Below are 288,358 nucleotides of genomic sequence, written 5' to 3'. Positions count from 1 at the left end.
TTTATGCAGAAAATCATAAGACCTCTCTTTTCTCCAAATTCAACTCCCTGTGATTTGCCCTTCTAAAAGTTTGCTTCAAATTGCTTAGTGAGAAAATAGACTGTTAGCTATTCTAACAAATCAAGGCTGCAATCTAATGAAGGAATTTAGGGTCCATCAAAAACCGAAATAAAGGTTTATGAGCATCATCTGAGTCCTAATTAGATTGCAACCTTGAATCCATGCCTTCTGTTAAGTGATAATAGATTTCCTTGTCTCTTTCCTCACTTCAGGGGGAGAATTTCTCAGCTATCAGTACATCCCAAGTGCTCAATGCATGACAACTTTCTAAAGAGCATATTAATACCTTGCAGTAATAGGCAAAAAAAAAACACTTTTAATTAGATTTATTTTACTATTTTACCATCACAAAGTTCCTTCCCTTGAGTTCTGCCAAAGGTTCTATATACTCAGCACTCATGTTTCCATTTTTTTATTTCAGAGTTGGAACATTTGCGGTTATCTTTGGACTGGATTTTAATTCACAGATGTACTGTTAATGGGGGTGGGCTGTTAGATCATGGGAAATCATAGGAGTTACCCAACCATGAACATTCAAGAAATGAACAATTATAATAAAGATAAATTTTGGTACAAATAGACATAAAATCTTTATAATATTAATAATTGTACCGTCATAATGATGCAATACATACAACTATGAAACCAAACATACCGTCTTTCTCATGCTCTCTTGCTTAATGTGAACAATTCAATTGGTCACCCCTCTTTACAAAGGCATCAAAGTTTGGTGTCACTCGTCTTCTCTATTCACAGATGCTGCCTGAACTCCTCAGTACTTCCAGCAATTTCTGTTTTATTTATATTTCCAGTATCTGCAGTATTTTGCTTTTTTCTTGCCAAAATCAATGTTGCTTTACTGTGATCTACAACATGATATTGTAAGAGCCACCAAGGTAAAAACAGTAACAGAAAAAGAAAGAAAATGTGGAGAGACCAAAAAGTATCTCAGAGACAGTGACCGCATCTTGTATCCTTTCTCTACCTGTCATTCCTAGAACTGAGATTTAATAATCTCACAGAGCTACCACGAAGTGCATCTGTAACCTGTTCCAGAACTGTTAGGGAACACTTTCGTAATTTTCACTTCTCTCAAAACACAAAACCTTAACCGAAAACTACACAATCTTCACTTTCTTATACATTCATTAACTTCTTCTAAAAATCTAAACTTCTGGCAGGAACTGAAGATGCTTTTTCATCTCTAATTTTCGGGAGTGCATAAACAAACCACTGAAATGCCCATCTCAAAATGTTAACCTGAAATTACTTGTGGATACCTTCAGTCATACATGGCTTGGGATTCACTGCAAGTAGCAGCTTTTGTCCTTTGATATTTCAAGCCCTTGCCCAGCAGCAGAATTGTAGATCAAGTTTTTGCTGGGTCTACAAATCTGCTACCCTCTGGTTCTTTTGCCAATCATCTTAAATCTGTGTCCTCTGGCTACCAACACTTGTGCTACCCAGAAAATGTTTCTCCTTATTTACCTAGTCAATATCTTTCATGATTTTAAACACCTCTATTAAATCTACGCTTAAGTTTCCCTACTCTAAGGAGAACAACCCCAGATTTTCCCATCTACCCAATTAACTTAAATTCCACATCCCTAGCAGTATAAATGAGGCTATAGGAATTTATAGTGAAAAACATTGAGAAGGCATATACCTAGATGCAAGATTTGGTAATAGATTTTAGATATATAATCATTCTAGTGGGTAAATTAGACACTCCTTGGTGTATTACAAAGCCAATGCACACCTGAAGGTCCCAGGTTCAAGGCCTAGACTGTCAATAACCATGGCACCAGACCTCAGCAAAAACCCCAATACCTTCAGTGAGGAAATGAGAAAATTGGGGAAATAGAACGATGTAAGTCTTGATGACTTTTTATAAAGAGCATTAAAACTTAAGTGAAAAATAAGTTGAAGTTTTGAAATTGCAGTGTGTATACTTGCAAAACTAAAATACAAATCAAAACTGCAGTTTTTTAAAATTAACTAAGTAAACTAGAAGGCACACTTACTCCTTGTGCTGCCTTCACCACTTCTCTACATACAATTGAATTTTTTAACCTGGTAGCCATATGCACCCCCATGAAAATCCCACCTCCAATAACCAGCCAATTCCAACTTGCCTTGAAGCTCTCCATGTGACCTACACTTTATTTGCACTGTAACTCCTGATGCCAAGAACAACTGTATCCAGTGGCACATGAGATGTTTTACTCACACCGCTGGTCAGCATATGACTGTGGTGCACCTTGCGTGAGATAGATTAGAAGCTTCTGAAGGCCAGATGTGGCCTGGAGGTCATAGTTTGCCCAGATCTGCACTAGTGCAATGTGTTTTATTCCAGGAAGCTGGGTGGTGAAGGGTAAAACTGGAGTCAAGCTTATAAACTTTTATTTACAGAGTTATGCATTACAATCATGGATTTCCTCATTCCAGGTTTATTCCTTATTACAGATTTATTAATTGAATTTAAATTCCCACAGCCACCATGATGAGATTTGAACTCATAACTCTGGAACAGGCCTCAAGATCACTAGACCAATCACTTTACTGCTATGCTACCATTCCCCTTCAGGAACGTTAATATGCCTGGAGATGGGGAGGATGGGGAAATGCCAACTACCTGGTGACAGAATAAAATGTCAGGCAACCACCTGTGCATTTGTTTCAAAGTAAATTAAACTTGGATTGCAAACCGCAAATGATGTCAAGTTGATTGTAAGTTTAGACTGCAAATTTTACCAGTGCTTTATGCTGAAGTACACGTGTTCATGTAAAAATAAGGTACCTAGATGAAATTGACAACATACTTGTCACTACTCTATAATGTTGATTGAAATATGAACATGTGCACAATGATAGCTTCAAGCATTTATACCTTGACAGTACTCATTCATGTTTTTTTTTAATCTTACACGGGGCTTTCACACATCCATTAAGAGGTTGTTGAGGTCACCCAAGACAATGTTGACTTTTCAGAGGAGCTCACTCTCTGTGAGGATGCACTGTTACAAGACTCAGAGCCTGCACTCGTCCAGATATGCAATGAAAATGGTGATATAGAATTCACTGCAGTGTTTCTATGCCGCATTCTCCACTTGCTGACTCATGTTGTCAGCCACATTTGGAGTGGGTATCCCTTGTCTCGAAGCAGCCAGCCAGTAACACAGCTTCCAGCTGCAAATACATCAAAGAGGATGGTCTGCCACAGGACAAAATTATCATGTCTGCCCCCAAGAATCTTGCAAACATATACATAAAGATCTTTATGTGGTTTCACACCAGCTGCACATTGATGGTAGGGAAGTTTTTGTCCTCCACCTATGGGAAGCCAGTTAGAACCGTAAATTGGCACATTCTGACTGTTGCCAGTGCAGGTAAAGGTAGCATAATTGGCAACAAGGCAAAGAAGCCATCACTTCCCTGGCATTTGCGTGCCACCAACTTCAAGATCTTGCAAATGATTCTAGCAAAGTCCTGGAAGGATCCAGAGGCAAAAAGGTTGAGGGCGGTGGTGACTTTGACAGGCTCAGGGCTCAGGGTCGCATGAGGTGCTGACAGGCATTTGGAGGCTACTGGAACAAGACCAGCTGCCAGATGGACCTGGTGACTACACTTTGGCAGCCACGGGTAAAGTGTAGTTACCAGGTCCAGATGACAGCTGGTTTTGATTCAGCAGCTTGCAAATGTCTGTCACCACCTCCCACGGCACCCTGAGCCTCAAGACACTGATGTTCAGGTATGTTGCGGAAATTTATCTGCTACCTGTATATTAGGTATGGTCTCCTGTGAACTGCATTTCTTCGCTATTCCCCTTCCTGCTGTGCAAGTAGATATCTGTGAGAAGCATCTTGTTGCTCATGCTGTTGCTTTTGCTGCTGCTGATCATCTTTGTTCTCAGCTGCTCCATGTTACAGACGGAGGAGAAATGGTAGGCTGGTTCTCCCTTTTCCTACTTCACAACTGACCGAAGACAGATGTGTGTTAAAAGAAAAAGTGTTTTAACCCCTTGAGTGCTAATAACTGTTAAGGATGGAAAAATTACAGGTTTCTTCTTCAATTTTTAAAAAAGATAATTGTTTACTACTCAACGCTCACACACAGACACACACACTGACATACGCACAAAAAGGTGATTACAAAAGAGACAGCAAGCACTTAGGTTTTAGAAGTCCAAAAATCCACTGTCACATTTGTTTCAATCGAAACGAAGACTTGAAACATTGCAGGCCTGTGATGCATTTTGGGTCCACTGAAGAAATGGAGGTTGGAGGTTTATGAAGACAGATTCACAGTGGCTTAATGTTTACCGAAGCAGGTTTCTTTGGCTTCACAACAGTCATAGTACAGTTTAACCCCTGCAGTCAGAACCTGGTTTGGTTCTTCAAATAAGTAGGTAAAGGCCAGTCAAAATTTCCTGCCTCTGATGGATTTCAGGCAGGGTCCTGTTCCTTTGCTGGTCTGAAACCCTGCCTTCTCTCTGCCTCCCACACCAAAAATGTATCATATTAAATGTCCCTTAGTGGAAACCTGATTTCTGTCATGTGGACATAGTTTCTGCTTCTCATTGTCCTCACAAAAGGTCTCTGATGACTTGGGCATTGACACACAATGGTGTTCAAATTTCATCCATTTACATATTCTTGTGATAGAATTGGTATTCTTCACACCCATTCTTTGGAATTCCAGCACAGCCAAGAGATCTACAAGTCCATTGTGAACTAGTTCTTTAATTAATTTGGAAAAGGCAACAATTAATCCACAGAAAAAGTTTATTACATTTTAATGCCTTCTCTCTGAAATGTCCCAAAAGGCTGTTTGCATTTTAATGTCTTGTCCTGACATACAGGCTAGCTTCCAGGGTCTTGTGTAGTGCCATGCATAATGACAGAAAAGGGGTTTGGTGGGGGGGGGGAGGTCACCTGACCTCTCAACTCCATTTTGTTTCAAAAGCAGCGTCCATTCTCCATTTTGTTTTAAAGTAAATTGATCATTTCAATTAAATCTGAGTCCATATTGCATGAGTGTGACATCCAATCTAAGGTGAATAAAGTTGCACCCATTCTGATCATATATATCAGAGCTCCAAAGTGCAGTTCAAACCTCCAAAGCTCTAGTATAGCTGACACCTCCAAAGTGTATGAGGTAACCTCTGAGCACAAGTCCTGTAAATAAATCTTTTCCTACAAGCAGGTGAGAAAGCAGCGGTGAAAACTGTGAGTATTTAGTGGTATATTTCTCTCTCATGGCTCCAGCCCCCCTAAAATGCCACTATGTGCTTTCCTTGTTTTCACTGCATGATGAGGTTCAGGAAGGCTGGAAACCCATGGACATAAAATTAAAGTAGAAATCCCGTGTCAACCTCTGTAATTGAGTGATTAATTATGTTAAGTGCCACCTGCCTCTCCTGGGGGGTTTGCTCACTTGCAGCCTAACTCACTGCAAATACAGAAGTCAATGGGTGAATGAGGCTTACTGTCAATTTAGTACCCAATCCCAAACTCTCTTGTAGATTAAAATAGAGTTCTTTTTCTCTCCCTTTACTTGTTCCAGTGTAAAATGTAAAATAATTAAATTCTTTGAAAATGAAGCACTAGTAATGTTCAGACTAATTGCTTCAATTCCTGTACCGTGATTCTAAAATGAGAAATAAGTTAATTACATAGGTTTTTTAAAAAATTTTAGTTTCCAGACACATAGCAGTGTGAGCAATTTATTGTGCCATCAGCCTACGTTTTAATCTTAAGAGTGAAAAAATTATTTTGTGAACTCGTATTAATTCAAGGAGAGTAGGAGGGTGGTGGCCCGTGAGTAACCTAGTTCATTAATGTTATCACTGTGTGCCAGTTATTGACAGTTATGAATTCCAGCGCAAAGGATAGTCACTTTGGCAGTATTGAACTGGACAGATTTTCCACTTAAGAACAATGGCAGATACTCAGCTTCTATTGAGGACAGTAGTGTGGGTTTAGTAATGTGTTGTCCTGAAATATTTCTTTGAACAACTTTCACAAGGTATGAATTTTGTTTAATATGAAGAGTTTGTGATGAATAAGAAGGATGTCATTGTTCAATAATGAGCATCTTTCATCCTCATGCATAGTGACTGTGCTAAGAAATGCTAGTATTTTATAGGTTTCTCCCAGTAATACTGCACCAAGAAGTGCAGTTTCCAAAATAGTGATGCAACTTGCAATTGAGTGATGAAGGTGCTGTCACATTGTTGCCAGGTAGGAAGTTTCTTGACCATGCAGGAGCAGGGATACCTATTCAAGTCAAGATGGTATGTAAGCTTGGAGGTAATATAGGTCCCATGCACTTTCTGCCCTTGTTCTTCTAGCTGATTCTAGTTGCTGCCAAAGAAGCTTTGGTAAGTATACACTGCCACTACAGTACCAGTGGTGGATTATTAAGCTAATGGAGATGGTGCCAATAAAATGGATTGCATTAAGCTTTTATGGTGTTACAGTACTGTTGCAAATGCACCTATACAGACAACTGGAAAGTATCCTATCCTTGTATGATGAGCAAGTTTTGCAGGAAAAAAAAGAGATGAACCATTCTCCACAGAATACCCAGTCTCTGAACTGCTGTAGAAGCTTTGGGGTTTATGTGGCTGGTCCCAGTTGAATCTCTAATCCATGGTGACCCACACGATGTTGATTGTGGAGGATTTGGCAAAGATAACCCCATTGGAATGGGATGAGGATGTGATAAACTCTCATGCTTCCTTGGCACCTGTGTGGCTTCAATGTGCCACTTATCAACTCAAGTTTGGCAGTTGTCCAGGTCTTTTTCCATATAGATATTGACAGCTTCATTTTCTGAGGAATTACGAATGTAGCCGAATGCTGTGGAATAATCAGTAAACTTTCACACTTCTGACCTTATGATAGAGAGAAAGTCATTGAAGAAACAGCTGAAGGAAGTTGGGCCCAGCAGAAACTCCTGCAGTGATGGCCTGTGGCTGAGATGATTACCTCCAACAACCAGAACCATCTTACTATGTGCCAGACACTGGAGAATTTTCCCCCCAGTCACCATTGACTTCAGTTTTACCAGGCTGCTTTGGGCTGCACTGGTCAAATCCTTCATTGATGTCAAGAGCAGACACTGTCACCTCAACATTAAAATTCAGCTCATGTCCATATATCGACCAAGGCTTTCAAGTGGTAGTGGCAACAAACAAACTGAGCATCTGTGAGTTTTTTTGTAATGTTTTCTAAATGATTACACCAGTTGCATTTCTTCAGTTTTATCTCAGAATTCAGAATGATTAGGAAAACTAAAGATCATATAAAAAGTGGCAAGCTCTGGAAAGTACTGCACCATTATTCAGGTTCTAACTAAAAGTCCTGAACATTTAAGGAAAGCCTTTAATCATATCAAATACACCCATAGTGATTTTTAAGAAGCTATTTTTTTCAAAATAAGATATTTATTGGCCTTCAGTATAAAAGCCACAACCTAAATGAAAAGAGATGCAACCCCACATTGCCTGGGAATATGCAAAAGTGAAATGTGAGCAAACAAAAAAAATGTGCATGCGATAGCTAAGGTAAATGCCATTTATTTTCCAGAAGCTAATCACTGCCCTCCTTCACTGTTGCTGGACAAGTTTCTATCCAAATGGGCATGTGCATCTTTCCCCTATCACCTCAGCAAATAATTAAATAATCCAATGTCTGGATGGTCTTTATTTACATAGACATTGTATTAACCTATTATTAGGAAAGGTTTAAAAAGGTGCAATAAGTTGGAATGTCAAGGCACGCACAAAAGTCTCAGCATTGTGTTCCGAGGTTGGCCAGAGAAAAATGGGGAAATTCATGTAAGTAGTCATCCGAGAAACTGGTTAAAATTCATTCATGGCTGAAGTCTGAGAGTGAGTCATTTGTTGCTGTCATCATGGTGCAGGGGGTAAAGGGAAAGCGACTAAGGGGGAAATATTTTAAGATAAATTAAGCCCACAGCAAAATAAAAATATGACACTCTTGCTGAACATTTAGTCTGAAGTTTCCTCCTTCCTCCCCGCAAATACTTGGCCCCAAATCATAATAGACAATTTTATGTGTGCAGATACAGCAAGTATTTAGGAAAACTATAGAATGTTATTGACATGGTGGATGTAAGCAAACACTATGGTGGGAAGGCCAAAACTTGGTTTCATGCCATTGTGAAACATGTTTGCAACCGTCTGCTCTGCCTTTCAACAGCGGGCTGCATTGTCCACCGTGGGCCTTCGAGAACTTCATTGTAATACATCTGCATATCATTATAAGCCAAGCTCACCCCCATGCTGGATCATCTGAACTCATGTTGACATGTTTCACAACAGCACATATAAGGTGTGCAACTGGTGAGCTGCATTTTGAGAGGAGCTCAGAAATGAATGCAGGGTAATGTTGTGCAGCATTCGTGAGGGTCACCTGTTGGACCCAAGGTTGAGGCGCAGCATATTCAGGCGAGGGCACAGGCAAGTCATTTTCTCCCAACTGGCTGACAGTACAGTGCCGGGGCAAGGGCTTCCCTGCAGTTGTCACGAGTTGAGGTGGGCAATGACTGTACTGCGGTTGATGGAAGATCACAACATATGCGGTGGGGGGAGAGGGAATCAGCCACGCATTAGGGAAACACAAACAAAAGTACCTGGAAAAACTCAGCACGTCTGACAGCATCTGCGGAGAGGAATACAGTTAACGTTTCGAGTCTGAATGACTCTTCATCAGAACTAAGGAAAAATAGAAAAGAGGTGAAATATAAGCTAGTTTAAGGGTGGGTGGGGCAGGTAGAGTTGGATAGAGGGCCAGTGATAAGTGGAGATTGCCAAAAGATGTCATAGACAAAAGGACAAAGAAGTGTTGACGGTGGTGATATTATCTAAGAAATGTGCTAATGGTGACACTAATGGTAGAAAGCAGGATGAGCAAAGTGAAGATAGCCCTAGTGGGGGTGGCATGGGGGGGAAGGGATCAAAATAGGCTAAAAGGTAGAGATAAAACAATGGATGGAAATACGTTTAAAAATAATGGAAATAGGTGGGAAAAGAAAAATCTATATAAATTATTGGAAGAAGGGGGATTGGAAAGGAGGTGGGGATGGAGGAGAGAGTTCTTGGTCTAAAGTTGTTGAACTCAATATTCAGTCCGGAAGGCTGTAAAATGCCTAGTCGGAAGATGAGGTGCTGTTCCTCCAGTTTGCATTGAGCATCACTTCACTGGAACATTGCAGCAGGCCAAGGACGGACATGTGGGTATGAAAGCAGGGTGATGTGTTGAAATGGCAAGCGACAGGGAGGTCGGGGTCATGCTTGCAGACAGACCAAAGGTGTTCCGCAAAGCGACCACCCAGTCTGCGTTTGGTCTCTCCAGTGTAGAGAAAACCGCATTGGGAGCAGCAAATGCAGTAGACTAAATTGAGGGAAGTGTAAGTGAAATGCTGCTTCATTTGAATGGAGTGTTTAGGCCCTTGGACGGTGAGGCAAGGGCAAGTAAAGGGACAGGTGTTGCACCTTCTGTGGTTGCATGGGAAGGTGCTGTGGAAGAGGGTTGAGGTGTAGGGGGTGATGGACGAGTGGACCAGTGTGTCCCGGAGGGAACGATTGCTGAGGAATACCACCAGGCCGGGTGAAAGGAAGATGTGTTTGGTGGTCGCATCATACTAGAATTGGCAGAAATGGCAGAGAATGATCCTTTGAATGCGGGGGCTGGTGGGATGATAAGTGAGGACAAGGGCAACCCTATCATGGTTCTGGGAGGGAGAGAAAGGTATGAGAGGGGATGCGCAGGAGATGGGCTGGACACAGTTGAGGGCCCTGTCAATCACCATGGGTGGAAAACCTCAGTTAAGGAAGAAGAAAGACATGTCAGAGGAACTGTTTTTGAAAGTGGCATCATCAGAACAGATGCGACGGAGGCGAAGGAACTGAGAGAATGGAATGGAGTCCTTACAGGAAGCGGGGGTGTGAGGAGCTGTAGTCAAGGTATCTGTGGGAGTCGGTAGGCTTGTAATGAATATTGGTGGACAGTCTATCACCAGAAATTGAGACAGAGAGGTCAAGGAAGGGAAGGGAAGTGTCAGAGATGAACCATGTGAAAATGATGGAGGGGTGGAAATTGGAACCAAATTAATAAATCTTTCCAGGTCCCGACGAGAACATGAAGCAGCACCGAAGCAGTCATCAATGTATCGGAGAAAGAGTTGTAGGAGGGGGCCAGAGTAGGACTGGAACAAGGAATGTTCCACATACCCCATAAAGAGACAGGCATAACTGGGGCCCATGCAGGTACCCATGGCCACACCTTTTATTTGGATGAAGTGAGAGGAGTTTAAGAAGAAATTGTTCAGTGAGAGAACAAGTTCAGCCAGACGGAGGAAAGTAGTGGTGGATGGGGATTGCTCGGGCCTCTGTTCGAGGAAGAAGCGGAGAGCCCTCAGACCATCCCGGTGGGGGATGGAGGTGTAGAGGGATTAGACGTCCATAGTGAAGAGGAGGCAATTGGGGCCAGGGAACTGGAAATTGTTGATATGATGTAGGGTGTCAGAGGAATCGCGGATGTAGGTGGGAAGAGACTGGACAAGGGGAGAGAGAATGGAGTCATTCTCATAGCAAGAAATTAGTTCCGTGGGGCAGGAACAGGCTGACACGATCGGTCTGCTGGGACAGTCCTGTTTGTGGATTTTGGGTAGGAGGTAGAAGCGGGCCATCTGAGGTTGGGAGACTATGAGGTTGGAAGCTGTGGAAAGAAGATCTCCAGAGGAGATGAGGTCAGTGACAGTCCTAGAAACAGTGGTTTGATGGTCAGTGGTGGTGTCATGGTGCAGGGAGAGGTAGGAGGAAGTGTCTGCGAGTTGACGCTCAGCCTCTGCAAGATAGAGGTCAGTGCGCCAGGCAACAACAGCACCAACCTTGTCAGCGGGTTTGATGACAATGTCAGGTTTGGACCTGAGAGAACAGAGTGCAGCAAGTTCAGAGAGACAGGTTAGAGTGGGTTAGAGGAGCAGAGAAATTGAGACGACCGATGTCATGCTAACATTTCTCAATAAAAAGATCAAGAGCAAGTAAGAATCCAGAGAGAGGGGTCCAGGTGGAGGGAGAATATTGGAGATGGGTAAAAGGATCCATTGAACGGGGAGAGGACTCCTGCCCAGAGAAATGAGCACAGAGCTGAAGGTGGCGGAACAAGAGTTCAGCATCGTACTGAGCCCGAAATTCATTGAGATGAGGGTGTAAGGTTATGAAACTGAGTCCTTTGCTGAGCACTGAATGCTCAGCATCAGAGGGGGGAAGGTCAGGGGGTATGGTGAATACACGGCTGGGGTTGGGATCGGAAGACGGAATGGGGACAGAGGGATGGGCAGGGGTGGAGGGTCCTGGATGGGCATTGGTGTCGATGAGTTGTTGGAGCTTGCGTTCCTTTGCACCTGATAGAAAGAGACAAAGTTTCTTGTTGAGGCATCGGATGAGAAGAAGAAGAAAATGAAACTGCGGGCAAGGGCGGCTTAGAAATAGGGTGCGTCGGTGCTGTCGGAGGGAGAGGTCAAGTGTGTTCTTATGGTGTCGCATGGCACTGAGTGTGGATCTCAGGATGCAATGAGAACAGCAGTCCGAGGAGCGTTGCATGTCCCGGAGATACCTATAATCCTGGCTGGGTTTGAAATATAAGGGATGGAACTTCAGTTGAAATCCATATGGGGTAATGTGGAGATGGAGGCAGTCACTGAGGAAGGAAATATGGCTGTGAAAGCAAGTTTTAGTAAACACCTTGTCAAACACCAGGAGAGAAATGGAAAGCAATGAAGGTGAACAAGGCGAAAGAGAGATACGGAAATCCTGTCAGAGAGAAGACCGATACTGCTTCAAGGTAGGCATTCCTTGAAGAGAATTGGCAGTCAATTAAACATTAAGATAAAAGCACAAAACTGCTGGAAATCCAAAACAAAAACAAAAATACCTGGAAAAACTCAGCAGGTCTGACAGCATCTGCAGAGAGGAATACAGTTAACGTTTCGAGTCCGAATAACCCTTCATCAGAACTCAGGAAAAATAGAAAAGAGGTGAAATATAAGCTGGTTTAAGGGGGGGTGGGACAGGTAGAGTTGGATAGAGGGCCAGTGATAGCTGGAGATAACCAAAAGATGTCATAGACAAAAAGACAAAGAGGTGTTGACGGTGGTGATATTAGCTAAGAAATGTGCTAATGGTGACATTAAGGGTAGAAAGCAGGACGAGCAAGCTAAGAAACAAAAACAGAATTACCTGGAAAAACTCAGCAGGTCTGGCAGCATCGGCAGAGAAGAAAAGAGTTGACGTTTCGAGTCCTCATGACCCTTCGACAGAACTTGAGTTCGAGTCCAAGAAAGAGTTGAAATATAAGCTGGTTTAAGGTGTGTGTGTGGGGGGCGGAGAGATAGAGAGAGAGAGAGGTGGAGGGGGGGGTGTGGTTGTAGGGACAAACAAGCAGTGATAGAAGCAGATCATCAAGAGATGTCAACGACAATAGTACAATAGAACACATAGGTGTTAAAGTTAAAGTTGGTGATATTACCTAAACGAATGTGCTAATTAAGAATGGATGGTAGGGCACTCAAGGTATAGCTCTAGTGGGGTTTTTTTTTAATTTTTTTTTTAAATAATGGAAATAGGTGGGAAAAGGAAAATCTTTATAATTTATTGGAAAAAAAAGGGGGAAACAGAAAGGGGGTGGGGATGGGGGAGGGAGATCACGACCTAAAGTTGTTGAATTCAATATTCAGTCCGGAAGGCTGTAAAGTGCCTAGTCGGAAGATGAGGTGTTGTTCCTCCAGTTTGCGTTGGGCTTCACTGGAACAATGCAGCAAGCCAAGGACAGACATGTGGGCAAGAGAGCAGGGTGGAGTGTTAAAATGGCAAGCGACAGGGAGGTTTGGGTCATTCTTGCAGACAGACCGCAGGTGTTCTGCAAAGCGGTTGCCCAGTTTACGTTTGGTCTCTCCAATGTAGAGGAGACCACTTTGGGAGCAACGAATGCAGTAGACTAAGTTGGGGGAAATGCAAGTGAAATGCTGCTTCACTTGAAAGGAGTGTTTGGGTCCTTGGACAGTGAGGAGAGAGGAAGTGAAGGGGCAGGTGTTGCATCTTTTGCGTGGGCATGGGGTGGTGCCATAGGAGGGGGTTGAGGAGTAGGGGGTGATGGAGGAGTGGACCAGGGTGTCCCGGAGGGAGCGATCCCTACGGAATGCCGATAAGGGGGGTGAAGGGAAGATGTGTTTGGTGGTGGCATCATGCTGGAGTTGGCGGAAATGGCGGAGGATGATCCTTTGAATGCGGAGGCTGGTGGGGTGATAAGTGAGGACAAGGGGGACCCTATCATGTTTCTGGGAGGGAGGAGAAGGCGTGAGGGCGGATGCGTGGGAGATGGACCGGACACGGTTGAGGGCCCTGTCAACGACCGTGGGTGCAAAACCTCGGTTAAGGAAGAAGGAGGACATGTCAGAGGAACTGTTTTTGAAGGTAGCATCATTGGAACAGATGCGACGGAGGCGAAGGAACTGAGAGAATGGGATGGAGTCCTTACAGGAAGCGGGGTGTGAGAAGCTGTAGTCGAGATAGCTGTGGGAGTCGGTGGGTTTGTAATGGATATTGGTGGACAGTCTATCACCAGAGATTGAGACAGAGAGGAAGGGAAGGGAAGTGTCAGAGATGGACCACGTGAAAATGATGGAGGGGTGGAGATTGGAAGCAAAATTAATAAATTTTTCCAAGTCCCGACGAGAGCATGAAGCGGCACCGAAGTAATCATCGATGTACCGGAGAAAGAGTTGTGGAAGGGGGCCGGAGTAGGACTGCAATAAGGAATGTTCCACATACCCCATAAAGAGACAGGCATAGCTGGGGCCCATGCGGGTACCCATAGCCACACCTTTTATTTGGAGGAAGTGAGAGGAGTTGAAGGAGAAATTGTTCAGCGTGAGAACAAGTTCAGCCAGACGGAGGAGAGTAGTGGTGGATGGGTATTGTTCGGGCCTCTGTTTGAGGAAGAAGCTAAGGGCCCTCAGACCATCCTGGTGGGGGATGGAGGTGTAGAAGGATTGGACGTCCATGGTGAAGAGGAAGCTGTTGGGGCCAGGGAACTGGAAATTGTTGATGTGACGTAAGGTGTCAGAGGAATCACGGATGTAGGTGGGAAGGGACTGGACAAGCAAGGTAAGGATGGCCCAGTGGGGGTGGCGTGGGGGGAAGGGATCAAAATAGGCTAAAAGGTAGATTAGGGAATTAGGGAAACCTTGTATAAAGTGACCATTCCTTCGCAGCTGAGACAGTTCAGGTAGAGCTACATTGACATGCTTGGAGTTGGGTCTCTAACTTATCTGCCCACTTAAGCAATGCAGAAGTCTGAAAGTGCCACCAAATTCTTCAGATCTTTGCACCCCTCAGGCACAGACTGAAAACTGATGAGTGTTTTAGTGGACTGCAGAATAATTGGATGACCGAGCAAATTGTACAATCTCCTTACGAAAGCTGGCCATGGAGCTTTCACTGGTGGAGGTGATCACAGCCCCTTGCAATGTCATCATTCAAGTTTTGCACCAGTCCCCCCATGGTTCAAGTTAACAGCGCAGCCTCTTGCAGTGCGGGTTAGGAGAATGCCTGTGCCGAGAGCACAACACGCAATCCAATGGGCAAAACTGCCATCAATCGGTCAGGTGGAGTGGGGCGGAGGTGGCTGGGGTTTCGGGCAGCCATGTAGCGCACTATACTCCAGCTATCCAAGTGCTTGCCAGCACTCTCCGGGATACGTTAGAGGTGCCTTCAGACTTAACCAAGAGAGGTTCTTAGAACACCCATGCTAATCCACGCATCTCTCTTACATCCTGCAGGTGGTGTGCATCAGAAGCATGGAGTCTGGTGACCTAGCTGTATGCCTCATGACTTACAAAGAGCAGAGACAATGGAGAAGACAGTGATGGATGCACCTGGCTAGGCAGGGTGGGGAGCAGTACCCTCAGGAAGAAGGAGAAGCTGGGGCTCCCCAACACGCCACTGAAGAGCCAAAGCAAGCCGTCGCTGGTCAGCGCCTAGCTAGACTCAGGGTCTATAGACGTTGCCTTTCATTCCTGCAGATGACTGACAACCAGTGTCGCTGAAGACTACGCATGTTTAGGGAATTGGTCAGTCACATCTGCCATCTGCTGCAAGATTTGGCACCATGTGGACATGGAGGGCATCCACTGCTAGTGGCCGTGAAAGTGACTGTGGCACTCAATTTTTACGCCAGTGCTCTACTCGGGGCTACGCAGGTGTTCTCTGTGGGATATCACAAGCCTCCACCTGCAAATACATCCATGAGGCTATGGATGCCACCTTTGCAAAGACACACAACTTTGTGCGTTTCGCCCAGAACCAGGAAAGGCAGGATGCAAGAGTGCTGGGATTTGCCCAGATCTCAGGTTTCCTAACAGTACAGGGTGACATCAACTGCACTTGTCTCCATGGTAACAAGCAGTCAACTATGTCAGCCACAAGGGCTTCTACTCGCTGAATGTTCAGCTGGTGTGCGACCACCGCAAACACATCCTGCAGGTCTGTGCACAATTCCCAGGGAGTGTCCACAACTCCTACATCCTTAGCAGATCTCAGATCCCTGACGTCACAGAGGCTGCAGGGTTGGTTCCTTGGGGACAAGGGCTACCCACAGAGGATGTAGCTCATCATACCCATTCAGTGGCCTCAGAGTGCAATAGAGAGAAGGTACAATGAGACTCATGCTGCAACTCGCACCTTGGTGGAGCAAACCATTTTGAAAGTGAGATTTCGGTACCTGGACCCATCTGGTGGAGCCCTGCAATACAGTCCACAGAGGGTATCAAGCATCATCGTTGCCAGCTGAGCCCTTTACAACCTGGCACTGCAACGGGGAGAGGAGCTGGCTGAGGAGGAGATGGAGGAGATGCATGTCTCCTCCAATGAGGAGGGCGCCGACAGGAATGGGTCTGAGGAGGTCCTCGAAGGCAAGGATGCCAGTGATGAGACCATAGCACAGGCCAGATGTGGCAGGCATGCTCAGGAGGACCTCATAGCTGCTAGATTCATGGACGATGATGATGGGATGGAGTGAGGTGACACCATTGATCCTCACATTGCATCTGTGAACATTCGACTCCAATCTGGCTGATGGTAGCGCATGAACCCTCTGTGATAAGGCTCCTGTCATGGAGGTGTAACAGAGGTCCTAATAGTTGCTCGATTCCAGAAAGATGATGATGACATGCAGTGAGGACACTCCATAGATCTTCATATAATGCCTGTGCATGTCTGGCCCCTGTCTGGCTGAGGGCAGCTCGCTTGCGCCCTGTTATCAGGGTCATATCATGGAGATGTAGCCGTGAAATTTTAAATGCACCTGACCGTTTGTCAACCTTCAGCATCTGAACCCTTCAGGAGCACAGAGTCATTGGGCATAAGTGGTGACGAGATAGGGGTGCTAGCCCCACTTCAAAAGGTGCTGAGAGCACACAGAGAGAATGATGGAACTCTCTGATGCCTGCCCAAGACAGTCTGGCAGCAAAAACGACCACCATCGAGGTACAGACATCAGTAATGTGTCCAGTAAGTGTGAAGCTGGACCATCACATTGGTTTGAAGATTACACACTAACAGGGAAGAGGCCTGGACTGAGACACTTGCCTTTAACTTGTGCAGGGATCAAGGTTTTGCATCTGAGTGACACAAACACTGCTCATCATAACAAAAGCAAGGAGACATGCTTGAGAGTGTATTTACAATAGTGAACATTATGTACACCATGCCCAGGCTGTGTAACTACATGTTCTTCAGTGTCCACTGGCACTGTCAAGGCCTTGCATGCCTGTTGGGCACCGCAGGGTCTGGGATGCTTTATCAACCTTCTTAATCACATTTTGATTTGGTGTTTGTAAGTTTTCTTTAAACTTTGTCTTTCGTTTTACAGCTAACCTAACTTCGGGGCTGTGTTTAATATATCCCTCATTTTGTTAATTTAGTTTAATTGTTTGACTCTGAAAGAGTTACATCTTCAGTGTCCACTGGCACCATTGAGGCCTTCCATGCTTGGAGGGCACCATGGGGACTGCAGTGTTTTATTGAGCCTCTTAATCACATTTTGGTTTAATGTTCGTAAGTTTCCTTTAAATTTTGTCTTTGTTTTTGCAGTTTCCCTTTAAGGGGCTGGTCTTTAATTTGTCCCCAATTATGTTAATTTAGATTATTTGGTTGTCTGAAAAGAGTTACATCTTGTTCGGTGTCTGCTGGTGCCATTGAAGCATTCCGTGCGTGGGGACTTGGGTGTTTTATTGACCCCTTAATCACATTTTGATTTAATATTGGTAAGCTTCCTTTGCATTTTGTCTTTTGTTTTTGCAGTTTCCCTTTAAGGGGCTGCCTTTTATTTTGTCCCTTGATTTGTTAATTTAGTTTATTTGTTTTGTAACAGAGTTATATCTTCTTCGGTGTCCACCTGCTCAGTGGACATTGCATGGACTGGGGCATTTTATTGACACTCGTAATCATATTTTGGTTTAATGTTTATAAGTTTCCTTTAAATTTTGTCTTTTGTTTTTGCAGTTTCCCTTTAAGGGGTTGCATTTTAATTTGTCCCCAGTGTTGTTAGTTTAGGTTATTTGGTTGACTCAAAAGAGGTACATCTTCTTTGGTATCTGCTGGCACCATTGAGGCCTTCTGTGCTTCGTGGGCGCCATTGGGACTGGGGAGTTTTATTGACCCCTTTGATCACATTTTGGTTTAATGTTTGTAAGGTTCCTTTAAATTTTGGCTTTTGTTTTTGCATTTTCCCTTTAAGGGGTTGCCTTTTACTTTGTCCTGATTTGTTAATTTAGTTTATTTGTGGTGTAACAAAAGGGTTACATCTTCTTAACCTTCCTAACCCGGCTGCTACGTGTTGCTGCTCCCCTGACATCCACAGCAGAGGTGGAGGCAGCCTGCTGACTGCTACGCCCTGTTTGTGATGACCTTGAAAGGCAGCCTCTGGAGGGTCGAGACCTGGAGGGCCACGTCCTGCTATGTGGCAGCGACATCCTCCTCAGCCTGTGCAGCTGGAGCTGTTGGGGGTCACAGGAAGAAGGGATTCGGATGGGCCAAACACTCCCAGAGTTAGCTGGGTGGATAGCCCCAGGATGTGTACTTGCTGATCCTCCTCCCTATGGGTGCTGGTGGGCCCTTGGCTGACTCCTTGAGGAGAAGGGGAAGCTGGAGTGAGATCGAGCTGCCCTGCACCCCTCTCACATTGACGCTGTTGGAGGCCAACTATGGTGTCAACGATGGAGTTCAGCCTGCACAGCAGTGTAGGGCCAATGTCCTGGACCAAGGTCTTCCTGGCAGCTGCCATCCTACCAGCGTTGACCTCAGTGCATTGGCATGCCATCACTATATCCTCAGACCAAAGGTGCACAGACTCCTCCTTGCAATCGGAGGTGTGCAGTGGACATTCCTTCCTGATGTTCCCAAGCTTGCCTTTGCAGCTCCAGCAAGTGAAATATGACTGAGTCCAGAGGCTTATCATCCAACTTGGATTCAGCAGATTCCTGGCCTCGAGCAGTCCTCCCAGAAACCTAGGAAGCCCCTGCCGCCACATGCTGTGGATCAGACAGTGCAACGTGCTCAACAGATTGTGACCCCGAGGGACTCTAGACCTAGGTCCCACTGAGGTGTGTCGCTGCACTGGTTGAGCACGTGGTGTGATGGTTCTCCAATTGGAGTTTCAACAGATTCCTCTTCCGAGGTGTCTTTGAGGCTTCATTGGAGGCCCTGTGACATGGATTTCATTGGCTGTTTCCCAGGTGTTCCTGCAAAAGAAAGGAGAGATGATTAGTGCATGGCAGTGGCCTTTGAAACAGGATGCATCACTCACAGCATGGTTGTCTGATGGGTGTTGCACTGCTGGATTCTCACTTGGTAGGGACCCGCCAATCTCACCGTCAACACAGGACCAGTCCAGATCCTCGCCAGCCAGTTGTATGACTCTATTTTCGAAGTCCTTGAGGACCTTGATTTCAGGCATTCCACCACCAGTCAGCAACCTCTCCTTTTTGTTGTGTGCCAGCTTGTCCTGCATGAATACACATACAGTGTAAGGAGGACACCTGCCAGGCCAGATGATATGTATGCCTGGCATGTGTGGATGGTGAGTGGTGACATGGATGGGGGTGAGGACAATGAAGGTGTGTGTGAGAGCGAATGGGAGTCCCTTGAACTGGCAATAAGTGAGATCCCTGTGGATGCTTGATGGGCTTGTGAGTGTGTGAGTTGACAGTGATGAGGAGAGTGACTTACCCTGGCAGAACAGAGGAGATCATTTATCCTCTTACGGCACTGAGTAGCTGTCCTTTATTGCAGGGTGTTGGTACTGACCATCGCTGCCACTGCCTCCCAAGCCAGAATGGTGATTTTGCTGCCCCTCCTGCAGCCAGAGTGAAGGTAGAGGACATCATGGTGGGCCTCCAGTGTGTCCAAAAGGAGTTCTAAGGATACATCACTGAATCGGGGTCTGCAGTCTTCTTGCCTTTTGGGGCCATATCTTCTGTGCAGCATCCTGGGCTGGAAGCACTGAGAAGCATGCGCGCAGCTGCACTTTAAATATGGTGCCCAGTGTGAGGAAGTAGCGGGGTGATGGTGTGGCGGGTGAATGAGGGTCCGCCCCCCCAATCAAAACAGTGTATTTCCTGGGAATGCATGACTAATGAGGCAGGATTGGGATGATACATGTGAAAAGTGGCTATTGCATCTAGAATGATTCCACCCCATATCTGGAATACTGTGTACAGCATTGGGCTCATTATTTAAGGAAGGATGTAAATGCATTGGAAACAGCTCAGAGAAGGCTTACTAGACTAATACCTGGAATGGGAGGGTTGTCTTATGAGGAAAGGTTGGACAGACTAGGCTGGTTTCTGCTGAAGTTTAGAAGAGTAAGAGTTGGCTTGATTGAAACATAAGGTCCTGAGGGGTCTTGATAAGCTCGATGTGGAAAGGATGTTTCCTCTGGTGGGAGAATCTAGAACCAGGGTTCATTGTTTAAAAATAAGGGGTCGCCCATTGAAGACAGAGATGAGGAGAAATGTTTTCTTCAGAAGGTTGAGAGTGGAAGCAGAGTCTTTGAATATTTTTAAGGCAGAGCTATATAGATTCTTGATAAGCAAGAGGGTGAAAGGTTATCAGGGGTAGTTGGGAATGTGGAGTTGAGGTTATAATCAGATCAGCCATGATCTCATTGAATGGCAGAATAGGCTTGAGGGGCTGATTGGCCCACTCCTGCTCTTAATTCGTATATGTTTGTATGACTTAGTCAAGTATTAGTAAAATAGTTTTATAGAACTTATAAGCAAATTGTCTTTGTTATTTAGAGGTGAAAAGGTTTTGAATCAAAACTTTCAAATGAAATATAAATTGTCATAAATGTACAGACATTGAAAAAAATGTTCAAAAGAATGAAAGACACAAAAAGTCTGCTATTGATCTGCAACAAGCTGTAATTTAACTGGCAAGCTGTTGCATCTGGTGCATGGACAGCCAGCTGTTCATGTCACAATAGCAGCGGGTCTTGGACAGCAGATTTTTTTTTGTAGTAAATCATAATTGAGTTGGCAATACTATACAATGGAATACTTTGATCTAGTATCCATATTCAAGAAGGAACGCCAATGCCAAGGGACTTTATTTTCCCAGACCACAGCTATGTCTTCAGAAAATACTATGCATATTTAGCCATCATCTCACAATGCCAAATTTAAGAACTATTCTGAAATACACAAGAAAGAAACTTGGGATCATAAATGTTATTTGCAATACTTTCTCAAACAGCCAATGAGTGTTGAGCTTAATTTATTCCATCATGTTTTACTAAAGCACAAGTACATAGCACCAAGCACTGCATACCTACTGGCCAGTGAAGAAAGGCAACTGCTAGGATGACTGAATCTTAGTGAAAAATACCCATTTAGTTTTGACACAACAGCTAATTTCTGACTTGCATTTCATTATAGTGGCATAAATGTAAACCTTCCCCTTGCATTCAGATAGGCTCAGGAACAACAAAAGTTTAAATATTTTGAAAGGTTGGCAGATTTTCACCTAATTCCTATTACCACAAAAGATAGGTAAATTCCTAACATTACAACAGTGATACAATAAAACATTTGTAAATAATTAAGTACTAATGTAACATAATGTGTGTAAGTTTTATAAATGCTTTATAAATTCAATTTCTTCCTTCTTTATAACTCCAAATGAAAAGTATTACCCTTTTTTCAAAAAAAAAAGTTAAACACCTTTCAATTTTTTCCCCAACAGTTCATTAGCAATAGGAGCAGGAATGGGCCATTTGGCCCATCGCATCTGCTTTGCCATTCAATAAGATCATGGCTAATCTGATTGTGGCTTTAACTGCACTTTCCTGCCTGTCCCCCATAACACCCAACTCCCTGGTAAATCAAAAATCTGTCTAACTCACCCTTGAATATATTCGATGATCCAGTCTCCACAGCTCTCTTGGGATGAGAATTCTAAAGACTACTCTCTAAGATAGGAAATTCATCCTCATCCCCGTCTTAAATGGGAGACCCCTAGTTCTACATTTCCCCACAAGGGGAAACATCCCCTCAGCAATTATCCTGTCAATCCCCCCTCAGCAACTTATGTTTCAGTAAGATCACCTCTTATTGTTCTAAACTCCAATGGCTAACTTTCTCAACCTTCCCTCGTATGCACTCCCTGTGCGGGCGGGGGGTGGATTCCCTGAGCCGAGAGTGCGCTCTTTCATACATGCGAGTGAAAGAGCGCACACATCTCCCTGAGGCTAAGTGTAGCCTCAGGGAGATCGACTCCACAATAAAAAATATTAAAAACAGAAAAAAAAATTCTCTAACATATCCCCTCACGTGACACTGTCACATGAGTTGGGGCATGTCCATCACTTTCATTGACAATTTTATTAAAAATTTTAAAACCTGCATGAAACCTCATCCTGCCCATGGGTGAGGTTTCATGCTTTATCTTAAACCCGCCAGGGCTCCCGGCCTGCCAGCCAACCTTAAGGTTGGACGGGCAGGTCAATTAATTACTTTAACTACTTTGTCAATGGCCTCAATTGGCCATTGACAGGTCGGCAGATGCACAGCTCATTCTGCTGAGCCCCTGCCAACCTGAAAATTGAAATGAGTCGGGGTAACGTCGGGAGTTCCACCCAACATCATCTCACATCATTTTACGTGTTAGTGAGCAGGCTCTGCCCCGCCCCCCGCTCGCCAACCAGGAAATCCTGGCCGTAGTGTTTTCATGACCACTGGACATCATTATTGTAAAGCACATTTGAGAAATACTTTTGAAGTGTAGTCACTGTTGTAATGTATGAAACGCAACAGCCAATTTTGACATAGCAACTTCCTCAGACAGCAATGTGATAATGATCAGATAATGTATTTTTTTTGTGATGTTGTTGGAGGGATAAATATTGGCCAGGACCTGAAATAACTCTCCTGCTGTTCTTCGAAATAGTGCCATGGGATATTTTACATCCACCCCAACAGGCAGATGGGGCCTCAGTTTAATCTTCAAAGAGTCTGCAGCTCCAAAAGTAGAGAATAAGTGGGTAAACAGATCTGAGGGAGGGAAATACAAATTATATCAGAAACCAATGCACATATCTTGTCAAGTTTAAAATGCCACATTAACACTTTGTGTTTTTGTCATGCCAGTGCAGGCATGAAGATATTAAAAGTTTAAAATAAAACTGTATTCCTTTTAAAATGGACCATGATGAACCGGTCTTGACTTTTGCAACTTCAACAGCCCAGCAGGCTTTCTGGGAAGTTCTAAATTGGATTATAATGGGCATGGGTCTCCCTGAACGGACATGCCTAACAGTACTATTCTGTGGAATTTCACACCTGCTACTATCAAGGCTAACTCCAAAACACAGGGACAATAAACACCCAGACTCTCTGACTCTGGGTCTGCCAGGTAACAAAGGAGAGCTATTGAGACTGAGTATCTACAATGAAGTGCTCAAGGCCACTATCTACCTTCTGTTTTATATCAATGGCTTTTGACCATGTGACTAAAACTCCTTTCTCACTATGAAAGACCATCATTTGCCTTCCACATATATCAATGGCCATTCATCATGTGATTAAAACTGCCCTCTGATTTTGAAATCCTTTTATCCAAAAACTGAGAGACTAGGCGGCCTGCAGAACACAAGCAACAATACGGCTGCAAAAGGAAAGCTGTGTCATCTTGCGTTTTCTGGATCTGTGAGGCTTAAGGTCTTTTAAAAGCCTCCTCCAACTTGTTTTGAACAGCTCCGAGTCTGCCAGTAAGAAATTGGGCCTCTAATTATAACAGTCTTCAGGGAATATCCGCAAGGCCTGCTGAATAAATCTTAACTTTGAAGCAATCCTGCAGGTAACCTGGGTTTGACCCCAGACATCTGAACTTGCCTGAATTTCAGTTCCAGAGTGGGAAAAACTCCCTCCTTGACTGGGTTCTCAAAGTGGACTGCTAACTATTGTTTGATTTTAATACTTCTAGAAGTGCATTACTGTCTTTAATTGTATCTTTCTTGGGTAGGCATGTGGCATGATTGACATAGCGAGTGCGTGAAAAACTAATATCCCTTGTTTAAATCCAGAAAGCCTGCTGTTGATGATTTTTAAATTGGCCACACACTAATGGGAGGGGAAAGGGGTGCAGGAGGGAAAGGGAATTGAGGGTTTCAGTCTCTCTTTCTTCCCTGTCCATAACAGAAATTGGACGCTGCATTCTGGGATTTGAACCAATTGGACTAAAATGAGCCAAATTTGACTTTCAAAAATAATTTGAAAGCCAAACAAGGGGAATGTTCAGTAGCTGAAATTGTTTTTACAGCAAACGACTACAGCAGCAGGTTTTTGTGTATTAACACAAGAAAGTAACCTGCTAGTTTTGGTGCAAACATGTTTGTTGGACAGGAGCACTTAACTGGGGAAAAAGTAAAGTTCCTAACCATAAAACAGCTAAAAGCGGTTGCTGAGCAGGTGGAGCTTAAAATATGCAATAAAGCAAGGAAATCTGAGGTTCTAAAGATGCTGGCTGAGCATGTAGAACTCAGTCCAGGATCAGAACAGGTACAAGGAGCAGCAGAATCTGGAACAGATCAGGTTGCCTAGCCAAAATTCATCTGGAAGAGAGGTTGGAGTTTGAAAGAGGAGAGAGAGAGAGAGCATTCCAGTGTAAAAACCAGAAATGGAATTGCAGGCACAGAAAGATAGCGAATTGAGACAATTGCAGTAGCTAGAGAAAACCTAACTTTACCCAGCACTAATCCAAATTTCCTTAGCCGGTCCCATCGCAAGTCATTGAACTTCTGGCTGGTCCCACCCGCGGCAGGGCCGGAAAATCACAGAATCACAGTGCAAAAGAGGCCCTTCAGCCCATCGAGTCTGCACTGACATATGAGAAACACCTGACCTACCTACCTAATCCCATTTACCAGCACTTGGCCCATAGCCTTGAATGTTATGACATGCCAAGTGCTCATCCAGGTACTTTTTAAAAGATGTGAGGCAACCCGCCTCCACCACCCTCCCAGGCAGTGCATTCCAGGCTGTCACCACCCTCTGGTTAAAAACGTTTTTCCTCATATCCCCCCTAAACTTCCTGCCCCTCACCTTGAACTTATACCCCCTTGTGACTGATCCTTCGACTAAGGGGAACAGCTGCTTCCTGTCCACCCTGTCCATGCCCCTCATAATCTTGTACACCTCGATCAGGTCACCCCTCAGTCTTCTCTGCTCCAACGAAAACAGCCCAAGTCTATCCAACCTCTCTTCATGACTTAAATGTCTCATCCCAGTCAACATCCTGGTGAATCTCCTCTGCACCCCATCCAGTGCAATCACATCCTTCCTATAATGTGGCGACCAGAACTGCACACAGTACTCCAGCTGTGGCCTCACCAAGGTTCTATACTGGCCTTAGTTTCTGGTCCAGTCATGTAGGAATTGTCCTTGAGCTGCCAGTGGCAGGGGTACGTCTCTTACTTGGGAATAATTTGGCTGACAGTAAGGTGGTAGCATTTCCCATAATCCTAGGCCAATGAAGCAACAAAAGGGAAACCAAGCAGCTACAGGAGGAAGTTCCAGGGATTTTCCCCAATTGCACAGTGACCTGATCCCAAGCCAGACAGGCAAGTTTAAATGAGAAGGAACCAGCTCCCCAGCTGGATGAGCCAGAGGTCTGGCTAGCTGAGATGGGGTAGTAATACAGAAGTGGAAGACCCCCTGTGACACTTGCAGACGAGGAGTGGACGGTGCTCTGCTAGACTGTAGTAACCACAGGATATAGTCCCTACAGATTTCTCCAAATATCCTGAGGAGGGTAGCTTCAGCCTCCTGCTGTTCTTCTGTCAGATGAGTTAATAGGGCATTTAAGTCTTCCAGAATTTCTGTGTTTGCCAACCTAACAGCCAGGGTTCAACCTGGAAATTCTCCAGTCCCACCTCCTCAACTTACTCCCCCTGGCTACCCTCTGGCACTCACTGGTTGACTAAGCTCTTGGCTGTAGTATTTTTTTTAGCATATTAAGGAAGCAAAACTGGTGTTTTTTGCTTCTGTCAAGGGTGTGGATCAAATAGATCTTATAGAACTATTTAATCCATAACTCCAATTTATAATAATTGGCATCTCGCTTACCATTGCAGCTGCATATAAAATGGATGCTTTCTTCTCTCTGAGGACAGCTATTAATTCTTTCAATGCTCTGGTCAAGGGCAGAAAGTTAGAATGTTTAACATGGGCTGAGTTTACACTCAAGAAAAAAGGTATGTGCTTTCAATACACTTTTCATTCACTGTGTTAAGGATATCCATCAATACTCAAAGGACTGAATTTTACATCGGCGGCAGGACCTAGAGTTGCATTTTACAGACTCCAGCTGCCTCTGGGGCTGCCATTCTCGATTAAGGGCAGCTACCCTCCTCCAAGAGCTGCCAGCCAATAAGGGCTAGCAGCACGGCAGCACCACCAGGAGCAACAGCAAATGCTGGGGCTGCACCTGGGGAAGGAGGGTGCATCGAAGGATGTGCGCCCTCACTAGATCAGTGGGGCTAGAACCATAAAACCATAGAAATGTTGCTGTGCAGAAAGAGGCCACTGAGCCCATCATGTCTGCGCCGGCAAAAAAGAGAAAACGAAACTAGCCACTCATTTTAATCCCACTTTCCTGCTACAGCACTTCAGATACAGAGCCTGAGGCCCCAGTGAGGATAGGCAGTTCCGTTACTGCATGGGCAACCATTGCCAGTAGGTGGCCCCTCCATGGACCAAAGTGTATCCAATAGGAGGGCAGCCCCTCCTCCCCTCCCAAACCTACTGGAAGGCTGCTATGTATCATGAGGTGGTCTCTGCACACAGCAGAGGCATCCCTCCCCCAACTCCCAGTGCTTCTGGTCGAATTCCAGCAGCCACCAGAAGAGGCTCTTAATTGGCCGCTTAAGTGGCTCAGTTGGCCTTTGGGCAGGAGAGTCATCCACCATCTCACCCATCACCGGTACGATAGCATGGTGGCAGGAAGACAACAGACACACCAACCTTCCTATGCCATTTCATGGGCACCCGTGCACCTCCCAGCCTGTCTCCAGAGGATTGGTAAAATCAAGCCCAAAGTTTCTACTGTAAAGAGTTTCTTGGAGATTTTAAATAATATACAACTAATTTCTATTAAAACTCCTGTTTGATATTTATATTTGTTTTCTATTTTAAACAACAGTGCAATAACACTGATAAAAGGTAACCTTTCAAAATCAATAATGCAGCCCAAAGCATTAAAATTGTCTTCATGTATGTAAATGGAGGCATCAATTAATCAAGTGTTGGAATTTTGTTTTAAATTATGTTACAAATGCATTTCAAATCCTTGGTCCCCTGGAAAATTGGATTAATTACAACAAAATTTGAATCAGGAAATGTTGACTAACACATTGTGGCACCCAATCTCTGAGATGTGCTTGTAATCTACAGCTTTCAAAAGAAGAATTACTGTAGTTATGTAATACAAATGTGAACTTTAGTGAAGGGCAAAGCAGATTGGAGGTTGGAGTCTGCAAATCTTTAAAATGTATTCGGTTCCGGTTTGAACCCTGGTCTATACTGGGCCACTTGATCTATACCAGAGCAATAGATCCACTAAGATAGCCTTCAACATGCCTGGACTTATCACCCAATACTCTTGATCCTGTTTACTAAAAGTGCAAGTGCGCAAACATCCAGTGAGGATAGGTTTAGACATATGCCTTTTACTAAAAACGCTTACTAAGTATTGGACGATCGACCCCGTGGACCATACTCTATATTCATGGCGTCATATAAATGCAAGTTGCAACTACATCTATACTTATTTATAGAAAGTTCAAAAGCTAAAATGTAGGCAATTATCATATAAGTAAGATATATTCCAATCTTAACTGGTCAAGCAAATAGTCTTAAGATATGCGACACAGGAACGTCCCCACTGTCAAATAAAGTTAATAATCTAAAAGCAAGTCACTTGCAGAAATACAAAAGCTGGTTTGCAAACATTGCGCGAATCGCAAACTCTTAGCACATCATAGGAAAGGCGGCTTTTAATTCGTCGCATTTTTGCTCTGAAACACTTCAGTCCGGAGCAGACAGCCTGTTGCCTTATGCTCCCTGATCAGTGAGCTCAAGTTTCACTGGTTGGACGGGTTATTTAGCGACGTGGTTGTAGCTGAAAAATGGGTGTACAGTCTCAGCAAGGGAAAAAAAATCCCCGATACGCTCAAAAATATAATTGGAAAGTGCTTCCTCCCTTCCAGTAAAAGCTCCACAAAGCACGATTATTTCAGGGCGGGTTATTACAATAACCACCTTACTACATAAACGGCATATGATGAACTCAAGGAAAGAACCCTCTCAAAGCATTAGTTACCGATAACCACTGCATTTTCCTGAAAAAAAATCAATTTGCGGATTAAAGGAATTGCAGCCACTCCACAGCGGAAGCACAAATCGGCCTGTTGCTGGCTATTTCATCAGTTTCTTAAAGGGGTGATGTCTGCACCAAAATTTAAGTGGCATTTTCAAATGGTGACGGACAGTACTGGCCTCTTTCCTCCTTCCCCCTACCACCCCCACCCCCACCCCGGCCGATAGTTCACTGAGCATTTGCTACTGATGGTGGATTGCGGGCGTCCGGCACCAGCCGCACTCGGATCCATTTCACAAGCGCAGACGGTCAACTTCAGGTCAACCGAACTTGACCGGAGGCCCGCCTCCGCGCCGCTGCCATTGGTGGCGACTCACCGTCGGCGCTCTTCCATTCGCTGATCCAGCTGCCCATTAGGGGAAACGTCATAATGTCCCAGCCCTCGCGCCTGACGGTTTGTGTTTGAATGCTTTCAAAAACACGGCGCTGCACCCACTACCCGCCCCCAGAGCCTTCCGATTGGCTCAGCGCCATCAGAATCGGTTTCTTATTGGTCAAGCTTATATCAATCCACAAACACCTTCAGGTTTGGTTAACACACCACTCCGCCACCCCCACCTCCCAACCCAAAATCAGTATAGCGGTAAATAAATTCGATGGTGGGGAGGAGAGGCAAGATCTAGGAACGGGATAAAAGGGCCCGAAATTATGGCGGATTATATTAAGTATTCTGGGAAAAGCCGACAAATCTGTCCAACAATAACACTTCCCGCCACTCCGCTGACGTCCACCTAAGCGGGTAACTGGATCTTCAAAATAAAGACGTCATCCCATGATGCTCCGCTCCGGCATTACCTCAGCCCGTCATGCACCGGGATAGTTAGAATCTTCTGGGGCGTTGTTATAGAAACCGAGCCCTACATGCAAATTCTAAAACGCCCATACGTAATGATCAGCCAATGGGAATAGGCCGAGATGACCTCATTGCTATTTCGGGTGTATTACCAGTTGCAGATAAGCTTGGGGCTCACGCTGCAAGTGCTCAGAGCTGAGTGTGAAACAAGCTGAAGGAACTTGGTAGTTTGCACACTTTTTGGTTTGGGAGTTTTCTTACTGAAAACAGTTATAGCAGGAGATTTGACTGGGAAAAAATATCAACTGATTTCCAGAAGTGCTTTTATTATTGAACTTGCGAGTTAAACAGGTAACCTTGTAGCTTATCTGAACTCTTTAAGAACTCAGCTACATTTCTATTTTGAAACACTTTGTATCAGGAGTTTTTTTCCATCGGTATTCTATGTCTACGAAGATGGAACAGCCATTCTACCACGACGATGCACTCAACGCAGCTTTTGCACAGCCTGAAAATAGTGGTTATGGATACAGTCCGAAAATGTTGAAACAGAATATGACTTTGAACCTATCTGATCCAGCCAGCAACTTGAAACCCCATCTGAGGAACAAGAACAGTGAAGGTATCTTAACTTCTCCGGACGTGGGACTTCTCAAACTCGCATCACCTGAACTTGAACGTCTTATAATTCAGTCCAGTAATGGGCTGATCACCACCACCCCTACACCGACCCAGTTCCTGTGCCCCAGAAATGTCACGGACGAACAGGAGGGTTTTGCTGAAGGCTTTGTCAAAGCTCTTGAAGAACTTCATAAACAGAATATCCTGCCCAGCGTGACATGTTCAACTCCGTCTGTGAATACGGCGATCGCGGTTTCCGCCTCTCTGCCCAGTGCAAGTACTGTTTACAATTCAAATTTGCACCAGGAGCCTCCTGTCTACGCTAATCTCAACAATTTTAATCCTAACACCATCACCGCGCAGCCTAACTACAATGCCAATAATATGAACTATGCAGCACCCCAGCATCATCCGATGAACCACCAAATGCCTGTGCAGCATCCCAGACTCCAGGCCCTGAAGGAAGAGCCTCAGACGGTGCCCGAGATGCCCGGGGAGACCCCGCCGTTGTCTCCGATTGACATGGAGTCTCAGGAGCGGATCAAGGCGGAGAGGAAGCGAATGAGAAACCGCATCGCCGCCTCAAAGTGCCGGAAAAGGAAACTGGAGAGAATCGCCAGGCTGGAAGATAAAGTGAAGACCTTAAAGGCGCAGAACTCTGAACTGGCGTCCACGGCAAACCTGCTGCGGGAGCAGGTTGCCCAGCTGAAGCAGAAAGTTATGAATCACGTAAACAGCGGCTGCCAACTCATGCTAACACAGCAGCTGCAAACGTTTTGATTCAAGAACTTGAAGGGAGAACTATTGGTGAACAAATGCAGAGAAGAGGACTGAATTAAATAGATCAAGACAGCAGAACAAGTCCTGATTGCGCCCTGAGCGCGCATGTACGGAGGAAAACGTGGAGGACTGTGCTTGATGTAAAAAAACAGTATGACTGAAATGCTGTTTGCGGCACAAAAAAACTAAATGTCGAGTCATTGTTTTACTTTGACCAAGTCTTGCATGGACCGAAACAGTTCAAGATCATCCAGTATTACAGAATTAAAAACTGCGATAGAGTAGATCGCTTCTGATGTAGTATAATGTGGGGGAGGGCGTGGGAGGGAGTTAAGGGAGGTTAAAGCTTTGAGGTCGTTTTGCCTTGAAAAATGTACAGACTATGTTTTGTTTCATGAAAGATGATTTCTGCCAACAAAACATAACCGCTTCAAGCGATAGCCTTTGTAAGTTATTTTTATGTTGCTTATTGGGATAAAACCCAATATATTCTTGTAAATAAGAGATTTGGAGGACTCTAAGTTTACCATTTGTAATAAAATATATAATTTTTTATGTTCGTTTCTGAGAACTTCTGGAAAAAGTTCAATTATATTTAAGAATGTATGAATAAAGCATTGAAAAATAAATTTATTTTGTACTCAATTATTTTCTTGGCGTATAGTAATCACAGTATTATTGCAACAAGCATTAATCTGAAAATTGAAAGTACGTACTGTGGAAAGGATGTACAGAACTGTCCTTTGTGGTCAATTTTCTCTTTCTGTACTATACTTGATACAGGCCAAATCCACGTGTTTATAATAAACTTGCTATGTAGAACATTCAAAATGAAAGCATACTCTTGCAAAGTTCACAACACTACTCAAGAATAGCATTGGGCATTTCAGTTTCACCTTTTTATTTTTCAAAGGGTCTAACCGTGCCAAAGCCTTACTCTCAGTGTTTTCATTGATCAACATCAATAAACTATTGCTTTTTATTTCTAGTGTTGCTACTAATAATATTGTTAACGATAAAGTTTTGAGGTGTTAATAAATAGGTCACATCAGTAACCCCCAAAAGACGAAATGTACAAAATTCTACATTACTAGATAAACTGAAGAAATGCTTCATATATTAGCAATTTCGCACAAATCAGTCTAGTATATGGATTTCAGCGACAAATGTAGTTTGAAGAACTCAAATATCTGGAACAAATACCTTTATCTTAAACTTATACTTTAATTTAAAAGTACCAATGAACTAGGTGCTTGAGATTTCCCATCCTGGAGAATTATAATCTATGCCCTAGCACTGTTTGTTCTTTATCACTTGCTGTTTTCGACTGTTATAATCCTTCCTAACTGAAAACTGAACTGTTAGATTGAGCACTGTCCTATATAAGAGTTGCAATTCAGTGAGGAGGGCGTGGCTATTAAGAATTGTAATCTTGGACTTTAAATGGTTACACTGAACACTGTGCTATACTTTACAATTATAATCCTTAGTGAAGGTTGAAAGGTCACACCAAGTACTGTGCTGGAGTATTGTAAGCTTTATTGAGAGTTGTAATGGATACATGTACTTTAACAACTCTGTTAGAAGTTATGTAACATAAGGTGGCTTCTTTTAAAATGCAGCGTTATTGACAGAACAGTGAATTACGACTTATTTGCAAAGACTAAATTTTCTGTAAATGAATTATATTTTCAGTTGATTGTCTATAAATTCACGCAGCCAGGAGTTCGAGTGGTCCTCAGTCCTGCATGATAATTAAGTAGAAAATAGAAAAACCCAGTAGCAAATTGAAATGCTAAATTTCACTGGAAAACTGCTTTGAAATAGGGTTTATTAGTCATTACTGGCACGATTTAAAAATTGAATTGTAAATTAAGGTTTCGACCTTCTAGGCTGTTAATACCATTTCATTTGTAATATTTTACTATTATCTTGTACAAAATAATCAAATGCAAAAGATAAAAAAGATTGACCTCAAAATCGTAGAACTATATTTAGCTATACAACAACGAATCGCATTTATATAGCGCCTTTAATGTTCCACAGAAGTTATACTATATTTGTATAGAAACAGTGTAACAGATACAATTTATTAAGTACACCAAACAACATATAGCAAATTTCTGAATTCATATATTAAACTAGCTGTTTCTTGGCTGTTGGGGCAGCAATCATTTTTTGGTCTTTTTCAAATAATAGGTACAATTGTACTTGACTGCTTATTCCGACAAGGACAACTATTGAATACTAGACCTCTAAGAAACTAAGCTCTTAAGAATAAATTATATAAACATTATAACCAATTTAAATCCTTTATCAGAATTAAGTATAACTGTTCTGAGTTCTTAGCACTAAAGTGACAAAATATTTCCAACCATCCACCTGTAAATTTCAGGTTAAATTCATGATAGAAAGGATAACCAATCGGGTATCTGATGCGCACGAAAACTTGTCTGTAAAGCAGACCTCCCAATTGTGAGATGTTTACTCCTATAAACTAAAAGTTACTGGTGACCTAGAACTGTTAAAAGTACAAAAGTGGGATGCGAATAAAAAGGATGCCTGAAATAAAGCACGCTATTTATGTTTCTTTGTAAGTACAGCAAAAAAATCTGAAATACAAAAAGGCCGGGAAAGCATATTATAATTTCGGACATTTATTCCCTTGTAAGGTATTTGCGCGCTCGTAACTTGCGTCTTCCGAGCCACGCGGATCGTGCGTGCAAGGGGGCGTGCTGACGTAGGCGCCTCGCCTGCGAGCCCGCCCGGGAACGTGGGCGTTCTGTTACCAAATATGGAAAACGCGGTGATCTCAGTGTCTGAGCTTGCGGAAGAGTGATGTCACAGTGGGAGGGCCAAGGGGGCGGGGGAGGGCTTGGGGAGTGGGCGGGGGGAGGGGGGGTGGGGGAGTCGCCAGGTGGGCGGGGTTTAACGGGAAGAACAGCTCGTGCGCTGCTCTGACTGACAGCTCGGGCCAACCTGACTGCCATAAAGCAGCAAGCAAACAACACACCTGCAAGGGGGAGGGCAAAACCAGGTAACCTGCACCGACTAAAGCAAAGCGGCACATCACAACCTGGGCAATTTTGATCCACCTAATACAACCACGCTATGTTTTTGCAGAGTTTAAGCATTTGTGCTAGTAGATCCGTTGTCACTTTTGAAAGGACACTGAAATGTCACCAGAAAACATTTAAATAGCATCGTTCTGTACGATACCAGAAGCGGTACTGAAAATGCCCCAATGTATTCCATCTTTATTATGTTGAGTTTACAACATTTATACATTACACTATCCGAAAAGAACATCCTAATAGCGTGGTTAAGACCCTCGAAGACATACACTTCATCTAAATACAGTAAGTGCTGAAATATAGCATTGAATAACCTTGAATTTAATGTGGGGATTGAGTATAAATTACTTCATATTACCAAGACTGCAATTTTTCCTTAGACTCCGCCATGGTTTAGAGCTTTACCCTAAACTGATTGCCTTTTTAAAATGTAAAGTTCAAACCTCCATCAGGTTTGCCTTTTTATGATCAATGATGCGAAAACTTACATTTTGTGATTGAAATAATCGTTGATTGTAATAAAATAATTACATTTGCATTGAAAGAAATCAGATAGGTTCCTAAGCACGTATTTGTTCTGTTCTTATACTGCAAAGATTGTGTGCGAGCGAAATTATTGTACCAATTTTTTTAAATGTGTAGAGAATTACTTAACTACATTATAACAGGAACTTCCGAACTGTTTTCATTTCGTTTTAATATTCAACGTATCTAGTTCCTGCTTATTCAGGATGGCCTTAGTATTTCAGGACATCTTTCACTCTCATATGGTAAACACGATGGCTATGATATTCCCCTTGGAATGGAGAGTAAGTAACACCTGTATTACTTGGCTCTAAATTCTTATGTCACTGATTGTATTTTCAGAGTAGAGGAAAATCATTGATTTTTCATTAAGATATTTGTGGTTTGTGTCAATAATTTTGTCTTATCTAAAAATTAAATTGAACATTTTACTACAATAACCAATATTTAACTAATAACTAATCATTGAAGTGAAATCCTTTTTAAAAACAAATCCCTAATCAAATAGAAACAATACCACTGCCCATTATCAAGTTGTGCATTTTCAACAGCCCATGTTCAACACCGAAGGATATGCAGAATAATGAAAGTGAATACCTTCTTTATAGCAATCCTACAGAGGAGAAACAAGCAAAAGTAGAAGCATTGCTGGAAGTGCATTCAAATAAATAGGATTTACTGAGGCTTTTAAAGATGCACAGAGAAATAAGTTAGAAAGGTCTAGGATTAGGCCCAAGCCCACTGAAAGTTCATCCACAGATGGTGCAGTGGAGAGAAAGGGAATGGCCAGAAGGCCAAAGCGAGAGGACGAAGGGGAACAGGCCAGTACACAAGGCTGGAAGAAATTACAGAGACAGAGTAGGATAAGGCTTTGGATACATATGTAAAAAAAGGAAGAGAATTTTGAATTGAGGTAGGAAGATTGTTGAGAACTAGAGTGATGGGTAAGTGGTACTACAGTGAGAAAGTTAAGCATTTTTTTTAATAGACTAATCATTGTCTCTTTTTGCCTATCTCTCCTCCGATAGATAATTAAATACTGCTTTTAAGTTTATTCCTGTGAGTCATTTTGCATATAGAAAATACAATGTCAGACCTCAAGATCTGAGGCTCCTAAGCATCTCAAATATATGCATATATAGATAAAACACTGCCCACAGAGCATCCTTCATTTCAGCATCAAATTCAACTCAGCTTCAAATAATGGGATGAGTCGAAGGGTTGCATTTTATGGTTAGAGGGGAGTTGACTCATCTCCCCCCGCCCACCCTAAAAGGAAAGCTGGCTGGAAGCTGACTCGATCCGTGCTTGCACGCCCCATTGTCATAATGTGAGTAGGCTAAATTGGCTAACAGTGGGACTTATGCCCCTCACTGAGGAGGAAGTCCCACTCTTGGGAGCACCAAGAGCTCAGTACTGGGTGCTGCTGGAACTGAAACCAGTCCCAAGAAGAAAGCCCAATGGATCCTGGAGTGAGGTAAATCTGGGGTATTGGGCGGGGAGAGTTTAGCCAGCCTAAGATGGGGGTGCGGATTGGTTTTGGCGAGCAGGCGGGTAGGAGGGAAGGGTGGGTAATATCTTAGGGGCTGTCCCTGATACGCAAAGGGCACTCCCTGAAGATAACCGCCTCCCTTCATTCCAGCTCTTTTAAAAACTTTTTTTTTAAACGGACTGCCCACTCCCACCCGACTGCCCATGCCAACCATATTATGGTGTGGGCGGTGTATTATTGGGGTCAACTGGCCTGTTAATAAGCTGAATTGGCCCTTAGTTATTTATTTATATTTGGCAGATGGGCTGCCAATTTTGGCACCTGCCCACCTACTATGTAAGGATGAGTTCGAGGGTGGGTGGGAAGATGGTGGACTGGACACCTGCCCTATTTTACGTGCCTCCCCCCTCTGCTCCCTCAAAAACATGCCCAACAAGGGCATGTGAAATCCAGCCCAAAGTTACAGAATAGGATTCATTGTCTAATACCAAATGCTCAACCCATTGCCTGCAAAGATACATACACCTGTCTGCTAGCTGCACTGTATAGAAAGGCCATTTAAGAATATATATTCTGTGTTATTGCAGCTAAGAATTATGCTAATTCCTTGAAGACCCAATTATGCTGCAACGTCTTTGGAACCCACATGTACAAATAATCCGGCCTTCTTGGAAGATTGGTTTAATTCCTAAATTATATGATGTGCGGATATGTATTACATTTATTTTGTTAAAAGAAGAAAAATAGATTTGCATTTCTATAGCACCTTCCATGACCTCAGGATGTCCCAAAGCATTTTACAGCCAATGAAGTAGTTTTGAAATGTAGTCACTGTTGTAATGTAGGGATCACGCTTACATTGTTATGTGTTGATTTTAAATTCACTTATGGTTTAGTTGCCTCTTTATTTTATACATCCCCAAATTGACCTGTTGTGAGAATTTTTAATCTTAAATTGGGCCTCATGATGCTTTTCAAAACAAATCTGCCATTTTCAGCAATAAATATGATTCCTCTACTGTCATTTGCTTAAGGAAGTCTGGCCACATTATGCTTGTTTAATCCATGAATAGAGATTTATTATGCTGTGCACTAACTTGTAGCTGTTCAAAGGCTACTTTGTACCTAAATTTGTGTTACACAAGGTTTTAATTCAAAATCACCTGTTTTGGGAAGAGGGGAAGTCCCATACCTAGGAGGTTTCATCTACTGCCCTATGCTATCACTTTTGTGTTGATGCACACCCAGATTTGCTTTGGATGGATGCCAAATTACAGTTTAACTACACATCAACAATTCTATTCTGAATGGATTACCTCCAAAGGTAAATTAATACATGCCAACTGTGCTTCATAAAGGCATCAACATTTTAGAACAATATCCATTTGTTTGCATTCCCAGATGAGAATCAGCATCAGTTCTATCTCTGAACCTCATTGCTCTCCTGACTCTTTCTCTCACCAGGGATCCTAGTTCCACTCCTTATGCCACTCACCACTCCTGCTCAGTACTATCTCAGTTTCTGGGAATGAAATTGCTGCATGCTGAGGATGGAAATTCTCAAAATTGTTTTGCTGGATCAGGAATTAATATCTTGAGCAAGATGCAGAGTTGCTTCTTTCCCCCTGATGCAGCTGCATGAAGTAGGAACTGGGAAAGAGGAGTGGAGAAGAATGTCAGCTGGAATTAGGAGGAAAGGAAAAAAGAGTGGCAATAGGGGCCGTGTGTACTAAATGCCAGTTGGAACAAAGGTAGGGAGTGAAGAGTGTCAACAGTAAGGGTGGGGAGAGTGGGGGAGATGAAAGGGGAAAACAGGTGCTGATGTAAAGCAGGGAGGAGAGAATGAAGAGTGCCTCAATGCCATTGTAACAACTTTAAAAACAATTTAAGAATCTGATTTAACCACAGAGTGCCACACAGAAGAGCATACAACATTATGATGGGAAAAAAGCCACTCTGCCCATGTTTCATTCATCCAGAAGTCCCTTGATTCCAGCATCTAGTTGGTCCTTAAATTAATCCAGGATTTTTGTGTTATAGAACAGAGCTAGATTTTCAATAATGGGTCAGAAACCCAACACCCAGATAAATTCTGGACCCTGACACCTTGCCTGGACTGCATCGCAACCGCAACACTAGTTTGAAATTCAAATGGCCTAATTGGCAAGTAGGCAAACTTGATGCCCAATTAGAGGCACCAAGCTCTGCCAAGAGCTGGGAGCTGCCAAGTGCCAGGGGCAAAGACAGCCATGTTGGGGACTGTCACTGCCTTGTCAAAGAGGGCAGGCAGCTTAGGACCATTACTCCTGCAATGAAAGTGGGGGGTACAAGCTAGATTATGGTAGAGCGCTGGAGTAGGCTCATGTGGTCCAGGAAAGATCATTTTTAAATAAATGGAGAGAAAGTTTCTGATGGCCCCACACTGAAACAGTCAGATATTTCAGGTTTGCTCAATTAAAGATTCAAAATTGCAACTGAGAACACGCAGGCCCCTTAAAAGCTCATTAAGAAGCTTAAGAGGCCATTAATTGACAGTGAGTGGGTTGTCCATTCCCATCGGCCCTTTGAAAATTCAAAACTGTCCCAGAGGCATCAGAATCCTGAGAGAACCTCTAGCACTGCGCCTTTTGAATTCTGCCCACACCAGGTCCCGATCCCACATCACTTTGAAAATCCAGCCTATAGAATCTTAAATTACAGAAAGTAGCCATTCAGCCAGTCATGCCTGTGTCAGCTCTTTGAAAGAGCTGTCCAGTTTAATCCCACACCACAGCTGTTTTCCCATAGCTCTGCAAATGAATTCTCTTCAAGTGCATGTCAATTGCCTTTTGAAAGTTCTTATGCAACTTATTTCCATTACCCTTTCAGTTAGTGTGCTCCAGATCTTGACAACTTTCTGCCAATTGTTTTAAATCTATGGCCTCTGGTTACTAACTCACTTTCAAGAAGAAATAGTTTCGCACTATCTGCTCTATGAAAACCTCTTATAATTTTGAATACCTCTATTAGGTCTTCCCATAGCCTTCTCTGTTCTAAAGAGAGCAATCCCAGCTGCTTCAATCTCTCCACATAACTGAATCTCTGATTGCTGGTATCACCTTGGTAAAGCTTCTCTGTATTCTCTCTAGGGCTTTGGCATCATTCCTAAAATGTGGTGACCAGAATTGTACACAATATTCCAACTGAAAAAGAATCGGTGATGTGTAAAAGTTTAGCATGACTTCCTTATTTTTGTATTCAATGCCTCTATTCATAAAGACAAGTATTGCATACTCTTCCTTAAATATCTTACCAACTTACCCAGTCACCTTCAAGGATTTGTGAATATGAACCCTCAGGTGTCTCCGTTCTTGCGACCCTCTTCAAATAGTACAATTTAGATTATACTGCCTTTCCATTTTGTTTCTCTCAAAGTGCTTCACTTCACATGTAGCAGTTGGCATTTGGAAAATGGCATTTCCATGTGTTGTTTTGTCAGTCTGGCTTTTGTCCTCTTGAAGGACACTCTACTGTTCTGCTCACTGTTTATTACGTTAACCAGTTTTGTATCATCTACAAAGTTCAAAACTGTTCTCCATATACTCCAGGTCAGTTATACATAATAAGAAAAGCAATGGTCCTATTAGCAACCCCTGGGGGTCACGCTGCATACTTCTCTCAAGTCAAAAATAAATCCATTCACCACAACCATCTGCCTTCTATCCTTTAGCCAATTACATACTAAGTTATTGCCATCCATTTAAATCCAGTGCTCCTAATTCTGATTCAGTCTGCTATGTCGTACTTTATTAAATGCTTTTTGAAAGTCCATATAAATGTCCATTGTACTATCTTTATCAACATAGGAGTTTTTTTCCATAAATTGATTACTCTTTTTGGAAAAAAAAATCCTTATATCAACCCTAATTTTGTCTTTCACGGTATTGAACCTATGGCCCACTTGCCTTACTCAGAATTAATTGAAAGCACTTTTCTTGATTTACCTTTCCATTCTGTTTAATCTCCTACATAATTCTATAAAATTGCGTCTCAGGAACCTCCTTTCAAGGATGAAAAGTCAAAGAGACCCCAGTCTTTCCTCATAATTCAAACCACTAAAACCATAGGCATCTGTCTCACGGCTCTTTTCTGTACAACTCTATGAATCCCTCTATTTCTTGCAAGAAACAAAGAAGAAATCACCACAATTTTTGCCATAAAACTTTCCTATAGAAGTGGTAGAATGGTGAGGATGGCCATGCTTTGGTTATGACAATACTCTGCCTACTGTACTTACATATTTTGGTCTGTATTCAGGACATTTTATGGAGTTGTCAGATTTTTGAGATGTGTTTTTTCAGCTGCCTAGGCCTGAGGTCCTGGAATTTCTTCCTTAAACCCCTTTGTCTCTTTACCTCTCTCTCCCCCTTTAAGACACTTCATAAAACTTACCTCTTTGACCAAGCTTTTGGCTGTCTGTCCTAATATGGCTTGGTGTCAAATTTTGTTTCATAATCATTCCTGTAAAGTACTTTACGACATTTTACTATGTTAAAAGAGCTATATAAATACAAGTTGTTGTTGTTGGTCAGCATCTACTAGTTTTGAGGGTTGAGACATGTGCAAGTTGGTAAGGTAAACTGTGAAAGTTGTGTAAATTTATAACTTAAGCCAGGATTTTTATCCTAATGTTTTTCTAGATTACTTTGTAATAAATTTATATTATTGTATGACTCCTTATCAAAGTAGTTGGATCATGGTACATGGGTATTCAATTCTTGGAAATTCAAACTGACCTGCTGTGAAGAGCAGTACTATAGGATTTTTCTTTATATTCAGTTAAAAGAGACAATTGTAACCCTCTAACAACCACATTATACCCTTCCTAAATATTTTTGTCTATGTATGAAAGCTTTAGTGTGATATCAGAATGAAACTGTTACATGATTTTTAATTTATAATATAACTTTTTGCATAGGATTCAAATCACTCTGAGAAAGAAAATTCATGTTTTAAATATTCAAGGAATATGTAAAATCTTACATTTAACTTCAGGCTTAAATATTTGAAAGCAATGGTTAGGACCCATTTAGAGAATGCTGATGTAAAACAAGTCTGTTTTAAAATAATTCATTTTTAAGCCAATTCAATTTTTCATCTGTGATCTCTGTGTGGAGAAGCAATTTATGGTTTTTGTTGCATGCTTAATAGAAAGTTATTAAATTTGATTATTATTACTGAACTTTATGCTCAAAGTGAAAGGTTTCTCACTTATTGACTTTCAGTATCAACATAAAGTACTCCCAGCTTAGGTATAAAATAGGCCACAGGCAGAGTTCCCTTTAGTCGGCACCAACAATAGATTTTAATCCTACTTCAATACAACACCCCAATATGATTATTTAATTTATAACTTGAATCATCCATAAGGTCTTTCTGAGTGAGCCTTACTATTTTATCTATTTGTGAGTAGATTTTTTTTCACTGTTGATGAGCACCTATTAGGTTCCATTTGGGCCATGCCCAAACTCATTTCACAAAGTATCTTTTAAAGTTAGCATTGAAAGCATAGAGCTGAATTTTACGTCGTGTAGGTGGGCGGGTGTCTGCCCAACCTGATTGGGCATAAAATCGCACAAGAAGACGTCGGGCGAGTGTCCTGATGTCATTGCACACTTGCGTGATATTCTGCTCAGTGGGCGCACACAAAAGTTGGAAGCGCACCCGCTGATAATTAAGAGGACAATTAAGCCCATTAACGGCGCAATTGTCTCCGATTTTTCGTGGCCTATCCAATCTTTCAGTTGGCGGATGGGTGAATCAGCCATGCAGCCTTTGCATTTTTCATCAAACCTCATTCAAGGGCGGGATGAAATTTCTATTATGAAATAAAATTAAAATAACTATGGACAGCATTTTTATCAACTATATTTTCAGGTGATTGATTGTGATGCATGGACATTTTTTGTAGCTTTTTAAATCTTTATTTTAGTATTTTCAGGTCTGCAGCTCCCTGAGGCAGCTGTCTGCCTTCAGGGAGTTTTTTCGCAGTGCCCACCCACACCCCCGGAAACATCATCACCCACCCTCTTCCCGCCCCCCACTCTGGCAGCGCTGAGCTTTTCAGTGTGAAATTGCGGTTGGGTGCCGATCGCAGTCGGGAGCCTGTTTCCCAACCACTCCTGGGCCCTCTGATTGCGCGTGCCCACCAAAGGTAAAATTCAGATCATAGTTTCATTCTAGCAGTCTGAGCTGGATTCAAGCCCAGGTCTCAGAGGTGAGAGAGGAATGTGCTAAACCTCAATGTTCTTGGTTTACACTCCATGAAAGTAATAAAAGGATCCACCTACAGAGGGATATTCCCACTTTAGGTTTGACTGTCAGTGACTGTTACTGTGCTACTAATTAATCAGAAATGCACTGAGGGATTTTTGCACAGTTCAGTGGGGATAAAGTTCTTTAACAATAATGTTATTTTAGTTTCAGTTATCCACAAATATTTAAAGAAATAATAGAGACAGTGTGCTGCGGGGTGCTTACACAAAATATAAATCAACTATTTAAAAATTCCTACTGTGTGCAATCATTTTCTCAGAAATGCATAGCTTCCTTCAACTTTTAAAACAATTTAGATACAATTTTAAAATATTATGCAAAAATGGTAGTCAATGTAAAAGGTAAAGGGTGTGGTGAAGGCCAAGTTAGTAAGTGTGAGAGGGAAGGGATACTGTGAAGGACGGATTAGTCAGTTTATGGGGAAAGGAATACTTTGAAGGACGAGTCAGTCAGTGCGTGAAGGAAGAACGAATGCTGAGAGGGGCAGTGAGTCAGTGTGAGGGGGAGAGATTTTATTAGGGGTGGATTAGTCAGTGCGAGAACAAATGGATGCTGTGAGCGATTGGTTAGTCAGTATTTGGGGGTAGGGATGCTGTGGCCATATAATCCAGATTGGCCGCAATTCAGTACTGTGCGTGTACTGTTGCAGATGTTATCTTTTGAATGAGATATTAAATTAATGAGCCATCTAACCTCCATGGCAATGTTCACAGGGTAATTCTTTTGGTGGCTCTAACCAACAGTTACCCTTAAAACCTCATTACAGATAATATAATCATTATCTGATTGCTGTTTGTGACATTTTGCTGCTTACAAATTAGCTGCCACATTTTCTGCATTATAATAATGACCATATTTCAAAAATATTTGATGGGTTAGTAAGTGCTTTGTGATGTCATAAGGTCATCAAAGGTGCTGTTTCAATTCAAGGCAGTTCTCCCGCGCATCCACCCTCACACCTTCTTCTCCATCCCAGAAACATGATAGGGTCCCCCTTGTCCTCACTTATCACCCCACCAGCCTCCACATTCAAAGGATCGTCCTCCGCCATTTTCTCCAACTCCAGCATGATGCCACCACCAAACACATCTTCCCTTCAGCCCCCCCCGACCCGGCGGCATTCCGCAAGGATCGTTCCCTCTGGGACACCCTGGTCCACTCCTCCATCACCCCCTACACCTCAACCCCCTCACATGGCACTTTCCCATGTAACCACAGAAGGTGCAACACCTGCCATTTTACTGCCCGTCTCCTCACCGTCCAAGGGCCCAAACCTTCCTTTCAAGTGAAGCAGCATTTCACTTGCACTTCCCTCAATTTAGTCTACTGCATTTGTTGCTCCCAATGCCGTTTCCTCTACAGTGGAGAGACAAAACGCAGACTGGGTGACCGCTTTGCAGAACACCTTCGGTCTGTCCGCAAGCATTACCCAGACCTCCCTGTCGCTTGCCAGTTCAACACTCCACCCTTCTCTCTTGCCCACATGTCCATCCTTGGCTTGCTGCATTGTTCCAGTGAAGCTCAACGCAAACTGGAGGAACAGCACCTCATCTTCCGACTAGGCACTTTACAGCCTCCGGACTGAATATTGAGTTCAACAATTTTAAATCATGAACTCTCTCCTCCATCCCCACCCCCTTTCCGATTCCCTCCCCCTTTTTTTTCCCAATAATTCATATAGATTTTTCTTTTCCCACCGACTTCCATTATTTCTAAATGTATTTCCATCCATTGTTTTATCTCTACCTTTTAGTCTTTTTTGATTCCTTCACCCCACCCCAGCCCCACTAGGGCTATCTGTACCTTGCTTGTCCCACTTTCTACCCTTAATTAGCACATTCCTTAGATAATATCACCACCTTCAACACCTCTTTGTCCTTTTGTCTATAACATCTTTTGGTTATCTCCACCTATCACTGGCCCTCTATCCAGCTCTACTTGTCCCACCCCCCTTAAACCAGCTTATATTTCACCTCTCTTCTATTTTTACTTAGTTCTGTTGAAGGGTCATTCGGACTCGAAACGTTAACTTTGCTCCTCTCCGCAGATGCTGCCAGACCTGCTGAATTTTTCCAGGTATTTTTGTTTTTGTTTTGGATTTCCAGCATCCGCAGTTTTTTGCTTTTATTTTACTGTTTCAATTCAAGTTTTTCTTGTCAGAAAAATTATATTTTGCAACATAGTTTTCCAGCATCTAATCTCATGAATAGAAAATTTAGCCCTAACTACAATCACAGTGTGACACAAGTGCAGTGGTGGGCAGTTTCAGGGATGACCACCCCTCTGGCCAGAATGGTGGGAACTCATGCCCGATCCTGTGCTAGGAGGGTCATTAATTATGCACAGACGAGTATTGGGTCAAATCATCTGGCGGGTCGGGAGCTGATTTGTCCGCCTGCCGTCAGCTGGCAGGTCGATGGTTCGGGTGCCATATTTAAAGGCCAGTCCAACACATAATCTCACTCTCTCCAGCCTGTCTGTATTCCGGACAGGTGTAAAGATGCCTTGAAGCCAGAAGAAGAAGGCCAAGAGTCTCAAGAAGAAGACAGCACCCCACTTCTTCCACCAGGCCCTGATTAGAGGAATGCAGATGCAAAGTCAAGCGCTTTATCCCAGGGCTGGCTGCAGGAAGCGCAGCAGCCTCACCTCTCCGGCCTTTGAGGCTGTCGCAGAGCAGGTCAGTGCTGCTGGCAACCATGCACGAGATGCCATCCAGTGCAGAAAGAGGATGAATGATCTCATCTGCTCTGCCAGGGTAATTCATCCTTCAACTTCCTCCAATATCAAATTCTCATCATGGCATCGTGCAATCAAATGGTTACTCTCTTCAGGGATCTCACACAATCATTAGTGGGGGACACATATATTAACACTCATTCTCTCACCGAGATTTTCAAATCACCACCATTCCATTTATCATATTGTTAACATTCCACCCTCTGGCCCTTCTGGGGAGGGCTCAGCACATGTATCTCACCCAAACTCTGCTCCCTCCCTTCTCATCACATAACTTTCTTTCTCCTTCATGCAGGCCAAGCTGGTACACAACAGGAGCCAGAGATCGCAGACTGGGGGAGGGACTGCTGACATCATTGCCCTCAGCGATTTTGAGGAGGCTGCACTCGTGCTGGCTGAGGAGGACAGGGATCACTCCTGTGGGGAACGGGAGATCAGCCTCTCCCAGCACCTAATACAGATCACAGCTCCATCACGTTATCAAATCCTGACAATCACAGTGTGACACATGCAGCCTTATATAGCTCAGTTCATTAACTGAAGCTCTATTTTCTAGGCACCAGCATATCAAGGCCCACAAGCCAGTCGAGCACCAGTCTGAGCCCCCAGACCACACCTGAAGAGAAAGCTTTGGAAGAACCATCATGGTGCTCACACACATCCTCCACCTGCTCAGAGACACAGATGTCGGTGGGGCACAGATGTAGATTAGGCTCAAGCTCACTTTCTGGGGAACACCTCACTGACATGTCCCTTCAGCAGTCGGAGGCAGGGACAGCCCAGCTTTCCAGCACTCGGAGGGCTGCCGGAGACCAGCCACACGCTCAGTCCGAGTCGGATAATGAGCCTCCAGAAGCGGCCGTCAAATCAATTCTGGAGATGCAACGACAGGCGGTGGAACATCAGGCAGAGATTCAACACTCACTCAGCAGACTAGAGCAAACGGTGGAGGAGTCCATCCGTGTTTCATCTGATGTCATGGCTCCAACATGCGAGGGCCTCGAGGTCACCAAGGGAAGGCTGGAGACCACCATGGAGACCTTTTTCCAGCAGATCTTGTCAGATTTGCACTCGGCCCTGCACTCCATGGCCACACACCCTGGTGGGCACCATCAAGATGCAGGCGCCATGGGTTGAGGCACCTTGAACTCCCTCTAGGTGCACCATCTCCTGCAGGAGTCAGGGTGGGGCCCTCAGGCACCGACAGGGAGGATGACTGTCAGCCGGACACCCTGGGGGGCCTCCTCTCAGGATACTCCATGGGTGTGCAGCCACACACAGCTTCCTCTGCCTGTGACCCCATCCACTTCAGCTGCTTAGTCCGCCGAGGGTGCTTCTGCCCCTGAGCAGGTGACCCTTTTCAGTCCGGGGCCCTCCAGGCTTTGGCCCACCAGAGGACTCCTGCCAAGGTCATCATAGCCATCAGGATGTAGCACTCAGCAGGCTGCCTCCACCTCTGCTGCGGATGTCAGGGCTGCACCCAGGAATAGAGCTAGAGTTAGGAAAGTTAAGAAAAATTTATGTCATTCTTGGGTCATGCATGTGCTATACATGAAAAAAAATTGCCCTTTTGCTTATTGTTGGTTATGTGAATGTTTTAGACAACTGAAGGTGTTGTGATTTTGGGCTTTGAAATCCTCTTATTTCGAGGTTTAGCCATTCACTCATTCAATGATAGTGTCCCACTGTGAGATTCACATTCCTCTGTTGTCAACTTCAGTTGAACTAGTTTCCACACCCTTGTGTGATGTCAGGAAGAAGTGTTTAAATCTTTATTGGAAATGTGTGATATAAGTGTTTCTAACCCTTCTTCCTCAAGGAACACCATTGAGTGAGGACAGCTCATCAGCATTGATATTCTAGCAGCATTTGTGTCTCTTCAGTGGTAGTGGCAGAAGAAAAGACACGCACGGGAGGTGGAGATCCCTAGGCATGTCCACATCTCAGTCGCAGCAGTGTTTGCATCATTAAATGGCGGTGAAGGTTTCAAGTCTTCTCTCACATCGCTCTTGTTCCTAAGTGGACTCTTAGTTCCCAGAGTGAGCTCACTCACAGGACCCCACGGACCAAAGCAAAGATCATGCCCTGGCAATTCATGAGGTCAGAGTGCGCAAGTGTGAATGAGGGACTCATTCTTGCTGCAAGTGGGCAGACATCCCCTGAGGTGAAAGTAAATGGCACTGAGGGCTAGGAGAGATGTGACCATATTCCCTCACTTAACTTCACTCTTCCTGGAACTGTCAGCAATTAAAGTATCATGGGCATGTCTCCCACGTCTTCCTTCCCCCATGGTGTGATTGTGCTCATACTGACCCTCAGCAGCCTCTCGAGGTTCCTGGGCTTTTGGATCTTCATCCTCTGATGAACTCTCATCCTCCTCCAGTTCATCCTCTGGCAGGGGTTCGCCTTTTTGCATTGCCAGATTGTAAACGGTGCAACACACTGCGATGATGCGGGAAACCCTGACAGGAGTGTATTGTAGTGAGCCACCTGAGCAGTCCAAGCATCTGAAATGCATCTTCAGAAATCCTATGGTCTGCTCTATAAGAGAGCACATGGTGCTGTGAGCAGCGTTGTACCTCCCCTTGGAAGGGTGATGCATTGGTGTCATCAGCCAACATTTCAGTGGATGCAATAGACCTTATCCCGAAGCAGTCACCCCTGCAGACGTAATGACCCCTTGAATATCTCAGGCACATGGGAGTGACACAGGTTGTAGGAGTCATGGAAACCCCAGGGTACATGCACAAACATGCAGTATATGCTCCCGGTGATCACACACTAGTTGTACATTGATGGAATGGCAGCCCTTGTGGTTTATAAACATTAGGGCCTGCTGCCATGGAGCCCGTATAGCCACATGGGTGCAGTCTATTGCACCCTGCACTTTTTAGCAGCCTGAGATGGCAACAAAGCCGATGAGTCTTGCAGCCTAGCTCTCTTCATCCAGAGCAAACCTGACCTATTGATGGGCCTTCCTGTAAAGGGCATCTGTGACCTCCTTTATGCACTGATGTGTTGCAGACTGAGAGATGCCACACAGGTCCCCTGTTGATCCTTGGAAAGAACCAGAGGCAAAGAAATTTAGCAATGTGGTCACCTTCAAAGTCACCGGCAGGGGATACCCTCCAAATCCATGTGATGTCAGGCCTTCAAGAAGAACGTGGCATATGTGATGTACCAGAACTCGGGACAAACGCAGACATGCACGTCATTATCGCTCATCCATTTGTAAATAAGAGACTCTTCTATGATAAACCCTCGGTTTGGCGAGTGACCCCCTTTGTCTAGGTTTTTCCTCCTGACCCTCCTGTTCATGCTGTGCTCCACTTGACCATGTCCCTCCTGCTGGAGCTGCACACGGATTCGCCTCTCCCTCCTTCACCTCTCCGTCCTTCGCCTCTCCCTCCTTCGCCTCCTCCTTTGCATTAGGACCCTGACAAAGGCAGCATTGAGCCCTGGATCAATATCTGCTTTTGCCTTCTCTCTGAAAGGAAACATTGAAGACATTAATGATTCAAGAGGCAAGAAAGTGAAGCTCAGAAAATGACACGTTTGGAGACTGTAAGGGTCCATAGTTTTTCCTGCCCTACTTGCATGATGACTGATGCCACCTTGTCCCTGAGACACTAGCACACACATCGAGGTGACCAAGATGGCATCACAGATATGTAACATCTTGTGATCTGCGTAGGATGCCAAAGTTTAATTGAGATGAGTGACCCAACTTAGCTCTGTGCTTCAATCTCTGATGTGGCATATTAACGACCAATCAGTTTTTAAAAATTCATTTACGGGATGTAGGCATCGCTGGCCAGGCCAGCATTTATTGCCCATCCTTAATTGCCCTTGAGAAGATGGTGGTAAGCTGCCTTCTTGAACTGCTGCAGTCCTTGTGGTGTAGGTACGCCCACAGTGCTGTTAGGAAGGGAGTTCTAGGATTTTGACCCAGCGACAGTGAAGGAACGGTGATATATTTCCAAGTCAGGATGGTGAGTGGCTTGGAGGGGAACTTTCATGGGATGGTGTTCCCATGTGTCTGCTGTGAGTGGATGCCCTTTGGCTCATTAGGAGTGTCAAGTCTGGCAAACACGTGACAGGCCTTCATTGATGGACTGCCATATATGCTACAGCTGTGCCTCCTTCACTATTGCCTGCATTCCCAACTTCTAAATTCCCATGTGTTACTCTTGAGATGCAGCCACTATGATGCGAAGTCACTGAGTTCTGAGTAGCCCTTTAACAGTGCTAATGAAGCCATTGGCTTTCAGTGGCTTTCACTGCAAGGAGTCTTTCTCCTTTCTTTCTAAGCAGACTCCTGTTCACTCCTGCGGCAAAAGAAGTTAGAGAGTGACCTCAGAAAGGACCGCTCATGTTCGCCCATCCTCCTCACTGCCATTCCACAGCCTTCCCTCTCTGTTGCCCCCCACCTTGTGTTCACTCTCCCCCCTTGTGTTCGCTCTTCCCCCTCAATGCCATTCCATATCTTTCTTCTCCGTTGCCTACCTTGTGTTCATCAACCCCACCCTTGCCTCACAGCCCACCCCCAGTTGAAGTGCGTCTGAAAGTGGAGGCCTGCATGAATACCACCTCAGTGGTGTTCTTTGGGACAATGTAGGCAAAGAGCAGGAGCAGACCAACCCTACAGCCCCAGCAGTGTGGCGTTCATTGCAACAAGACCAGCACAGCGCTATCATAGGTAGGCTACGTTTGTTTCACTCACCTTGAAGTTACCACCAAATTGACATCTGACTTGTGCATGCCACCCTTTCAAAAGGTTTTGAGGCCAATGTAATTTCACCTGGCATGACTCAAGATTGGAAAGCGTGACAAGATTTTGGTGAGCAGTTGTTTCAATGAGCATTCATGAGATGCTAATAAATGCTAATGGCGTTCACACCACTAGTCAGTGGGATAACTGACCCACCATAAACCCACCATCAGGAGAATTGCAAGCTGTTTTTACGCCAGCGGATTTCTGACTTTTTGTCTGCTGCTGGATTCTCTGCCTGTCACGAAATTCCACCCAAAGTATTTGAAGTAAAATGTATGAAACTGAGTAAAGAGAACTCTGTAGATTAAAGCAGATTATTGATATCATGTTTACTGGAATTCATTAATCTGTGTGATGGCTGCAGATGTTGGGAATATAAGGCTATTGATGTTTAACATAAGACCAATGTTATTTTTAGATGAAAATATAACGGGATGTAGTGTGTTAATTAATATGAGAAAGGAGAAAAGGGAAGAACATAATTAAGGACAATTGCACTAAAGCTTCAAGGATACCATTAAACTGTTTTAGGAAGGATCAGATATTTCAATTTACAGATGAAATCTTTATATTTTACTTTTATCATATGTTGCTTCATTATACACAGGTACCCACCAGTATTCACAAGAATAGAAGATTCAGGCAATTTCACATTGTTTTGAACAAAATCTGCCAAAAAGTCTCTCTATGGCTAAATTTTCTCGCTGATGGTCAAGTCCTGTCGCTGGGTCTAGAAATGGGAACTGATACTGTCCCGACAGGTGGTGGGACCATAGGGCAGCATTCTGCTGGTGGCAGCCAATTAAGAGGTTGCTAAAGGAGCCACCATCCAATTGAAGATGGCGACCAGCCCACTCAGAGGGCTGGCAGCTCAGCAGCCTCAGCAACACCAGCGCTAATGGTGGCCATTTCTGAGGCTGCATCGCCAGGGAGAAAGCACCTCAATGGCGGTGTGCTCTTGAAGAAAAGTGATCTTGGTTGGGGAAAGCAGGAGCCAGGCAGGCAGACCACAACAATTGAGGTGGGGGTCGGGGGGGGTAGTGGGATTCTGGTGCACCAGCAGTGTCATTGCCGTGAGGATGGCCATTGTTCCATTGGACCCTTCCATGCCATGGAGTGCCTATCAAGGAGAGTCTCACACCCCAGAATCTGCTGGGAGACTGCTAAGGTTTCTCTGTTGGTCTCCTGATATGGTGGTGAGCCCTCCGATGGGGGTGGGTGGAGCGGTGCAGGAAATGGCCCCTAATTGGTCACTTAAGTAGCTTAATTGTTCACCTGGTAGGCAGCTGCTTGCCAAGGTTTCTGCCACCATGGCAACGTGCCATGACAATGGGAAGAAGTTGGGCTGGGAAAATTCAGTCGATATTTTAGGTTAAAAGAAATTGTGAGCTCTGTGGAGCACCTGAATAAAATTAGTATCAAAGTGTTAGCATTAAATCAGCATATATTCCAGGTGTCTACATGCATTGCTAGCAGAATCAGCCTGCTTTAAAAAATGCATTTGGATTCCTGTTGTATATAGTTTAGAATATGTTTGCACATGCTATAAATAAGGTGTCCCAATACAATATGAAGTAAACCTGTAGTTCCTCACAGCTGGATAGTTTACAATCTTGTTTGCAAATCACACATGACCTCTGCCTTTCATTAAAGTGTGTATATGTCTGTTGCTAATCTAGCTCAATGGATTAGCAGAGTAGGGACTTGTGACAGAGATGTGTTATATAGCTGGTGTTATATTGTGTTAACTATTAATTAAGTATTTATGGACAATATAGGAGCCAGTTAGCTCAGTGGACTAGATTGCTATTGTGTGATTCATAATAATGCCAAAAGCATGGGTTCAATTTCCGTACAAGCTGATGTAGACTTGGGACTTGCCTCCTTGCCCTGCCCCTAACAGTGGAAGATAATAGCAAATCAGCACTGACAAAAGCTGTCAAGAAAATTGCTTGGGATGAAGCATCAGTAAATAATGACCCAAGGACCTGCCTTAAGGCAAAGCACACATGAATGAATGGACAATATATGACATGCTCAACTATTACATAGACCTTGAGTAAATTTGTATTCCCCAATTTCCCCTTTTTGTATAATTGGATGCAAATCAAAATGATACACCTGAAGACAACTGTAACAGAAACAACATATGTCTCACAACTTTCCTGGTCACTGCTGGGTACAAAAAAATCTTGCGAGATATATGGATAAAGATTTCACACTGGCCAAAATTTCAGCAACTTTCATTTAACAGGTAATGTTTAAACTAGGTTGCAATCAAGACTAAATACTGTCTCCTGTTCTAATTATATTTTTCCAGAACTGTGGAAGGGTGATCTCTCATCTACTCTCATCTTCCATATTTCCTCCAATCTCTAGGCTTTTAAAATCTAAGATTAATATCTGCAGCCCACTACTTCTTGATTTACCTTATCACTCTTAACCTGTGGTGGTGCCATGTATTATTAAATTTAGTATTTCACTTAGATTTCCCTTTTTTAACATTATACATGCAAAAGCCAATTTTGCAAAGGAAGGGGAGATCAATGGGATCTATCGTTCACCTTGCATGAGGCACTCAGCGTGATGCAATGTTTGGCATTCCTTGGCAAACTGAGAAAGACAGAAGCCAAAGTTCATTCAATGTTCATTGGTTACCATGACATCTTTCATCCATTTATAAATCATAATGATAAGGCCCAAGAAATTAATCTATCACAAGTTGTCTCTAACTGACTTTCAACATAGAAACTCCTGAGTAATACATTCTGTAAAATAATGCTGAACCTGATAATAACATTACCTTCATAATTAATAGCTAAACAAATAAAATACCTCCTGTACAACATACCTCTCTCATTATAATTACACATTTCATTTCCAAGCATGTTATGGATGTGAGAGGATTTACTGTAGTACTCATACACACAGAGGAAGCTTTATATTTTCCACATAAATTGAATTGTTGCTGCTTTATTCTGGTAAATCCATAAAAATCCAGGCAGATGTTCAATGTCTAATGGGTGATAGGTGACTAACACAATCATCATATCTGAAAATGTTACATTTGAAAATGTCATACATATCTGTCAAAATTATGTGATTGTCTCAAATATCATATTCATAAATACCAATTATAATTGAACAAAGAGTGTACCGTTGATCAAATGGCACCATAAAATAATAATTAAAAAGGAAAAAATCAAGCTCTAAAGGAGCTCAGAATTTGGTCATTTACAGCAATTAGGCTTGGGGCTTTAAAAGAATGACAAGTTAAATCGAGTTCCCTATAGCAGCACAATAATCTATTGTCAATTTCATGGTATATAACGCCAGTCCTTTATAAACAGTGTATTCTTTGACATGCTGTGAGAAATGCTTGGGAGACCCATTAGTAATATATTAAGATTTAATATGAACACACCTTTGTGCCACAGATTATTTGAGTTTGTGGCATTAATAAACAATCTATCAATTGGCACAAATTTCTAAAAACCATTCCCATTAGCACATCTCTCATCAATATTCTTTCCAAATCCAGATCTGCTTGCCACCTTTCTCTTTATTTCAATTTGTAAAATATCCTGAATTTACACCACATTATGTAGTAACATTGTGTAATAGTGCATTATACATTTGTCTATATAGAAGTAACTGGACTTCAAAAGATAATTAATTGAATGTGAAGTGTCTTGGAATGTCATGAAGATATAATAAGACTATATAAATACAAGCTATTTCCTTTTTTTAAATAACATTCCTCCCATTATGGAACAATGATGATGAGCAATAGCATAGGAGATCTGCTAAAAAAATCTGTTAAAAACACTGGACCAGAAATTCTGTGAGGCCTGCTCCAGCTGCAGAGATGCAGTAGGATAACATTCTGGTCATCAGCATGCTCTGGCACTGACACTCTCTCAAAACCTAGGACAGGATCATTTCTATAAAGAGACAGGCATCCATGCTATCCACTGTGATAATGCTGAGGCGGAGAAGGGGTGGGAAGGGGGAGGGGGAGGGGGCCGGGGTGGCTTCCAATATTGGTCTGTGTGGGTGGTGGTGGGAGGATGGGTGCAGACAGCTCCAGGGTGCTGATGGGCTGCTTTTTATGAAAAACTGACAGCAATTTCTCTGCTGCTCAGTGATCAATTGCCAACTGTTCCTCAATTCGAGGATTTACTCAGGGTCATGAGTTTCTGCCATGGGTCTTCATGCGACTGAACAGGCTGATTTTCAACCCACAGATCTTTGGGCACATGGGGTAGGATATCCCATGCGGTAGAGGGACCTGGAGTACAGAATATGCTTCCTTTTCTTTCCTTCCCTGCTATCGCTCTGCCTTATGATTAAGAAGTTGGGAGTCAAAACGTGATGCAGCTTGATGGACAAGTTGTCGCCATTTTGAATGATTGGTAGCAAGCTCCTCCCAGTGATTAATGTGAATGCTGCCGCTCTTCAAGGAGAGCGTCAGAGTGTTTTTGAAGGATTTTCTTTGTCCTCCGGAACGTTGGTCATTTGAGAGTTGAGAAAACGGGACCTGGCGGGGAGATGCTTTTCAGCCATCTGGACACGGTGTCCAGTGCATCAAAGTTGGTTTTGCAGCAGTTTTACCAGAATGCTGGTGGAGCTGGCTTTAAGAAGGACACTAATGTTTGTTTGACAGTCCTCCCACAGAATCTGGAGGATGAGACAAAGGCATTGCTGATGGGATTTCTCTAGTGTTCTTATGGGCAACATTTTCCTCCCTTTAGTAGGGATGTGCGGGAGCGGGCGCGAGCGGGTGGGTTTCCGATCAACACCCCCAGTTGGGGGCGAGCCACCATTTTACTCTCTACGCTGTTGAGGGGGGGTGGGGGGGGGTGGGGGGGGATTCCCTGAGCCAGGTGTGCGCTTTTTCGTGCATGCATGCAAAAGACCGCACAGATCTCCCTGAGGCAAAGTGCTGCCTCAGGGAGATCGGCTTTGGTTTGAAAATTTCAATGAAGAAGGAGAAAAGAATTACTGGCATGTCCACTCATGTGCCCCTGTCACATGAGCTGGGATATGTCAATTTCTTTCATGTAAACATTTTATAAAAATTTTAATACCCTCATGAAACCTCATCCCGCCCCTGGATGAGATTTCATGTTTTTTCAGAAGCCCGCCTGGGCTCCCAGCCTGCCCGCCAACCTTAAGGTTGGACGGGCAGGTCCATTAATTATGTTAATTACATTATTAATGGCCTAATCATCTGCGCGCCCGCCGAACTGAAAATCTAGGCCCCCCCACCGCCCCCCAACTCGTCGAACAGAAGATTCTTCCCTTTGTGTCACTGATACAGAGTCTACATCTCACTGAAGTACGGAGTATGCTGACGACAGCTGCTCTGTACTCTTGGACTTTTGTTGAGTTGCAGAGGTCTTTGTTGTCAAACACTCAGTGCCAAAGTTTGTAGAAGGCTGACCTGTTACAGCTGATCTGGTGTTGGATCTCCTTGTCGCTGGTGGACTTTTGAGATAGTAGCTGCCAAGGTAGGAGAAGTGTTCAACATATTCCAGAGTGACTCCTCCAACATATATGGGAGGTTGAATATTTGGCTACCAGGTATGGGTTGATATAGGAGTTTTGCTTTGGCAACATTCAAGGACAGGCCGGGTTTCTTGTCTGCAGAACTAAAGAGATTGAGAGTGGCTTGTAAATCTAGAGCAGAATGGGCAATGACACAGCAATCATCCACAAACTGTAGGTCATGTCTGTCTATGGCGGACAGTTTAGTTTCGGCATGGAGACGATTGAGGATAGAGAGTTCTCCATCTAGGTGGTATTTAGTACTCCACCAGTGGGCAGTTGATCTTTGATGAGGTGAATAGACATCGTCAGCTAGATTGTAAATAGCATGGGGGCTAACACATAGCCTTGTTTGACCTCAGTCCAAATTTTGAAGGCATCAATTTCAGATCTCCTACCCAAGATAGTTGCAGTCATATCATCATGAAGCAATTGCAGGGTTGTGATGAAGTTTCTTGTATATCCAAATCTTTGGAGCACCATCCACAGAGCCCCACAATTTACTGAGTTAAATGCTTTGGTCAGGTCACTGAATGCAATGAAGAGTTTCTGATGTTGTTCTGGACCTTTTTCTTAGATTTGTCTGGCATCAAAGATCATGTTGGAGGTTCCTCTGGAAGGTCTAAAGCCACACTGTCTCTGGGTGGATTTCCACAGGCACAGGATGTAGGTGATTCAGGAGAATCTGTATCAGGATTTTCCCCGCTGTGGACAAGAGGGAAACACATTGATACTTTCCACAGCATGATTTATCAACTTTCTTGAGGAGAGTTACAATTGTCACATTTCAGAAGTTATTGGAAGGCAGTTCTTTTTCCTCCCAAATCTATAGGATAAGTGCATGGAGTCTTGATGTGAGCCCACCAGCTTTGAAGATACCAGAGGCAGCAGGCTTTTCATCCATTTGGTTGCTTGTTTCAGCACTCCCATCAATGGTGGTTCACCCATGGATTCTACGACAGAATACTGGGGGATAGCCTGGACTCTTAGGTGTCATGATTAAGGAGTTATTGAAAATGTTATTTCCTGCATTGATGGATGGTATTGTCACCCTCAAGAAGAGGAACACCATTCTGAAGCAAAGGGGACTTTGTTCATTTAACCTTGATCTGAAGATAGCCCTGGTTGCTTCAAAAATGCTTCACAAGTCATGATGGTCAGCACATTGTGAGATCTCTCAGGTTTTCTCGTCCTTTATCTTCCAGATTTCTCTTTGGGAGTCAACCTTGAACTTTTGGAATGCAGCCTTGAATTGGATTGTTCTGCCAGGCAATGAAGGCTGCTTGTTTTTGTTCTAGGAGGTCACATCTGATCAAACAAGTCTATGATCTGTTCAGCAGGCATCAGTCCCCAACACGGATCGAGTGATACAGACAGCACCTTGATCTTTGAGCCGAACAATGATATAAACCAATGCTTTCATCAAGGATGCATCCATGTGGTTTTGTATTTGTCATTCGGGTGGAAGAGGGTGTTTGTTATAATGAGACCATGCTGAGCAACTTTGTTAGCAGGAGGATGCCATTTTGCGAGGTTGGGGGGTGGCGGTGGGTGGCTTGCAATATTGTGTGTGTAGGGGGTGGGTGCTGGCAGTTCCAGCTCATAAGCTGCCTTATTTGGAAAACTGAAAGCAATTTCTCTGCTGCTTAGTGATCAACTGCCTTTAGGAAAGCTGTATTTGGCCCACACTTCCATTGTTGCCATGAAGGTGTGCTTGCAACACGCTGCAACAAGCAACAAACTCGTAGGATTTTTCAAAGGCATGTCATCCCACCAAGCTCACCTCTTTGTGTAGCATTGTTATGGAAATGGGTGCAGGCACAAGTGACTGTTCTATTCCTGTCAGAATTTTTGGTATTGGGAGGAAAAGGAACTGTGGAATTTTGTCTTGTACCAAGTTCTGGCCCCTGCCAGTGTCACTCCCTCAGGCCTGAATTTCAGGGCCTTTGTATTTCATCTATATTTCCCCAAACTTGTATTTTGTATATTTGTAGCTTACAGTGAAACTACAAACTCTTTTTCCCTCCTGTTTTCCCCTTTTATTGCTTTGGCCACATCAAGCACCTCCTGATGCAGCTAAGGGTAACCAACTTGGTCTTGGTCACCTCAAGACACGACTTGCCAAGGTATTACAAGATGTTTTGATAAAAATTTAACAACTTTCCTTTCTTTATAGCATGGAGTGACCTTGCCTCAACTTGTACCAATTCTATGGTATCATGGCTGAAGCTGTAATTTAGCAGCATAGAAAAATTGCATTAATCGACCTCAATTCTGTGGTGCATGGTGGGCAGATTTTTAATCTCTCAGTGAATCAAGGATATAGGAAGCAGGCAGGGAAGTGGAGTTGAAGCCAAAGATCTGTCTTGATTGTATTGAATAGTGGGCAGGCTCAATGGACCATATGGTCTACACCTGCTCCTATTCCTTATGTTCTTCTGGTCATGTGGTCGTATTCCAGCACAATACATCACATTTCACTTAATATTTTCTCATTTCAATTTTAATGAAGGTGTATGTTTATAGAGATGTAAACGATATACTGAAGCATCTACCAAAGCAACATGATCTCCCTGTTTTCATGTGTGTTGTTAAAATTATCACTTGGCCTATGACATGCAGCATCACACCAGCTATGTTGAAACACTGAAATGTATTTATTTGAACATAGGAACCGAAGTAGGCCATTCAGCCTCTTGAGCCTATTCCACCAGTCAGATAGACCATAGCTGGTCGCACCTTCAACTGTATTTACCCAGCTTTGCTTCACATCCTTTGACCCAACAAAAATATATCGATTCCAGTTTTCATAATTTCAACTGGCCTCGCATCCAAGGCCTTTTGGAGAACCTACTCTATCAAATCTCTTTTTCTAATTTTAAACATCTCACTTAGATCACCCTCTAGATCACATTCTAAACTCAAGGGAATTACTGCCATTTTTATGCAACCTACTCTCATAATTCAACACATTAGGCCTTGGTTTGTAGTCAGTCAACAGTTCTCAGCTGAGGTAGCAGTGGGGGCACTACAATAGGTTTCAGCCAAATTAGGCTCAACAGGGGAAAATCTTCCAAGGTTCTCTTCCTAAAATCTATCCAATTGCTCCTGCTGCAGTGCGGACTCTAGGTGAGGACAACATTGGTTGAGTAGGTTACCAACACTGTCTGCACTCACACATGAAGGCAAGATAATATAAATTAACCAATCCGTATTACCGAGCAGGGGTCAGCAAATTGAGGAAAGAAAAGGAGAAATTGGGAGTGTAAAAGCTGGGTTCAGTTTGGTGTATGTAAGCAGAGTATAGGTAATTCCATGACGAGTGGCTTTGGGCTGATTTATTGTTTCAAATCAGTCCTGGAGTTGGCAGTTTCATGCTGCTAAGATTGTGAAGTCAGGCAAATATAAAGTAAGTCTACTTGAAGATACTTTGAGCATCTGGAACAAAATCTACAAGTAATTTGCTGCACATTTTCAATCTTAAAAGAATGAACGCATGTGAAAACATACAAAGGCTTTCAGTATTAAAGTGTGCAATAAAATCTTTATAAATATGAGCCCAGGTGTCTGAGGTCACTCAGTTTTACAGCCCCTCACATCATCTTGAAGCAATGTGAGCATTCAGAAAACTATAGTGTTGACATACTGAGTAGAAGCATGAACAGGGCTGCTGTACTAATTATCAGTCATATTATCGGTTATCAGAAACTGAGTCCCTCTTGGTATTGGTGGTTTGCTCAGGTAACAAGGAAACAGATATTGTATCAATTCTTTACAGCACCTTATTCAAACTGAAATATGGCGTCTGATGCAAATTAAATTTCAGTAGCTAATTTTAACTGAATTACAGCACCAAACACTGAATATATAAAGCAATTTCTCAGTGGTTTTGTAGGTAAAAGCAGTGTGGCATTACTCAATTATACAGATCAGAGAGATTACATGTTCAATTCTGAGAAAGTTTATAGCAGGGAAGGAGGCCACTGTGCCTGAGCTGGTCTTTTGTTAGAGAAATCCAAAAGTTATCCCACTGCCTGGCTTTCCCCCCATAACCTTTAAAATATTTTTTCAATGTTACTTAAAGATACAATAGTTTTACCTCAAGCGCTCCCTGTAGAAAAACAGGCTATGCTGCAACAAACTTCTGCATAAATAAATTTCTTCTAACATTCTCTTAAATCTACTAATGATATTTTTAATTGATGACCTCTTGTTGCTGAGTACCCAACCAGAGGAAAAAATCTTTCCATAGTCATTCTCTCAACCTCTATTAAATCTCCTTTCAGCTTTCTCTTGTCCAGTGGAAATCATCCAAGCATTTCCCATTTCTCCCCCTGATTATAATTTCTCGTCACTGGCATCTTTCTAGTGAATCCATGCTCTCCATGGCTTTAATCGCCTTTCTGTAATGGATTGACCAATTCCATGTGATACTCAATCCTGACTTAACTAAAGTTTTGTATGAATTCATTATTGCTTCTTTTCCCTATCCTCCTAATTATAAAATCCAAAATTGTATTAGCTATTTTATGGCTTTACCTATATGTGCCAGCAATTTCAGGGAATTAAGTACCTGAACCTTTAGAAATCTCTGTTCATTGACACTCTTCAGTGCAACTCCCACATCGCCCCAGTGTTACACAGCTGAAGTTCGCCAAGCACTGCTCATCTGCAGATAAACTGTGCTCCCCTGGCTGGAGTTCTAAGGTGTTCCCAATTCTCAACAAGCTAGGCCTGCAGGCCCTGATGGCCTCAGGCTGGGGCTGCTCATGTGTTTCAAGTAACCTAATGCTAGTGTCAACTCTCCGATAATAGAGGCTGTGCCTAGGCTGATTAGGCCTTTGGCTTACCATATGCCCATACTTCACTTGATCTACTGCCAGAGCTCTCAGGTACGAATGGCATTGGTAAAACATATAATGGGGTTGTAAACAGAATAATTACGTGGGAAGAGCTCAACAACAGACAGGGGAGTTAATTTTTTCACTGTACTGAAGTCACCAGTAAGCTGCTCAAAAGGAGCCCAGCTGTTATAGGGTCATATAGAAGTCAAAGGGAGGGGTGTGCCCACATACATTATTAATGCATCTGTCACTCTTATGATTCAAAACTGCTCATTAGATCAGACCAGGGAGCCTGATGTTTTTGTGCATAAGTCCCCTTGATTTGATGACATAGTTTTCTGCTTCAGATAATGTTGCCAATATTCCCAAGTTATTTTGAGAATCTCCTGGTACAGGACATGAACCTCCCAGTTACTGCTGATAACAAATTACAAGAGAAGGAAAGTTTACAAACCCCATTTGCATTTACCTGCAGTTTGTGCCTGTTTACTTTCATTGCCAGCTCCGTTGGTGGCCTCCTTGGCTCAGTGGTAGCGCTTCTGTCTCTAAGTCAGAAGGTTGTGAATTGAAGCCATACTCCAGACAGTATTGAGCATATAATCTAGGCTGACATTTCAGTGTGGTACTGAGGGATGCTGCTGTCAGAGATGGCATCTTTTGGATGAGACATGAAAATAATGCCCTGCCTGCCCTCTCAGATAAACATAAAAGATCCCATAAAAAAGCATTATTAATAGAGCTGGGAAGTTCTCCCAGTCTCCTGGCCAACATCTATCTCTCAACCAATATCTAAAACAGATATTTTGCTCATTTATTTAATTACTGTTTGTAGGAGCTCGATGAGTGCAAATCAACTGCCGCTTTTCCCACATTACTATATTTTCTACTTTATGGGTCAAAATCGTGGAACTCCCTCCCTAACAGCACTGTGGGACTATTTACACCACATGGACAGTAGCGGTTCAAGAAGGCAGCTCACCACCACCTTCTCAAGGGCAGTTAGGGATGAGCAATAAATGCTGGCCCAGCTAGCGATGCCCATGTCTCATGAAAGATTGAAAAAAAAAGCACTTGTTTTCTGCTAAAGCAACCTTTTACTCGGGCCAAGAGATCCTGAGGTTGTAGAAAATGCTATATAAATACATGACATTCTTTCTCCTAGTTTTTGGAACTTTTTGCATGATAGTTGCTGGCATGAAACAATGAGCAAAGATGTTCAACTATAGGGGATGCAACCTTTATAAAATAAACACAGTAACATTTGCAAGTGCCATTTGATCCAACTCATGTGATCAGATGTCATGAGATTGATGTCAAATGATTAAATGTCACTTGGTGACATGTCATGTGAGCAAATCTCCAGGAATATCTTCAATCACAGGTGGCAACTGCACACAAAAGTAAAAACTGAAAATTTCCTGATTTTTGTACAACCTCCAGAAGGGCTGCTGATTTGGGCACTCAATCTTTGACAGAACTAATCTCTGCCCATTTTCACCTGAATTTCACAATTGGATGTTCTATAACTAAATGCCACTCAAGCCAATATGTCACCCAGCACACTTCTGGAGCAGTGGAGCATGGCAGGTCACAACAGAAAATTCAATGGTCTAACACCAATGTTATGCTTGAAAAATGGGTGGCTGTCAGTTGCATTTTACTGGCATAATTTCCAACATTGTAACCATTACTGATAGGTAGACCTGTTATAGATGGCTTCTCAGATGCTCCCAATTATGCAATTTTATTTTGCGAAAGGAAGTTACAGTGGTAGGTAAATGTTGAAGACTGACAGTTGAATGTGCCAGCAACAAAATACAAATGTCAAGGCACCCTCTGCCCCACCCTTTGTGTTCCTGCTTCTGCCTGAATATAGAAGGGGCTGATATTGGACCATGCGTATAGGTGGATGAAGCTTGCTTGGGCTGGGACTGGGACTGAGCTGGGACATTATCATCATTGGCTGTCCCTCAATTCGAGGGTGACGTTACTCAAGGTCGTGAGTTTCTGCCATGGATCTTCATGTGACTAAACAGGCAAATTCTCAACCCAGAGACCTTTGAACACATGTGGTGGGATGTCCCACAAGTTAATGGAATCCGGCTGCAGGATTTGCTTCCTCTTCTGCCAGCGCTCTGCTTCTTCATTAAGAGGTTTTGACTTGAAGCATGATGGACAAGTTGTTGCCATTTCACCCTGGTAGAAGCCTGCACATGATTATTTAACATGGGGCCTTGGGATGTCATCATTGTTCACATTATTTTGATGGGCTAGTGATCAGATTTCAGTGACATGACAAACTACGATGCCTGGAACCATCTTACCACTACAGCTGGTGAAATGCAGAGTCTTCCTTTGCCTGTTCTGCCATTGAGGACTTTTTGGAGCGCACTTTGTCTGGTACCTAGAACCCAGACTGGGACTGGACATAGAGGTTAGGATGAGTTGGGAGATGGGACTGGAGCTGGGGATGGGATTGGAGCTGGGGGATGGGACAGGAGCTGGGGGATGGGACTGGAGCTGGGGGATGGGACTGAGCTGGGGGATGGGATTGGAGCTGGGGGATGGGATTGGAGCTGTGGGATGGGACTGGAGCTGGGGGATGGGACTGAACTGGGGGATGGGATTGGAGCTGGAGGATGGGATTGAAGCTGGGGATAGGATTGAAGGTGAGGAATGGGACTGGAGCTGGGGGATGGGACTAAGCTGGGGGATGGAACTGAATTAGGGGAAGGGGATGAGTTGGGGGATGGGACTGGAGCTGAGGGATGGGACTAGAGCTGGGGGATGGGGTTGGAGCTGGGGGATGGGACTGAATTAGGGGAAGGGAATGAGTTGGGGGATGGGATTGGAGCTGAGGGATGGGACTGGAGCTGGGGGATGGGATTGGAGCTGGGGGATGGGACTGAATTAGGGGAAGGGAATGAGTTGGGGAAATGGGACTCAAACTGGGGGATAGGACTGAGCTGGGGCTTAAGACAGAGTTTGTGGTTCGGACTGCGGTTGGGGGTTGGGATTGGAGCTGGGGGCTGGGACTGAGCTGGGGTTTGGGTCTGGAGCTGGGGGTTAGATCTGGGAGCTCAGACTGAGTTTGGGGTTCTGACTGGAGTTGGGGGTTGGGATTGGAGCTGGGGGATGTTTCTGGAGTTGGACTAGGAGGCGTTGTATTGGCGTCAGTATATGACGCTGGCGGGGGTGTTTGTGAGGTTGAAAATATTTCATGGACTCTTTAGAATTCAGTACATCTCGCATCTCAGACCCACTCCCCTCACCTGCGCATTTCCAAGTGAGCCCAGATGAAACGCCTTCACATTAAGCGTTAACATTTAACAGATAACGTTATCACTAACCGTCGTGACTAAAAACACCGAATGTTCGGAACAGGATTGATGCGAACAGGCTAATTGTGTTCAACTTTTATAATTTTATTCCTTATGAATCAAAAGTGTGTTTGATTTCTAAGTGATTATGTAACCCCACCCTCCCAGCGCACACACTGCACTCCCAGCCCTGCAGACACTGGAGCTTGGCTCCAGCCAGCGGCAAGTCCAGACTCTCCGAGATTGTCGTCTCAGCACAGTTTCTAATCCAGAATCAAGTGTACCTGAGCCGAGTATATATAGGGCAGCTGCAGCATTTCAAACCACTTGGAACGGAGCTGCAGTTGCAGTTTAAATAAATGATCCTAAGTCAGACAACTTTTGGGGAGACAGGGAAAACCTTGCGTTGTTTACGTGACACTGAGTTCGCTGGCGCGTTTTGTTTTGGTAAATTGTAGCATTCGTGTCCGAAAATAAGTAGGAAGCACACAGTTGGGTCAAATACTTTTCATGAAGATACTTCCCCTTCATATTGTATAAACTTGTTCCTGTGCGGTGTGAGCACTTTGTGAAGTCGAGTTCTCAGATCAGGAAACGTGGTTGCCTCTAACCAGACAGAGGTGCCTACAGAATGATTGTACCCTATACCCATGAGCGAAATCCGGAACTGCTCATATTGATTACTTCAGGATGTTGCTAGAGACTTTCTCTGAGAACATAGAGAAATTTGAACAAGTTTCTTTCCAGAGAACATTAAACAGGTGGGAGACAGTGTTGCATGGGCAAATCAGGGGTACACAATCAGGGTAAAAGCAAAATACTGGCGGTGCTAGACATCTGAAACAAAAACGGAAAAGGTTGAACAAACTCAGCATGTCTGACAGCATCTGTGGAGAGAGAGAAACAGAGTTGACGTTTCGAATCCGTATGACTCTTCTTCAGAGCTCCACGCATTGAGGACACGTTTGCAATTTTCAAGTGTAAAACTACCAGTCACTGTATGCCCCATTTGTACCGAGCAGTAAGCCCCCTAATCAGCGCTCAAAATGCGGCCTGGACATTTTTAAGGAGGATTTTTTGGGGGCCGGGATGATCTTCATGGTTCCATAAAAATACTGTTGTCCTTTGGGTTGGCCACATGTCCTCCTCCCCAATGTGGCTCCTCACTCCACTTACTGTGGACTATTGGCTCAGTTCAGTGAGGGAGCTGTGGGATTTTCATTTCTCCTATTCTGTTCCCCAAGCTGAAGCTCGCTGTCTGCTTTTTCATGAGGCCTGAAACTGAAAATGTTACAGGCAGTGGGCTGTATTTATCAGCTGATACATCTCTGAACTCACACCCACTTTGGCAAAAGTTGCAGGATGTGCTTTTATATGTCCAAGTCAGGATAGTGTGTGACTTGGAGGTGATGGCGTAACAACAACCCAATTGCTTTTCAGTGGCATGAGGCCCTGGGGTGGGAGGTACTGACAAAAAAACTATTTTGAATTGTTACAACACATTCTGTCGTAGATAGATGTGATGCAGCAGTGAAAGTCCCAATTCGGGATTATACCTGGGTTTCCTGGCTGGTACGGTTCAGCAACACGCCAAAGAGCTACACTTAACCACTGAGCAAACTGGGAGAGCCTTTCTCCTTTGTCTGTTAACAGACAATGACAGAAATTGTGAGAGGATGTGTAAGTGGACTGATACGTGAGTGTACCATTAACTTGTGCTTGTAGATTTGTTTTAAACTCAATATTGATCATTTTAATATGACACAAAGATGTCAAGAATGTTACCATAGTAACTGCAAAAAAACCCCACTTCTTTGCTGTGAATGCTTATTTGCTGAAATTCTCCCAAGGCTACAAGGCTAGATTTTGACAAAGTGTATATGTAAGGCTCTCAGTACGTTGCTATCAATTGGGTTTAAGAGCTGGGTTTATTACAGCAAGGCCACAAAAGGTCACACTATTGAAGACTGAGTAATCAGTCTGGGAGTCTGAGGCTGGTATCATCTGGCATTACCTGTGGATTCAACCTTGCCCACCTACTATCACTGTCCTTAGCTTTTACCATGACAATTGAATATAACAGAATATCTTAACTCATTAAAGATGTCTCATTATTTTTAGCAGTACAATTTAAGAATACAGAGTTTAAAAATAACATTATTTAATTTATCCCATTATTGTAGTTTAAATGAATAATGCCTGGTTTGTCAAGAAGAGTGTGGGTGATGAACCCTCCAGTATGAAGCCTTTAACATTACTACAAAAATTAACTACCTCCCAGTGTCATATTTTACCAATCTACGAGGATGAGGAAGAGACCTGCATACCAATTAAAGAATTAACTGCTCCTTTTCTATAGATGCTTCCACCTCAGAAGAATAGGTGTGCAGATTTTTTGAGAACAAGACTCCATCTTCCCCCTCTATTTCTCTGAAATTTTCTATTTCTCCCTCCTGAAGGCACTCGTATGGATTGGGTTACATTTCTCTCTCCTGAAAGCACTCATGCATACTGGGTTACACTTCTCTCTCTTGAAGGCATTCATACATACTGGGTTACATTTTCATGGCCACCCTCATGCCCTTTGCCCAAGTGGTTATTCTTTAATAGATCATGAAGTACCACAGCTTGATTCTTCCCTCACCAGACATCCACATACAAGGGGGTAAATCTTGATTTTATGCAATATTGTGAAATGGCTAATAATAAGTCAGCTGCCAGTTTTAAATCTCTCTCTATTTTTATTTCCATTGGCTTCAGTGGGTCCAAACCAGGAGAGTTGTAAAACTCGCTATCATCCTTTTTACACTATCACACAGAATTGAGATCTACACATCTTTTTCCAGAATGAAAAATATCAGCTGTAGAAGCCCTGGCTGTTTACCTTTCCTTTCAACTAATGGACACTGAAATTAAAAGCTGCTGTGGCTGAGAACAGAGCAGACCAGGAATCAAATTTTTGACAGATATGGTCTGCTTTGCTCAACACTACAGCAGGTCATGTCCTTACCTATTGAACAACTGGGATAGCAAGAATGGCATGTAAAAATGCAAGTAGTTTCTTCATGAAAATCTAGGCTGAAATTCCTGTTGATGATATTAGTGAACAAGCATTAATATGGCTATCTGACGTTCCTCAGTCCCTTATTTTTAGGCAATAACCCCATTTGAAATTACTGGTTAACATCTGCAATAAACTAGGATTGGGGAACATCACATGAATGTGTTTGGACATTAATATCACTAGCAGTGATTTTTAAGCTCCATCCTTATCTTTATCTCACAAAGCTATAATTATTATTAAGTAATTAATAAAATGTTATAAACTATTACCAGAAAATTCAATATATTAATTCAATGGGCAGAGTTTTCTGCTTCTGTTTGCAGTGGGTGTGCTTGGTGGCAAGAGCAGATAATATGGCAAAAAGGCCAAAAATCGGTTTTATGCCATTGTGAAACCAGTTTGCGACTGTCTGCTCCACCTGTTAATGGTGGGCACTTTTCCCACCGCCCCACTCCGGGAACCTAATTTCAATACTTTAACATCTCATTATAAGCCCTGCTCACAGAATCATCGCCCCCAAGCTGGATCATCCGGGCATATTGGCATGATTGCATGCCAATGTGTTTCACAACTGAACATAAGCGACGTGCATCTGGCGAGCTGCACTTTGCTTGGGACTTCGAAGTCTGTTTACCTACCTTGCTTCAGGCAGCACTCGAGGTCATCAGTGCCAGGCTTCACAGGCAGCACCACATCACTTTCAAGGGGGCTCACAGGCCTCTATCTGCAAGGTCTCTATCTGCAAGACCAGCCATAAGGCGGTGGAGGCTTTTCAACGGCTGCAGGGGAAGGGGCAGACTTATTTGGGGCTTACAGGGGCTTACTTGGGGAACGGGGCAAAAGTGGCCTCAGGCAAGGGAACAGTCTGTAGGGCAAAGGCTGTACTGGGGAAGGGGAGTATCCCAGGGTGTGTGTGTGGGGGCACATGTTGATCTGTGTAAGTGGCCTCAAAATGGTGAGGGCTGAGGAGGCAGTATCTAGAGGACATGAGATGGAGATGTGAGTGTGTGTGTTTGTGTGTGAGAGAGTATGAGTGATGCTGTCCCTTGATCTGGCAGTGACTGAGATGCCAATGAATGTGTAATGGCCTTGTGAATGTGTGAGTTTAGAGCGATGAGATGGTTGCCTTACCCTGGCGGCACAGATGAGATCATTCATCCTCTTTCAGTACTGGATGGCCAACCTCTTCTGTGCAGCATTGGCACTGACCACCACTGCCACCGCCATCCAATCCGGAGTGGTGAGATTGCTGGACCTCCTGCGGTTAGAGCCGGCTGTGGAGGATATCACGGCAGGCCTCCAAAAGGCATTCCAGTGATGGTCACTGAACTCTTCTTGGCTTTCAGGACCATGTCTTCCCTGGACCAGTCCTGGGCTGCAAGCATTGAGAATTGTGTGTGCAGCTGCAGCTTAGATATGGTGCCCAGAGTGAGGAAACGGTGAGATAACGGCGTGGCAGGTGATTCAGAGGCCGCCCGTCACCAAGGTGGTGTGTTTCATGTGGCTGCATAAATAATGAGGTGGGAAGTGGACGGTATGGTGTGAAAACCTGTCACTGCAGTTGGTAGGTAAAATGTCATTTTTCATGCCCACTACTGCACTTAGTGCAACTCTGGGATGATTCTGCCCAATATATTAATATAAAAATGTAAACCTGTAAAAACATCTCATCATTGAAGTCTGGTTGAACTTCTAATTTAATGTATTCAGATGCTTAATATTTCCTTTAAATATCAGGTGGTATTGCCACATTGACACAAAGATTGGCCGAATAGTGGATAGTGTAGAGGATAGCCATAATCTCCAAAACAATATAGATGGGTTGGTGGTGTTGACAGTAAAGTGGCAGATGGATTTTAAAATAGAGAAGTGTGAGGTCATATATTTAGGGAGATCAAACAGTTGCAGGGATTACAAAATAAATGGGAATATACTAAAAGGGGTAGATGAAATGAGAGATCTTGGTGTACGAGTACACAGGTCCTTGAAAGCAGCAGTTCAAGTAGACAAGGTTGTCAAGAACGCACATGGAATACTTTCCTTCATTGGCAGAGATATAGAATATAGAAGTTAGGATATAATGTTGGAATTGTATAAAACACTGGTGAGGCCACAACTGGAGTATTGTGTGTAGTTCTGGTCACCACATTACAAGAAGGACGTAGTAGCTCTGGAGAGAATGCAGTGGAGGTTTACAAGAATGTTGCCAGGGTTAGAAAAGTGTAGCTACAAGGGGAGTTTGGATGGGTTGGGGTTGTTTTCCTTAGAACAAAGAAGGCTGAGATGTGACTTGATTGAGATGTACAAAATTATGAGGGGAATAGATAGAGTGGACAGGATAAGATTGTTTCCCTTGGTGGAGAATTCTAGAACCAGGGGACATAGATTCAAGATAAGTGGCAGAAGGTGTAGGGGGGACATGAGGAAGAACTTTTTTACGCAGAGGGTAGTGGGTATCTGAAATTTGCTGCCCAAGTTGGTGGTAGAGGCAGAAACTTTAAACTCTTTTAATAAGTACCTGGATCTGCTCCTCAAGTGCTGTAAGCTGCAGGGCTATGGGCCAGGTGAAGGAAGATGAGATTAGAACCCTTTCTGGCATGGACAAGATGAGCCGAATGGCCTCCTTCTGTGCTGTAACTTTTCTATGGTTCTATCTGGAGGATGTAAAATGGAAAGATGTCTCTCTAATCTGCTGGTTGCTGGAAGGCAAACAGGAACTTGTTTGAGTTCCAATGCTTCCCATAGCTTAATACTTACTGCAATAATTCTGGTTCAGCAAGAGTGGATGCTTTTCTGTATTTGACCTTGACTAGCTATGAAGGACAGAGATCCAAATTGGAGAGCCGTCTGAATTCTGAGCTGACTTTTAGATTCACACAAGTTATCAGAACTGGTAGCAGTGAGTGTTGATGGATGGACTCAAAGCCCACGGATGTTTGTGGAATGTAGTATGTTTATGGTCCATGTAAACAACCATCAGTTTACCAATTGTCAAAGCCAGTTATATCTGAGGCTGGATCTCAATGTGCACACAGAGGGTTTATGGCCCTTTTAATACCATGTTGACATTTGAAACCTCAGGTATTCATGTGCAATTTTCTCCACATTCCCACAATTGTCAATCCTGAAAATAGAACTTGTTTTGGTGATCAGGTCAGAGGACCTGTGACTGAATAGTTCAATATAGGCGGCCTCAGTAAAATGTTTAAAAGGGAAGGAAAGAAAGTTTGAAGAAAGTACCTTCTGTACATAGTACTTTCATATTCTCTCTCTCTCTCTTCAAACAAAACTCAAGAAAAATGAATCCTTATTTTTGTGCAGTATTTTTAGCTTTTTAAAGACCAGCACTTTCAGGCTTCCACTTCCTTCAGTACTATTTTAGGATATCAAGAGTGCAAGACACATAGTCTTCCATGGTCATAGCACATTTTACCGATGCAGGAAAGATTCACCCTTTAATCTAGTTTCTTTCGTAGACATAGACCAGATCATAAGCTGAGATTGTTTTGTATGGTTTATCAATCTTATTGGATACTCATTGCATTGTCCTCACAGGAAGTCAAAGATCTTCCTAATTTGAACTGTTCATACTGATTTGTACTCTTCTTCTTTCAAACCCTGAAACTACTCTCACTGCAAATTTAAAATATTTTAAAATATTTGTATTAAGTTTGGTGTCCATGATAAAGTGAATTAAGAATTTTCTCATCAGAAGTGGCATGGTTTAGGCTATAAATTCATTTTTGAAGGAAAGAAACCAATTGCTTGGCAGTTCCAGTTACAGAAATTTGCAGTGTCACTTAGAGTTGTATAATAAGTATACCATCTGTCAATGTCTAATTATATCCCAACCTACCATCAATTATACAGTAAGTTTGTCAGGCATCCAGTTACACTATTCTTGAAGTACTACTGACCCCCAGTGGTAATGCAACATCATTACCTGCATCATGACATACAGCTACTGAAAGCAAGTTACAAATTGTTAACTTTCATATCCCTGATATGACTTTGATTGCTAAGGAATTTAGAAAGTTAATTGTGAAAATTATATTTTTTATTTGTAGAAATTTAAATTGGTGAACTTAACCATCAATAGTACCCTGGAATGTTGTCTAGTTTTCAGCTGTAAATCCAAAACTATGTTAGATTTATCAATTTTCCAACTTTGCAGAACAGCAATATAGGACTACCTCTTGTAATCTGGGAAGGGTAGAATCAATCATGAAGAGGATGCATTAGTTTGAATACTGCCTCATGCTTGATTCCGTTCTACTGATGATTTATGTCTTTTCTTTCTCTTGTCCTCTCAGGTTTTTTTTCTTCTGTTTGTTCCCTCTCCTGTCACCTAGTCCCACTAATCCCATGTCATTGATCTCCTCTTGGGCACATTGCCTTTTCCCACCCCGATCACATCTCATTATTAGTCATCTGCCTTCCAACTTCTAGATTAAACCCACAATTCCCTCTGTGCCTCGCTTGGTAATGTCCAAACGGCCCATTAAGACACCCATGCCTGCCTGTTCAGGAGCTAATATCGTAAATGCTGCATGCTCCTCTTTTGTCCACCTTTCCACCCACTGCGCCTGCTTAGGATCAAGTCTACTGACTACTTCCCATCCCATGTACTTACTGTACATGAGAGTTCTCTAGCAGGCTGCTCTTACTTATTTTTCAATAAAAATCCCATTACTGTGTCACAGTGAATATACCTTTTGTGAAATCCCACACTTCTGTGACATGGAGATCACCAGATTTTGTTTGTAAGCCACCCCAACACCCCAACCAATTTTCACCCTCCCTTTCCTGAAAGGATTGATTTGAGGTGAGCTCTGGTTCTAATGTCCATCCACCCACTCTGACCACGCCTGTGTAACTATTCTTCATCCATGAGCATAGACTGTGAGTGTTGAGAAGATGCAGAATATCTTCCTAGCTTTGTCCAGCACCTACACAAGTGTACTTTCCACAGGAATCACTGCAAAACAGCCAGGGGCGAGGATACAGCCAGAATTTCCAGCATGGGTGTGACACTCTGACTGGCTTCCTTCTGTCCTGTAACTGTTCTATGATTCTACTCTGTGATTTAACCCCTCCCAAGCCCAGCAGTGATGGAAGGACCTTACCACTTCAACAGAAACAACCTACCTTGGTAATTTGAGTATTGCTGAAAAAAGAAACATGTCAAAGCTTTTCATCTTGCACTCAGTAGGATACTACACAAGAATACCAATATAAGGGGAAAACAACAATTTGTACTGTATGAGAAGAGAGTGCTGATTGGTTGGCAACTGGACTCTGATTGGTAGAACCACTGCCATGGAGAATGCACCAGTGATGGTGACTGACAGAAATGAAAGAAAAATCATAATTGCTTGTTAAAATCTATATTCCAGCTCAAACACATGTGATTTCATTTTTCCAACTGTACACTTCTATTCTTCCATCTCCTCCCTAACCTGGAATTTTTCAATTTCCTTTACCAACAATCTTTCCCCCTTTCAATTTCCTTCCTTTTCTCCTGAAAGTACTTCCTGGTGCTGGACATACTTCTGAGTTTAGTCCACGGGTAGGCAATGAGACTGAGGGGTGGTATCAATACTAAGTGTGAACCTATTCTCATCTGTCATCTGCCTTTCAGCAGTGACCACTGTTTAACAATCAGGAGCAGGAACCTGGGCTGAGTTATCCTGTCCACTCCGCTTCCAAGAACACTGAGACTAACTGCAACACCCCATACCACGGCTGAGTCTCAATACTGGGAGCAAATTTAACCTAGCCCGTCTGTCGGGAAACTTATAGGAACATGTGTAATGATGATTTCATATGCCACCTAATAAGAACATAAGAAATAAGAATAGAAATAGACCATTTAGCCCCTCGAGCCTTCTCCGCAATTCAATATGATCATGGCTGACCTTCTTGAGTTTCAATTTTCACATTCCCATCTAACCCTGATAACCTTTGATTCCCCTGCCTAACAAGAATCTGTCTACCTCTGCCTTAAAAATATTCAATGACCCCGAATATTAATCTTTTTGTCATGCATTCATCAGAACAGATTCACAAGAATACCAAGTTGGTATTCTTGCAAATCTGTCCTGATGAGTGCATGACAAAAGGCTTTGACAGCATGTCTCTTTTCTTCAGCAATGATAAAAATGCTCCAACTCACTCACAGACACACACACACACATATACAAGTTACAAAGTGACAGGATAGATTAAATAGCATTTGAAAAACTCCAATATAAGTCCATGTGGATCTTGTACATTAATGACTTGGATGGTTTCAGGGCTGGATGGTCTTTCTAATTTCTGTGTCAAGGTGATTTAAAGCTGTCGATGAACGATTTATTTTTTTCTTCTGGAAGTAGCAGCTGCTGGGCTGATTCTTAATACACTGCCTGTGGTGTGTTGATGATCAAACAACAGGCAGGGCTCAAACTTGCAGATGGATGGAGAGAGACAGTGCCCATTAAGGACTTTCTTCTTCTTTTTTCTGCTTCTTCTGTTCTCTGGTCTGAAGAAAAGCAGTTTCTTAAAAGCATAAAAGAGGGTTAGTGGGCTCATCACACAATGCCCTCTCACCAACTGATCAGTTACCCAACATGGTCACAGCAAGGTCCATGGTTTAGATATGATTAGAATATGGCTGGATGAGTTCCCTTCTCAACCAGAATCCATTGTCCAAAGTGATTACATCAAATGGCTTGATCCATGCCCAGTTGAATGCACAGGATGTCTGAATGTTTTGTGAATAAGACAGGGGATGTGCCATTCTCGTTCCTCTAAAGTGATTTTCATTGATGATGGGTTCTCTAGAAAGCCTGACTCCAGTTTTAATGGCTTTGGAATTTGTAAGGTACAGTCACAAATATTTGGCCATCTTAGGAGCTGCTGTTAAAGTCACTGAAAAGTTGATCAGACTTTTAAAACTCAATCAGTGATTTCAGCCCAATAAACAAATACACCATTTGCAGTATAAATCCTAGCTTTATAACAAGGTAATCAATTAATTTAGTTTGTGCATACAAATAAATACGTATAGGTATATTGCTGTAGGTCTTTTTTTATCAGTACTGTGAAAATGAACACTAGTTACTCCCAAAGTAAGCAAACTGTATAACTGCAAATATTTGTTAGGAAAGGCGCACATCAATAGATTCAGCTGCATACTCTACAGATTTTCTCCTGGCATTAGTTGTGTGTTATTGTTTTGCCTTTCCTTCTTAACACAAAGACCTAACAGACTCTAAGCAACAGTAGCTAAGGTGCAGATTTCCACATTACCTGATAGACTGCTTACACCAGATTAGTGGATGGCAAACACAAAGTCTTGGCTCACAGGAGAGAAAGGTGACTTTTTTGATAGTTTTATGTTCAACACCTGATGGAATCTCTCAAATATTTATTGTTCAGGCCAAACCTAACATGTTTGCGAAAAGGTTTTGGTATTGTTATTGTACCAGAATAAAGCAACCAACCTTGTTGTGATGGTTTGGTAGGGCAGTTAACGATTAATTCGGGGATTAGGACTCGTTTTATACAATTTGCAATCTTACTAGCCTCTGAAGACTCTATTTTAATGCTAAGTTACATTAGCTTAATGATGATTGACTTTCAGCCATGGAAAGCACTGTCTGTATATTTAAAGAAATAGAAAGACCTTGATAGCTTCAAAATTTGACAGTTGTGAGAAAGATAAAGTTTCCTGCTGCCAACCAACCTACAACTTAATCAGTGCACATGTCGTTCTGCCACAATGCCCATAAACAGCACAGGTATTTTTACAAATCCATATGCAATTGAGGTTCTACAAAGCAAGAAAAAGGAACTTGTAGCAGGAATTATCAACACTGATCGTCTTCTGGCCTGGTTGGTTGAGAATCGTATCATTTCACCGGATAAGAGAATTGCTGTGTTGAATTACAAGACACGGGAGGAAAGGAACTCGAGAGTTCTGGATATGTTGGTTTCTTGTGGTGAGAGAGCCTGTAGACTGTTCTTCTATCCTTGCCTCAAGTATGTGGAACCAGCTCTGTATGATTACATCAGAAACTATGTCAGTAATGTGTCTGGCAGCTTTGGAAATGCCAAAAGACAGCTAGTGGGATATCTTTTGGAAAGAGATAAGGATGAAGTCCCCAGGAACAGCCAAAAAAAGGCAGAGGAATTCATGCAGAACATAATACCTAAAAAGAATCCACATCGGGTGCTAAAAAAAACTGCTAGATCTCAACCTGTCCAGGTTGAAATCACTGAGCTCTACCAGGCTGCAGCATTTGGAGATCTTTCCGGTCTTGATAGAGCTTTTGGAGACATTGATGTAAATGGCACAAATGCTTCTAATGAAACTCTGTTGCATGTTGCTGCTGCTCATGGGCATGTTGCAATTATTGAATACTTATTAAATAAAGGAGCAAAGGTAGAGGTGAGGGATAACAAAGGGCAATCACCTCTCCACAGGGCTGCAGTGGAAGGGCATTTAGGCGCAGCTAAAAAGCTTTTCCAAGCTGGAGCACACATCTATGCTTTGGATAAAGAATCCAAAAGTCCATTACACTTAGCTGCAGAGAACAGTCACTTCTCCATGGTGAACCTGATGTTGAAAGAAGAAGGCAGAAACCATAAAAGGAAGAAATCTTTTTTGCACATGGCTGCGCTCAGAGATGAAAGTAAATTAGCTCAGATCATTGTCAAATATGGAGCTCCAGTTGACACTAAGGATGAGAAGAACAGGACCCCACTGTTTCATGCTATTTCCCAAGGACATTTCAATACTGTGAAAGTACTGCTGGAGGCTGGAGCCAAGGTTGATGTAGATTTGATTCACGCAGCATTTGACAGTAATGACCAATTCCTGATAAAGCTGATCTTGGAGCATGGCAGTGAAATTAGCTCTATAGTCTTGGCCAATGCACTCTTTAAAGCAGTTCAGAAAAACCTATCCGGAACTGTGGGCATTATCATTGAACAAGGCATCGATATCAACACCAGAAATGGAATGCAATACACCCCTTTACTGTTAGCAGCAGAACTTGGCCATGCTGAATCTGTCAAAATCCTGATAAATAAAGGTGCACGTTTAGATGAAAGGGCACCGAATATGGACAGTGCATTACACCTTGCAGTCCAGACTGGTTCTCTTTCTGTTGCAAAGCTATTGATTGACCATGGGATGGATGCAAACATTATTGGCTCTAACAACCAAACACCCTTGCACATTGCATCCTTTCATAACCAACGACCAATGATAGAAACTTTGATAGCAGGAGGTTCAAAGGTCAATGCTGTCACTAAGGAAGCAGTTACACCTTTACATATCGCTTCACAAAGAGGTAACAGAGATACAGCAGAGTGTCTCATCCAGAACAAAGCAGATGTGAATGCCAAAGACAGATATATGAAAACACCCTTGCACATGGCTGCTCTAGTTGGAGATGCCTCTATTGCAGATCTACTTCTGTCAAACCAGGCAGATCCTAATGCAGTAAATATAGAGAAGAAAACCCCACTCCACTTGGCTGCAAACGAAGGCCATTTGGACTTTGTATCTTTGATGTTAACCAGAAGGGCCAAGTTTGCTGCAAAGGATATGGATGGGAATACTCCAATGCACTATGCAGCCAGCAATAGCCATAACATTGTTGTCAAAGCTCTTTTATTGGCTGGAAAAAATAAAAACATAGATGTTAAGAATGTTTGGCGGAAAACACCATTACATTTAGCAGCAGAGCATAGTGGTGAGGACCTGGTAGAATTGCTGTTGATCAGTAGAGCTGCCATTAATGCCTTAGATAATGCAAAAGACACACCTCTGCATTGTGCTTGCAAATCGGGAAATTTTAACACTGCCCAAAAACTAATCAACTGGTCTGAAGATGAAAAACCCAAGTTGCAATCAACAAATAGTTTAAGAAAGAACCCTCTTCAAGTTGCAGAAAGTGGAGATACAGATAACCACCGTCAAATAGCAACATTATTGAAAAAGAAAATGTTGTTAACTAGATAAGAAAAAAACCTCAACTTCCCTGATGGTTTAATTGATCAATGTATTATCTGGTGTGGGCTGAGATTCATGGACCAATATCACCCCAATTTCACCACTGTGCTGTGCTGAGTTAATAAGCTACAGAATCCTGGAGCTCGTGGTGGAGCTGTGTGTTGGGAAGCATGCGATGGGGGAAATTAGCAGGTGTTCCTGCTTCTATTTGCTATCCAGTGACCCTTATTCAAAAATGCATGGTGTGAACTTTGAGAGAGGACAAGATGAGACTGAAGTTGCTGCCATCTCCCTACCTCAAATTTATATAGTAAACCAATACTCACTATCAAGACTCACTTGAAAAATGGTCACTTTGATGAGGTACCAAAGGGCTGCTGACATATTTGAAACTTAGCATGAAAGTGGTTTTAGAGGAATGGGGGAGAAAAAAAAGGTCACAAGTACAAAACACAGAAAAAAAACACATGCTTACAACAAAAGAAAAACAGCAAAATTATCAGTTCTAAATGCAATTGGAAATAACTTTAAAACAGAACCCTTTAATCTAGTCATCTTTACCTTCTTTTGGGATGCAGTGATGTATTATTTGTGAAACTAAATCACAGCATTGTTTGATTAGAATTCATTAATGCAGTTTCCCTTTGTTACTTTTTCTTGGCATGGGTCCATATTTCGTTTTTAAATTTCTATTTTATGTTTACTTTTTGTACCTTTGGAATTTTAAAGTCTGTACAAAACAGGAACATGGCAATACAATACCAGTAACCATACATCAGATTTGAACAATCTTTGTGAAACTGACACCGTTTCACAAAGATTCCACTTACTGCTTTGTGCTTCTCAAACTAATCAATAAAATTAGACATCAGAATATATGACAAAACTACTCAATGTTAACATGACTTTTTTTTAAACTTCTTACACATTGGGTGCTCAATCATGTAGTTTACAATTTACAAATCAGGTGAACAAATATTTGAGCATTTTTTTCCTTTAGGTCTCCTACAATAGTATTGAACTGGTTGATGCATGCTATGGATAGCTAATGTAAGTTTTGTTTCACTATCCAGCTTCATTGATTAACTCTGCTCTCTGACAAGCATAATTTCAATTCTTAAATAAATGTTGTTTTTATTTGCACTTGTGATGAATGTATTGCGGCTCTTATTTTAACTCTGCTGCAATGGATTTTATTCATATTTTGTAACTTTTTTGTGAACCCCGCAGTTGTGGCACCTTGGTCATTATCTGGGCAATGTTTACAGTTTTTATGCTTTGCTATGAGGAAAAAAACACAAAAAATTATATTTAATTGAAGAACTTTAGCAAATTCATAAATATGTACAAATGACATGGTAAATACTACTGACAGACAGGTAAAATTTAGAGTATTTATGACTAATGTATTGTTACTGCATGTACTGAATGTCTAGCTGATTGATTTTAGTGAATCTTAGTTTCATGTTGTAATTTTAATGGGACATAAAATGTAATTTTGCTTCATATTTACCCCCAAACCATACATAGTAATGGAATTATTTTGCTGTGACAAGGGTAGCAAGGAGAGTGTTGGGATTTGCTTCAACAATTAAAGCCAATGAGGTTCACCTTTAGACCTTAACAGCATTAATCAGCACCTTTTGAGTGTCAGAAGCACATCTGTTTTAAGTTACACAACTAAAGATCTTTTAAGTATTGGTAAGAACACATTAAAGTATGGAATGAAAAAAGAAACTATCTGGCAAATCAAACCTTGCAAAAGATCAAAGACAATTTATTTAAATTCCTCAGCAAAATGAAAATTCCAAGATTTGAAAAAAGTATCCTAAAGATGTCCTGAAAGATATCAAACAAAACTCTAGGCATTGATCTAACATCTCAGTCTCCAGTTTGATTCTGCATGTGTCAGTTACAGGGTGTCAAAAGAAAACTGGCTTATATCAAAAGTCTTCTGTGATCCCCAACTCTACTTTTCCCATTGACAACGTTGTGCTTATGTTAAAGTTGTTGGCGTAAATGCTTCTAAATGTGTTAAGTGACAAACTGGAAAATGTTTCCGCCCTGTTTCAAAGTTGACTTTTTGATCCTTGCCCAATGCCTTGCATCATCAATCACCAACTGCATGTGATCATGTACTGGAATGCATGAATATGAGCAAGTTGTAAGAGACCAGATTGATATGTTTTGTGACCCTATATTATAAGTTAAGTGTTCTATATGTTCATTTTCAGCAGCATATTTTGTGTTTTCTAATGGAATTTTATTAGTCTATGCGTTGTGTAGTTTGGTGGTTGAATACCATGGTTTAGTTAACCATTCTCCAGAAAGTACAACATTTACGAGCATCAATAGAGAATTGTATAGTTCTGGGGAAATGGATGTAGCTTTATGAAATTTGAATGTAATTCTCACAGAGATGAGCAAAATTGGAAAAAGACAGTTTACAGTAAAATTAAATAGTCAGGTAAATGAAATCAAAAAAATAGAAAATATCAGTTTTGTAGGTTCATGAAAAGCGACATTTAAGTCAAATTTGTGTGGTCACATACACATATCTAATTACTTAGTATAGGCCAGTGTAGCATAATATAGTCACTTTTTTTTATTTATTCATGGGATGTGGGTTTTGCTGTCTAGGCCAGCATTTATTGCCCTTGTTCAGAGGGCATTTAAGAGTCAACCACATTGCTGTACGTCTGGAGTCACATGTAGGCTAGACCAGTTAAGGACATAGAATTCCTGCCTTAAAGGACATTAGTGCACCAGGTGTTTTTTTTTACAACAATTGGCAATGGTTTCATGGTCATTATCAGACTTTTAATTCCAGATTTTTATTGAATTTAAATTTCACCATCTGCTGTGATTGAACCCAGGTCCCCAGAGCATTACCCTTGGTCTCTGGAAAACCAGTCCAGTGACAATATCACTATGTCGCCACTCCCCCCCCTTGTAAAGCAGTTCAGCAGAAGACCCTCTGTAACCTTGGGAAATAGCATTTACCCCATTTATTGGGGATTTATATAGCTTTCCTACTGAAGTTACAATGGACAATTCAGAGGATTCCCATGAAAATTCAGCCATATACACTTTCACAAATAAAATGACTGGGAAATCTTATTTAAATGATAACTCAGAAAAAGCATAAGTCTAATATGGTTGATAAAGTATTACTAAATAATCAGTACTTACTAATCCCTTCAGTATCAGGGTATCAGAATAGATATTGCCCTTACAGTTAGATCAATTTTGCCCTGTTTACATACATGCCTGTAAAAGCCTGCAAAATAAATATTATAATTTTTCTTTGAATGATTCTGTAGATGACTGTAAAGATATTCAGAAAAATTGAATAAAAAGCATGAACTTAATCTTTTAAAATGTTTATTGTTCCTTGAATACAACAGGTTGTTATTTATTATGCTCATAGAGGGTATGAATTTATGTAAGTTTTCATCTCCTCGCCCATCATATCTTTGGTGAAAGTGCTACAGAAGCCCCTTGGTGATCATGCAATCCAGATCATTGCAACCTGGATATGCCAGAAAAAGTTTCAAAGGGAATTTGTTATTTTGAGGGAATTGGTAATGACTGCTTCCTGAAGGCTTTCAGTACTTATTTTGAACTATACTGCCTGATCTGATGCAAACCATGAGCCCAACAATAATGAGCTATAAGGAATAAGTCCAAATGTCACTGCTTCTAAAGGCAGTGTTCCAATGTGTCTGCTGCCCTTGTCCTAGATAGTAGTAGTCATGGATTTGGAAGGTGCTGTCTAAGATGGCTTGGTGAATTCCTGCAGTGCATCTTGTAGATGGTACACACTGCTGCCATTGTGTGTCGGTGGTGGAGGGAGTGAATGTCTGGGTGCCAATCAACTAGGCTACTTTGCCCTGGATGGTATGAAGCTTCTTGAGTGTTGTTGGAGTTGCACTCATTCAGACAAGTGAAGAGAATTCCATCACACTCCTGACTTGTGCCTTGTAAATGGCAGACAGGCTTTGGGGAGTCAGGAGGTGAGTTACTCACCACAGGATTCCCAGCCTCTGACCTGCTCTTTCAGCCACAGTATTTATATAGCTAGTCCAGTTCAGTTTCTAGTCAATGGTAACCCCCAGGATGTTGTGGTGGGGGATTCAGCGAAGGTAATGCCATTGAATGTCAAGGGACGGTGGTTAGATTATCTCTTGTTGGAGATGGTCATTGCCTGGAGACTTGTGTGGCACGAATGTTACTTGCCACTTGTAAGTCCAAGTCAGGATATTGTCCAGATCTTGCTGCTGGACATGAACTGCTTCAGTATCTGAGAAGCCACAAATGCTGCTGAATATTGTGCAATCATCAGCAAACATTCCCACTTCTGATCTTATGATGGAAGGTCATTGGTGAAGTAGCTGAAAATGGGTGGGCCTAGGACACTACTCTGAGGAACTCCTACATCAATGTCCTGGTACTGAGATGATAGACCTCCATCAACTACAACCATCTTCCTTTGTGCTAGGTATGACACAGATTTCTCTGATTCCCATTGACCCCAGTTTTGCTAGGGCTCCCTGATGCCACCCTTGGTCAAATGCTGCCTTGATGTCAAGGGAAGTCACTCTCACCTCATCTCTAGCATTCAGCTTTTTTGTCCATGTTTGACCCAAAGCTTTAATGAGGTCAGGAGCTGAGTGGCCCTAGCGGAACCTAGACTGAGTGTCAGTGAGCAGGTTATTGCTAAACAAATGCTGCTTGATAGCACTGTTGATGACCCCTTCTATCACTTTACTGATGACCACTTTACTGTAGACTGATGGGGCGGTAATTGGCTGGGTTAGATTTGTCTTTTTTGTGGATGGGACAACCTGAGCAATTTTCCACATTGCTGGGTAGATGCCAGTGTTGTATATGTACTGGAACAGCTTGGTTAGGAGCACGGCAAGTTCTGGAGCATAAGTCTTTAGCACTATTGCTGAATATTGTCATGGCCCATTGCCTTTGCAGAACCCAGAGCCTTCAGCCACTTCTTGATATCATGTGGAGTGAATTGAACTGACTGAATACTGGCATCTGTGATGCTGGAAAGCTCCAGAGGCCAAGATGGATCATCCACTCAGCACTTCTGGCTGAGGATTGTTGCAAATGCCTTATTTTTGCAAAGATGGGTTCCCCCATCTTTGAGGATGGGGATATTTATGGAGCCTCTTCCTCCAGTGAGTTGTTTAATTGTCCACCACCATACATGACAGTATATGGCAGGACTGCAGAGCTTAGATCTGATCTGTTGGTTATGGAATTGCTTAGCTCTATCACTTGCAGCTTTTGCTGTTTGGCACGCAAGTAATCTCGTGTTATAGCTTCACCAGGTTGACACACATCATTTTTAGGTATGCCTCATGCTGCTCATGGCATACCCTCCTGTACTCTTCATTGAAACAGGATTGATCCCTGGCTTGGTGATAATGGTAGAGTGAGGGATATGCTGGGCCATGAAGTTACAGATTGTAGTTGAGTACAGTTCTGCTACTGATGGCCCACAGTACCTCATGGATGCCCAGTTTTGAGCTGCTAGATGTTCCAAATCTTTCTCATTTAGCAAGGTTGTAGTGCCACACAACACGATGGAGGGTATCCTCAATATGAATATGGTACTTTGTCTCCACAAGGAATATGCGATGGTCACCCCTACCAGCATTGTCATGGACAGATGTAAATGCGGCTTGCAGGTTGGTGAGGATGAGGTAAGTATGCTTTTCCATCTTTTGGTAGCAGCTATGTCCTCTAGGACAGCCAGCTTGGACTGTACTCATGGTGATGGATATTGAAGTCCCCACCCAGAGTACATTCTGCATCTTTGCCAACTTCAATGCTTCCTTCAAATGGTGTTCAAAATGGAGGAACACTGATTCAACAGCTGAGTTGGATGGGCAGAGGTTTCCTTGCCCATGTTTGAACTGGTGCCATGAAACTTCATGGGGTCCAGAACCATGTTGATCATTCCTCCACTGTATACCACTGTGATGCCATCTCTACTGTGGCTAACCTTCCGGTGGGACAGGACATACCCAGGGATGGTGATGGTGGTTTCTGGGACATTGTAAGGTATGATGCGGTGAGTATGACTATGGCAGGCTGTTGCTTAACTAGTTTATGAGACAGCTCTCCCAATTTTGGCACAAGCCCCAGATATTAGTAAGGAGGACTGAGTTTGCCAGTCATTTCCGGTGCCTATGTCAATGCTGGGTAGTTTGTTTCATTCCTTTTAGTTTTTTTAGCGGTTTGATACAACTGAGTGGCCTGCTAGCAGATTTAGCAACTCAAGATCCTGTGGGCCTGGAGTCACATGTAGGCTAGACCAAGGATGGCAGATGAGATTTTTTACAATGGTTTCATCACCAGACTTTTAATTCCAAATTTTTATTGAATTCAGACTGGTGGGTTCCAACCTGGGTCCCCAGAGTATTAGCTTGGGTCTCTGGATTACTAGTCCAGTGATAGTACCACTATGCCAACGCTTCCCCCTCAACAGCAGGTCATGCCTGGTTTAGATAGCACTATCTATATAAATATTGGTGGAACATGGATATTAGTCTATGATGCTGACACAACCAAAGCATAAGCTGTACGTCTTTGTCCCCAGCCCCATTTCCTAGTTTCCCCACGTCTCCCACCACTGCTTCGGATACATCAGCTGATTGCAGTGGTGGGTGGGCGCAGGTGATATTACCAAGTGGAACAGCTGAAAATTTGAAGCATAGAGATCTCCGATGCAAAAAAACAGCAGCATTGGGAATATGCATGTCCACGGTCTCTGGATGATCCATGCCCTCATTCCGGGAGGGTTAATCCTACAGCAGTATTAATACTTAAGAGCTGTTTTAGCGTTGTCAGGTCTGTAACAAAGTTCTTGGACAGATTTTGCCACGTTTCTAGGTTGATTTATGCACTTTATGATGAGAAAACTCAAAACTAACGCTTAAAGCAGCAAATAATTCAAGCACAACACTCCATTCTGTGCCCTAACCCCGTCACGTGACAGAACCTTTTCAGGTGGCACGTGGGACGGTGCTCAACCTTTCTCGAGGATGCCGGGTACGCGGAGGACTGGCTGATAGAAGAGGATTCTGGGAACGCGGAGAACTTGGTGAAAGAGCCTGTGGAGGACGGGTATGGTGTGATGGTGGTAGCGGCGGTGAGCTGATGGCCCGCAATGAAGAAAAGCAGCTGGGGAATCTGAACCGACTGTGGCTGCAGAGGGAGAAGGAGGGTAACATAAGCTACTCCGGTTCATCTATATTATTGTCTGCTGATGATTATGGATGTCTGTTTAATGTGGCTGAATGTTGAGAAGCTGGGGGACCCTGAGAGGAGCTCTCCGTGAAGTTTACACAGCGCAGGCACCTTTGGGTTTTATTTGCCCTGTTGTGCTGGAGTTCAGTTCTCTAGTACTGGAACTCCCCCACCTCCTCTAAGTAACTCGTCTCTAGGGTTACTTTGCGAGCCTGGCCAGAAGGAAAGATATTGAGGTCAATTTGATTCCGGAGGGAGGGCGGCATTATACTTGAGCCAAAACTCGTGAAGTGTTCTCAGTGTTATCATTAACTGTATGATCTGGTTTGATTCACATGACCTGCCACCCCTTTTAGGGTGCATATATTTTAGGGATTCCGTGACAGCTCTGCAAATTGACTGCATTCAAACGCTGTGGCTCAACATTTGCCTTATCAAATATTTGATAAGAAATTCCCCCTTCTTCCAGTATATACATTTTATAGGACACTAGCTGTCTGCAAGGGTCTGTGCTATTTTTTTGTGATTACTGCTGTATGACCTCTTCTCTCTGTTTCACAATAAACAATGAGCAGCAAGGATGTAACGAATTAAGTTCATGATTTCAGGCTCCCAGCTCTGTAAATTACAAGAATATAGAAGTCCTGATCTGAATAGACACCACAATGTACATGTTTTTTAAAAACATATAACAAAGAGCTATTTGATTTGTGCACATATAATAGAATCTAAACGCAAATGAATGAGTGTCATAGGTTGACACAGCATAGATTCAGGTGATTTTATTTACTGATTAGATATTGGTTTTATTTTGGATGTTCGGGAATACGAAATAACGAGTTGAAGCAATATAACGGTAAAGCTCTTGATTGGTTTATGGATGTTACTTGAGACTTGAAGTTAATTTTTTGTCTTTTGCTTTTCCTTTATATTAAATAAAGACATTACTTTCAAAAGAAGAAATTAATTCTGGTTATCAATGTGCAGAACATCTCCAATGACAAGCAAAATAACAGCTGATGTTATAAGTCCTACAAAAACATGATTGTAAAGTTGGAAATTTATTTTGTATTCTATTTTTCGATAGAAGCGGTGACTATAAACCATTCTAATGTTACAAAATATCATCTAAGTTCCTTTCCTCAGCTCAGATTACAGTTATCAGCTCTAGGTACTTGAAATTACCGTGTATTACTGAAATTGGAAGGCATGGTGGCATTTTAGTGGTTGCTGTGCTTACCCCTGTGCTCTTTAGTTTCAAATGCCCCTGTGGCCTTACCTCTCTATCTCTGTAATCTCCATCAGCCCTACAACCCTCAGATCCTTGTGCTCCCCTGATTCTGGCCTTTTACACATCCTTGATATTCTTTTTTCCACCATTGACAGCTATGTTTTCAGTTACCTAGTCTCTGAGCTCTGAAATTCGCTCACTTAAATCACTCTACCCCCGTCTCCTGCTTTAAGATTATATTAATATTAGTAGTATATTGAAATGTGTTAAAGGCTTTAGTCAGTTTTTAATTACTTTGTTCTTGTTCAACAGAAGGCCGTCTGAGAGAGATACATCAAAACCGACCCAAACTGGTGAGTAACCAAACCATTTTTTTCTGGAGTCAATGGAGCAACAACATACCTGGCCGAGAAAGTAAACAAAGATTGCTATGGTCCTGCTCATGCAACAACTTTCTACAATTGCTGAATAATGTTTCCATCTCCTTAACAACGGGACTCAAATACTGGTTGCTTTTTCAGCTTTGGCGCTTGGGTTTCTAAATGTAAACCTTGTTCATTTTAATTCATATCTGAGCAACTTAGAGTGGGGAAGAAGGATTTTGAAATTTGCTTTCTGCCACAGTGCCACACCTTTACCCCATGTTTTTAAATGTGCTCTTTAATCTCTGCGGAAAGCAGACTCCTGTTGGTAGTATATCTGGCAGTGCCACAGTAATAAATTTGAGAGTCTAGAATGATTTGCAATTACTTAGGTACAGAGAGGTGTTTGCACATGCACCTCTTAATACGCCACACCCAAACTTTAGAATTAATGTACATATTTTTAATTCCTATACCAATAATCATTTGTTTCAGTTCCCTTACTCCATGGAAGATTCAAACTACATTTGTCTCCAAAGGCTGAGATGCATGTTTTTTCCAGCTCTCCTACTTCAAACTAATACAGTGTAAAGAACAAGAAGAAACTTGCATTGCTATGACACTTTTCACAACCTTTGTATGTTCCAAAGTACTTCACAGTCAATAAATTATTTTTGAAGTGTATTCACTGTTTGCAGTGGTTCTTTCTCAATTTGTACGAGATATTTTGAAATAAACACTCGAGTATTGCTGAAGAAGAGAAATTTTTGTGGAAGCTTTTTGTCTTGCATTCATCAGCACAATTAGCCAGAAAATACCAATAAATAAGTAAACACTTGGCATGTCAAGTTAGCACTTGCAGAAAATCTTCAGAAATGGCTGGTAGTGGTGTTGCAGAGTTGACTGTAGAGGATTCCAGTTTAGGGGCACGGATCTGCCGCCATAACAGCCAGTGATGATTTTTTTTTTGATTTGATTAGAAGTTTGTACAATGTTGCTGTCATTTACTAGTTGCAATGCATTTACTAATATTTATGAACTTGGTAACAAGCTTTGTAGGAAAGTGTAATTAATTTAATCTAGGTGCTTCAAGTTGTTTGAATTCATACCTTTTAATTTACTGAGAGGTACATTTTCAATGCTAATAAAATATGATAGACTTTTTTCCCTAAAATCAAGCAATGTAATGCATGAAGAAATGGGAATTGCAGGTTATCTTCTATTCAGTGACCACTTTACATTTCGTAGTGATTTGAACTTGTATTTTCTTTGTAGTCCTCCTTGACTTCAGCTGTTGAAGTGAAGAAATGGATTCCAAGCATCAAGACTGAGATTGAGTATTATCTTCAGGTTAGTAATTCAGTTTATGAAAGGGACATTGGTAATGTTTCTCTTCTGGGGGGTGGGGGGTGGTGCAGTTCCCCCTGCTCAACAATATCAACTCATTTTTTCATGGTGAAACTTCTGAAGATATAATTTTTTACTCTTTCATGGGATGTAGGCATCACTGGCATTTGTTGCCCATCCCTAATTGTCCTTGAGAAGGCGATGGTGAGCCAGTTCATGAATGTTTGTTTCTACCTTGCCTTGAAATAGAATTAAACTTAGGTCATTTGTGTTGTTAACCTGCTCCTTTCGAGGAACTGGGTGAAGACTGCCAAAAGCTATTTTGCATTGTAATTATCAGAGCCCACAAATGACATTTCTTTCTTCAGAGCTGTATCAAGGGAGTTTCTTTGTAATGCATTCTGCTGTAAGAATACAATATATAGGCAGATTTGTGCTGTAGAACCACTACTTGCTATGAATGGGTTGATGTTGCTCAAACTCATTCTAGGAACTTATAGCCAGCATCAAGATGAGACTTTCATCTCCGTGGCACTGAATTCAAAACAAAAAGTCTGAGAAGAAAGGATTATCTACTAAATTGTAGTACCCACTCCTTGTTCAGTGGAACCACACCTTTAATAGCTCAAATGAGTCCAATTGAAAATACATGAAGGCAATATTGATCACTGAAGATTTGGTTCAGTAAGTTATTTTTGTTTGCCAGGATTTTTTTGTTAACCAAATTACTTTTATTAAAAATATATTTTGCAGGGTTTATTACTGATGTAACATAGGGTGTTCTCATTTATTTTATGTACGTGTCTAAGTGAGTGGTTTAACAGGGGACCAAAATGTTGACAAAATAATGCTTGAGGTTTTTGATGATGTAACAGAGAGGGTTGAGGAGCGTAATGCTGTTGATGCGATGTGCTTGGACTTCCAAAAAGCATTTGATACAGTGCCACACAATAGACTTGTGAGCAAATTTAGAGCTCTTGGAATAAAAGGGACAGTAGCAACATGAATATGAAATTGGCTTAGCAACAGAAACAGAGTTGTGGTGAACAGTTTTATTTGGACTGGAGGCGTGCTTATAGTGCAGTTTCTCGTGGGTTGGTGTGAGGACCCTGCTATATGTTAATGACCTAAACCTTGGTCTACAGGGCACAAATTTCAAAATTTGCAGATGATATGAAACTTGGAAGCATTGTGAACTGTGAGGAGGATAATGTAGAACTTAAAAAGGACAGGAACAGTTTGGTTGATTGGCTGAAAGGAGCAGATGAAATCTAATGCAGAGAAATGTAAAGTGATTCATTTTGTTAGAAGGTGGAGTGACAATTTAGAGTAAAGGTTACAAATCTAAAGGGAGTGCAGGAGCAGAAAGACTTGGGTGTATGCGCTAATCATTGAAGATGGTAGGACAGATTGAGATTGTGTTTAATAAAATGGGACCCTAGGCTTTATCAATCGGTGTATAGAGTAAAAAAGCAAGGGAAAAAACAAGGAAGTTATGTTAAACTTGTATAAAACCTGGTTCGGCCTCAACTGGGGTATCACATTCAGTTCTGGGCATCACACTTTTGGAAGGATGTGAAGGTGTTAGAGAGTGCAAATAAGATTCACAAGAATGGTTCCAGGGATGAGAAACTCCAGTTATGTAGGTAGGTTGGAGAAGTTGGAACGATTTTTCTCAGAGAAGAGAAGGTTTAGAGGAGATTTGGTCAGGGTATTTGAAACATGAGGGGTCTAGATAGAGCTGTTAGGGAGAAACTTTCTCGTTGGTGGAAGGATCGAGAATCAGAGGGCACAGATTTAAGGTAATTGGCAAAAAAAGCCATGGAGACATGAAGGAAACCTTCTTCAGGCAGCGAGTGGTTAGGTTCTGGAACGCACTGCCCGAGAGTGTGGTGGAGGCAGGTTTAATCAAAGCATTCAAGAAGGAATTGGATTATTATCTGAATCGGAAGAATGTGCAGGGCTTTAGGGAAAAGGTGGCGGAGTGGCACTAGGTGACTTGCTTCTTCAGAGAGCCAGCACAGACATGGCAGGCCGAATGGCCTCCTGTTTGCTGTAACCATTCTTCTATAATTCTATGAATTGCATTATAGTGATATAATATGAGGAAATGTTTTCTCTGCTTTACAGCAATCACAGTTATCCCATTACTCAGAAAGGAAGATAAAGGAATTCCAGGATCATATTGAAGAACTTCAGAAGGAGTATCAACATTACTTGTGGAAGCTGCGTCAGTTAGACCCTTCCCACAAGGATCACCCTTGGAAACCCCGTGCTTACACCCGGAAAAGACCACCTAACTCTACAACACAGACCATCAGCCAACTGGGTATTCAAAATTATGTCTGGGGTTAATTTGTAGCTAAGCAGCCTCTAGTGTACTGCAGCATGCAGTACAATAATGTAAATATTACCTTAATAGGGCATTCATTCAATTTAAATTTAAAATCCTCTTCCTTAACTTCCAATTCTACATGGTTTTGGCCCGCCCTATCTCTGAAATTTACTCTAGCCTTATCCCTTTATCACCCTTTAGACCTCCACTCTGGCCTGTCATTAATCTCTTTTTTCTTGCTTGAAACATAGTCCTCCTGACTCTGAAATCATTTGGTGTAGCTTTCAGTAACTTTCCTGAATTCCCTTAATTTAGAATTACATCCTTCTCCTATCTCCTTGACTCATGTTATTTAAAGCCCATCTTGGCAACTAATCTTTCATTAATCCCTCTTCATCTCTCCTTGCCTGCGTTAACACAGTTTGGCATCCATTCCTTTTAATATCTAAAACAAAAGCAAAATACTGTGGATGCAGGAAATCTGAAATAAAAAGCAAAAAAACCCTGGAAATACTCCCCAGGCCTGACTGCATCTGCAGAGAGAGAAACAGAGTTAATGCTTCAGACCGAGAAGTTCTGAAGAGAGGTCCTCGACCTGAAATGCTAACTCTGTTTCTCTCTCTGCGGATGCTGCCAGACCCGATGAACATTTCCTTGCATTACCTATTTCTGTCTACGTTCCTTGCCCTCTAAAGTGTCATAGGATTTTTTTTTAATGTTCAAATTACTATTTGTTGATTAGTCCGTGATTGGGAGAAATTTTGAAGAGTTAATGTTAACAAAAATGCTTAACTGGAAACACATTGACAAAGTTTTTCTTGAATAAACTGGGTGGGAGCATGAATTCAATCGTGGAAGAGCCATTTGATCTTTCGAAATACATTTTCTACCATTTGAAGGACCTCTGTCTAATCCACTGTAACTTTATGCAAACCTTTAATTTTAGATATTCCTGCTATACTATGTGATATAATTAACTGTTATAAGACTGTCAGGCCCTATGCCAGATACTCCCCTTCAGTTTTCCATTTAATTACATTATTTATTCAAAGATGCATTTTAAAATCATTCTTTTAATATTTTATACCTAGAAATGTTGATTTATCTCTCCTTTTCTACTGTCCAATTACAGTGTCCACCATTGAGCCTTAGCCCTTAATTTAGATTTCTTCAGAATAATTTATGAAAATGATCTTTGCACATAGTCAGTTTCTATAAATTCCAACTGGCTTTCTGTATCAAAACTTGTTACATGTTTTTCTGTGAAGTGCCAGGAAAAGTGATTTTGCCACAAATACGAACTAAATAATTCCCTGTAATGGAAAATGTGGAATGTAGATTATTTTAATGACACTACAATGTAGTTTTATCCCCGTACTTTATTTTTTTTAAAGCTGTTTGCCAATTTTGCCATCTGAATGTTTCCATCCAGTAATTTAGATCAATAGCCAGATGGATTAGTGTTCTCCTTTAGTAAATTAAGGTTTTGTTATTTGCAGCTACATTGCACAGTTTGAAACGACTATGCATGCCACCTTCAAACAAAACTGAAGATGAAACTCATGAGCATGACTCTGATGGGAAATCTGCTGAAGTAAGGGAAAGGAGCTGCCTAAGCCTACAGATACCAGATGGTGTCATCTATGACTGTTCAATGGTTAATTCCAAGTTTCAAGACCAGCCCCTTACTTTTAATCCAGCTAGAGTTCCGTCAAGATTTTCTATGCACTTTACTCCAAAAAATACATCAGGAGAAGGCTCACACCATATGACCAAAATTCTTTTGTCTCAGCTACCAAACTTACAAACTTCATCTTCCTGTGGAACCAAAACAGAGTTGAACAGAGAGGAAGAAGAAATATGTGCCTTTAAGGTGAATGAAGATTCTCAGGAGTCTATTTTGCAGAATAAAAGTTGTGGAATGCTAGGATTGTCTTGCTATTCTTCAGATGAAGATACATAAGTGACAAGTAGCAACTGATTCATATTCATAACTATTTACCATTTTGTCTTAAGTACTGTATTTGCTAAATGTATATAGATGCTATATTTTCAAAATGTAAGTGTTCCTATATAGCTTTGTGCTATTTGTATAGAGCTTTGTATGGTTGTTGAATTTAACTTTCATACTGAGCAAGTACAGTACCAAGCGTACTCCAACACTGACTCTTCCAACTCTCATAGTTGGCATGAATTTAAATCATTCAGAAATAAAAATGGTCTTTATTTCAAATACTTATCAGATATAAAAACAAAAAAACTGCGGATGCTGGAAATCCAAAACAAAAACAGAATTACCTGGAAAAACTCAGCAGGTCTGGCAGCATCGGCGGAGAAGATAAGAGTTGACGTTTCGAGTCCTCATGACCCTTCGACAGAACTTGAGTTCGAGTCCTCAATATAGTTTACTTTCTGTCATCAGTGTGTAATGCATGTATGAAAGCCATTGGTATATAGTTCCACTGGTAAAGCACTGTTTGATACATGTTTTTACACTCTCCCTGCAACTGAACTGCTTGTACCCATGCTGATACAACAACCTTGAAGCCTAAGAAATAGCTTTCGTTATTGTACGTTGCTCATTTGGATCAGTTCACACCTTGCTTGAATGGCAAGGAGTTGAGATAGATTATATTGAATCTATTTGATAATGAAAGATTGGAATTTGGGCAAGTTCCCTCGGTAATCTGACACCTGATTCTGGCAGGTTCATCGTTCTGTTGATTGGCTAGACAGTTCTGTTGATTGACTAGTCAGCCTGGCCAACATTCTGACCTGGATTTTTCTTTGCAAAACAAATAAATATACAAGTACTGTCTTTCTTTCTCTTCAGATACTATGTTTTATGTGGATGATCATGGCTGTCCAACTTTCATGGTCTTTGAAAGCAGCCAACATCTTGGTAGTGTTCTCAAATCCTCTACCCATTCTGCTTCTTAAGCTGTTGGTATATTTCCTCCTTTGTCTCCCTCTTGCTCTGCTCCCCTCAGTTTTACCAGTCACTACCAGATACCATATTCTAGTTTCTCTTTCCGAAGCACTTGCCCAAGGAATTGTTGTTGCCTTTTGATTATTGTCTGCAAAAGTTCTTGTATGCCCACTTTCCTCAAAACTTCATTAGTTTTGTGTGTTGTCCAACTAATCCTCATCATGCGTCTCAGAAACCACATTGTTGCTTTTAATTTATTTTCCATTGTTTTGTTTATATTCCAACTATTGCATCCATATAATAAAGTTGACCAGATGTAGCATTTTGGTAACCACATTCTACTTTCCAGAGAGATGTTATTTCTAGAGGTCTGACATTTTTGTGAACATTTGTTTTGAAAATATTATGCGTTTCCTGACATGTTGGTCACTTTTTCCCATCAGATGTTATTAGGCTACCTATAGAAGAAAATGCTTCAACTTGGTTTATTTCTTTCAATTCCACTATTATTTTGCATCCAGATGTAATCCTTTCCTTTGATATTACCATGCATACTGTTTTGCTGCAGCTTAATAATCCATATATGTCACTTTGTTGTAATTAAGTCTAGCAGTCTTTGTAGATTTTCCTTTATATCTGCCATATTTACTGTCACCTGCATATCTAAGATTATTTATATTCTGTCAATGTACTGAAATTCCTGGTAACCTTGATAGTTGTCTTTTAATCACTTTACTCCAAAGATTGAAAAGACCTGGTGACAGAAGACAACCTCTTTTTGTAGCTATCCATTCACTTTATTCATTGCCCATTCTGACTACTGTTTGGTCCCAGTCTAAGTTTTGAAGTCTTAACTTCGACATTGAAGGGAAAGATTTTTGTAACATTTCAAACATCTGTTCCTGCCTCACTCTCTCAAATGCCTTGGTATAATCTATAAAACAGGCATATATCTTTTTGTACTCTCATTATAGGTCTTAGCACATGTTGTACTTCTTGTTCCTTTTCCTTTATATACTATAAAGGAAGGATTTCCGATCTAATTCTGCTTCTCATCATGATTTTTAGGTTTATTTGGATTTGTGTTTCTCATGAGGCTGATCGTTTTATGAAGTTCGCATTCTGTTGCATCTGGTCTTTTAGGTAGTGCAGTAAATGCTAATTTACTAAAAAATTTCAGATTTAATCCAGAGTCGTACACTTTGTTACAGGTACAAACAAAGTAAGTTAAACAATACAGTATGTTGGGATTTTTGAATGGATTGTGGGGTAAAACTCCCAATTTAAAAAAAATCCTCCAAGTCAATGTAAACCCCAGGTATGTGTGCGCGCGCGCTGTCAATGTGCAGGTGTGTAAATCAGGCTTCGAACTCGAGGGGGCTGTAGACGAACGAGCGGAAGTCCTGTGTTGATGTCGGAAATGATGTTGCTGGTACAATATGGCGGAGGAGGTGGATGTGGATATTGAAGGAGATGGAGCAGATCTGAGCCTGGGGTAAGAGGAGGGCCTTGGGTGGGGGTGGGGGAAAGGGTGAAGCGCTGCTCCCGTGTCTGTTGGTTCCGGAGAGGGGAGAGGCCAGTTTCTCAGCGCAATAACCGGCCTGGGGGAGGGATCCGCCTGTGTTTGTTTATTTCTCACTTGTTTTACAAAGCAAATGACCTGACATTTGGAGTGTCTACGGTGGGGGATCACTGATATGCTGCTGCTTTTTCCTTTGAGAATTAAGCGACACACCTCGCAACTTGATTAAAATGAACGAATGTGTAATTAATATTTTCAATAGTCAAACCGACCGGAAGTGGATTTTTCCCAAAGCCAATGAATGAAGTGTGTATATTTGAGGACAGGCTTTGTATAGGAAACGCGGCAGCCAACTTGCACTGCGGGTTCCTACAAAAAATATCACTCATTGTCGAGATCTTCAGGTTTTAGTGGTGGCTGCGGGGTTGATATTGGCCAGGGTACCGGGAGAACTCCACTGATGTTCTTTAAAGAGTGTCATGGGATCGTTTATATCCACTTGAGACGGTTTACAGTGCCGCAGTTCATCCGACTGTGCAAGACTGAACTGATTGTTTATATGTTCGGACCTTGCTTGAACCCTTCGGACTTTGAGGCGAAAGTGCTGTCGCTCATTCAAGGATAAAGGCCAGAAAGCAAGTACGGGCCTGTAAGGTTAAAGCAAAATAAATAATACGAGAATTATAGAATGGTTACAACACAAGGAGGCCATTTGGTCCATTGTGTTAGTGCTAGCCCTCTGAAAGAAGAATTCATCTAGTGTCACTCACATGCCTATTCCCTGTAGCCCTGCATTTTTTTCCTTTTCAGATAATGATCCAATTCCCTTTTGAAAGCTTTAATTGACCCTGCCTCCATCACAAACTCCAGCAGTGCATTCCAGATCTGGACCACTCGGTGCATGAAATTTTTTTCCTAATGTTGCTTCTTCTACCTTCAACCTGCGCCCTCTGGTTCTTGATCCTTCTATCAATAGGCACAGTCTCTCTTTATCTGCTCTGTCCAGAATTCTCATGATTTTTAATACCTTTATCAGACCTCCTCTCAATGTTCTCTCCTCCAAGGAAAACAGTCTCAACTTTTACAGCCTAACTACATAACCGAAGTTCTGCATCGCTGGAACCGTTCTTATACATCTTTTCTGCACCATCTAATGCCTTCTGTTGCTTGCTGCTACTCCTACCAGGAGATCTGCTGTCATATGTCACGTTCGTCTGTCTTGCGCCATCCTCTAACATCCACTGTAGCTTATCCGCAACCATTCTGTGACATCCGTCCAACTACTAGGCCAACTCCTCTTTCTGCTGCTCTCCATTTTGCCCTCCAGAAGGGATCTCCGTAGCTTTTCATCTCTGATCAAATGGCTGAAATATTAAGATTTCTTTTCTGGATGTCACTTTTTAGAGATTTTGTTCTTGCAGTTTCAAGCACCTCTTCTTTGGAGTGTGGTCTGTATATGGAATTGTAAGCATGCGTCTTAGCATCCGCATTTCAAAGGCCTTTGTTTTCTTCCACAGATCTTTACTTGTTGTCCAGGTTTCTGAGGCGTACATGAAAGTTGATAGAACGTAGCACCTTATGAGGTTTTTTCCTTGTTACAAGCTTGAGCATTCTTGTTGTTAACACATCCTTCATCTTCACAAAATTAATTCTAGCTATCTCCATCCTTCTAATTTCTGCATCACATCTGCCATCTTCTGTTATTATATGTCCTAAGTAGACAAACATATCTACTTGTTCTAGTGTGACACCATCCACTTCAATCGTCATTCTAGGGAGGATGTAAAGGCATTAAAAACTAAAGTGTAGTGCACAGCAACTCGTAAATGACCACACAAGCTATTCTCAAGTCTCCTGCTTTAATTTATCACATGTTCGTGGCTGCACAAAAAGATGTAAAGGCACTGTGCTCTTAAATTAATTGGCTGTGTACTAAAAAATAATTAGAGGGGATGTTACTCATCATCCCTGTGTAGGCTTGCTGACCTACATTGGTTCCCAGTTACGCTACATCTGGATTCTGAAATTCACACCCCCTTGTCTTCAACCTTGCCTACCCGTAGCTTTTTAATCATCTTCAGCCCTACAAAATTCAGAATACCTAGGCTCCTCCAATCCTGGCCTTTGAGCATCTCCAATTTAATTCACTTCACCATTGGCGACTGTGCCTTCAGCTGGTAAACAGTGATGATCACAAGTAGGATGTAACTGATTTTGCAACCTGTAAGCACATAATTTGGGATGCAATCTCAAGGAAAAGTGAAGTGGCATTTTTATTTATAGAAAATTTTAATTACCAATTATATTGATATATGGTCAAATTTAAGTGGCCTAAGTCATGTTGAAGATTTAGGTTAGTGGTTATCAAGTTTTATTGGAAATTGTATACTACCCTGTAAATTTTTGGCATAATTTCATGGATCACCCTGAAAAAACTGACATGATACTAGGGACCCTATAACTGAACAGCCAATCAAAAGTACCAGTTTCCCAAAGGAAAACAAAGTGTTTTATTATCAAAGCACAATAATAGAATTGGCATGCCTGCAAAGTCAACCAGCATTAGTTTCTCCCTTAGATCCTCTTGCAGATCTGGGAACCCCTGCTTGAAATCCTTTGTTTAACTATCTCTGCTTGCTTGTGAAATAATGTGGAACTGCTGATTTGAAAGTTAGCATGTCAAATTTGGAAGATGTGTAGTATGGCTCCCACAAGCTGTGGTAGTTAACTGTATAATAATTATGAGGGAAATTTTAACGCCCCCCCCCCCCCCCCCCCCCCCCCCCCCCCCCCCCCCCCCCCCCCCCCCCCCCCCCCGCAACCAAACCCCCCACTAAAATAAGTGGGTTTGGGTTGGGTGGGCAGCATAATAATGTTTAAAATTTCAAACTTGAATGTGGCCACTTCCAGTTTTAATGGAGGGGTGCAATGGAATGGGCACATGTGGGCTCCTGGGGGGGGCAGGTTGGTTCCATTTTAATATTTTAATGAGGCTGCATGTCTCACAATTTACCTCTCTTCCAATTGTAACACTGGCCAGAGGAGAAGACTGCTGTGTGGAAGAGAGAAATGCTTTCCTAGCATTGTTTGTGGGCCAGGAGGAGCAAGAGTGCTTCCTCCTGGCTCGCCAAGCTAAACTTCATCCCTCTCAGCGATCACCACCCCTTCTCCCACAACCAGACCCTCTCACAATCACCGGGCACCCCAAAGAGGATATAAGAAACATTCCAGTAGTAGCTGTAAATCAGGAGGTGGAGGGGAGAGAGGAGCTTGGTGAAATTACATTCACTAGGGAAGCAGTACTGAGCAAACTGATGGAACTGCAAGCTGACAAGTCTCTGGGTCCAGGTAGGCTTCATCCTAGGGTCTTAAAAGAGGTGGCTAATGAGGTAGTAGATGCGTTGGTGTTAATTTTCCAAAATTCCCTAGATTCTGGAAAGGCCCCATCAAACTGGAAAGTAGCAAATATAACCCCTCCATTCAAGAAGGAAGGGAAGTAGAAAACAGGAAGTTAGCTTGATGTCTGTCGTGGGGAAAATGTTGGTGTTTATCACTAAAGAGGTTATAGATGGGCATTTAGAAAAACTCAAGGTAATTGGGAAAAGTCAGCATTGTTTTGTGAAAGGCAAATCATGTTTAACTAATTTATTAGAGTTCTTTTGAAGGAGTAACATGTCTGTATGGTTAGAGGGGGAGCTGTACTTGGATTTCCAGAAGGCATTTGATAACGTGCCACATCAAAGGTTATTGTGGAAAATAAAAGCTCATAGCGGGTAACACATTAGAATGGATAGAATATTGGCTGGCAGAAAAAAGCGTATGCACAAATGGTCATTATCTGATTTGCAAGATGTGATTAGTGGAGTCCTGCAGGGGTCTGTGCTGGGGTCTCAAATTTTATAATTTATAGCAATGACTTGGATGAGGGGAACGAAGGCATGGTAGCTAAATTTACAGATGAGATAAAGATAGGTAGGAAAGTATGTTGTGAAAAAGACATAAGTTTGCAGATGGATATAGATAATTTGAGTGAGTGGGCAGGAATCTGGCAGATGGAGTATAATATGTGAAGTTCACTTTGGCAGGAAGAATAAAAAAGCAGTGTATTACTTAAATGGAAAACGGCTGCAAAATTCCGAGGTGCAGAGGGATCTAGGTGTTCTTGTGCATGAGTCACGAAAATTAGTATGCAGGCACAGCCTGTAATCAAGAAGACTAACGGAGTGCTCTCCTTTATTATGAGAGGAATGGAACATAAAAGTAAGGGTGTTCTGCATCAGTTATACAGGGCATTGGTGAGACTACATGTCGAATACTGTGTGCATTTTTTATCTCCTTATTTAGGAAGGATGTAAATGCATTGAAGATGGTTCAGTGGAGCTTTTCTAGATTGATACCTGGAATGAGTGGGTTTTCTTATGAGGAAAAGTGGGACAGGCTGGGCTTGTTTCCACTGGAGATCAGAAGAGTGAGGGTACTTGATTGAAGTATATAATATCCTGAATGGTCTTGACAAGGTGGATATGGAAAGGATGTTTCCTCTTGTGGATAAGTCCTGAACGAGGGGGCACTTTTCAAATTAGGGGTCGCCCTTATAGGACAGAGAATTTTTTTCTCTCACAGGACTGTGCAACTTTGGAACATTCTGCCTTAGAAAATTTTTAAGGCAGCGGTAGATAGATTCTTGTTAGGCAAGGGAATCAAAGGTTATCGGGGTAGATGGGAATGTGGAAATTGAAACACAAACAGATCAGCCATGATCTTATTGAATGGCGGAACAGGCTCGAAGGTCCAAAACCTACTTCTGCTCGTATTTCAGATGTTCGAAAAGTAAATCTCTGCCCCCAACATGTCTTTGCCGCCTCACAATAACCACCAACCTTACAAGCCATGCCTTACCCACCCTCCTTGCAACCCCTACTCCAGCAGCAGGATAGCGACCTCCTCCTTGGCTGCAAACTCTTCCTTCAGCATTCCTTACCCACCAGGGAGCCAAGCCTGACAATCAGGCTGGCTTCTAGGCAAGGATCCTGTTCAAAATAACCAACCATACACGTTGGATATGGTGTATAACCAGCTCCACAGTGTTATGGACAGGAGGGGGATTAATTTAAACAGCCCTGATGTCTCCTCTCACTACCATCCATAAACAGAAAGGTGTTTCTGATTTCCCGCAAGCTGCAGCAACTCATTTCTGCCAATGCCCATCCAGGACCCTCCACCCCTACCCGCCCCTCTGACTCCATCCTGTCTTCTAATCCTGACCCCGGCCATGTATTCACCCATACCCCCTGACCTTCCCCTCTCTGGTGCTGAACATTCAGTACTCAGCAAAGAACTCAGTTTCATACCTTTATGCCCTCCCCGCAATGAATTCTGGGCTCAGCACAGTGCAGAACTCTTCTTCCGCCACCTTCGTTTCCGTGCTCACTTCTTTGGGCAGGAGTCCTCTCCCCGTTCAATAGATCTTTTCACCCGCCTCCAGTATTCTCTTTCCACCTTGACCCCTCCCTCTGGCCTCTAACCTGCTCTTGATCTTTTCATTGAGAACTGTCGGCATGACATCGGCCCTGTCTATTTCTCTGCTCCTCTCACCCACCCTAACCTGTCTCCTTCTGAACTTGCTCCTTTTTCTCAGGTCCAACTCTGATTTTATCAAACCAGCTGACAAGGGTGGTGCTGTTGTTGTCTGGCGCACTGACCTCTGGAGGGTTGGCTGAGCGTCAACTCGCAGACACTTCCTCCTACCTTTTCCTGGACCATGAACCCACCGCCGAACATCAAGCCATTGTTTCCAGAACTGTCACTGACCTCATCTTCTCTGGTGATCTCCCAACTTCAGACAGCCCGCTTCTACCTCCTCTCCAAAATCCACAAACAGGACTGTCCCAGTAGACTGATCTTGTCAGCCTGTTCGTGCCCCACGGAACTCATTTCTTCCTATCTTGACTCCATTCTCTCTCTCCCCTTGTCCAGTCTCTTCCCACCTACATCCGCAATTCCTCTGATGCCCTACATCATATCAACAATTTCCAGTTCCCTGGCCTCAGCCGCCTCCTCTTCACCATGGATGTCCGATCCCTCACCAGGATGGCCTGAGGGCTCTCCGCTTCTTCCTTGAACAGAAGCCCGAACAATCCCCACGCGCCACCACCCTCCTCGGTCGGGCTGAACTTTTTCTCTCACTGAACAATTTCTCCTTAAACTCGTGTTACTTTCTCCAAATAAAAGGTGTGGCTATGGGCACCTGCATGGGCCCCAGTTATGTCTGTCTCTTTATGGGATATGTGGAATATTCTTTGTTCCAGTCCTACTCAGGTCCCCTCCCATAACTCTTTCTCCTGTACATTGATGACTGTTTCGGTGCCGCTTCATGCTCTCGTCTGGATCTGGAAAAAATGATCAATTTTGCTTCCAATTTCCACCCCCTCATCACTTTCACGTGGTCCATATCTGACACTTCCCTTCCTTTCCTTGACACCTCTGTCCCAATTTCTGGTGATAGACTGTCCACCAATGTTCCTTACAATTCACCGACTCCTACAACTACCTTGACTACGACTCCTCACACCCTGCTTCCTGTAAGGACCCCATCCCATTCTCTCAGTTCCTTCGCCTCTGTCGCATCTGTTCAGACGATGCCACTTTCCAAAACAGTGCTTCTGACAAGCCTTCCTTCTTCCTTAACCAAGGCTTCCCACCCATGGTGGTTGACTGGAGCTTGACTGTGTCCGACCCATCTCCCATGCCTCTGCCCTCACACCTTCCTCTCCCTCCCAGAACCATGATAGGGTCCCCCTTGTCCTCACTTTTCACCCCACCAGCCTCCGCATTTAAAGGATCATCCTCTGCCACTTCCGCCAACTCCAGCATGATGCCACCACCAAACACATCTTCCCTTCACCCCCCCCCCATCGGCATTCCATAGGGACTGTTTCCTCTGGGTCCGCTGGTCCACTCCTCCATCACCCCCAACACACCCCACGGCACCTTCCCATGCATTCGCAGAAGGTGCAATACCTGCCCCTTTACTTCCCCTGTCCTTGCCTTCCAAGGGCCCAAACACTCCTTTCAAGTGAAGTAGCGCTTCACTTGCACTTCCCTCAATTTGGTCCACTGCATTCGCTGCTCCCAATGCGGTTTCCTTTACATTGGAGAGACAAAACGCAGACTGGGTGACCACTTTGTGAAACATCTTCGTTCTGTCCGCAAGCATGACCCAGACCCTCCCGTCGCTTGCCATATTAACACACCACCCTGCTCTCATGCCCGCATGTCTGTCCTTGCCCTGCTGCAATGTTCCAGTGAAGCTCAACGCAAACTGGAGGAACAGCACCTCATCTTCCGATTAGGCACTTTACAGCCTCCCAGACTTAACATTGAATTCAACAACTTCGGATCATGACCTCTCTCCTCCATCCTCACATCTTTTTGATCCCCTTTTTTCAAATATTTATTTTTTAATTTTTATGTATATATTTTTATTCCCACCTATTCCTATTATTATTATTTTCTAAATTTATTTCCATTCATTTTTTTATCGCCACCTTTTAACCTATTTTCATCTTTTCTCCCACACTGTCCCCTCCCCCCCCACCCTGCCCCACTAGGGCCATCTGTCACTTGCTCATCCTGCTTCCCACTCTTACTGTCACCATTAGCACCTCCTTTGGCCAGTATCACCACTGCCAGCACCCCTTCGACTTTTTTTTTGTGACGTCTTTTGCAATTTCCCCTTTGCCTCCACCTATCACTAGCCTTCTATTCAGCTTCACCTGGCCCCACCCCCCCTTAAACAATATATATTTCACCACATTTTTACTTCTCTTTAATTTTGAAGAAGAGTCCTAAGGACTCAAACCGTTAACTCTGTCTTTCTCTCCACAGATGCTGTCAGACCTGCTGAGTTTTTCTAGTGATTTTTGTTTTTGTTTCAGATTTCCAGCATCTGCAGTATTATGCTTTTTTCTGATTTCCCCCTTTGTAAGTTCAGTTTGGAGTGATCTAATCCTCTATTAATAACCCCACAGCAAACTCGAGATGAGGCAAAATAAGAGATCTGTTTATTTTACACACACACATAAAACACAGGAAGGGGTTTTGCAATGTCTGCCCCTTTTTGCACTTGTACGATAAAAGATGATAAGGGAAAGAAAGAGGTACAGGGCAAGACCATGATAAAAATAAGAGTTATGGCTTCATGTTAGTCCAGAGTCCAAGATCAAAAGCCCAGTGGGGTATTCCTTCAGAGATTAGCAGGCTGAAACTGTTGTAGGGTGATTTGTCTTTCCAGAAATGAGGACTTCCCTGATGGAAGAGGGAAAGTTGAAATGGATTAATCTTATAGGTCCAGATACAGGAGCTCCAGTGTTCCAGGAGTTCACAGTGTCTATTAGGGCCAGGCAATTTACCTGGGCAGATCTTTTTCTGCTGTTACCATGTAAGTTGGTAAAATGGTAGATTGCCTGGGTTCAGCTCCATGTGGCAATATTGCAGGTTCTAGCAACTTGGGAAGGTCTTGTGACATCATGTGTCATTCCTCTCACTGCTCCTGGGTTTTGGACAAAGGATGTATCTTTCCAGGTCTGGAATCTTGAGAGGTTTACTAGAGGACTCATGGTCCCTTTTATCCTTGCACACATACTGTCTTTAGGGCCAGACCTCTGCCTTAGAAATGTAACGAGTGTTTGTGCATTTCTTTGGAATTCGATTTTCTGCAGTCCCAGGGGACATTAGCATCTCTTCAGATATAACAAGGCCCCTGCTTGTTTTCTGAAGATTACAAATTTCTCTGGTATGAGTCATGGCTAGTCAGACATGTTAGGGTAAAGCCTTTGTCCAATTTAAAAATAAGATAATTTTATAAAGTATCCAGGTTGACATCGATATATTTTTCTTCCTGTCTCTTGGACAGGACAACGGTATTTAAAGAAACCTGGACTTCTGACCAGAATTCTGCAACCCCCCACCCCCCCACCCACCCAGTTAAATACCTTGCTCCAGCAAAGGTAGGGCGTTAATTCTTTGATTGTAGGATTGATTTTACTGTTTGTGGTTCTGAATCAATCAAAAAATTATTCATTTTTGTTTTAAGAGAGGATTGCGCCACAGTTCCTGGTTTCCTGCAGGACCATTATCTGGATTCTTCCTGGAGGAGTAACAATGGTTTTTTGGTAAGTCCTAAAACTCAGCATTGTGGTGGGTAATTTTAAATTTGTTGAATTTATTAAATATAAAAATGTAATTTCCTGTGAAGCATCAGTTTTTCAACAATGGGTCGCAGTGCAATATTCGCCAAACCAAATGATCAAATTCTGCAACTAAGCTCATACACCTAGTTTATTGTTACGCATTTGGGTCACCTTTCAGGTTCAATGGCACCAGTTGCTCTTGAAAGAAGGCTAAAATCTCTTATTTTTGTGGGTAGATTTTTGAAATATCATGTAGTTGAGGGCTGTGAGGAGCTGGCACTAAAGAGGAGTTGAGGCCTAGGGCAGATCAGCCATGATCTTATTGAATGGCGGGGCAGGCTTGAGGGGCTGAATGGCCTATTCCTGCTATTTCTTATGTTCCAAGGAAAATATGGACAGGCCAGGGAAGATGTGGCCACTTGCTCCACAAGAGCAGCTCAAATTGTGATCGTGGCCATCCAAGTCAGACCCACCACCCATTTATTAAACAGTTATCTTGAGTGAACCATCTCTGGTGGCATCACAACCATTCGCATTCTGTCAGCTGAAGCCATTGAGTAGATTGTTAACCTTGACATCAAAATATAACTGCTTCCTCGGCCATACGAATAAAAAAAATGCTCAAAAGACAAAGCAAGTAAATGCTTGATGAGGCAAGGCCAGTTGATATTGGATAAAACCAAAAAACTGCGGATGCTGGAAATCCAAAACAAAAACAGAATTACCTGGAAAAACTCAGCAGGTCTGGCAGCATCGGCGGAGAAGAAAAGAGTTGACGTTTCGAGTCCTCATGACCCTTCAACAGAACTAGTTCTTGATATTATAGTTTTTGATATTATTGGACTTAGTTAATTCAATCCACGCAATTTATCCCCAGGTAAGAATGCAAAATTAACAACATACCACATTACTCCACATTACTAGGTGGTCTTAATTTAAACAAGATGGCCTCTACCTATTTTACAGCATCTATAATCTTTTTGACTCAGTGAAGATGCTCACAAATTTCCCTGGCTGTCTTTGAAGGCTTTCCTGTTTCAGAAAGCCTCTGCTTGACTGTACGATCTCTTACTGATCAAAGACTTTCTGGCACAATGGGTGTGAGGTGTTAATTGAATACCGAGGCAGTCTAACAAATGACTTTGCTCTGAAGAAGAATCATACAGACTCGAAACACTAACTCTGTTTCTCTGTCCACAGCTGCTGTCAGACCTGCTGAGTTTTTCCAGCATCTTCTGTTTTTATTATCTAACAAATCACTTATTGTTTACAGTCCATGGGAAAATTACAGCAACTCTAGCGCTTTTGTCTATTTCAAAGACCTTTTGTTAACTTATCTAAATACACTATGCTTTTAAAAACCCAACATTAAAAGTGACCCTTTTTGTCCAATTTCTTTTTGTGGAACATTGCAGTAGCAGAATAGAACCTTTACCTTCTTAAGCCTGTTCTGTCATTCATTTAAATAAAGCTGCTTTATACCTTAAATCCATTTACCTGCATTTAATCTGTATTCCTGATACTCTTACCTTGTGAAGATCTGTGGACCCATTGAAAATTTCAGCTGACCCACAGCATTCACACTTGCTTACAAGCAACGGAATTCCAGATTTGCACTAGCCTATTTGTTTTCTAATTTCGATCCTAAACAGCCTAGCTCCAGTTTTGAGATTATGCCCCCTTATTCTGGATTTCCCCTCATCCCACCCCAAAGAGGGAATAGTTTCCATCTGCACTCTAGAATCCTGTCATAATTTTAAATATTTCAACTTCATCAGCCCTCATTACCGTCTAATTTTAGGGGAACACAAGCCCAATTTATGCAAGCTGTCCTCATAATTTAACCTTTAAGCCCTGAGAAGGTGGTGAATAGATTCTGAAATGTGAAAAACATCAGGAACAACTCACACTTATATTGGTGCATTTTATGATCTCAGGACATCCCAAAATGCTAGTGAAGTAGTTTTACAGTATAGTTACTGTTGTAATGTAGGGAAATGCAGACACATATTTCCGCACATCAAGCTCTCAGAAAAAACAATGAAATAAATGATGAGCTCATTTGGTGTTGATCAAAGGATAAATATTCTGAGTTTTTTGTGTTTTCAACATTCTTTATTTTCACAGTCCTGGACTTTGGATAGCTCTCTCAGTGAAGAGAATAGAGCAGCTATTGAGAAGATGTTACAAGAGGAAGAGTATCCTTTTCATTGGTGGCATTATTGTATAGGTTCATTACCACTGGAGTGAGATGTAATTATGTTTGCAGATAATCTTTCTCCCTCAGTGCAACAGAGCCGTGCTGTCTCTCCAGTTTGAAACTTTGCCTTTCTCTATGCCTTTATACCGAGTGACTCCTGAACCTAAGTAATTTCAACCACCATCTAAATTCCCTCTCCCTCTTCTGTCCTCACTTAATTTCATCCTGCATGTCAACTCTGCATTTTCATTGCCACTCCCCTGACTTCACTATTAGATGTGATCTTGGTACCTCTGAGGTCTACACTGTTGAACTTGTTACTTCTGAGCACTTCTACTTCTCTTTGCTATCCAAAATCCTACTTTTGCTCTGCCCTACTGCCCTGTTCTGTTGGGAAAACCTAACTGCTTAACCCTTTCCAGTTCTCAATTCCCTCTCCTTTAGCCCTCCATCTACCAAGGTGCTGCTATCTCTGTTGATCTTCTCAATAACTGCCACTGCTTCAAACACCATCACAGTCTCTCACTCAAGTTGTTTCCCTGTACAAGGCTTCAGTCTGAGAGTCAAAAGCTTGAGCGCAGATGCTGCAATATTGACCCAATCATGCCTTAGAAGACCTGGACTTGATCATGAAAAAAATAGCCTCTTATCCTCTGCAGCCAAATCATCAGCTTATACTAAATTATTTTTGTGAGCAAGAGTAATGCCATATTCTCTTCCTGCATTATCTCTTTCAAGCTCCTAAAGTCTTCACAGGATTTACTCCTACAAGTTGTTCCATTAATTGGCCCTGCTGTGAAGTAATAAGGTAATGAAATTGGAGGCAAGTGGAATTTATTTCTAGAACAGAGTCCACAGTATATTTAGAAACAGTTAATAGCCCAAATCTTCCACGAAGCAGCAATCACTGTTGGATTGCTGCTCCTCTCCTACTTTTCTGCAGCGTGACAGAGCTCCACGTTTTTGGCCCGGTCTTCCGATCCCAGCTTCTTTAGAAATGCAATGCGGTCTTCCACCGAACTGCTTCCTTGTAGCGCTGGAATATCGGGGGAAGACAAGCCACGTCCCCTTTTTATGGCACTAGCTGCCTTATTCTGGTAAGCATTCACTGACTCACTGAAAAGCTTTGAGACACTTTAACAGCTTTTCAGTATGTTAGTGAATGAGTGAGTAAATGGGTAAATGTGTAGGTGTGTAACTGGGTAGGGTGGCAGATCCGTAAGGTCGAGGAGGGGTCAGGTCGGGTGAGGGGTTGTCAGGTCGGGGCCTAGTCAGGTCAGGTTGGGGTGAGTTGGGGGAATCTGTGGGAAACAAGGGGGAGTCAGATAATGGGGGCTAGTCAGTTCAGGTTGCAGTAGAGTCAGAGGTCAGTGGTGGAGTCAGCTGTCGGAGGCTGGTTGGGAGGTCAGGGGGTCAGGTCGGGTTAGTGGGGGGTTGGGTGTGTAGTCTGGAGCCAAGGGGTGTAGTTGGGGGTCGAGGGGAGTGAGGAGGAGGGGTGGGATCAGTTGCATAGTTACCTAGGAGGTAGACTACGATTTTTCCATCTAACATTTCCTGCGTAACTATCCAGGTAGGTAAGTTCAAACTGTCCGAAGTCTCCGGCTTTAACTCAAGAGTTGTAGACTTTTGTGGAGGGTCGTGAGGAATTGCCAGTTGTAAATTCAGACTTCCCAGGCGATTCCCATGAGCCAGCGTGTCAGAACTTCCATGGGGTCCTGAAGCACATCTTGGGGAATGGGGCAGTGGAGGGGTACCTCCAGCCTCAGACTGTCTGGAGACCAGAATATCTGGACCTTTCAGGTTAATGACCTGAAACTTTAACTCTGTTTCTCTCTCCACAGATGCTGCCTGATATGCCATGTATTTTCAGCATTTCCTGTTTTTATTTCAGATTTCCAGCATCTGCAGTATTTTGCTTTTGTCCACAGAATATCAGTTGGTTGGAACAAACTTCCTGACTGTTCACTATATCTTCTCAATTTGGCAGTCTTATTTTCTGTTTCTCTTTATTCTTTTTAGTTTTCTTCTTCCTCCTTTTTCTGTAGAGGTTGACTCTTTGCTTGCAGTTTGGGCACTAGTTCCCTGGACACTAGTCCAGCATTACTCCACTCGAGTGTTTATTCCTGATATGAAAGTCTTTGCTAGTTAACAGTCTAGGTTAAGCACCCTAGTTAACTTTCTCCTCCCTAATCCAAGGGCATCAATACTAATTTTTCACTGCTAGCTAGTTCTAGTTGGTATCAGTTACCTCAGTACAGACTGGGAATTAAACCTAGGATGGTCCTGATCTGTATGGTTACCTTCTATTTTGCTGAGCCATCAGCAATGTCTTCTTTCTCATTAAGGTGGATCTGTGAAGAATTCATGGAACTTTAAAAAATGATGCAAATGCTAATGGAAACCGATAATATAATGGTCTCTGAATGCAGTTTGTATGTCTTCAAGTTGTAATCTCTCATACCCTGGATAAGTATTTCTTCAGAATGTAACTCATTCTTCTTTGCTTATGTGTGTTCCTTAACCATTTGATAGATACTACCTAACAGGGAAAAAACATCCACAAGGCAGCTGGTCTGATCACCAAGAGAGAGAGAAAATATCTGTGAAAAGGTGAATTGACATGTTTGGTAAATGGAGATCCATTTATTAATATTTAAAGCGTATAATGTACTATTTTTTAAACAAACTTTAACTGAAATCTCCCTTTTTTAAGCTGTTTAATAAAATACAATAACACCAGAAAAGATATTCTAATTACTACACAAGAGGAGTGAAAATATCTGTATTCAAGACCAGTTGAGATGAAATGAGGAGCTCCCTGTTGGATCAGCGCTTTTATCCAATGAAAAGTTAAGGCTCATCAACCATGAAAATTCCAGGTTCATACTCTGCTTCATGATAGGATAGCTGTTCTCAGATGAGGGAAGTTATAGTTTTGCTGCAGTGCCCCATGTTATGGAGAACATCACTTGAGTTTTGCTTGTGGTAACCTTTCCTGCTCAGAAGTGTATACTTGTGGATATCAGGTAGGGACAGGATTGAGCTTGGTTGTGAAGCCTTTTGCAGTCACATGCTTAGATTAACTGTTAAGGTTTATATTTGAATATTGGCCATGAGGGTGAGGTACTGGAAGGCACCCAGTGCCGTTTAATCATTACCTTGAGGCAAGATAGAAAGGGAAGAAAGTTGAATAGAAATCTTTAAAACATGAACTTCAGAACCTGTTGTATTATTTTCCACGCACTTTTGTGGATGGGTAGTGTACTGTTGTAGGAACTACTTTGTACGAGTTCACATGGTACCAGTTAAGTCTCTGTTTTGTAGAGTATGTGAAAACATTCATTGATTTCTTTTCATTTTAAGGGAAGGAAGATATAGAATCATAGTTGTTGACAACACAGGAGGCCATTCAGCCCGTGTCTGTGCCGGCTCTCTGCAAGGCTAGATCACCTACTGCCGCTCCCCTGGTATTTCCTGATAGCTCTGCAATTATTTTTCTTCAGATGACTATCCAGTTCTCTTTTGAAGGCCTCACTTGAATATGCCTCCACCGCACTCTCAGGCAGTACATCCCAGACCCTAACCACTCACAGCATAAGGAAGTTTTTCCTTATGTCACCATTGCTTCTTTTGACAATCACATTAAATTGGTTTCTCATCTTTCCTGCCAATGGAAACAGTTTCTCCCTATCTACACTGTCCAGACCCTTCATGATTTTAAACACTTCAATTAATTCTTCTTAATCTCTTTTCCAAAGAGAACAGCTTCAGCTTCTCCAATCTATCCATGTAACTGAAGTTCCTCATTCCTGGAACCCTTTTTGTGAATCTTTTCTGCACCCTCTCTAATGCCTTCACATCTTAATGTATGGTACCCAGAACTGGATACAGTAGTCCAGTTGAGGGTGAAACAGTATTTTATACAGGTTTATCATAACTTCCTTGCTTTTGTACTTTATGCCCCTATTTATAAAGCCCAGGATCGTATATGCTTTGTTGCCACTTTCTCAACCTGTCTCTGTCAGTGATTTGAGCACATGTACTCACTCTCAGGTTTGTGTGCTCCTACACCCTCTTTAGAATTGTACCTTTTACTTTATCTTGCCACTTTATTCTTCACATTAAAATATATTTATTTATTTAAATTGACACAATCTGTATTTTTTTCCCCTTTTATCTTTGTTTGATTGTCTTCCTGTGCAAAAGCTACTGGACCTTCACTAGTGCTACTTTAAATCTGGCTGCTGAAATTTCACAGAAGCCCAGTGTTTAACTTTCTTTCTGACACTCCCTTTGTACAAAATGCTAATGTATTACACTTAGTGCCATGCTAGGCCTTTCGAGGGGTGAGTCTTAATGCCACCAATGACTACGCCAAAGTACACATTGAACACTTCACTAAGGCATTCGGTCAGGATGATCCAGTTAAAAAGAAACATTCTGCTTTGGTATTGCTGCTGACTTTCAGAACTTGGCTGTACAAGAGCAGTGTAAAACCAGCTCCAGGAATTGCTCGGTATCTTCAATGTTTCCTCAGAGAAATGACTTGAGATTGGAAACTTTGCAGTGCAGTGGATTGTGAGCACAAGTCCATGTTACATTGCCCAGTGCAATTATTCTCAAGTGCAGTATGTCATCATGCCAACTTACTGTAGAAAAATTGATACATATTCCTCCGTTCCATCTCTTTGTCCCAGTTTCTTTGAATCAGTTGGTTTTTTTTTCTGTAAAGCTACTGTATAGAACTATCTTCCAATTTAGACCTATTGCTCTCACAAATTTAAAGTTTGGGCACTAACTAGGGTTGAAAAACTTAATTGATCAATTGATCAACAAACTTGGGACAAGGTATTTGAGCCTTTGAGTGTGAAAGTAACACAAATGTATGCACCCATTCATCTCCCATTGCTTATTCTTTATTCTGTATTTCTTGCTGCAATATTTGTGATTTTGTGCTGTTCTCCACTTGCTTTATCAGCTCACTGTAATCTATATGCCAAAAATGCATTTGACATTTTATTGGAATAATTTCCTTTGTTAAAGTTTTATATTTTGGGGGTGAGTAAAAGCCTAATTAATGTAAGGTTTAACATAAAATTAGAAGTGGGCTTTGTGACCAAATGTTAAGAAAAAAAACCTTTCTAGCACTGATATGGAAAGGATTTTGTCCTTTTTGTGTGCCTGTAAATTAGTTAATTAATACTCGCTGTTGCTTCCTGTAATTGAACATTTTCTTCTAGTTTAAATTGTTCTGTTACTTGTGCAAATGGCAGAATGTTAGACTCATCGTACCGTGGAAACTTAAATTAAAAAATTAATTTTTGGATATAGGCAACAACCTTTTATATGGGCAACATGTTCAGCAAAGGTCAGCGTTAAGTAAAGAGGAAAATTGTTATAATTTCAACCAATGCACGTCAGTGAGTGTCAAAAGTTGAGGACTTACTGGCAACCTTGCAACCAGTTAAAAATTCAGTAGCCAAATGGGAGCTGCTTATTCACAGAACAGCTGCATAAATAAGCTCTAATCTTTCTTTTTAACAGAGATCTGTGTGACATGCTGTCAGTGAGTGGAAGAAAACAGTGATTTCATCAGGCAGATTAGTGAGCTACTTAAATAGTTTTTTCTTACCTCAAGCTTATATGGATGTGTATGATGAAAGCAAAATACTGCACATGCTGGAAACCTGAAATAAAAACAGAAAATGCTGGAAAAACTCAGCAGTTTCAGCTGCATCTATGGAGAGAGAAACAGAGTTAATGTTTTGAGCCCATGTGACTCTTCTTCAGAGCTTATATGGATGTGTACTTCATTTTAAAATGCTGCAAAAATGTTTGTTTACCTATGCAAAAGTAGTGTTCTACTTGAGACCCATATTATATAGACTCAAAAACAAAATCACTTCACTGTAAAATTTAAAACTCATACAACTGAGATTAACATAGGGCCAGTAAGGTACAAAAAGTATATGTCGTGAAACTTAAACAGATGAAATTGCAGCATCAGTTGATATTTTGAAGTTTAGTCTTCTGGGGTGAAATATTTCAGGTTATAGTTTAGAAGAAGCATTTATTTAGAGTGCACAATGACGGATTGTCAAAGTTTGTGTGCTATACCACAGAGTGGTGGATGTAGACACTTTGAGTTCCTGACCTCACCCGTGTAACCCTTGAAAGGCGCTGAGTGGAGGCCACCCAGTTCTGCAGAGCAAGAGCAAGACATTTAGTATTGCTTTTACCCATCTCATTTTAACTGGTTTCAGACATCATGGGATGGGAGAAGACCAATTAAATTATCAGCAACTCAATTAAGGATTTTGATGTAATAACATGCTAACGTTTTATTAGGCAAGTAGCACCAATTGCAACTGAAATGTTGATTAATACAGAAATAATAAATGCTGGACTTAATTGTGAAGCTAATAATTTACCACTTTGGTTTCTTGCTGCAAATGCTCTTTATTTTCTTATCTGTATGCATTGACTTTTATTCCTGTTTTTACCATAGTATTCGCCAAAGGAAAGCTGCGAAAAGCAGGTATGTATGTATTTGTTCAAAAATTCTGTACTATCCAAGGTGATTGATTTGTAATATATTGAAAATTTTATATCTGCTTGAGATATCAGGGGCCCTGGCAGTAATTTTCAAATTCCCTCTGGCCACAGGTGAGGTGCCAGAGGACTGGAGGACTGCTAATGTTGTCCCATTATTAAAAAAGGGAGGAAGGAAAGGGAAGACCAGAAAATTACAGGCCAGTTAACCTAACCTTGGTGGTGGGGAAGTTACTAGAAAGCATTCTGAGGGACAGAATATATCTGCACTTGGAGAGACACGGATTAATCAGGGATAGTCAGCGTTGATTTGTTAAGAGGTAATTTTTGACAAATTTGATCGAATTTTTTGAGGAGGGAACCAGGAGTGTTGATGAGAGTAATGCATTTGACGTGGTCTGCATAAACTTTGGCAAGACTTTTAATAAGGTCCCTCATGGCAGACTGGTCAGGAAAATAAGAGCCCATGGGATCCAAGGCAAAGTGGCACGTTGGATCCAAAATTGGCTGAGAGGCAGGAAGCAGAGGTTGATGGTAGAGGGATGTTTCTGTGACTGGAAGTCTGTTTCCAGTGGGGTTCTGCAGGGCCGAGTGCTGGGGCCCTTGCTGTTTGTGGTGTACATAGATGTTTTGACTTAAATGTAGGGGGTATGGTCAAGAAGTTCGCGGATGACACGAAAATTGGTAGGATGGTAAATAGTGAGGAGGACAGCCGTAAACTGCAGGAGGATATCAATGGACTGGTCAGGTGGATAGAGCAGTGGCAAATGGAATTCAACCCAGAAAAGTGTGAGGTAATACGCTTGGAAAGGGCTAACAAAGCAAGGGATTCCACTATGAATTATAGGACCCTAGAAAGTACTGAAGATCAGAGGATGGTGTGTATATCCACAGATCCCTAGCAGGGCAGGTAGATAAGGTGTTTAAGAAGGCAAATGGGACACTTGCCTTTATTAGCTGGGGCATAGAATACAAGAGCAGGGAGGTTATGCTGGAACTGTATAAAATGCCGGTTAGGCCACAACTGGAGTATGCCATGCAGTTTTGGTCACCACATTATAGGAAGGATGTGATTGCACTGGAGAGGGTGCAGAGGAGATTTACCAGGATGCTGCCTGGGCAGAAGGGTCTGAGCTATAAAGAAAGATTGAATAGGCTGGAGTTGTTTTCCTTAGAGCAGCGAAGGTTGAGAGAGGTCCTGATAGCGATGTATAAGCTTATGAGGGGCGTGAATAGGAAGACATTTGTTCCATTAGTAGAGGGATCAGTAACCAGGGGGCATATATTTAAGGTAAGAATTAGAAGGCTAAGAGGGGAGTTGAAGAGAAATGTTTTCACCCAGAGGGTAGTGGGAGTCTGAAACTCTGCCTGAAAGGATGGGTTGAGTCAGAAACCCTTGTAACATTTAAGAAGTATTTAGATATTCACTTACATTGCCATAGCCTCCAGGGCTATGGGCCAAGCACTGGAAAATGGGATTAGCGCAGTCAGATCTTTATTGACCGGTGTGGACACGTTGGGCTGAATGGCTTCCTTCTGTGCTTTAAACATCTATGAGTATACTGTGTTAAGCTTGTTCATTTATATATATCTATTTTTAAAGGAAATTTCTTTTCTATTGTGCCCAATTCTGGGCACCACATGTTAAGAAGGACAAGAAGGCTTTGTAAAGGGCTCAGAAGAGATTTACTGGAATTACTCCAGGAATGAGAGACTACAGTTATGTGGATAGATTTGAGTAGCTGTTGTTCTTCCTAGAGCAGAGAAGGTTAAGAGGAGATTTGATTGAGATGTTTAAAACTATGAAGGATTTAGATGAAGAAAATGGAGAAACACTGTTTCTAATAGCTGAATATTCAGATATTCAGAGAGCACACATTCAAGGTGATTGACAAAAGAACCAGAGGCAACATGAAGAAAAGCTTTTTTATGCATCAAGCAGTTAGGATTTGGAGTGTACTGCCTGATAGGGTGGGCGGATACACATTCAATAGTAACTTTTAAAAACCTTTAACCTTACGAAAGGAGAAGCTCAGCAGTTCCAAAGAAGAGTCATATTGGACTTGAAACATTAGCTGTTTCTCGCTCCACAGATGCTGCCAGACCTGTTGAGTTTTTCAAGCACTTTGTTTTTACTTTCAGATCTCCAGCATCTGCAGTATTTTGCTTCTATTTTAGAATTTTTAATGTATTAGTAGTCAATTGCCTTTGGCATTGCATGCCTGAAGTCAAGGCCAAATATAGCTCTTAGGCAAGTGGAGTTAGAGATGAGGCAATTAGATGTAATTTGGTTTCTATTTTAAAGTTGCATGTTCTTCTTTTAGTTTCATTATCATTTTCCGCATTCACATTTGTAATGGAAATGGCCCATGTAAACTTTTCATGCTATCATTATATCCCCTGCCAGTGAAGATGCTTCAGAGGGAGGGGGGAGTTAAGGGGAGGAGAAGTGAGAGGGAAGGAGTAGAGGAGCAGAGGAGGGAAAGGGAGGAAACAGTGGTTGAACTTATAGTTCATAATGGAAGAAGTGAAGGCGGAGCAGTTTTAACTTTCACCCCTCATAATTCCTCCTCTTCTCCCCATATCTTCATTTCTCCCCTTACATCACTTCCCCTCTCTGTCTTATCTACCTTGTCTCCTACTTTCTCCTGTCATTGCTACCACCTTCCACCTCTCCATTCCCCTTATGCATCTGCCTTTTTCCTTTAGGGCGTTCGTATGTTTGCTAACACTGGCCCAATCCCCCAGCAGAACTAGATCTGCTTGTAGCAGATGAGCATCCTCTACACTATTGACTCCTGCTCGTATCTTGGTTTCGTCTGCAAATTTATCAATCGTTCCCCAAACACCTACACTAAATTATGAATTAAAATAGTATATAGCTCTAACATCAATCCTTGTGGGACACCACTGGTAACCAATCTCCAAGCAGATCTGTTTACAACCACTCTCTACCTACAGGCTTTCAGCCAATTCTCAGTCCACTGAAGCAGATTACCACTAATTTCACAAGATCCCGTTTGGAAAGAAACCTCATCAAAAGCTTTCTGAAAGCCTAGGTAGACAATATTCTTGAGCCAGTAACCTGGTGACTTCTTCAAAGCATCCAATCAAGTTGGTAAGATAAAATATTCTTTCCTGAAAGCCGAGTTAGGTTTCTCTGGTATTCCCTGCCTAAATAGTCACATGTTGCACCCCTCATGATTCCTTCGAGCATCTTACCTATTACTAATCTCAAGCTAATGGACCTTTTGTTACCCAATATTGAATTTTAAAAATATTAGCTTGTTTTAAAATTCACTTACGGGATGTGGGCGGCGCTGGTTAGGCCACCATTTATTGCTGACCCCTAATTGCCCATGAGAAGGTGCTTGTGAGCTGCCTTCTTAACCTGCTGCTGTCAACAGTGCTGTTAAGGAGGGAGTTCCAGAATTTTGACCCAGTGACAGTGAAGGAATGGCGATATAATTCTAAGTCAGGATGGAGGGGTAACTTCCAGGTGGAGGTGTTCCCATTTATCTGCCGCCCTTGCCCTTCTAGATGGTAGCAGCCGTGGCTTTAGAAGGTGCTGCCTAAGGAGCCTTGGTGAGTTACTGCAGTGCATCTTGTAAATGATACATATTGCTGTCACTGTTCACTGGTGGAGGGAGTGAATGTTTGTGGATGGGGTGCCAATGAAGCGGGCTGCTTTGCCCTGGGTTATGTCAAGCTTCTTGAGTGTTGTTGTAGTAGCACTCACCCAGGCAAGTGGAGAGTATTCCATCACACTCCTGAATTGTGCTTTGTAGTTGGTGGACAGGCTTTGAGGAGTCAGGAGGTGAGTTAATTGCAGCAAGATTCTTAGCCTCTGACCTGCTCTTGTAGCCACAGTATTTATATGGCTAATCCAGTTCAGTTTCTGGCCAATGGTAACCAACCAGGGTGTTGATAGTGTCAGATTCAGCGATGGTAATGACGTTGAATGTCAAGGGGCGATGGTTGGATTCTCTTGTTGAGATGGTCATTGCCTGGCACTTGTGTAGCGCAAATGTTACTTGCCACTTGTCAGTTCAAACCTGGATACTGTCCACGTCTTGCTGCATTTGGACATGCACTGCCTCAGTATCTGTGGAGTGACGAATGGTGCTAAACATGGTGCAATCATCAGCAAACATCCCCACTTCTGACCTTATGATCGAGGGAAGATCATTGATGAAGCAAATTAAGATGGTTGGGCCTAGGACACTACCCTGAGGAACTCCTGCATTGATGTCCTGGAACTGAGATGATTGACTTCCATCAACCACAACCATCTTCCTTTATGCTAGGTATGACTCCAACCAGTGAAAGGTTTTCCTCCTGATTCCCATTGACTTCAGTTTTGCTAGGGCTCCTTGAGGCCACATTCACTCAAATGCTGCCTTGATGTCAAGGGCTGTCACTCCCACCTGACCTCTGGAGTTCAGCTCTTTTGCCCATGTTTGAACCAAAGTTGTAATGAGGTCAGAAGCCGAATAACCCTGGCAGAACCCAAACTGACTGTTTTTGCCCACTCACTCAATCTGTCAATATCCCCTTGAAGATTCCTCATGTCCTCATCACAATATGCCCTCCAACCTATTTTTGTATCGTCAGCAAATTTGGATACCTTACACTCTTCTCCCCTCCCCCAAGTCATTAATATAAATAGTAAATAATTGAGGCCCCAGGACTGATCCTTGTGGCACTCCACTAATTATGTCTTTCCAACCCATTAATCCCGCTCTCTGTCTTCTGTATGTTAACCAATTCTCAATCCATGCTAATACATTACTCCCAATAACTTGAGTTCCTATCTTGTGCAATAATTTTTTGTGTGCCACCTTATCGAATGCCTCCTGGATTGCGTTAAGCCTTTTTAAATATCCTGCTATTTCTTCCTTAATAATGCACTCTAGCATTTTCCCAACAACAGATGTTAGGCTGACTGGCTTATAGGGGACAATTTTCTCCCCGTCGGGTGGGTCGGTCGGGAGCGGGCGCGGAGCTGATTGACAACCGCGATCGGTTGCGCGCCACCATTTTACGTGGATGGGCCAATTAAGGCCCGCTCAGCGTGACACACACCCGGAAGCGCTCAGCGCTACCTGTGCGGGCGGGGGGAGGAGGGAGGGCCAGGGCCTGCGTTCTTTCGCGTATGCGTGCGAAAGAGTGTAGAAATCTCCCTGAGGCAACTCTGTGCCTCGGAAATTAATTTCATTATCAAAAATTGAAAGAAAGAATAAATAAAATTGTTCAGACATGTCCCCTCATGTGACATTGTCACATGAGCTGGGATATGTTAATGAATTTTGTTGAAGCATTTTATTGAATTTAGAAACCTTTCATGAAACCTCATCCCATCCGTGGATGAGGTTCCATGAAAAATGCGAAGGCTTAAGGTTGGGCAGGCAACCCTGACAATTAGTTCAATTAGATTATTAATGCCCTTAACAGGCCTTTGACAGTTCGGCGGGCACGCAGCCTACTCTGGTGCGCGGCCGCCGAACTGAAGACCAGAATGAAGCGTCGTGACATTGGGCCACATGCTTGATGTCACCACGTGTCATTTTATGAGTCGGCATGCGGGGTCCACCCCCGCACGCTGAACAGAAGATTCTGGCCATAGTTTCCTGCTTTTTGTCTCCCTGCTTGAACAGGGGCATCACATTAGCAGTTTACCAATCCATTGGGATAAAAAGGCAGAGGAGAGTGGCAGAGACACAGGATAAAAGAGCGTGAGGAGAGCGGTAGAGACACAGGATAAAAGAGCGCGAGGAGAGCGGTAGAGACACAGGATAAAAGAGTGCGAGGAGAGCAGTGGAGACACAGGATAAAAGAGTGCGAGGAGAGCAGAGACACAGGATAAAACAGCGCAAGGAGAGCAGCGGAGACACAGGGTAAAAGAGCGCGAGGAGAGCGGTGGAGACACAGGATAAAAGAGCACGAGGAGAGCGGCGGAGACACAGGGTAAAAGAGCGCGAGGAGAGTGCCGGAGATACAGGATAAAAGAGTGCGAGGAGAGCAGAGACACAGGATAAAACTGAAAAAGTGACATCACAGGAAAGCTGTGAGCTCATTGGCTAGTAGGAAATCTGCACCAACGTTGAAAAAAACACTGCAAAACTGATTAATAAATTAATTAACTAAGTAGAGATGGCTGGGCAGGTGATGTGCTGTTGCTGTATAATGTGGAAGCTGGCAGATCCCATTGTGAGCCTCAGTGATCACATCTGCAGCAAGTGTTGGATGCTAGAGGAACTCTGGCTCAGAATTTATGAGCTGGAGTCCGAGCTCCGGACGCTGTGGCACATCCGGGAGGGGGAGAGTTACCTGGACGCTTTGTTTCAGGAGGCAGTCACAACCAGTAGATTCAGTACCTCAAATTCGGTCAGTGGTCAGGGTCAGCAGGGTGTGACTGCAAATGAGGCAGGTAGAGGGATCCTGTGTTCAGGAACAGAGGAGCCTCAGCTCTTGACCTTATCCAACAGGTACTTGCTCCCTGTGTGGATGAGGAACAGGGCTGTAGGGAGGATGAGCCAGCTGAGCACAGCACCGTAGCACAGGAGGCCATTCAAGAGGGGAAAGCAAAAAGACAAGTGGTAGTTGTAGGGGATTCTATAATTAGGGGAATTGATAGCATTCTTTGTAAGCAGGATCGAGAGTCCCGCATGGTATGTTGCCTGCCCGGTGCCAGGGTGAGGGACATCTCTGACTGGCTTGAAAGGATTTTGGAAAGGGAGGGGGAGGGACCAGTTGTTGTGGTCCACCTTGGGACAAATAATATAGGTAAGACTAGGAAAGAGGACCTGTTTGGGGATTATCAGGAACTAGGAACTAAATTAAAGAACAGGTCCTCAAGGGTTATAATCTCCGAATTACTACCCGAGCCATGTGCAAATTGGCATAGGGATGTGAGAATAAGGGAAGTAAACATGTAGCTAAAGGAGTGGTGCAGGAAAGAGGGGTTCCATTTCATGGGGCACTGGCATCAGTACTGGAGCAGGAGGGATCTGTACCGTTGGGACGGCCTCCACCTGAACCAATCTGGGACCAATGTTCTAGCAAAAAGGATAAATAAGGTAGTCAACAGGACTTTAAACTAGAAAGTGGAGGGGAAGGGAAGGGTAAAACTCCAAGAAGTATGACTAATGGGAAACAAAGCAGCAGGTTAGCGTGTGGGGGTTGGATTCAACTTCATGGAAAATTTTGAAAAAACTGACAAGGAAGGAGAGCCCAAAAGAGGCTATTAAAGTCTCCAGAACACAAAATAGGACAGATTGTTTGGAGTGGGCTAGGATTCTAACTTCAAGCACATCAGATAAAGGGACAACGATGAGAAGGGGGACGGCAAATACAGGACTGAAGGTGTTGTATCTGAATGCACGCAAAATAAGGTAAATGAGCTTGTGGTGCAGATTGAAATTGGCAGGTATGATGTGGTGGGCATCACAGAGACATGGCTGCAAGGGGATCAGGACTGGGAGCTAAATATCCAAGGATATACATCCTATCGAAAAGATAGGCAGGTTGGCAGAGGGGTGGGGTTGGTTTGTTGGTAAGAAATTAAATTAAATCGATAGCAAGAAATGATGTAGGGTCAGATGATGTAGAATCTATGTGGGTAGAGTTGAGGAACCGCAAGGCTAAAAAAAACCATAATGGGTGTTATGTACAGGCCTCCAAACAGTAGTCAGGATGTGGGGCACAAGATACACCAGGAGAGGTAAAAGGCGTGTAAGAAAGGCAAGGTTACAGTGATGATGGGGGATTTCAATATGCTTGTAGACTGGGAAAATCAGGTTGGTAGTGGATCCCAAGAAAAGGAATTTGTGGAATGTCTACAAGATGGCTTTTTGGAGCAGCTTGTGGTGGAGCCCACGAGGGAACAGGCAATTCTAGATTTAGTGATGTATAATGAGGCAGATTTGACAAGGGAGCTTAAGGTGAAGGAACCCTTAGGAGGAAGTGACCATAATATGATAGAATTTACCCTGCAATTTGAGGGGAAAAAGCTGGAATCAGATGTAACAGTATTACAGTTGCATAAAGGCAACTACAGAGGCATGAGGGAGGAGCTGGCCAGAATTGACTGGGAGATGAGCCTAGCAGGAAAGACAGTGGAACAGCAATGGCAGGAGTTTCTGGGAGTCATTTGAGAGACACAGCAAAAATTCATCCCTAGGAAGAAGAAGCATACTAAAGGGAGGACGAGGCAACCATGGCTGACAAGGGAAGTCAGGGACAGCACAAAAGCTAAAGAGAAAGCATACAATGCGGCAAAGAGCAGTGGGAAACCAGGGGATTGGGAAGCCTACAAACACCAACAGAGGACAACTAAAAAAGAAATAAGAAGGGAGAAGATTAAATATGAGGGTAAACTAGCCAGTAATATAAAAGAAAATTGCAAGAGTTTTTTTAGATATGTAAAGGGTAAGAGAGAGGCAAAAGTGGACATTGGGCTGCTGGAAAATGACGCTGGAGAAGTAGTAGTAGGGAACAAAGAAATGGCAGAGCAACTGAATAGGTACTTTGCGTCAATCTTCACGGTGGAAGACACAAGTAATATCCCCAAAGTTCAAGAGAGTCGGAGGGGGGCAGAGGTGAGTATGGTGGCCATTACCAAAGAGAAGGTGCTAGGAAAACTAAAAGGTCTGAAGGTGGATAAATCACCTGGACCAGATGGATTACACCCCAGAGTTCTGAAGGAGATAGCTGAAGAGATAACGGAGGCATTAGTGGTGATCTTTCAGGAATCACTGGAGTCAGGGAGGGTCCCAGAGGACTGGAAAATCGCTAATATAACCCCCCTGTTTAAGAAGGGAGTGAGGCAAAAGACGGGAAATTACGGGCCGATTAGCCTGACCTCGGTCGTTGGTAAGATTTTAGAGTCCATTATTAAGGATGAGATTTCAGAATACTTGGAAGTGTATGGTAAAATAGGGCAAAATCAGCATGGTTTCATCAAGGGGAAGTCATGCCTGACAAATCTGTTAGAATTCTTTGAGGAAGTAATGAGCAGGTTAGACAAAGGAGAGCCAATGGATGTTACCTACTTGGACTTCCAGAAGGCCTTTGACAAGGTGCCGCACAGGAGGCTGCTCAGTAAGATAAGAGCCCATGGTGTTAGAGGCAAGGTACTAGCATGGATAGAAGATTGGCTATCTGGCAGGAGGCAGAGAGTGGGGATAAGGGGGTCCTTCTCAGGATGGCGGCCAGTGACTAGTGGAGTTCCACAGGGGTCAGTGTTGGGACCACAACTTTTCACTTTATACATTAATGATGTAGATTAAGGAACTGAGGGCATCCTGGCCAAGTTTGCAGATGATACAAAGATAGGTGGAGAGACAGGTAGTATTGAGGAGGCGGGGAGGCTGCAGAAGGATTTGGACAGGTTAGGAGAATGGGCAAAGAAGTGGCAGATGGAATACAATGTGGGGAAGTGTGAGGTCATGCACTTTGGTAGGAAGAATAGAGGCATAGAGTTTTTTCTTGATGGGGAGAGAATTCAGAAATCTGGAGTGCAAAGGGACTGGGGAGTTCTAGTCCAGGATTCTCTTAAGGTTAACTTGCAGGTTGAGTCAGTAGTTAGGAAGGCAAATGCAATTTTGGCATTTATTTCGAGAGGACTAGAATATAAAAGCAGGGATGTGCTATTGAGGCTTTATAAGGCTCTGGTCAGACCACATTTAGAATATTGTGAGCAATTTTGGGCACCATATCTCAGGAAGGATGTTCTAGCCCTGGTGAGGGTCCAGAGGAGGTTCATGGGGAAGATGTTTCCATTAGTAGGAGAGACTAGGATCTGAGGGCACATCCTCAGATAAAAGGGAAGACCTTTTAGAACAGAGATGAGGAGAAACTTCTTTAGCCAGAGAGTGAATCTATGGAATTCATTGCCACAGAAGGCTGTGGAGGCCAGGTTGAGTGTATTTAAGACCGAGATAGGTAGGTTCCTGATTGGTAAGGGGATCAAAGGTTATGGGGAGATGGCGGGAGAATGGGGTTGAGAAACTTATCAGCCATAATTGAATAGCGGAGCAGACTTGAAGGGCCGAATGGCCTAATTTCTGCTCCTATGTCTTATGGTCTTACAGGAGTTTTCTTTGCGCAAATTGGCGGCCACATTTCGTACATTACAACAGTGACAACAATTCAAAAATGTTTCATTGGCTCTGAAGTGATTTGGGGTGTCCCGTGGTCATGATAGGTACTTTGTAAATGCAAATTTGACTTTCTTTCAAGAAGTATAGCATCGATCTCATCAGCTTACTTCTTAGTTCTGCTTAGCATAGCAAAACTGTCTTTTAGTTAAAATAAAACACTCTTTGCACATCATTTGACAGATTTGTAAACATGGTAAAACAATTTGCAGTGTATTGATGCCTTTCTCACTGATCACTTCTGTGCCACTGAATTAACATTCTTTAGAAACAATGAAACGTTGCAGTAATTCCAACCAGCAAATAAACATCTGCTGCTGTAAACAGTTACCATTAGTGATCAATTTGGCACACTTTCAGCAGAGCTTTTAGGATGGCCTATTCCCCATTGCTTCAGGGTGTTCGCTAATTTATGAAATCTGATGTAGCATACTCAATATTGGACACTTGACAACTCTGTGCTCATTGACCTTAATCTGACCCAATCCCCATATTATAATTGTCACTGAAGCTGTATGTTATCAGTTTTGTGCCAAACACAAATGCAGAAAAACCAGACCTGATTCTACTCACGTACATTAGCAACAAGAAAATCAGAAAGATAAGCTTCCTGTGATGTTGAGTAATGTTAATTTACCATTAAAATAAACATGGAAACAAAATATGATTCCTGAATTGCAACATTTAAGAGAATTCACTACAATTTCAAGCACAAGCTTCTTTTACATCTTTGATTGGAACGTGAAAATTAAAATTAGGGAAGCCATCAATTTTAATTTTGCCCTTGATCTCACCATGAAGTCAGTTTTTAAAAAGTGAACATATGGGTAGAAAAGAGGCAACGTTAAATATCTATTAAATTAAATGGCACCCAGTTGTTCTGGGTAAATTTAAAGCCACACTTTGCTTTTTGTAGAAATATGAGCTGGGAGCAGTAGACTGAGCCTCAATTGTTTACATCTTTGAAACAGATTAACAGGAAAATACATACATCATACTCAATTTGTTAATCATATATGAGAAACAATTAACCTGAATGTTATACTACTGCACTGTTTGTGGAAAGAAGCCAGGCCTTTTATACCTTCTCATGGTCTTGAAAATGTAATTTGATTTTACATCAGTAAATCACCAAAGTAGTTAGTATTTGAAAGATACAAAAGCTTATACTAATCGACAGAGGACACAATAATTTGCAGTTTTCTCAATAAAATTCAAACACAGTTAACCATACTATAAAATGCTAATTTCTAATTTACTCCTGCAGTCGACAAAACTAAAAAAAAAACAAATGCTTGATTAAATTTGCAGGAATTACTCACTTTTTATCTGTTAGCAATTATGAATTTGAATAATTTGAAAGAGGATTTGTCTTGCTTTCTCATAAGCAATGGAGTTATTTCTTCATGATAACATGGATGATGAAATATAATTTTATTTTGCAATTAGTTTGTTTTTTATATATCTCTATAAAAATATAGCTGTATAAAGATGCTTCTAACAGCTGCAGAGCAGCCGACCGACTGGGACCGAAGCAGTAGGCCTAAAATATTTGGCTGCTGGCCAGCTGGGGCAGGGAATAGCAATGCAGTGCAGTACGAGCCTGAAGCAGCAGCAGAGGCCAATGGAAAGAGGCAGTCGGACAAAACTGGCTTGCAGCTTTAAAAACTGAGAATGGGCCTGAGGATGGTTTACAGTTGAGAACAGATTTGAAACTTTAAAGGCCGGGGCAAATTAAATAGACTCAGATTCAATGGGAGCCTAGTAGGCAGCTGGAGGAGAGACAAAACGATGCACTGAAAAGGAGACACACTAATCTCATGAAGGAGCAAGGAGCCGGAGTGAACAAACCCTGAAATGCAGCTGTAAAACCTTGAATTTACACATCAAAAATTCACACACAATTTAAAGTTTAAAATGAAGTTAAACATTAACTTGCCTGAGCAGAAAATCGTTTAAACTAAATTACTATTAGAGATTTTTGGAAAAATTTACAAATTTGTATAGTCAGTGGCCAGATCATGTGAGTACATTGTGACAAGTTTACTTGGTGAGCACTGTATTTCATATGGACATAGGAAATTATATAAAGAAAAAAATTGACAGTATAAAATTGGGCAACAAGAAGTCAAGCAGTTCAGAAGAGGAAATGTATGTATACATAAGATTTTTAATGCATTGTACATAGATTTTCATGGTCTCTTATTAAGTTGTTTGTACTTAATAAGACTATGCCAGAATGTAATTACTATAACTGCATACATCTAAACTCTTTAGGTTGCTTTATTACTGTAAATGCAATAATACTTATTTAAACCAGGTTTGAAATATACCAACATTAGTGTGTTTTTAACAATATGGAGATAGTAGCACATCAGCTAACTCACAAAATAAAAACAGAATATGTTTCAAGGCAGAATCTAAAAAATGTTTTTAATCAGAATTCGGAAACAAATGAGAATTTGTGAGATAGGTTGGATGGGACTGGGAATAGAGTTGTTAATTTTGCATTATCTGTCAACCTGAAAGAAGGTTCACATATGACCTCTATATTCATATAAAAAGAGCTGTATTTTACTGATTGCTTAATTCTGAAGAACTGCTTTATCTACAGTTATAAAAAATTGCTTTAGCAAGCTACAAAGAATGACTTAATTGCATTTGTTTTACAGGAAGATACCTTATTTTAACTTCTTTTTGTAATAACAAATACTTGTTTCTTAAACTGCATAAAGTTGAACTTAGTTCATGCCATTGCTTCAATTTTCACCCTAGGACTCCTGGGACAACAAGCAGTTCTTGGCCAGCTCGATGGACACCAAAGGAGAAAGACCTTTTTGAGCAAGGGCTGGTAAGAGATTGAAGGAACAATTAATCAAAATGGTGACTTTTACCCAGGCTTGATTCTGGTCTGTTTTGAGTAAGCTGACCTCCAGGGCAACAACTGGGCCAGGTCCTACTATGGAATTTGTGATTACAGAAATAGGGGCTGAAAATTTAACCAGAGTTCTGTGCTCTTGATCAAAATCTCTTGATGACAAGTGCCAGATCAAGTGTATGGATCCTGGGTAGTGAAATAATTTGTCTTGGCTTTGATGATGCTCTTTTTGGTTTTACAGCCTAATACTCATAGTCCGGCATATACATTAACAATTGGCAACTTATTGGAGGGCTGACAGTATCAGTGAAATCAGTACCAATGATTTTAGCAGAATGGAGAAAATTGACCAGAATAAGTTCATTTTCCAATAATTGTAGGACAAGATGTTTTTGTAGTCCAACTTTTACAAAGATTGCTCTGTATTGCATAATATGCCACATGTGACAACTATATTTTGCTTATGTTGCAAATATCTCCAACCAGATACAATGTTCCTGCATGAAATTACTGCGACGCATCTCAAGTCAGTTCATAGTGGCTGTAAATGCACAACAAAAAACAGTTGTTAAGTTGGTACTAAATTGTTATACAGAGGTCACAAGTATTGCTTGTGTAGGAAAACGTGCAGCAGGGAATCATCTTCAGAAACTGAAGTTAAGGCACAGTTGTTGAGAGAGATTTTAATTTAACCCAATCTATACTTAATTCCCCAACAGTACTACCTCAAACTTTGATCTAATAAAGAAATCACAATACGTAAGCTAACTTTAGAAAGCATGAATGGTGTGTTCTTTCACATGCCAAAGGGAGAGACAGCAGAATTACCTAAAGTAGGAATTATGCAACAAAATGGACTTGGATTGTACATTTCACATTTATTGTAATCATTTGTTAGGTCAGAATAAATACATACTACTGTTTTAACTATTTTAGACAAAGAAGATTTCTGTTTGAAAATTTTAAAACGTAATCTAGAGACCTGGTAAAAGGATTGTTTTCAAAACCGGCCGATCAGATAATGTATTAATTTGAATCAACCTATTCATGCATTAAATCTAAAATAAAAGTAAAATACTGCTGGTGCTGGAAATATGAAATAAAAAGAAAAATGCTGGAAAAATTCAGGTCTGGCAGCACCTGTGGAGAGAGAAACAGGGTTAATGTTTTGAGTTCATATGACTCTTCAGAGCATGACATCTTCTTTAGAGCAGATACATTAAATCTATTTGATAGTGTGCTAATTTCTTGGGACTTTGTGCTGTTCTGCAGCTGACCTTGATGAAAACTGTAGGGTTCATTATCGCTAACCACTAAAATCACTGAATTAATGCGACCTTTATGACCATTGTCACTTGAGCTAGAAAATATTACCATTGGTGGGCTCTTGGTGACCTGGCAGCAGCATGAATTATTGATTTTAATAGTGCACTAATGTAGCATTGTTTGCTTTCAGCAATCTGTTTCATGAACATCTGTACATACAAATTAAGAGCAGATGTAGGCCATTTTAACCCTCAAGCCTGCTCTGCCATTTCATAAGATCATGGCTGATCTGATTGTGGCCTCAAATCTACTTTCCTGAGTGCACCCTATGCTCTTTAACCGCTGTGTCAATCAAGAATCTATCTAACCCAGTCTTAAAAATATTCAATGACCTTGCCTCCACTGCTCTCTGGGGGAGAGAATTCCACAAAACGATCCTCAGAGAAAAAAAAATCTCCTAATCTCCATCTTAAATGGGAGACCCCTTAATTTTAAACTGTGTCCTCTAGCTCTAGTCTCTTCCATAGGGGAAATGTCCTCTCAGCATCCACTCTGTAAAGTCCCCTCAGAATCTTATATGTTTCAATAAGATCACATTTCATTCTTCTAAACTCCAATGAATACAGGTCGAACCTGCCTAACCTTTCCTCATAAGGTAACCCCTTCATCCTAGAATAAGTTGAGTGAACTGCTTCTAACGCAATTATATGCTTTCTTGAGTAAGGAGAACAAAACTGTGCACAGTACTCCAGATGTGGCCTTACCAACACCCTGTATAACTATAGCAAAACATCCTTACTTTTATATTCCATTCCCTTTGCAATAAACGATGGCATTTCATTTGCCTTCCAGATCACTTGCTGTACCTGTATAATTGTTGTTCATGTATCAGGACCCCCAGATCCTGTATATGTATAACCTCAGAGGCGCAAGAAATAAATGTGCATACAATTTTAATTACGTTTTCAAATTGAAGTCTTTGCACTCGGCAGACATTCTGAGATAATCATGTTACATGTGAAACGCCTGAGGCACTAGCACTGCTGCCTCGTTCTATCATAACACAAGCACGTACGTTTCTCGCTAGTGTCAGAAAACATTTTAATTGTCAGTTTTTGTGTTGCCATCAAAACTTTTAGCATAACCTATTACAATTTCATAAATATAACAGGATGAATGCAAAATATATTGGATCTTACTGTGGTCAGTATATTTTAGCAATATTCACTTTGTCCATTTCAGATTAGATTCGTAAATCAACTGGGGATCCAAATCTATCAGTAACTGTATTACTTTAATAGCAAGTAAGTTTTAATAAAAAGCAAAATGCTGCGATTAAGTGTGGGTTTCAAAAGATTTTTGTCCCAAACTATATTTCATTTTCAATGCCAATGATAATCTTAATAACCAATAAAAAGGTCAAGAAAAGTGTTTTCCTGAAGGCCCTGCAGGCATACAATGCTAAAGTAATGGCAAAGGGATACACAGCAATCCTATCAAATCTAACCCCCAAGTGTAGATTCTATTGTAACGAGTAAATGTTCTCATGTATTGGAGAAGTCATTGCTAAATGTAACAGATTTATTAAGAATTCAAGGCAATTATCTATTTTGGTATCATGTCTAGCTTAGCACTTTTAAATTGCTTTTTTAAATGGTATCTGCTTGAGAACAATATAGATGAATCTATCATGCTAATACAATTTAGCAATTTTTTTGAATTGATAACAAAATGTCAATTTTTTATTTCATTTTTAAAACAAACTCCTCTTGTTAGTGTTTGGGGCTTTGGTCTCAGTGAGGGAAAATTAGTTTCTTCAATGGCCTATGAATGTAAATTCCGCCTCTAAAATTGGTGCTTACTTTAGAATAGATTGTTATTCTGGTATTACTCAGAAAATCTGCAGCTTTGCTCCCAAAACAATTTCCCAGATCCAGAAGATATGTGAATTGTGCTTAAATGAGAGTTGAGGTATGTTTGGTAGAATTGAATGCACATTTCTTTAAACCTGGCAATTCACATTGGGCCCTGACAATATTCTGGCAATAGTATTGAAGATTTGTGCTCTAGATCTTGTTATGCCCCTAGCCAAGCTGTTCTAGTACAGTTATAACACTGGTATCTACCCAGCAATGTGGAAAATTGCCCAAGTACATCTTGTACACAAAAAGCAGGTCAGATCCAACCCGGCCACATACCACCCCATCAGTCTACTCTTGATCATCAGTAAAATGATGGAAGGGATTATCAACAGTGCCATCAAGCAGCGCTTGCTCAGCAATAACCTGCTTATTGACATTCTGCTTGGGTTCTGCCAGAGCCATTCAGCTCCTGACCTCATTACAGCATTGGTTCAAACAAGGACAAAAAAGCTGAATTCCAGAGGTCAAGTGAGAGTGACAGCCCTTATCAAGGCAGCATTTGACCGAGTGTGGCATCAAGGAGCCCTCGCAAAACTGGAGTTGATGGGAATCGGGGGAAAAGTCTCTGCTGGTTGGAGTCATACCTAGCACAAAGGGAGATGGTTGTGGTTGATGGAGATCAACCATCTCAGTTCCAGGACATGACTACAGGAGTTCCTCAGTGTAGTGTACTAGGCCCAACCATCTTCAGCTGCATCATAAATGATCATAAGTAAGAAGTGGGGATGTTCGCTGAAGATTGCACAATGTTCAGCACCATTCGCAACTCCTCAGATACTGGTGCAGTTCATGTCCAAATGCAGCAAGAGCTGAACAACAACCAGACTTAGGCTGACAAGTGGCAAGTAACATTCATGCCACACAAGTGCCATGCAATGACCATCCCCAGCAAAAGAGAATCTAACCATCTTGCTATTCAATGGCATTACCATCGCTAAATCCCCCACTATTATATGAACATACGAATTAGGAGTAGGGGTAGGCCACTTGGCCCTTCGAGCCTGCTCCGCCATTCAATAAGATCGTGGCTGATCTGAATGTAACCTCAACCCCACCTTCTTGTCTACCCCCGATAACCTTTCACCCCCTTGTTAATCAAGAATCTATCTAGCTCTGCCTTAAAAATATTCAAAGACCCTGCTTCCAAGGCCTTTTGAGGAAGTGAGTTCCAAAGACTCTCAACCCTCAGAGAAAAAAATTCTCCTCATCCCTGTCTTAAATGAGCAACCCCTTATTTTTAAATAGTGACCCCTAGTTCTATATTCTCCCGCAAGCGGAAACACCCTGTTCGCAACAGGCTCTTAACGGTTTCAATTAAGTCTCATCTTACTCTTCTAAATTCCATTGGATACAAGCCTAACGTGCCCAGTCCTCCCCATAAGACAACCTGCCCATTCCTGGTATTAGTCTAGTAAACCTTCTCTGAACTGCTTCTAATGCATTTACATCTTTCTTTAAATAAGGAGACCAGTACCATACACAATACTCCAGACGTGGTCTCACCAATGCCCTGTACAACTGAAGCATAACCTCTCTACTTTTGTAATCAATTCCGCTCACAGTAAATTATAACCTTCTATTACTATTCTATTATTGTTGTGCCTGCATTCCAATCTTCTGTGATTCATGCTTCATGCACTAGGATACCCAGATCCCTCTGAATGTCAGAGCTCCTCAGTCTCTCGCCATTTAGGTAATAAGCTTCTTTTTTATTCTTCCTGCCAAAATTAACGGTTTCACATTTGCCCACATTTTACTCCATTTGCCAGATCTTTGCCCACTCACTTAACCTATCTATGTCACTTTGTAGCCCCTATGTCCTCTTCACAATTTACTTTCCTACCTATCTTTGTGTTGTCAGCAAATTTGGCAACCATCCCTTCATCCAAATCGTTTATATAAATTGTAAAATGTTGAGATCCCAGTGCTGATCTCTGTGGCACACCACTCGTCACATCCTGCCAACTAGAAAAAGACCCATTTATGCCAACTCCCTGCTGCCTGTAGGCTATCCAACCTTCTGTCCATGCCAATTTGTTACACCCTATACCATGAACTTTTATTTTCTGCAGTAACCTTTGACGTGGCACATTATTAATGCCTTCTGGAAACCTAAATACGGTACATTCACCAATTCCCCTTTATCCACAGCACATGTGACTCCTTCAAAGTATTCCAATAAATTGGTTAAATATCACTTCCTTTTTACAAAACCACGTTGGCTCTGCCTGATTGCCTTGAATTTTTCGAAGTGCCCTACTATAACATCTTTAATAACAGCTTTTAACAGTTTCCTTCTGACAGAAGTTAGGCTAACTGGCCTATAGTTTCCTGCTTTCTCTCTCCCTCCCTTTTTGAATAAAGGAGTTATATTTGCTATTTTCAAATCTAATGAAACCTTCCCCAAATCTAGGGAACTTTGAAAAATTAAAACCAGTGCGTCAACTATTTCACTAGCCACTTCTTTCAAGACCTTAGGGTGAAGCCCGCCCGGACCTGGAGCCCGCAGCCCCAACAATTTGCTTAATACCACTTCTCTGGTGCTTGTAATTTTCCTGAGTTCCTCCATCCCTTCCGTTCCTTGATTTACAGCTACTTCCGGGATGTTACTTGTGTCCTCTGTAGTGAAGACCAAAGCAAAATACCTGTTTTAATTCATTGCTACCTCCCTACTTTCCACTATCAGTTCCCCAGATGCACTCTCTATAGGACCAATGCTCACTTTGCTAACTCTTTTCTTATTTAAATATCAATAGAAACTCTTACTATCCGTTTTTATATTACTAGCTAGCTCTCCTTATTAATCTTTTTGTCATTCTTTGCTGTTCTTTATATTATTTCCAATCTTCTGACCTGCCACCCGTCTTTGCATATATATATGCTTTTTCTTTAAATTTGATACTGCCTTTAACTGTTTTAGTTAACCATAGATGTAGGCCTTCCCCTTGGGATTTTTCTTTCTCATCATCTTATCAAGATCCTGGGGGTTACCTTTGACCAGAAGCTGAACTGGACTAGCCATATAAATACTGTGGCTACAAGAGCAGGTCAGAGGCTAGGAATCCTGCAGCAAATAACTCACCTCCTGACTCCTCAAAGCCTGTCCACCATCTACAAGGCACCATTCAGGAGTGTGATAGAATACTCTCCGCTTGCCGGGATGAGTGCAGCTGCAACAACACTCAAGAAGCTTGACAACACCCAGGACAAAGCAGCCCGCTTAATTGGCACCCCATCCACAAACGGTCATTCCCTTCACCACTGATGTCAGTGGCAGCAGTGTGTACCATCTACAAGATGCACTGCAGCAACTCACCAAGCCCAAGATCACTACCATCTCGAAGCAGAAAGGCATCAGGCAGATGGGAACGCCACCACCTGGAAGTTCCTGTCCAAGCCACTCATCCTCATTTGGAAATATATCACCGTTCCTTCACTGTCGCTGGGCCGAAATCCTGGAACTCCCTCACAGCACTGTGGGTGTGCCTACACCACATAAACTGCAGCGGTTCAAGGAGGCAGCTTACCACCATCTTCTCAAGGGAAATTAGGGCTGGACAATAAATGCTAGCCTAGTTAGCGATGCCCACGTCTCATGAAGAAATGAAAAACAACATACCCTGCACATGCTACTTTGCGTTGCAGACAGCAGGGAAATGAAGTGGTGAGTGCTGGGGCCGTTTTAGACTTGAAGATGCAAATTATGCCATATTAGAGTGGGCAGTAGCCTGTATTTGTACAGGTCACTATCTCTAACTGTCCAAATCTTTTAGACTGTCCATGGCACAACAGAAAAGTACCAATTAAAGCATACTTCAATTTATTGCAACAATATGGTTTAGCCCTATCCTTAGGAGCATACCATTTTCCTATGCAGCTGTATTTTGTTTGTATGTTTTTCTTCCATTTCCCATATAGCTGTCTTGTTATAACTTGACATGACTGGCACTAAATTAGGTTGTCAAGTCTGTGCTAGTCATATCAAATTATAAGCATTTGTGCACTGAGGATCTCTGTTCCATCTAGCCGGAAAAATACCTTTACGGATGACACAGAGAGGAGATTTTATTCCGTCAGTGCTGCCTGGTTATGATATCCCAGAGTGAAAGGGCAAACTGCTAACCTATTGTGTCATCCTGTCCCTTCTTATTAAGCCTGATGAACATTGTAGTTTAAGCTCTTCACCTCAATTTTTGTTGGATATGCTTTCAATGGTACATTAAACATGAGCTATAAAATCTAATTTGTTTTACTTTCAGGCCCAATTTGGTCGAAGGTGGACAAAGATTGCAAAGTTAATTGAATCACGGACCGTGCTACAAGTGAAAAGTTACGCCAGACAATATTTTAAGAGCAAGGTGAACTTGAACAAAGATAATTTTGCTTTTCTTAACTGTTATTTTTGGATCATTTTCTTGTAAAGGTACCGAGTTTAGCTGAGGTATCATCTCATGAATGCAGCAGCCTTCAGCCACCTCGCATGTGCAAGTATTATTCATGCATTGAGTAGAGACACCATGTGGGCAAGCACAGAAAGCATGGGGGCATCAAAGTGGACCATATTTGTGCCACCTAATAATGGAATTGTCAGAATCAATGTTCTGCTAACTTGCGTGGTTATGTGGTCATGCAGCAAGCTGAAAGGTACCACACAAGCCTTGTTCTTTGATAAATAATGTGTGTGCATGGCTGCACAAAAAGAAATTAAAGGATCCGCACTTGGAGAAAAATGGGCCATGCAGAACCACTAAATTTTAAAGGGAACATTGGTTGAAACCCTAATTGACTACTTCTCACTTTTGTCTGGATCCACTGCAGCCAGTTATAGCAGCTGTCATGGCCGAGAGCAATTAGCTTGGCACAAATTGATCTGTATGAACTATCTCCACACTGATCAGTATATTTACCAGCTAAGACATTACCAAAGCCCCACTGTATCAGGAAAGTGGTTGTGTAACGAGCATGATGGTGTCAGATAGGAATTTAGATCTTAGTCACTCTTTGTGGAGATATCACCTGTGGTTCTACCCCAATAGTTCATTTGGTAAATTTTAACTTTGCTGAAGTATGCTTTAATACTTTAAAATGCATAGAATCTGCATTTCTTAATTCAAAGTGAAGTAATTCTACTCATCTGATAATTCACTTCTATTGCACTAAATTCCCACTGTCCTATGTTATTTATGTTAATTCATGTTATTGTATAATTCAAATATTTTAGTGCAAAAATCGACATAAATCACATACACATTTAACCTGTGTTTCACGAAAAATACATTGAAGCTGTAGATTAAATGTTGTATAAAAGCTTTATCAGTATAATATTCTTATTCAAAGCTATTAACTTGACAATTAACAACAGCTGTGAGGTTTTCATTTGGGGCTTACTTAGTCACATGTCACTTATGAAAGTAGTACTTCACAGCAGATTTGATGTAAGTCAACTATATTGGGGAAATTTTAACCCCCAAAACAGATTGGCTGGGGTCATCGTCATCTGCAGTCCCTCGATTAGAGGATAACATCTACTCAGGGTCATGATTTTCTGCCATGGATCTCTGTATGCCTGAACAAGTCGATTCTTGACCCACAGATCTTTGGGCACATGGGTTAGGACGTTGCATGAGATTGTGGGATCCAGAGTGTGGGCTTCCTTCTCTTTTCTTCTGTGCAGCCACTCTGCCTCATCGTTATGGCGTTTGGACTTAGTTTATCATGCAGCTTGACGGGCAAGTTGTCGCCATTTTGAACAGCTGGTAGCACGCTCCTCCCAATCATTAATGTCATTTTGCCACACTTCAGGAAGAGCTTCAGAGTGCCATGGTAGTGTTTCCTTTGATCTCCTCTGGAACACTGGCCATTTGAGAGTTGAGGAAAACGGGACCTGGCTGGGGAGACACTTTTCAGCCATCTGGACATGGTGCAAAGTCTATCGTAGATGATTTTGCAGGAGTTTTGCTTGAATGTTTGTGGAGTTGGCATCAAGTAGGACACTACTGTTTGTTTGACAGTCCTCCCGTTGGATCCAGAGGATGTGATAGATGCATTGCTGATGGAGTTTCTCTAGCGCTCTTATGTGTCACTGATACACAGTCCAGGTTTCAATGAAGTCCGGGTGTGTGCTAACGACAACTGCTCTAGGACTTGTGTTGTCTTGTGGAGGCTTTTGTTGTCAAACACTTGCTGCCATAGTTTGTAGAAGGCTAAGCTGGCGCATGTTAGTCCAATGTTTGACCTCCTCATCAATGGTGACCTTTTGAGAGAAGTGGCAGCCAACGCATGTGAAGTGCTCAACATATTCCAGAGTTTCTCTTTCATCATTTATGGGAGGTAGAATTTTTGGCTGGCCGGATCTGGGTTTGAATATGATATGAATTTTGTTTTGGCAATGTTCAAGGACTGGCCTAATCACTTGGAGGCAGAATTGAAGAGATTGAGAGTGGTTTGCAAATCTTGTGCAGAATGGTTAATGACACCTGCAAACTGTACATCATGTATTTGTTTGGTCAGTGCAATTTTGGCACGGAGACAACTGAGGTTAAAAAGTTTCCATCTAGGCATATTCAATACTTATACCAAAGGGCAGTTGATCTTTGATGAGTTGAATAGTCACTGTCAGGTAGACTGTAAATAGTATGGAGGCTAACACACAGCCTTGCTTGATGCCAGTCCGGATTTTAAAGGGAGCTTTTTCAGATCCCCTACTCAAGACAGTTGCAGTCATGCCATCGTGAAGGATTGTGATGAAGTTTCTTGGACATCCAAATCTCTGGAACACAATCCACAGAGCCTTACAATTTACTGAGTCAATGCTTTTGTCAGGTTGATGAATGCAATGTAGAATTCCTGATGTTGTTTTCAAAATTTTTTTTGTATTTGTCTGGCAACAAAGATAATGTTGGAGGTTCTTCTGGAAGGTCTAATGCCACACTGTGTCTATGGGAGGATTTCCTTAGCCACAGGAAGTAGGCGATTCAGGAGAATGCATGTCAGGATTTTCCCTCTTTGGACAGGAGGGAAATACCTTGATAGTTTCCACAGCATGGTTTATGTCTCTTGAAAATAGTTACAATTGTTGCATTCCTGAAGTCAAGGCCGAGTTCTTTGTCCTCCCAAATCCGGAGAGTAATGAGTGCATGGAGTCTTGATGTGAGCAAAAGCCCACCAGCTTTGAAGACTTCAGCTAGTTTACCATCAGAGCCACAGGTTATGTTGCTTTTCATCCATTTGACTGCTTGTTGGATCTCTCCCATCGATGGTGGTTCACCTATGGATTCTAGCAGAGGGCACTAGAGGATAGCCTGGAGAATATCAGCTGCCACTGTAGATTCACAGTTGGGGGGTTGTTGAAAATGTTCTTTCTAGCGTTAATGGATGGTATTGTCACTGGTGAGGCCACAACTGGAGTATTCTGTGCAGTTCTGGTCACCACATTACAGGAAGGACATAATAGCTCTGGAGAGAGTGCAGGGGAGGTTTGCAAAAATGTTGCCAGGGTTAGAAAAGTGTCGCTACGAGGAGAGATTGGATAGCTTGGGGTTATTTTCCCTGGAACAAAGAAGGCTGAGAGGTGACTTGATTGAGGTGTACAAAATTATGAGGGGAATAGATAGAGTGGACAGGATAAAGTTTTTTCCCTTGATTGAGAATTCTAGAAGCAGGCGACATAGATTCAAGATGGCAGAAGGTGTAGGGGGGACATGAGGAAGAACTTTTTTACGCAAAGGGTAGTGGGTGTCTGGAATTCGCTGCCCAAGTTGGTGGTAGAGGCAGAAACTTTAAACTCTTTTAAAAAGTACCTGGATCTGCACCTAAAGTGCTGTAATCTGCAGGGCTATGGGCCAGGTGCAGGAAGGTGGGATTAGAAAGGGCATCTGGGTGTCCTAGGGCCGGCATGGACAAGATGGGCCAAATGGCTTCCTTCTGTGCTGTAACTTTATGGTTCTATGGTTAAGAAGAGGGACACCATGCTGTAAGCGAAGAGGTTTTTTGTCTATTTGACCTTGGTCTGTCCATTTGACCTTGGTCTATAGATGGCCCTGGTAGCTTCAAAAAGCTTCACATATCATGATGGTCAGGATACTGTTGGATCTCTATGGCTTCCTCTTCCAATCATGTCTTTTATGTTCCGAATTTGTCTTTGGGTGTTCGCCTTGAGCTGTTGGAACGTTGCCTTCTTGACTTGCAACCTTGGGTTGTTTGCCAGGCAATGAAGGTGGCTCATCTATGTTCCTAGAGGTCCCAAATTTCAATATAATTTTTGTCAAACCAGTTCTGATCACAATGATGCTCAAACTCAATGGTTTGGAGGATTGGGGTAGAGTGATTTATATAAGTTATAATAATAGCAACCCCAATCCACCTCTAACCTCTCCATCTCTGGATATAATGGGGGTTGTACTGGGGACAGGCAGCTAACTAGCTCTCAGGAGGAGGGTTGGCCATTTAAAAATAATGAGGCAGCAAGCCTATATTTAACCTGTTGTGCTGATTTAACTCTGGACAGGTGGCTTCCCAAGTCTTGGGAAACCCAGCAGCTGAAGGGAAGCAAGGACTGTTTCAGTTAAAATTAAGTTCCTTTACAGCACCATTTGTGGGCCAAGAAGTGCAGGAGTGCTTTCCCTTGAAACCGTAAGATTGTCATTGGACACTATCACCCTCACCCCCACTCCCCGCCAACACTTCCAAAGACCCTTGGTATTGGAACCCCTTCCCCACCCACATCCAAAGACATCTGAATTGCGGATATGACCACATAACTCCATCTCTGGGAATAGGGGATTGGCACCCCCAACACCACTGCCACCCTGCCTCTCCCAGAAGAGGGGATAGGATTCCTCCCCCACCCTCCCTCAAGATTCAGACTTTTTCCTCCCTCATGCTCCCATGAAAGAAGCAACAGGTTTATTACTACTCTTTCAGCATGTAGGCTCCTCTAGAGCGTTCCCAGTTGAACAGGGAGACCGAGCTTGCCCATCAGACTGACTCCTGAGTGAGGAACCTATTTGAAAAAATTGATGCACACTGTGGACTACAAGTTTGCCCCTCCATGCAACCCCCCCATTCCCCAATCTACTCATTCTGTTCTCGTCGGTATTGGGTGTGTAAATTGTATATTGGGGTTGTTCACTGACCTTTTCTTGATCCGTGTCCTCAATACTGCAACACGTTACACCACTGAATGATGGGATGTAGGAAAGGACGTAGGTTGGCACTACAATTTCGACAGTATAAGTACTTGATTTCAAATGTGTCACAGTGGGAAGTTCCCATTTGGAGGCCAGGTAATATCCTACAGCTGATACAGACATGAAAAGAGGCCCAAAGATCTACAGAGATGCAGAGCCATCAAAGTTAAGGGAATGTCAATAATGGTCTTCAGGGATCATTATCAATACCTCTGTTTTTAGTGTTAAATCTAGAATAAAGTTCAAAATGAAAAGCAATCATAGAGCAAAAATTAAGCCTCTTGCAATCACATTGTAAACTAAACATTATGGGTCACTGTGGTCCCAAGACTTGTATTTAGTCTGGGACTCCAAGCCTGCCACGTTGATGGATTTATCTCAACTGCAGTAATTCTAGGGCAAATCACATACATGTTTTCCAACAAGCAAAAGCCTTACATTTCCACAAGTGTTATGATGCAGCAGATGATGTGTGCCAGGCAGACCAAATCCACAAGGGAAACGGTTGCACTATCACAACAGTTTTGCATTTTATACTTATTCTGAGATGCGTGCACTGAATTCAGAAGTAATAAGTCCACCAAGACCTTTAGAAATTTTTTAAAAATTAAATTAAAATATTTATTAACAAAATGGAAGAGGTCAAGCACATACATAGGGCTACAGTTACCATGAAAATAACTCCTAAGATTCCTAATTAATCTAACTCCCAGTTACACTCCCTTTAAGACAACTGACCACAATAGATTTTCGATTTAAACCAGACTCAGCAAGTTATATCCTGAGCAGTGGAATTCCAAACGGCTTTTCTCCAGCTACAGTTTCATAAGACCGTAGACTTATGCACGAATGCTGGATGCTTCGTTACGGCTTTTCACACACTCCTGTTAGACCTTACATGGCCTTCTGCTGACACGTAGACTTTCATTCTCCTTTAGATATGTTCTCTCTTTTTAGTATGTAAATTCTATTGTTTCATATGTCTTTGAAACTGTATCTTCCTCACAATATAAAAACTTTCATGGTGCCAATATTGCCAGTAACCTTTGGGAAAAATAAACACGTTCCTTAGCCTCGCTTATCTGGCTAGTTGTAAACAGACTGGGCTCCCTTTGAAATCCAAATATCCCTCCATTTATTTAAAAATGAAAATTCCCTTCACACAATACATGCTAAGCCAGCATCCATGTGCACTCATTAGCATGTCAAGCACCTAGCTTCTTTTGATGATTTAAACTTGTAGTCTACTTGACTCCAAATGTAATTAAATCAGACAGAGACAGACCCAACTATACTTACCCCTATAAACCTACTTCACAATAAAGCAGAAAAATATTATGAAAGTTGTTATACTTTAATGCAACAAGGCAAAAGCTGGAATTGGAAAATACAAAGAAACCAGATCATTGTTACAGTAGAGTAGGAGAGTGTGCATTAATAGGGAATATCTGTCTAAGAGACTAGAGCTTTGTGTCATTCATGTGAAGTTTACATATATTTTAAATTCCATAGGCAAAAACCGAAAAACCTGTGGAAGAGACTAGTATCTGGACTGCCAAAACAACACTTGTGTCTGGAAATGGAGCCAACCTTCTAAAGAAAGGATCGGGACATTACAGCTCTATCTCGTCACAAGGTCAGGCTTATCCTACTGTCAATACTGTTAAGATTGAGCATATGTCTGATGATGAAGATGTGGATGTCATGGATGAAACAGATAGTGACAGTGATGGCCATCAGGAGCAGAAAGGAACAGAAACTCAATCTGATTCAAAGATATATGAACCCGAGGTGACTACTTATGGTTACAGTGTTTCAGGAGCAGATCAATCCTTGGCTATTTCTCCCACTTCTGTTGTGTCCTTGCAAAAATGTTTACAGATGTCAGAAGTGTCCAAGCATGATGAGACAACTAGCAGCAACATCGATAATTTGAAGTCCATGATTGATGACAGCAAAGAAAATGAAACATCGGTAAAAACAACCAATGTAGACTTTGTAGGCTACAGCAAATGTGGACACCCCACGGAGACAGCTAATGAAGAATCAGTTGTGCAAATACCGGATTTTCTAGTGATTAAGCAATTGGAAGAAAAGGAAAAAACCCATAATGAAATCTGTACATACAGTTTGCCCGAATCAGTTTGTGAAATGGAAGTGGATGAAGAAAACTGTGATAGCGAAGAAGGGGAAATACTGAAACCCCCTGCACAAGAAGTAATATTGGACAAAAATATGATCACAGAAGATGAAAAACAAGCTATCCCTGAGTTCTTTGAAGGGCGATCATCAAAAACACCAGAACGTTTTCTGAAAATTCGCAACTATATCTTGGATCAGTGGTAAGAAAAGGCATTGTTTTAAGCCCATTTATAAAACATTTGATGATACTGTATTCACATTTTAAGATAATTGGTAATTTTGCCATCTTTGACAATTCTGCACCAAATCAAAAGTATAGTTGGAATTTGGTTTTGAATTAAGCCAGAGTGACTCAGCTGAGATTCTAGGGAGGTAAAATCAGATGCTCCTGTAATCTGGTGTGGGGATCGCGGTGTGCAATTATCCTGTGCTCATTCAAAGTGAAACAGCGAGTACACAAAGTAGATGTTGTCTGCTATTTATAATGGTTGTGACGAGCAGTCAGCGCTGAACGTGCTGTTGAGTGGTGTGAGGCTAACAGTATGCCCAACACCATTCTCTGAAGACATTACCCACTTTTATAGATTTCTGCAAGTACCAAATACTTCCAGAAATTCAACAAGAACCAATAGAAAATAATAAGCAACTAAATGACAAATTGGATGACGATGCTTTTAAATGCGCTGCTGGGTTGGGAGGATGGTGTCGCCGGGGCTGTTATGCTGCTAATAGCATGCTCATTTATATGTGTTTTAAGTGGGGTTGTTAGCTAGAGTAGTGAGGTCCAAAATAGAAAGTCAGGCGTCGAATCAGTATTAGAGGCTGACTAACACCATGATCTGCCTATCCTGAATATTCCAGCAAACACACGTAATGCCCACGCTCACGCCTTCAACAACATGGGGCAGAATTTTATGTCCCACGGGCAGGCGTGCGCCTGACCTGATCAGACAAAAAATTGCACGCGATGACGTTGGGCGAGCATCCTGAAGCGCAAGAGTCGGCAGCGTGCCCATTGACAATTAAAGAGACCTATTAAGGCCATTAAAGTATTAATTAAGAGAGATTTTTCACTGCCCATCCAACCTTACACATCGGCCAGGCAGCCTTTGCATTTTTAAGGAAACCTCATCCACGGGCAGGATGAGGTTTCCGACATTAGTTTAAACTGTCCGATTTTATGTCAGCCAGCATAAAATCGCGATCGGTGTCCGATCGTGGGTGACGGACTGTTTCGCGGCCATTTGTAGCACCACCACCACCACCCCCCACCCCCCCGGTGACACAAAAATCCTGCTCATGATGTTGCCTGCTGTGCGGTTGTGGGTGGGAACACTGTGGATGCCATTTTTCTCTCTAATCAGCACCTCTAGTACCAAAACTTCCAGGCGATGCACCAGATTTTGTGGCCAATAAATCTATTTAAGTAATATTACTTCATTCCTCAAATAAAAATGCTTTCCAGATTTCTCTGAAAAAGTATGCATATTATGAAATAATTTTAAAAATGTAACTTTGTAGTTAGGTATTGTCACAGACAGGTAACTAACCATACCCTTCATATCAACTCGATTAAAGGAATAGGGGGAAAATCTTTGATGTAGCTTCCATCTCAGCTAACGCCTCTGAGCACACCAGGGTACTGTCAACTGGTGAAATGCACTGTATAGAATTGTACTCCCATTGGAGAATTTTTTTTTGAATCATCTCTTATTTTTCTCTCAGTTGGGTTTTCATGGATCATGCAGCTGCAGGCAAACATAGTGGAGGGGGGCTGTGGAGAGAGTGCGCACATGCCTGTTTCCTACTACTGTGGGATACTCAGTATTGTGCTGATGTTGCAATATGCTTTGCTCATTTTCCATTAAGTTACTCTTGATAAATGTCACGCAGTTTTACTGGTGGTATTTACCTGTCTACTTTCTCCTTATAAAGGTAATTTGATGCACTAAATGGTAGCTGTTCTGTCCACTTTTTAAATAGATCTTTGCCCAGATGCTATGCACCTACAGTGCAGATTTATTTATTTTTAATTTTCCATCTTCAGAGAAGTGGTTCCTGTGTGCTTAGTACTTCCCAGGCAGCTGGCCAAGGATTGCGCATACATATGCATACAAATGCATATACCTCAGCAGGTGGGGAAATCCTTGTTATGCTACTCTGTGTTTCTACCTGGGCCATGCCCCTTTCCACCACCCCCCCCCCCCGCGCCTTGACCCCTCCACGCCAATTATTTTTGCTTGCAAATTTGCACTTGCATTTTGCAGACCAATTTTTCTGGAGCAATCTAAGATGGAATATGCCCTTTCTTGTTCATTTGTTTCCATATGAAATATAAGGTTGTGATACTCAAATGTGCAACATGCGGCAGCTAATAATTTAACATATTTGACACATCTGACTTTAATTTTTGAAAAAACCCTGTCTCTAGCGTCCCAGTGACAAAAATGCCTGACAGTCACAAATTGCGGTATGATGGCTTGTGGTTTGTTTCTGCAGGGAGAAGTCTAAACCCAAATACCTGAATAAAACATCAGTGCGCCCAGGACTGAAAAATTGTGGAGATGTGAATTGCATTGGACGGATACATACATACCTGGAACTAATTGGAGCTATAAATTTTGGCTGTGGTGAGCTTATCACATGTTTTATTTGGAAGATAAAGCTTCTTTTCAAATTCTCAATTTCAATATATTCACTGTCCAGTTGTATTACAGTAATGGGCTGTAGACTCTAGAGAAAATCCCTTGTGTAAAATGAACATTATGAGAGATAACTTTGATTTGCTTTAGATAGCCATTTAGCATCATTTCAATAGTTAAAATAATTTCAAATTGTCAGAGTTTTCCTGGTAGTCTGAATAGTTGATTTTTTTTTCTCTAATCCTCTTTCTAATTTATTTTCTCCTTCATTAATTCAATTTCTTTTTTAAACCTTTCCCTTCCTATTATATTCAGACACAGAAAATCCTTCTGTCTGTGTCATTGCTATTGCATTTTATGTTTCCTTTGGGTGGTGCTGTAACTTCTTTTTAGACATGTTTCTGCTGGGTTTATCTGTGTGGCAATGATGAAGTGCAGTGCTGCACAGTGCACCAAGTGTCGGGAGCTAGCTACTTCAGTGCTTACAAAAAGAAGTAAGAAAAATTAAAAACAGCAAAGGCAAAAATGGAAAACAGAAAATGTTAGAACTGTACAACTGAGTTATGACAAATAGTCACTTCAAAAATGTTACCATTACTTTTATCCTTTATATCAGAAAAAATGATTCTTCACCTGTATTAGCCCTCAATGTAGAATTGATCCTTAAAACATTGTTACATCGTTTGACCCTCTAAAATGTAAGCTACCGAGTCTCAGATTAGCTATATGCCTTTGAAGGTTTCAGACTGCCTGGTGAGTTGACAAATACAAGACCATAACTGACAGCTCCCAGCTCTGGAGCTGTTAGTTAATTGAATTAAAAAGCCTTCCCTTATCACAATATTGACTCAAGTTCTAGTTTTTCTCTGCACTTAAATGTAATTCCAGAAAAATTCCAAAATGCCCACCTAAGTTTATATGTTTGTTATGTTTTTCATTCATGACTTTCCTTGTACAATTTAAATTAGTTATGTGACAATCCTTTTAATTCCTGCCATGCTGTGTTATGTTTTATTACCAGCTACTTCCTTCATGATTCCAGCAACTCAGGAATAACTTACACATTGCATTTTGCCACTTTTATCTGCATTAGTCCTTATAACCCTCAATCTTGTTCCTAATTAGACATCTATCAGACTCAATTTAAAGGTGTTAACTGACAGACATTAACAGGTATTACTGAGTATTCTGTATACATAAGAACGCAAAGTAGGAGCATCCCCTTTCATCCTTTCACACTCTAGGGAATATCGGCTCAGCCTACTCTAACTCACTTTGTAGAACAATTTCTTCATCCCAGGAATCAGCCTGATGAATCTTCGCTTCGCACCCTCTAAGGCAAATAAATTCTTCCTTAGGTAAGGAGGCCAAAACTCTACACTGCTACAGGTGTGTCATAAAGCTATTAATGTATATAATATTTTGGAAAATATTTTTCTTTTAAAATAGAGGTTTAATCTGCAGGCATGTCCTAATTGGATTGAAGCCAGCTTAGTCTGGGTGTTTTGATGGGTACTAGTTTTGATATGTATTATTTGAATAGAGCATTCAAGAAGTTGGGTGAACAATTATGCCTTTCTAGCAACTACCAAGCAATATGTTTATATTACTAATAAAATTGGTACCAGGAAAGGGGTTTTATTGTTAGAGAGATTTAGTTCAGAGGTTATTGATACAATGAGAATTACCATTCAATGGGGCTGGTAAGTATAACTTTAATATTGGGTGTGCAGAGCAGAGGCAATGTGAGATCAAAAGGCAGCTGTAAGCCTCGAACTGGCTCCACAGGAATCAAAGTGACAAGAACCTCATTTTGAATTCGTAAAGTGAAAATGCTTTGCCTGGTGTCTGGTTAAGTCTATGGGTTGCTGTTGCCTTAATGGAGATTAGCCTGGGAATTTGTTAAAAGTTATGATAGTAGTAATTTGTAGCTATGTGTATATATATTTTTAACCTGTGTAAACTAATAAAATGTTTCATTTAGTTTAATGTAAAATGTCAAGAACTGGTGGTCTGATTCCTGAATCTAGAATCACATCTGAAACATAACACTTAAACTTCTAGGTTATGACAGTTGTTTAAAGTTTCCCTCTGGGATTTTTAAATAACTCCGTTTTACCAACTGTCTCAGTCGTAACAATTGGGAGCTCATCCGGGATTAATTATATTTCTAATTCCTCGCTTGGTTAAGACTTGGTGAATCTTAAGCTTATGAGTACAAAAGGCACTTTGAATTCAGGAGTTGGTGAGGTATTTTAGGAGTGAGGAGACTGTAAGATGGCTTTGGCAATTGCTAAGACTTGTTTGGGAGTAGAAGAAATAACTCTTAATTGGTTTGGAGAAAATAACCAAAAGTAAGCTAACAGAGCTGGTGGATGAGTTACTATTGGGGTCACCTAGGAAATCAGATATAGTTAAAAGTATAGCACAGCATCTATAGTTGGAAGTGAAACTTGACACTAGTGAGTCACAGCTGGAGGTAGTGAGACTTCAGTTGCAAATGAAAAAGCTTGAATTAGAAGCAAAGGACAGAGAAGTGGCTTTTAAAAATGAATTAGAAATTGCAAAGATGGAGAAGGAGGAAAAAGCGAGTGGGAATTCCAACTGAAAATGTTGGTAGTTAGAAAAAAGACGTAAGTAGGTGAGGAAGGATTTGTCTCCGGAATAGAACCCAGTGGGGATATGTTTAAATTTGTGCAAGCTCTTCCAAAGTTTGAGGAAACAGATATTGAAGCATTCTTTATTTTATTTGTGAAGCTAGCTAAACAGATGAAATGGCCACAGGAAAACTGGACATTATTATTACAGTCTACGCTGTTAGGTAGGGCACATGAGGTATATGCTTTGCTTTCAGAAGAAATGTCGGTAAATTATGTTGAAGGTGAAAAAAGCTACTTTGCATATGAGTTGGTTCCTGAAGCACACAGGCAGAAATTTAACAATATGAGAAAGCAGCTGGGCAAACTTATATTGAGTTTGAAAGTGTAAAACAAAGTAATTTTTACTGGTGGATACAGGCGTTAAAAATAGAGACAACCTAGACAGCTCTTAGGGAAGTCATTCTTTTGGAAGAATTTAAAGATTCAATCCCTTCGATCATTACAACTCATGTGGAGGACAGAGGGTTGATTCTGTAAGAGAAGCAGCAGAGCTAGCTGATGATTATCATAGAGCTATACCTTTTTTCCATCACCCTTTCAAATTGGAAAAGGATAAAAAGTGGGAAGGTGAAAGGAAGTCAGGGAGAGAAGGAGTAGCTGGAAGTTCCCAGGAAGTTTTTTTTCAGAACAAAAGGGAAGGTGTTGAAGGTAGAAGTGACATTCGAAAATTGAGGTGTTTTCATTGTAATAAAGTGGGCCACACAAAGTCAGTGCATTAGAGGTTACAGGAAAAATCTGTAGGAATTATTGGGGTATAGAAAAGCTCTTAAGTAAAAGTACTGTGGATTTTGAGGTTCGGGCACAGGAGAAACCAGTGGTTTGTGTACACATGAAACAGGGAGAATCAGTGAAAGGTAAAGAAGTAGGATTGTATGAGATCAAAAAGCAGCTGTAAGCCTCCAACTGGCTGCACAAGAATCAAAGTGACAAGAACCCTCATTTTGAAATCATAAGATGAAAATGGTTTGCCTGATGTCTGGTTGAGTCTATGGGTTTCTGTTGCCTTAATGGAGATCAGTTTGGGAATTTGTTAAAAGTTATGATAGTAGTCATTTGTAGCCATGTGTATATATATTTTTAATCTGCGTAAATTAATAAAATGTTTAATTTAGTTTAATGTAAAACCTCGAGAACTGGTAATGTGATTCCTGAATTTAGAATCGCACCTCAAAGATAACACTTAATACTGTAAGTTATGACAGTTAATTAAAGTTTCCCTCTGGGATTTTTAAATAACTCCGCTTTACCAACTGCATCGGGCATAACAGGTGTAATCTCAACAAGCCCCTATATAATTGCAGGAAAACCACTTTACTTTTGTATTAAGGGTTAACCTATCATTTGCTTTCCTAATTGCTTGCAGCACCTGCATGTTAACTTTCTGGGATACGTGTGTTAAGATACTCATTTCCTTATGAAAACCAACAATTCCCAGTCCTTCACTGTTTTTTTAAAAAAAGTCTACTTTTTTATTTTTCCTACCAAAGTGGATAAATTCTCATTTCTTCATATTATATTTCATCTGCACGTTCTTACCCAATCACTTAATCTGTCTAAATCCTTTTGCAGCCTTTTTGTAACCTCCTCACATCTTACTTTCCCATCTATCTTTATATTATCAGCAACCTTGGATACATTAAACTCAGCCCTCTCATCTAAATCATTGATGTGGATTGTAAACAGCTTGATCATTAGGGTGCCCACTAGTTAGAGCCAGCCAATCCAAAAATGACCAGTCTATTCCTAGTCTCTGTTTTTTGTCTATTAACCAATCCTCAAACTATACTAAAATATTACCCCCAATCCCATGAACTCTTATTTTATGTAATAAAATGGTGTACCTTATTGATTGCTTTTTGAAAATCCAAATACACTAGATTCATTAGTTCCCCTTTATTCACTGTTAAGATGTGGCAGCTAATGTATGCCAGGCCGATCAATTCCATGAGGATCACGTGGTCACAAAGATTTTGCAATTTATATTTTATTTCGAGATGCATGCCCTGAATTCAATAGTAATAAGTCCACCAAAACTCTGGAGATTTTTTACAAAACTAAATTAAACATTTATTAACAAAAGATTTCAAGCGCATACCCAAGTCTACAAATTGCTACTATAATAACTCCTAAAATCCCTAACTAATCTGGCTTCCAGTTAGAGTTAAGGCAACAGTAAACAAATAAATTTTAGATTTTAAATAGATTCTAGTCAGTTAACACAATACCCTGGACAGTGAAATTCAAATGGCTTTTCCCAGCTTCGGTTTCTATAGACAGCAACTTAATGCACAACTACTGGAGGCTTTTCTCACTTCTGGTGGATCTTACAATGCCTTCCCTGACACAACCTCATTTCCCTTTAAACCTGTTTCTCCCTTTTAATGCAAATTCCATTGTTCCCCTTTGTCTTTGGAACTTTTCTCATAATATAAATCTATTCATGCTGCTAATATTGTCAGTAACCTTTGGGAAAAATAAACCCACTGCTTGGCCTAGTTTCTCTGGCTAAGTGTAACATCGTACCATCTCTTTGAAATTCAAACTACCTTAATTTATCTGCAAATGCAAATTCTCCTCATCTCACATTCTAAAACTTCAGTCATGTTTACGTATTTGGCAATCACTGGAGTCAGGGAGGCTCCTAGAGGACTGGAAAATTGCTGATGTAATCCCCCTGTTTAAGAAGGGAGTGAGGCAAAAGACGGGAAATTACAGGCCGATTAGCCTGACCTTGGTCATTGGTAAGATTTCAGAGTCCATTATTAAAGATGAGATTTCAGAATACTTGGAAGTGCATGATAAAATAGGGCAAAGTCAGCATGGTTTCATCAAGGGGAGATCATGCCTGACAAATCTGTTAGAATTCTTTGAGGAGTTAACGAGTAGGTTAGACAAAGGAGAGCCAATGGATGTTATCTACTAGGACCTCCAGAAGGCTTTTGACAAGGTGCCGCACATGAGGCTGCTAAGTAAGATAAGAGCCCATGGTGTTAGAGGCAAGGTACTAGCATGGATAGAAGATTGGCTATCTGGCAGGAGGCAGAGAGTGGGGATAAGGGGGTCCTTCTCAGGATGGCGGCCAGTGACTAGTGGAGTTCCGCAGGGGTCAGTGTTGGGACCACAACTTTTCACTTTGTACATTAATGATGTAGATGAAGGAACTGAGGGCATTTGCTAAGTTTGCAGATGACACAAGGATAGCTGGCGGGACAGGTAGTATTGAGGAGGCGGGGAGATTGCAGAAGGATTTAGTCAGGTTAGGAGAATGGGCAAAAAAGTGGCAGATGGAATACAATGTGGGTAAGTGTGAGGTCATGCACTTTGGTAGGAAGAATAGAGGCATATTTTCTAAATGGGGAGAGAATTCAGAAATCTGGAATGCAAAGGGACTTGGGAGTTCTAGTCCAGGATTCTCTTAAGGTTAACATGCAGGTTGAGTCGGTAGTTAGGAAGGCAAGTGCAATGTTGGCATTTATTTCGAGAGGACTAGAATATAAAAGCAGGGATGTGATGCTGAAGCTTTATAAGGCTCTGGTCAGACCACATTTAGAATATTGTGAGTAATTTTGGGCACCGTATCTCAGGAAGAATGTGTTGGCCCTAGAGAGGGTCCAGAGGAGGTTCACGAGAATGATCCCAGGAATGAAAGGCTTAACATATGAGGAATGTTTGAGGACCGTGGGTCTATACTCGATGGAGTTTAGAAGGGTGAGGGGGGATCTGATTGAAACTTACAGAATACTGAAAGGCCTGGATAGAGTGGACGTGGGGAAGATGTTTCCATTAGTAGGAGAAACTAGGACCTGAGGGCACAGCCTCAGGAGTAAAGGGAAGACATTTTAGAACAGAGATGAGGAGAAACTTCTTTAGCCAGAGAGTGGTGAATCTATGGAATTCATTGCCACAGAAGGCTGTGGAGGCCAGGTCATTGAGTGTATTTAAGACCGAGATAGATATGTTCTTGATTGGTAAGGGGATCAAAGGTTATGGGGAGAAGGCGGGAGAATGGGGTTGAGAAACTTATCAGCCATGATTGAATGGCAGAGAAGATTCGATGGGCCGAATGGCCTAATTTCTGCTCCTATGTCTTATGGTCTTATTTCAATCCTAGCTTTCTTTTGATGAATCAAAGCCTCCAGACTAGCTGTCTACAACTTAATTAAATCCCACACAGATACACAAACTATCCAAACTCCACTTTTAACCTACTTTAATAATAAATCACAACAATATTATGAGAACTATTATACTTTTGTGACATCATTCTACTACTTGCAACCTCAAAAAATCCTAACAGATTTGTGAAACTCAATTTCCTTTTCATAAATCCACATTGCCTTTGCCTAGTCATATTATGATTTTCTAAATGCCCTGTTGTCACAACTCTTAATAGATTCTGGCATTTTCCCTACTACTGATGTAAAGCTAACCGGCCTTTCATAGTTCCTTTATTGCTTTCTTCTTGTTTTTTATCTGGTGGGGTTATGGTTGCTACCTTAAAAAAATTCTAGAATCTAGGACATTTTTGAAGATCAAAACCAATTCATCCACTATCTCTGTAGCCTCCTCTTTTTTAAATCCCAGGTGTAAGCCATCAGATCCAAAGAATTTGTTGTCTTTTAAAACCATCAATGCCTCCAGTACTATTTCTTTACTAATCCTGATATCTTTAAGTTCCTCATTTTCACTGGAATTGGTTGTTTGCCGATAAAGCCAGACAAAGTTCTTGGCTAATATCTCTTCCATTTCCTTATTCCCCATTTTAATTTCTCTCGTCTCTGCCTCTAACATACCCATGATTAATCTTGCTAACCTTTTCCTTTTTACCTGTCTATAGAGTTTTTATTATCTGTTTTTATGTCTTCAGCTCAGTTACTCTCATGCCCTATTTTCTCTTCATTAATTCCTTGGTCATCCTTTGCTTAATTTTAAAATCCTCCCAGTCCTCAGACTTAGTACTCTTTTTATATTTTTATATCATAAGCCTCTTCATTTAATTTAATACTATCTTTACCTTCTCATGTTAATCACAGTTGGGCCACTTTTCCTATGGGCTTTTATTTTTAAGGGAATATATATTATGAACTAATGTTTGTCATTGCCTATGTGCTCTCATATCTTTTATTCTATTTTCTCAAATAATTTAACCAACTTTACTTAACCCTAACTCTTATAGCTACATTATTTGCTTCGTTCAGATTTAAGACAGTTACTTTGCACTGAGCTGAATCCATCTCAGACTCCAAATAAAATGCTATCATATTTTGATCACTCATCCCTAGATTCTCCTTTACTATAATTTTACTAATTAACCCTGCCTCTTTGCACAATACTAGATCAAAAATAGCCTTCCCCCTAGTTGGTTGCATGACAAACTGATCCTGAAATCTATTTTGAATACGTTCCATGAACTCATCCTCCACACTACTACTGCAGATTTTATTTGAACAGTCCATATGAAGGCTGCATTTCCCATGATTACTGTATAATTATTTTGTGGATTGGGGAAGAATTTTTTAACTGGATATTTGATTATGTTATACTCTTGTCACCTAATTGCGCAGGTTAAAACTATTTGTTCTTGATATCTATTCCTCTCATCATGCCCTACCCCAAGGTATCAGCAGTTTAAGACTTGCTTCTGACACCAGTGAACCTCAGCTGGTACAGAATATCCTGATGAGTTGTATTGACGAAATATAGCACTTTTTAAATGATTAATAAACCAGAAAGTTATACAGAACAATTACTAAAAACTCAGTTACCAAAGTGTCATCAGATTTACGATCTTCATAGCTGACTGGAACCCATCTTAATTGCTCAGCAATTACTTCCATAAATATTTAGCTTTTTTTCTCAACAGTTTTCTTCACCAGTTTTTCTCCCTAATCCTTTTCACCTGAAAGCATTGTATCCTTGTTGGATAGGGTTCCATGGTAGATTAATACAAAGCCTATATAACTAGTATTCCTACATGGTACTTGACATTGAATAATGGTATGCTATTTGACCTTAGGAGCATCATAACTGTCATTCTCACTTAATATCCAACTTCAAGCATTCAGTAACAATCAGGAATTGGAATCTTGGCCAGCATTAATCCCTGTTGTCATTCATTGGTACTGAGCCCAAATGGGGGGTGGTTACTTAATTTTGATATTAGCACTTGAAAAATTATACAGCATTATAAGCTGATCCTAGCTGGTAGATGACAGATCATTTTGTCCACCGAATCCATAAAAATAGACCATAGGTTTGAAGCGGTAAACTTAAACACTAATGTTTGGTACATTGTCATTGAACTTTCAGACAAATCAAGATTTGAACTTAGTATTATAGCATTTCACTATATAGTTGATGGATTTTTGGTAAAGTTTACTTACTCTTTTGCTTCCACAGAACAGGCAGTATATCATCGACCGCGACCTGCAGACCGAACACGTAATAAAGAAGATGGAAAGGACAGCGTACAGACGTATTTGCTTGCTCAAAGATTACAGTCCATGGTAAGTTGAATATGCATAATAACTACAGGACAGCACTGCAGCTGCCTTTTATGCTGTAGTTTTTAAAATGTAATGACGTTCTAAAATATCTTTTCATAAAAATCATTGAATTTTACCACATATAAACCATTCAATTTATTGCACCCTTTCCCCATTTCTCCCCCCTCTGGCATTGTCCGTTTAGTGTTTGATAATTCCATGGTAAACTGGATGAATTAACCTGGTAAAAGTAAAGTGCAAAATGTAATTCATAAACAGTTAGGTAGGGACAGCATGGAGTAGTTGCCCTCTGACCCAAGGATTATGAGTTTGAACTTGAGTTGTGTTTTAACACGTCTGTAACTTGTTAGGTCTTTTCTGACCTGACCTGTTCCTGTGAAGACTAGAATTGTAGAAAATCAGAGACAGAAGGATGCCAATTGGTCCATTGTGTCAGTGGAAGCTCATCAATCGAAGCAACCTACACTAATTTAATTCCCCTGCAGTTTCCAACATACCCTCATACCCTTTACATTCTTCCTTTTTAAATAGTTATTCAATTAACTTTTATATTAAATCTTTGCCTCAATATTCAGATGTGGTCAAATATTCTATATTATATAAACATTCTCCATCAAAGTTATTTTTTCAAACATATGCCTTTGTTCTGATAACTCTGAGTCTGTATACCTTTGTTAATGATTCGCCAACCAATGGTTAAAAAAACTATTTTCCACCTAAAAACCAGCATAATTTTGAGAATATGTCTTAGATTTCATCCTTAATCTTCTCTATCGCTGTGAAAAGAGACTCAGGTTTCAAGCCATTTCTCATAACTAGTAACCATCTTTCCTATTTTTTCCTCTATGCAATGCCGTTTCAATAATGAAGTACCTAGAACTGCCCCATTACTACTGCTGTGGCCTAACAAATGTCTTGCACAAATTGAACCTTTTATATTAAGGGCCACTATGGATAAAGCCCAGAATCTACTTTTTAATGTTTTTTTTTCTACTTATCTTATGCCTTTTAAAGATCCCTCTAAGTGCAGTGCTGGATCTTCATCCTAAGGCCATACCGTTTAGGTTATACCTCCTCTCGGATTATTTTCTAGTCCCAGCTGGGCAGAATTATCTAATTGGATGTAGTCTTGATCTAGTGCCTCATAGTGGCCTGTTGTCTTGGCTGTCATGATCAGAAAGCCAGCTGGTAAAGGATGGAACTGGAGACAATCTTTACACATTTTTATGGGCATTTAATTATAGAGCTACACATAACCGGCATGCACTTTCTAACACAATAGCCACAATTTCAGTCTGTGTCTATTTATAGAGGCACAAGTGATTTTCCTTATTCTTTGATGGGATGTGAACATTGCTGACAAGACCAGCATTTGTTTCCCATCCCTAATTGCCCTTGAGAAGGTGGTGGTAAGCCGCCTTCTTGAACCACAGTCGTCTGTCTGGTAAAGGTGCACTCAGTGCTGTGAGGGCGGGAGTTCTAGTTTTTTAACCCAGCAACAGTGAAGAAACAGCTTTATAGTTCCAAGGCAGGATGGTGTGTGGCTTGGAGGGGAATCTGCAGGTGGTGGTGTTCTCTGCTGCCCTTGTCCTTCTAGGTGGTAGAGTTCATGTGTTAGAAGGCACTGCCAAAGGAGGCATGGTGAGTTTCCGCAGAGTGTCTTGTATATGCTAATCCCGTATCCGCTGCCTCCACAAGAACTAAAGTAGTTCAAACATTCTGGAATCTACTTTAGCTAAACATAGCCTATTGTCAGCAAGATAGATCTCACCCAAAAGTTTCACAGTCTGGAAGCATCATTCAAGCCACAGATGTATTTGTTTAGTTTCCATAATTGTCCTTCTGTATCTCCTGTCTCTTTGAGTGGTTTCAGAAACTCTTCTGTCTGAAAAGTATCACCTTGCAGAAATGTGTCAGTTGATTTACGCTCCCATGAATATGTGACCAAAAGAGCTGAAAAGATTTTCAAGATGACTTTTCCAGCAATGGGAGAATCCAGTCTAATATCTGTATCATCCAGTCAATTTTTGTAATTCCTAATGACTGGCCTCACTTTAGCCTTATAAATCCTATCTGCAAGGACTCCTCCATTACAAATCCACCTATGTGGCAAACCTGCTTGCTCCTTATCTGATACTTTAGAATACCTTCTCAAGGGCAATGAGGGATGGCCTAGTCAGCAACGCCCACATTCCATGAATGAAGAAGTAAAACAATACTCCAAACTCTCTCCAACTATCTAATTCGCTTTGTTTTGCTTCTCCTATTAGTTTGTTTGTTGGCAGTCACCAAAACGTAATGATCATAAGGAATTCTGCTTCTAGTTCTATTCGGAGACTGTACTGTAGTCTTTATTTCGTTGTCTAATCTATTCAAGCTATAGCTGCTATTTTATGTCCTGTTGCAGTTGATTGGTATCATCCTCACTGTTTGCCACACCTCCAAGTTTGGAATAATCACATTTTGAAATTTTACTCTGCAGTACAATATCCAAATAATTTATAGATATCAAGAAAAGCGATGGTCTTAGTATTAACCCTTGGTGAACACCACTGGCTACATCCTCCAGTTTGAAAAACAACCATTTACTTATCGTTTCCTATCCTTAAGATTATTTCCTCCCCTTCCTTTACCTTAATTCTAACACTATCCCAATTGATATTCAGGTAATTAAAGTACCCCAATACACCCCCTCCCCACCCCTCATTATAGCTCTTGCACGTCTCTGTGATTTCCCTGCAGGTTTACTCATCTATCCCTCACTATTTGGAGGCATATAGAATACAGCCAGTAACTTGAACAAACCCTTTTTGCTCTAACCAAATGGATTCTATTAATGCCCCTTCAAGGACATCCTCCCTTTCCAACACCATGATGTCTTCCCTAATCAGAACTGTTACCCACCTCCCTTTTTCCTTCAACACCCTTCCTGAGCACTTTGTGTCCTTGAATAGTAAGTGCCCAGTCATCACTATTTTAAGCCATATTCTGTTATTGCCACTACACCATGTTCCCAGACAACTATTAGTGCTTGTAGCTCGCCAACCTTATTCGCTACATTGTGTACGTTTATATAAATGCATCCTAAATCTGTCTTTGTACCCCTCTTAGTCCTTCTTAGTCTAACCCTGTCTAATTGATAGGAACTATATCCATCAACCATCTGGAGTGAATTTCTTGCATGAACTGCCCACACTAAGATGATTGTCAACTTACAGTCTGGTTGATTAGCTAAAATTTTATCACGGTATTTCACCAATCACCGCATGATGCCCTTCACAGGATCCATTGCTAAAAGGACTGTAAACTGGGGTATTTCAGGACCATGATGTTCATATTTTCACACATGGCTCTGAATTTGCCATTGGCATATTTTCCTCCGTTATCAGTCAGAAACATTGCTCGTGCTCATATCTGTTCCCTAGTTGTTTCTCTATGATTTTATCTATAATACCCTTTTTTATCCCCACTAAGTATTTCGATAGAAAGAAATTACATTTAGTCACAAGGTATTCAAAATGTAGAATGAAAATATTTCTGTATTGTAATGGGGAGGCGATGGTGTAGTGGTATTATCATTGGGCTAGTAATCCAGAGACCAGTGTTATGTTTGGGGGACCCGGGTTTGAATTCCACCATGGCAGATGAATTTGAATTTTTTTTTAACTCTGGAATTAAAAGTTTAATGCTTACCATGTAAAAACCCATCTGGGTTCTCCAATGTCCTTTAGAGTAGAAAATCTGCCATCCTTACCTGGTCTGGCCTACATGTGGCTCCAGATCCACAGTAATGTGGTTGGCTCTTAAATACCCTCTGAACAAGAGTAATTAGGGATGGCCAATAAATGATGGCCTAGCCAGCGACACCCAAATCCCATGAATGAGCTTTTAAAAAATTGTTCCATACCTTCATATTTATGGCAACTACCTTATTACTTAGTGACCTCAGTGTGTTGTCATATTGAAGCAGGTTGTGTCCATTTGCAGCAAGATCTGGACAATATTAAGGCTTGGGCAGATAAGTTGCAAATAACATTCACACCACACAGTCGATGACCATCTCCAGCAAGAGAGGCATCTAACCATCGACATCTTGGGAGTTACCATTGACCAGTAACTGAACTAGACCAGCCATATGAAAATTGTAACTACATGAGCATGTCAGAGGCTGGGAATTGTGCAGAGAGTAACTCACCTCCCAAAGCCTGTCCATCACCTACAAGTTACCAGTCAGCAGCTTGATGGAATACTCTCCACTTGCCTGCATGAGTCCAGCTTCAACAACACTCAAGAAACTTGACGCCATCCAGGCCAAAGCAGCCCACTCGATTGGCACCCATTCACCACTTTAAACATTTACTCCCTCCACCACTGATGCACAATGTCAGCAATGTGTACCATCTACAAGATGCACTACAGCAACTCACCAAGGCTCCTTCGAAAACACCTTCCAAACCCGCGACCTCTACCACCAAGAAGGACAGGGCAGGAGATGCATGGGAACTCCACCAGCAGGTTCCCCTCCAAGCTGCACACTATCCTGACTTAGAACTATAATCAGAGTTCCTTCACTGTTGCTGGGTCAAAAGACTGGTACTCACTTCCTATTAGCACTGAGGATGTACCACAAGGACTGCAGCAGTTCAAGGAAGCGGCTCACCACCATCTTCTCAAGGGGAATTAGAGGTGGGCAATAAATGCTAGCCTAGCCAGCTACGCCCACATCCCGCGAATGAATAAATAAAACAAAATGAAAACAAGTTGTACTTTTAAATTCCTTAACCCTGTGATGGTCCTCACTACTCGGTGAATCAAGGTAACATCTTAGCCAGTTTTACCACATACTGTTTGAAGTGTAAGCACTATCTAGTACTGCACAGTTAAAGGAGTCCTAGACTAACGCATTAATCACAGGATTAAAACTCCTTGTAACCTGTATAATTTATTAAAAATGCATCGTTATCTTCCTCAATTCTCTTCATCATGTGTCATTTCGAAGACCTTGCCCCTTCACTTTGCATAATGAATTTTTTAAGTTACATGTGAAACACCTATTAACTATTCCTTGGACATTCTAAGGATTCATTCACCTATTATTGCTGTTCCAATTTTGTTTTCTGCTCTAGTATCCCAGGTCTGCATATCTGTAATTCTTTAATTTAAATTAATGCCTGCATGCAGTATCTGGACTATTTCAAAATCTGAACTCATGGAGTCCTCTAAACTTTGTGTCATCATGAAGGCTGTAGAAAATGACTGTTTCCCCATTTTTTTTTCAAGGCAGCAGACATCTGATTCAACAGTGTCAACAGATTCAACAGTGGTTAAGAAGTCATATGGGATACTTGCCTTTATTAACTGAGGCATAGAATATAAGAGCAGGGAGCTTATGCTGGAACTGTATAAAACACTGGTTAGGCCACAGCTAGAATATTGCGTGCAGTTCTGGAATCCACATTATTGGAAGGATGTGATTGCACTAGAGAGAGTACAGAGGAGACTTACCAGGATGTTGCTTGGGCTGGAGAGTTTTAGTTATGAGGAGAGATTGGATAGACTGGGGTTATTTTCCCTGGAGCAGAGGAGATTGAGGGGAGACATGATTGAGGTGTATAAAATATGGAGGGGCATAGATAGGGTAGACAGGAGGGAACTTTTCCCCTTGGTGGAGGGACCAATAACCAGGGGGTATAGATTTAAGGTAAGGGGCAGGAGGTTTAGAGGGGATGTGAGGAAGAATTTTTTTCACCCAGAGGGTGGTAGGAATTTGGAATTCACTGGCTGAAAGGATGGTAGAGGCAGAAACTCTCATAACATTTAAGAAGTATTTGGATGTGCACTTGTAATGCTTTGGCATGCAAGGCTTTGGGCCTAGTGCTGGAAAATGGGATTAGAATAGTTAGGTACTTGTTTGACCGAAGGGCCTTTTTCTGTGCTGCAGACCTCTATGATTCTATGATCAGAGTCTCCCTCCCAGAGAATGGAGTATCTGTTAGAACCAGTAGCCTGTTCACATGAAACACCGTTGCACAGTCCAGAAATGTAAGTGCTAGTATTGATCCAGGGACCCCCAAATTGAATTTTGCCAATCCTTTATACAATCTGGTAAAGTCCATGATATGTTCCTCCAAGGAATGACCATCTGTTTGCTAAAATCTGACCATGCTAGAGATGAATCATACCCTGGCAATTTACACTTGCTGTCTGCTATTTTCCTCATTGGCCAGTAGGATTTCAGTTTTCTGTCTGAATTTTTTTCCTAGTTTCCAACCTTTAGGAAAAGATGATTACCTAAAGGTAATGTTATATTGCAGCAAGCTAGTTGGTGGAGGATAAAACTGGAGCCAATCTTTACACATTTTTATCAGTATTTAATTACTGAGTTGCACATAGCCAGCATACACTTCCTAACTCAACAAGCACATTTTCAGTCTGCCCATTTATAAGGGCAAAATTAATCCCCAGTTAATGCCCACCACTTGCATGCAGCTAAACACAATTAATATACAGTTGGCCTCAGCTAAAGGAGAAAGGTTACTGTGGAGATTAAAATCATAGTTCTGGGAAAGTACATACTTAGCCTTGAACCATCAGCATTTTTTTTGCAAATGATTGTTATTTGCATAGGTAATGCTTTTGCTATCACTTTATCCACTGCCAACTCTTATTTTTTATAGCGTACCAGAAGACGACGTGTGCGAGATCCTTGGGGAAACTGGCGTGATGCAAAGGATCTGGAGGGGCAAACATTTGAGGTATTCAGATAGAAAATAACAGCTTTAATGTCTTAAAAGAAATTCCACCGGCAATGGTGGTACACTGTTGCATTAGCCTGTTAGTTATTTACAATGTACTGAAACTATACAAAATGGAAAAATAAGTTTATTTGTCATAACTGCAATTTGAATGAAGTAATGAGCTAGTCCAAAGCAAGTATCCAAATCTAAATAAAAGTTTAGAGAAAATGTATTTAGTATTTAAAACAGAGAATTGTGGCGGAAAATCAGGCAATGAACTTGAGGAGGACACACTATCAGCATTCCTGTGTTAGGAACTAGAGTTAGTTTTAATAAGTTATATGTATATTTGTGTGCGTTAGGAACAAGATATAGCTTTAAGTTTAATTTATATTTTTCTTTTTGTGGGTTAAAAGGCTGAAACCTGGGCCTAGTTTAATTTAGAATGATGCCTTCAAATCTGTGGGTTTGTTTGTATACCTGCATTTTAATGAGGTTTTACGACCCTTGAAGTGGTTTAGGGAAGTTAAAACAGGGTAGAAAAACTGGGCTATTGCCTAGCAACAGGAGACCCACACAGAGAGACAAAGAAACAAAAAGCAGTTTGAAATCAGTTGGTGATTATGCTCCAAGGTAAAGAGAGCAGTTTAAGTCTTTCTGTAGCTGGACATACTAACAGATTGCTGAGGAAAATAGGCCTAAGAATCTTAGATGATTAGCTCTGAAGTTAAAGTAACAGTGAATGTCGAGTGAGTTCTGGATTTCAAAGCAGATACCTAGTTGTCAGCAGTCTGCTGGGAGAAGGAGCAGGTCTTAAAGAAAAAGTAGAAAGGTCCCAAGAAGTCTTTTACATTAAGTTAAAGGACAAAGACAGGAATCTGGGACTGTTCAGTGAAATTAAAGTAAGGAGCAGTGGAAAAGTCTCCGCATCAAAGAGAGAAAGCTGCGGGCGCAGAACCAGGGCAAAGTGGGCTTGGGAGAAGCCAGAACATCTGAGGAGACAGCCAAAGATTGGTGACTCCTTACTATGGGCATGTGACGCAGTGGTATTCTGTTGGCATGGCTGAGTATCTGGGAGAGAGTGCATGGAAGTCAAAGCTTGAATGCACATGGCAATCCAAGGGAGAGGAACATCAAAAGGAGAGCTCAAAACGCTGGAGATGGACCCTTGTGGAAAGCGTCCAAGAGAAAGCGTCGTTTGAGAGAAGATTTCAAAGCAGGTTCTTCGAGAGTGGATATTGGAAACCCTGGTATAAAAGACAGAGTTCAGTGAGGCTCACAGTGTGATAAGCATCTGGGGAGAGTTGATGAGAGATCCATAACGTCTATTTGGGGCAGCATCTGTCACTTGGTTTCATGGTGTGGTGTGTCTGACCATAGTTCGCCTATTGGTTTACATGGACTGTGTACTTACTGTGAACATTGGAATATAAGATAGCTTTTGTAACTTGTGTTATCCTTACAAATCTGTATGTATCCGTAAAGGTATAATTGTGGGTGAAGGAGTATTATAATATTGTTCATCTTTTTTTGTTTAATAAATGTTTTATTCTTTTGTTGAAAGTTCATCAGCTGACTCCTGTTACCCTTCAGTAGCCACTCTCCACGTTTTTAAACAAAAAATAAAAGTTAGGATCTATCAAGCTGGGTTCCACCCTGGGACCTGACTTGTCCAGTCGTAATACCAGCTGGGATCATGACACCTGTTACAAAATGGGATCTGCTATGGATAACTTCTCAGGTCCACTGCCATCAGTTTCTCCTGTAAACAGGTTGACATCTTATTTTTATCAAAGTTGACTTAAAAAGTTACAACCAGAAACACTAACACTTGTTTCTTCAGTTCTTTATCAGTGAAACTTCTTGTTACAGGGTTAAGCTGTTTGCTGATGTTTCTATGGTGTTAAAAGCCGTTTACAATTCCTCTGAAATGGAGCAGCCAATACCTGCCCACAGCAAGACTTAGATAATATGTAGGCTTGGGCTGAGAAGTAGAAATTGCAGTTGATGTCTTTGATTTCTTTATGCAATCTCAGGTGATTTAGGAATGTAAAAAATGTCTTCTGCAGCATAGTGAGAGGCAAAATTTTTCAAAGTTTTCATTTGGCAAGGGTAGAACTGCCTCTTTTCACATTTGTTTTCTTCTCTTTTTCATTGTACACAATGTCTACAGCCAAACAGTCAGTTTTCTCCATTAGTACATGCAATGAAAATTGCTTAGCTGATGGTTCCTCCTATTTTAGCTTCCTTTTCTGTGCAACTGTTCAACACTTTCCCTATTAACCCAATCAAGGCCCGAGTGGAGGACATTCAGGTCAGTGACTCATTCGTTGTCAAAATGTGGTCTGTGAGGGTCCTCTAGGTGGTTCACAGGTTGGTCCAAAACGCAAGTTACTGATTTGCAACACCATAGCAATATAAAAGGACAGAGCCCTCATCCTTACCACTCGTGACACCTTCATACAACCCGACTGGCTTCCGCATATGCAGAATGCATCGTCACTAGTGTGAGCAACAGTCGTCTTATAGGCATGATTTATGTTGCCGTTAATTTTGTTTGATTAATATAGATGTATTAACTTCTCAAGATTATCGTGGTAATTTTATAACAGATGAGAATGTTTCAAATGAATCTATTCTCTTGCTTTATTAATATTTGTAATATGAAAATGTCCAAACTTTTGTTTCTGGCATGAATTAATAATTTACTTGTGATATTTAATTTTCAAAAATTAAAATACATAGTTATTACATTTAGTAGCAAAAAAAGTGAAATACTGAAGTTCCCTTTAATTATGATAAGTATTTTAAGGGTGGCAAGCGTAAGTGGGTGAGGTAGGACCACTAGGTGGTCTGCAGGGTCTTTTACCCTGCCTAAGTGGTCCACGGATGAAAACATTTGAGAACAATTACTTGTCTTCCCACATCTTGCCCATTGGTGTTTGCAGTTCCTCGTTAGGCTACCTGTCAGATTATTAACTTCGAACCTCAGCTAATATCACTGGATAATTTGACATTTTTTTGTGAATTTTTAGCATCTCACTGCAGAAGAACTGGCTAGGAGGCATGAGGAAGAGTTGAATAAACCTCCAAAGCCAGCAAGAGGCCCTCGGCAGCCAAAGAGGTATAAACTCTTCACGAACTATTGTGGCATGTTTATTTTTAAAATTGCAACATTGATTTGAGAAAACCCGATCATAATATTTTCTTTTTACGTTTTAAGTTTGTCTAATGAGTTCTATCTGTGTAAATGGGCAGGGATGTGGCACATCTTAAGGTTATTCTTAATTAGCTATTTGTGTTGCCAATTGTAAAGGATAACAGACACTCCATGTTTTTTCTAGGATATTTTTGCTACATTAACATTTTGAAGGCATGTAGATAAACATTTAACAAAATGCTTGAAATTATTTCTGATGTTTTCTTGTAATTTGGGAAGAAGATTTCTAGGGCTACGGGTAACTTTGTGGCTGGGATCCAATTCCTGTGGTCAATTAGGAAACTGTCAAATTAGACAATCATAGGTGTGATGGAGGTGGTTAAAAATTGAAAGGATTTTCCATTTTTAACCATAGCATACAACCACCTTTCTTAGGCACAAATCAAAGCTACATGCAGTCATAGCAAGTGCTATGTTTTTGTTTATGAACCAGCTTTATGTCAGTAAATTGTGGCTGTTTCTGTCCAAACACATGAAATAAAAAGTTAAATAATGGGACCACTTTTAATTCCATCCACCTGGTGGAAAGAGGAAAGCAGCAGAGTTAAAATTCTAGCAGTGAACTTGCAACCTTATTTCCCATCCACTGCCATGTTTTTCATGGTGTTTTCACGGGCAGTTGAGCTAAATTCTAGTGAATTCATGAAGTACATAAATAACTAACATCATTTTAACAATCTACAGGTGAAGCATCCATGGAAGATGCTCCACTCAGTAAAGCCTGACAGTGCAGCAGAAGATGACCAAAAAGTTACATGTTACTTTTGTTTTAATGGGCAAGAGAAGCAGGACTGTTCTTCTGGGTTGCACAAGAATAATGTGAGCTGTGGCATGGTAGTTGCCGCCCCAGTCTTCCCTTCACCCCAGGATCACAGCACCCTCTCCTCCACCCTTGGAATCTACCTTTCTCCTGGCTTGGGGTCATTAAACTGCATCAGGATGGCCATTCACAGTGTGCAAGTTTACATATTTATGTTAATGAGGCCCAGCCCTTGTAATGGGAGATGGCTGGATCTTCAGAATCTTTTTAAAGCAGTGCAACCACAAACTGCTGAGCAAATTCAGACCTTTATTTAAATGTTGCTTTTCTGCCCTCATTGTTGTTATGTTCATGCCTTCAGTGACCGATTATTTTGCTTCATTCTCTCTCCTTAGCTCTTTTGACCCTTTCCAGCTGATCCCATGCCACTGCTTCAGTGAAGAGAAACCGGTATGAGTCTTATCTGTCTTCTTCAGATAAAGCTGTTGCTTCCAGTTTGATGTGCCTCATTTTTAAAATTCTTGTGTACATGTTGGTAAATGGCATTTTCATTTCAGGAACCATTTCTAGTGAAGGTAGCTTCAGAGGCATTGCTGGTAATGGATATGGTAAGCAAAAAGATCAGTTATTTCTTTTTCATCTTGCAGCACATGTACACAGGGCTACTTGCAAAATTGTGTAACATTGGAATGGAAATTATATTGCCCAGAATAATAGTAGAATCTATTATTGCCGCAAGTGCTTAATAAGTACACCAGGCCTGAGGGTGTTAAAAATGTAAAATAAGATACAAATGTTATTATCCTAAAATTCAGTGTAATGCAAAATAAGTTCCTCAAATCTTCATTTTTTTTTTAAGCTGCAATATCTATAAAAATGTTTTTAATGTGTTAAATGTCAGCCCATCTGCTGTAATTAGTGAATCACTCTCAACTCACACTCAATGTGCAAAATGTAATGTTTCTTTAGATAATGCATTTTGTGAAACAAACCAAAGTATGAAACTCTTAAAAGAAAGATTGTGTGTATATAAAGTGCATGGGAGTGAAGCTCAACCTGTCTAATATACATTAAGTAGCATGGTCCTCTCAGTAACACTTAAAGCATTTGTGCCAAATGTTGATGGTACCTGCGAGTAGATTGTTTTGTTGAATGTAGCAGAAGCTAGTGATTCTATTCTTAATAGAAGAGAATCAGCAAGACTGTCTAACAAAAGTCCTTAAAGAGACTATTTACGGTAAACTAATTCCGACTATAAGAGCTCACATGCTCAATCACCTCTGTTAGAGTTCAAAATGCACTCACTAAAATGGCAAGTTGATTTCAATGACAGATACTAAAATGCACAGTTCAGTTGAGTACGCTTTTAGCTGGTTAAAATCAAGGTGCATTGCTCCAGCATGCAATTGTTTCATCAAACAAGGCAGATGGGAAGCTAATGCAGAACAAATGTACATACAAAACACTTCAAATTACATAAATTGCATAATGAATGCCATTTGCACCAGAACTCGCTTGAATAGAACTGAATAGTCACTGTAATTCTCCCCATTACATTTTTCTTCCCGTGTTCTCCCTAGGTGGCTCTTAATGCCTGGGCAGCTAAGGTGAAAATCTACCCCTTGGTTTCTAATAATTAGTGTAACAACTTCACTTCTGAGAAAAAATCAAGTGATGGAAACAATTTTTCCCATCGCTTGGAAGATCTACTTAGCCCTAAAAGGGTTAAGTGTAATTTGGACTCCTAACTATTGAAAATAACACCAAAGTTATTTGCAATACAGTACAACTAGTAGGATTTTTCTTTTATTCAGTCTTCCATAAACAGGCATTTTTGGAGCGGTTTTCCTGAATGATAGTGGCCTAGGAAGTGCAGGGTTGTGTATGCAACTCTTCACATTACAAATTCCTAGACAAACCACTGGTCAGATCTCTGAGTTGTGTATGTTGGTCTGCAGTGTCTTTGATATATTAAGGCCCATTTATACCTGTGAATTACATTAATTTCAGTGGGTTAGAATGAAATTGCAAGTATGGAGCATAAAGGCATAGACCAGTTAGGCTGAATGGCCTATTTAGGTGCAGTAGACTCTTTCAAGCTGATTTATTGGGTGAAGGATTCTTAAGATGTACTTTGAGTCACAAAGTTATTCAGATAATGATGCAAACAGACATTCTGCAAATATAAATCAGATCAAATGCATGCAATATATATTATGTGAGCCTTCAAACATATGGGGCAGGATTTCTGGGTTGTCAGGTGGGCCCGGGAGTGGCCGGGAAATGGTCCACCGTCTGCGATCGGCCCCTGACCGCAATTTCACACTGACTGGCCAATTAACAGCCAATCAGTGTGTAACGTGCAATGAGAAGCTCAACGCTGTCGGGGTAGGAGCGGGAGGAGGGTGGATGCTAAGTCGGCGTGGGGGAATGTGCACTGAAAGCTCCTCAAAGGCAGAGAGCTGTCTCAGGGAGCTAAAAAAATATAAAACCATCAGATAAAGACTTATAAATGCAGAAAAAATATCCACACATCAGACTAACTTACCTAAACATGTGCATTATAAAAATTATAATTATAAAATTCTGCCATAACATTTTTAATTTTTCTTAATTTAATTAGGAACACCTCATCCCGCCCTTGGATGAAGTTTCCTGAAAAATGCAAAGGCCGCCTGGCCTATTCACCTGCCCGCCAACTGTAAGGTTGGACGGGCAGCGAAAAATCTCTGTTAATTAATACTTTATTGGCCTTAATAGGCCTCTTCATTGTCAGCTGGTGCGCTGCATGCCTGCTGACTGAAATATCGAGCTGTAAAATTCTGCCCATGTTATGCATTGTGCATTTTGTATTGAATCTTTTATGGGGTTTTAAAAATTAATTTTGTTACAATCTTGTAGCAAACCACCCACCCAGATGTTTTTTAAGCTTTGTTTTCTCCCTATTTAAAGTAATATTGAACTTAAGACAATACTGTGATTAACAACAAGTAATTAATTCTCCACACTATTCCCTTCCTATATCTCCCCAGAGATGTCACCAGTGGTTTGTCTATGAATTTGTAATGTGAGCATACATAAACCTACACTTACTAGGGCACTATAATTCAGGAAAACCTCTCCAAAAATGCCTGTTTATGGAAGAATGAATGCACACTAAATAAAAGAAAAAATCCTTCTGGTTTTACTATACATTTGCATTTATTATTCATCACTGGTACATTGGGCTGTGGTACCTGTCCTCGGTTAAGCTGGGAGCAATGTTAACAGTTTTAATGTGAGACTTCTGCCCCTTTCTCAGGGGGATGTCCTGCCTTTAGAGAGCTGCCAACCACGGGTGGTGGACACCACTGGCTGTCCCACCATGTGAAGAGTCCAGCTAAATCCTGGATTAGGAATCTCAGTGAGTTGGATGAGGTCTGGATTTGATAGGCTGAGATGGGTGGAGAATGGCCTTGGAGGAGTGGCTGCCTCTGATGAGCCCAGGTGGTCCTCAGAGGAAGTCCTCCCAACCCCCCCCACCCTTGCCTACCACCAGCCCATGCAACTAAAGCTGCTGAGCTTCCTTTATGGTGTGGGCCTTCTCCCGTAGCAGGTAAAATACAGGTGGCAGTAATATGAGGCCCTTAAGTGGCCATTGATTGGTTGCAAGGATGTCTATAGGTCCAAGAGTGGGGGGTACCGCCCAGTGCCCTCCCCCCTCATAAAATTTCAGACCGGTCAGGAGTGGATCGGTAGGCATGAAGAAGGCCACCTGCTCATGGGGAGTGTAAAATCCTGTCCTATATTTCTGCAGCCTGCTATAACCACAATACTATAGATGCATGGTAATTTGTTGAGTACATGAAGTTTCTGTGTGTTGTTAGAAATAATAATTTTATCTCCTTCATGTTTAGCATGCTCATGTGTCAATGGCAGAAGTGATTGGCCTGTTAGGTGGGCGGTATTCATCAGGAAATAAAGTATTAGAGGTAAATAAGATTTTGAGTTGATTTTAACTTCCCTGTTTACCCCTCCCTTTCCTTTCATTGCCAAGGAAATAAGTTAGGGTATTTAGATCCATTCTAATTTAGTGCATCATTTTAAAACAGATTTTTAAAAGACCATTAAAATTGGCAGAAGAGTTAATGCTTCGATTAAAAATCAAGTGATCAAATGTTGTGTGGCAAATGAATGAAAAACATTTAACTGATGGCTGAAATAGGAATGTTGAATTAACAGAGATTGTTAACAAAAGGAAAACTATACTGAAGACAAAGTTTTCTTGACGGCCTAGTGAAAAATGTCTAACTAAAAGATTATTTCCTGTTTACAGATCTGTGTCGCAGAGCCATGTAATAGCTTAAGCACAGGATTACAGTGTGAGATGGACCCAGTGTCACAAACGCAGGCTTCAGAAGCCCTAGCTGGCAGAGGATACAGCATTGTTGGATGGTACCATTCACATCCTGCATTTGATCCTGATCCATCCTTAAGGGACATTGACACCCAGGCTAAGTACCAGGTACAACTCAGCAAAGGTCCAGAATTTAAAAAGTACCACTACTGCCTCAAAGATTTAAAGAGAAACAATTTAAGTATATTTTTCATGTATGTTCAGACACTGGCTATGAAGACAATAATGCAATAAGTTCTCATTTATTCTTAGTGGGCATCATAATGCCACCTATGTTTCCTAGGCTTAGTAACTCTGTTCTAAAAGGAGAAGAAGCAATGATTAGGGTGTACTGAATTCACTAAATTGCAAAAATATCTGAGGGCAAAGTTTTCCCGTTGGCATGCGGGGGCACCCCCTGCACGCCAACGTGTAAAATGAAACACGATGACGTCAGGTGAGTGCCCCAACATCACCGCACACTATTGCGAGGGTGGGCGTGCGATGCTCTCCGATGCGCACCCGCCATTAATTAACAAGCCACTTGAGGCACCAATTGACGGCGTTTTTTCGGGGCCCGTGCGATCTTCAGGCCGTTGCACTCCTGCAATGGGCAAGCAGGTAGGACATGTTTGTATAAAGCTCATCCACAGGTGGGATAAGAGGGGTCAGTGGCATCACGAATGTGCTCAGTCAGATATTTAATTTGGAAAGTTACTCATACTTGCCTGTGTGAGCAGAAGTACTTCAAAACTTATACCAGCTACTTGGACAGCACTCACAACCTTGGGGGGCGGCGGGTGGGTGATGGCAGGGTGGGAGATGGCGGCCAGAGGGGTGGGTGGGGGGGTGGGGGAGGGGGGACACCACGTCGTGGGAGCTCAGGATCTCCGCCACCTCCTCCCAGGCCCGTTTGGTCATGTCGGGGGGAGGCCTACTCCTCCCGTCCCTGGGGTACGAGGGCCTCCCGTTGTGCTGCCACCTCCTTGAGGAGGGCAGCAAGGCAATCGTCTGAGAAACAAGGGACACAGAGCTCCTCTGCCCTAACCACCTGCAGGAGCACTTTTAAACAGGCCGCCGGGTCGCCATTGGTCCCCGCGTTCATTGCAGTCCCACTACTGTCTGCCCATCTCCTGCTGTCCTCGGGAGCTGTGTTTCACACTGGCCAGGCCTCATTTGGCCCGCCCTCGTAAAATGGTGGCCCGGAGCCAATTGCAAATGGTGATCAGGCCCGCCCCTGCTCCCGCATTGCCCACCCATCAGGTAGAAAATTCTGCCCTGAGTATATTTACCCATTCCATATTTTAATGACATAGTGGTAGAAACTCACCTCAGCCGGTGGTGTAAAATGGGCAATATCTGATCAGGTAATATGTATAATGGGTGGCTGATTTCATTGCTCGATTGCGCCACTGCCTGAAACTAATTTCTAGTCCACAGCATTTTTACGAATTACAGGTTAGCTTTTCAGGCATACTGTTCAGTTGTAAGAACAAATCTCAACATCCAATAATATTACTATGCAATGAGCTAATAAGGTATTCTGAAATGTGAGCAGAGTTGAAATCAATGCTAGTCTGTCCTTCTGCTCCATTAGGGAAATAGGCAATGCTGGATTTTTTAATGAAGTGAAGTTTGGGAAGTTGACATAATCACCTGTGCCATTCTGGTATTTCCTGCCAGATTTGAACAGTTGTATTATTTTTTGTAAATGGCAATATTACATTGATGTATTTGCACCTTACCAACACTGGGCTGAAGGGATCTTTAGTGAATAAAAAATCAAAGCAGGCTCCACATTAGAGATCACAATTTGAAACTTGCTTTAAGCATTGTTTAAAAGTTAGTGCAGGAGTACTTGGAATGACCCACATCAGTTTAATACAGTAAATGGAATACATAAGGGCACACAGTTCATTCAGCAATTATGTTTCAGCTAACAGGGAAAAAGATGCACACGGAAAGGAGGACCAAATTACGGACTTCTTTATGTCAAGTTCACCTTTAATGTCTAGCATTGCTATGGGCATTGGATGGGCTATTTAAATTTCACTAGAATGGAGAGCTTATGCAGTTGATCACTGCCACAATGTTTTTTTTAATGTTTTAAACTGCACCAGGCTTCTGAAGCCCACCAGAGGCATTTTCTGCACCTTTTCCAGCCATACTCTCAGGTGCAGGACCCGAAGCTTGCCAAAAATATTGAAATAATCCTGATTCCAGAAAATTGGCCATGCTCACAGAAACATCCTTCCAATAGGCATAACTCATACTCAGCTGCATTCCCACCATTAGTGGTCAAGCAGACATCTAGCTCCTCATGTCTGTTTGGTATTGTGTCTGATAAATCTTCTGTGATAGGTTATTTTCTATCTTGGGATGGCTTAAGCTTCAGATGTACAACAAGGTTGAGTTTCTAGTTTAGAGCATAGTGCACTATTTCCCACTGATTGTCCTGCACAAAATTACTTTGGGCAGGACTTTCAGGACGTCGGGCGGGCCCGGGAGTGGTCAGGAAACGGTCTGCTGTGCACGATTGGCCCCCAACCATGATTTGAAGTTGGCTGGCCAATTAACGCCAGCCAGTGTGAAAGGCACACTGAGAAGCTCAGCGCCGCCAGGGCGGGAGCGGGAGGAGTGTGAGTGCAAAAGTCTGCATATGCGCAGGGTAGCATGTGCTGAAAGCTCCCTGAAGGCAAGGAGCTGCCTCAGGGAGCTGAACAATTTTAAAATCAAGAAGATTTTTTAAATCTGAAAGAAATGCCCCGACATAGGACTCACTCACAATAACATAAACAGCAAAAATTCTGCCCCAAAAATATTTATTTATTTGTGGAAACCTCGTCCCACCCGTGGATGAGGTTTCCTAAAAAATCCAAAGGTTACCTGGCTGATTTGCCCATCCACCAGATGTAAGGTTGGACCGGCAGCAAAAAATAGCTTTTAATTAATGGCCTCAATAGGCCTCCTAATTTTTGGTGGCTGCACTGCCGACTCTTCGCGCATGCCCGCTGACCGAAATATCGCGCGAGTGCACAATGATGCCAGGATGCTCGCCCGACATCATCGCGTGCTATTTTATGCCCGATTGGGGTCGAGTGTGTGCCCGCCCGCGGGACGTAAAATCCTGCCCTTTGTAATGGTGGTTTCTATAATCCTTGGGTGGAATCATTGGCCACAGCGGCAGCTTTTCACACTGTATCGTCCCAAACCCACCACGTTAACTATGCATTCTTAGGAATCTTGTTGTTTCCATGGCGGGCAGGCTCTCATTCACCCGCCATGTCATCACCACACCACTTCAGCACGCTGGGCACCATGTTTAAAGTCCAGCCGTGCGCACACATCTCAGTGCCTCCAGCCCATGACTGCTGCAAAGAAGGTGTGGCCCTGAAAGGCATTAGGGCTGCAGTCCCCAGGTTCAATGACGCGCCCCTTCAGCGCCTTTTGGATTTTGGACGCAGTGGAGGCTCGCTGTGAAGGCCTCTGCCCCCACTCTGGCTGTAGGTTGGGCAGCAACCTTACTTGGAGGCGGTGGCAGCAGTGGTCAGTGCCAATGCCTTCAAAAGAGGGCAGCCACCCAATGCCACAAAAGGATGAATGATCTCCATTCCTCCAGGATAAGTCACTTTTCTCATCACTCTCAACTCTCACACTCACAAACCCATCACACATTCATAGGGATCTCACTCATTGCCGGTTCAAGGGATATCACCATTCACTATTTCACACACCATTCACGAGACCACTCACCACCCATACATGCCAGGCATACTTATCATCTGGCCTGGCAGGCATCCTGCTTACACTCTCTCCATCTCTATTCATGCAGGACAAACTGGCACCCAACAAGAGGGAGAAGTCACAGACCAGTGGAGGAGTGCCTGAAATCAAGGTCCTTATGGACTTGAAAACAGAGCCATCCAGCTGGCCGGTGAGGATCTGGACCATTCCTGTGCTGATGGTGAGGTCGGCGGCACTCTACCAAGTGAGGATCTAACAGGCAACACGTGCTGTGAGTGATGTGTCCTCTTTAACAGGCCACTGCCATGCACTAATTTTCTCCCCTTGCTTTCGCAGGCACATCTGGGAAACAGCCGAGGGAGTCTGACCCAGGGCCTCCAATCAAGCCCCAAAGAAACCTCAGAAGAGGAATCTGAAGGCATACTCCTTGAAGCCCTCTCACAGCGCTTATCCACACCCTCCACCAGCACAGAGACACACACCTCGGTGGGATCTAGCTTTACAGTAGCCTTGGGATCACAATCTGGTGAGCACTTTGCACTGCCTGATCCACAAGAGGTGGCGGCAGGAACTGCCCAGGTGTCCGGCACTCGGAGGACTGCTGGAGGCCAGAAATTTGCTGAATCCAAGTCAGACGACGAGCCTCTTAACTCCGTCATATCACAGTTGCTGGAGCTACAAAGGCAAGGTGGGAACATCAGGAAGGGATGTCCACTGCTCTCCTCAGATTGCAAGACACAAGGAGGAGTCCATCTGCCTTCAAGCTGAGGTGATAGCACCGGCATGCCAGTGCACTGAGGTCAACACTGGTAGGATGGTGGCTGCCATGGAGACATTGATTCCGGACATTGGTCCCGGACATTGGTCCTGCCCTGCTGCGCGGGCTGAACTCCATCGCTGACACATAGGTGGCCTGCAACAGTGCGTATGCGAGAGGGGTGCGGGGCAGCTCAATCTAACTCCAGCTACTCCTTTTCCTCAAGGAGTCAGCCAGGGGCCGTTGGGCACCCATAGCGGTGAGGATCAGCAGAAATGCAAGCCGAGGAAGGTACCACTGCCACACAGCAGGACCCTGAAAGCAGGCCAGGGCCCTCCGGGTCTCAGCTCGCTAGAGGACGCCTGCTAAGGTCATCACAGACAGGGCATAGCAGTCAGCATGCTGCCTCCACCTCCGCTGTGGATGGCTGGGGAGCACCAGGACGTAGCAGCAGCATTAGGAAGGTTAAAAAGATGTAGTTGCATAGCCTGGGCATGGGTGTTAATCACTGGTACAAATTGTTCACTATTGTCAATAAACTTCCAAGAATATATCCCTGCCTATGGCTCCTTGTTATGATGACTGGTGTTCATGTCACTCAGATGTGAAACCTTTCTACACAAGATAAAGGCAGGTGCCTCAGTCCAGGGCCTCTTGCCTGTGCTTTGTGCAGCCTTCAGACCAAAGTGATGGTCCGGCCTCTCACTCTCTGGAGCCATTACTGATGCCTGCACCTCGAAGGTGCTTGTCATCGCTGCCAGAATGTAGTGGGCAGGCATCACAGAGTACCGTAATTCTCTCTGTATGCTCTCAGCACCTTTAAGGTGGGCTGCCCCCATCTCTTTATCTGTGACCACTGATGCTGTGTTCCTGAAGGGGTTAGGTGCGGAAGGCAGACAATGGATCAGATGCTTTTAATGTTTCATGGCTGCGTCTCTATGATATAACCCTGAGCATAAAGCGCAAGCGAGCTGCCCTTGGCCAGACAGGAGTCAAATGTTCTCCGAGGCTATGTGAAGATCTATGGAGTGTTCTCACCGCATGTCATCAACATCCTCCTAAAATTGTGAATTTTAGGGCCTCCACTGTATCTCCATGGCAGGAGGATTATCACAGAGAATACATGCATTGCCATAAGCCAAACTGGAGTCAAATGTTAGTAGATGCAATGTGAGGATCTGTCGTGTCCCCTCACTGCATGTCATCATCATCATCCTTCACAAATCCAGCAGCAGTGAGGGCCTCCTGAGTACGCCTGCCTCGTCTGGCCAGTTTGAGAGCCTCATCCCCATCATCGTCACTTTTGAGGACCTCCTCACCCTCACCCCCTGTTGGCATCCTCCTCATTGCAGGAGAGCTCCAGCTCCTCCATCTCCTTAGCCAGTTCCTCTCCCCGTTGCAGCACCAGGTTGTAAAATGCTCAGCTGGTGATGACGATGTGTGACGCCCTCTGTGGACTATATTGCAGGGCTCCACCCGACCGGTCCAGGCACCAGAACTGCATCCCAATGGTCCACCACATTGCGAGTTGCAGCATGAGCCTCATTATACCTTCACTCTGCTGCAGCCCGAGGCCACTGCATTGGTGTCATCAGCCATGTTCTCTGCGAGTAGCCCTTGTCCCCAGTAAGCCATCCCTGCAGCTGCTGTAAACCCCAGAAGACGTTAGGATCTGTGACAGACTGGAGTCGTGGACACTCACAGGACACCATGCGCAGACCTGCAGGATGCGTTTGTGGTGGTCGCACATCAGCTGCACTTTCAGTGAATGGAATCCCTTGCGGTTGACATAGCTGACCACGTGTTGCAATGGAGATCTGAGTGACACGTGAGTGCAGTTGATGGCACCCTCCGTGGAAACCCGTGATCTGGGCAAAGCCAATCGTTCTTGTGTCCTGGCTGTCCTGGTCCTGGGTGAAATGCACAATGTGCCCTCGCAAAGATGGCATCCATGACCTCATGGATGTATTTGTGGGTGGAGGTTTGTGAAATCCCACAGAGTTCGTCCGTGGAGCCCTGAAAGCAGCCACTGGTGTAGAAATTGAGCACCACGGTCATTTTCACGACCACTGGCAGTGGATACCCTCCATGTCCCCATGGCGCCAAATCCTGTAGCAGCTGGCAGATGTGACCGACCAGTTCCCTTGACATATGCAGACTTTGGCAACACTGGTTCTCGATCATCGGCAGGAATGATAGGAGGCATCTGTAGACCTTGGATATAGCTAGGCTCCGATCAGCGACGGCTCCATGTGGCTCTTGGGTGGCATGTGCAGGAGCCCCAATCACCCCTTCTTCCAGAGGCTGCTGCTCCTCCCTCAGCACAGCCAGGCACCTCAGTCACTCTCTTCTCCATCGTCTTCACTGCCTATAAACCATGAGGCATACAGCTAGTTCACCAGGCCCCATGATCCTGATGTTGTACTCCTGCAGGATGAGAGAGACACATGGGTTAGCATGGGTGTACTAAGAACCTTTCTTGATAAAGTCTGAAGGCCACAACGCGTTCTGGAGATTGCTGGCCACCACTTGGATGGCCAGAGTCAGTGCGCTGCATGGCTGTCTGAAACCCCACCCACTTCTGTCCCACTCCACGCAATCGATTGGCGGCAGCTTTGCTCATTGGACTGCTCTTAGCTCAAGTGCAGGCATTCTCCTAATCCGTCGTGCAAGGCTGCACTGTTAGCTTGAACCATGAGGGAGACTGTTCCAAAACGGGATGATGCAATTGCAAGGGGCTGTGAGCACCTCCACCAGTGACTAAACCTAGGCCAACCTTAGCAAGGAGATTGTACAACGTGCCCAGTCGTCCAACTGTTCTGCATTCCACTAAAACTCTCGTTAGTTTGCAGTCTGTGCCCAAGGGGTGAAAAGCTCTGGACCACTTGGTGGCATTCTGCGTTGCTTGAGTGGGCAGAGACGCTAGAGGCCCAACTTCAGTATTATTAATGTGACTGCACCTGAACCGCTCAGCCACAGAGGAATGGTCACTTTATACAATGTTTCTCTAATGCATGGCCACTTCCTTCGCCCACCCCACACATGTACTACCTTCAATCGCAGGGAAGTCCTGGCACCGCCCCCCCCCCCCCCCCAATGTCATCTCATTTGCAGGGCAGCCCTTGGGGCCCTCCCCTCCCGCCACCCAAAGGTGCCTCAACCTTGAAGCCCAATAGGCGAACCAGGCAAGTGCTTCACAATATTATTGTGTACTCACCCGCAAGTTCCCCTCAAAGTGCAGCCTGCTAAGTGCAAACCTTTTGTAAGCTGCTGTGAAGCACATGCTAACATGGGTGGACGATCTAGTGGCAGGGGTAAGGGGGGACAATTCCGGCGGGCTGGGCTTATAATGATATGCTGATGTATTACAATGAGATTTCCGACGTCGTGAAACCGATTTTTGGCCTTCTTGCCATATTGTCCGCTCACGCCACCAAACATGCCAGTGGGTATGGACGATTCTTCCCATTGTTACACATCAGGCTGTTTTTTTAATATCCATTTTGTATGTTGTAGAATATGTAAAATACAAAATTACTCCCATTTTCTTACAATGCACAAGTCTAATTACTGGTTCTAATGCATTTCAGAATTATTTTTCACGTGGAGGAGCTCAGTTTGTTGGGATGATCATCAGTCCATACAATAGAAGTAATTCCTTGCCTTATTCCCAGGTCACATGTCTTATAGTTAGTGAAGAGCTCAGCACAGATGGCCACTTCCGTAAGTATGGGTAATTGAAAATTTTCTACTTAATGTCTTTCAGGCAGGCAAGACAATATTTGCCCTTCCCTCCTTCTCTTCATCCTCTTCTTCCGCCGACATTTTTCAAAGGTGGACTTCATATATACACTGGAATTTCAATTTTTCCATGAACATGGATATTGACCTGCCTTTAGGAAAATAAGAACAGGAATAGGCCATTTAGTCCCTTGAACATGTTCCACAATTCAATGAAATTATGGCTAGTCTGATCTTTTTGTGCCACATATCATTTAATGCCTATAGTTAACTAAATCTATCAAGCTCAGATTTAAAATTAACAATTGATCTCGCATCAATTTCCATTTGCAGAAGGGAGTTCTAATTTTCGACCACCCTTTGCACATAGAAATGTTTTCTAACTTCACTCCTGAAAGATCTGACTCTAATTCTCAGACTATCCCCCGGTGCTAAACTTCTCAACCAATGGAAATACTTTCTCTCTATCTCCCATATTTATTCCTCTTAATACCTTGAAGACATTGATCAAATAACCTCACAACCTTCTAAATCCCAGGGAATACAATCCCAGTTTGTGTAATCTCAAAATTTAACCCTTGGAGTCCAGGTATAATTCTGGTAAACTTACTCCACAGTCCCTTCAACGCCAATATATCCTTCCTCAGCAGTGGTGCCCAGAATTCCTCACAGTGCTCCGGCTGTGGCCCAACCCGAGCTTTGTATAGCTGAAGCATGACTTCTACACCCATGTATTCTAGTCCTCAAGGTGAACATTCTATTAGCCTTTTTGGTTATTTTCTGTACCTGTCCATGACATTTTAATGATCTGTGTGCATGGAACCTAAGTCTCTCTGGACTTACACTGTTTCTAACTTTTTGCTTTTTAGGAAGTATTCTGTTCTATCTCTTGTCGGTCCAACGTGGATGATCTCAGTTTTACTTACATTGAAATTTGTTTGCCACAGTTTTGCTCATTAGTTTAATCTATTACGATCTCTTTGTAATTTTATGATTCCATCTACACTGCTTATAATGATACCTACCTTTGCATCATTGGTAAACTTTGATATATGGCTTCCTGTGCGATTATTTAAGTTAATATATGAGGTATAAACATATTATAAATTATAATTACAGATCTTTTCAGTGCACCACTTGTCACATTCTACCAATTAAATTACATTATTCCTACTCCATGTCGGCTGCTGCTCAGCCAATTTTCTAACTATGTCAATAATTTGTCTTCAATTCCATGGAGTTCAACCTTAGCTAACAGTATCTTATGAGGAACTTTATCAAATGCTTTCTGGAATCCATATGATTAACATCCATAGGCATTTGCTGTCCACAAATATAATTACCCTTCAAAACATTCTATCAGGTTTGTCAGGCACGATCTACTCTTTGCAACTCCGTGCTGGCTCTCCCTGATCAGCTGAAATTTTTCAAAGCTTTCAATCACTTTCTCTTTAATCGTGGACCCTAGTAATTTCCTGAAAACAGATGTTAGGATAACTGGTCTATAATTCCTTGGTTTCCTTCTTTCCACTTTCTTAAATAGTGGAGTGACATGTGCAGTTTTCCGACATAAAGAAATGGTTCCTGAATTGAGATAAGTTTAATATTATATAGTTAGAGCATCTGCAAAGTTCTACCTATTTCATTTGAAATGTCAGGTTGGAAACCTCTAGTCCTGGTGATTTGTCATTTTTGTTTTAAAAATTGCTGTTATTTTCCGTACAATAATTTTGTTAAGTTCCCATCTTTGATTTAATAATTGGATTTTGTTAAAGATCTATATTTCAGTAAATATAGTTATCAGAGCAAACATTCTCAATTTAATTTAAGGAAAATTCTCTAATGGAAGATTTCCAATAAAGTTTGCAGATAATGTCGAATGTAGAGCCATTATTAAATCGGTGTTTTCTTTTAACATAGGACTTCCATATAAGTGTGAGTTGAAGCAATTGAATGAAGAGCCTCTTTGGGTGCAAATGATAGACAAAGCACGTTGGATAATCGATAAGTACAAACTATCCCTTAGGCAAGTATTAAAATACAGATTGTTGATTTAGGGAAGGAATTTCATCATCCACTTGTAGAGCTGTGGTAACGCTATTTATTGTCCTGGCTGGCTATCTTAATTGACAATGACCCCCCCCTTTGTGCAGCAGAATGATTTAAAACTGGGGTATTCCATTCTGTTATATATTACTTTTCTCTGCGCAGCTCCCAAATTTAGCAATATGCTTAACCGAAGCTATCTCCTTCACTCTGAAACCATCAATGCCTATTACTACAGTCCAGATATTACATTGTGAGTTGTCCCCTCCACTGGTTTAACCATTATCAGTTCAGTACCTTTGAACATTTATTCGGTTTATCTTCTCATATTCGGATTTTGTCTAGAAGATTTTTTATGCATATCCCTAGCTGATGAGCACTTGGTGACCTAGGATTGCGCTTGTAGAAAACATAGAAAGAGGATATTAGGTCTATTGTGTCTATTCCGGCAAAAAGACTATCCAGCTGAATCCCACTTTCCAGCTCTGGGCCCATAATCGTAAGGGCTATGTCACTTCAAATGCTTATCCCAGTATTCTTTACATACGATGAAGGTTTCTCCTTCTATCACCCTTTCAGTTAGTTAATTCCAGACCCCTACCACCCTGAGTGGAAAAAACGTTCTCCTCAACTGCCTTCTAATCCTTCTGCCAATTGTTCTAAATTTCTGACCCTGGTTATTGACCGCTCTGCTAAGGAAAATACGTCAAGCCTGTCCACTCTAGTCTCTTTATTAAATTATACACCTGAATTAAATCTCTCCTTAGCCTTCTCTGATCTGAAGAAAATACCCTAGCCTATCTATTCTTTCCTCATAACTAAAATTCTCCATTCCTGGCAACATCCTTATAAAAGCTCTTTGCTAACCTATCTAGTGCGATCATATCCTTCCTGTAATGCAGCAACCAGAATTATACACAGTGCTCTAGCTGTGGCCTAACTAGTGGTTTATGGCATAATTTGTTCTTAGTAATCTCCCTGCTCTTGTATGTCTCTGCCAATAAAGAAAAATATCCCTTTTGCCTTCTTAACCTGCTTATCTATATATCCTACTCCTACGGGAATCTGTGGACAATGGTCCCTTTATTCCTTTCAGTATCCTGCCATTTATTGTGTATTCCCCTACCTTTTGTGACCCCCCCCCGACCTAAATGCATTACATCACACTTCTCTGGATTGAATTCCATTTGTCTCTTCCCTGCCCTCCTGCCCAACCAATTGATGTCTTCCTGTGGCCTATAGTATCTTTCTCATTATCAGCCATGTGGCTAATTTTTGTATCATCTGCAACTTATTAATTATTCTTAGATTTACGTCTAAATTATTGATATATACCACAAAATGTAAAGGACCCAGTATTGAGCTCTGTGGAATCCTACTCGAACAAACTTCTGGTCACAGAAACACCCATTGTCCTTTATCCTTTGCGTTTTGCCACTGATCCAATTTTGGATTTGCGGTCTCCTCTACATTGAAGAGACCAAGCGCAGACTGGGTAACCGTTTTGCGGAACACCTTCGGTCTGAATGCAAGCATGACCCAGACCTCTCTGTTGCTTGCCATTTCAACACACCACCCTACTCTCATGCCCACATGTCCATCCTTGGCCTGCTGCAATGTTCCAGTGAAGCTCAACGCAAACTGGAGGAACAGCATCTCATCTTCTGACTAGGCACTTTACAGGCTTCCGGACTTAATATTGAGTCCAACAGTTTCAGATCATGAACCCTCTCCTCCATCCCCACCCCCTATCCGATCCCCCTTTTTCCAATAATTTATAATTTTTTTACAAATATAGTTTTCTTTTCCCTCCTATTTTTTAATTTATATTGATCTATTGTTTCATCTCCACCTTTTAGCCCATTTCGATCCCTTCCCCCCCACCGCACCCCCACTAGGGCCATCTGCCACTTGCTACCCTTAATGTCCCCATTAGCACATCCTTTAACTAATATCACCATCATCAACACCTCTTTTTCCTTTTGTCTATGACATCTTTGGCAATCTCTTCTTGGCTTCCGCCTATCACTGACCCCCTATCGGGCTCTACCTGTCCCACCACCCCCCCACCAGCTTATATTTCATCTCATTTCTATATGTCTTAGTTCTTATGAAGGGTCATACGGACTCAAAACATCAACTGTATGCCTCTCTGCAGATGCTGTCAGACCTGCTGAGTTTTTCCAGGTATTTTTTTGTTTTGGATCCAATTTGTCACTTTCCATGGATTACTTTTCTGACACGTCAGCCAGATGCAACCTTGTCAAAAGCCTTGCTAAAATCTATGTAGACTATATCAACATGCTACCCTCGTCAAACCTCCTTGTTCTGTCCTCAAAAAATTCAATCAAGTTAGTCAGGCATGACCTTCCCTTAAAAAAAATTCATGCTGCCTATCCTTGATTAATCTGTGCCTTTCTAAATGATGATTAGACTGACCCTCAGAATCTTTTTCAATAATCTGCCCACCACCAAGTTTAGGCTGACTAGTTTACCATTGCTTGGTTTATCCCTTATTTCCTTTTTAAACAGTGGTATAACATTAGCAATCCTCCAGCCTTCTGATCACACCTGTAGCCAGAGAGGTTTGAAAAATGATAGTCAAAGCCTCAGCTATTTCCTCCCTTGCTTCTCTTAGCAGCCTGGGATAAATTGCATCCAGGCCTGGCAATTTATCTACTTTCTTAAGATGCTAAACCCCTTAGTATTTTCTTCTTTAATTATTGTTGTTTATTTCTGATGGTGCAGAGACCCATATTTAGGAATTTACTTCGTTAAGATTAAGTTGATTGTGTGCTACACGCCAATAAAAGTGGAATAAACCCGTGCTATCTATTCAATGCACATATTGTGTGCCAGCTGCAGTCACAGATTGATACTGCACTCTTGAATCAAAACAACACAATCCTCCACTGACTCAGGGAGGTACAGTGATTACCAATTAATTACAGAAGGCCATTTGACCCATCTTAATTCATTCATCCAAGGGATCCTAAAGTCTCTCCATTTCAGCACCTAATCGCTTCAAGGGTTTTCAGTCACCACTCTTCTGGAAGACTATTCTATTTCTTATCAGTCTGTGACATTATCAGTACAACATTTTGTTTTTACTAGCTTGAACCTGTGTTCTCTTATAAAAACAAAAAACTGCGGATGCTGGAAATCCAAAACAAAAACAGAATTACCTGGAAAAACTCAGCAGGTCTGGTAGCATCGGCGGAGAAGAAAAGAGTTGATGTTTCGAGTCCTCATGACCCTTCAACAGAACTCAACAGTTCTGTTGAAGGGTCATGAGGACTCAAAATGTCAACTCTTTTCTTCTCCGCCGATGCTGCCAGACCTGCTGAGTTTTTCCAGATAATTCTGTTTTTGTTCTGTGTTCTCTTATCCTATTCTTGCAAGTTAATTTAAAGTAATATTTCAGATTTACTTGTTCTATATCCCTATCTTATGTATCTGTAAAATATCGTTACTCTGATTTTTCCTTTTCAGGCCACAAAGCCTTAGCCGTTTTGCACTGTCTTTGGTAATTGAATGTTACCCTCTTGTTTTAGTGACCAAAAGAGAATACAGTACTTCAGTGCCAGCCTGACCAAGGCACTGTACAATTCGATCACTATTTCCTTTAACTTATATTCTACTGTTCGGCCTATGTAATTCTGCATTTTATTTGTTGATTGCTGTTGCTGCTAATGAACATATTTAGCATTGAGTCTTCAAATATCCCTGGGTTTCTTTTGACTCCATCCTTGGCTATTTTGATATCGTTCTTGCAGTACATTTGCTGCTTTCTTTCTTCCTATGTGAAGCCCATTTGTGTTCGGCCTTCCAAGCTGGTTGGTCAGGCAGGACCTTACTCTTTTTAAATGAGCACAGTCATTAGCATATTTCCAATGTATTGGTATCTCTCCCTCATAATGATTGTCAGTATCTACCAATCTTCTCTCTAGTCTCTTTCAACACACTACATAACTCTACCTCTATAGATTTATTTATTGTCAGTCTTTTTAGCCTGGTAGGACTACTAGTTCATTAATGGTAATTCCTTGGTATCACTTGTGTTAACTCCATTTGGGTAGAGAATGTTGCTCATGACTTCCTTTGTGAAAACTTGGAGGAAGTAATCATTCAGAACGTTTATAACCTTGTGTTGTTCTCAGTTTCAAGCCCACTTGCATTTTTAGGGTTGCACCCTCTTGCACCTTGCCCTGTTACTGCTGATTTACTGAATTTTTTTTTACTATTGCTGTTAGCTTCCAATACTTGCTTTATTCCAAGGTCTCTCTTTGCTCTTTTGATTTCCATTTTGACACCTTTCAGCATTTACTTATTGTCATCTCATTGACTCCTTTCTCCTGTAGGACTTGTAGTTGTTTTCTTCTTTATTTCAATTTTAATTTGATAATCCATTTAATCTGGATTTATTACTTTTCAGAATATATTTAGGAATGTCCAATTTTATTCCTTCAAAGGTGTTCTTTGATAAAGTGTCATTGATCAACATATTCCAATTAAATTCCCATTCCTCTCCAAAGTCCTTGAATGTGTTGGTACCTCCGAAATCTATGCCCATCTTTCCCAAGATTCCATGTTTGCATCCCTTCAATCTGGTTTCTGCCTCCGTCACAAAACTGAAATGACATCCTTTGTAACTGTGACAAAGGTAAACTCTTCCAATTCGCCTTTGACATGGTTGACTACACCATCCTCCTCCACTGCTTTAGTTCATTTCTTAGGACTGCAATTGCCTGATTCCAATCTATTCTGTCTAGTTATAGCCAGAGCATTGCTTGCAATGATTTCTCTTCCCTTTTCCAGACTGTTACCTCTGGTGTCCCTCAAGGATCTATCCTTGGCCCCCTCCTGTTTGTCATCTATATGCTGCCTCTTGGTGACATCATCCGAAAGCACAATGTTATTTTACACTTGTGTTGACGACACTCAACAACCAGAGTGTTCACAACTTTAGTTCATATTTAACCCCGAGATGAGCTCCTGACCACAACTCTTATGCCATCACTAAGACGACCTATTTCTACTCTTACAACAACACTCATCTGCTGCTAAAACCCTCATTCGTGCATTTGTTACCTCTAGACTTGACTTTCCAACACACTCCTGAGCAGCCTTCCACAGTCTACCCTTCAAAAATTTGAGGTCATCCAAAACTCTGCTGCCCATGTCCTCACTCATCTCAAGTCCTGTTCATCCATCACTCCTGTGCTCCCTGACTTGCACTGACTATTGTTCAAGTAATGATTCAATTTTAAAATTCTTATTCTTGTTTTTAGAACCCTCCATGGCCTCACCCCTTCCTATCTCTGTAATCTCCTCCAACCCCACAACCCCCCCAAAATATCCGCACTCTTTTAATTCTGGCCTCTTTTGCACCCCAGATTTGCTGCACTCTTGTTGGCTGTGCTTTCAGATGCCTGGGCCCGAAGCTCTGGAATTCACTTCTTAAGCGTCTCCTGATCTCTCTTTCCTCCTATAATACACTTCTTAAAACCAACTTCTTTGACCAAGTTTTTGGCTAGCTCCCCTCACATCATATGTGGCTGGAGATCCAATTTTGCCTTATAATGCTCATGTGAAGCACCTTGGGAAGTATTACATTAGGTTGCTATCTAAATGTAAGCTGTTGTTTCCTTTGTCTCAATTTCTTTATTTCTTTACATTTAGCCCTTTTAAAGATGTCTTGTTTTGAGTATTTTTGACCCTCCTTGATTCTAATTGCTGAAAATTAGCTGGGGAGTGAAGTGCTCTGTTGCAACAGCACTGATCTTAATGAGGATCAAATAAATTGTGCAGTTGGGAATTGTGGAGTTCAGAATTTAGTGGAAAATCTTAATAACATTCACAGCTTCTTCAAATCATGAATTATTTCTTCTTTGTAACAAAACCTGTGTTCCACATTTCCCTATTGAGTATCCTATTTTTATAGCACCAATGTGGCCAGCAAAGTAGTTCATTTTAACCGCATGAGCACTTTTAAATAAATGATTACGCCAAATGTACAAGACGTGTAGTTAGGATCGCAGTGTCTGCAATCATTTGAAATAATCAGCCAAGCCACCCACACACATTGTATTTAAAGATTTAGTATTTGCAGATGACAATTCTCATATCCATCTTGTCGAAGCCTCAACCTGCTCAGTCTTTCCCAATAATTTTAGCACTCAGTTCTCGTACCATTTTTATATTAAAAAAATGTCACTTTCTCCATTTCTTCTCTGTCCTTTTTATAGAATGGAGACCACAACTGTGCACTGCACTCTACCATCTGACTCAGATTTAACACAGCTTCACTACTTTTGAAATAAATCGCTGTGTTTTTCTTAACTTTTTTAATTATTCTGCTGACCTGGGACACAGGTGATCTGTTCACCTGTATCCCTAGATCCCTTTTCTCTTCTAGCTCTTCAGTTTCTTATTTTTCCTACCAAAGTGCATCACTTCATATTTATCTATGTTAAAGACCATTTGCCATTTAACAGCCCAGTCTACAAGATTTCTAATGTCTTCTTGGATTGACTAACCATGTTGTGGTACAACAGCACAATTTAGATGGGCAGAAGAAGTTTTGTTGGGATGATAAAATTTTGATTTTTGATAAGTCTCAAAGCCTGAATCTATACATGCCTAAAAATTAATCAAAATGCTCAGAAGTACAAACAATAAATGCAGCTTACCTTTTGTTTAAAAGAAGTTCGCCAATCCATAGCACACTGACATTTTCTTAGCTATCTTATCATGGTAAAAATGTCAGATGAAAGCACTTCAAAGCAAAGCTACCACCTTTTTGTTACGTAACATCCATAGACTGCATCTGTCATTCTGCTGTCATAATGAGATCTTCAATGTGTTCATGATTTTTTGGTGTACACAGTAAAACCATAAGCGTGGATCTGCCAACATAAATAGTACAACCTCCAATATTGTAACTGCTGTTGTGAAGCCAGAAATTTTATTTTTTGTCCCAAAAATTATGAGATTACAGCCTTTTAATATTTTAGTTTTTCTTCATAAATCGGTGGAAGCTAACCCAGAGTTAGAGCCTTGTAAGCAACACATATGTTTGAGTACGTGCAGGAGGAATGTGACAACCCTCCTTCACTATGCAGAGCAACCACACCTTTCTACTCCACAAATGCTGCTGGGTACAAATCAACAGAAGCATGAGTCACATAATAGCCATGTGATGTTAAGCATCAGAAGTTAAGACAGACTGCATAACATAACACACAAGCTCTGAAGAAGTCATACAAAGTCGAAACATTAACTCTGTTTCTCTCTCCACAGACGCTGCCAGACCTGCTAAGTTTTTCCAGCATTTTCCGTTTTTATTTAACATTTAATAACTTTTGTAAAATTCACATGATTAGCGAAATAATGTAACTAACCAACGTTGTCACTTAAATGTTCCACAAATTTGACAAAAAAATATTTTTCAGATATTTTACTTGGTTTATTTTCAGCAAAATAGAATGTTACTTAATTCTAATTGCACAAATCATAAAATATGTGACCTGTGTTCTGCATTTCAAACTGAATACTGATTCTCATCCACTTCAATGTAGTGCAGTGATGTTGCAATTTCACTAACCACTCATCTGATAAGCAGGATCCTGCTAAAGTAACTGTGAAGAGAAAACTGTTTAGGAAGAGCAGCAGACCTCTGTATCAGTAGTTGATGCATCACTGGAGAAATCAAGAGCTGTTGTGGTGATAAATTATTACGTTGAATATTATGTAACTAAAGAGGCCTTAAAATTAGATAAGTAGACTATGTTCATTGGCAAGGGCATCTAATTACTCAAAACAATATGAAATCACTTTTCCTGTAGCTAGAGTTTGCTACCAGTCATGGTTTAAAAAATTTCTCTGGAAGGAGCACAATACCGAGTTGGCATCCAACCCAGTGGGCCATAGTAGGGACCCATTTCAATGGAGGTTGGGAAAGCTAGTAAAATGTCCTGCACAGATATGTATTAATGAACCAGCTCACTAGATAGATATAGACTCTGCACTGTTTACCAGGCTAGTAGGACTGCAAATGTAGGCAATAATTCATGTCATGTTCCAAATAGGAAACTTATGGTGTGATTAGTAGCTTTATAGAAGATCATTGAATAAGCAAGAGTTGGGTGTATCCCACATTCTTTTCTGCTTTTGTAAGACTTTCAATCGTGTGCTTTATGGCTCTCATGAAGAAACTAGCAGCTATGAAATCCAGGTGTGCACTCCTGCTCCAAAGATCCTTGGAGGTTAAATTGAAGATTCACTGAGCACATCTGTCTCAAAAGAGAAATGAAAGTGCTCCTAATATCCATCCTCTTTGGTATGTTGGTGGCATTGTAAAGGAAGTTTCAGGCTGTCTTTCCAGGCAGGTTTGCAGCACTTCTTTCACAATGGATCTTTTGAATTGTTGTAACATAGAATTTACAATAGGGAAAAAGGCCATTTGGCCCAACTAGTCTGTGCCAGTGTTGATGCTTCACACGTGCTATCTGGTGAGGCCCTGGAGGGTACCAATAACTATGACACATTTCAGGACTTAAGGGTCACTGTGATCTTTTGAATCTTCCTTCAGTGACACTTCTCTCGGTTCAGGGCTTCAAGGTATGCAACAAAAGGTTAGTTTCTGCACTGTGCATAGTCCAGGACCTAACTGTGAGGTAAAATTGTTACATGAAAGAATTACAGGGAAAAGCTTGGCCTACACCAGCTTCTCTTTCACTATCCTAGGGGGAGGTCACCTTCATGAAGGCCTTGTCTATTTGCCGTGCTTCTTTATTACATAAGGTCTTGATTAAGCAACTAGCCTGAGGCACAGCATTGAACTTTGACATTTGCAAATCTGAATGGCTTAGATATTGCAAATTGTCTAACATTTCTCTTTCCACCAGGTTGAAGGCATACACCGTTCATTCAGCTAGCTGACAAGAAGGTTCTGTGGCTTGGGATAATAGCTGCTAGATTGGTAAACAAATGCTTATGTATCCAGGTATTGATACCTACCTGGATTGAATTGCAAAGAGGCAAGCAGCTGCTGCTGAAACTCTAACCCTCCACCTGCTGAAATCAACAATTAAAGCAATAAAGAGAAAACTGAAGCATTGATTCTCCAACGCACATGAACACAGTTTGCTGGGATTGTGGTATATTATGGTGTCATAAGCAACTGTTGCAAGAATGTTGCAGATTTACTCCCATTTTATAGTGAGTTTTGTAGTTTTCCATGTCACTTAGGAGGATTCATGGTACTTGCTGTCTGCCAGTGAAGTCATGCATTTTTCAGTTGGCTAATGGATAAAGACAATCCTCAAAAGAAGGTGGATAAGAATAGTCTCTTTGTTGCTAGCTCTTAAGTAATAATATATTAATTTGATACCTGAACCAAACAGATCTACAATGCTGTAAGAAAGAACTTGCATCGATATACAGTACCTTTCATTATCCCAAGTGCTTCACAGCAAATTAAACTGTCACTATTGTAAGGAAGTTTGGCATCCAATTTGCACACACCACATCTGACAATCAGCAGCGAGTTAAACAAGCAGATAATCTGTTTTCATGATGTTGGTCGAGAGATAAATATTGGGCAAGACACCAGGAAAGCTCCCATTCTTCATTTTCTCCACTGAAATTCAGAAGTAGTCGCATAGGATTCTGAAGTTTACATAGATTTGAGGTTTCCCCAAATCCAATTATTGACTGCACCTACACTGTCCTGCAGGCTCCTTCTCACAACACAACAGACTATAGGAATCAAATGAATTCCACTCCATTCATCTCCTAATCGCATATGATATCCAGGATTAAATCATGCAGGCCTGTGCACACTTTCTGACAGCTGCCATGATGTTTTTGTATTACATCAGTTGTCTATCACTCCACTGTTTGCCACTGCATAGAAATTTGTTATACATGAATATGAGGGATGCCCCCTGCACATTTGCCTTATCACTTCTGAGGAACCCAGGCACAGCTGTAGAACACGACTAGAGTAAGTTAGTTGGCTTAACTAGAGTACCCATCAAACACTGAAGCTGGAATTGGAGTCCTCAGACAACAATTCTGTAATGGACAGGGATGAGAGAGAACTGCAATCCCTGTTCCCTTCCCTTAATATCCATAATCAGTGTGTTTTTGAAAAGGAAGATGTGTGTATTTCTTAACCCCTGAGTGCACAGTCAGTTTGAATAACCAGTAGCACACTTTTTCTGAGTTTAAATAAAGCGGGTTATTTATTCAAACGTTCAACCCAAAAATCCAACACTGTGTCATTCACTCACCACTCTCACACACGCACTTGAGGAAAATACAGCTAAAGAGGATAGTGCACTTTTAAGAGTCATAAACAAAGGAATAGGTCGTAAGTCATGTGATTGGTTTGTCTTGGTGCAGGCCTGGTGAAGAATAAGCTCTTTTCTACACTCTAGGTGTAGCTAGGTGAATTCAGTAACTGAAGTTGTAAATCAAAGTCGTTGAAGAAGTGAATTTTTCAGAAAGTCATGAAATTAGTTGCAAGTAGCCTTATTACCCTAGGTGGCTGGTTTTCTGTACTGGTGGACTTAAAAAGCCACATGCTTGGAGACCTTACAAAGTTGCAGTCTCCAGTCTTAAGGCATAGGCGTTGCTGCCTTTGCTGCTGCTGCTGCTGTTTCTTGCTGTGTTATTTGCAGACTGATTGGTTTCTTCCTGGTGCTTGGACTAAGAAAGATTGAAACTGTCTTCAGATAACCAATCGGGTGACCGCATGATCAATACTTCTATTGTCCACCCAGAATGATTTGTAGTTCAAAGCTATTGCTACACAATGGGGATGGATGACGGACATTCATACCTATTTATGATTTAACTGGTTTCCGCAGCTCTCTTTGTCATTGAGCTGAGACAGTGGGTCTGGGAGTCCGTTGATTTGGAGTTTCAAGTAAGTCCACAAGCGATAAATGTGAATTCCACAAATGGATTTTGCCTTGGTATGTCCATTCAAGGTGGGCATCCCACCTGTGGTCATTCAGTTGGGAACTTTCTGGAGACTTGAGATACTTCTGAGTCTATGCAGAATTGCAAAAGTCACCTGATCCTCAGCAGCCACCTCAGCAGCCTTTTAATGTTCATTTTTTTAAAAAAGGAAGTTCAAGAAAATTCTATTATGAATATGAAGTGCCCTTACTGGGCAAGACAATTCAAATACTGGGCCAAGACCCGTGGCTTCCTGCAGTACAGCCATAAAGGGGTGTCCAGTAAAATTGTATTGTGCTGTATTACTATATACCCTTGCTCTGCTGCAGGAGCAATGCACAGAGTAACAATTAGAAGAAAACCTTCTGTATGATGAGAGAGAGGACACTCTATGTCATCATTGTCCCTTTTGTGTCACAACTTTTCCTGTTGGAAGAACATGGGACTTCAGCTTGCATTATATTTTATTTGGGAATGCTTGAAAACCTCAAGACCATGCCAGGATTCTTGCTCCCAGCCATTTTTCTGTAACTCCACAGTTTATTTTTGGGCTCCTTTGGCTACAGATAAATGCATCTCCCCTTTAAACTGCCAGAAATCCTTAAAAACCTTATAATTGGCAAGCTGCCTAAGGAGAGCACCTTTCTTGCTGCCAGCTCACCTCAGCCATGAAAACTGGGCATGGTCTAGGAATTGGGATGGCTCCCTGTGGCAGCCAATGTTCTTGCTCTATTCAGCTCTTGTTATTTAATTTAATCAGCCTAAGGCCACTTCTGTACTTTGATTTATTCTTTAACTAGAACATCACTTAATATTTTTGCTGTTTTTGCAATCTTCATAGCAACAGAACAGGATATTTCTTAAACAAAAGAGATCTGTTTACAAAATAAGTAGGGTATGAAGCCCACAGGGAAAGTATTTTATAATTTGTAATTGAACATTACCAATTTTAATTGCTCAACCATTGATGGCTGTGCTTTAACATGTGGAATTGCCTTCCTAAATCTCTCATTTTATCTCTCTTTCCTCCTGTAAGATGCTCCTTTAAACCTTCTTTGACCAAGCTCCTGTCCATCTGCCCTAATATCTCCTTGGGTGACTTGGTTCCAAATTTTGTTTGATAATGTTTGTTTTGGGTCATTTTATTATGTTAAAGGTACTGTATAAATGCAAGTTGTTATATGAATGACAGATCATTTTATCCCTAGTTTTCCAATCTTTCTGCAGCTTTTCATTTAATTTGCTAGCCATCTGATCTTGTCCAAAGAGCAGTTTCTCTCACTGGCAAATAATCAGTCTTGAGTTTCCAGGAAAATTAGTGAACAACCTTGGAACTTTAGGTTTATTCCTTATATTTTCAGTAATCCTAGATTTGAAACAATTTTGTGGCCTGTTAGCTTTCACTTTGTAGGTTGGTCTAATGTGGATTTTTTTTTTCCCCACAAATACTATACCAGCAAAAATGTAGCTATGTCTGCTCTTCCAAAAGCCTTTTATATCTCTTGACATGTGATAAATAATGAATGATAATGTATATTCTATCGTAATTCTGGAACTGCTGAAGCATCAAGGCATAAGGAACAAGTGAAGTACTGTATTTGCATGTCTGTTTTCATTGAACTGTTGCCTTTTCTTAGAACTTGAAACCCTTTGTTCAAATAGCTTTTATTCAAATGGAAATCTGTACTGTTTATGTATTCCTGCATAGTAAATAATGTAGCTGCTGGCTCAGTGACTTTATCCAAGAAGTAATTGAAAATTCTCATCCCTGTTTCTGCTGAGTTAGCTTGTCTCAGTTGAGGTAATGATGGGTTTAGTACAATTAGCCTCCATATCCCTCAGTCGTGGACAGCAAAGTCAACCAGGGTTCCTGCTCCTGATTGCAAGCTCCGCAGTCAGGTACTTTGCTAATACTCTTAGCCAAGGTTCACAGATGGATTATAGAATTTTAGGTGTGGACAACCCTGGAACTGTACCCAACAAGGAGCTGATGCCAATAGAGAAGTGGAAGCAAACTGGTGAAAGAGAGAAAATCCACACACTGGTGAATTTTTTGTTAATGTGCTATGAATTTTTACTTAAAAGCAAAAAATTGCTGGAAATGCACAGCTGCTTGATTAGTACCTGATCAGTAAAGTTGCGGTAATGTTCCAGCTATAATCATTCAGTAATATGTGTTTAACTTTTGAAATCAAGAGAAATAAACAATGTTTTCATGACACCCTGTGTGTGTTAATATCAGCATCCTACTTAATACACTCAGCAGAAATCCTCCAGCACGTCCAATAGAATTATTGACTATTTTGTTCTCTTCTGTTAACAGTAGTGTCCCGATGCTCCGCATGTTTCACAGAGATTCCAATTTGACATGTTTACAGAAGGTAAGTTTATGAGAAACACTATAGTGTTACTCTCTTATACCTGTAAGATTGTATTCATATAGTGTAATGAGATAATGCAGTATCTGAAATCAAAGAGTGTCACTAACTTCTTAATCAGACTTCTGTGTTCATGCATGTAGGCATGTATGTACTTCAGAACAGTGTTTAGTAGCTGTTTCCTCTACTAGTCAGATGTTTTTGCTCCATATTTACTACTACTATCCATTATCATATTCAGGAACCTTTGCATAATGTTTTTCAAAAATGTTAGCATGGCTAGAAAGGCCTTGAACGGCTGTGTCTCTCTAAAGGCACAATTACATGCAGGGTGAGAAGGTGGAGTATGTGTTAGCCCCAGCAAGGCTAAAGAGATTCCAAACTGTCAGCATTCTCTTGTGAAACTGACAGTAACTGGCAAGATGTACAGTTAATGCAGAAATCCAGAAGTTGCTGTTAGTGATTCCCTGTCCTTTCACAGGGTGTTGAAGTCCTTGCAAGTGGCAGACAATTAGAAACCACTTGGACTCCCACTTTTTAGCGACTTGCACTTCCTATTAGCCTCACTGTATAAACTCTTGAAAAAGTTACACCACGTTAAATGAGGTGTAACTTGCTTTTTAACGGCATACTAAACAATCTCCCTGGCCCTGAAAATCTAATTTTATATTCTCCATTCCATGATAAAAATTCAAAAGTTTTTAAAGTAATAAAAATTATTTTAATAAAAGATTGTTTGACATTTCACCTTCTACCTTAATCCTGTGTGTATTTCCCAATAATTATTTCACTTCCTTGAAAAATGGTAAAGAAGTTTGCCGTGAGAATTCTTCAGTAAGATTGGCAGCTTGGCCTAGATTATATAACTTGCCAGAGATCTCCTATAACTGGTACCAGAATAAAATTAACATCAGTAAAGATGAAATCTATGCCACAGAGACCACTAGATCTTTATGAGGAGCTTTCTTCGAGGCCACAGCAAGCACTGTCACTTCATCGCTGACCTCAAAATCCAGGCCTTTAAAACCAGGCAGATGTGAACTGAACCAATTCCTGAGAGTAAGTACCAGGAATAGAACCCACTGTCGTATGGTTGTGCGATCAGTCTTAGCACAGAGCTCCGAAGAAGAGTCATACATACTCAAAACGTTAACTCTGCTTCTCTCTCCACAGATGCAGCCAAACCTGTTGAGTTTTTCCAGTATTTTCTGTTTTAATTCTAGGTTTCCAGCATCTGCAGTATTTTACATTTATTCTAGAGAGCGGGCTTTTTAGGTCTGGTATTGTACAATGAGAAAGCGCTAGTTAATCATCTTGTTGTAATGGAGCCTTTAGGGAAGAGTGAAGTTTGCAATTGAGTCATTAAGTTTGAAAGTGACGTAGTTCAATCCGAAACTAGGGTCTTAAATCTAAACAAAGGAAACTACGGAGCCACAAGGGGGAAGTTAGCTGTGGTAGATTGGTAACTACATTAAAAGATTTGATGGTAGACAATGGCTAGCATTTAAAGAATTAGTACATGGTTTACAACAAATATAGATTCATTTGAGGCAAAAAACCCAAACGAGAAAAGTGATCCAACCATGGCTAAAAAGAGAAATTAAAGATTGTATTAGATCAAAGGAAGAGGGTTATAAAGCTGCCAAAAAAATCATTCTGACAATCAGCTGTCTTTTGGGGATTGGGTCTGTTATCATTTGCTGACAAAAAGCATTGTAGAGCAGACCATTTTCCTCTCTGAACCTTGGAATGTTTTACGATGTTAATGGTACGATAAAAATGCATCACCCTCCTGCCCATGTAAGCTGCAGGTAGAATTTGTCATGAGAGCAGAAGTTCCCACGTACACTATAAAGTGTCCAGAATTTGGGTGCAGGTGCAGGCATGGAGGTCAATGAAGGGGAGAGAAAAGATGCACAATGTTTTGTGGAGAAGAGAGGACTTTTGGAACTGGTGCTTTATTCAGAGAAAAGAGAGTACCAATACTAACAGCACTGAGTGCTTGCAGTGACTGAGGGGGAGAAAAGAAAGAATGTCAGTATGAATTTAGGCTAGTGGTGTTACAGCTTGAACTGAGCGGGAGTGCCACTTTGAATTGTGGGGCTGTAGGGTTGGTGGGGAAGAGTGATGTCTGAATGGGCTTGAATAACACTAGTCAGTGTTCCCTCTAAGCTGCTCAGCAACCCAAGGTTCCTACGCTGGCCGCACACAAGTCAGTCCCTTTAAGGTGCTGTGCATATGCAGCTGCTTAAAAAAAATTAAAGGAGATGCACATTTAAATTGCCTGTGCACTTCAAAAGGAATTATGGGATATGTAGGAAACAATCTGACCTGAATTGGAGTAGCAGAAGAGTGCCAGATTCAATAGGGTATTGGGGTTTGTTGGGGGATGGGAAGATGAGAAATAGATTGAACAAGGAGTAGGAGAAGTTTACAGGTTGAGTTGAACAGAATGAGAACAGTGTCAAGTTGAATTGAGGTAGCGATGCAAAAGACTGCTATTATCAATTGGGAATGTAAGGAGCAGAGTGGGCTGAAATTTATGCAGGAGGCAGAAGTCCCACTTCTGCAGCGAAGTGGGAAGCGAGTCCATTTCGGCCAGTGGTGGGACCCAGGGACACATGTTACCATCAGCAGCTAATTAAGTGGGTGCCATCTCAATTAAGGATGGTGGCCACTCCCAAAAAATGCCAGCCCATTAAGACATCCAGCAGCCTCAGCAGCGCCAATGGCCATCACTTGGGCAGCAGCTGTGGAGAGAGGGCATTTCAATGGCCGGGAACCCTCAAAGAGTGGTAAGTGGAGCTGAGCAACACTGAAGCCAGTCAGGCCTGAAACTGCTGAGAGGATGCCAAGTTCCTCTGGATGGCCTTCCCACATGGCGGCTGCCCACCACCCCGCCGTGTAAGTAAAATACCCAAGGAGGCAGAAAGTGTCCCTCAAGTGGGTTCCTGGCAGCGAGTGATCTTCAACCTTTCTTACCACTGGCAAAATGGCATGATGGCTGGAAGATCCTTCTTGCACTATTTTGGCAGGCTCCCCACATCCCAGCCTATCACCAAAGGGGTGGTAAAATTTTGGCCCATGTTTTTGAAAGTGAACGAAGTTGAGTAGGTAATAGTGTCTTCATGATGTGGGTGTGTGACTCCTGAGTTAATTTCTGGGGAAGAGATCGCCTTAAGCAGACCGTTCACAGCCTTGCCATCCTATTTGACCCTGAGCTTAGCTTCTGACCCCATATCTACTAAAATCACCTGCTTCCAGCTCCGTGACATTGCCAGTCACTGTCCCTGCTTCAGCTCATCTGCTGTTGAAACCCTCACCCATGCCTTTGTTACTTCTAGTGTTACAATTATGAGGTTTGTAAGACTAGGTATTTACTAGGTTTTGGGACTAGGTATTTAATTTAGTCTAAAATGAAGGTGGCCATGTGACCTGTTCTGAAGTCTGCCTAACAACAGGTTTGGGTGAGGGGGCTTTTAAAGATTAAAGTAAGGCCAAGATGGTTGTTTTGGAAAGACAGTATAAGGTGTTCACACTTGGAGGCAGCAGCAATTATGTTTACAGTGGTTAGACTGGTAGTCTCCAAAGTCCCAGGAAGGTGTTGAGAATGTCAGGGTGTAAGCAATTATGTTTTAAAGTGCTCATATAATTCCAAGGTAGAATAAAATTAGGGTCTAAAGAATAGCTAATCAGCATTTCTGCCAGGGTGTGATTCATGTTGCCTTTGAGATGGATATTGAGAAGGGAAAGGTTTCTAAGCTATTCCCAAAACTCAGACATTGGCAGTCTGCCAGAATCTGGGGGAGAGAGAGCAACTAAAGACCAAAAGTCTCTGTGCTTCACTGCATGCGAATGCAGGTGAGAGCTTGCATGCTGATTGGAAAAGCCAAATTTGTGAGGAGTTAAAACGAGCTGGAAAATGTGCCCAGCTTGCCCTAGAGAAAGAACCTCCAGGGGGAAAAAGGCCCATTGTGAGAGACAGTTCTGAGATTACAAATTATCAGATTGAGAAAGGAAAAGAGCAGAAGCAAACCTTCAGGAGCTAAGAATCACCTTGGACTGGTTCTGTAAGAATTGAATGTCAAAAGGGAATGTAAGGTGTCCTTGAAGTGTTTTTTTTTTGGTTGCACTAAAAGTAAAAAGGGGAAAGTTCTGTTCTGGGGTTTATGTAGCCATTCAACAAGATGATGGCTGATCCGCCCCTGGACTCAACTCCTTTTTTGTGCCAGCTCCTCATAGCTCTCAATTCCCTGATATTTCAAAAATCTATCTACCTCTTCTTTAAATACTTTCTGAGATGTAGCCTCCATAACTCTCTGGGATAGAGAATTCCAGACATTCACTACTCTCCAAGAGAAGAAATTCCTCCACATCTCAGTTTTAAATGAGTGTCCCCTTATTCTGTAACTATGTCCTCTAGTTCGAGATTCCCCCACTAGTGGAAACATCTTCTCAACATCTACCCTGTCAAGCCGCCTCAGAATCTTGTACGTTTCAATAAGATCACCCCTCGTTCTTCTAAACTCTAATGAATAAAGGCCTAAACTGTTGAGTTGTTCTTGATAAGTCAACCCTTTTATCCCAGGAATCAGCCTAGTGAATCCCTTTTGAAATCCCTCCAATGCTGGTAGATCCTTTCTTAAATATGGGGACCAAAACTGTACACAGTCCTCCAGGTGCGGCCTCACCACCACCCTGAACAGTTGTAACAAGACTTCCCTATTTTTAAACTCCAATCCCCTAGCCATATAGGCCAAAATTCCATTTACCTTCTTAATTACTTGCTGCATTTGTATGCTAACTTTTTGTGTGTCATGCACAAGAACACCCAGATCCATCTGTGCTGCATTTCTTTGCAGTCTCTCTCCATTTAAATAATAGTCTGCCTTTCGATTCTTCCTGCCAAAGTGCATGACCTCACACTTTCCTGCATTAAACTCCATCTGCCAAGTTTTTGCCCACTCACTCAATCTGTTTATATCCCCTTGCAGATTCCTTATGTCCTCATCACAACATGCCCTACCATCTATTTTTGTATTGTCAGTAAATTTGGATACATTACACTCTGCCCCCTCCTCCAAGTCATTAATATAGATAGTAAATAATTGAGGCCCGAGGACTGATTCTTGTGGCGCCCCACTAGTTACATCTTTCTAACCTGAGAAAGACCCACTAATTCCGACCCTTTGTCTTCTGTGTGTTAACCAAACCTCAATCCATGCTAATATGTTACCCCCAATACTGTGAGCTCCCATCTTGCGCAATAACCTTTTATGTGACACTTTATCGAATGCCTTCTGGAAATCCAAATACACTACATCTACTGGTTCCCTTTTATCAACTCTGCTTATTATATCCTCAAAGAACTCTAGCAAATTTGTCAAACATGATTTCCCATCCACAAAACCATGTTGACTCTGATTGCATTAAGCTTTTCTAAATGTCCTTCCATTTCTTCCTCAATAATGGACTCTAGCATTTTCCCAACAACAGATGTTAGCCTGACTGGCCTATAGTTTCCTGCTTTTTGTCTCCCTCCCTTCTTGAACAGCGGTTTTCCAATCTGCTGGGACCCTCCCAGAATCTATTGAGTTCTGGAACATTTGGACCAATGTCTCCACTGTCTCTGCAGCCACTTTCTTTAAAACCATTTCCTTTAAAATCCTCGAATGCAGGCCATCAGGTCCTGGCGACTTATTTGCCTTTAGTCCCATAAGTTTGTCAAATACTTTGTCCCTCGTGATAGAGACTGTTAAAAGATCTTTCCTCCCATTAGCTCCTTGCTTATCTGATATCTTTGGGATGTTTATAGTGTCCTCCACTGTGAAGACCAATGCAAAATATTGGTTTAAGTTATCTGCCATTTCCCTGTTCCCTGTTATCAATTCTCCATTCACATCCTCCAAGGGTCCCCCGCTCACTTTAGCCACTCTCTTTCTTTATATATACCTGTAGAAGCCCTTGCTGTTGTTTTTATATTTCTTGCCAATTTAGTCTCATAATCAATTTTCTCCCTCTTTATTAGCTTTTTCATCATCCGCTGCTGGTTCCTAAAAAATTCCCAATCCTTTGGCCTACCACTAGTTTTTTCCACTTTGTATGCCTTAGTTTTTGATTGAATACCCACCTTGACTGCCTTTGTTAATCATGGGTGGTCCAACCTTCTCTTTGAGTCCTTCTTTTTGATTGGGATAAATTTTTGCTGAGCTTTATGAAATATCTGCTTAAGTGTCTGCCACTGCTCATCCACTGCTCTTCCCCATAGTCCATTTTCCAAGCCCGCTTTAGACAACTCTTTCTTCATATTTCTGTAATTGCCCTTATTTAAGTTGAGGACACTGGTTTGAGACCTGAGTTGCTTGCCCTCAAACTGAATTACACATTACTACATCTAAAATAGCCTGTTCTCAGGTAGGTTCTGCAATGTATCGCTCTAAGAAACAATCCCTGATGCACTGTTCAAATTTGTCTTCCATGTCAGCCCTGCCAATCTGATTTGTCCAGTCAATACGTAGATTAAAACCACCCATGACAATTGTAGCGTCTTTCTTACATGCCTCCATAATTTCCTGATTTATATTTTGTCCTACATTGAGGCGACTCTTCGGGGGCCTATGGACGACTCTCACCCATGACTTCTTTCCCTTGCTATTCCTTTTTTCCACCCAAACTGACTCCACATCACGACCTATTGCATCTATATCACTACTCACTGCCACACCCTTACCTTCCTTTCTTAACAAAGCCACCCTACCTCCTTTTCCTTATTGCCTTTTTCTGGAATGTCAAATACCCTTGAATATTGAGTTCCCAGTCTTGGTCATCCTGCAATTACGTCTATGTAATAGCTATCACCTCATATTCCGTTATTCCTATTTGTGCCGTTAACTCATCTATCTTGTTACAAATGCTGCATGCAATAAAATTAAAAACCTTAAGCTTTGTCCTTTACCATTATTACTCATTTTGATCCTGATTTCTGCTGCACTCTTCTGCTTATATTTTCTGCCCCTTCCTGTCACTGTTTGATTATCGTTCGCCTTTTCACTAAGCTACACCTCTGCTCTCTCATTTCTTTTTGATTTTTTAAAACTTCCCTTCAATTGAACCCCACCCGCACCACTATTAGTTTAAAGTCACATCTACAACCCTTGTTATATGATTCGCCAGGACACTGGTCCCAGCATGGTTCAAATGAAGCCCATCACAGTGGAACAGCTCTCTCCTTCCCCAGTACTGGTGCCAGTGCCCCATGAATCGGAACCCATTTCTCCCACACCAATCTTTGAGCCACACATTTATCTTTCTAATCTTATTTACCCTACGCTTATTTGCACGTGGCTTAGGTAGTAATTCGGAGATTATTACCTTTGTGGCTTTGCTTTTTAATTTATCCCTGAGCGGCTCATAGTCTCTCATCAGAACCTCTTTCCTAGCCCTGCCTATGTCGTTGGTACCTATGTGGACCACGACAACTGGATCCTTCCTCCAAGCTCCTCTCCAGCCCAGAAGAAATGTCCTTACCCTTGACACCAGGTAGGCAACAAAGCCTTCGGCACTCATTGGCTTTCCTGCAGAGAACAGTATCTGTTCCCCTAATACTACTTCATTTCTCTTTTCTCCCCCAACTTGAATGGCGCTCTGTACCACGGTGCTGTGGCCAGTTCGCTCATCCTGCCTGCCATCTGTGCCCTTGTCCATACTGGGAACAAGAACCTCATACCTATTGGACAATGGCACTGGCTGAGGCTCCTCCAAAGCTAAGTTCTGGATCCCCATACCTGCCTCACTCGCAGCCACATCCTCCTGTCCTCTGACCATGGTCCAAATTTGATGTAATTAATCTAAGGGGTGTGATTGCCTCCTGAAACACAGTGTCCAGGTAACTCTCCCCCTCCCTGATGTGTCGCAGTGTCCGAGCTTGGACTCCAGCTCATCAACTCTGAGCCAAAGTTCCTCAAGCAACCAACATTTGCTGCAGATGTCACCGTGAATCGCACAGGCGTCCACCAGCCCCACATACTACAGCTGCAACACATCATCTGCCCAGCCATCTCTATTCTATTTAATTAAAGTGTTAAATATTTCAAACGTGAATTTCTTAACTGTACACTTCAGTTGTAATGTCTCCTGATTTAGACCAGTTGGCCTATCAAAAGAGACATGGAAGAGTTATCCACCTACCTGTTTTCCTGTGATGTCACATTTTGTCTCCAACAGGTAGAAACAGGTTGAATGGGCTCTCTGCCACCAGTTTTTACCTCGCTGCGCCACTACCCTTCTCATACAGGTCCGCTCTCCTCTCGGTCTTTTATCCTGTGTCTTCGCTCTTCTCATGCTCTTTTATCCTATGTCTCTGCCGCTCCCCTCATGCTCTTTAATCCGGTGTCTTTGCTCTTCTCATGCTCTTTTATCCTATGTCTCTGCCGCTCCCCTCATGCTCTTTTATCCTGTGTCTCTGCCACTCTCCTTGCACTCTTTTATCCTGTGTCTTCGCTGCTCTCCTTGCATTCTTTTATCCTGTGTCTCTGCCGCTCTCCTCTGCCTTTTTATCCAGTGTCTCTGCCATTCTCCTCGTGCTCTTTTATCCTGTCTCCGCCGCTTTCCTCGCACTTTTTTATCCTGTATCGCCTCTCTCCTCGTGCACTTTTGTTGTGTCTCCATGCTCCTCGCGCTATTTTATCCTGTCTCCGCCGTTCTCCTCGCACTTGTTTATCCTGTTTGAAGTATAAGTAGCCTGCAAAGATAGTGTTCAGTCATGAGTGTTTTTAATCTTTTAATAAACATCTTAAACACGAAGTCCTGTGTTACCTTTTCCGCTATTAACTGGAAATTCGAAATTCTTTTTAAAAGTCATCGGTCTCTACAGAGATCGTAACACTAGACTCGACTGTTCTAATACTTTCCTGCCTAGCCTCTTCACAAACTTGAGCTAATCCAAAACTCTATTGCCCATATTCTAACTTGCCCTAAAATCCATTCACCCATTACCCCATTGCATGCTGACCTACATTGGTTTCCGATTTGATAATGTCTCAATTTTAAAATCCTCATCCTTCTTCAAATTCTTCCATGGCTTTGGCCATTCCCTATCTCTGTAATCTTTTCCAGCTCCACGACCTTCTAAAATCTCTATGCTTCTCCAATTCTGGCCTCGTGTGAATCCCTGATTTTAATTACACCACCATTGGTGATAAACTCTGGAATACCCTCCCTATGGCTCCCTGCCCCTCCCCTCACCTTCCTCCTTTAAGACACCCCTTAAAACCTAACACTTTGACACAGCTTCTGCTCACCTGTCCTCATGGGCAGGATTTTCCCATCGGCGAGCGGGTGCAGGGCCTGCTTGCCAATGCATAATATGATGCATGGTGACGTTAGGTGGAACTCCCGACATCACCACGACCCATGTAAATTTTTAGGTAGGCGGAGGCTCAGCAAAATCAGCTGTGCATCCCCCAACCTGTCAGTGGCCAATTGAGGCTATTGACAGAGTCATTAAACTAATTAACGAACCTGCCCGTCCAGCCTTAAGGTTGGTGGGCAGGCCAGGAGCCCTGGCGGGCTTCAGAAAAAGCATGAAACCTCATCTACAGGCAGGATGAGGTTTTATGTAGGTTTTAAAAAATTTAATTAAAGTTTGTTTAAAAGTTATGGACAAAAGTTATGATAGTGTCACATGAGGGGATATGTCAGGGAATTTTTTCTTTTCTATTTTTAATAATTTGTATATTAGAGCCAATCTCCCTGAGGCAGCACTTAGCCTCAGGGAGATGATTACGCTCTTTCATGCAAATGCACGAAAGAGCGCATAAATGGGTTTAGGGACTCCCCCCCCCCGCTCACACAGGGAGCGCAAAGCACTTCTGTGCGGACATCATGCTGGGCGGGCCTTAATTGGCCCGCCCATGTAAAATGGCGGCGCACTCCCAATTGGGGGCGCTGATCGGAGGCGCATCTCCATGTGCCCGCATTTCAACTTCCCCTCCAACAGGGGGAAAATCCCCCATATCTTGGTTAAAAACTCAAATGTCAAATCTTGTTTTGATAACGCCCCTGTGAAACACCTTGGGATGTTTCACTAAAATAAGTGTAAGGTGTTGGTTGGTCTCTTGAAAATAAAAATGTTGCAAGTCACTGCATTTTGAAGTACAAAATACTTAAAGTTAACCTGAATCCATAATTTTAAAAATAAAAATTCAACATTTTCTATCTTCAGTATTCGGATTTCCTGCTTTGGGCTTTTAAATAATTCTGTTTTCTTCCACCCCTAAATATGGTGAAGGAATGGTGTGTACACTTACAGCTGAAGTTATAAAACTAGTGTCTTTTATTCATATGCATAGGCTTAGTTTATAGGGGGCTTTGTCACCTTTTTTTATTTTAAAGCTTTTAACTTTGCTAGCTTTCTGTTTTAGCATGCAAACATAACACAAATGGTGTGATCTCTTGGAATACAATTGTGAGCATTCACCTTGTGTTAAGTCATTACTTAACATACACTAATCACTTGTGTTATTTGTGCAGTATTTAAAATGTTTCAGTAATACTTACAACTCTCTTTTTGTTGTATTGTAGCTGCTTGAGTCCATGAGGAAAACATTGGAAAATCAATGGAATTCTGCAGTCACTGAAGAGTTTCTGACCCAGATTGAAGATTTGTTCCTTGCAGGTTATAACATTGAAGACAGGAACAATAAATTTGAAACTATTTCTCAGCTTCCAGTAGAACCAAGCAATTAATTTGTTGTAAATGTATTTCCAAGATCTGCGTCTGATGTTCAACTTTCAAAAAAATGAACTTTGCACAGAAAGACCTAATGATATTGTCAGAAGAATCACCAGAACTTATACAGTAGAGAAGCCAGAGGAATTTTCAATACAATTTGGCTAGTTTTTGAAGGAAATTGAATATAAAGAAGCCTGGGTTGGTTCAAAGGACAGCCTAGGGGATTATTTTCTTCCCAAGTACTCCCCTTTTTATAGAATAAAATAATGATCCTTATTGGCAACGTCTTTGACTTTTAATTAAAAAGTGAGCAATTTTCTTGCCATCATAGAGCCAGTTGAGTGGGGTCATTTCCATGCAGTCAGTTTTGAGGATCATTGAGGAGTGGCTCAGTAGAAAACAGCAGATGCTATGATTTCAGACTGGTTTGAGTGCCTCTCTGAAATTGCTTAACCTTAGGATGTCAGCAGGGAGATCTACATCCAAACCTGTAGTGTAACTTCTCGGGGTTAATGAACTTTCAATTTATTGAGCCCACTGCTCTTAGATGTTCCCAGTTATTAACTGTAGCATCATAGCAGGGAGGAAATTCCACAACTAGGGTTTCTATAGCTTCAAGGAGATTATTGTTTTTTTAAAAACAAAGTTGGATTAATTCATGGTAAAACCATTATTTCTGCTTTGAAAAAGATATTTTAAACAAAGATTACTTCTATGAGTCTTTCCTTCCCTTTAGTTAGTGCAGCTGAAATACATTACAAAACAAAAGTTTGTAAGACAATGTTGCTTTAAGAATTGTCCTGTTGTACTCTAAATAATTACATTGCTTCTTTCAATGCAGGACAGAGGGTACTGTTTTGAGACAATGTGTGGCATTTGGATTTATGATCCTCAGGCTTCAGCTTTATTGTAGCATGTGGATTCTGTTATTGAAATCGGGAGTGTTAGCAGAGAAATAGCTTTCATTTGTACTCCAAATGCACTGAAGGGGCAGCTATCTGCTTAATCCAGATTGACCACCACCCTTCACAAAAACAAATACAAGCAGTCAAAATGTCCCTTTACTTTTTCCTTCCTTCTCCTATATCTCTGCTTGGGAAGGAAGGAATAATAACATTTGAGATAATGTTATAAGAAAAATAAGTGTCCTAGATATGTGAAAATGTTGAAATAATAGATTTTACAGAGAGTATATACAGTGTTTGATACTAAAGCCATGTGGTTGATAGATTAAGGTGGTACCTCACAAGTTATGGATTAATTCTGGAATTAAAACAATTTATTGCATGATGAAAAAATTTTTTTTTCACCATGTAAAGCATCCAGTGCAGTGAATAATACTGTGGTAGAATTACTCTGAGTGAGAGACCTTTCCCTGAAATCTCAGGATGGTTTTTAGATTCTAAACTTCTGCCATAGTTGTTCAAATATCTGCATTCAAAAAAAAACCTTTGGGGTTCTTGCTCTACTGGACAGTGAAATTATTATTTATTATTGGAAAGTAAACACACTGGCTGCATTAATTCTTGGTAAACCTACAGTATGTCACCCTTATTAATTTAGCTGCCTGATGGCAGTGGCTGTTTGTGCAGTCCAGTTATTAACACAGGCATCTACTGCCTTCCCACAACCAGCCTTACTGAAAATGGAACATGATAAAATTGTAAAACAAGTGACTTAAAGACTGTAGTTTTGGGGTCTGGAGTTTAATCATCTCTTTTTTTATGGAATCTCTTTGGATTCCAGGTGCTGACCAACAGTTTTAATTTGCACCCCAGCACTGGACCTTGACATCAGTATTTAGGAGAAGGTAAGTTTATTTCAACGGTAGTCTAATTAAGATAAACTCTTCAAATACATCATCTGTGTGGTTCTATTCTGGCAGGAGAAACACGGTGATGATCTTCACATGGCTGCTTTTGAACTGTAAGAGTTTGGAATATTGCTGTAAAAAAGAATATGATTGCATATTATAAAAATAGCATTTCAACAGGTAGTATGTACCCTTTGTGCCAATCTTAGCAAAATCTCATTTATGTACTGGCAACTATTGAAATGTTACCTAATTGGTTTTCTCTGGGTCTTTTTGTAAAATTAAATTCTGAATTCCACAGAAATACTAAATGTGAAAAAGAGAAAACCACAACTCTTTTTATTCATAAGGTGACTTTGATTTGGACCACAGGAGTGTCTTCTATCTCTTGATTCCAAAACATATCAGCATATTATACTAGCAAAAGAGATCCGTATTACTTTCAAAGTAAGACTTTCTAAGAGGTTAAGTTCAACAAAAAAAATTTCACTGACAGATGTTTCCATGCTCCATGCATGCCATGACCCCATACTATGACCTCAGACCTTTCCTTCATTGAGGAGGACAGCATGCCTCTTCATATTGGGTGTACTGGCCTCTCAAGATATGCTGATCTTTGAGTGTGCCAGGTTGTAGGAATTTCCAACATTAGTAGTCCTTGGTTCTGTCCTCTCCACATCACCAGCCTTGTAAATAGAGGGCAGAAGCTGCATTTTTTACAAAGCCTAACAGATATGCCCAGCAATGGTTGGGAACCAGCCTTTCTGGGTCTGTGTTATTTTCCAGCCCTTGTGCCAGACTTACCATGGGAATGTGCCAGAAGGCCTTTGGAATTTCAGCCTGTACATGTATTAACTGCTTAATGGTCATTTGCAGCTAGCTGGTGGAGTTACTGTTTGAAGCAATCAAAGGAATAACGTTAAGATAATAAAACTTTAGCATAATATTTTAAAGTATATAAATGTGTATAAACTTCGTGATTTAAAAGTGACTTATTTATATTCCCTATTCCTGACGTAATTTAAGTAGTGCTATTTAAACAGCATCGCAAATATAGAACTGAATTCTTTCACTTCAAATGCATTCTATAAGAAACAAGTTAAATATTTGAAGCAGTTATTTTGATTTTTTAGTGAAATATGAAATAATTTCATTTACATATGCATTTGATTTACAGTGACATATAGCTAATAATGGCAGACTCCATTTATTCCACTTGATGAAACAATCAATAAAACAAAAGCTTCCATATATTGATTGATAGGTTGTTTTGTGTGAAGTAGTCAGTGGCACAATCTCACAGTTCAAAAATGAAAGAAGAAAGTCAAGCTTCACTCTTGCGATTCATAACATTAAAAACATGACTGTGTTATAGTCTTATAACAAGCCGGAGTCCAGCTGTTAATCCATTTTTCAGTGTTCAAAAGTACAGAATTCAGACTAGCTGAATGCTGTAGATTCAAACTTAATTGAGGACAGCTGAGGTTGATCCAGAATACTGCCATGAGATGATTCAACAACCTTAAAAGGCTACTGCTGATTAATGGAAATTCATAGCCAGTTAATTAGACTCAGTCACAGCAATTTGCCAGCTCTCTAGAAATCATGCACTAGTGGCAGTAAGCACAAATCTAGGAAAGATAGACCAGTCGCCTCATATTACGGAACATGACATTGCTGAAGAAAGAGACATGTTGCCTAAGCTTTTCATCTTGCACTAATCAGGACAAACATAAGAATGCCAAATTTTAAATGATCACAACAATTTATAACACAGGAGAAAAGGGGTGCTGATTGGTTGGCAAGTCCACTCTGATTGGCTGAGTTATGGCCATGGAGAGAGCAAAGGGGTACTAAAGGCTTCCCATGCTTCTGAGTAATTAAAAAAAGGTGCAAGGCTTGAATGTGTTGCTTTTGTTTGCAGAAAATGGGTCCCTGGATATGTCGTTTCTAGAAAGCTTAAATAAGCCACGTTTTGAACTCGACTGATTAGCTTAAATTGGTTTTTAGGGAAGCTATTAGTGCACTTAGGATTGTTCAGCAAGTGCTGCCCAATCATGGATCACATCTAACAATAGATGTTCTGTTTTAAGCTTCGCAAGCTCAGGTTGGTTGATTACAGTCTGTACTCTGCCTACTATGAATAGCCGTAGGAATAAGCAGTTTGATTCAATCAGCCAATCATTGGGACGTATAGCCTATGCACCTGACATTGCACTGGCACTGAAATTTATACACAGTGTTGCTCAATTATGTGGTAGGCAGTCTTTTTGGTCTGACAGCAGCATCATATTGATGGAAAATAACACTCGCATCGCCACTGCATAGTAGCAACGTCAAATGACTTGCTTAACCTGTTGTTCAAATTTTTGAGTTAGTTTGCCTTTCAAGGGTAATTTGAGGAGTACCAGGCACTTTTCAGGTCCAAAGTTGGCAGGCTTTGGCCCATCTGCAAGATTGTGCAATGCACAGGGAACAATGACCTGATCAGGATTGCCATTGTCCTGCAAGCTAGCTTTGATGCACTCAATTTCTGCATCAAGCTTGCAAGGTGAGCAAATAGCTAGAGTCTGAAATACAAGATTGTTATTAAGGCCAATCTTATAGCACATGGAGCTATACAAATCCCAATGCATATTTTTACTAGTGATGGTAGGCTTGCGATAGACAGTAGTGGGGAAACCATTAGCGGATTTCTGGACTAGCACGTTGAAGAAAGGGAGCATGTTAGACTGCTCCAATTCACAAGGAATTGGTGTGCGGGATGTGTAAGGAAATTATGGTGTGTAAGGAAATCCATAGAAGCAGCTGCAGATTCAAGGATCACGAATGTATTATCTATGTATTTAAGATAATCAATTGAGCTTAAAACATGGCTCATTTACATTTTCTGAAAAGAAACTCAGGGAGCTGTTCTCTGCAAACGAAAGAAATATTTTCAAATCTTGCGCCTTTTGTGAATTACCCAGAAGCTTGGGGAGCCTATAGTTCTCCATTGCTTTCTTCAAGTCAATGCCTCAACCAATCAGAATCGACTTGCCAACCTAGCAGCACCCTTTTCTCCTGCAGTACAAATTGTTGTTTTTGTTTGAAATTTAGCATTCTTGCATTTGTCCTGATGAATGCAAGATGAAAAACTTTGGAATCATGTCACTCTTTTCAGCAATGAAGACAGAACATTATCCTGAAGTTTATTTAGGAAAGGTACAAAGAGAATGGAAAAATGCACAAACCCACATTTCAAAAAACTTCTAAATTACAGTAAGTAAACTACTTTCCCCAAAGTGCTTGGTCATAGCATAAGCCTACCCAGATTCAGATCCAAAAATCACAATCAAAGGAATCCTTGACTACTGTTTGATCTAAGCAGCAATTTATAAGAACCAGGCAGAAATGGTGTTGGTAGATCAAACAGCAGCTGAAATTCCAAGCATATGCTCTTGTACTTCATGCTGTACTGAATTATATGATACATTCTTGTTTAATTACATGTTCCATGAATATTGTCCTGAATACATTTATTTCTTGTCAACTTGTCAGTAGGTTTTTGGTTAGGAAGGTCACAGTGCAACGTTTAAGTAGGTTTTAGTTAAAAAGTCGAGATAATAAAGAATGTGTTGATAATACTGACTGCATGGTAACACACTGTAAATAATACTTTCCTGGAACAATATCTACATTATTTTTCATTGGTTGAAGTTATTTGTATGTCTTTTTGTGAGCTTAACGAAAGTCAAAAGTATGTACAGTATATGTGATCACACTTGTTAATGCTGCTTTTTGACTTCAAAAAAGTAGCTTAATCTAGCTTGTTACGTCTTCATGTTGTAAGTAAAGGTTTTGAGAGTTGCAGTTTTAAAATATAAGATTAATAAATGATCAGTTTTGTACAGTAATAATGTAGGTCCTCCAATGCGGTTCATATTTTTATCAAGCCACAATAACTGCCGATGGACAATGTTTATTGTCTGTATATATTGTGATTTCTGTATTGTGGTGATCTGTAACTCAAAAAATAAGATGAGTGAATTAAAAAAAGTTCAATCATTTTTATACTGTTGATATTAAGCTTTGTTTACAGAACTAATTATGTGATCTTACAAAAACATGATGGTTCAGAACATGCTGGAGCAGAACATCTTGCAACATGCTCAGTGAATTAGACCTTTTCCCACACCCTTAAGCCCAAAAATGTTTTGATCTGTAGGTTGCTGGATGTGAGCTGATAACGCATTGACAGCTACAGGATATCTGAGATCTTGGTGAATGACGGAATCATTGGTCTGTCTCCTCAACCAATGAGATATAACGAGTGAGAAACAAACAGAAAGACTGACAAGGTGGGGGGGGGGGCACTGAATTAGAGTGGGTGAACTCAATGTTAAATCAGTTACAGGAGAAAGAGATGGAAAGAAAAATTCGATTGAGAAAAAAGAGATTGAAAAAAAAATGAAAAGTAAAAAAAAAATAAATATTGGCATTTTTAACATCTCCATCTTTCTACCTGAAGCAATAAAACTGCATGCTGTAACTTCACTTTCTAGGTAAAAGAGGTTGATTGGCAGTCATTAACAATTGTTACATCATTAAAAAGGTATTTGTGTTATTATAACCAGCTAACATTCTGTGGTGAATTTAAAGGAGAATTAATTTGCAAATGCAGCAACTTCAAAAATGTCACCGGGAGGTTAATTGTGAAATATTGTTTCCACAAACGTAACAGCAGACTGGCGCAAATCATCCAGCAACTTGTGGCTATTTGCAATTATTAGGGTATCTCTTCCAAGATTGCTGGACGATTTGCACTACTCCACTGATAAATGTCTGCGTTTTTCTCAGGTTAATTTTTCAGCAAATTCAGGACCGTTGTTTTAGTATTCTTTGAATTGCATTCCGTTTCATCTCTTCAGAATGTAACATTGTTCCACGTGCCAAAGCTAAGGAAAAACTAAAGAACAAAAACGTTGGGCAAGATTTTGAGCCTCGTTGAAGCAGGTGGTAGTTAAAAATAGCCCTGCCAGTCGGTGTGCTTGTTCCTCAGCGCAGTCCCACCTCCAGTCCATTTTTGCAGAGGCAGGATAGGGGGCATGTAGGGCTGTCCACCTGCACATGGCAGGTAGCCAACACAGCTCATTAAGAGCCCATTGAGGTCATTTAAAGGAGGCCAACTTGATCATATCATGCTAAAATAAAAGCAAAATGCTGCGGATGATTGAAATCTGACATAAAAACAGAAAGTGCTACAAATACTCAGAAGGTCTGGCAACATCTATGGTGAGAGAACAGAGTTAATGTTTCAAGTCAAATGTGACTCTTCAAAAGAAGTCTTCTCCAGACTTGCTGAGTATTTTCAGCACTTTCTTTGTATCATGCTTTGTCTTTTTGATTCAATATATTTTATCTGTAAATAAATCTGAGTATAGTGATGTATTAGCATGTCAGTTTTTTCTAATTTCTGAAATGATGAGAGAACATATTGGGCAGTTCACAAATTCCAGTCAGTGATTTTATGCAATTTGGAGTTAATTGTTAGATATGGGCTAAGATAACATAAATCAGTCGGACAATAAAGATGCAAGATTTAATTTGTAAGAGAATCAGGCTTAACTCTGTTGTGGACAAAGCTCAAATTAACAGAGCTATTGAAATTAAGGCATGTTAGTTGGTTGTATTCATACAAAACACAAAGAAACTGTAGGTTTTAAAATCTCTGTATTGATAATTTTAGCCAGAAAGTCGAAGTGAGTGTAAAATTTAAAAAGTTAAACAAGATTTTCAGTGGTCATGGAGAAAATCAGGACACAGCAATTCAGCCATTGCAATATGAGGGGAATGGAGGAATTTCATGACTGTGGAGTAGAATCATCAGCGATAAGGATAGAATAGCAGAGGCTCTGGCCATAATCTTCCAATTCTCCATAGATATGAGACTAATTCTAGAGGACTGGAAGATTCCAAATATTATAGTCCTGCTAAAAGAAAGGGAGAGGAATAAATAAAATCATCACAGGCCAGTCAGCTTAATGATGGTAGGGAAACTTTTAGAGGCTATAATCTGGAACAAAATTAATTGGCACTTGGTAAAATATGAGTTAATATTGAAAGCCAGCACAAATCTGTTGAAGGGAAATTATGTTTGACCAACTTGATTATTTGGCGATTAAGTGAGCGAGGATTATTTGATGAAGTTTCAGAGAGGGCTTTTATTGTATATGTGGAATTTCACAAGGTGTTTTAAAGGTTCCACATAATAGGCTTGTTAACAAAATTGGAGCCTATGGTATTAAAGGGGCATTGACGGTGTGGATACAAATTGGCTGAAGGGCAGAAAGTAGTTTTTCAGCTTTTGCTGGTGTTCCCCAGAGGTAGTTATTAGGACTCTTTTGATATATATTAATGATCTGGACTTGGGTATACAGAGCGTAACTCAATATTTGCAGATGATACAAAACACAGAAATGCAATAAATAGTGAGGAGGACAGGAGGAGGTAGATTGGTGAAATAAGCAGACGTTGCAGATGAAATTTACTGGGAGATGTGAAGTGATGCATTTTTGTAGGAAAAGAGGAATTATAAATGTACAATTTTAAAGAGGTTGCAGAAACAGACACACTGGAACGGAGATATGCACCTTTGAAGATGGCAAGACAAATTGAGAAGGCTGTTTAAAAATAATCATGTGGGATCCTTGGCTTTATTAATAGAGGAATACAGAACAAAAGCAAGAAAGTTATGCTAAATCTTTATAACTGACTGATGAAGCAACAATTGGAGTAATATGTTTAATTTGTGGAAAGATGGTGACACAGTGGTAATATCACTGGAGTAGTAATCCAGCAGCACAGACTATTGCTATGGGGACACAGGATCAAATCCCACCATGGCAGCTCGTGGAATTTAAATTTAGTTAATAAATCTGGAATTAAAAACTAGTCGCAGTAATGATGACCACGAAACCCTTTGTTAATTGTCACCAATGGCCTTCAGGGAAGGAAATCTGCTGTCCTTAGCTGATCAGGCCTACAAGTGACACCAGACCCATAGCAATGTGGTTGACTTTTAAATGCCTTTGAAACAGCCTAGCAAGCCACTTAGTTGTATCAGATGCTACAAATTCTAAAAGGAATGAAACTGGAGCAGCAGGAACCTAGGCACCAGGAATTACAATGGCACACCCAGCCCTCAAAGTCCTCCTTAATAACATCTGGGGGCTTGCGGAAAGCTGTCCCACAGACTAGTCAAGCAATAGCCTGACATATACACGAATCATACCGTACAAACAATGTCCCAGGAACCACCATCAACATCTCGAAGTATGCCCTGTCCCACCAGCAGAACAAACTCACCAGAGGTGGTGGAATAATGGCGTGCAATTGGGAGGGAGTTGCCCTGGGAGTCCTCAACACTGATGCATCTGATGACATGGCAAGGAACTTCTTGCTGATTACCACCTACCATCCCATCCCTGTTAGTTGATGAATCAGTGATCCTCCATGTTTAATACCAATCGGAAGAAGCACTGAGCATGGCAAGGGCACAGAATGTACTGTGCAGAGGGATTTCAATGCCCGTCACCAAGAGTGGCTCGGTCACACCACTACTGACCAAGGACATAGCTGCTAGACTGAATCTGTGGCTGATGGTGAGGAAACCAACAACAGTGAAAAACCTACTTGACCTCACCTTCACAAAACTCCCTGTTGCAGGGGCATCTGTCCATGACAGTATTGGTAAGAGTGACCACCGCACAGTACTTGTGGAGACGAAGTCCCACCTTCACATTGAGGATACTCTCCATTGTGTTGGGTGGCACTACCACTGTGCTAAACGGGATAGATTTCAAACAAACTAGTAACTCAAAACTAGGCACCTATGAGGCACTGTGGGCCATCAGCAGCAGCAAAAGCATATTCAACCACAATCTGAAACCTCACGGCCTGGCATATCCACATCCTGGAGGTTACCATTGACCAGAAACTGAACTGGACTAGCCATGTAAATACTGTGGCTACAAGAGTAGGTCAGAGTTTAGGGAATCCTGTGTCAAGTAACTCAGCTCTTGACTACCCAAGCCAGCAGTGTTATGGAATACTCTCCACTTGCCTGGATGAGTGTAGCTCCAACAACACAAGAAGCTTGACACCATCCAGGACAAAACAACACACTTGATTGGCATCCCATCAACAAATATTCACTCCCTCCACCACCAAAGCAAAGTGGCAGCAGTGTGTACCATTTAAAAGATACACTGCAGGAACTCACCAAGGCTCCTTAGACACACCTTCCATACCCAAGACTGCCACCATTTAGAAGGACAAGGGCAGGAGACACATTGGAACACCACCTCATGGAAGTGCCCCTCCAAGTCACTCATCATCCTGACTTGGAAATATATCACCGTTCCTTCAGTGGCGCTGGGTCAAAATCCTGGAACTCCCTCCCTTACAGCACTGTGGGTATACCTTTACCACCTTGACTGCAGCGGTTCAAGAAGGCAGCTCACCACCACCTTCTTGAGGGATTAGGGATGGACAATAAATGCTGGCCTAGCCAGTGACACCCGTATCCCAAAATGATTTTTTTATTAAATCCCCCACTCTACCATCACCAACAAGCTGGGGAATCAACCCTGGTTCAATGAAGAGTGCAGGAGGACATGTCAGGAGCAGCATAGGCATACCTAAAAATGAGGTGTCAACTTGGTGAAGCGACAACACAGGACGACTTGCTTGCAAAACAGCAGAAGCAGCATGCAGTAGGTAGAGCTAAGTGATCCTACAACCAATCAGATCTAAACTTTGCAGTCCTGCCACATCCAGTCATGAATGGTGGTGGACAATTAAACAACTAACCAGAGGAGGAGGCTGCACAAAAATCCCTATCCTCAATAATGGGGGAGCCTGGTACATAGGACAATGCTAAAGCATTTGCAACCATCTTCAGCCAGACGTGCTGACTGGATAATCCATCTTAGCCTCCTCCTGAGGTCCCCAGCATTACAGATGCCAATCTTCAGTGAATTCCATTCACTCCACTTGAAATCAAGAAAGGGCTGAAGGAAACTGCAAAGGCTATAGGTCCTGACAGTATTCCGGCAATAGTACTGGAGAGTTGTGCTCCAGAAATAGTCCTTCCCCTAGCCAAGCTGTTTCAGTACATCTACAACACCGGAAACATAGAAAATTGCCGAGATATGTCCTGTCCACAAAAAGCAGGATAAATCCAACTTGGCCAATTACTGCCCCATCAGTCTATTAATCATCAGCAAGGTGTCAGCAGAGAGAAGAGACTGCTTGGCTGTGCTAGCTATCACAGCTGGATATGGGAGACGGTCTCTAGTTGAAGAGAGTTTAAGAAACTCTCCAAAAACTTTAAAAAGTGCCTGGAGACAATGACTTGAAGTTACTACATGGCAAAATGGTGATATGGGAACCCATTAGAAACTGGGAGCAACCGAGGCTAGTTTATTAAAAGGACTGTAATTCTGTGGAGAGTTTGATGGCATGGATGATAAGTATGAAAAGGGAATGTCACTTCCTGTTGTGTAAAGCATAAGCTACTTACAAAAGGAAAATAATGTTTAGTCATTAGTGTTTTTTTAATCATTTGTTATGGTAAAAGTTTTAAAATGTGAAACCTTGCCACTCGTAACTGGAAACTCAAATCACTTTTTCAAAGTTATCAGTCTCAACAGAGATCATAACAGTCTATCTTACAATACGTGATCTAATGATTGAAGCTGAAAGAATAGATTTGTTTTATATTTTAAAGTCTGTCAATGAAAGAATTCCAGAAGCAGGTGAAGGTTTCTTTTGGTTGCCCACTTGGGAGTGGGGTTCCCCTGTATTTCATGACTGCTCTGAAGTGCTGTGAATTATGCATTCTTGCAAGAGACGTTCTGACTCCATCAAAATTGTGGGAGGGTTTAAACTGCCCACCCTTGCAATTGAGCGCACTGGCAAGGATGGGAGGGCAGCATGTGCCCATAACTTTATCCCAAGTCGGCAAAAATGACCAGAAACAGAACTAGGCGTGGGAATCCTGGGATCAGATCCTGCCTGACATTTTTAAAGGACTCCTGAGGGCCTGACTTGGTGAAAATCTGGGCCTAGAGAATCTGGGTTATTCTCACTTGTTTGCTTATTAGTATTTCTTATTTTGAAACTGGACCTTTCTCTGAACAAAGACAATTAGTATGGTTGACCTTTTGTCTGGAAATTATCCCCAGCAGTCTCCAGAACAAAAGCCTTCTCAGTTTTGGGGATGTCACACCTCATTATGCCTAAGGAGCTTCAACAGACTGCCTGGGACTGTACAGACCAATTTCAAAAGGAGCTACAGAAATTCCATTTGCATTTCATAAGCCAACCTTGCTAGCGGAGTCCGTGTTGTCATGACAGCAGATCACAGCCTCAAATTACTTACGGACATATTGAACTTTTAAGTAAGATGTGTTTTTTTTTAAAAGACTTCCAAGCAAAAGCTGGATGGGAATGTAAAGTAACCACTTTTTGGAAAATTCCAATGTGGATTATACTTGACCAGAGAGAACATGGAATGTCGCACCTAAAAAAAGGTGTCAAGGCCCACCTCAAAGACACTTGAAAGGGAGAGATGCAATGCAAAATACTGAACTTTAATCCCCTGTGGTTGTGGAGACAATGGAGACTGATTACCATATAGCAGCAGAAACTGTGTCCCGTTGAGTTATATCTCAGAATGTGAAAATGGTCTGATTTAAAAGAAAGCAGATTCTTGGCGAAAGATGTTTATTTTTTCCCTCCCAAGAATACACAAGGAAATGGTTTAAAAAGCCAGCTGCAAACCTGATCTTTGTGTTCTACTTCCGGTGTGCTCCTGTGTGCTGCGAAGGTCACAGCAGAAGAACATCAACTCAACATCCTGCAGCTTGCAGGTAAAAGTCTATCTCTCTCTCTGGCCAGAGACAAGTCAGCAAAGCCACAGGCAAAAAAGAAATAGGACAACTTCTTCATCTAACCTGCAGCACCAAATATCTCCAAACCAACTACTCAACTGCCAAAGTTAGCTCTACAAGAATCACCCAATTTAACATGCACAACATTTTGCTGGCTACTCCTCACAGACAAGCCAAAGACTGATTTGTATATCTTTTTAAACTTTATTTTGGACTCAACTTCTCATTTCTGATGTGTCTATGGGCAGGATCTTCCAGTTGGCGAGTGGGGACAGGGCCCGCTTGCCGACACAGGATGGCGTTGGGTGGAACTCCCGACATCATTTCCATTTTCAGGTCAGCAGGGGCACAGCCAAGTCAGCTGCGCACCTGTCGACATGTCAACGGTTATTGAGGCCATTGAGAAACTAATTAAAATCATTGATGGACCTGCCTGTCCAACCTTCAGGTTGGTGGGCAGGCCGGGAGCCCTGGCGGGCTTCAGAAAAAGCATGAAACCTCATCCATGGGTGGGATGAGGTTTCATGAGGGTATTTTAATTTTTAATAAAGATTTCAGTTTAAGTTATGGATATGTCCCAACTCATGTGACAGTGTCACATGAGGGGACATGTTAGGGAAATTTTTCTATCATTTTTACTGCAAATTTTAATTCGGAGCTGATCTTCCTGAGGCAGCACTTAGCCTCAGGGAGATCAGTGTGCTCTTTTACGCGTGAAAGAGCGCTCTCCCAGCTGAGGGAATCCCCTCCGCCCGCACAGGGATCACTAAATCCTCGGAAGTGAATGGGGAACTGTTGGCATTATGCAGGGTCATATCCGAGTGGTTGTCATCAAAACTTCCATATATCTTTTATTTAGTTTAGTTTTTTTCTCCCTCAAGCAACATCTTAAAATCATTTAATTGGCCATTTATTTAATTGCTGCTTGTGGGGATCTTGCTGTGTGCAAATTAGCTGTGAAGCACTTTAGGATATATCCTGAGGTCATGAAAGTCATATATAAATACAGTTCTTAATGTAAGTCAGGGAAGTACAATATAAAGGAAAAGAATGAGAAAATGGTTGACACCAGTCTTTTCATCCATTTTCTTTCTGGAATGGGCATTAATTCTTTTAAAATGAACTAAGGCAAAACATGCCATTCCTTTGAGATCTTAAGGGCATCTTTTAAATGGTAGAAATTAGAAGCTATTGTTAGGACATAGAGACTGTTTAAGTAAGTTTTATTTGTATTTGTGGGTATTAGAAATTAAGTTTTAGCTTTAAAGTTTAAGTTTGATTTGTGTTTCTGTATCTGTGTGTTAAGAAAGGTCAAATTAAGTTTTAGTTTCACTCTAAAAAGGTGGCTGCATTTCTAATGATTTTTTTATGACTGTAAGCTAAGGTAAACAAACAAGGGTAGATGAATTGGGCTATTGCTGAGCAACAGGGATCCAGAGAGGCAGGTCCCTCCAACAGACACAGAAATACTAAAGAAACAGCAGTCTTAAGTTTCAGTTGGAAGCCAAGACCCCAGAGAGACTGCTCACTGGGAGAGGGAGCTGCAGATTTCCCAAAAGAACGAAAAGGTCCCAAGGCCAAAAGAGTGAGACAGAAAAGGAGAAAGTCCAAAGAAGACCTTCCAATCAAAGGAAAGTCAAGAACCTGGAAAAGGTCCTTTAAGTGAAGTTACGAGTGAGGGGCAGAAAAAGGCTCCAAGCTTCAAGTTTAAAACTTCCAGCTGAAAAAAGCAGATTTAAAGTGAGAACAGCTTGCAAGAGGGAAGAAGGTCCAAAGTGACAACTGAAAGTCTATAATTCTTTGCTATGGGCATGTGCAGTAGTGGTACTGTTGACGGCTGAGTCGATGAGAAAGTGTGTGTGGAAGACAGCTTGAATGCATGTGGTGACCCAGGGAAGAGGAACATCGGAAGGGGAGTTCAAAATCCGGGAAGTGAACCCTTACAGAAGGCGTCTGAGAGAAAACATCGGTTTGGGAGAAGATTCCTTGGATAGTGGAGATTGGAGACCCTTGTGTGAAAGACAGAGTGCAATGAGACAATTGGTTCAGGTGTGACAAGAATCTGGGGGGAGATGAAGAGACATCTATAGCATCTGGTTGAGGTGGCATCTGTCACTTGGTTTCAGAGTGTGGTTTGTCTGGCCACAGGGGGTCTATTGGTACATGGACTGTGTACTTACTGTGGACATGAGAGTATAAGATAGTTTTTGTAACTTGTGTTATCTTTACAAATCTGTAATTATATGTCAAGTTGTGGGTGAAGGAGTATTGTAATATAATTCATCCTTTCTTGTTGAATAAATGTGTTTTTCTTTTGTTAGAAGTTCATCAGTGGATTCCTGTGATTCTGTTCAGTAACTACTCTCCACGTATCTAAACAAACAAATAAAAATTAGAATCCATCAAGCTGGGTTCCACTCTATGATCAGGCTTGTCCAGGGGTAACCTCAGATGGGATCGTAGCAGTATGATTTAAGAGATAAACCAAGCCCTATTCCCGTAAGAGTATAAGACCATTAAAATATAAGATGTAGGAGCAGAAGTAGGCCATTCAGCCTATCAAATCTGCTCTGCCATTTAATGAGATCAAGGGTGATCTGATATCATCAACTCCACTTTCCTGCCTTTTCCCCATAATCCTTGATTCCCTTCCTGAGTAAAAATCTGTCAATCGTAGCCGTGAATATACTTAACAACCCAGCCTCTACAGACCTCTGAGTAAAAAATTCCACAGATTCACTACCTGCTGAGAGAAGAAATTCCTCATCTGTTTTAAATGGGCACCCGCTTACTTTCAGATTATGCCCTATGGTCCTAGACTCTCCCACAGGTGAAACAACCTCTCAGTCTACCCTATGAATCTTATATCTTTCAGTCAGGTCGCCTCTCATTCTTCTAAATTCCAATGCGTACAGGCCCAACCTACTCAACGTCTCCTCATAAGAAAATCCCCCCATACCCAGGATCAACATAGTGAACCTTCTCTGGACAGCCTCCAATGCCAGTATATCTTTCCTTAGATAAGGGGATCAAAAACTGTTCACAGTATTCTAGGTGTGGTCCAACTAGTGCGTTGTATAGTTTTAGCAAGATTTCCCTATTTTTATACACTATTCCCTTTGAAATAAAGGTCAACATTCCACTTGCCTTCCCTATTACCTGTTGAACTTGTATGTTAGCTTTTTGAGATTCATGCACAAGGACTCTCGAATCCCTCTGTGCAGCAGCCTTCTGCATTCTTCCTCCATTTAAATAATATTCAGCTCCTCAATTCTTCCTGCCAAAGTGCATAACCTCATATTTTCCTACATTATATTCCATCTGCCAAGCTTTTTGCCCACTCACTTAACCTGTCTATATCCCTCTGTAGACTTATTGTGTCATCCTCACCACTTGCCTTCCCACCTATTTTTGTGTCATCTGCAAACTTGGCGATGGTGCATTCATTTCCCTCATCAAAGTAATTGATATATATTGTAAATAATTGAGGCCCCAGCACTGATTCCTGTGGCACAGGTTGCCATCCTGAAAATGTCCCCCTTATCCCAACTCTCTGTCTTCTATTAGCTAGCTAATACTCTATCCATGCTAATAAACTATTCCCAACACCAAGGGCTCTTATTTTATTAAGTAGCCTTATGTGCGGTACCTTATGAACGCCTTTCAGAAATCCAAATACATTACATCTACTGGTTCCCCTTTATCTATCCTGTTTTTTACCTCCTCAAAGAATTCTAATAAATTTGTTAGGCATGAATTCCCCTTCACGAAGCCATGCTGACTCTGCTTGATTAGATTATGTATTTCTAAATGCGCTACTACATTCTTTATAATAGACTCCAACATTTTCCTGATGACAGATGTTAAGTTAACTGGTCCATAGTTACCTATTTTTTGTCTCCCTCCCTTTTTGAATAAGGGCGTTACATTGGCCATTCTCCAGTCCTCTGGGACTTTTCCAGAAATTAAGGATTCTTGGAAGATTACTACCAGCGCAGCCACTATCTCTGTAGCTACTTCCTTTAATATCCTAGGATGCAACCCATCAGGTTCAGGGGACTTATTGGCCTTTAGCCCCATTAGTTTCCCCAGTACTTTTTCTCTAATGATAGATATTGTATTTATTTCCAATCTCCCTTTTGCCCTTGATTATTTAGTATTTTTGGAATGCTATTAGTGTCTTCTACTGTGAAGACTGAAGCAAATTTTTTATAAAAATTCTTTGCTCAGGGAGAAAACAAAACTTTGGTATTGCCATTTTGAGTACAAGCATTTTTAAAACAAAGTGGATAAAAGCTGTGAATATTTCAGAGGTTATTAGATACGCTAATGTTGCTCATTGGGAGTGACAACCATTCATTTTGGTTTAAAATGCAACTTGTTTAAATGTATCTCACCCACAAAAAAAAACGCAGCTCCATGTTTTAAATAGGGTTGCCTTAAATATGCGGCAAGTCCTAATATTTACTCGATGCCAAAAGGTCATTTGTACTGTGACGAAAACATATTTTGCAAACTGATTTTACACTGAAAAGACAGAAAAATCACAGAATGGAGCATTCGCCCCACATTATCTGTACAAACTCTTCGAAAGAACTGCCCGCCCTTTCCTCATAGATTTGTCAAAATGTCCCCTTCTCCCCCCAAAATGCTAACAAAATAAAAAATGTAAGCGCGAACTGAATTAAAATTAGACTTTAGTCAACAGCCTGTCTGCTGCTACCCTGGGCCGGTTGGTCCGGAAATTGTGGGCGGCCGGGGCCGAATTAGTGAGACTCCAGGTTGCAGGTCCCTCACTTCCTGCCATCCGGGTGGAGCTGAGTCTGTCTGTCCTGTGGAGTTGGAGGTGGAAAGCACCTTTGGACTTGGTCCCTGTCCTTAAACGGATGGTAGCTGCTGCTGGTTATCTAACACTCCCCTCTGTCGGAGAGGTTTGAGCCGGAAATCTCCTACTCAATGCCAGGAATAAAGCGGCAGGGACGAAGGTAATCGATGGGCCCAGCAGCCGCCCCCTCATTTTGTTTATAATATTCCTTGGTATCAGAAAGCAGCGGCTGGGCTGTAACCCAAGTTGGACCCAGAACAACAACGAAAAAACAAAAGGGGAAAACGCTGTGAATGCACAGTCAGTCCATCGGTATCTCTAAAGAGGAAAGGCGTGTTGACCTTCAGGAATAAATCCTGTAAAGAAAAAAAAAACCCTCATTTACATAGAGCCTGACACTCCCTCAAGTCGTCCCAAAATGGTTCAGTCTCTTATTTTCCCGAACTGTTAGTTGAAAGGTAAAGTCTCCAAATGGTATTGAGCACACTCAAAGAAGAAAGATACCAAATATAGTAATCACAAAGAGGAGGTTAATAGCTTGAATCTTCTGCCAAATGCTTTTCAGCGAGTCATAGAATTCACATGTGGTATAAAAGAGCTTGGTGAATTCATGAGATGTAGGATACTAGAGAAGCTCCAACAAGTGAATGGCCTGAAAAAAAGTATTTCAAACAAATGCAAAAATCACACAGTTAATCTATCCGCAGTCAAAAAGACAAACTGCCACTCAGGACCCCTTGATCTGACTTTTCATCACACGCCTACTCATAGATGGTAATACTCCATAATAGAAAGAGTGGGGGAGAAGGATGGTTTGAAGTTTCAAAGTTATAGAATAAACAGGCCCTTCGGTCCAACCAGCCCTTCCTGGGGCTTGACTCAAGCCACCTCCCATCTTTCATCATTAATTCTAACAGCATAAACCTCCCTGCTTTCTCATTCATATTCTTATATAATTTTCCCTTAAATGCATCCAAACTATTTTCCCCAACTATCCTCTGTTGTAGTGTGTTGCACATTCCCAGCCTTGTCTGCGTAAAGAAGTTTCTTCAGAATTCCCTATTTGATTTCTTGGTGACTATCTTATACCGATAGCTTCTAGTTTTGTTCTTAAATGTTCAGATCGGAAAGAGATAAGAAAGGTGCCAGGGAGGAAGATATGATACTATAACTGAAACTGTTGATAAGATGTAGGATGTCAAAGTTGCAATGGTCAGAGTGTGAGGGGGAACTAAAATATTGAATCACAGGGCAGTCTGAGTCATACTTGTGAACAAAGCTGAGGTGTCAGTAAAGTGATCAATCAAAGCGTGTTCAGTTGCAGATGATCATTGATTACATAATTCAATATGTAGTTAATTTCCAGAGATGATTATTGTATTTTTTAAAACACAAATCAAGCAGATCTGTAGCTCAGGCATTTAAAAAAATCTTGTTCGCCCTTCCTATTTTCTCCTGAGTAATTAGTGAAGTGATATGGTTTCATATGCACTAACTGCTGCATTGTATGATGTTGGTTAATTTACAGTCAGTGCAGGCAGCCCCTATTTCGCTGTAAGGTGTATCACAAAAAAATGAATAATCTTCTGCTCAGTGCCCACACACAGCAGAGATCACTGTATAGCAATCATGAGCAAGAACCCTTGTGCCAGTTTGCTTTCCTTTCTTTTCCTAATTTAGCAGGTGTTTGAGAGACCACTTGTAAGGTTTGAAATGTGTTTTTGGATGTCTGATGGTTTACACATAGATTTTCAAATGGATGTCTCTAATAGGATCTGAAGGGGCATATGAGGCCATTGGATTTCAGTTTAGCTGGGACTAGGTAAAGCAGAAGCTTAGTATCAAGAATTTTCTATTTATATTTAATGTATTTTGTTACCATGAGGTTTCTGCACACCTGTTTTCTGAAATTGTAACATTGCTTTCTATGGATTGTTGATGTCTTCTGAAAGTTAGCAAAGCTGTTACTAGCCCACATCCTATAAAAGAATAAATTTTTAATAACCTGTACGGACTCTCAATTTGGAAAAGTTTGAAAACTACTGGCATTCATTGATATTAGATTGGAGACAATGCCTCCAGAACTTGTTAAATGTAGAACACTGTTAGGACCTTACTGGCACTTCAATACCAAAAAGAAGTCATTGAGTCATAATGTTTTACAGCACAGAAAGTGGCCCTTCGGCCCACAGTGACCACATCGGTCATCAAGCCCCTTTCTACTCTAATTGCATTCTTCGAGCACTTGGCCCGTAGCCTTGTCTGCTACGGTGTTTCAAGTGTTCATCTAAATACTTCTTAAATGTTGTGAGGGTTCCCTCCTTTACCACCCTTTCAGGCAGTGAGTACTTAGGTACGTTTACATTGATTCTGTGATGTTGGCAGTAGGGAGTCGGTAGTTTTCCCCCAGCATCTAACAGCATACTGTCTTGGGTACCCTAGCATTCATGTATCCGAGTCTTTGCAATTACAGCTATGAGGTCGTTTAGCAACTGTCAGTTCCTGTTTCATTTTTTTATTCAGGGAATTACACATTTTTTTTGTTTTGTAGTTCTTTCCAAAGAAACTTAATTTCTTAAAAGATTTGCTTCATAAGTTTTATTTTTAGTCAGCAGAAATGAAGACAGGATTTTGGCTTCGGGATGCAAGAAAGCATCTATTTACATGGCGAACCTGCAGTTCTCTACAAAACAACTCAGCACTCTCAGAAAGAACTCAGATGTGGAGAAATTATAAAATAAAAATCCAAAGATTAACAACATGCAGCGGACATTGCTATTCAAGTAGGGATTCTCAAGTTTGGCGAACCTGTGTTCAACATAGTTTAGAATTGGTACCAAGCACCAGACATCATTCAACCTTCAGAACTGTTGTACACAATGCAGGACCTCCATCAAAAAGAGCGCCAACAATCAAAGCAAGCACCCTCTCCAGCCTGTTAAACAGAGGCTTTTCTTACAACAGCAGATATATGCCTGCTTGTGTTTTGTCAAAGAAAGCTTTTATTGCTGAAGAATTTGCTGACTTGTCTAGAAATTTTCATGCATCTTCTCGAGTCTTAGCCATACCAATCCCTCTGCTCTTGATTCTACTGAAACCAGTGAAAAAGTTGACAGCGATGCTTCTTGGCAGGTAAAATACTGACCATGTAAATGTGCATTCCTAACAATAATGAGAATAGCACAGGTATCATAATAACTCTGCACTTCCACATTGATAATTTGGAACTTGCTTTCCAAGTTTCAAGGGGTACTATCAACAGTTGGACATATTTGCCTCTGCCTGGTGTTATGACACAGTGGTTGGTAAAGGCTGAGTTTAAATCTCAGAGGGAAACTTGAACAACTGTCGCAATCTGTATTTCAATTGGTATGTTTGAGATGCAGCTCTGAATTCAGTCATAAGACCAACAAGCCTCAAGAGGTTTTTTATATAAAACTAAATTAAACATTTATTAATTTAACAACACATTAAACACATACACATGTCTACAAATTACTACCATAATTACTTTTAAACGAATCCCCAAATTAATCACTCCCAGGTAAATCTTCACCAAGGCAACAATAACTCTAGACTTTAAACAGACACCAGTCAAAGCACATTTGACCTTATGAATTCAAAATGAGGTCCATTGCAATTTGGTTCCTTTGCAGACAGTTGTAGGCTTACAGACTGGTTCGATCTTCAATGCCTCTGACTCACATACAAATTCCTCTTGGTTTATACGTAGCTTTCCCTTTGAATATAAATTTTCCACTGTATTACTAGGTTTTTAAAAATTTTACCTCTCCTAATGATAATCCTTTCATTCCGCCAGTTTTATTAGTAATATAAACACATTGCTTGGTGTCTCCTAGCTAGGTGCAAAATTTATCCATTCTTTTGAATGGTTTATTTAACAAATGCAAAGTACTCTTCTATCCTTACGTTTATCTGATTAACATCTCAAACTACTATACATCAAAGCTCCCAGACTAGCTGGCTTTAATGAAATTAAAAACAAAATCGGAATTACCTGGAAAAACTCAGCAGGTCTGGCAGCATCGGCGGAGAAGAAAAGAATTGACGTTTCGAGTCCTCATGACCTTTCGACAGAGCTTGAGTGAGTCCAAGAAAGGGGTGAAATATAAGCTGGTTTAAGGTGTGTGGTGGGGGGGGTTTTGGGTGGGGGGAGAAAGAGAGAAGTGGAGGGGGTTGGTGTGGTTGTAGGGACAAACAAGCAGTAATAGAAGCAGATCATCAAAAGATGTCACAAACAACAACAAAAGAACACATAGGTGTTAAAGTTGGTGATATTATCTAAATGAATGTGCTAATTAAGAATGGATAGTAGGGCACTCAAAGTATAGCTCTACTGGGGGTGGGGGGAGCATAAAAGATTCAAAAATATTTAAAAATAATGGAAATAGGTGGGAAAAGAAAAATCTATATAAATTATTGGAAAAAACAAAAGGAAGGGGGAAACAGAAAGGAGGTGGGGATGGAGAAGGGAGCTCAAGACCTAAAGCTGTTAAATTCAATATTCAGTCCGGAAGGCTGTAAAGTGCCTAGTCGGAAGATGAGGTGTTGTTCCTCCAGTTTGCGTTGGGCTTCACTGGAACAATGCAGCAAGCCAAGGACAGACATGTGGGCAAGAGAGCAGGGTGGAGTGTTAAAATGGCTAGCGACAGGGAGGTTTTGGTCATTCTTGTGGACAGACCGCAGGTGTTCTGCAAAGCGGTTGCCCAGTTTACGTTTGGTCTCTCCAATGTAGAGGAGACCACATTGGGAGCAATGAATGCAGTAGACTAAGTTGGGGGAAATGCTGCTTCACTTGAAAGGAGTGTTTGGGTCCTTGGATGGTGAGGAGAGAGGAAGTGAAGGGGCAGGTGTTGCATCTTTTGTGTGGGCTTGGGGTGGTGCCATAGGAGGGGGTTGAGGAGTAGGGGGTGATGGAGGAGTGGACCAGCCGATGGGGGGGTGAAGGGAAGATGTGTTTGGTGATGGCATCATTCTGGAGTTGGCGGAAATGGCGGAGGATGATCCTTTGAATGCGGAGGCTGGTGGGGTGATAGGTGAGGACAAGGGGGACCCTATCATGTTTCTGGGAGGGAGGAGAAGGCATGAGGGCGGATGTGCGGGTGATGGGCTGGACACGGTTGAGGGCGCTGTCAACGACCGTGGGTGGAAAACCTCGGTTAAGGAAGAAGGAGGACATGTCAGAGGAACTGTTTTTGAAGGTAGCATCTGTCGCATCTGTTCCGATGATGCATCTACTGCATCATTGCTCCCAATGTGGTCTCTTCTACATTGGAGAGACCAAACGTAAACTGGGCGACCGCTTTGCAGAACACCTGCGGTCTGTCCGCAAGAATGACCCAAACCTCCCTGTCGCTTGCCATTTTAACACTCCACCCTGCTCTCTTGCCCACATGTCTGTCTTTGGCTTGCTGCATTGTTCCAGTGAAGCCCAACGCAAACTGGAGGAACAACACCTCATCTTCTGACTCGGCACTTAACAGCCTTCTGGACTGAATATTGAATTCAACAACTTTAGATCTTGAGCTCCCTCCTCCATCCCCACCCCCTTTCTGTTTCCCCCTTCCTTTTGTTTTTTCCAATAAATTATAAAGATTTTTCTTTTCCCACCTATTTCCATTATTTTTAAATATTTTTAAATCTTTTACGCTCCCCCCACCCCCAGTAGAGCTATACCTTGAGTGCCCTACCATCCATTCTTAATTAGCACATTCACTTAGATAATATCACCAACTTTAACACCTATGTGTTCTTTTGTTCTGTTGTTTGTGACATCTTTTGATGATCTGCTTCTATTACTGCTTGTTTGTCTCTACAACCACACCAACCCCCTCCACTTCTCTCTCTCTCCCCCCACCCAAACCCCCCCCGACACACCTAAAACCAGCTTATATTTCACCCCTTTCTTGGACTCACTCAAGTTCTGTCGAAGGGTCATGAGGACTCGAAACGTCAATTCTTTTCTTCTCTGCCAATGCTGCCAGACCTGCTGAGTTTTTCCAGATAATTCTGTTTTTGTTTTGGGTTTCCAGCATCCGCAGTTTTTTTGTTTTTAATGAAATTAAGCCACACATATACACACAGACTCTACTACAAACCCAATTTAAAAATAATTTCCAATAACTTTATAGACATTAATCTCTTCACGACACTGAATAATATTGTCATAAGAGTGTTCTCTGTTTTGTCGAATAACTAATTAAGATTCAAAAGATGAGCATTAAACTGCAATTTTTATAATGTATTTTTATAATGATATAGTTTGAGACTCTAAATGTAGTTCCCATTGGAAGTTTCAGGGTTATTTTCAACAATATTCCAAGTGTGGAGTGAGAAGTGGGGTTATTTGCAGAAGATGAACGTATGAGGATAGAGTTTAGCTGCAACAATAAAGGCAAATAAAGTAACAGAGTGTTAGAAGGCAAATCTGGAAGTATTTCAGTATTTTTGTTATACTTTTTGTTGGTCAGGTTTTTGCTGTACAAGGTGTTGGCTCTCAATGGCAGCCCCCTTCCCGATGCTGGGTCCCTCGATCAGGCACTGAGTGCCTGTGAACGAGGGATTCCGCTGGAAGCTCCCAAGCAACCCCTTTTTACTTTTTGGGCTTACCACATGTGAATTCCCCACCCACCACTGGGTGAATACAAGCGGCAGTTGGGGGGGGACGAGGCCCTTAAATGGGCAGTAATTGCCCATTTAAGGGTCCCAATGGCAGTGGGGCGGAAAGGCCACCCACAAGCCTTGGCAGCCTGGACTTAGTTGGGGCTGTGACGGGAGGGCAACGAGGTCCCCACCAGCCACCCTCTGACCTAATTAAATGCCCATCTGCCACCAAACACACCTCGGGGAATGGCATTCAATTCCATCCAATGTCTCTGATTCTACTCAACCAGATCACTTAATTTTAAAGGCCTCAAAGGGAATATAAAGCTCATGTAACTGGTCCTCGCAATTTAGCCCTTTAAGCACTAGCATTATTCTGGTGAATCTTCATTGTACCCCTTCCAAGGCCAATATATATATCTTTCCTGAAGTTTGTTTCCAAAACTGAATGCAGTACTCTAGAAGGAGTCTACAACTGAAACATCAGTCCTCACTTTTGAATTCCAATCCCTTTGAGATAAAGTCAATATTATATCACCCTATTTGATTACTTGCTGGACCTGTGTGCTAGCTTTTAGTCATTTATGATATGGACAACAAATCTATTTGCTCCACTATAGCTCCTAATTTTTCACCACTAAAATTATGATGATTTGTTTTTCATGGATCCAAATGGATGATCTCACACTTTACTACATTAAATTCTGTCATAGTTTTGCCCACTCACTTAGTTTGTTCCATTGTAACTTTCTGCTTTCATCTACTGAACTCACTGCACTGCCAACTTAATGCTATCTTTAAGTTTGAATATTAAACTATATACACTATAACCTCTGCAATCTGGAATACTTGGGACCATGTCATTTCTGTACTTCAGAATTTCCTGAATTATAGAGTGATGTTAGAATGCCTAACCACAATTGTGTGAACCAGAAAGCACTGGAACTACAAATATTTACCTGAAACATAAACCAGTGATAAAACATTATAAAGCAGTAATAAAAATACTTTTGCTTTTCCAAACACTGTATCTTCCATGTTTCCACCCCCAAAGTACTATACTAAAATGATACCGGTGACGTCCAGGGAATGCTTGGGTCTGCTCAAAAATTTTTGGACAACTGTTGTTTCTCAGCAATAGATTTCTGAACTGGAGAGGTTACAGTGTACCTTCATTCAAGTGATTAATGTAGGTGGTGAAAAGTTGAGACCCCTGTACAGACCATTGGGGAATGCCATTTGTCACATCGCATTCTACTCTCTGTCTCTCACCTCCCCGTAATTTACCACCCCATGTTACAAGGTTATCTCCAATTCCCTATGTTTTCATTTTTGCTAATGAATCAGTTCTGGAACCTATTTGCAGAAGTTCACAAAGATAATACCCATTGACACTCCCCTATCCACCATGCTAGTGGCATACTCAAAATTGTAATTAGTTTTGTCAGATGTGACAATCACTCATTACAAATCCTGCTGACAGTTTGGTCAATTTGTACTTGTCCAAGCGCTTAGTCACTCGATTTCTGATGATAGATGTCAGTAACCTTTGCACAAATTATGTTAAATAGTGTGGTGTGTAATTACTTGGTTTCACCCTCAGTTTGTTCTTAAATAGTATTTGCAATTTGTCAATCTAGAGATAAAATTCATGAAGCTTAGAAAATTATGACAAAGCATTTATTTCTTTTATAACTCTTGAATGGAAACCATCAAGTTTTGGAGATCTATCTATCTTATACTTTGGGGTAGTTGTACTAATTAGAGACAATATAATGGCAATAGAAAATGGGACATAACTTTAAGGTAGAAATGGGTCTATATGGATTGTGACAAAGGATAAGAAGGAATCAAGTATATTAGTATTCTACCAACCACCTCATAGTGGAAGCGAACTGGAGGAAGAAATATGTAGGCAAGTCTATGGAATGATTAAAAGAACATTGATTACTAATCAGGGGAGATTTCAACTACCCCCAAATAAACTGGCAAAAAGAGGTAGGGAAAGGGGAAAATGAATGGAATTTTTATACTCTGTTCAAGACTCATTTCTTATCCAACAAGAGAAGAATTGCCATTGAATCTAATAATGTAAAATGAATCAAAGCAGAAAAGAGCAATAAGTGTAGGGGAATATCTAGGCAACAGTGATCACAATGTAATAAGGTTGATTGATTGAGAAAGTAATAATGATTGAGAAAGCCATAAGTAAGACAAAGACCAAAATAAAAGATTGAAGAAAGCTAATTTTGAAAGAATACAACTAAAGAAGATTAACTGGGAAAAATGACAGAAATAGAACAGCCATGGGAAATATTTAAAATGGTTATCAGTACAGTTCAGGATGAATGTCTTCCTTTAGAAAACGAAACTAACTACCTAATAATGAAATACCGTGAATGAATAAAGATGTAAGGGAAAAATTGAAACTAAAGAGAAAGGCATATTCTTAAGTTCATAGACCCTAAAGGAGATGATGACAAAGAGAATAGGAGGAGGTTAGGAATAAAGATTTTTTAAAAATTAGGAAAAGCAAAACCACAAAAGTAAATTATCATGGAACACTTAAGGAAATTATATTCTACAGACATAACAAATAACAAAAGAAAATCAGGATAGCAATGCAAAGATAAACTCAAATAATGACAGCAAACTTTGCCTAAGAATTTACCAGGGAGACTAACAGTGTGGGCAGGACATTAGGGCAAGAGATCAAAAAAGATATAAAGACATTGAAACTAGAACAGGGGGAGATAATTGATAAGCTATTCAAACTTTAAAAAAATATTAAACCCCTGGTCTGGATGGATTGCATCCAAACATAAAATGAAGTTCGGGAAGAGATAGCAGAGGTACAATTATATATATGTGAAACAATTCATTAGAAAAAGGAATGCTGCCAGAGAATTAGAGGACAGCTAATATTTTGTTTAAAAAGGAAGACAGAACAAGCCCAGGCAACTATAGACCAATTAGCTTAATGTCAGTGGTTGGAAGGGAATGAAAGCTTTACTCAAAGATGTAATAGGAAAACGTAGAAAGGGAAAATATAGTAAGTAGTCAGATGGATTTAAAAAGGGAAGTTAATGATGATCAACTCTATTGAATTCTTTGAAGAAGGAACAGAATGTGTAGATAAGGGTAATGCAGTAAATGTAATATATTTGAAATTTCAAAAGACCTTTGACAAAGTATTGCATAGTAGATGTTTGACTAAGACTCAGAGCATATAGAGTTGGGGACAGCTAGTGGAAGGGATAGCAAAGCAGCTGCAGAAGAAAAAATGGAGAGTAGGGATTAAGGGTAGCTATTCAGCCTAATAAATGCTGAGAAGTAGTTAATCCACATGGATTAATGATGGGCCACTGTTGTTCACAATTTACATTAACAATTTGGACTCAAGAATCAAAAGTACAACTTCTAAGTTTGTGGATGATACCAAATTAGAGGATGCAGTAATAGAAAGGAACACTTTTAAAAATACTATTTTTAGAATGGGAGTTTAATTGGCAAATGAATCTCACTATAGATGTGTTCGTTGGACAAATTGGTTGGACAAATAAGAAGGCCACATACTACTTAAGTAATGAAAGTCTAAATGGAGTAGAGGAGAAAAGGGATCTAAATTTCTCCCATGATTTTAAGGCTTCCTTGTTCGTTCACTGGAAAAAATGAATACCATACCTATTTAACAAGTCTGACATTTCCTTATTGTCCATTATAATCTTTAATGAATTATCATTTCCTTTTGCCACTCTTTTTCTCTTAATATATTTATAAAAACTTTTGCTGTTAGCTTTGGGTATTCCTTACAATTTTTTTACATCTGTTTTTACATCACTTTTACTTTCTTTGTATCCCTTTATTGTATTTTTTTATATAGCTCTCCCAGTCTGCTGGATTTTTTAGGAATTCCATAATTCTGTGGTCTTGGCAGAATGAGTGTGAATACAAGATGATGTATGAGTCAGTGCAGAATTTGTACAGGTCCAGAGTAAATTGTTCTTCCTAACTAGTTGCTCAAGAAATCATTTATGTGCACAGCAAAGAAACTTAACCAAGCTCCTCATGTTAGAGAAAATACTAATTTAAGCAGAACTGTCTTTGCATATCCTCATACACGGTAAGGTGTCAGAACATCAGGAAAGTTTTGCAGGAGTTGGAGATAATTTCAGTATAAATAATCCCTGATTCCCAAACTTAGATAATGGTCAAATCATTTAAAAAATTTACTAGATTCCATCTTTCTGGAGACATATCATTTCAGACGTCTTTCTCTCTAGGGAACCACTCAGCTGAAGTTAGCTACAGACACACCATATGAAATTCCCAATAGCAGCACTCTTTCTGGTCCTGGGTGAGAAGTGAGAATTCTTTTGGCTGCCCATTGTGTGTTTCTATGTACCTACCTGGTACTGAATTTTGGTAACCATTTGGTAACCCCATCAGATCTAGGACCAAAGAATACCTCCAAATCTATAGAATTCCCTTTGGAATGCCTCACTGACATCCCTACAAATTATACAAGCTAAAGTTGTAGGAATGTAGTCAATGAGCCATGGCCTCGAGACTTACTGTTTGAAAGGGCATTAGAAGAAGCAAGTAGAAATGAAAAACTGAAAAAGTTGGCTGAGAAGCGGGCCCAGAGAAAACAGAGGCCAGTGCACCTTCTCAACCCACAATCTTCCTCTGCAGCAAATGTAGTAGAGACTGTCATACGAGAGTGGGACTCCGGAGCCACAACAGGCAATGCTTAACACAGTTGACCACCGCAGCGCAAGCCATCATCTTGTGAGATAGAAGGCTGCCACAAGAAGTCAATGAGTAGGATATCGTTTTAAAAGTCACTCTGATGGACAATACTTCATATTCACCTCTTTCGCTCTCTTTCACTCACACACCCCTCCTTTGAAATAACATCATTTAGAGCTTTTGTAACAAAGTAAATTCTTGAGATATTAGTTCTCTGAAAGATGCTAAAGGAAAAACTGAATGCTGGAAACGATCCATAATGTTGCATGTTTTAAACATTTACCATTAGTAATTTGGGTTGGAATTTTATTGTGATTTAGGCAAGAGCTAAGCAATGTGGTTTTCTTTTTAGAGATATTTTGTTTGCTTGCTTAGTATATATTTACATAAATTTAATTACTGCTTACCAGATATACTTTAATTGTTTTTAATTTGCTATGAATTTAGCCTCACTTTTGAACATTGAAGAATAATATAATTGCCACCCAGTCCAATTAACTTTAGGTTGGTATTTTACAGAACAGTCAGAGGTCAACTGCCAGTTTGTTAGTGAATTGTGTTCTTGTTTTAGGCTGTTACTTGGTTGTGAGAAACCTTTGTCCTAGGTGTTTAAGCCTAAAGATAAAATTGCAGAACAGAGACTAAAGCAAATGGAAGGTTAAGTTGAAGGCATGTTTGGAGATGACTGCATAAGTCTGAAAAAAGCTTCAGAATTAAAGTAATCTACAGCATCCATTGTGTGGAAAATGTTTCTTCAGATTGTAATGGACTGACTTTGTGTGTTTTCAGGAGCATACGGAAATGGTGGCAGGCTCTTCCCCCTGACAAACAGGAGCTACTTAAGGACACTGTGAGAAGGAACAAGTGGAGAATTTTATTAGGCATATGCAGTTTGTCAGGTTTGATTGCAATCTATTTCTGGAGTCACTTGGACAAGAGTCCTATCACAGGACGCACTCGCCTACTGATGTTCAGCAAGCGACAGTTTCTGCAACTAGTTGAATTTGAGTATCAGACGGTAAGCATGCATTTGGTACACAAGGTCTAAGTTATAACTGTAGCCCTTGTGGGTGATTTTTAAAAAAACTTATTTTCTAAAAAGAAATACAGCTTCATATTCCACTAAACTTCTGTGGTCCTTTACAAATCTGTGTTCATTTTACAGTCTAACACTTATACATCCAGGAAATATGTATGCAATTCATTGAATTATTCTGCATAAACATTCCTGTTGAGATTCTCGTGTAAAAATTTTCAAAAGGCGGCTTTACCTATGCCATTTCTCCAAGAGCCAGTAGATGGCGACCTAATAGGATTTCCAGTGTTAATCTGATACTAAATTTTAATAAAGAAATATCAATGCACCTATTGCTGGTAGCACTGTGATGCAAGTGCCCTAACCTATCCACAGTTTAATTCCTAGCTCCCTTTCATTTAAACATAAAGCTTTTTATATAATTCTTTTGCACTTTTTTAATTTTTTGCACCCTTAATATATTTGTTTCCAGCTCTTTATATGCTCCTGTTCCTGTAGCAGATAGAAATCCAACATCCTCCATATCTTCTGCTGTTTCGTATCCTACAGTGTAGTCATTATCCATGTGTTCTTGTGGCAGTTTTACACTTTGTTGAATGTGTGTGCTGCTTCATGTATTTTCAGGTAGCTGCCATCTGATCCGCACATGTATTTTCCTTGAGTTCAGAGAATCACAGGATTGCTGGAGGCAATTCAGGCCCCACTAACTTAATGTTTCTTTTTAATCAATATTTGGGATGTGAGTGTTGCTGGCTGGGCGAGCATTTATTGTCAATCCCTAATTGCCCTTGAGAAGGTAGTGCTGAGCTGCCTTCTTGAACTGCTGCAGTCCATGAGGTGTGCATACATCCACAGTGCTATTAGTGAGGGGGTTACAGGATTTTGACCTAGCGACATAGAAGGAATGGCAATATAGTTCCAAGTCTGGATGGTCTATGATTTGAGGGTAACTTGCAGGTGGTGATGTTCCTATGCATCTCCTGCCCTTGTCCTTCTAGCTGGTGGAGGTTGTTAGGAAAGGAAACAGTTAAAGAAGCTCAATTGCTAATTATTAGGTTGTTTAACTAAGTACACATTTGGTTGTATAAAAGGGATAACAGCTGAGACTAGTTCTTTCCGTGGAGAGTTTTATGACAAGCAATAAAACTCTGCCTGAAGGAGTCTGTCTTGGTTTTGCTCTTCATTCCTAAACAACTATTGGAACTTATCGGTGGTAGCAGAGGATGATTACTGCTTGTAAGTAAAAGAGTGGAAACTAAGCTTTCTTCAGACAAAAGACTGTATTTGCAGTTAACTTTAAGAATAGAGTGGTTTGGAGTCACTCAGAAAAAAAAGAAAACGGCTGAATCAAAATGTAGAGTTTCGGGGTATGATTACCCATTGATGTTTTCTCAGAGTGAACCTATGAGCAATGGAAGAATGAAGTAGCTATGTGGACATGGGTTATGTCCTTGCCACGGAAAAAACAGGGAATGGCCTTGGCACTTTCGTTACCATACAAAAACAAAATAAGATGCAACATATTTTCGGAGTTGGATCCTGAGCATTTGGACACAGTTGAAGGTTTGGAAACATTGTTAAATTTTATGGATAAGATCTATCAAAAAGATGATTTACTAAGTGCTTACAAGGCATGGTCCAATTTTAACAAATTTAGAAAGTTGGAAGACAGTTGCATAGAAGATTACATAATGGAATTTAGTAGATAATATGCAAGATTGCAAAAGGTCCGTCTAGAAATTATCCAATCAATGCTGGCGTTGAAGATACTAGACTGTACCAAAGTATCGAATATGGACAGGCTTCTAGTTCCATTGGGAGTTAAGTTAAGAAAGACACACACTGCTAGAACAGATGTCAGAAACTCTTTAAAAAATTTCCTTGGAAAACATTCCTTTCCAGCAGCGTTCATGGCCCAAATGAGCCATTCGACGGTAGGACAGTAAATGGAAGATACAATGTTAATAACTGGTGAGAACATTTAGAAACAGAACACAGGCGTCCGTATGAAAGGAGATTTGTAACTAGAAACAATAGCGACAGAAACACCTTTGAAAATGGCAGGAGAAAAGAATTAGGGACTTACAACAAAAGAAATGCTCAGTTTTAGATGCGATTCAAAATACCATTATGTCCTAAACAATAATAATATGGTGTTCGAAATTAAATGAGACAGAAGACTCAGAAGGTGGAGATATTGACCAAAGAGAGGGCATTGTATTAGTTACAAGACGTTTCAGCCTGGTGATGAATGTCTTGGTGGCAGAGTCCTTCACTGTGCAGCGCTAGATAAAGCGGATGCACATCTACAGTCTGTGGTTAACTGGTTAAAATGCTACCTGGATGCCTTAAATGACAAGGACTGGAATAAAGTTAAAGGATTTGAGAGTTCCACCAGTTTTAGATTTGGAGATGATAACACCCTGAAATCTTTAAAAAGGGCAGTGATTCCCTGTAGGATGGCTGGAGTCAATAATTTCATCAGCACAGATGTAGCGCCTAGCAAAATACCATTACTGTTGAGCAGATCATCGATGAAGAAGGCGCAAATGAAGCTGGGCATTGAAAATGACAAGGCCATTGTATTTGGAAAACCTGTGGATTTACAATTTACACAATTTGGACACTACTGCATTCTTTTAATGAAACCTAACTTTTCTACGAAGGAGATGAAAGAAGTGTTATTAGTGTCAGGGGATAGGAATTTAGAAGATAAAAATCAAATTGTGTTAAAGTTGCATCAGCAGTTTCTCCGCCTCCTTCACAAAGATTAAAAATTTTGCTAAGGGATGCAGGAGTAAAGGATGGAGAATATGCAAAACTTACAGAGGAGACAAGTGATAGATGTGATATATGTAAGAAATACAAAAGGACACCGTCATGGCCGATATTGAGTCTACCTTTAGTGAGGGATTTCAATGAAGTTGTGGTGATGGATTTAAAGGTGTGGGATAAAGAAAAGAATGTTTCTATTTTACATTTCGTAGATTTGGCAACAAGGTTTAGCCAGTCAACAATCATATACAGTAAAGAAAATAATTGTGGATCAGGTAATGGAGAAATGGATAGGGACAGGATTGGGACCACCAGTGAAATTCCTCAGTGATAACGGGGGTGGAGTTTGCTAACAATGAGTTCCGGGCTATGTGTGAAAACATGAATACAAAAATGCCCTTTTAGTAATGGAGTGTGTGAAAGGAATCACAGTTATAGATTAGATGCTTTGTAAAATATTGGCGGATAGACCAAGCTGTAAATTAACATCAACTCTAGCATGGGCTGTCCATGCCAAGAATTCACTGCATATGGTTGGGGGCTATAGTCCATATCAGTTGGTTTTTGGTAGGAACCCAAAAATTCCTTCAATCTTAAATGATCATCCCCCAGATTGGGAGGGAACTACGATTAGCGCTACCTTTCTGAGCATTTAAATGCACTACACGGGGGTAGAAGAGCGTTTTTTAAAGCCAAAGTTTCAGAAAGAATTCAGCGAGCTCTAAGACATAATGTACGACCATCAGAAACTATTTTCAATCGGGAAACATGGTGTAGTATAAAAGAATACTGACAAGTAGAAAGGCCTGGGAAAGATTATAGGTAAAGAGGATAAAACAGTAATTTCACAATGTGGGAGCCAGACTATTCAGGTACATTCATCAAGGTTAGTCGGTGTGGACTACATATTTGCAGTTTCGGAAAGTGTTGTAGGAAGGGACGAGGAACCATGTACTTCTCATACCCATATGTTGCATGATTGTGAGGACCAGGTAGCTGAAGTTGACAGGGTATCTGAAGATCGAGACAGTAATTCGGATGAAGAGGATAAGGCAATTTGTCCCAGAGCACAACTGCTGAAAGCTTGGACTGAAGTTACATGTTTGGTAGAAGTAGCCAGTCAATAGTGGATTATGACAATTGTAGGTAGAGAAGGGAAGGCCACTGGAAAAATATAAAAACTGGTTAAATGCACGAGATAAAGGACAGGAGGTTAGGCCTATGGATTGGGAACATGAAGTACAAAAATGGAAGGCACAGAAACACAGTATCAGTTCAGACAGTGGGTCTGAGAGTGAACACGTCCCTAGGAAGAGATCACGAACAGTTGAAAGGACATCTATAAATGGGAGAGGATATCAAACAGTAACAGTCTGGAGCATGATGGAAGGCAGGATAGAGGGTGTAGCTTAACAAGGTCGAGGTATATGGCACAGACTGGTAAAGCTACGAGGAACAGAAGCCCATGATTGAGAAGTCTTAGTAGCTTTGAACAAATTACACAATAAATTAATAAAGGGTGCCAAACAGCAAGTAATACATAGTTGGAAAGAATTTGGGGTATACACAGAGGTGCCAGATAAGGACAACAAGTTCTGTCTCATAGATGATTATGCACGGAAAAGGTGCTTCCTGATGGGACTTATAAAGCTAAAGTCAGGCTAGTGGCACAAGGGTTTGAAGAAAAATTGGGCGACTGGGATATAAGAGTAGATTCACATACAGCAAGGAAAGTTATGCTGAAGATCTTTTTGGCTCAATTAGCTATAAATGCTTGGTCCATTGATAGTAAAGCTGCTTTTTTGCAGGGACACCAACTTCAAGGGGAAATTTTTCTCCCTCCATCAAAAGAAGTGCCAAATGCAGAAGGGACTCCTTGGAAGCTAAATAAATGCGTAAATGGTTTAAATGATGCCTCTAGAGTTTGGTATTTCACAGAATTGTTACAGTGTAGAAGGGTCATTCGGCCCTTTGTGTCTGTACCAACTCTCTGAGCATTTTAATTTAGTGCCAATCTCCTGCCTTTTCCCCATACCCCTGCACATTGTTTCTATTTAAATAATCATCTAATGCCCTCTTGAATGCCTTGATTGAACCTGCCTCCACCACACTTCCAGGCGGTACATTCTAGGCCCGAACCACTTGCTGTGTGAAAAAGTTTTTTCTCATGTCACATTTACTTCTTTTGCAAATCACTTTAAAACATATGGGGAGGTGATAGCATAGTGGTATTGTCACTAACTAGTAATCCAGAGACTGGTATTCTAGAGACCCAGAGTAATTCTCTGGGGACCCGGGTTCAAATCCCACCACAGCAGATGGTGATGAATTGAAATTAAAGTTAAAATGATAACTATTGTCCATTATTGTAAATACCCACGGGTTCAGGAAATCTGTTGTCGAGCGTAAAATCAATGCAGCTTTTGCACTTGAGAGAAATGGGGACATTCAGCCATGTAATTATTTCATGGCTGATGTTTAACTCCTCTTGTTTCCTTAATCCCTAATCCTTGAAGAATTGGAGATGGAGAGAGTGAATATTTGGAGGGAGAGCAAGAAATTGGAGATGAGAGAGTAAATATTTGGTGGAGAGAGAGAAGGGAATTGGAGATGGAGGGACAGGGATCTTGATTCTCAAAAGGCTGATGAATTGTTTCATGTTGATAATTGGTTGGACCAGAAGGCAGGACAAGGTCAGTTTTGTTAAAGCTGGGCTGTCTTCAGTTGGAAGCAGACCTGGTAATGTTTTATTGGCATCATGGAGGGAAACTTGCAGGCATCTTTATAATGCATGTAGATGATTTTTTGTGGGGTGGTAGTAGCGAATTTGAAACAGTTGTCATTGATGGGCTCAGAATGGAGTTTAACATTGGAAATCAGGCTTCTGGTGTGTACATTGGATTGGAAATCAGGCAGAGTGGATCACATGTCCTTTTACATCAGCAATCCTGCTTGGAGAACATTGATCTCATTGCAATTAGTCATGGTAGGGCCTCCCAGAAAAATACAGTGGCTTCTGAAAAGGAAGAAAAGGAGCTCAGAAGTTTGATTGGGCAACTCAATCAGCTAGGCAAACAAACAAGGCTGGGCGTCAGTTTTGATGTTTTGGAAAAGAGCACAAAATGAACGATCCCAGGGCTGAAGAAATCATTCGGGTAAACAAAACATTGACAAAATTAAAAATGAAACAGTGCGTTTTGAAATTCTCATCTTTGGATGATGTTAGAAAAATGAAACTATATTCAGTGATGCGTCTTAGGCAAATCTATGTGATGGATTTTTGGGTGCAGGAAGATTTATAATATTTCTCATGAGAGAAAAAGGCAAATGCTGCCCTTTGTCATGGGAATCTAAAAAGATACGAAGAGTTATAAAAAGCATGTTGTCAGCGGAGTCTCTAGCCCTTGTTGAGACAGTAAGTATGGCATTCTTTATATCAAAGGTACTAGCACAAGTTCTAAATGGAAAAGGGTATTCAGGAACAGTACCTATCAGATAAGTCAGGTAATAAGTCACTTTGGGAAGGCTTAACAAGAAGAGATTGTGAATTGACCATTGCAAGCTTAAAACAGATGCCTGAGAATATGGAGATTGCGAAAATCAAATAGATTGATAGCAACTACCAATTATCTGACTGCTTCACCAAGAGAGCGAGTGAGCTCCAAGAAGTTATTAGAGACCCTCAAAGAGGGACGTCTTTTTCTTTAAGAAAAAAATATTCCATTTGTGTGGACATATCTAGACATGTGTTCTTTTTTTTTAAGGAGGGGAATAAAGTGAATTTATTGAATGAAAAAATATATAAATGTTTGTTATTTCTTTTTTTGTGTGGTTATATAAATCTAAGTGTTTTTTTTAAGAAAAGGGAAATCCATTAGGGAAGGAAACAGTTAAAGAAGTTCAATTGCTAACTATTACGTTGTTTAACTAAGTACGCATTTGGTTGTATAAAGAGCTTGGCCTAAATAGCTAAGTGGTTATGGTACTAGGTTTGTAACCCCAAGATCAAGAGTTCAAATCTTACAATGGCAAACTATGAAACAATGTAACTTCATCTGAAACAGATGGAAACATGTTTGTACTCGAAAGAGTTACTCCTGTGGTTGTATAAAAGAGATAACAGCTGAGACTAGCTCTCTTGGTGGAGAGTTTTGTGACAAGCAGTAAAACTCTGTCTGAAGGAGTCTGCCTTGGTTTTGGTCTTCATTTCTAAACAACTATTGGAACTTATCAGAGGTCAGGGGTTTGGAAGGTGCTGTTGAAGGAGCCTTGGTGAATCCCTAATGGTTCTTATGTTCCTGCCCAGCAACACCGCTGCCTTCCACAACTTTTTCCTTCTGCAGTGCAGATATAAAAGCTACTTTTTGCATTTCAGTCTTCCAAATCATTTTGTGTGAACAATTCATTCAATCTATCTGAATAAACTAATGCACTGTTCAGCTGCATGTACTACAATATACACTTCAGCCAATTCTCACGATCACTGTCTAGTGAATCTCCCTTATGACTTGAAAACTTTGTGTCTTACTGAAATTTAGATATTATGCATCCATACATTCCTGGTCTCTTCACAGTTAAGCAGGCTTCCTATTTTTGTATCAGTGCAAATTTTTGACTTGCTTTTGTAATGACCATGTTGAGAAGACATTGATTGCATTGAATCACCTCATGATCTATGTGGAAAACTGGAATGTGATTGCACTTTTTGTGATGGCCATTTTGTAATGTTCTTTCAGATATTTTATGAATAAAGTATATTTCTCCAAAAAAAGTCCCTGCCCCACTGCAATTGTACCAGCAGGGGGTGGCATTGGGCCAATTGAGGCCCTTAAGTAGGCAATTAATGGGGGTGGGGTGCTCCTTAACGGGCTCTCTAGGCTCAATGGAGGGCTTTCACAAGGTGGTCCATGATCTCCACGTACCCACCCCTCCCTCCTGACAAAACTCTGAGGCAGACCTTCCTGAACCTGAGGTGTGGATGTCCTACCTCCAGTCCATTAATGGTAGACTGGGTGGACCCCCCACTCCCCAAACCACTCCCAACTAAGGGGGCCTGCAGTGCCCTGTTAAATCCAACTCAGTCTCTAACTTTCTACTGACATCTACTTTTTATTAAAACTAGAAAATAGAGAAAAAATATACACCAAAATGAATATAGTAATTGTTTCCCTATTTCATTTCAGGGCATATTTTATCCATATTTTAATTAAGAAACCTAGCTGCAGGTACAAAGCTCAAAGTCAAGGACAACATCAAGATTGCAAAAGGAGAAATGGGATAAGTGACGAAGTAGTGGTTAGGTGGTGCCAAGCTTGGCTTTTAAAAGCCTGTAGGAGAAAGAGAAGACTGAGGGAGGTAAGGAGTTTCGCAGTTTATAGGTGATATAAAAGAATGTGCAAATAGTGGAAATGCAAGGCAAAGGAATAATGTGTTTGGAGCTTGGAAGGAACAAGAGAGGAATGCTCAAAGGTAGCCATGACCATAATAGTATATATGGTAACAGAGAGAAGCCAGAAGGTTGTGATAGGGACAGAGAAAAAAATGAAGGCTAAAATTGAGAGCAGGATTGCTTTTCAGGTAACGAAATGACGTTTGGTATTATATAAAAAAGGAGGCAAACTTATATCGGTCATAGAATTTTATATTAAATATAAGCTGAAATGTTTGGAAACACCCCACAGGTCAAACAGCATCTGTGGAGGGAGAAACAGAAAGATCCTCAAATGGAATCATTAACTCCCATTCCATTGCTGGCAATGAGCCCTAATATTTTCTGTCCTTATTTAGCAATCCCAGTATTTTGTTTTTATAATATTAAAATTCGATACACAATCAGTTTGCATTAGCCAACTCTTGATTCTTATAGGTACTTCATTATTAGCCTCAAATTTCAATATCTCACACGATTGGCAATATTTTAGTTGGATTTTAGTCTTCCTTCTGTTATCAAGGCAGAGAATACATTGTGACTAGGTGACGGCAATGTTCCTTGTGCTAACTATTTTCTCTACGTCACCTGAATGCTGGTTGGCAACAAGGCTGAGATTAGCAATTTAGTAACCTGTTTTGCCACCTCACTTCTAGAAATAAATTTGCAAATTGACAGATTCATTCATTAGTGGTTTGCCCCTGTTGTTTTTTTTCTATATATGTAGTATTGGTTAAGGAGACCATTGCAGTGCTGGAGAAGGAGGATGTCCCAGAGGGTTCAAGGACAGAATTAATTTGTAGAGAGCTAAGGAATAAAAAGAGTGCAATTACTTTGCTCAAAGTAGTCTATAGACTGCCAACTAGTGGAAGGATGTCGAGGAACAAATCTGCAGGGAAATTTTCAGAGGTTCTTTCACTGAGACTAATAAACGGAAAATATATACTTTTAGTGGAATTAGAAAGGCTGCAATTTAATTAACTTTCAGTTAAGTCCCCAATAAAACCACTCTAAATACTTATTGAACAAACAGACACCCTGGGGGAGAAATTGGAAGAATTTTCCAGTGTTCTTTTTCCACATCCCAAGATTGCCTGACCCTATATTACTGTAATAAAAACAGAAAGTTCTGGAAATACTCAGCAGGTTTGCCAGCATCTGTGAAGAGAGAAACAGAGTTAATATTTTGAGTGAAATATGACTCTTGAAAATCCGTTCTGAAGAAGAATCATATTCAACTTGAAATGTTAACTCTGTTTCTTCTCGTTAGAGACGCTGCCAGATCTGCTGAGTACTTTAAGCACTTCATGTTTTAATTTCAGATTTCCAGCATTCGCAGTATTCTGCTTTTAAACTATATTAATGTAAATGCTGGATATTTTTTGTGGGGGTTGGCCAGTTTTTCAGATGCCCCCAGCGGCCACCTAAAATAGGTGTCAAGTCTCCTGGATTTGTTTTTATGAGGGACCGAACACCTATTTTAGGACCATTTTGGGAAATTGGCCTGTACTGAGCAGAGCAGGTGCCAGCTAAATTGCTTCTGAAGATGTGGCAGACACTGACACCTTGTCCAGATTACTCTGATGAGGCCTGAGGCCCAATTTCAGGTGATGGACCATAATTAATTTTTACCCCACTATGTGGAGCATGAAAGGGAATTTGCATTTGCACTCTGGTAGACTGAGGTCAGACTGAAGCTGTTTTGTATCATAGTTTGGAGTTCTTTCCTTGTCCCTTGGTTACAATCTGTGACACTAGAAGGTGACATAGGAATTGATGTAAAAGATGGATTGATTGAATTGTGCACTATGCATTATGCAAATAGGTTTAGATTGGCACCTTTAGCATTCAAAGGGTTGCAAGTAAAGGATGTCTTCATTTTACAGTTTATGTAAATGCAGCATTTCAGTTCCTTTAGGAACCAAACTAGTTGATTATTATGCAAAATACAGTTTTAGAGTAAAGAACTAAGGACAGTTGTCAGGAGCAATTTCCAGCAAGCCAGTTATATAATACAAACAACAGAAATAGGGTTAAGGTTCTAAAAAGGATTTTCCAGTGTTTTTTTTATTGTTGGAGTGAAGTATGTACTCAAACTCCTGGAACAAATTAAGAGGACAGCAGCCAGATGCACAATCTCTGGCCTTGTCATTTGGAAATAAATGTCAGCAGAAAATGCATCCATTTTTTTCAGACCATCAAATGGCAGTGATTATTCTTTGCAATTCTGAAAATTGTGTAAAGATTAAGTACAGTTTTAAATCTATCTTCCATTCATTTAATGAAAAGCCACAAATTCAGAAGATATTTCTCTTTAAGGCATTGTTTAAGTACAAGAATTTCTTCTCTGTATACTGTAGGTAAAAACCAGGGCACTTAGCAGCAACACACTTATGATTGTATATTATACACCAGAAATAATTTGCCACATAAAGGAGCGAAGACCCCCAAGATCACCAAATAATAGCTTGTCAGACTGTCAAGTTGTGAGTAGAACACAAATGCATTTAACTCAGTACAAAGCACAAGTAAAATATAGCACCTGATGTTTTTTTAAAGTTCATTCAGGAGAAGTTGGAAGGAAATTTATCAAAAATGAAATGGTGAAGACAAAACCATTTAATAACTTTTTAAATGATATGAGAAACATGCTAAGAAACATCCAACAATTAGGAAATTCCTTTTCTGTCTATAATAATTGGTGTTGGAAAGATGATAGAAATAAAAATAATTATGAAGTAATTATTTTTAATATAGAAGGATTTGGTTGGTTATGATTAAACTAACTGATGCCAATACTCTTCACAAAGTAATCTTTTTGCAAACTGTCTTCACAGAGGAAGATAATTACCTGCGTAATTAAATCATTTTGAGAATTTGAGAAAATGTCAGTGAATTCTGAAACAACAACATATAAAATAGGCATTTTGCTTAAAGCCACTTTGCGATAGACAATAGCATTGTTGCCATTTAGTAGTTGGGACTTACCATAGTGTGCTGTGAATGAGTATAGTTAGATGTATCTCTTGCACGGGGTATCTTAACATTGCATTGTATTTTATTGCTTGCAGTGCTGAGTACTTGCACTAAGAGCAATAAAGAAGGAAAGAAAGAACTTACATTTCTGTAGTGCCTTTCATGACCTCAGAGAGTCCCAAAGCACTTTACAGGCAATTGATTATTTTTGAAGTTTTGTGATATAGGAAAACTTACATGTTTGCAGTGCTCATTCTGTGCCTAGAGATGTCTCAGAATGCTCAAAGAGTGAATAAAAGTTGGGAGGTGGGGAGCAGAAAAAAGGGGGCTGTCAGTCAGATGTTTGTAAGGAAGGAGCTTGAAAGGGAGGAAGGCAAATCAGAAATGTTGAAGGAGGCAGTCACTGTGAGCAGGGATACCATGGCTTGAGTGGTCACTGGACTTAATGTATTGCTGAGGTTAGATAATGTGGATTTCCTACTTAGATGCCAGATTAGAGCACTAGACTCTTTGAATGGGATAATGCAGCTTTGATAACTTCCAAAGAGCTTAATTTTTGGACTTCACTGTGGTGCTTTGGAAGGAAATAGGAGGGGAAAACATGCCTTGGTATTTTTTTACATTTTGCAGTGCCTGGCATATTGTGGTTTATTGTTGGAGTCCAGAGAGCAAGGCAGGATTAGTCAAGCATGGCTCAGGAGATTAAATGCTCATGGGGAGAAAATCACACTTAACAATGCAGTTTAATTATTGTTTAATTTTTTTAAATGAGTTGTTGAGTGTACTTTATCTTGAAGGATTGATGCTGAAATTGTGTTTGTTTCTCATTATTTCCTGTCTAGGTGCTAGAGAGCTACAAAGATAAATTTCTGCCTGTGACTGACCCACTGTATGAGACCATTCAGTTTGTTTTCAACCAGTTGATTGAAAAAAACAAAGATATCCCAGGAGTTTCTGAAACTAAGTGGAGTATTAACGTTGTTGAAGATTCAGAGATAAATGCCTTTGTCATGCCAGTAAGAAACAAATCCTGATAAAGCTTCAAACTAAACATGTAAACATTTAATGTACTACATTAGCAGTCTTATTGAGGATCTTTACTGTATCAGTTATAATATAATTCAGTTATGAATTCTGCATGACAATTGAAAAATAATTTCCTTATTATATCCCCTTGTGGCTTACTTAATTGTATTATTCTGCAGTTATTATGTCATTACAATGTTTAATCAGTGAAGTGTCTCCAAAATTTCAGCTTTTGTTAAGTGTTCAACTTAATCAGTTTCACATTCCAATTAATTTAGAATCCCTACAAACCTATACTTGATGCTGCTTTATACACTTAAGCAGGACAATAACAAGCACCAAGTGGAATTTTTTACTGAAATATAGCTGAAAATGAAGTTTAATCAAGTCTTCTCAGTAACAATAATTGTAAATTTTAGCAGTTATTGTTAACCATCTACAAATGGAGGGGATGCAGTGCATGGGTCCACATCATTAAGAAGGGGTACTGTTTCATTTTCATTTTCTCCTGTATTGTTGAGTTCCCAATTCTGACTTAATTAGGTCTCCACATGCAGCATGTGTATCACTTAACATGGGTGAAGGTTACAGGAGAGAGAGTTTCCTTGGGTTAGAAGTGGATAAGACATACAATTTCAGGATGTTATTTAGATCAGATATACAAGATTCAGTACAGCTGTTTCTTAAGTTAAGTATAATTATAGTATTACAACAGTCACCATCTGGTGACATTTAGAAAATATATCTCAAAGTCTGAGGTAGTATCTCCATTCTCTAAAACTAGCCTATATATAAAATTGATTGCTCACTAGGAGCAGGTCAGTGACCTATTTCCTGTATTGTAGGATATGATTAGTTGGGAGAATTAGGAATTAATATCTATATAATAGTTAAAAATAGAGCAACTAGTGATTATACTGCCAAAATCATTTAAAAACTGTGCAAGCTCCAATTGACATTCAGTACTCAAAAGGATTGATCTGCACTGTTTCATTTCAGTGAAGTGTGCCAGTGGCAAAACACTTGCTTTGGGTGTTTTTTTATGCTTACGGTTGTATTTCTTTACTATCGATTGCTACCATAACCTGACCATATTTACTAGACGAGATAGACAGTTTTTGTGACATGTAGTGATTTCAAACTGAATCATCACCGGTAGAATTGAGAGTGCATTGTCTAAAAAATACTTTGACTAAAGAAAGATTTTTTAAAAAAATTAAATGAAGAGAATTATTCACCATTAAAAATAAATTAATCTGTACATTGTGCACAATATATGTGTTTGCATTGTTAACTGGATGGGGTAGGTATTCTGGTCTTCTTTTGATATGTCTGTTTGTACATTTGGTGTACGTTATTTTTACAGAACTTAAATGCTATTTTCAACACCCAGCAGAGGAATCCTAGGAGACTTGAAGGAAGGAAGCCTTTGCAGCCACTGTCAGAAAATGGTTAAGTCTGATCAACAGAAAGAACAATATTTATCAAGAAATTATTTTTTCTGGCAATTTGGCAGCTGTCCTTTTCCTCCTACTCCAGCAGGACCCCAGTTTGGCTTCCTTGCAGAGACCCAGAAGGTCACCTCTCCCATTCAAATTCCCACTGAGCAGGAGGGTACCTGTGTGACGAACAGATATCCTGTTGATGTGCACCAATAGAAAATTCAGGCCAATAGTTTCTACACTTTTTCCATCAAACCAAATAGCTCCAGCAAATATAAGTGATATTATGTACAAGAAGACTGTGCTCCAATCAGTAACATACCTTGGGCTCGGATTTATGAGCCCCAGTTTTTGATTGTGGGCATTGGCATTCCGACCTGTCTTCACTGGTTCTGATTTAGGTGGGTAGCATACAAATTTGGTATTCCCCGCTCATCTGCATGATTGCCGCATGTGCACGCTGCTCAGTGGGAGGCCAATCAGCACTTTGCAGGTACCACATGGAGCAGCCAACTTGTTCTTCTTAAAGGCAGGCTGTCGCTCTTAAAAAGGAATTACAGGGAATAATATTGGTGGAATTTAAATGCTGGAAAACTGACCATGAAAATAGACAGAGTGTTCCATGATGATGGATGCGAAGCTGGAAGCATTAGTGGTTAGCTGTGCAGGAAGGTTGAAACCTTCATTCTTCAGGGGACCAGGAGGCCTTCAAGATCAGTTTCAGAAGGGAGTGTGAGTGGTGGCCAGGGAGATAAATTCCCAGCCTCTGTACCTGAGGAGCTGGCAACGGTGCCACAAGAAATCTAATGACCTCACATGAATGGTCAAGGTCAGTGAATTCATCTACCCACTGCACCACCAGCTACTCACACTGCTCAATGCACAACATCCCTATCAGTAGCCCACCATCAGTTCTTGGCCCTATGGTACATACCTAACATCCAGAAACTCCATCTCATCCTCACACACCTAACAATGCTACCGAACTCACACCAACCTCTCACCGCCTGAAATTACCTTCAGCTATTCAGTGAGAAACTTGGATTGGAAATGACTGTGCTAAACTTAAATAAGGGTAATTACAAAAGAATGATGGCAGAGTTGGCTGGAGTGAACTGGGAAAGGGTTTTAGCAGAAAAGACGGTTGATGAACAATAGCAGACATTAAAAAAATAGCTCATGACTCACAATAATGATATATCCCAGTGAGGAAGAAGGATTCTAGGAAGGGGATAAACCAACCATGGTTAACCAAGGAAGGTAAGGATAGTATTAGATTAAGAGAATACAACGTGGCAAAGATTAGTGGTAAATTAGAAGATTGGGAAAGTTTTAAAATCCAACAAAAGGTGACCAAAAATGATCAAGAGGGAGAAAATTAACTTTGAGGGTAAACTAGCAAATAATATAAACATAGACAATAAGAGCTTCTTTAAATATAATTTATAATTAAAATAATGGTCAAATTGAAAATAGGCCCCTTAGTGAATGAGGCTGGGGAAATAATAATGGGGAACCAGGAAATGGCGAGGAGTTGAATAAATACTTTGCATCAGTCTTCACTGTAGAACACACTAATAGCATTCCAAAAGTACTAAATAATCAAGGGGCAAAAGTGGGGGAGGAAATAAATACAAAGCTATCACTAGAGAAAAAGTACAAGAGAAACTAATGGGGCTAAAGGCCAATAAGTCCCCTCGACCTGATGGGTTGTATCCTAGGATATTAAAGAAAGTAGCTACAGTGATAGTGGATGCACTGATTGTAATCTTTCAAGAATCCTTAGGTTTTGGAAAAATTCCAGAGGATTGGAAAACTGCCAAAGTAACACCTTTATTCAGAAAGGGAGGGAGACAAAAAAGAGATAACCTATAGGCCAGTTAACTTAACATCTGTCATTGGGAAAATGTTAGAGGATGTAATAGAGCATGTAGAAATGCATTATATAATCAAGCAGAGTCAGTATGGCTTCATGAAGGGGAAATCATGCCTGACAAATTTATTAGAATTCTTTGAGGAGGTAACAAGCAGGATCGATAAAGGGCAACCAGTAGATGTAAAATATTTGAATTTCCAAAAGGCGTTTGATAAGGTATCGCACACATGGCTACTTAATAAGATAACAGCTCATGATATTGGGGGTAGTATATAGGCATGGATAGAGGATTGGCTCACTAATAGAAGACAGAGAGTCTGGATAAGGGTGGCATTTTCAGAATGGCAACCAGTAGCTAATGGAATGCCACAGGGATCAGTGCTGAGGCCACAATTATTTACAATATATATTGACTTGGATGAGGAAAGTTTGTGAATGACACAAAAAAAGGTGGGAAAGCAAGTGATGAGTCTGCAGAGGGATATAGACAGGTTAAGTGAGTGGGCGAAAACATGGTTGATGGAATATAATGTGGGAAAATGTGAGGTTATGCACTTTGGCAGGAAGAATAGAGAAGCTGAATATTATTTCAATGAAGAAAGCTGCAGCACAGAGGGATATGAGGGTCCTCGCGCATGAATCACAAAAAGTTAGCATACAAGTTCGGCAAGTAATAGGGAAGGCAAATGGAATGTTGGCCTTTATTTCAAAGAGAATGGAGTATAAAAATAGGGAAGTCTCGCTAAAACTATGCAAGAAACTAGTTAGACCACACCTAGAATACTGTGAACAGTTTTGATCCTCTTATCTAAGGAAAGATATACTGGCATTGGAGGCAGTCCAAAGAAGGTTAACTAGGTTGATCCCGAGTGCGAAGGGATTTTCTTATGAGGAGAGACTGAGTAGGTTGGGGCCTGTACTCATTGGAGTTTAGAAGAATGAGAAGTGACCTTATTGAAACATAAGATTCTTAGGGGGCTTGACAGGGTAGATGCTGAAAGGTTGTTTTCCCTTGTGGGAGAGTCTAGGACCAGAGGGCATAATCTCAGAGTAAGGGGTTGCCCACTTAAAACAAAGATGAGGAGGAATTTCTTCTCTAAAAGGGTAGTCAATCTGTGGAATTCTTTATCAGAGAGGGCTGTAGAGGTTAGGCTGTTAAGTATATTCAAGGCTGAGGTAGACAGATTTTTAATAAGGGAATCAAGAATTATGGGGAAAATGCAGGAAAGTGGAATTGAGGATTACCAGATGAGCCATGATCTCATTGATTGGCAGAACAGACTCAATGGGTCGAATGGCATTCTTCTGCTTCTACGTCTTGTGGTCTATTCAGCTTTGGCAGGAACTTCACCCAGGGAATTGCTACACAATCTCTGACATTCTGCCCTTTTTGTAGGACAAGGTGGCACACATAAAAATGAAACAGAGCAGAACTGCTGTGGGGTTAGAAGAATGCCTCCATCTCAGCCCTGTGGAAGAGGTCTTTCAGCATCATGGGGCCAGTAGTGATAGAGTTTGTGCCATCCAGTCTCTCAGAGAACATTGTGGATGATGGTAATTTCCTTCCTTACATCCCTCCTCAACTCCCATCTCAGCATCGTTATGCTAATTGGTATAATGAGCAAGCTGCAGATTGTGTTACCATGGACCTCTTGCTTCCTACCGAGCCCCATTTCCTTAGAACAACCTTTCCCACCTGATTTCCTTGAGACTGCTCTCTGCCCAGGCACAGCTACCCATGCGGGAAGAGAGAAAACAACAACACAGCACCAGTGAAGAGGTCATGTTATTTGATATTGCAATCACAGCCACCAATTCCAATACTGGTACAGCATATACTTTGTGGCTAGTATAGAGTTGGCATCAACAAATGGTGAGTCATATGGACATGATTGGGCCACAGCCAGACCAGGGGTAAAGAATGATTCATTTGCCAACTGCCCAAAGGGCAAGGTTGCAGACAGGTTGAGACTGCTGCAGTGAACTCAGTTGAGGACCCCATTGGGGTGGGATACAGGAGAACACGGATGGGTGCTGGCTGGCCTGCCAAACAGCCTACTGTCATGATCAAGGAGCTTGAAGAATCCAGCTCCAAGTTAGCAGAGGGTGTAACTCAGAGTTTCCCTTCTCCACAACCTCTGCTCCATCTTCCATGTTGCCCTGCAGACTCAGAGCCACTGACACTGCTGCCCTCATACCTGTGCAGCCTTTGTGTGGACTGATGACCACATCTGCTGTCCTCCCTGTCAGGCTACGGTAACATTCTCTGACAAATCAAGGAACTCACCGCAGCATCTCCAAAAACAACCAGTATACTTTCCGACACCTTGCAATAGCTGACATTCTTAAAAATTACCTTGCCTGCAATTTGGGTGACTGGCACTTTAAGAAATGCTCAGACAGGGCCCATCTTGGATCTCTGAACCTGTTGTTTGCAGTGGTCTAGATTAGGTATCCTGGTTAGTTGTGATATGTAACATCAGGATAGTGCTGTTTCACAGGCTGAGGATGTCCATATAGGCCTCGCTTTGAAGAAATTGCGCTGGAAGTGACTAGCAGCGATGTGCGCCCTAGCACAGTGGCACTAGACCTCTGTAATACCATTTCAGGCATTGCTATGGAGATGAATTTTTGTACCCCTTGGTTTTCAGATCTTGTCATAATCTACAGAATTTCAACTGTGTGCTTTAAAGTCTGCTTTTTGGAAATGCACTCCACCATTTGTCACCTTGTGGACAGGTTCATGTTTCCCTTCCCACTCTCCCATCCACTAACTGTGACCTATAAGATTTGTCAGTTTTGGGTATTGTGCAGTGATGGGTCATTTTGCCACGAAAGAATTGCATAATTTGAGCCATTGTGATGGATAGTTTATTTCATCTCCAGCAACAAGGAAATTTCAAACCCTCTGTAGATTATTATGCAACACCATATAACATTTTATCTTCAAAACAGCTTGAACATAACCAAAATTTAGTGGATTACTGTTAGTTAAAATATTGAGAGGTTTATTTAGCATTAACTTAAATTGTCAGCTTTTAGTGCCTCCCATCACTATTTGATGATATGTGTCTTTCTAATTGAATTGTTTTCCTTTTGCCATAGAATGGGCAGGTATTCGTTTTAACTGGGCTGTTCAAAGCAGTTGCAGACACTGATCAACTGGCATGCATTCTAGGCCATGAGATGGCTCATTGTCTCCTTGCGCATGGGGTGAGTGCAACTTCATTGCTATCAGTGGTTTGGGTCACAATGTATTCACAAATTAACTAAGATCTTAACCATACAAAGTATCAGTTTCACTGTTAGAATAAGGCAACTTGTTTATTCTAGTGAAATAAACTTAACATTTGGAAAGAATATTGGTCAGACATGATTTGGGCTTAATTCAATATTCTGATAGTGTCTGGAAAAACATTTGGCAATTGCTGTAGTTAGAGGGTTTGGCTTACATCAGTATTATAATAGACATTTGAGTTATTGGTAGATTTACATTACTACTACATGTTACAATGAACTAAGCAGTATCACCCAGGTATTGGTACTTATAACTGGAGAAAAGCAAAAATTAACCAGGAAAGCATTGCTGCAGTTCTTGATCAACTTTGAGCAAACCAAAGATAGCTTTGCACATTGTGATAAGTAGCATTATGCTCTGGCATCTATTTTCAGCTTTTTTGTGCTGTTGTGCAGACTGTCCAGTTTGACCCTGAGTTACACTTCTGATCCCATAATTTCTACATCACCAAGGCCACCTGTTTCCACTTCTCTAACATTGTTTGTCTCAACCTCTTACTCAGCTTAGGGGGCTTGGCCTAAATAGCCAAGTGGTTATGGTACTGGGTTTGTAACCCTAAGCTCAAGAGTTCAAATCTCACAATGGCAAACTATGAAACAATGTAATTTCATCTGAAACAGATGGAAACAGGTTTGTACTCGAAAGAGTTACAGGCCAGTCAGTTTAACTTTGAGCTTGGCCTAAATAGCCAAGTGGTTATGGTACTGGATTTGGAACCCAAGATCAAGAGTTCAAATCTCACAATGGCAAACTATGAAACAATGTAACTTCATCTGAAACAGATGGAAACAGGTTTACTCAAAAAGAGTATCAAGAGTTCAAATCTCACAATGGCAAACTATGAAATAATGTAACTTCATCTGAAACAGATGGAAACGGTTTGTACTCGAAAGAGTTACTCAGCTCAGTTCCTTTGCAGCTGAGACATTTGTTATCTCTAAACTTGACTATTCCAATGATCTCCTGGCTGGCTTCCCACCTTGCATACACTGCACACTTGAGCTCATCCACATCTCTGCAGCCCGAATCCTAATTCATACCAGTTTATCCAGTACCCCAAGCAGGTTGACCTGCATTGGCCCCTGGACTACAAACGACTCAATTTTAAAATGCTCTCCCTTGTTCTCAAATTCCTCCATGGCCTCACACCCCTCTATCTCTGAACCTTCAGAGATCTGATATTCCAGCACATTCTTGATTTTCATCTCATCACCATATCTTCAGCTGCCTTGGCCCCAAGCTCTGGAATACCGTCCCTAAAACTCTCTGCCTCTCTACCTCTGTCCTTCTTTCAGGAGCTTTTAAGCCTAAATCTTCAACCAAGCTTTTGGTTACCTCCCTAAATATTTCAATTGTGGCTTGATGTCAAATCTTGCTTGATTTATGCTCCAATGAAGGACCTTGGGACATTTTACTCTGTTAAAGACACTATATAAATGCAGTGTTCGAACCTCAATGCAAACTTTAGAAACAGCACCTCATCTTTCAATTAGGCACTTTACAACGCTCCAGACTCAACATTGAGTTCAAAACTCTGTTCCCCCATTTGTTTCCTTTTCTTTGCATGTGTCAGTTTTTCTCTTATTTTTGCTTTCAGACAGCATCACACCTGCTTCAGGCTTATGTTTTGTTTTTTTTTGCCTCATCACAATTCACTTTGGCCCTATATGACTATCTCTTCTGCCATTCAATCTGTGCTGTTTTCAACCATATCACGAACTCACTTTGTTCTTGTCCCACCCACCCCTTGCACAAAACTTATTATATCTCTAACTTTACTCAGCTCTGATGAAAGCTCATCAACATGAAGTATTAACTCTACTGTACTTATGCTGCCTGACCTCAAGTATTTCCAGCATTTTCTATTTTTTATACTATATAACTACTATATTTTTAAACTATAAAAATATAAGTTTTTGTTATGATGGTAAACTTAAAAATGAAACGCATTTATTAAAATTTACATTGCCTTTTGTAGCTTCCACAAAATTCTGTATATTACAGTTACCTCTGTGGTCAAGATTTTGATGTAGGCTAATTCTCTTAACAGCCAGAAACTGGACTCCTGCAGACTTTTAGTAGAGGCTTTTTTAATGGTATGCCAGCCAGCTTCTATTGATTACCTCTAGTTTTATTCTTCCCTACAAGTGGAATCACTCTCTCTATGACCTTATGAAAACTTTCCATAATTTTAGAGACCTCTATTTGGTCACCGCTTCACCTCTTTTCAAGAGAAAAAGATACCCAGTATTTCAACCTTTCTTGATAGGTACAACTTCACAGTCTTGTTTCATCCTTGTAAATCTTTTTGCATCCTTTCCGTTGTCTCTATATAATATTGCAACCAGAACTGCACACAGTACTCCAAGTATGGCTAACCAAGGTTCGACACAAGTTAATATAACTTCTCTACTTTCCAATTTTGTTTCTCTTGAAATAAACCCTTGGTTTGCATTTTTTAAGGCCTATTGACTTGTGCCATAGCTTTTAGTGATTTGTATTTGTGCTTCCAGACTCATTTGTTCCTCTATCCTGTTTGGATTCTTATTTTCCAAGTAATATGAAATCCTTATTTTTCTTAATAAAGTGTAATACCTTACGCTTATTTGTATTGAAACAGCTTTGCCAAAAATATGCCCATTCTGCAAGTTCATTGATGTCTTGTAATGTTTTGCAGTCGTCCTTAGTATTAACTATCCCTCCCAATTTAGTGTTTTCTATAAATTTAGAAATTGTGTTTTTTATTCCAAATTTTAAATCATTAATATAAAATGTAAACAATAGTGGTCCCTTCATTGGTCCTTGTGAGATCCCGCTTTCCAACTTTGCCACTCTTAATTGCTACCCTTTACCCCTACTCTCTCTGCTTTCTGTCTTGCAGCCAGCTAGCTATCCACTCTGTTAATTTTCTCCTGACTCTGCATGTTCTGACCTTATTCAATAGTTTATTATGTGGTACCTTATTAAGGGCCCTTTTGAAATTTTGATACATTACATCAGCTGCAGTAAGCTTGTCTGCTTTCTCAGTTACCCCCTCAAAGAAATCAATAAGGCTGGTCAAGCATGGCTTTCTCTTTTGAAATCCAAGTTGACTATTCAGTATGTGTTTTTAGTTTCTAGGTGTTTTTCTATTTTCTCCTTTAGCAGGAATTTTATTATTTTTTCTATACCAATGTTAAGTGACTGGTATGTAGTTCCCTGGACATGTTCTATCTCACTTCTTAATTCAAAGTATAATGTTAGCTATCCACCTGGCTCTGACATTACACATTTTAAAAAATAAATAAATAAATATGTGTTACAGTGTCTCTGCTATCTCTTCCTTAGATTCTTCTTAGATGCAATCAATCCAGTGTAGGAGTTTTATCCTCTTCTATTTTGATTAGTTTATTTAATGTTTCTCCTCTAGTTTAAGTATGGTCATATCAATTCTGTTCTCACCTTCCAATGCCATGTTCACCTGATCATTCTCCCTGGGAAATACTGAAGCAAAAATATTTTTGATATTTCTGCCATTTCATTATCACTGCCTGTGATTTTATCCTCACTGACTCTAAGTGGCCCTATTTCCATCCAGACCTTCCTACTTTTGTTTGTGCTTTTAGAATATTTTACTATTCTGTTTTATATTCCTTGATAATTTAGTTTCATAATTCCTGTTTTGCCTTCCTAGTTTTTTGTTACTTCTCTCTGTCTCTTCCTATTCTTTCTCTCATACTCTTCCCTGCTGTACATGTATTTAGTTAATACCTCTTTCCTTACCCTCAATTTTTCCCTAACATCTTTATTTATCCCTCTTGTTTTTAGCAGAATATATTGTTCCTGTGCTTTGTTAAACACTGTTTAAAATGTTTCCCATTGCTGTACTAGATAATTGTTTGCCAAAATACAAAACAAATACAAACACACAAATTAGGAGCAGGAGTAGACCATTTGGCCCCTCAAGCCTGCTCTGCCAATTGATAAGATTATGGCTTATCTGATTGTAGCATCAATCCTGCTTTCCTTCCTATCCCTATACCCCTTGACTTTCTTGCCAATCAAGAATCTATCTAACTCAGCCTTAAAAAATTTCAATGACCCCGTCTTCACTGCTCCCTGGGGTGTTCCATAGACTGATGACCCTCTGAGAGAAAAAAAATTTTTCTCATCTCTGTCTTAAATGGGAGACACCTTATTTTTAAACTATGACCCCTAAGCCCTAGTTCTAGACTCTCCCACAAGGGGAACATCGTTTCAGTATCCACCCTGTCAAGTCCCCTCAGGATCTTATATGTTTCACTAAGATTGCCTCTCATACTTGTAAACTCCAATGGATATAGACCCAACCTGTAATTTCCAAAATTCTAAACGCACCCTTTAAAATCAGCTTTTCTCTAATCGATTGACCTGAGATTTTTCATGTTAATTCTCAATTATTATCTTAAATCATATTGTATTATGGTCAATATTGTCTAGATATTCACCTCCTTTTGCTTCCCTTGTCTGTTCTAGTTCATTCTCCATTACTAGATCAAGTAGTGAATCCTCTCTTGCTGGGCTTTTAACAGACTAACTTAGAAAGTAGTCCTGGACATATTACACATGTTCTGGCCAATTTATTTTGGTGTAGTTGAAATCCCCTATCATTATTATTCTATGTTCATTTGTTTGCATATTTCTTCCTCCACCTCAGTTTCTGTGGTCTTTAGACTGCCATCACGAGTGTGATTGATCCTTTTTTATCTTTGATCTCTATACACTTGGATTCTATTTCTGTCTTACTGTTGGCTCTGTCACTTTTTTCTACAGTCATTATGTTATATTTAATAAGTACAGCTAATCCTGCTCACCTTTGTCCCTCTCTATCTTTTCTAAATATGTTAAACCCTGCAATGTTTAATTCCATGGCCTAATTTTTCTGTAGTAATATCTTAGCAATCCCAATTCCGTTTGGTTCCTTGCAATGTATTATTGCCTCCAGTTCCCCTGCTTGTTACAAACACTGCATCCATCGCTGTACAGACAGTTTAAATAATTTTTAGTAATAGTTCCTATCACTTTATTTTAATCATCTTTTTACACTCTGGTTTTATAATAATTTATACTTATTGGCTATTTATGTGCTCTTTTAGCATAGTCTGTCTCATGCTCTCCTTTCTGTTTTGTTTATAGTTAAGCTTGCTTCATTTCTTGAAGATCCTGCCTCCTTCTTATTAGTTTAAAGACTTTACCCTATTTACCCTTTCCAGTATGACACTGATTGCACACTGGTTCAGGTGGAACCTGTCACATTGTGTAACAGTTTCATCCATGGCTTAGTTGGTAGCACTCCCCCCTGAGTCTGAAGCATCTGAGTTCAATCCCACTCCAGGATTTGAGCTGAAAAAAATCTAGGATGACGCTCCAGTGCAGTACTGGGAGGGTGCTGCACTGTTAGAGCTGCCATCTTTCAGATTAGGCGTTAAATTGAGGCCATGCCTCTCCTCTCAGATGAACACAAAGGATCCCATATTGTTAGTTGAAGAAAGTACGGGAGTTATCCCTGGTGTTCTGACCATTTCTTTAGTCTTTCTTTAGTAATTCTTTAGTATTTATCTCTCATTAAGTAACATTAAAATATGTTACCTGAATTATCACATTACTGTTTATTGGAGCTTACTGTGTTCAAATTGGCTACCACCTTACCTACATTATAACAATGACAACTGTTTAAAAGTAAGAGCAAAATGTTGAGGTTGCTGGAGACCTGAAATAAAAGCAGAAAGTGCTGGAAAAACTCAGCAAGTCTGGCAGTATCTGTGGAAACAGAAACAGAGTTAACATTTCGAGTCAAATATAACTCTTCTTCAGTGAAGGAAAGTCATATTTCACTTGAAATGTTAGTTCTGTTTCTCTCTCTCTTAACAGTGAGAGTGCGAGAGGAAAGTGACCTTTACCAGTGAGAGAGTGAGAGGAGAGTGACCTTTAACAGTGAGAGAGTGAGAGACCATTAAAGAGCACAAGAGCAGCTGATTGGTAAAGTAGGATCAATGAGTATTTCTAGCCTTTAAAGTAAAACTAAGGTCTTTAGTTTGTGTTTAGGCCTCTGGTCTATTTTTCTCTTTTTCTTGTGAGTAGCTTGTTAAGTGTAAGATCGATACTGGTAAAAAATAATTATAATAAAGTGTAAAGAGTGGCTATAGTAATTAATTGATAATTTGAACAAAATGCGATAGCGATGGCAGGACGAGTGATGTGTTGCAGCTGCAACATGTGGGTGCTGCTGGACACCAAGGTGATCCAGATTGAACTCATCTGCACCAGGTGTTTGCAGCTTGAGGAACTTTGGATCTGAGTTAGGAGCTGGAGCCTGAGCTGCAGACATTGCGCCACATCAGGGAGGGGGAAGTTACCTGAACACTTTACTCCAGGAGGCACTGATGCCAGCGCCTCCTCAGGTGAGGTAATTAAAATTTGGTCTGTGATCAGGGACAGGAGGGTGTGACTGCAGGTGAAGCAGGTATGGGGGCCCAGGGGATAGTGTTCGAGGAACCTCAGCCTGCAACTGTCCAATAGTTACAAGATTCTTGCAAATTGTGTGGACGAGAATGGGAACTGCAGGGAGGCTGAGTGAACTGACCATGGCACCAAGGAGCCATTCAAGTGGGGGGAGGAAATAGGAATGTAGTAGTGGTAGGGGACAGTATAATTAGGGGGATAGATACTGTTCTCTGCAGCCATGAGCATGTGTCCTGAAGGCTGTGTTGCCTGCCCGGTGCCAGGGTTAATGACATCTCCTCAGGGCTGGAGAGGAACTTGGAGTGGGAGTGGAGGGATCCAGTTGTTGTCGTCCATGTTAGTACCAAAGACATTGATTGGACTAGGAAGGAGGCTCTGCTGAAAAAATTTGAACAATTAGGAGCTGAATTAAAAAGCAAAACCTCCAAGGTAATAATCTCAGGATTACTACCTAAGCCATGGGCAAAATAGGATTAGGATAAATAAAGTCAGGGAGTTAAATGCGTGGCTCAAAGATTGGTGTGGGAGGAATAGGTTTCAGTTCATGGGGCACTGGCATCAGTGCTGGGGTAGAAGGGGGCTGTTCTGGTGGGATGGGCTTCATTTGAACCCTGCTGGGACCAGTGTCCTGGCAAACCGAATAACTAGGGCTGTAGAGAGGGCTTTAAACTAAATAGGGGGGTGGGGAGCGTGGAGGATTCTGGATAGGGGATACATAGACTTACAAAGCAAAGGGATATGGCAGCCTTGCAGGGCAACTATTTAGGTAATGATCCCCAGAGTGTGACAGGAAGGGACAGAGTGTACAAACATAAAAAGATAGCAGCAAATAGGGTCAAAGGGGAAAAAATGGTAAAAAGGCAAAATTAATGGCTCTTTACTTAAATGCACGTAGTATTCAGAACAAAATTAATGAATTAATGGCACAAATAGAGATTAGTCGGTATGATCTTATAGCCATTACAGAGACATGGTTACAAGGAGATCAAAGCTGGGAACTAAATATATACAAGGGTATGTGACTTTTCAAAAGGACAGGCAGGAAGGAAAGGGTGGTGGGGTACATTCGTTCGTACGAGATGGAATAAGTACGATAGCAATAAAGGATCTTGGATCAAAAGATGTAGAATCCATATGGGTGGAGGTAAGAAATAGCAAGGGGAAGGAGACACTGGTGTGGGAGTAGTCTATAGGCCCCCAAATAGTAGCTACACTGTAGGACAGAGGATAAATCAGGAGATGATGAGGGCATGTAAAAAAAAAGGCAGTACATTAATCATGGGTGACTTTAATCTTCATGTAGATTGGGAAAATCAAATTGGCACGAGCGAGAATTTATAAAGCATATTTGAGACAGTTCCCTAAAACAATATGTTGTGGATTCAACCAGGGATCAGGCTATTTTGGATCTAGTAATGTGCAATGAGGCAGGTTTAATAAATGATATCAGAGTAAAAGAAACCCTAGGAGACACTGACCATAATATGGTAGAATTTAGCATTCAGTTTGAGAGTGAGAAACTTGGGTCGGAAACAACTGTGCTAAGCTTAAATAAGGGTAATTACAAAGGAATGAGGGCAGAATTGGCTGGAGTGAACTGGGATAGGATTTCAACAGAAAAAATGATTGATGAACAATGGCAGACATTTAAGAAAATAGTTCATGATTCACAACAAAGATATATCCCAGTGAGGAAGAAGGATTCAAGCAAGGGGATATATCAACCATGGTTAACCAAGGAAGTTACGGATAGTATCAAATTAAAAGAAAAGACATACAATGTGGCAAAGATTAGTGGTAAGCCAGAGGATTGGGAAAGTTTTAAAATCCAATAAAAGATGACCAAAAAAAGAGGGTGAAAATAAACTTTGAGGGTAAACTAGCAAGTAATATAAAAAGAGACAGAGCTTCTTTAAATAAAAAGAAAGAGAGTGACCAAAGTAAACATAGAGAATGAGGCTGGGAAAATAATAATGGGGAACCAGGAAATGGCAGAGGAGTTGAATAAGTACTTTGCTTCAGTCTTCACAGTAGAAGATACTAGTAGCATTCCAATACTAAACAATCAAGGGGCAAAAGAGGTGGAGGAAATAAATACAATTACTATCACTAGAGAAAAAGTACCAGGGAAACTAATGGGGCTAAAGTCCGATAAGTCCCCTGGACCTGTTGGGTTGCATCCTAGGATATTAAAGGAAGTAGTTACAGAGATAGTGGATGGACTGGTAGTAATCTTCCAAGAATCCTTAGATTCTGGAAAAGTCCCAGAGGATTGGAAAACTGTCAATGTAGCACCTTTATTCAGAATGGGAGGGAAACAAAAAAAATACAGGTAACTATAGGCCAGCTAGCTTAACATCTGTCATTGGGAAAACGTTAGAGTCTATTATAAAGGATGTTTTACACCACTGTTTTACAGTTGTCCTCCTACTTGAACGTCGGTTGTCTACCCCACATAGTTTCTCAGCAATGCTTCAAGCATCTTTCTTTGTTGCAATAGGAACATTCTAATCTCGGAAACAGTCTTGGTGGCATTCTAAAAAAGCATTCATTTATTCCAGCCTATCTCCAAATAGTTAAAACCACCCTATACTATTGCTCTTTATTCTGTCACTTTAAAACATGAGTAACATCTCAGCTCATTTACTGAAAAAAAAAATGAAAATCCATTTTACTGTGTTAGATGTACAAGTCTAGAGATCATTCTGAAGAAGTTGATTGAAATATCAATTGTGTACTTTGTAGTTTGGTTTAGTTTTTGACAAGGAAGACCTTGTTATAGCACTATCTGAGGCCCTGGAATCAACACAAGTATAATACAATTAACATAGATTTAATTTAATTTTTGATAAGTTGTGGGATTCATTTACATAAAATAGGAGCAGGTTGGTGTTAGTAGACAGTATAATGAGGCAATGGAAAATCTAGATAATTAGAGTGTGGATAATGAGATTCCATTACACATGCACAGATCTAACAGGGTTGTAATGATATTTGTATGAGTACAATTTGTTTTGAGTGAAATGAATAACCACTAACTTGCCAGGATGCTGGTCATATGATGTTGTTGATTTCCAGGCAGAACATGCAAGTATAATTCAGCTCCTAGATTTCGTCTCCCTTGTTTTCTTGACACTTATTTGGGCGGTGTTCCCACGGGATAGTCTTGCTGCTCTGGGGCAGTGGATCCAAAGCAAACTGATTCAGGTGAGACAATTTCCTTGTCTTTTGTGGATTTAATTATTCTAGATCAGTTTTGAAGTCAACAAATGGTAGTAAGCAGTATTAATCTGCAAAACAATAGTCATGACATTGTACTGATGAAAATTATAGTTTGATCAAAATCTGGCATGTCTTGCTTTTCATCCCTATCTCCCTCCAAGGCATTGACTCATGATGCCTTGAAGGCTCTGATTCCAGTAGCTTGCCATCACCTCATTTGCCTGATGTAAAAATTGAATGAGCAAAGCTTTAATAACCAGAAAGATTGCTGATTTTTTTCTCTCATTTCCTAGTGCGTGGTTACTGAAGTGAGTTGTAATATCCCTGCTGCTCTTTAGGTTGGCATAAGCTAACTCAGCGTAAAACTGGGATCAAATTAGATCCTTCCAGTTCTATACGTTTGATGAGTCTGCTGGGTTCTGTATTTCCTCATTGTTATTTGAGGAACATTTTGTCTTTTAAAAAAGTATTAGGTAAGAGTTGAATGTTTTAATAAAATTAGCTCTCAGCCTATTCTCTGACTAACCATGCCGTTTAAAATTTAAGTATTATGCTGAGGTTGTCTTTAATATTTCCTAGGGTAGGACATATCCTGCTTCAGAGCATATTTTTCACCACGATTGCAGTTACTGTAATTTTTGTATAGTAAGGAACATACTGTGACAGTTTAGTAATGCAATTTATGTGCTTTCCTAATGATGGTGCCGATAGTTCTGCCTTTCTCTAGTCTTAAGGACTCCTTGGCCCCGCTACCATTTTGACCCCACAACCTGGACTAGCTTCGCTGTTCTGCCCTTCTGAGTCTAGCCTTCATCTTAATTCTTCCCCAGACTTTTTGAAAATAATTCTGTACCTAAGTGTTTACATTTAAACTTCTGTTATGATCCCAGCTGATGTTATTCCTGGACAAGTCAGATCCCAGGGTAGAACCCGGCTTGATAGATCCTAACTCTTATTTTTTGTTTAGATACATGGAGAGTAGCTACTGAACAGAGTCACAGGAGTCAGCTGATGAACATCTGACAAAAGAGTAATACATTTATTTAACAAGAAAAGATGAACTATATTACAATACTCCTTCACCCACAGCTATACCGTTACAGATGTATATAGAATTGTAAGGATAACACAAGTTACAAAAGCTATCTTATGCTCGAATGTTCTCAGTAAGTAGATAGTCCATACAAACCATGAGGCAACCTGTGATCAGACACACCACACACTCAAACTAAATGACAGATGCTACCCCAAAGAGATGCTATGGATCTCTCCTGAACTGCACCCCCCTCCCAACCCCAGATACTTGTCACACCATGAGCCAACCAGTCTCACTGAGCTCAGCCTTTCACGCGAATTTCCAATCTCCACTCTCTAACAACTCGCTTTGGAATTTTCTCCCACCCCTTTCCCGACACTTTCCCTTAGATGCCTTCCACAAGGGTCCATCTCCAAGGTTTTGATCTCTAGTTCTGATGTTCCTCTCCCCTGGGTCACCACATGCATTCCAGCTTTCTTCCATGCGCTTTCCCTCACCGACTCAGCCATCAACAGTACACCACTGCTTCACATGCCCATGGGTCCTGCCTCTCTGGACCCCTGTTGCTAGGCAACAGCCCAGTTTTTTTCTTGTGTTTGCTTTAACCTCCCCCTCAAGAGTCGTAAAACTCATTAGAAGTGCAGGCATACAAGCAGCTTTAGACCCGCTGTCACCCTCAAAAATGAAACTAAATCACCTTTTAACCCACAAATAGAAAAAAATATAAATTAAACTTAAAGATAGACCTTAATCTTAACATACACAAATACATATATAACTTACTTAAACTATCTCTATTTCCTAACAGTTTCGATTATTTTACTTATATTGTCCTTTCTACTTTTAAATTTAAAATGAAAATTACTTGAAAATAATAAAATTTTAAATGGTCTCTACACTCCTAAAATGTAACTTTAATTATTTCTCCATGCCACTGTTAAATAGGGGTTCCTGTTGGAAAGCACTGTACTGAGAGGGAAAGGAATGATGTGGGCATTGAGGATGTTCTGAAAGGGCAACACAATGAGTACAGACAGCTTTGTGCAGTATCACCTGAGACACAAGCTGGATAATGGAAAAGGGGTGCTGGAGGGGGATTAGTGTGATTAACCATGTCAAAAACTGCAGGGAAGATGAGGAAGAATGCACCATGGTCACAGTCACAGGGAATATTATTTGTGCCTTTGTCTAGAGCAGTTTTCACAGTCTGGTAGAGACTGAAAACTGATTGGATGAACTTAAAGCAGGGAGATATAGTAGAGATAGTAACGGTCTTAGGAGGCACTAAGTAGTACCAAACCAATGGTAGCAATGGCATAGATGCGAATCAAAAATGGGAAGGAAACTTGCGGTCAGATAGAAAAACAGCCACTCTGCAATATAAACTACATTTTTACTAAAGCCGCCACTATAAAATGAAACTGGCAGACTCTTTCTATATGACTCATCAATTCCTACCTGAAAGGATACAAGAAAACAACAAAAATAGAAAAAATAGCTAAACAATCCGGAGAGAGAAATCGAAAAGAAAACAGGTGACATTACAACAGAAGATAAAAGGAAACAAAGAAATATTCAAACAAACACAATACACAAAGAAGAGACATGGCACCATCTGACATATTGCGATCAACACCATGGGAGATGTACTGCTTATATGAGAAGGTTCTTGTGATCTGTCACAAGATGATATTCTGTTTAAGCAGTGGAAAATAATGCCAGTTAAATTTTAAAGAACTTTGATATAGATGATGGAATCATTTCGGTTAACTGCCCCACCCGAGTTACCACATTGTTTGGTGACTTTATTGGTTCATTGGTTCTTGGAGTTGGTTCTTAACGGTGTGTGGAAAATTTAAATGTACCAATTATGTTATTTCTGATTTTTACCCTAAATGCTGGGCAACACTTTTGCAATTTAATGTTTTACTCCCTGCTTTAATCTGAAATTTGACACTAAATTAGAGTGGTAGCAGCAGTGTAAAATCTGGTTACATGAACAAGGGCATATTTTGATTGAATTTAGCCTTGTGAAAAAGTTGCATTATTGCGAGTTCTTGCATTGCTGTGGAGCCCACAACCATCACATAATGTTTACTTTACATGCACCGAGCTCATTGTAAAACCAAAGCATCTCTTTAAATGAAATCTGGAACAGCACATGTTACTGCTAATGTTACTTTCCATAAGGGTATTTGCAAATTTTGACTAATATAATTGTGAAACATTAATTCTCGGCTCTGAAATTACAAAGTTAACTCATCAGAAAGTATCTTTTAAAACTGTAACATAGTGAGATCAGAAGGAGACACAAAATAATTATGTTACATTGATTTACCTACTTAACATAGATCAGAATTGAAGAATCGGTCAGTGTTTTCAATTGCTATTAACATTAATAAATTTATTTCCTACAGTACATGTTTGATAGACCATACAGCCGGAAATTAGAGATTGAGGCTGATGAGGTTGGACTACGACTTGCTGCTAAGGTAATTTGTGCCTTCCATAGATTTCTGATCTTTGGTTTGTAGTCATGTATTGAACAGTACAAAGTTTCATTTGTGACTAATTGCAGATAATATAATCATCAACTATTTTGCTCCATATTCTTTACAGAAAAACTGGTGAAAAGTATGCCTTAATTGTGTTTTGAAAAATACTATTCTCAGTTTTCTTAATGTTACAAAAAAAAGACTTCTTGGGGTGGACTGATGCTGAGACTAATATCAATTTTTATGACTATAATTTTCACTCTTTTTTTATTGAGGATTCATATTCAAATCCATAGAGTTAAAAAGAAAATTTGCTAACCATGGAAACCTGAGGTAAAAACACAAATGTTGGAAATATATAAAGTCAGAAAGATAGATTAACATTTCATGTGGAATATAGTTCCATTAAACATGAGGAGGCTGCTGACTAATAGTTTTTTTAAAATTCTCCATCTTAAAATACTACCAATGGCACTGACTAGTGCAGAGATGCATCATGTCATACACTTTCCAGTACTTCACCCAATTACCCATCCTTCATGGATGACCTTAACAGGCGAATATTACCAGGCAGTTCATTAATGGAGATCATACACTTGAGTCTGATCTTGTCATCATCAGTAGACAGATGACATTTTCAGCCACAGTCACTGGATAACAATCAGGGTTAACAACTATGGTGGATGTCAACCCTATATCCCACCCTCACAATTTCTGACTTGCTACCAACTGGCTGAGATCAGCTGATTTAGCACAGGTTGGCAATTGAAACTAGAATTTCAGGTCTTTTACTACCTTTTCTAACTAAGCCATTGGGCGAGCTTAAAAATCATTTAATTGCAAATAATTTCCTCTTTGTAGAAATACTGAGCATAGGATTTTTGTAAAGCTTTAACTTAGACTATTTAAAATATATTCAGAACCAAAGATTTCAGTGCCTGCACTGTTGGCACCAAGCATCGTTTCCATTTTTTAATCAGTATATAAATCTGCAGCATATACTTTGCCATTCTTTATTACTTTTAGGATTTTACTAAATGTTACTTGTATGCCTGAGATGTTGCTGCTGCTATCACTTTATATAATATGATCTAACAGCAATGAATTATTTCAGATTTAATTAGAAAAGGTCTAATAGCGGAAAATGTTACAACTGAGACAGACAGGAAATGAAGGCTAGAAAACTGAAGCCTGGTTTGAATACACTTACAAGCTTTCATTCACAGAGACACACACTGCATGTCATGCACCTCCAACCAGCAGCCCCTCTTTCAACCTGCTCCAATATTTATGAGCGCAGGTGAGCCCCCAGTTAATACCACTAACCGAATGCAATTAACACCCAATCTATATGCAAATAAACAAATTTAATTCTGCCTTCTGGAGCAGGCAGGGAGGTGGGGAGAGGGGCCGTGGAATGGGGAGAGAAGGCGGGGGTGGAGAGCTTGTCACTTTCCTGACTCCCTCGAATTCAATTAGGGACATGAAGGTCGAGGACGGCCTGCCTAGAGGCCAGTTGAAGACCTTAAGTGCCCAATTTATGGCTTGTTATGGGCCTCATCCTGTTAGCGCTGATATTCTGCCAGTGGCGGGGAAGGCCCTACGCCATGTGGGGAGATCACACAGTAAACGCTGGTAGTCTCCTTGCAGGCTCAGTGGAATGGGGTGAGGGGCTCCTGATAAGGCACCCTGTGGCATACAGGGGTCCGTGGTACCAAGGGACATCCTCTTGGAACAAACCACCCTCCCCTTGCCCACTCCATGATGCCATTGGCAACCCTCCACCCCATCACCATCACCACCAATTCCCCCAAACCACCAGGACCTGCCTGATTGACCCCTGCGAGCCCTGTACTTACCTTCATTCTGGAGCCTCCCCCATTGCTGCTGCCCTAGCTAGCTTCAGTTCCAGCAGTGGCAACAGCTACTGGTGGTGCTGCTGGACCTCTAGTTGGCTGGCAGCTCTTGGAGGCAGGATCTCTGTCCTTAAGGGGACAGAAGTCAAGATGCCAGCCAGTTAACTGTCTGATGAGCACACAATTGCTTCGGAGCTTTCAGAAATGACTGCAGCGGGGTTGCTTCTAGCTTTCCAGCCAGTGGTCGGGCCCACTGCCACAGCCATTAAGTTCATCCCTATGAAAAACACTACTAATCAACCAAATTCTCATTACCTTAAGAATGAATGCTTCCTTTTTTTGTCAAAAGCTGACAAACCAAATTTACTTTGTGATTAAACAAAGATATAAATCATATACGTTATTGTTTCACAAATCTTTCTTATTAATCTAGGCATGCATAGATGTGAGGGCAAGCAGTGTATATTGGCAACAACTGGAATTAATGAAAATTGTTTCTGGAACATTTCAAATTCCTGAATGGTTTTCCACACATCCGTCAAATGATCGTCGAGTTGAACATCTGGACAAACTAATACCTGAGGTAAATAGGAACCTGCATTCTTTAAGAGAACTGTAGAGCTAGTGGCTAATTCATTAAATGTGACGTTTCTATTTTGTTTATGCAGCAGTGACCTCTCTTGAGAAAGTGTTTTGATGAGTAACCATACAGTGCAGTTGTGTTTTTTCATCATTAAAGTTGTTGATGTTTAGACATTACTAAAATTTGTCAGGTTTTATTAATTTGGCCCAAAAACAGAAAGCCTTTAGTTTCACAAGATAATTTCTATCTCTACTCTTGACTTTGAGAGTGCAAGACTAATTTTCATGTTTGTCACCTATGCTGTAAGCTGGTGAAGCTGAAAGCAATGGTATGATAATCAGATGAATTCTGCAATAGACCTGCGATCTGCTCCACCCCTTCACCGCTGAGGTGAGGAAGTTGAAAGGTACCACTTTATGCCTTCATACACAAATTATACCAGTCAATTTCCTGTAAACCCAGCATTGAAATCAGTGAAAGAGCAAAATGGTATGATACTTAACCAATAGCCATGGCAGAAACTGATGGGGCTGGTGTATTCAGGTGCAAGTGAGTTTTTAAGGGGGTGATCAGCCATAATCTCAGGCTCTGAAAATTTAAGTATGGAGTCCCATTGCTTCATAATAATTAGTGTTAGAGATTTTAAAAGGGAAAGTTGAAATTTATTATTATTTTCTTTATACTTTTCTCTCTTCTATCTCTCATGCTAATCCCATATTTTTTTCGCCCATTTTGCTTTCTGTACCTGATTCAAATTTAATTTATAATTTTTGGTTCGTACTTCCAGGTTTAGACTGCGCACGTTTCAGTGAGGATTCTTCAACCTGATTAGTTGAAAAGCCACACTGTCTGTTACCCTGTTCATATATGCCACAGATCCTCTTTAGGGAGCACAGATGTCCCATGACAACAAAAGAATAATGGGAACGTTTACAGGAAGTGCATGAGAGTTTGCAAAATCTGGCCTGTAATAAGGCAGAAATACTGGATATGCACTGTAAGTCAATCAGAACCTAAAATAGAAAGATAGTTTATTATTTTGAGAGTAACTCTTCATCAGAGTTGGATTGGGGAAACTGCTTATGTAAGACTGTCAAGACACATCAGTCCAAGAAAGCAAGACTTTGAGAGTTTTGACCACATTTATGCAGATAAGATTTGGAAATAGTGACATTTAAGTGGTGTATTTTAAATGAAAGTGAGTTTGCACAAACTTTCTATCTACGTAGACGAAGAGGTGTTTGCATGTTAGTGATCTAAACATCCTGTAAACATCCACACTTAGTCATTTAGATGTCTCTTATTTGTGCCCAGCATGGGGTGTCCACTGAAAGTCCACACTTTGGTGGAGGATGAGGGGGTGCAGCTGGTTTTATTGCTGGTCCTGCTGATGGATCTCTAAACATGGGAAAAAAACAGATGCCCTTCCCATTTTGTGTGATCAGAAATAACATAAAAAGAAAAACACATGTTCAGTATGTCAATCAATTGTGAAGTATGGTAAGAGAGAAGGTTTTTTAAGAAGAGTTCTGGCCTTGGCTTAGACAATTGGCCACATTCAGAAAAAAAAGTCTGAGAGAATGTATTTTTATAGGCCCTCTACAAGTGTCAAAGTGGTACATGTTTATTACTTATTTTGATGAGAAAAATAGCTAGCTGGATTAAAATGAGGACAAAAGAATACAATATTAATTTCATTACAGCATCCAGGTTACACTTCTGAATTGGTAGATAGTGAGCAAACATCTGAACCGCTTCCAAATGAATGTCACTGTATGAATATCTAAGATAATACCTGAGGGAATATATAAAACAAACCCAAAGTGTTTTTACAGTTGTCAACAGCTGCCTGGGATACTGATTTGTATTGTCGATAAAGTGACTTAAAATTGTTAACAGAACAGTTCCAATATCTAAAAATGTCAATCACCTCAAAAGAGGCAGAAATTAAAATAGTGCCATTAGCAATGGAAGTAAAAGTGAAAAAAAATTCAGCTTAAAGGATGAGAGTTTCAATTGAGAACACAAGGGGAATTAACAGAACAACAGGAATGTGGACAGGAAAAATAACAGTGCACTAGGAAAGAAAAGGGAATGGTATGAACTCAAAGAGAAGGTGAAGCGCAAAGCCAATAAGAAGGAGATAGTGTGTGATCATGAACTGTAAGGAAAGAGAGGAAGAGTGATGACGCTCATCAACCTGCAGAGAAACAGAAGCGGGTCACATGTCTGGAAATAAGGTTGTAGAACATGGGACCTACTGTTTTACAAAAGTGCATCTGTTTCCAAATGAGGGGGGTGATATAGTTTTATACAGACTTCTTAATTATTAGCCAGTGATGGGACAAGTCAGTCAATCAGCTGACTGGCAACTTCACGAAGTGAAAAAGTATTTGTGGAATTTTCATAGGTCAATCTGGTCAAAAGTATGGACTATGATATTTTAAAGTGTGCAATTCTCAGGGTTTATGATTTAACACGAAGCATAAAGGCAACATTTTAAGAAACTAGGGAAAACTCATTTCAGTAGTTACAGAGAAGTGGTTATTGAGCTCAAAAATATGGCAAATGCGATTAGAGTGCATGGGTGTAACATTTAGGTTTGTAGGATACACTTCTAGAAATAGGCCCAGATTTAAGGATCGGCTACTTGATCAGGAGTTCAAAGCTCTCAAGCAGCTAGTCGCATGTGCTGGCCATTTTGTGGCCTTGTGAACATCGGAGAGCTATTGCCTGGGTGAGAAACACAGCACAGGCATGCAGAATGGAGGCTAGCAGCTCACTGAATGATTTTGGATGTTTCTAGTGAGGTTTGGGTGGCATATTGTGAGCTGGAATTAAGAAGGTATAGCTGCTGAACCATAGCTAAAGGCTCGTGGAAAGTCAGAGTGAAAGCTCAGCCTTACTTCAGAGACTGAATTTAATAAGACACTTTACAGAGAGAGCATCCTCTCATTTGCGTTAGATAGGCTGGGAGTGTTTGGGAAATAGATTTGCCTCTCCCCCATGAAGGATGAAATTGTCTTATGCGTTTTACCTGCTCAAAGCTATATGATACACTGGCTTGGGATCGAGGCAGCTGTTCATTGGGCAGAGCCATTTGAATTATGAGATGAATTCAGTGTCTGAAACTCATGACAGAACTTGTGCCAGCAATTTCACACTGTCCCAAGCTGAAGCTGGGGATGTGTGTTGACCAGGCTACAAGAACAGCACGTTGGGACTGTCAGATAGTACAGCCATCCCCTGCCACACAAAACATGGGACTGTTGTTAGTGCAACAAGTCAGAAGTGCCAGGCTCAAAAATGGCACATCTCTTGTGGAAATTGCAATAAGAGCAACAGCTTATACTTATATAGTACCTTTAACATAATAAAATGTCCCCAGGTGTTTCACAGAGGCATTATAAACAAAGTATGATACCAAGCCACATCAGGGGAGGTGGTGGCATAGTGGGCTAACATTCCAGAGGTCCAGGGTAATGCTCTGAGAACCCGAATTCAAATCCCACCATGGCAGCTGGTGAAATTTGAATTCAACAAAAGTCAGATAGTGACTGCATCCATTGCTGATTGTCGTAAAAACCCCATCTGGTCCTTACCTGAAGGTACAGTCACCAGTGATTAAAGTTGAGGTCAGAATTAGAGCAGAGCAGCTATCTTAGCGGATAAAAACAAAATAGATGCTGGAAATCTGAAATAAAAACAGAAAATGTTAGAAAAACTCAGCAGGTTTGGCAGCATCTGTGGAGAGAGAAACAGAATTAATGCTTCATGTCCATACCTTGGTGGGCTGGAGGAGATTACAGAGATAGGTAGGAGCCAGGCTATGAGAGAATTTTAAAATCGAAACAGTGTTTAACTGGGTGCCAGTGTAGGTCAGTGAGCATGGGGGCGCTGAGTAAACAGTACTTGGTGCAAGTTAGCACACAGGCAGAAGAGTTCAAGTTTACTGAGGCTAAAAGTTGGGATGCCAGCCAGGAGTACATTAGAATAGGTCTTGAGGTAAGAAATGCATGGATGAGGGATTCAGCATCGGAAGAGCTGAGTCAAGGACAGAGATGGGTGATGCTACATTGATGGAATTAGATGGTCTAGGTGATGGTACAGTTATGTAATCGAAAGCTCATATTGGGTTCAAATATGACATCAAGGCTGTGAACAGCCTGGTTCAACCTCGGACAATTGCCAAGAAAGAGGGATAGAATTGATAGCGAGGGAGCGGAGTTTTTGGGGGAGTGAGAGATAATGGCTTCAGTCTTCCCAATATTTAATTGGAGGAAACATTTGCTCATCCGACAGAGAGGACCCAATTCCCCTTTCTGGTGAGAAGAGATAAAGAGATAAAAACATCTATTTAAGGTCAGTCAGATGGTGAGAACTGTTGAAAAGGTCAGTAAGGATCAGAGATGCTTCTTTTAAGGAGAAAGCCAGGCTTGGTTTAGATAATTGGCCAGGTTTCAGGGGAAAAGGGAAGTGATTTTTTTTCACCTAGCCTGCTAAAGGGGTAGTGTGATATATTTTTTATTCATGAGGAAGGAATATAAATAGTTGGATTACATTAAGATTTGATTATAGTCATTATTCATTCACTTATTTTATGTGAAATGCAGCTGTTCAGTGATTCTCATCTCAGCATTGAGTCGCCAAACCACCTACCAAAAGATCACAGAAGTGTGATTGAGAAATGTGAAAGGCATAATATACATTTCTCAGTTTACAGGGCTTTTTATTGTTAGATCCCCAGGTTAATATATGATTTGATAGCAGGCAATGGAAACGCAATGCTAGACATAAGATGTGAGGATTGCTTGTGGGAGTGACCAATGTCATTGAATCCAAGTGAATAAATATCTAAGGCAGACCAAAATTTAGTAAAATGTGTCATGAGGCTTTATGGAGAAGGAGGCATCTACGGTGATAGTTATAAATCTTCAAGCATAGTGAGGTAAATTTAAATGACCTTATTATCAAACTCTTGAGGATTAAATATAAGATAAAGTGGAGCATAGATAAAAATAGCACACAAAAGTGGCACATTACATGTCCTCTATGAATTGAAAGTAAGTGCTTATTCCACCTTCGCATGTAGATAAGTGAGTGTTTGTAGCAGATGTGTACAAAAGTAGTGGTACAGAAACATTTTGATCCTAAGCAACAATTATTTTCAATAACTGAAATAATGGGCTGGATTTAAAGCAATCCGTCATGATGAGAGACTTGGCAGTAAGGCCCACTTAATCATGGGAGAGGCCCTGCATCAGTCTCTAGGAGATCCTACCCCGATTAACTACTTTCGAGTACAAACACATTTCCATCTGTTCCTATTCAGATGAAGTTACATGGTTTCATAGTTTGCCATTGTGAGATTTGAACTCTTGATTTTGGGGTTACAAACCCAGTACCGTAACCACTTGGCTATTTAGGCCAAGCTTCCTACCCCGATTAAGTCGGAGGGGAGAAGGGGCTGACACAGGATTCCCAGCTGCTGGTGGTGGGATGTCATTTAGGCTCATTAATGAGTCAGTTGGCAGCCATTATCGCTTTTTGGTGGCTCAGGAATTAAATGGGGGCTGTACAGCTTTCCCACACCCTTGGAAGGCCACCAAGCTGCTCTGTCGGGTTTGCCAGCAGCCTCCCAGGAGGGTCCCTAGTTGTTAGTTACACTGTGCTTGATAAGGGACCCAGCATCAAACAGATGGACGGTTGCTGAAAGCCACCCCCATGCCCTTGCCAACAAGCACCCCCCCCCCCCCCCTCCCTCCACTCACTCACGACCCATATTCTAGCCCTCACTCACCTTTGGCCTGTGGTCCCATGATGATCCTGGGCCTCTGATGGATGCAGTGCTGACAGCAGCCACCACTCCCACTGGTGCTGGCAGCAGTGATGAGCTGCCTTCCTCTGATTGGCTGGTGGATTTCCACCACTGGGAACCTCAATCGTGGGGAAGGCCTAATAGTGATCGCTTAAGTGCCTGAACAGCACTTGACCCTGTCAGGCCTCTCCCAGAAACTGAAGGCGGTTTCTTGCCAGTTCTTCAACCAGTGGGCGAGACCCCAGTGGCCTGACAAAATCTCAGCTAATGTGCTTTGTTGTAGACCTTAGTGGGAAAAATATGTCTTGAGTCCAAAGTCAACTTGGGCACAAAGTTGGTGATGCCATTCCTCTTGCATTGGTCCATGCCGGACTGAGGCCCAAGTCAAAGTTGGCTTCAGTGTCATCAGCTGTTGGTGCCAAATGTGGTTCACTTTAGCTCATCAGTCAGAGAGCCCTGAAAATCAGCCATCTGCTGTGCTGAGTCAGCTGACAGATTGGATCTACTATTAGACTTGCATATTTACAGAGCCAAACAACTGTTTGGACAGGCACCCTGGATGGGTTGCCTGACCCAAGTGGATTCGCCACACTTCATTGCAATTTGGGCTAGCAGATGATGATGCAAAATCTAGACTCTGAGCTCCAATTTTATACCAGGAAAATGGACCTGATGTCCTAGCCAACGTTGTTTCCTCAACTAAAAACATATCTGGTCATCATCGCATTATTGTTTATAGAATTTGCTAGATGCCAATTGGCTGGCATGCTTACCTATATTGCAGCATTTCACTTCAAAAGTACTTCATTGAAGCACTTTGGGAGATCCTTAGGTGGTGAAAGGTAGCTGCAGGTTTTTTCTTTCCAGGGGTTTGTTGAGATATGGGTGCCCTACTTGAAGATGATAGAAGGATCCATAATAGCTTTTATAAGAGAAGTAGATAAATATTTGAAAAGAAGAGTCTAAAAGATAATGGCAGGAGAATGGAGTTAAGTGAATAACTCATAAAGCTGGAATAGGTGCAATGGTCAGAATGGCCTCCTATCATGCTATAAAATTGTATGGTTCTAAATAGAGACTAAAAGACAAATTTGTAGTATGACAGCTGGAGACAAACACAGGTCTGGAGATGCCAAGAGAAAATATGCAACAGTCATACAGAGATAACAGAAATAAAAGACCAACAGAAACACACAGGTAAGGACACAGAAAAAATAAACCAAGGGACCATTATAAGAGACATCAGTTTTTATTTCTATAGTTTGAGATTAATTGAGATCAACAGATTAACATTTAACTTTCCTCAATTTATTTCTTTTTTTGCAGTGATCAGCTCCCACTTCTTTATAATTGTAGGCATTGAATGTTTCCAACTCTTATTTTCAGATACCGAATCCAGCAGTAACGGAAAATAAATTTTTATTGTAAAGTATTTAGCCTTCCCTATGTTTCATGAGCAGTTGTTAAATATATTTTGATTATGAATACAATTTTTGAAAGCTTTCGCTGCTCTATTCAGTTTTTTTTGGACCCCAGCATGGAATGGGAAGTGCAAAATGATGAAGTATCTAAATCTTTGGCAAGTACTGATGGTGATGTTTCAAACTTATTTGAGATACATTTTCTTGAAGGTGTCAGTGACAGTGCTATCAAATGGCACTTACTCTGCAATAACCTGCTCACTGACGCTCAGTTTGGGTTCCATCAGGGCCACTCAGCTCCTAACCTCATTACAGCTTGGTCTAAACATGGACAAAAGAGCTGAACTCGAGATGAGGTGAGAGTGACTGCCCTTGACAGCAAGGCACCATTTGGCCCAGAGGTGACATCAAGGAAAACTTGAGTCATTGGGAATAAGAGTGAAAACGTTCCACTAGTTGGAGTCATACCCAGCACAGAAGAAGATGGTTTTGGTTTTTGGAGGCCAATCATCTCAATCCCAGGACATCACTTCAGGAGTTCCTCAGGGTAGTGTCCTGGTCCCAACCATCTTCAGCTGCTTCATCAATGACCTCCCTCCATCTTAAGGTCAGAAGTGAGGATGGTTGCTGATGATTGCAATGTTCAGCATCAATCGTGACTCCTCAGATACTGAAGCAGTCGGTGCCCATATGCAACAAAACCTGGACAACATTCAGGCTTCGGCTGAAAAGTGACAAGTAGCATTCATGCCACACAAATGCCATGCAATGGCCATCTTCAACAAGAGGGAATCTAGCCATCTCCCCTTGACGTTCAATGGCATTGCCATCGTTGAATCTCCCAATATCAACATCCTGGGGGTTACCCTTGATCAGAAACTGAACTGGACCAGCCATGCTAATACTGTGGCTACAAGAGCAGGTCAGCGGCTGGGAATTCTGTGGAAAGTAACTCACCTCCTGACTCCCCTGGCCATCAAATACAAGGCACGAGTCAGTAGTGTGATGGAACACTCTCCACTTGTCTGGATGAGTGCAGCTCCAAGCTCAAACAACACTCGAAAAGCGCGACATCATCCAGCACAAAGCAAACCGCTTAATTGGCAATCCACCCACCACCTTAAACATTCACTCCCTCCGCCACCGACGCACAGCAGTGTGTACCATATACAAAATGCTCTGCAGCAACTCACAAAGGCTCCTCCAACAGCACCTTCCAAACCCATGACCTCTACCATCTGGAAGGGCGAGGACAGCAGATGCATGGAAACACTACCACCTGCAAGTCCCCTTCCAAGCTACACACCGCCCTAACTTGGAACTATATCGCCAGTCTTTCACTGTCGCTGGGTCAAAATCCTGAAACTCCCTTTCTAACAGCACTGTGGATGTACCTACACTACTTGGACTACAGTGTTCAAGAAGGCAGCTCACCACCACCATCTTCTGAAGAGCAGTTGGGGGTAGGCAATAAATACTGGCCAAGCCAGCAATACCCACGTGAAAGAAAAAAAAAACATTTTCTCATGACCAACACAAAATCCATTTTCTGTAAACAAACCTTCAAACTTGCAAACCAAGACTCAACTTTATGTGCAAAATAATCGGCAGTAACAAGCTGCAGGGTAAATAATTTGCCTATTTTTAACCATTAAGAAATGCTCTATAATCTCTCTGGCTGATGATAAATATCACCAGTGACAGAAGAAAACTACGTATAAGCAAGAAGTGAAATTGAAATCAAACAGTAGAGTTTAGTTAGATTATAAGAGTTAATTTAACTCAAGTTTTTCTTTGAAAACAATTAAAGTCCTGAAATCTTTTTGCAGTTCTCTCTTCTACTTCAAACAATTTAGGCCACATTTTGTTAGTCTCAAAATTATTACAGATTGAGAAGGTCATTTGACCCATTTTAATTCATCTATCCAGAAAGAACCTTAAGCTCATCCACTTATAGCATCCATTGTTTATTAAATAATTCCAGGAATTGTACCTCCTCGAAATGCAGATTACTGCAAATGCTGAAAATCTGAAATAAAAACAGAAAATGCTAGAAATACTCAGGTCAGGCAGTGTATGTGAAAGGTCATGGACCTGAAACGTCAACTCTGTTCCTTTCTCCACAATGTTCCCTGACCTGCTGAGTATTTCCAGCATTTTCTGTTTTCATTTTGTACCTCCTTTATTATTTCAAGTTTAATCCACATGTTGATCACTCTTTGCATGAAGAATTTCCGGATATCAGTCCTAAAAGGGCTGTTACTAACTTAAACTGTATCCACACGTTCTGTTGATGCACTTCACAGATAATACTCCAGGTTACGTTTGACTATACTCTGAAGAAATTAACGTATTTTTATCACCTCTCAGTCACCTCTTTTCTTGATAGAAAAGTCCAAGTTTTTCCAATGAGAAATCTTAGGTGAGAAATGAATCCCACATCATACCATTAGCTTTTGCCCATGTAACAGTACAGTGAGAAAGGAACTGGAAAGCTAATGCTTCCACCCTGGAATATACCCTCCTCATTTCCTTTGACATTAAGCAGATACAAAGGAAGATCAAGAAATATCCTTCAGAATTAGTCAAAACTATCAATTAAATTGGAGTGCAAAGGCATAATGTGCCTGATAAGCTTTCTGATTCATTTTTAATGCCTCTGCAACAAAACAACCTTCCCATAATGCATGACCCCTGCCCCATCCTTGAAGATACTGCTAATATTGGTTTGCCTGCACAAGTTGCTAAGTAATCCATATAAACATGTGTCATATAACTAACTCCCTTTGATAGAGGTATTTACATACTAGCCAGGGACCCATTCCTCACAGAGAAATTTTGGAAAAATAACAAGACATTGGATTTGTTCAAAATCTATTTAAATATAGATATTTCGAAAATTCTTTTCACAAAAATGATGAGGCATGGAGAGATGTAATGGTGGCTCTTGATCTGCAGAATTAATGTGCTAATATGGCACAACTGAAGAGGCACCATGCACTTTTGAAAGTCTAAACACCCAGTTGCAGCATTCTGCTGTCTTGAGTGGCACCATTACCAATGTGTGAAAAATAGCATTTGACAACAGAAACATTTCAGTTTTGACACTTTCTTTTCTCCACTGAACTGAGCAAGAAAAAGACTCTTGGAAGTTCGAAGTGTGCTGACAGTATGATTTAACCACACTGCTGTAATCATGTTCCAGGCACCGTAAATCACTGTCAGCATAATTAGAACACAATTATTTCTACTGATTTCCATAATAATATGGTATCTTGTTGATTGATTGACACCCATAGAAAAGATTTTTTTTTGGTACATATCTAATTTGCATTTGTTTAGTTGGTTCATAGCCAACACATTTAATGGTTTGTCTGATTTCACTGAAAAATCCATTTGTTTGGTCTTGATGGGAAGAAATAGATGTTAGGCAGGGGCAATCAAATTAGGTTAGGTTGAAACCCTCTTCCCTGAACAAAAACCCCACAAAGTTCTGCTTTAAGTAAATTATGAGGAGTTTTGATAGCGAACAAGGAAAGTCTTTTTCTTTGACTCTGGGAAGAAGTCCAGCCTTAGATAGCTGCCAGGCTACTCACCTTGCCTCCTACTTGACCAGCACTCGTAAAGTTGTGGCAGAGGTGGAATGAGGCCCTTCAATGACCATCATTTGGCCACTTAAGGACCTCAGTAAGCATGAGGGGCGGGTGAGTTGCCTGACACCTTGCAGGACCACCTTAATATGGGTCAATGGTGGGCGAGTAGGCAGTGGGCAGGGCACCTATTTTACTTAAAGAGCTCACCCACCTTCAAAAACACTGGTCCAGGGTAGGCGGGGGGCAGGGGGGTGGGGTGGGGTGGTGGGTGTGCATAAAATTCAGCCAATGGTTTCTGTGCCTCACCTTCAGCCTAATGCCATCTCACTGGCTTTAAAATGGCCTCTCTGCTTCACTTGCTGGAAAATTGAACAAGAGCTAGACTCGGGGCCCCAAAATTAATCAGAAGCTTGTAGAGTCAGGCTCCTGAAGACTGACTAAAGATTGTATTTTTCACCTAAACAAGCCGTGTGAAAAGGAAAGCAATTTTATCTGTGTAAAAATACCTCTTTTGCTCAGAATTTAAAGTGGCCTGTCTGCTTAACCCAATGGCCAGAATTTTCCTGTTGGCATGCGGGGGCGGTAAAATGAAATGAAATGACCCACAGTGAGGTCAGACGTCACCACGTGCCATCACAATATTTCATTGGGCGGGTGCACAATGATATCCAATGCGCGCCCGCCATTAATTAATGGCCACTTAAGGCCCTTGAGGCGCCAATCGACTATTTTTCGGTGCCAGTGTAATCTTCGGGTTGGTTCATGGGCGCAACGGGCAGGCGGGTATGACACATTTGTATAAACCTCATCCACGGGCGGGATAAAAGGGCTTACTGTGGTCATGAGTGTGCGCTGACAAATATTGATTTTTCAAAGTTATTTCTCTCCTGGTGTTTAACAAGGTGTTTACTAAAACCCGCTTTCACAGCCATATCTCCTTAATCAGTGATTGTCTCCGACTTACCCCATGTGGATTTCAACTGAAATTCCACCCCTCATGTTTCGAACCCACCCAGGATTACAGGTATCTCCGGGACAAAAAATGTTTCTCGGACTGCTGTTCCTGTCACATTCTGAGATCCACACTCAGTGCCATGCGCCGCCATATGAACACACTCGACCTCTCCCTCCAGCAGCACCGCCGTACCCTTTTTCAAAGCTGCGCGTGCCCCCAGTTTCATTTTATTCTTCGTCTCATCCGACGCCTCAACAAGAAACTTTTTCTCTTTCTCTCAAGTGCTAAGGAACGCAACTCCAACAACTCATCGACACCAACACCCATCTAGGACCCTCCACCCCTGCCTGTCCCTCCGTCCCCACCCCATCTTCCAATCCCAGCCCCAGCCGGGTATTTACTATACCCCCTGACCTTCCCCTCTCCGATGCTGAACATTCAGTGCTCAGCAAAGGACTTAGTTTCATACCCTTACGCCCTCACCTCAATGAATTTCAGGCTCGGCATGATGCTGAACGCTTCTTCCGCCGTCTTCGTCTCCGGGCTCACTTCTTTGGGCAGGAATCCTCTCCCCGTTCAACGGATCCTTTCACCCACCTCCAATATTCTCCCTCCACCTGGACCCCTCCCTCTGGATTCTTACCTTCTCTTGATCTTTTCATTGAGAACTGTCGGCGCGACATTAGTCGTCTCAATTTCTCTGCTCCTCTCACCCATTCTAATCTCTCACTCTCTGAACTTACTGCACTCCATTCTCTCAGGTCCAACCCTGACATTGTCATCAAACCCGCTGACAAGGGTGGTGCTGTTGTTGTCTGGCGCACTGACCTCTACCTCGCGGAGGCTGAGCGTCAACTCGCAGACACTTCCTCCTTCCTCTCCCTGGACCATGACCCCACCACTGAACATCAAGCCATTGTTTCCAGGACTGTCACTGACCTCATCTCCTCTGGGGATCTTCCTCCCACAGCTTCCAACCTGATAGTCACCCAACCTCGGAGCTTCTACCTCCTATCCAAAATCCACAAACAGAACTGTCCCGGTAGACCGATCGTCTCATGCCCCACAGAACTCATTTCTCATTATCTTGACTCCCTTCTCTCTCCCCTTGTCCAGTCCCTTCCCATCTACATCAGTGATTCCTCTGACACCTTACGTCACATCAACAATTTCCAGTTCCCTGGCCCCAACCGCTTCCTCTTCACCATGGACGTCCAATCCCTCTACACCTCCATCCCCCACCAGGATGGTCTGAGGGCCCTTAGCTTCTTCCTCGAACAGAGGCCCGAACAATCCCCATCCACCACTATTCTCCTCCGTCTGGCTGAACTTGTTCTCACACTGAACAATTTCTCCTTCAACTCCTCTCACTTCCTCCAAATAAAAGGTGTGGCTATGGGTACCCTCATGGGCCCCAGCTATGCCTGTCTCTTTATGGGGTATGTGGAACATTCCTTGTTCCAGTCCTACTCCGGCACCCTTCCACAACTCTTTCTCCGGTACATCGATGATTACTTCGGTGCCGCTTCATGCTCTCGTCGGGACTTGGAAAAATTTATTAATTTTGCTTCCAATCTCCACCCCTCCATCATTTTCACGTGGTCCATCTCTGACACTTCCATTCCCTTCCTTGACCTCTCTGTCTCAATCTCTGGTGATAGACTGTCCACCAATATCCATTACAAACCTACCGACTCCCACAGCTACCTCGACTACAGCTCCTCACACCCCGCTTCCTGTAAGGACTCCATCCCATTCTCTCAGTTCCTTCACCTCCGTCGCATCTGTTCCGATGATGCTACCTTCAAAAACAGTTCCTCTGACATGTCCTCCTTCTTCCTTAACCGAGGTTTTCCACCCACGGTTGTTGACAGGGCCCTCAACTGTGTCTGGCCCATCTCCCGCGCATCCGCCCTCATGCCTTCTCCTCCCTCCCAGAAACATGATAGGGTCCCCCTTGTCCTCACTTATCACCCCACCAGCCTCCGCATTCAAAGGATCATCCTCCGCCATTTCCGCCAACTCCAGCATGATGCCAGCACCAAACACATCTTCCCTTCACCCCCCCTATCGGCATTCCATAAGGATCGTTCCCTCCGGGACACCCTGGTCCACTCCTCCATCACCCCATACTCCTCAACCCCCTCCTATGGCACCACCCCATGCCCATGCAAAAGATGTAACACCTGCCCCTTCACTTCCTCTCTCCTCACTGTCCAAGGGCCCAAACACTCCTTTCAAGTGAAGCATTTCCCCCAACTTAGTTTACTGCATTCGTTGCTCCCAATGTGGTCTCCTCTACATTGGAGAGACCAAACGTAAACTGGGCGACCGCTTTGCAGAACACCTGCGGTCTGTCTGCAAGAAAGACCCAAACCTCCCTGTCGCTTGCCATTTTAACACTCCACCTTGCTCTCTTGCCCACATGTCTGTCCTTGGCTTGCTGCATTGTTCCAGTGAAGCCCAACGCAAACTGGAGGAACAACACCTCATCTTCCGACTAGGCACTTTACAGCCTTCCGGACTGAATATTGAATTCAACAACTTTAGGTCTTGAGCTCCCTCCTCCATCCCCACCCCCTTTCTGTTTCTTCCCCCTTCCTTTTGTTTTTTCCAATAATTTATATAGATTTTTCTTTTCCAACCTATTTCCATTATTTTTAAATCTTTTATGCTCCCCTCACCCCCACTAGAGCTGTACCTTGAGTGCCCTACCATCCATTCTTAATAATCACATTCGTTTAGATAATATCACCAACTTTAACACCTATGTGTTCTTTTGTTCTGTTGTCTGCGACATCTTTTGATGATCTGCTTCTATCACTGCTTGTTTGTCCCTACAACCACACCAACCCCCTCCACTTCTCTCCCCACCCCCCGCCCCCAAACCCACCCACCCCCACACACACACCTTAAACCAGCTTATATTTCACCCCTTTCTTGGATTCATCCAGTTCTGTCGAAGGGTCATGAGGGCTCGAAACGTCAACTCTTTTCTTCTCTGCCGATGCTGCCAGACCTGCTGAGTTTTTCCAGGTAATTCTGTTTTTGTTTCAAAGTTACTGATGGTTGCCTGTGTGATCTGTAATACCTCAAAACGCATACCAGCTGCTTGTTCTGGACTCACAACCTTCAGGTCAGCATTCTGCAGTGAGGAATCTTTGTTGGGCCTGCAGGTTTCAGGAAGCTTTCCCTTAGCCTGGGAATGGGAGCTGAACTCTCCACTGGAGGCACCTCCTCTGAGGAGGAAGGGAGGGCTAGAAGGGGGAAGAGGCCAGGAGTGCACATTCTGCCTCCAGGGAGTCACCTTTGGGAGGACAGGCACAGGCACAAGGGGTGCAGAGCCAAGAGCTAGTCCAAGGGGCCGCAGAAGACACCACTATCCTGCTACCAAGGTATACAGGCACTGAAGCATCTACCTCAATATGTCTAAGGTGCAGTGCTGAAGGAGGCTCCGTCTCTCAAGGGAGACAGTCAACCATATCTGTCATATGATTGGGCCTGAGATCTCCGTGAACTGTGTGGGTGGACACTCCATGCCAGTGGCTCTAAAGGTCACAGCTGCCCTCGACTTCTATGCCTCTGGCACCTTCCAGAGGTTGGCGGATGATCTTTGCGATGTCTCCCAATCAGCTGTCCGCACTTGTGTCAAGCAGGTTACAGATGCTCTGTTCAGGCGTGCATTGACCTTCATCCACTATCGTTGGGACCTGGTGAGCCAGCGGTTTTGCGGCCATTGCTGGCTTCCCCCATGTCCAGGGTGCAATAGACTCAACACCTGTGGCCATCATGGTGCCAGCAGGTGAGCCCGGTGCCTTCGCCAATAGGAAGGGCTTCCACTCCATGAACATGCAGATAGTGTGTGATCACAGGATGCTGATTGTACAAGTCTGTGCAAGGTACCCAGGCAGCTCCCACGATGCCTTCATCCTCAGACACTCCCAGGTGCTGGGGCTCTTCAGTGCTCCAGCCCGGCTTGATGGATGGCTGCTGGGTGACAAGGGCAATCCCCTCAGAAGGTGGCTCATGCTGCCTCCCCACCATCCAAGAGCAGAAGCTGAGCAGCGGTACAATAGGAATCACACTTCCACAAGGGCTGTGGTGGAGAGAACCATTGGCCTTCTCAAGATGCGCTTCCAATGCCTGGACTGCTCAGGGGGCCCACTCCAGTACTCCCCAGAGCTAATAATGGTTGCATGCTGCGCTCTCCACAATCTTGCTCTGGAAAGCGGGGGCACTGTGGACAACGAAGATGTAGACGCAGTGGCTGTGGCTGCACACAATGAGTCCAGCAGTGAGTTCGAGGATGAGCACGCACATGCGAATGCTGAGTGGGTAGACGCTGACACAGGCATACTCCAGGGAGGCAGGGATACCTGGGAGGCTTAGATCTAATGAACCTTCAGCTAGCATACCGTTTATGGACCTCCAGGACAAGCCTGGCCTGCAGGCTCTGTACTCGACACATAAATGCAAAATCTGCCTGGATAGGAACATTAACTAAGGGCCTTGTTAATAAAGCTGAATGTCCTACAGATCACTCATAACATTGTTGTTAACCATCTACCCGCAGAAGAAAAGAGGCACCCTCAGCCATGGTGACATGTCTGAATTTAATATTACAACCAAAGGAACTTAAGAAAACAAAATGACAAAGGTATTAAAAATCACACCAACTCATGAAGACCTCATTGGGAGCCAACAAAAGCACCAGTGATAAACTCGTGGTGTGCCTAAGGTGCCTTATGTTCACATTTTCGGGTGCTGCATCTGGGTGCTGTCCCCTCACTGGGAGTGGCATCTGAGACAGCCTGCTCACTCTGCTGTCCTGTTGGTCTCGATGACCTTGGCGGCCATCCTTTGGCCCGTGGAGCCTGTGCTAGCCCCTCCTGGGAGGGAGCTGCCAGTTCCACAGCTGGCATCTCCCCAGTCGTCACAGCCACATTGGATGCAACGGTCACTGACAGAGGGACGGAGGAGCTGGCGCCTTCATCCAGAGCACCCTGTGAGGAGCCCGCAGAGACAACATTCAGCCGCTGCGCCGACATAAGGTCACTTCGGACCTCCCTGCTCGCCATGGATGGATGGGCACTGAGCTGGGAAACTTGGTGCACAGACCATCTCCCACACTGGCACTGACCAGCTGAGGTCAATGCCGATGTGAGCATTTGCTGGTCCGAGTGCATCCCCAGGAAGCCCTGATTGGTCTCCTGGAGGATCCTCTCCACGAGAGTCACCACTCTCTCCATAGAGGACGCATGGCGTATGGCCATGAGGCTCATTGCATCAGCGTTAGTCCACAAAGACGACTCCCACCACGGATACCAAGCCAAGTATAGCCTATGTATCTCCCCAGATTCTCCCGTGCACCCAGCCGCATTTCCTGTGCTTGCTGCGTCGCGGACGACTCCAGAGGCACATCATCAGGCACCGACTGAGCATGTGCCTGGTTCCCTGCAGCCCTCTGACTGCTGATGACATGGGCACTCTCAGTCTCTGCCAGCTCCTCCAGCCCCGGGACACTAACCAATGTCCTAATTTCCACCGAGATGCTAGTACCTGTGCTGATGCCTGCGTGGCAGAGATGGTGTGACGTCTGTGACTTCAGGGCCCTCGGCTGCTCCTCCCGGCCCTGCTCCACTGATGCTGAAAGGAAGAACAAGGACATTAGATTAGTTAACGTGGAGACAAAGTCAGTGTGCATCCCTGTCCCCCGGATCATTGACCATAAGCAATGGTCAAGCCATGTTGCAAACTTCAATCACTGAACATTCAGCACTGCCATGGCTGTTGGGAGAACAATGATGACCTCACTGCTGGGCATACATACCTGCCCGTGGCACCCCAGCCTCACCGACACCGGTGAACCTGGGTGCATGGCGCCACCCCAAATCTAAGGCCTCTTGCTCAAAGCAGCTGAGAATTGCCAACTGGGCCGGCCCATTGCCAGTCCTCACCCGCTCTGCTGCATTATGAACATTCTTCTCCTGAAAAGGAGAGATGAGCATTGATTAGTGTAACTTGTACCTGGATTCTCTTCACGGACGACCCACCCCAACTAGAGTGGGACATTGCAGGGCTCCAGTGCCTCCTCACCCTGCTGCTGCCAAACCCTCACACAAAGATGCTAGGCCCGTTCCCCAACCCCCTCCCCCCAGCCAAATGCTGCCTACATCACATCAGGCACCACACGGTCTAACCTTCCATAGCAAAGAGGCACAAGCATGTGAAGCTTGGAGGGCAGCAGATCGATCGGTGCCACGCCATCTTGAAGCTCCCTTCCCAGCATGTCGTCACCCTGACTTTGACATGTCCTGGAGTTCCAGCACCGCGCCTTGTTGCAGCTCCTCCAGGTTGCCCCCAAAACAGTAATGTGGGCCTCAGTATGCCACAGGCTGTGTGTGCAGAATCCATCTCTTCACCACCCTCTCAGGGTGACCTCAGCGTAGGCAATATCTGCTGGCCCACCCAGCGAAGGACACATGCCGTCAATGATTCAATGCAGTCACTACACTCAGACTTGGTGGGGGGTGGGTTTCGCCAGGGGGGAAAGCCTGCCTGCTGGGTTAAGTGACCAATGCCAAGGAAGGCAGCAAGGCATTCGTCAGAAAAACGAGGGGCACAATGCACCCCTGCCCTACCCTCCTGCCTGGCCTGCTCAGCAGCAGTGCTCTCAGGAGCCCTTCACAGCCTTTGAAAAGTTGCAGCAGCTTTTTAAAACAGGCCGCCGGGTCACCATTGGACCCAGCGGTCATTGCAATCCTACCACTGCCCGTCCACTCCTGCTGCCCTCAGGAGCTGCGATTTATACTTCGGCTGGCCTTAATTGGCCCGCCCGCATGAAATGGTGGCGCCGACCTGATCGCGGGCGGTGATCGGGTCAGCTTCCGCTCCATCCGCCTGACAGGCAGAAAATTCTGCCCAATGTAAAGCTCCGCAGCAGGCACAGCTGGGGCTCCAAAATGTAAATCAGTTTGCAGAGAGAAGAAATGGAACTTTTCTGCACAGAAGTGAGCAGCCTAGGTGTCAACTTATTCCTTGTTAAAAAAAAAAATCCTGTTTGGATATTCTTTGTGGAGAAGTTTGTTGCAAAGTTTTTTTAAAAATCAAATTCCTTCAGGTGCAGTTCAAGTGCCTCTTGCATTTACTTCAGAATGTCGCCGATCAGGTCATGGGACCTGACGCAAGATGATGTGAAACACGATGTGAAACAACAATGCAAAACGATGATGCAAAGCGAAGTAAAATCAAAATTGAAGACATAAATACTGGCCTAAAAACTGTGCGACTGTAAAGAAGAACAACTTAAAACAGGGAAACTTGAAACAGGAATAGACTGTACATTAATGGGAGCAGGTTATAAAGGTGTCAAAGTACTGGGAGGATTTTAGAATTCATTAAAGGTGTGAAAAATTGATACCAAAAGAGAAAAAGGCTTGGACTAGCAAGAAACATTGAAACATATTGTATACATTTCTACGGGTATCTAAATAGGAAGAAATTAGTGAAAGTAAATGTGGACCCATTTGAGGCAGACAGGTGAAATTATAATGGGGGAATAAGGAAATGGTCGTGACATTAAACAAGTACTTTATATCTGTCTTCATGGTAGAAGACACAAAAAAAATTCCGGAAATAATGGAGGACCAAGGGCCTAGCAAGAATGAACTTGTAGAAATCAGTATAAGAAAAGAAATTGTACTGTAGAAGTTGATGGAACTAAATGGTGATAAATTCCCTGGAACTGATAACCTACATTCTGGAGGTATCTGCAGAGATCATGGATGCATTGGCTTTGATCGTCCAGAATTCCTTAGATTCTAGAATATTTCCCAGGGATTTGAAAGTAGCAAACATAACACAACGATTTAAGAAAGGAGGATGAGGGAAAATGGGCAACAATAGGCCAGATAGCCTAATATAAATCTAGAGTAAATGTTCGAATCCATTGTTAGGGACATGTTAATAGGACACTTAAAAAATCGTAATATGATTAAGCAGAGTCAATGCAGATGTATAAAAGGGAAACCTTATTTGAGGATGTAACTAGTAAGATGGATAAATGGGAGCAGCAGATGTAGTGTATTTGAACTTACACAAAGCATCCAATAAGGTGCCACACAAGAGGTTATTACACAACATTAGGACTCATGGGATTTGAGGTTATGTACTAGCATGGAATGAAAGTTAGTTAATTTTTCGGTAGTGTTCAAGTGAAAAATCATTACTTGTAATAAGATGTCCCTGTATTTACAGCAGTTAATAAGTCAATCACAATGACAAGATAATGGCAAGAAGCCAGCTAGGTAGAGAGAGTCCTATGACTCATCTTACTGAGACCCCAATGCAAGAGGAAATCTGTTCAGTTGGTAGATTTAAACAAGTTTGTACAACCTTTTATTTATTTTCTACAAACCCTAGAAAATTAAGTCACTTCTTGAACAGGTTTCGTGCCAGATGGCTCCCAATAAATATGTATTGTGTCCTAGTACATTTTATGCTAAATCTTTTTAACAAATTTATAAAGATGTACCTCTTGATTGTTTAGAAGAGAGAAGGGCTGCATGCGGCATAGATTTGACACAGTGAGGTTTGTGCAATGTAGTAAGGTGGTTCAACAAACATTGTATGAAAAAGTGGTTAAAAAGAAACCAGCTTTTGTTAATACTTGAACCCTGAAATTTGCCTTTAAATAGAATTGATTTCCCATCTCTATCTATTTGTGACAACTTACTTTTTGTTTTCCTCATGGTTTCCGTGCAGTGCACTGAGCAATTTAAAGTAGTAACTTTATGAGAGAGTAAGTGGTCTGATCACTTGATGGTGCCCAGTTAGGGTGCTTATTAAAATTTACATGTACTTAACACTGCTGGGAAAGAAAAGGTGAATAAGTTGGAAGAAAGTGAAAATCATAACAAGCCAAATGAAAAGTTCTGTAGTCAAATCAGAAATCCTTACAGACCATGCTTTTAGTAACTAGGGGTACAATTTTTCATGGATGCTGAATCCTGTGGCTAACTTTAGGCATAGTATAAATTACTGCTTTTTGATTTTCTTGCAGGCTATCAAGCTACGAGAAGATTGTAGTTGCCCTTCCTTACCATCTGTAGATCCACGACTGGTCTTTAAGCTCACTGTGCAAGAGATGTTGAAGCTTTCAAAGAAGAGGGAAGAAGCAATCAGCACAGATTCTGGAACTAAGCAGCTACCTCAGTACCATGAACCTGCTCCAGCCACAGTCGAGAGAATACCAACTGTTGTTTCAATACAGGCACTCCAAAATCCACAAAAAAAGTCATAAATTATTCCATTTTTATTCAATATCATGGCATGAAAATCAGCTTTTTGTGTTTTTTTTAAACTGTAACAGTGAGAAGTAGAAATGCTCTGAGTCGATCATGGTCCCAAAGCAAATATTCAACCTGCCCCTGAATTTCAAGTTGTCCTCTAATTGTTTCCTTAATTAGGTCTAGTTCTATTTTGTCTGGAGCATAGCTAAACACAGTAACAAGCCTGTTTTGCTTGGAAAAATATAACTTGCGTTGCGCATTTTTGATGACAAAATATTGTCTCTGGTGTGATCCTTGGAACCCTGTTGCTCCTTGGCTATAAAGGTATTGTGGCTAGTGAAGCCCTCTTTTAAGGAGACTGGGTCAAAAGTAGTAACCATGAAAAATAAACGGTAAAAGAATTAGGTAATGTATGTGAATAACAGAGGGGATGGTACACAGTGGTAATGTTACTGGACTATTAATCTAGAAGCCTGGACTAATCCTGTGGAGACATGAGTTCAAATCCCACCACAGCAGCTGGGAGAATTTGATTTCAATTCAGTAGTAAATCTGAAATAAAATGCTAATCAGGTTAATAATGATCATGAAACTATTGGATTGTCGCTAAAATCCATCTGGCTCACTGCTGCCTTTACCCAGTCTGGCCTACATGTGACTGTAGACCCACAGCAATAACACTCTTTAACAGCCCTCTGAAATGACCCAGCAAGCCACTCAGTTTTAGGTGGCTCACCACCTCCTGCTTAAGGAAAGTTAGAGAAAAGTGCTTGGGCTTGCCAGTGACCCTTATACCCCCAAGAAGATTTTTTTTAATGCAGTATGCAGGAGCATAAGTTATGGGGGCAGAGAAAATTCACCACAAAGAAGAAAAGTAAACAAATCTGCATTTAGATATTAATTGTATGACAATTAGAATCACCATGGTCTAATGGAAATGCCACTTTTAGAGCTATCCTTCTTAACATATCAGATCCTGGTGCGTTCAAATAAAAACCAAACATTAACCTGCAAGTAAAACTTGAATTTGCCAGCATCATTTTTTAAATGTAGTGCTGAATTATTCTGTTTCTTTTGCTGCTTCCATGCCAGTGTAAAAACTAGGATTCTTCTGTCAATGGAGCAACTGCCTCTGCTCTCCTGCAACTTCCAGAGAACATGTGAAAATCTCTCACTTCCACCATAAGTTTTAATGTAAGATTAAGAACCGGGGAAACAATTCTTCTACTCATTAGTGCACTTTCACTGGGCTAAACAAGTATCGTATAAAATGGGTTTTCTATTAGCTATTTGCTCATCAATGGCAATGAAGTTGCAGAATTTCTTAAATATTTAAAGGAAAAGAAATATATTTTTTATGAACTACCAGTATGTGCCTTTTTCATTTACTTTGCAGGTACTAATGAATGCATTGTTTACTCAAGACAAACAGAATTTTGTTGTTAAAATAAAAGGTGTGCAACATTGGGCAGGTCCTATACAGACATATGTTTCAGGAATATTTTACTGCTTACTTTTTCATTGTTAATAGGCTGTAAAATCATTGTTTTTTTACATTCAGATTGTTTTTGCTAGAATTTTTGCCTATTTCATGGTGCATTTGCTGCTGTACTTTTATTAAGAACGAGTTATGATGTTGCCAAAAAGCTGATAAAATAGTAAGCTCCAAATGACTTATTTCATTAAAAATTATTTGTCATCATTTCTCGTCTCAAATACATTTGTCCTCACGTTATGGAAATGTGTGGTAGCATTTAACTTGAATTAGCGACCAGATGTAAACCTGAAAAGTTACCATATCAAGAGAACAGCAAACATATCATTGAGGATAACTTTAAGAACCAATGTGGAGGAAATATATTTCACTTTCCCTTACCACTATCTAGTGACAAGTTAATGGGTGTAGAAAATGGAAGTAAACTTCTGAAATGGCACTGAATCCAGGTAGGTTTGTGGAATGAATAATGATCCTTCTTTAAAATCATGTTATTTTTCATCCTTCACTGCCTTTCTTTTTTTCTTGCTATATTCTCCTTACCACTGAAAGTCATATATTGTGGTAGATCTTTTGGAGCCTTCTGGGTAGCAATTGTAAGAAGTTTTTTGTGTGGAACTAGGCTGCAAAATTTGACTCCATAGCTTCAATATTTTGAATGCCACTTTATCTGCAAATGGTGTCTGTGCCTTTCCCCCACTTCCAGTGCAGCCTTCACCAAACATTATCTTGGTGAGCTTGTGTGCACTGGTGTTACAAGTGTGCACCAGAAGTTATCTCAAACCTGCACAGTTAAACTTGTGCTCAGCAGCATGAAGAACCGTCAACAATTGCTATTTAAAGGGATCATCACCAACTTGCTCCTTAGGCTACAGCATGAGAGGGGGATGGTGCAGATGCAGCAAAGAAGACAAGCTGGTCACAAGGGAAGGAAGATGATGAGGAGAAAGGCTCTCAGCAGAACTTACTGACCTAGGGTATTCCAGGAGCACTTCTACCTCCACCTAAGCCAGGAACTGCATGTTCGGTGTTTGCATTTCATCAAGGAGATGGTCACAGAACTCTGCCGCCTCTTGGAACCAAACCTACGACCTTAGGTAAGGGTTGCAAGAGGTTTTTTTAGATATATAAAGGGTAAGAGAGAGGCAAAAGTGGACATTGGGCTGCTGGAAAATGAAGCTGGAGAAGTTGTAGTGGGGAACAAAGAAATGGTGAAGGAACTGAATAGGTACTTTGCGTCAGTCTTCACAGTGGAAGACACAAGTGACATCCCCAAAGTTCAAGAGAGTCGGGGGGCAGAGTATGGTGGCCATTACCAAGGAGAAACTGCTAGGAAAACTGAAAGGTCTGAAGGTGGATAAATCACCTGGACCAGATGGATTACACCCCAGAGTTCTGAAGGAGATAGCTGAAGAGATAGTGGAGGCGTTAGTGGTGATCTTTCAGGAATCACTCGAGTCAGGGAGGGTCCCAGAGGACTAGAAAATTGTTAATGTAACCCCCCTGTTTAAGAAGGGAGTGAGGCAAAAGACGGGAAATTACAGGCCGATTACCTTGACCTT

At 41.4% G+C, this 288,358-nt stretch overlaps 5 protein-coding genes across 11 annotated transcripts; all 5 read left to right on the top strand.

Moving 5' to 3' along the window:
• Positions 1 to 29,045: 29,045 nt before the first annotated feature.
• Positions 29,046 to 30,907, top strand: jun (Jun proto-oncogene, AP-1 transcription factor subunit). Its single transcript, XM_041208900.1, has one exon. The coding sequence runs from the start codon at positions 29,322 to 29,324 to the stop codon at positions 30,276 to 30,278; it is 957 nt and encodes a 318-aa protein (XP_041064834.1). The 5' UTR covers positions 29,046 to 29,321; the 3' UTR covers positions 30,279 to 30,907.
• A 42,830-nt stretch (positions 30,908 to 73,737) lies between these two features.
• LOC121288954 (CARD- and ANK-containing Inflammasome Adaptor Protein) lies at positions 73,738 to 75,987 on the top strand. The gene has a single exon (XM_041207819.1). The coding sequence runs from the start codon at positions 73,738 to 73,740 to the stop codon at positions 75,985 to 75,987; it is 2,250 nt and encodes a 749-aa protein (XP_041063753.1).
• A 7,079-nt stretch (positions 75,988 to 83,066) lies between these two features.
• On the top strand, positions 83,067 to 91,790 carry si:dkey-86e18.1 (uncharacterized protein LOC557342 homolog). Its single transcript, XM_041208854.1, has 5 exons — positions 83,067 to 83,227; positions 84,794 to 84,834; positions 86,119 to 86,193; positions 88,321 to 88,519; positions 90,025 to 91,790. Exons 1-5 carry the CDS (start codon positions 83,161 to 83,163, stop codon positions 90,486 to 90,488), a joined length of 846 nt encoding a protein of 281 aa, XP_041064788.1. The 5' UTR covers positions 83,067 to 83,160; the 3' UTR covers positions 90,489 to 91,790.
• A 1,070-nt stretch (positions 91,791 to 92,860) lies between these two features.
• mysm1 (Myb-like, SWIRM and MPN domains 1) lies at positions 92,861 to 203,310 on the top strand. Of its 4 annotated transcripts, XR_005945522.1 has the most exons (21): positions 92,861 to 92,949; positions 102,071 to 102,149; positions 104,295 to 104,365; positions 106,900 to 106,977; positions 110,876 to 110,905; positions 123,855 to 123,930; positions 131,405 to 131,503; positions 137,846 to 138,675; positions 140,975 to 141,105; positions 150,177 to 150,283; positions 156,961 to 157,038; positions 160,056 to 160,144; positions 161,396 to 161,450; positions 161,558 to 161,608; positions 164,897 to 164,971; positions 165,316 to 165,504; positions 173,467 to 173,599; positions 175,538 to 175,643; positions 188,958 to 189,015; positions 197,236 to 197,305; positions 199,594 to 199,736. XR_005945522.1 is itself a non-coding variant. In XM_041208509.1 (20 exons), the coding sequence occupies exons 1-20, from the start codon at positions 92,894 to 92,896 to the stop codon at positions 201,533 to 201,535; spliced, it is 2,436 nt and encodes an 811-aa protein (XP_041064443.1). In that variant the 5' UTR covers positions 92,861 to 92,893; the 3' UTR covers positions 201,536 to 203,310. The 4 variants fall into 4 exon arrangements, 3 of the variants coding, with proteins under 3 accessions (XP_041064443.1, XP_041064442.1, XP_041064444.1); XM_041208509.1 differs by lacking the exons at positions 197,236 to 197,305; positions 199,594 to 199,736 and adding an exon at positions 201,491 to 203,310; XM_041208508.1 differs by lacking the exon at positions 197,236 to 197,305 and having other exon boundaries at positions 199,594 to 200,020.
• A 13,977-nt stretch (positions 203,311 to 217,287) lies between these two features.
• Positions 217,288 to 287,003, top strand: oma1 (OMA1 zinc metallopeptidase). 4 transcript variants are annotated; one of them, XM_041208531.1, is made up of 9 exons: positions 217,288 to 217,479; positions 219,928 to 220,451; positions 229,485 to 229,713; positions 241,753 to 241,926; positions 248,360 to 248,467; positions 258,111 to 258,239; positions 261,708 to 261,782; positions 264,075 to 264,224; positions 285,073 to 287,003. In XM_041208531.1, the coding sequence occupies exons 2-9, from the start codon at positions 219,937 to 219,939 to the stop codon at positions 285,310 to 285,312; spliced, it is 1,620 nt and encodes a 539-aa protein (XP_041064465.1). In that variant the 5' UTR covers positions 217,288 to 217,479; positions 219,928 to 219,936; the 3' UTR covers positions 285,313 to 287,003. The 4 variants fall into 4 exon arrangements, with proteins under 4 accessions (XP_041064465.1, XP_041064467.1, XP_041064468.1 ...); XM_041208533.1 differs by lacking the exon at positions 285,073 to 287,003 and adding an exon at positions 271,429 to 271,502; XM_041208534.1 differs by lacking the exon at positions 285,073 to 287,003 and adding an exon at positions 271,369 to 271,497.
• The last annotated feature ends 1,355 nt before the right edge of the window (positions 287,004 to 288,358 follow it).

This window comes from Carcharodon carcharias, chromosome 16, assembly GCF_017639515.1.
Source record: "Carcharodon carcharias isolate sCarCar2 chromosome 16, sCarCar2.pri, whole genome shotgun sequence".
Lineage (NCBI taxonomy): Eukaryota > Metazoa > Chordata > Chondrichthyes > Lamniformes > Lamnidae > Carcharodon > Carcharodon carcharias.
The sequence above is the reverse complement of the archived record's forward strand: the minus strand, read 5'-3'. Positions and strand labels throughout refer to the sequence as shown.

Excerpts from the sequence above, each read along its gene's own strand:
- jun (XM_041208900.1), top strand. The coding sequence starts at position 29,322 with ATGTCTACGAAGATGGAACAGCCATTCTACCACGACGATGCACTCAAC.
- LOC121288954 (XM_041207819.1), top strand. The coding sequence starts at position 73,738 with ATGCCCATAAACAGCACAGGTATTTTTACAAATCCATATGCAATTGAG.
- si:dkey-86e18.1 (XM_041208854.1), top strand. The coding sequence starts at position 83,161 with ATGGCCCGCAATGAAGAAAAGCAGCTGGGGAATCTGAACCGACTGTGG. Across the intron at positions 83,228-84,793 it reads GCTGCAGAGGGAGAAGGAGG|AAGGCCGTCTGAGAGAGATA; the intron begins GTAACATAAGCT and ends CTTGTTCAACAG. Across the intron at positions 88,520-90,024 it reads ACAGACCATCAGCCAACTGG|CTACATTGCACAGTTTGAAA; the intron begins GTATTCAAAATT and ends TGTTATTTGCAG.
- mysm1 (XM_041208508.1), top strand. The coding sequence starts at position 92,894 with ATGGCGGAGGAGGTGGATGTGGATATTGAAGGAGATGGAGCAGATCTG. Across the intron at positions 123,931-131,404 it reads ACCTTTTTGAGCAAGGGCTG|GCCCAATTTGGTCGAAGGTG; the intron begins GTAAGAGATTGA and ends TTTTACTTTCAG. Across the intron at positions 131,504-137,845 it reads GACAATATTTTAAGAGCAAG|GCAAAAACCGAAAAACCTGT; the intron begins GTGAACTTGAAC and ends TAAATTCCATAG.
- oma1 (XM_041208531.1), top strand. The coding sequence starts at position 219,937 with ATGAAGACAGGATTTTGGCTTCGGGATGCAAGAAAGCATCTATTTACA. Across the intron at positions 248,468-258,110 it reads ATTGTCTCCTTGCGCATGGG|GCAGAACATGCAAGTATAAT; the intron begins GTGAGTGCAACT and ends GTTGATTTCCAG. Across the intron at positions 258,240-261,707 it reads TCCAAAGCAAACTGATTCAG|TACATGTTTGATAGACCATA; the intron begins GTGAGACAATTT and ends TATTTCCTACAG.